Source organism: Uloborus diversus, chromosome 1 (genome assembly GCF_026930045.1).
Source record: "Uloborus diversus isolate 005 chromosome 1, Udiv.v.3.1, whole genome shotgun sequence".
NCBI lineage: Eukaryota > Metazoa > Arthropoda > Arachnida > Araneae > Uloboridae > Uloborus > Uloborus diversus.
This window is the reverse complement of record NC_072731.1, coordinates 115,342,653-115,616,330: the sequence shown is the minus strand read 5'-3', so window position 1 is coordinate 115,616,330 and position 273,678 is coordinate 115,342,653. Positions and strand designations below refer to the sequence as shown.

At 35.5% G+C, this 273,678-nt stretch overlaps 1 protein-coding gene across 1 annotated transcript; it reads left to right on the top strand.

Moving 5' to 3' along the window:
* Nucleotides 1-52,361: 52,361 nt before the first annotated feature.
* On the top strand, nucleotides 52,362-272,829 carry LOC129231621 (inverted formin-2-like). Its single transcript, XM_054865990.1, has 18 exons — nucleotides 52,362-52,501; nucleotides 96,325-96,666; nucleotides 152,675-152,790; nucleotides 169,883-170,045; nucleotides 175,139-175,172; nucleotides 187,107-187,257; nucleotides 191,745-192,872; nucleotides 196,847-196,908; nucleotides 200,136-200,238; nucleotides 207,679-207,764; nucleotides 208,172-208,272; nucleotides 211,245-211,315; nucleotides 212,329-212,436; nucleotides 215,209-215,279; nucleotides 249,049-249,169; nucleotides 255,094-255,258; nucleotides 259,592-259,685; nucleotides 268,649-272,829. The coding sequence occupies exons 2-18, from the start codon at nucleotides 96,600-96,602 to the stop codon at nucleotides 270,946-270,948; spliced, it is 4,941 nt and encodes a 1,646-aa protein (XP_054721965.1). The 5' UTR covers nucleotides 52,362-52,501; nucleotides 96,325-96,599; the 3' UTR covers nucleotides 270,949-272,829.
* Nucleotides 272,830-273,678: the final 849 nt, after the last annotated feature.

The window sequence follows — 273,678 nt, the reverse complement described above, 5'->3', positions numbered from 1 at the left end:
AGGCGGACTGGTCTGCGGGCCGATGCGCCCTCAAACGTCCTTTGTAAGCCTTCGTTTTTTTTTCCCCCGGCGCCCTCAAACTTGTGCGCCTATGAAAATTTCTTTCTTGCTTTCATTTGAGGGGGGGGGGGGGGAGCGGAGGCCTTGAACCTGTACGCCTTTGTTTTTTTTACGCACTCAAACCTGTGCACTTTTGTTCCCCCTAAAAAACTTTGCGCCTTTAAACCTCCGCTCTTTCGTTTTTTGCGTTTTTGAACCTGTGCACTTTCGTTTCTTGTTGCGCCCTCAGAACTGTGCACCCTTGTTTTTTTGTTTTGCTCCCTCAAAGCTATCCGCATCCTTTTCATTTTGAGCCATATTAAGAAAACAAACTTTTGTAGCCATGGTCAGAAATCATTTGTGTTCATTCAAGACTTAACTTAAGCATAAAACTTAACTCTGCAAACTCCACCTTCCACCGGCCTCTACGAGCGAGACCAAACTTGGGTCGTGGCATCTATGCCCTACACACGCACACAACACACACACATGCCTAAACACACACACACACACGCCTAAACACACACACACACGCCTAAACACACACACACACGCCTAAACACACACACACGCCTAAACACACACACACACGCCTAAACACACACACACGCCTAAACACACACACGCCTAAACACACACACACGCCTAAACACACACTCGTGAATCTTGATTGCGAAATACATAATTTGAATTAAAGACTTAAAATATTCAAATTTTTAAAAAAATTTATGTTACCGTATTTGCGTCCTTGAACGTGTGCGCCTTCGTTTTTTTTTTCTTTTTTTTACGCCCTCTAACCATTTGTGTACCCCTTTTTTTTTTTTTTTGCGCCCTTTGGTAGTCAAGGTTGGCGCCCTCTTGGTGGGACCCAGTCCACCCCGCACTGCTTGTCGATTTTTGTGATATTTATAATCCTCTTCAACGAGGTTGAACTCTCTCTTTTCGTCTTACTATGCCAGCTCCAGTTATAAATAATCCGCATACATGTTAGTATCCAGTATTTTGCTCGTGGCTGAACGAGAAAAATTTCCTAAGCCAATTTAGAACTGAAGAGTAAAAAAAAAGTTTTTGATGTTCATTTAGTGAGACACAAGTCGCCATTCCTTGCAAAATGCCGTCTTAAAAAAAAACTTTTAATTTTATTGTAGTGTTATAGAATTTGACGCCCCTAGCAAAGTGCCGCTCGGGGCGAGTTCCCCCTTCCCCCCCCCCCTACGCTACGCCACTGCGCAGCCCCGGGTGACATCCATCTGGTCGGTGATGCCCTAAGTTCATTTCAGAGTTCATAAAAACAATAAATGCTTTTTTTTCTGAAAAATTTCCCCCATTAACCTTAAATTATACTTCATCTCTAGGGCAGGGCACATGGTATATGTACGTCTGGAGCAAGTCGTACACAAAATGTAAAGGTAACATATTGTGTCATAAATAATCCTGCATTTATCTTACTCACAAATACAAACCCCAGTTGCTTAAAATATCATTACAAATTAGAATTTATTGAAGTGATTTGCTGCTACTCATCGGTAACTTCTAAACAATTCTATGAATAAAATTGTGAAATGAAATTTGAAACATTGTCAGATGCTTTCATTTTTTGTTGTAAGTGCAAATTAAACTTTGATTACAAAGACTAATTTTTAATAGGTTGTTTTTATAATCAATATTTGATATTTCAATAGGTGTAAAAATTAGAAATTAAAGTGCTACAAAATTTAAAATGCAATTGCTTTTCCTTAAAAAAAAAACTTTAGCTGCACTTTTTATTCATGGAGGTATGTAACTACATCAGTGATTTTAAGTAAAAACATTAGCTGTTAATGTAAACTCGCAATAAATTAAGGTTTTATATTTATTACTAATTCATATTATGGATTTTTTTCTGATTATAGTGTCATATTTGTTTATAATAGTAAAACTAATGTAATGTGTCAGAAGATTTAATAAACATTTAAAAGCAACAAGATTTAAATTTATGGTCTTTGCATTTTTTAAAAATATTTAAGTTTATTTAAATGAGAAAAAAATAATAAGTAAGAATTTTAATTAATATTGTGATATGGTATTATACTGATACTTTCATTCATTGCATAAATAATGTTTCTTTGGGAATTTTCGAAGTTTTAAATTTGTTCACTATGCAGTTGTCGAATGTTGAAGTAGGGGAATGTGGGACAAAAAGTGAATAAGCGGGGCAAAGTGAAATGGTGAAATATTTACTCTGCTTTTAGCACCACCTTTCTAGTAATATTTTAACTATGTAGTAAATAAAAATGGAGCCTATTTCAGCTAAGAAAAAAATAACTCTGAAAATCATAGAATATGATAACACAAGCAATTTTCAAAAAATGATTCTCATATTGTAATATTTTATTGTAAGTCGAAAATTATTTTTGATATTATTAAATGATAAATTTCTTGTAATTAACATTTGAAATATTAATTGAGACCTAATATTCGGTGCAACATTCATTTAGTTAATATTAAGCCTATTAGCATTTTAATTATTTTGTACAGTTAGACAAGTACATGCGGGGAAAGTGAAAAGTTAATTTCGTTTAATTATTGAATCATTCATTGAATCTTTCACGTATTTTTTAATAATTACGTTATTAGCTTACTTTAATTTAGTAATTCACTTATTTTTCATTCATACACTTATTTTCTCATTCATTTACTGTTTATTCATCACTCATTTATTTGTCCTCATACATTAATTAATTTAGTTAATTATTCGTTTATTTCCTTTAGCACCTTTTCATTTATTCATTCAATCTTTTATTTACTGATTCCTTTGATCAAAAATATTTTTTATAATCGAATAGAAATCATTTCATTTCAAAAGTACTATTTCATTTTTCACTTTGCCCCATGAAAAAATAAAGCGAAAATTTTCCATTTTGTTCTTGAAAGCAAAAATTCGCCGCCGAAAACGAAAAATACCATTACAATGCAAGTTTTATTATAAAATACAATGTTCTTTCATGTACTGTAATTTTAAAAACAAATTTCCAATTCGTTAATTTTGAAAAAGCTCAGTCAGCTGAACCATTTCAATTTGCCCCACATTCCCCTACTCTGCCAAAACAAATAATCGGTTTGTCTGCCGATATACAGTATACGAATACCAAGTAATCCGTGCATCTCTAAAAAAAATTAATAAAAAAAGTTAGAATACGGGATTGCTTTTTTAAAAACTTATGTAAAGTTTGTTACAGTTGTATTTTATTTTTATCCTCATTCCGGCAACTTTATCAAAATAAGTTTTTCATTTATGTTTTTCCTTTATTTATCCTTGTTGATTTCTAGCTGCTTTTTTTCATTGTGCTATACTCTAATTTTATAATCTGTGCACAGGCTGCAAAGTTTTGATAATTTCGATAATTTTGTAACCTTCTCTATGGTAAAATCAGTGTTTTATTAAAAATAAAATGGTATTTATAACCAGTTGATCATTCATTTGTCACTAAAATAATTTTAATTCACTTACGACATTAATTATGCAATTAGTTTATTATTATTTGGGAATTTAAAGCTTAAAATATAATTGTGTTGTGATTTTTTTTTATTTCCTAGGTTGGCAATAAATACTTTCATTATCAATTTGAGCGAGAAAAGTAAAACACGCGAAATTTTCGCCACAGTAATACGAGTCTTTTCCACCTTTCTCAGCACCCAACATGGCCGCCACTCACTCACAGTGTACTTCTGACGCGACAATAGGAGTAGATAACGCCATGTTCCCACCTGCATTCCTACCTCCTTGTCAATCAATCCTTCCACCATGTATTGGCATTTATCGATATTTAGGGATCGCCAAAACAGTTTATTTTAGACAGTGGGCAAAGATGGCGATGGAATGGCTCAGACTTTCAGATCTCTGTTAAGAAGGAGGTGTTGGCCACGTGGTTTCGATTGACAAGCTTATCTTGATGTGTTTGACAGTTTGGGCCAGTTGGAACCTCACCGCATAGATCTTCTGACACATTTAAAATAGGAAATTTAAAGCAGAATAAGTGCTCCAGTAGTCAACTTAAAATCAGATTTGATGTATTCCCACACACACACACATTCATTTACCTACTCCCAATTATCATCCAATAACAGTTTAGTTCATCACATAGTAATAAAAAAAAGTATCGAAATACAGCGACAACTTAGCAGTGTTGAGTAAAAATTTCTTTTCTAACGTGTGTCTGTTCTAAAAAAATGTTTAAATTTTCTGCCTCATTTTTTTTTTTTCGACAAATATAGTCATTTCGTCATTTTATTGCTTCTAATGCTGATTTTAATTTAGAATTCTCGAAAACAGGTGCTGTAAATTGAGTCCATCGTTGCGTTTAGAAAAATAAGTTCTAATACTCATTACCAAATGGCGATTTATCATTTTTCTTATCAAATTATCAAACGTTGATGAAATTAATAAAACAAATGATGTGATTTCAATTAGCATTCATTCGGTAATAAACATTCTAATTGTAAGATATTAAGATACGATACTACAATAGTTCCGTTAGCTCAAGTTATTTCAATGACTTAAACCTGTGGTTTTTCTTTCTGTTGCTCAATATGCTAAACTATTTGCTTCACCAAGGGTTCAAGAAGCCTGTATTTTATTAAGGTTAATTATTTCAAATGTTGGTACCACTTCTTATTACTGCTTCTATAACGAAAAATTTAATTTCTTGGGTTTTCTATTATAGGAAATCAATATTTATTGCTTGTTTAAAATGATGCATACTTTTTTTAAAATTGCATTACGTAGCTACAAATTCCATTTCAGTTTATCCATCGTTTACTAATATTCTTGTTGAAAGCTGTAATATTATTTATTTTTATGACACCCCCCCCCATTTCACAGTTTCAATATAACTACATACAGACCCGTCATTTGGGCAATCACGGGAGGGGGGGGAGGGTAATTGACCTCTCAGGTTTTCGAAAAATATAATGCAGTTATATATTGTTACAAATCCTGTAAATAGTAATTATTGTAGTAACGTAACCTGTAAATAGTTTCCCGTAATGAATATACAACCCCTTATTATATGGCTAAAGTATACAACCCCCTATTCTTTTTATTTTCATTGATAAAATTTGATAACGGTCTACGCATTTCTCGAAGCAGAAAGAATGTTGTAGAAAATTCTTGGATGTTTATAAAAGCCGTTAGCGATGGATAAACAGTTAGTTTCGATTGATATTTCGAACTGAGAAGATTTTTGCTCTGTTTATAGCGAGGCATTTCGCTGTGTTGTTTTCGTATTTGGAAGTAAATACGTGTGTAAACGTTGAGTTTACGGTGTTGTGTGATAATTGCTTAATTGCTGATGAATAATTTAGCAGTTGTTGAAGATCTTTCCTGTACATAGTGTAAATAAATTTACTGTGTTTTTATCAAGAACTGTGTCTTCATTTCAAGAAAGTGGAAGTCGCACCGAATCCGTTACAATATTTTGATGCTTTTTTCCTATAAAACGCATTGAATTCAAATTCTATGCCTCTCTCCCACAGAAAAACTTTGAAAACACAGGCGAGCTTACATAATTCATCTAACTATAGTTCGTTCACAACGAAGTACTATAGTTTTTTATGATAAATTTTGTTTTAGATGCGACTTTGATTGCTAATCTTTTACGTAAACGGACTTTTACTTACATTGTTTTAAGATGAAGTTACTTCCAAAACTACAATCTTAATTATATGCACCGTATGTTGAAGTTTCATTCTAATGAGCATAAAAAGACCAGTCAAGTGTCAATCATATCGATCAATAAGTCGCTATCTTTATCGGTCATGAATTTTACTAGCTGTTTTGTTCAGTCTTGATGGTAACAGAAACAGTTGATACAGAAACCGTTTTGAACCAAGGGGAAAAGGGGGAGAGTTCAAATTCTCATGTTTTGAAAGTTTTCAAAACTCCCCTCCCCCTCCAAAAAAAAATCTGGTTTAACCCTGGTCTTTTCCATTTATCAAATTTCTACTTTCGCAGATGTGATATCATTTAGTTAGTGGTGTAGAACAGGAGTTCTCAAACTTTCAGGCTCTCGCACTCCCCTTTGAAGACTGACATAAGGTCACGCCCCCCTCATATGTGGTTAACACATCTATAAGGTCACGTCCTCCCCCCCCCCTCAAAACGTGCTGAATACAAACAGTATAATAGGAAAACTTTGCTTTTATTTCCCATCTGCTTAAAGTTACGAACTGTAATATGTTGTAAATAGTTACGTGTACATAATATCAATGCAAAAAGATGTGATATCTCATCAAAAACAACCCTGTTGTAAAAATTTCCCCGCCAAGAAAACCCTTAACTTTTCCGCACAAAAAAGAAGGCCTTCACACATCCTAAACCCAAAAACCCTCAGCCTTAAAAAGTTATGATATCTAGTTTTCCCGCCAAGTATCTGCCAAACTATCATCCTCCCTCTTCTCCTCTTTCATCACACCTACTTCCATTAGAACCCCCTCCCACCTTCAATTCCTCAGAAATATGGATAGATCCTTTAAATTGTTTATCTTGTTTGGCGGGAAGCTTTTCTAGTTGAGGTGGTTGCTTGGTGAGCAAAATGCTTCCCGCCAAACAAGATAAACAATTTAAAGGATCTATCCATATTTCTGAGGAGTTGAAGGTGGGAGGGGGTTCTAATGGAAGTAGGTGTGATGAAAGAGGAGAAGATGGAGGATGATATTTTGGCAGATACTTGGCGGGTAAACTAGATATCATAACTTTTTAAGGCTGAGGGTTTTTGGGTTTAGGATGTGTGAAGGCCTTCTTTTTTGTGCGGAAAAGTTAAGGGTTTTCTTGGCGGGGAAATTTTTACAACAGGGTTGTTTTTGATGAGATTATAAATCACTTGTACCAGCTTTCATATATGTTAAAGACAAAGATGTCATTCTTTTACATCAAATATTTGTAAGTTTTAAGTGAAAGCCCACAAACACTCAACAACATCGAAAATCGCTCAGAATTGCGTATTTGGAGCTCTAATTTCGAAAAATTACTGGTCCTGATATTACAAAATATGGCCTTAAAATTGCATTTTAAGACTTGAGTTAAAGAAAAATATTCGTGCAAGGGTCCACAAACCAGCTTTCTTATGTATCACAAGTAGAGGTGCGACATCGATGGCAAAACATCGATGTTTCAAAACATCGATGTTAGAAATTAAAACATCGATGTTTTAAAACATCGATTTTTTTATCAATGTATAACATACATTTTTGACTACACTAATTTAAGCAATACAGAAGAATACGTATCAGACGAATATATTGAAAATACTGAACCTCAAATCATGAATATAATTTAATAAGAATAATTTCGCAACATCTTGGTATTATAGTAGGGCAAAAATTGATAGTAAGACAAGCACCGATTAATACAACTAGTTATAGTAATAAGGAAATATTTTGACCTTCCAAAAACTCTTCCCCCTAACTTCATGGAAAGTGACCCAAAATTACGTTTTTAGAGCTTCAATGGGTAAAGATTGCCGGTCCCCTTAACCTTACCAAAGATGGTATCACAATCGTGTTTTGAAGAACTAAATTTCAAAAAATTCCTAGGAATTAGCCCCAAACTCTCTTCCCTCAAACATTACCCAAAGATAGTCTAAAACTGCGTTTTTGCAACTGTAATTTCAAAAATTTCGGGGGAGTCACTAAACCCCATTTTTCCACACAGCATAATAGGTCGTAATAGACAATTGCATTTTAAAAGATTTAAATTCAAAGAAGGGTCGGGGGAGCGCCCCTGAACCTCCCACTTCTACGTTACCAAAAATAAAAAGTCTAAAATGCATTTTTAAGACTACAAATTAAGATAATTTCTGGTGTTGGGCCCTTAAATCTCACCTCCCCTTAACATCACCAAAAATCTTCCAAAACTGCGTTTTTAGAGCTACAATTTAAAAGATTTCGTTCGCGAGCTCCCGAATTTATTACTGAACATAAGGACATAACAATTGCAGTTTCGAAAAATGGACGGGGGAGCAAACTCAAACCTTTTCTCTCTCTGACATTACCAAAGATCGTCAAAAATGCCTTCTCAAGACTACAAATTCTTAAACTTTCGGGGGAGAAGCGAGAAGCCCCCTGTATTTAAGACACATGTGATATAAAAAAGAGGTCTTCAATTTCATATACTTCCCACTCATTTTTCGACTTCAGAATGGCTCTGAGCGTTGGATCAAGCCACGGCGGATTTTAACTCCTTTGACAAAACCATAAAGAGTTCAAAATTGCGTTTTTAGGCCATTGATTATGAAAACTTTTCGGGTCAGAGTCCCCGATCCCTGCTATCTTCCCTTATAACACAAAAGGTGCACTTTCAGAATTTTGATTTGGAAACTTTACGGGAGGACAGCAGCCCCTTACCCGCTCCTTTTGCTGTCGTACTAAACAAAATAGAAAATCATATTTCTTAGACTTGGATTGCAAACAGTTTTCACTGGGGAATCTCTTTTCTTTGTTTGACGATGCCAAAATGAACTTTAAAATGTGTTTTAAGAAGAGAAAACTCCTAAATTCCATTCTCTTTCCCATAATAAACTCACCGAAAGAAAATTTGTATCGGCGTTTTTAAAGTCTTGTTGTGAAGAATTTGAGAACTCTCGAACCTTCTCCAGATTTGAGAACCCTCAGCGTCATCAAGCGTAGGTCTTATAACTTAAAACAAAATATCCGAGTTACAGCAACCATCGCCTCCTCTAACATGTCTACATGTATTCTAATATTGCGTTTTTACAACTTCAATAACAAAATTGGGGCCGTGGTAGCCCGATCGGTAGAGTGTCGGATTCGGGGCCGGAGGGTCCTGGGTTCGAGCGTCGATGGTCGAAGACCCACCGTCGTCATTAAAGGGAACTGGGCGACGTTAAATATGCTCGTGGTCTCAATGTCCTCCAAGTGAAACGATACCTCTGGGGGGTGCTAGCACCAGGTAGCTATTAGCTCCTGGACTAGTTCTAAATTCTCATTAACTGTTCGATCCAGTGATGGTGCTGCCATCAATCGGTGTATAAAATAATGGAGGCAAGGCACTTAGTATGCAGTCCTCGACATAAATACAGTTGTAGTCAGTTGTGACTCTGAATAGGAATAGGAATAACAAAATTTCCCAAATGCGTTTTTTTAGGCTTCAAAAGTTTCCAGGGGAGTGTCCACAAACCAAATCCCTTGTATTACTGCCAAATGTAGCCTGAATTGCGTTTAACAAAATGTTTTATGAAATTTTGTCTAAATTGAGATACCGAACCCAGTGTCAGCTTGGCATGTATTTAAAAGTATTATAAATACTCTAAGGTCTGTTCCTCCTTTACAAACGATCATTAGGACGCTCCTGACCCTCAGAGCTCATGAAAAGTGATTGGTGGTATACATTACTATTTCAGTCCAACTTGAGCGCCAATTAAAGGTCCTTATGTCATTGATATATTTCGCAATTGCAACATTTACGACACCACACATCTTTTTCTGAACCAATAAAACTTGTACATTATTAAATTTCAATTAAATAATATATTAATTACTCACGGGACGCGGGAGCGTCCCGGCCACCAAAGAAACCAAACGTCAGCAGCCAACAAAAGCAAATCCACCGCCAAGAAAGATGGAAGAAAATAAACGCGACTAAAAACAAGTTACTCGACGGAACAAGTTGGGGTTTTCTGGGTTTTTCACCCCTCTGTATCTCGGCCCCTTGAAGACCCCCGGAGTTGATTTTTGGTATACTTAATCTCTAAAAGCCCCTGACGACATAAACCAAAATACAATCCCCTGGACCATCAGGGGGAGAAGGAATTCAAGTTAGAAAATTGCTGTTCGAAAAAGTTTTCGCTTTTTTTGACAGGGCTACAGCTCAGACGAAAAGAGACATCAAGCTTAAATTTCTCACACACATTCTTTGTGTCCTACTGATGTGCCTTTTGTGTCATTTGACCCCCCCCTCCCCTCCCCCGTCGTTTTTACCCCCCAAATTTTACCTTCCCAGGGTTCGATCACAGCCCCCCGGGGGGCTATGGTAATTATTTTTTGTATGCATATTCTTGGGGGTCCATTGAGTACATATACAAAAATTCAACCCTCAGGGACACCATGGGCCGGAGTAATTAAAGTTTCAAAATCACTAATTTCCCCTAAATTTTTATGTACTTACTCTCAGCTCATAGGGTTTGTTCATCTCTGACTGCAGTTGCAAGGTTAGAACAGATCTAACAGTGATTCAAAAGTTGTCTTAGGAAATGAAATTCAATCAAGACTAAAACAGATCCAACAGTTGCAACTAGACGTTAAATCGTTGATGTCTCAAATTTGCCACAGCGGCTGCGCATGCGCGCGAACTTAGCATTGGACTTTCTGTTTTAAGATTCCATGTTGTTTGTTTATATTTAAGCAGAGAAACAAATTAATGAATGAGATTAGAATGCTGTCTCCCCCCCCCCCAGTTTTGCCGATACGAAATTTCCTTCCCCCTGTTTTTCAGTTTTGATATATTAATGAGGGGAAGAAATTTTAAACGTCGGCGCGAAACTGGGATTAAACCATTAGAATATTTTGCGTGACATATATGAAACTGTACGTATATGAATAAGACACATATAACTTTTTAATGGAAAGCGAAAAAAAGCACATTTTATTGGTTTGCTTATTTTCTAAAGTAATGCATTTTTCACAAACAACACATTGTGAATTGAAAATATATGAAATACATGTGTCTATATCCTTGCTTTGCAGTAATTTGTTAGCAGTCAAAATTTTCGCAGTAAGCAAGTCTTTTAATGACTTGCTTAGTCTTTTATGACTTAGTCGCTGTGGTGAATTTGGGATATCTGCGATTTGACGTCGAGTACAGTTGTGTAGATCTTCTGATACATTCAAATTTAAAATATTTAATGGCTTAGTTTTTTTTTTTTGCTTGGTGATAACATGCGTTATTTCGTCTTTTTAATGAACTTTTAAACAAAACTAAGTATTAAACAAGACAAAGACTTCTATCAAGAGAAAGATAAATCATACCAAACAATTAGAATTATCCCATAAACCGTAAAATTATCCACGAATTAAGAAAAAAAGAAGAAAAAAAGTCATTTAATTAAAAGTGAAAAACTAGATTAAAACAGCCCGCAAGCTGTAAAACATTTCAAGAAACCTTCATGAAAATACTTAAAATACACCGCCAGCTCAGTTATTCCATCCGAGGACTGCAATTTCGTGCTTTTTGACAGTTATCAGCCCGGAATAGGAATCACATGAGCTGGTGGCAAAAAATCTCTTAAGGGAGCCAAGAGAGCCAAACAAACTGGTAGCTAATGCAGAATTAGCAAACCAGATGAGCGACCGCAAAATATTTGTTTGGCTCTCTTTGCTTCCTTAAAAGATTTTTCGCCTCCAGTTCATGAAAATGTTGAATAATCCGTAAAATAAAGAAACTGTAATAAAATTTATTGCGAAGTTGTAAAATACTCGAAAACAATATAATTTAAAGTATAGTGTTTTATTATTTAAGAAGTTTTCTTTGCAACAGAGAGGATACAAGGATTGCAATAAAATTTAAACAGCCCAATTCTCGCAAAACGAACATAGAATCTTAATGGTCAGAAAATAACTTGACGTAAAATTAGGCTTGCCATTATTGTTCTTTAAAAACACAAAACAGCGTTGTTTCAATTGAAAATTCTCTGACTTGAAGTTCTCAATTCTAAAAATACAGACAAAATAACAATATCAAAGCAAAAAGATGTGATATCTCATCAAAAACAACCCTGTTGTAAAAATCTCTCCGCCAAGAAAACCTTTAAATTTTCCTCACAAAAAAGAAGGTCTTCATCCTAAACCCCAAAACCCTGAGCCTTAAAAAGTTATGATATCTAGTTTGTCCTCCAAGTATCTGCCAAACTATCATCCTCCCTCTTCTCCTCCTAAATCACAGCTACTTCCATTAGAACCTCCTCCCACCTTCAACTCCTCAGAAATATGGATAGATCCTCTAAATTGTTTATCTTGTTAGGCGGGAAGCTTTTTGCCCACCAAGCAACCACTTCACTTTGAAAAGCTTCCCGCCAAACAGGATAAACAATTTAAACGATCTATCCATATTTCTGAGGAGCTGAAGATGGGAGGAGGTTCTAATGAAAGTAGCTGTGATGGAAGTAGTTCCTCTTCTTCTTCTCCATGCAGTCGCAAGATTTGTGATTCCACTTCAGCTATATTCAGAACTAGTGGTACCCGCACGGCTTCGCCCGTAATAGAAAAATTAAAAGGTCATTCGGTTCGCCTGTATATTTACAACTGTATGGTGAATTTTCTCGCCAATTGGCATGTACCCATGTTACGGTTCCACGTTATGATAATTTCGTAAATTACTCGTCCATTTAAAAATATTTTTGTTCTTAAAATTGGAATAGAAAAAGAACCACATCGAATTTTCGAAAAATCTTTTCGAGGTGCACACCCCCATGCTACAAACTAACTTTGTGCCAAATTTCATGAAAATCGGCCGAACGGTCTAGGCGCTATGCGCGTCACAGACATCCTACAGACATCCTCCGGACAGAGAGACTTTCAGCTTTATTATTAGTAACTAGTGGTACCCGCACGGCTTCGCCCGTAATAGAAAAATTAAAAGGTCTTTTGGTTCGCCTGTATTTACAAATAATGTATTGTGAATTTTCTCGTCAATTGGCTTGTACTCATGTTACGGTTACACGTTATGATAATTTCGTATCTCGCCAATTGGCTTGTGCCCATGTTACGGTTACACGTTATGATAATTTCGTAATTTATGATAGTTTTTTTTCTTAAAATTGGAATAAAAAAAGAACCACATCGAATTTTCGAAACATCGCTTCGAGGTGCACACCCCCATGCTACATACTAACTTCGTGCCAAATTTCATGAAAATCGGCCGAACGGTTTAGGCGCTATGCGCGTCACAGACATCCTACAGACATCCTACAGATGTCCTACAGACATCCAGACATCCAGACATCCTCCGGACAGAGAGACATTCAGCTTTATTATTAGTAAAGAAGAAGGGTAAATCTTGAGCTTTCAAGAAGCTACAGCTTGATCCATCCAGAAAAGGTCACGCATTATATTGCAGAAGGGTAGCTGAAAAATCTTTTTGGTGGGAATAACACTTAATTCTCTAGAAAACTTACGATACAACCGCTATAATAATTAAGTAACTAAAACTCCTTCCTCAAAATTAAAAACCTGGCAACTCTTCCACCCTTAAGTGCAGTAGTTTCACAGCATCTATTTTGTGTTCTTCCAAAAGTAAAACTGGCTGAAATGTTATGAAAGAAGGTGAACTGTTCACAACGTTTTTGTCATTTCCCGAAGTTTCCGAAGGAATTCTGCATTTAATATTTTGTGATTACAAGTTAACAGTAATTATGTGAGACTGTGATCTAGATGCCAATGAAAACGTAGACCTTTAATGTTCTATGCAATCAACCTTAATTATGTACACAAAATGTTGATTTTGATGGTGTTACTGTATTTTGTCAAAATTTCAATCAAGTCAGCTGTTGTTTCGGGTTTCTTAGTAGGATGGCGTTGGAAAGTCAGTCCACATCTCCCAACAAAACCGAGAAGGTCTTGTTACCATTCGGAGGAGAAGTGAAGATGTCTTCAGTTATCTTTAATGTTCCAAGTTTTGCATGCATTGTTTAGGTGAAACATGTAAAAACTCAGTTTCTGTGCAGTTTCAAAGCTGAGGATGATGATATTGAATCATGATGCTTTTTTTCCTCTTGATTTTTATTGACATTACTATTTTATCTTTATACATTTTACATGTTTTTCAAAAAGATATTACGTGTCAGTTTTTATGGTACTAAATAAATGATATTCTGCATTTTGTTTTTTGTTTTTTTTGAAAATTCTTTATAAGGTCACTTTTTCCCCTTATCATATTATTATTCCAAAGCTAGAAATAGCAATATTTTTAGCTCCTAAGAGCAAGGACGCACCCCCCCCCTTAAATATCGCGAAGATCTCTCCCTCAACCAAGCCTTCCCCCCCCCACCAAAAAATGCCCCTCAAAACAACTCTCCCTAAAAATTCAACGGCGCAGTCTGCGTCATGACCCCCTAAAGGTGGGCACCTCTGATTTATTTATTTTAAACAATTTACTACTAATGTTGGATTCGTGCTCATGTGTGTTTATATGTAAATCCTATGTTTCAGATGTTTCTTTCAATTATTAATCAAACTTAGTTTATCGCGATGAAGCTTACTTTAAACAAGCTTTTTACAGTAAAATTGTTAAATCTGTCAAGAAAGTAGATTATTTTTAAAGAAACATCAAAAAAGCCAATTAATTTGTTCCCATAAGGAAGAACACAACTAATGCCTAAACAAACTGAAAGATTTAATGTTTTTTATCTTAACTTCTTTCCGGGTCATAAACTGACCAACTAAATTTCAAACAAATCCATTCCTATCAGAGAGTCGTTGTATCCATCAAAAATAAGATTGCTTTTAGGGTGAGAATTCTCGGCGTTCTTCGCTCTCTTTCTAAAAGACCGTTGAAATAAAACACTCATATCGTTTGATACCCCGGCTAAGCGTAAAGAGATCTCTTGTTAAGTTTGAAAGCTTTTTTGATAAAGGGAACGCGATATCGTCTGTGAAAATGATAGCTCGGGGAAAAGAAAAATAAGTAGAAGTTCAAATGTGAATGGCAACGTTAATGACAGTAATAATTTCAGAACTCGGCGAGTGCTTTCTAAGAGAAGAATTGTTTTGTTGCGGGTGGAGTTAAATTATTCAAAGATTAGTCTTGAAATGTGCTGGTTTTGTTGGCGTTGGAATTCTTGTGTTTCTATTAATGACGAAGATCTAAAGGCGAGTTATTTTTGTCGACATTTTATAATTTCATTTATTTTTATTATTATTGTTTGTAATTGTTATTACCATTATTTATTTATTTTTGAGCAATCACGATTGCTTATTGTTTTTATTTCACCGTAGTTAATGTCCTATCTTTTTTGAGGTTCACCAGCCTTTGCGCGCGGGTGCTCCTCCTCGGCGGCTGCTCTTCCGGCTCTGGCTCCTCGTCCATGTCCCCTGGAATAAACTTTATTTATACCCGATCCTCTCGACTTAACACAATCCTCTTTAGACAAAAGCAGCATCCAGCACACAACATCTAAATTCCAGCTCTTGGTATAGTTTGAATTTTGGCATCTTGAATTCAAATTACTTTGGCAATTATGATTGCGATCGGAGCTATTTGTAGAAAAAAGAAACCCGACGAGTACGGTCCTATCGTAACTCGCGATTGCGAGAAACATAATTTGAGTTCAAGACGTCAAAATTCAAATTAATGGCAGAGGTTGGATGCTGGACCTCTCCCCCCCATCTTAAAATATATATATATATATATATATATATATATATATATATATATATATATATATATATATATATATATATATATATATTTTTTTTTTTTTTTACTGTAAATTACGATTAATGCTCAGTTTTATCATCACGAAAATATTTTAGTCGTGCTTTTGCAGTACGGAGAAATCAATAGATACTAATCAGAGTGTAACAAAACTCATATCATAAACATAGTATGTTTTGAATTTTTTAAATAATTTCTTATTTTGTGTGAAAATGACAGCAATACTTCTTGGATATGTTTTCGGGGATATTATTTATTTTTTGAATCACAAGTAAAAATAATTTTGTAGTTTCAAACAATTCGTTAATTTGGGTTCGAATTTTTTATCCTGACATTTTCGATGGAGGAAATGATTTATTGTTTGTTTCGATATTTAATATAATATTTTCATACTTCAGGTGCCAGAATGCCTCAAAAAGTTTCCATTTAACTTATATCGAGCCTTTTGTCCGGCCAGTACAGTAGTTTCATGAAATGAGCACAAATAAATCATTTTGAGGTAAAAGAAACAGTGGTAGTCAGAATTTTAAGAACACACAGAATATTGCACAGTGAAAAAAAAAAAAACATTTCGAAATAATTCAGTGAAATTCTCACACAAAAGGCCTTTTTATGCTAGAAATCATGTGGAATGCTGAATATTTGAGGATACAAAATATAAATGCTTTTATCGTGATTAATCAAAAAAAGTCAATGTTAAAACGTTAAAACTGGACAAAATTATAAGAACAACTAGCGTTTTGCCCTAAAAACCCTCAGTAATCAATAATATCCTTTCTTTTTTTCAGTCTCTTTAGTCAGTCTGGATCTCATGGAAGTTTAAGAACGTTTTTGGAAATTTTTATCCTTACATTTTCGATGGAGAAAATGATTTTATGTTTGTTTCGATATTTAATATAATATTTTCATACTTCGGGTGCCAGAATGCCTCAAAAAGTTTCCATTTAACTTATGTCGAGCCTTTGTCCGGCCAGTACAGTAGTTTCATGAAATGAGCACAAATAAATCATTTTGAGGTTAGAGAATCATGTAATTAGGAATTATCCAGTTAGAACAAATTGTTTGAACTCGTAATTAACGGTGTGTTTTGTTTTAAAAATATTGCTCTGTGCATCAACATTACTCTCAGAATTCATTCTGCTCTGCACAAAAAATATTTGTACAGTTTCCGTCCGTTGCGAAACTTCCTCAGATCGTTACTGAGCCTCTTCCAAATGTACGCTTTGAGATTTGTTTTTTTCCTTCACAGAGATTATACCAGAAGCAGCCAAAACCATCTAGTCCATCCTAATTTAACTTTTTCTCGTCAGAAAAGACTGCACTATCCCACTTTTTATCCATAACAACGCATTTTTGGCCCGCTCAACACTTGGTCTCTCATGAACTTTTTTAAGAGTCAGTCGTGACATTAGTTTCACATCACTTTTTCTCTTTTTGTAAAACATGTTGTACAGTTCGAGAACAGCATCGTAACTTGAATTCCCATTTAATATCTTATTATGTTCGTTTTTTGGAGCAAGCTTATCTAATTATCATTTGTTTCACGCGCACGGAAACACGATTTTCTACCTGTTTGTCTTTGTGGTCCTTATTTGCCGAGATTTTTGAGAAAACTATAAATGACCAATCTCTACCTTTTCAGGTTTGTTGCTATTTGACGTACAGGATGTCGTGAAGTTTTTCAATCAACCACTTTCCTTTTCTCAAATTCTTTGTGTTTGGTCAAACTTCATTCTATGAATACGAAATTCTAATATATTTCCAATAAAAGTAGTTAAAAATGTTTCTTTTAACATCAGTCTCAAGTCATAAAAGTTGCAGAACTTTCCGACAAACGCAGTCAGGCTTTTAGGGATTTTTCTTTTGTCCTTATAACTTTGTCTACCCCTGTACTCTGAACTTCAAGTTATAACGAGAAAAACGGGACGGGAATTCAAATAAAAGGTCGATAACTTTTCTTCCTTTTCCCGAACGTTTGAAAAAACAAGATGTTCACCATCTCCTGCTCAGTTAAAGGCTGCTCTAACAAGATGTTCATCGTATCCGGTTGATGAAACGGGATACTCATTACCTCCGGATTATTTACCGCACCGCTGTCCGAAGGGGACGCGTCCATCCTCTCTCTCTCTGAGTTAAGCTAAAATGAGTTGTTCGTTGCATCACATCCGATTCAGTTACAACAGGGAGCAACTCTAGAGAGGGGCCATAGGGGCCATGGCCCCTCCCAATGACTTGTGATTGTAGGAATTAAAAAAAGAAAAAAAGAAAAAGAAAAAAATATTATGAGAAGATAACAAAATTTAACACATGTGTTTTGCTGAAAAAGAAGTATGGGCCTTAATTGGGAGATAAATTATATCCCTATCCTCAAAACAAACTTTTATTTCCAAAATTTTTCTCCATCTTTTACATCATTTCTTGATTCCAACTACAGACACTTGGACGATCTCTAAATACTGTTGTTCTCAGAGTATACCTTTTGTTCACAAGACCAAAGAGAGCCTAAATTTTCTTTTTTATGGTTTTAATTTCGAAACTAGGGGGGAAACTCCCTTTTCCCTTGCCCTTTCACAAATGCCTTGATATGTAGCAAAAAATTGCATTTTAAGTCTTTTATTTGGAAAAAATGTTAACGGAAACTAGCTTATCCAGACCTTATCACTTAACTTACTTAAAAGCAACTTAAATGAAATTTTTTGGGACTTCAATTACAAACAGTTTTTGATAGGACCCTTTCCCTCCCTAGTATCGTGATGATAGCTTTAAAAGGAGGTTTTTAGAGGAGCTCACGAATCTCCCATCCCTTTCTAAAATATGTATAAATATAGTTAAAAATCGAACTTTTAGAGCCTCAAAGGCAAAATATTTCCAGGAAGGAAGGATTCTAAGCACCTTCACGCTTCCTTTAATGTAAGCAAACATTACCTAAAGGTGCATTTTTACGCTGGACAGCTGAATAGCTAGAAGATCACCCCTCCTCTTTTAACTTCTCAATGTATAATGACAGAATATTTTGGTTTCTAAGGTTTATTTTCAAAAAGTATTTTGGGGCCAGCGCCCAAAACCTGATCTTTCTCCGTACATCAAAAAATAGACAAAATGCGTTTTTAGTTTCCTAATTTTCAAAAATTACTCGGAAATATAAATTTAGAAACCTTTTCGAGGGAGATTCCTAAATTCACCCCATCACCTAATGTCTTGATACCCCGAAAATTAAGTTTTTAAAACTTCATTTTAACAAACTTTCTGGGGAGATCGGAGTTTGTTGAAAAATTTCTGATGGATTCTCCCAAAGCAATCGGCTGGATCCGCCACTGAGTTACAGATTGCTCAAACAAGATGCTCATTAACGCCAGTTTAGTTACCGTTAATCAGACGAGATAGATGTTCATTCCGTCAGTTACATAAGCTGAAACGAGATGTTCATCATCTTGATTCACTTAAAGGCTACTGAGGCAAGATACTTAATACCTCCGGTTTACAGGGCAGCTGAGAGCCCGTTGTCACTGTGGTTCTCCCCTTAAAACTGATCAATTTTATGCTACTTGAACTCCAAGGTGGGCCCCTAGTTTCTTACTATGTTGACATGGCCTCTCGTCGACCTTGCCGGTTTAGTTACCGGTTGATCGAATGAGATGTTCATCCTGTCTGTCACATAAGCTGAAACGAGATGTCCATCATCTTGGACTTGTTTACTGGTTTCTCAAACAAGATGCTCATTAACTCCGGTTTAGTTACCGTTGATCAAACGAGATGTTCATAACCTCCGGTTTAGTTACAGGTTTTCTCAATATTGGAAAGAAACATAGGTGTCGGTGCATCAGGGTTTGGAAGAAGAGGGTTATCGGAGGCAGTTCTCCAATTCATAAAAGGTGAGTGTTTCACTATCAATTGTTCTAAAATTGTATTTCTTTTGATATCTATATGCTGCATTTTTTACCTAGAATCTACCAGAATTGAACCAACTCTAAAAATAGCAACGGTAAAAATCATTGAAAAAGTTATGAGTTCTTATTTTGCCTTTTCTTTTCCCTTCCAAATTATTCTTGAATTTTCTGCCTTTGTACCTTCAGTTTTATTTATTTATTTATTTATTTTTTTCTGCATTTCACATTAAAATTTTTATTTTGCTTTTCTTCGTCAAAAATGTTCCATATTTTACTTTAACTCTAAAAACTTATATCCCGCTTGCTTTCCTTCTTTCTTTTTTAATAGCTATTCTTTATTTTGTTTACTTTTTATATAAAACGTTTTTTCTCTATTTTTCAAAATGGTTTCGTGAGTTTTACTTTTTTTTTTTTATACTTTTTAAAAGTTTCCTGTTTTTGTGTGTGTGTGTGTGTGTGTGTGTTTTTCAAAATGGGTTTCTTAATTTTGATTTCTTTTTAAAAACTTTCTTAGTTTTTGCTACTGCTTACTTTGCAATAGCAACTGCTGTCTTTTCGAATTCGAACCAGTGCAAAACATAGCGAGAAGGGAATTGTGAAGAAGTTCGGAGAGGAAATATGCGTTCTTCTGTACTGTTTCCGAGATAATAACAATCATTAGAAAAGAGACATCTCGATATCGGCATTTTACTGTTTTTTTATCATCTGCGGCGGAGATAATGGTTGTGGCATCGCCGTCAGAGCTTTCGCACCAACGGCTGAGTCACATCAATTGCCGCGTAAGAGAATTGAAACCATCGGAATTTGAACCGACCATTCTTTCAAAACACGTCCGATCGTCGAGACAGAAAGAGAGCTTCATTTCAATTGAATCGGATACAACGTTGACATGGAACAACTCCTGCATCATTCAGGTATTTATTTTATATGCTGCATTTCGGTTGAGGCCCAGATCTTTGAATTTAATCCCCACCCGTACAAGAAATCAGTGACCCCTCTCCCACCTTCCCGTCGGATCAGGGGTGCCCCCCCCCCCAAGTTCAATGGCGCAAATCCCCTCCCCACCTCAATTGTCTCACCAACCCTCTTTTCCTGTTCTATTTTTTATTTTTTAGCTCTCTGTTTTATTTTTTTTTAAATACGTTTTACTTGTTTATTTATTTATTCATTTTTATTTATTATTATTATAATTATTTTACTTGAAAAGTTCTGTGCTCCGCCAATGACACACACTCACATACTAGATAAATAAATGAAATAAAATTTAAACAAAACAAAATACAATAAATAACTCAAATTAAAAATAAATCAATAAATAAACTAAATTAAATAAGTTTAAATATCCCCCCCCCGCTAAAATAAAAAATTTTGATGGCGTAACTTGCGCCATAACCCCCCTCCCCCTGTCGGCACTCCTGGCGTCGGATAGATATGTATGTCTGGCTATTATATGAAAAAGGCTTTAATCAGGTACGCTCCGAACGTAAATGTTTGGGAAGAGAAAATTCCCAATTTGCAAATGGAACTCCAAATTTTGATGAAGGATAATATGTGGGTATGCACACAGAAGTACATGTAATGCAAAGGAACATTCGAGCGTTTAAAAACTGTAATATTGCAGATGTCTCCGAATTTACCGAACAAGGACACTTTTAGGAGGTCACGGTGATCTGAGGGCAGATACAAGGGGAGTGTCAAAGCGAGTCATGACCCCTCTCAAACCCTCGACAATATTATCCCACCCGCATTGTGTCCAAACACTTTTTTGTGAGTTATTTACAATTTCATAATCGTTTTAATTCGTTAATTGTTTTTTTAAGTAAATGCTTGAAATTACTACTTTTCATAGCTTATGAAATTAACTAGCGACATTTATACCGTGTTGGGTGCCTTATTCCTGACCGATTTGGTGTTTTTGATTGACACCCAAGCAGTTTCAGAAATTTTTCGTACCCAAAACCGTACATTCGTGAAGGGGGAGGACATTCTTTAGACTCCCGCCTCCTTATATTTTCCCTGCAGTGACCTCCCTTGATCTCCCATCGGGGATCTCCTTTTTTTAATTTATATGGGGGTTCATTTTCGGCACTTGTTTTCAATTTTATGTGATTTTTTTTAAATAGTAGTCAGAATTCAGTTTATTTACATATGAAAGAAAGCTCTGAACACTAACGAGCTCCTGCATTTCTTTTTTCTTTTTGTATGCCAATTGTTCTTCTGCCTGCTAATTTTATTTGAAAAATTGCGGAGATGTGATTTATTCGGGACGTCAAACGAAATTGATACAAACTCAAACTAATTGTGAGTATATTTGCTCTGAAATGGTGCAGAATTAGTACAGTGTGGCTTTGATAACTTGATACTTGACCTGAGACGAGCTCATTTGTATTTGAGTTGAAGAGGGAGAAATTTTTAGATTGGCAGTGCCAATAATCGTCATTTTGATGCAAACTGACTTTCTTCGCCACTATTTTAACAGAGATGGAATCTTTTAAGCGTCAGCAAATCGGAAATCAACTTACCTGTAGAGCCAGGCGATGAATTTCAGCTTTAACGTCTTCAATTATTATTATTTTGTATATAATATCTGATCAGTGTTTTATACATAGTTTATTGTTGCTAAAAATAGACTGTACAAAGTTATGCAATTCCTCGTATCAGCATATAGTGTTTGTTTCCTTTCAACAACCCTTATTAGGTGACAAAAGCTACTAAGTCATCAAAGTTTTCAAACAGATGAAACAATCGTAAATATTCAAAGTTGTAATAACAATCTATCTAGAGCCAGGGGCCTTAAATCTATCTACAGGGTGGCGACAGGAGCTGTGAAAAAAAGTTCCCTGACTTTTCCCTGATTTATACAGCATTTTAACAATAAAAAAATAAAGATATTTACTTAAGTACGCAAGTTGACTCTATTTCAAATTAATTTCAGTATGTAAGGAAAAAAATCTTAGATTGCTTTTGTAACAAACAACTTTGAAATGCAAGAAAAAAAAAAAGCAATTAGTTAATTTCATATTATAGGTATAAAAGAAGAATACAGCTTGGTTATAAAATTAAAAAAATACTTAAGTCTGAAGAAAAGAAAATCTTTATAATCTGCGGTGACAATAAATAGTATAACGGCAAAAAACAAAGTTTTTTTATTGAAAGTTCAATTTTAGCAATTAAAAACGCAAAGAAGTGATAATTTTTAAGCTTTTATAGTATTAATTCAAAAACCAAAGATTTCTTCTTGAAATCGTTATTACAGTACTTAATTACTTCGAGACAATGGAATAAAGGCAAAGGAGCTAAGGCATTAATGAAGGCTTCCTCTTTGCCTGTATGGTTGTATATTTTACGTAGCATTGAAAGCGCAGAAGGAAATTTCTAGGCTATGCTAGGTAAAATAAACAACCTAACAGACACAGAAGCAATCTTAGGAAGTTCATCCTGTGGTTAATAAGTAAGATTCAATACTTTGACGTTGAGGAAAAAAGATGCACAAATATGCGGCAGTGTATAATTGCACCTCATTAATTTTCCTTTTTTTTTTTTTGAATAGATAATTGGCGGAAAATGCGTAGGGAATTAGAGTACTTAAATTTTGTAAAGCAAAAAAAAAAAATTTCTTCATAAAATCAATTTTCCCTGATTTTTTGTTATTTTTTCAAAATTCCCTAATATTTCCCTGATTAATAAAGTTCCCTGACTTTTCCCTGATCTCCCTGATTTCCCTGATCTGTCGCCACCCTGGGGCCCTACAACGTAAGTAACGTTCCATTCTGGTGACGACGTTTTCTCCCTCACGAAAAGCGAGAACAACCGAGAAAATAGTCGGTTCCTCCCATTTGCTCTTACCACCATTGTATCGAGTGAGTATTTTGTCTCGTTTTCCAGCGTTCCGAGAACTAGTCGTGAAGCGGGAAAAGAATCGCTTCAGTCAGACTGGAGTTCTTTTTTCCTACGGCAAAAGAGGCTTGCATCTCCGTTTCCCACGGCATTTGCGGTTTCCCGTACTTATTGAGTTTTTTCGTCCACAGCAACGGGGATCCGCAACTTTTAATTCCACGGCGTTTCGGGATCCGAGGAGTTATCTCATGGCCAAACAAATTGGCAGATACATTTCTTGATATGTCATAACCAACTTTTTTTTTTCTTTTGTGTTTACGCATTTTATTAATTTTATTTTTGGCTTATTTTTTTCTTTTAAAAATATTCTTTCGAAAGAATACTTTAAAATGCAAAGTGCCTTTTTGTTTGCCTTTTGTTTATTTTACATCAGATTTCAAAATCTTTTCACGGTAAGTAAGCGAATAAAATTTGACAATGGTCTACTTTTAAGATTATTCCCCCCCCCCCTAAATCGTTGATAATGACTCACCCTTACGGTTATGTTTCGTAAAATTAGAAATGCAGATTTGCGAAGCACGGTTGCTTTAGTTTGAAACTATAGTGACTGTTAATCTTCGTTTCCACCAAAGAATTCTCTTTTGGCATGAACTTTCATGCGCCACATATTTAGGTGGAATCTGTTTAATAATTAAAAAAAAAAAACCCTAAACAATTGTTATATTTTTTAAAAAATAAACGATGAACTCGCTCTTGATTATCTTTGAAAAGCAAAACAAAGGGTTTTTAAGAACCATTTGACAGAATTTTTTGGTCCATAATTACCCCACTAGAAACCGTGAAAACATTATACCAATAACGCAAAAACAAATCCATTGTTTAATGGCATTAACTTTTACGGACCAAGATTGTGGACACCTTACCCATTTTTTTAAAAACCATTAATAATCGAAATTTGTTTAAGAAAAGGCTAAAAAATTTTATACTCAATTCTACTGCAGTCAATTTAGGATAAAGTAGCATATTTGTAATATAGTATACCTGGGTTCCGTTATAAAATTAGACGTACTTTATTGCATTGTTTGTGTTTATTGTTCTTTGTATGATTATGCATTTATTTTCTTTTAATTCTACCTTGTGTTATAAACAGGCTCTAAATTAAGTTCTTTTCTGAGTGGTGGGAGCTATTCAGGCTACTGTTATAGCCTTTACTCCCATCTACTCAATCAGGGATTTTCAAATAGATAGAGTGAAATATATTTAAAAGAAAAAAAATATATTTAATGCAAATTTGAAGAATAATAGATAAATAATATAGCTGGGGAATTCAAAAACGATCGTTTTGAATTGACTACAATGCCCTTTCTCATTACTTCTAATGAAATAACAGCGGTCCAGCAAATCAATTTTGCTAGAATAGTGTATAACTTATAACTTAACATGAAAAGTGCTGTGGGTTTTAAACTTTATTTCTTTAAATTAATTAAATGGAAAGTGTTTCGCGTTGATTTTGTACTGAGGTTACAACAAAACAATGTGTAAACATACTGCGGGAAAATAACTGAATTCAATTTTATTCGAAAAATAAAGATTGATGTTTTATGAAATGTAAAATTAAAAGATATTTGATTGGTGAAAAATTTCTAAGGATCTTGAGGTCCTATTAACCAAAGTCTACTGACCAAATGTCATACCCTACTATTTATTAAGACAAAATTATATGTACAAAAATAAAGGGGGGGGATTGTAAAAATATTCTCAGTTATTAGAAAACGCCTACCTGTAGAGCAACGTTGCTTAACGTCGCAAAATTGAATCCAGCAACATGCATGTCAAAACTATCAAAACATGTAATTTAAAGGCAGAAACACCAATATGTAAACCAAGAAATGAGTCATTTCTCGCGATCGAAATTGTTAAAAAGTGTATCTATTTGCCCTCATCATAATTAATGTTTATTTAAAAACATTCATATTCGGGGAATGAGCCTAATAAAATATGTTCGTAACACTCTATAACGAAAATATGTTCATAATATTTTGAAACCGAAGTTATTTAATTTAAATTACTAACCGATTTAAACAATGCGTCAGTGTTTAATGAAAACCATGTTCCTATAATAATATTACTATTATTAAAAGTAACTTGGCTGTAATAATTCCTGGACTTCTCCTCTTGCAAAATTACGAGCATTAAATCCCACAATTGCAAAATTTCCATCACTATGCAAGTGTAAACAGTCACAATGCTTCTCTGGCCACCGCCATCTTGACTAGGAAGTACTTCTCACCTCCCGAGAAAGCCAACTCACCACCTGTCAATCGGGTGAAAACGAGAATGGTCCTTCTCGGCAGCTAAAGTCGGCAGCAAGACGTTTAGGATAGCTTCATGGTAGGCAGAATCGCCGCGTCACGGAATGTGACGTCACGTGCCGAGAAAAACCGATTTTCTCGCTAGCGACTTCGTTCTAGAGATAATCATTGTAGGGGCCCCTGATGTACCTATCTATGTCATTGCTGCTCCTGGTGAACAACAGAAAACTGAGCATCGAACCTGGTATCGACAGATTCGCAATTTTTAAGGCTACGTGTTTGACTAGATTGCATAATTATACGACTATAATGAGTACAGATATTAATTAGTAGCAATTTTTTCTCTCATGCTCCGTAACGAAATTTCTTAACTGTTGCTGGCAAGTGGCCAAAGCGGAAGTGACGCGCAGGGAAAAGGAATGTTGCTGGAGTAGCGTAAGTGAACGCGTTTCTTCGATCGTAAGAAAAATTAGGTTTCAATTGGCAGGGTAACCACCTGGGGGGGGGGGCATAGCGCAGACTGCGCCATCGAAAGTTTTAGGGGGTTGTTTTAAGGGGTGTTTTTCTCATTGGGGGGAGCTCTTGCTTTTTTTGGAATGGGGGGGGGGATAGTCTTTACGATATTTAGGTAGGGTGCACCCTTGATCTTAGGAAGGGTGGGCACCCCGGCAATTGGCTTGTCTACGGGCCGCAAAATGTAACTATTCAACAGATAGAATTAGCATGACGTTATTCTAAAACACCCTTCGGCTGTGATTACGTTAAGATCTGCGCAGCCTTCACAATGCTGACAGGTTAGGTTTGCCTCGCCTTTAGATTTTACATTGTAATTTGTTATAATTTTGAAAAGTTCTTCATTAGTAATTGATTTTTGGTTTCAATAATGAATGTTGGTCTATCATTACTTGACCTGTATTCATTATCATTAGCCCATGGCAATAAATGTTTTTTTCCCCTCTCTAATGCTCAAGAATAACTGTATAAAAGTTCTGTCAGTGAGTTAAAGAATCTCTTATGATTATATATATATATATATATATATTTAATTCCGCTATATTTGCCGCCACAACAACGAGAGTAACAATAACAATAATTAGCAAAGTATTCAAAATTCTTGAAAAATACTATCTTCCTGTGCCGCAATCACAGCAGCGTCATTTTTCAAAATTTATCTAAAACGCAATACAAGCTCTTATCAACGTAAATGACATCGTTTTTTCACTTTTATTTTTCCGAACAATCGAAATTTGTACTCACGAGCGGGAAAGATGCTATTCCGAGAAAAATTGCTTTCGGAAGAAGTGGGAGTCGTATTTGGTTAACAGCGAAAAAAGAATCAATTGAAAAATTGCGATCAATTGAAATATTGTATCATTCAATGGAGTGCTGCCCAACCTTTTTCACCCAAAGACCGCACTTCTTAGTAAGATGAATCTCGCTAACAAGAATACATTTTCAAATTAAATGTATTTGATTTTTTTTTCTTGGCAAACCACGGACAAGGGAAAAAAATTGCAAACGAAACGTTGTTAGTTGTTATCATTATTAAGCACCAGAAATTCGGCAACCAAGGTATGACGGGGGAAAATTGCTTCCACATTTGAATGAAGCAATTGCCTGTTCGTTGACATTTTGATAGTTGAAACTTTAACCCCAACTCCAGTGAATTAACTCTAAATTCCAGTATAGATAGCGTTCATTGTTGACCACTTTTTTGTTTCTTTATTCTCCTAAAATTTGTTTTACCAATAAAGCAGTTAAGTTACTCGATCCACTTCAGCCTTGTCAAAATAAAACATTTCCCTGCATGTCAAACATTACCAAAAAATATTATCAAATTACCATGCCGTGGCACGAGTTTCATTGTTGATGACGTCAGAGAGTTACTCGATCAGTGAATTCGCTATTATGTGTATGAGGATTTTTATTATTAATATGAAGTTTCCATCTGCTTTTTAGAAAGCAACTTTTAATTATTTTGCTTTAAAATTTGCAGTATCTCAATCGATTAATAGAATTCCAAAGCTACAAGTGAGCTTTGGAATTCTATTAATCGGTTGAGATACTTAAAAGAGAATTTGAAGAAGGTTATCGATCCTGTCATGAGAAGGAAGTTTCTTCGCATAACAGGAAAATGTTTCACTCTCAATGATTTGAGATGAAAGATACCACGTATGGCAGCTCGCCCTAAGAAGAATAATAGAAGCAAGAAAACTAACAAAATCCTTACAGTCTGCGAGGAAATTTGCTGTTCCAGCCCTCAACTTTGGTGCAATGACTACACAAACCTTGACAACTTGCAAGAAATTGAAAAATATGAGCCAGCTTATTACGAAAAACAATGCAGATTCTGAAATTTTAAATGCAATATCGGAGCAGGAATGCAGGCTTAATATTTAAATTCCTAACTTTCTATGTCATGCTCAAGCAACAAAGTGATATGTTAAAATAGTAACAGAATCAGCAAGTAAAGTTTGTAGAGAGGAATAACGACATGACTTCATTTTAGCCACGATTCAGTCACGAGAAAGTATGAATACTTTCAATATGAACTCCGAGTTCTCTATTTAATTCACCCAAAGATGTTCAGCTTCTCTCAGTCTGTAGATCCCCCCCCCCCCTCTCTCTTACTATACAGTGGTTTATTTATAAAACATTCATTACTGAAATAATGCAAAAAATTATTATTTTTTTAGCGCTCTTACAAGTACTTGAATCTAATTATAACATGTTATAACGTTTATGTGTATATTTTCAAATGTGACTTGTCTTCCATCAAAAGTTTGCATATTTCTACAAAAAAAAAAAAAAAAAAAAGTTAAAATGTTAGGCAGTTTTAATCATGTTTGTGCTAGTTTAAAGAACGTATTTATTGGTAACTTTTCTGCCCATGGTCGATTTAAAAAGTTTCAAAAATTAATGTCTTCGTGACGAAAAAATATCTTTTTTTTTTGTTTAATTCGTGACTTTCGACTGCCAAATGGTGCATGAAGATTTCATCGGAATGTGATGTTATTTTACATCATAGTATTTCACCGCATTGGGTACCTTTTTTCACCCTGACCGATTCGAAAAATTATTAAAAATTAATATTTTCGTAAAGAAGAAAAATGCATTTTTAGGCTCAATTTGCAATTTTTGAAAGCTTTGCGGCGCATGAAGATATTATCTGACCTTCTTGAAATTTCACATGTAATTGTTTAGTCGTTGTGGACAACTTTTCTCACCCTGGCCGATTTCAAATTCCGAAAACATTTTTTTTTCGATCCACCCTAATGGACAGTTCGTTGATTTAGAACCAGACCAGAAGCCGAATAACTTCTGAACTAGTTCTTCCAGAGGTATCGTTTCACCCTGCCTAATACAAAATGAACTGTTCTGTTTCCACTTCCAGTTCATCTGCCAACTCTCCGTGGCAAAACAAAAGTCATAAATGGTGCTGTAATCTATCGTGTTGTCTGAACCAAATCCGACTTCTATCTAGAAGTAGGCGCTCGATTAAACGGCCGTACCTATCTGACTCAAAATCGAGTAGAATTGCTCCTCGGGCTTGGGTTCCCGAGTGGCATAAGTAAAAACAACAACAAGAACAACAAATTTATGTTGTACCTCCCACCATGTCAGCTAATCCTTTCTTAGAAAATAACCCTTTAACGTCTCGAAGTCAACAGAAAGGTAGTTGATGGAGTCATAAGTCCTGAGAACAAGTGATAAAAGCCCTGGCGACAGAGTGGTGTATTGGTTAAACGCTATCATCTTACGCCCAAAGGCGCAGGTTTGAATCTGGCTCAAGTCGGTGTATTTTTGGGATGCAAAAAATCGATAGCGTTCATATCGTATGATTAGGTGGCACGTAAAAGATCGTTTGGCTTGGAGTGCTAGAGGCAAAATATCGGGGGTTTTCACGACGTCTGCAAAAGGTTGTGCGTGTGCCCCTAAGTCCCAATAGAAAGAAGAAAAGTGATAAAAACCTTTTTATGCTCGAAAACTTCAAACGTTTTTCTAAACCAGGGATGCAAAAAATGCTGGGTTTTTAGGACATGAGTATCCTCCGATAAACACTTACACCAGAAAGAGAAAACAGTTCGAAGCAAATAAACCAATTGTTCGATATTGTATTAAATTAAAAAATAAAGTAAAAATGTATGAATTTTTATGACGTATTCAAACTCGTTTTGTACAAGCACTCTTGCACTCAGTTATAACGAGCTAGTATTGCGGTCTCTCACTCTCGCTAAAAACGAATTCAACTGCATTAAACTGCCCAGCGTGATCTATTTTGCTAAAATTTAATACACACGTTGCACCTGCCTAAAGAGAATTAATGACTACAAACTCAATTTTGGTTAAAGGGGTCCGGGACACTTTTTTTTTTTCATCATTCAAAAAAACTTCTCCGTTTTTTTCTGCCTTAAAGGAAGTTAGAATCTTGTTTCTATCTTAATTAGAACGAAAGATATAATTATTTTCGTTGCATGCATTTAACTTACATTGTACTTAAATTTAAAACTTTAAACTGTACCAGAGATGCCTGCAGTCGCATTTTTAAGAATTACATTTTGCAAAATTCCTGAGGGAAGGCTTCCAGACTCCTCCCCTTAACATGACCAAAGATTGCCTGAAATTGCCTTTCTAAAATTTCAATTCTGAAAAGTCTCAGGGACGAGATTTGAACCAAATTCCTTTAATTAACATAATTAAATATGGCCTACCAAATTCCTTTAATTAACATAATTAAATCTGGCCTATTCTTGCATTTTAGGAATTCAATTCGGAAAAATTGCCGTTGTAGGGGCCCTCAAGGGAGGGGCGATTGCCTCCATCTCCCCTCCCTTGTATCCGTCCTTGGCCCCCAAGAATGCATTACCCTCAGACTCAGGTGCGAAGCTGAAAGATTTAGCAAAAGTGGACGCAAAAATCCACCTGCCTTTTGTCTTTATAGAGAAAAAGAATGGCGAATAAGGTCATTAATTCTGATGCAGTCCCCTCCCTCTGATCCCCACCCCGCCCCTCGCGTGGTTGCACGTTCTCTACTCTACGGCAAAATCAAACCTTGCAGCCTAGTTTGACGTAACCTTTATGAATCTAATATGTTTTTCGTATTAATTATTGATTTAATGTGTCCAATTTCAGTCTTATTTTGATGTCACTTTGTATACTTCTTTGAACATATTGCTCATTTCCAACTAAAAAATTTTCTTCGGCATGGAATACTCCGCCGTGCTCGTGCTGCGAGTGAGAAAAATAACAAAACACGCTTTCAATTTCAGGAACTTTTACCGAATCTTACACGTGTTCTGCCAAGTTGTTTTCTCCCGCCATTAGTATTCTGTCTGGGAAACCTTCGAAAGAAAGATAGCTTCATGAATAATAATTGGTTTCATGTCACATCGTCAAAACGTTTAAAGAACCAAAGAGCCTTCTAAAATTCGTGATTTATAGTCTGTGTCATTGCAGTCTGGAATCAGGAGATAATATTACAATTCCAATCAGATTTCTTTAAAAAGATAAATGCCTATAGCTTTCTATTCCAAAAAGCAAAACGATAATTGATTGTATCCATCCTGTTTTTTTTTTTTTAAATGGTAAACACTCGTTGAGAATAATGAAAGGGGAGAGATGTCATGATCATCTCTCACGAGAAACGTCATTCCTAATGAATGATGAAATTGTCTCGTAAAGGTAGTAAACTTGTATTGCTCGTGACGGTTATGAAAGAAATACCCCCCCCCCCCCCTTTTTTTTTCCTCACTTTCGTGAAACTAACAGTGTGAGTTGAGATTAGTCTAAAACAAATTTGTCTTTTACAAATTTTACTGGTCCGCGGACCGGAAAAGGTTGGAAAATGCTGCCAAATTAGCCAAATACAACAAAAGAAAAAGTAAGCGGTTGCAACTCTATACAGCACTTTCGTCCTTTTGTCTTAAATTTTCTATATCATGACCTGTATGCAGCTACGTGCATGAAGCATGATTCTGTGTTTTGGAACATGGGTTAGATTAACCCTTGCAAAATACATTCAAGCTCTCCCTCCCTCCCAGGGTCGCGCCGAACTTACATTTTTAGAGGGGTGGAAATTCTCAACTTGCCGAATGGGACTCCAAATTTTGTCGAATAGAACTCTTATTTTCTTTTTGTCCAACAGAATTTCACCGAATGATGAAAATTTTACGGAATAGATCTCCAAATTTTGCCGAATCGTCAGACAAAATTTGCCGAATAAGGAAATTTTTTGAAGGTAATGGTGACCTCCCATCGGGGCGTCTCTGCTCCCTTCCCTCCTTTTAAAAAAGGCATGGGCTGGGGGTATCTCGATCTTGAAAGTTACAACAAAAATTAGAAGAAGAAAAAATCTCGAATTTAATTTTCACTTCTTAATTTTTACTCACGAGAATGTTCGTCTTATTTTCCATGATTATGGGCATTTTTTGAAATAGGAATTACACCACTAAAAATTGTTGTCGTCGTGCGTAGATTCACACGTAATTGAAGGGTTAAGCCTTTGAAGCAGGAAAGCTTTTACGAAAAGCAAAAAGAATCCATATCCCTTGGTACAAGAGGGGTGCAACGGGAACTGAGTGCTCATAAAACATAAATTTCATAATAATGAAAATGATGTGTAACCATTTTTCGTTTACACTTTTCATGAAAAGCAGTTCAAATTAAGGACGAAACATTAATATATACCATTAACACACACAGACATGTAGTTGTCACTGTAATGTATGCGAAATCTATTAAAGAACCTGGATCAATAAAAGTCTACATTTGTAATTATATTCTAGCTAAGTATTGATTTTGTCTGTTGTTTTTGCACTGACTTCAAAAATTATGTTTAAAAGTAGTATCACTGGTGTTCAAAGAATGAAATTGTTTTTTACTTTTTAGAGCACTTTCCAGCTGCAGTCTTGAAGTCGATTATTTTTTTAAATATTTATTTTATTCTTTTTAGTGTAAATGTATTTCAGAAAAAGAATGTTCTCTTTTCTAAACAAATAGTCTGAAATTGTGCCTTCAAGATTTCAACTTCAAAATTTTTCTCAGATCAATCCCAAAAACATCACTCACTGTCTCCAAAGACAGTCTAAAATTAGGTTTTAAACACTTCTATTTCGAAAATTTTTCGAAAGACCCCCCCCCCCCCCCCAATTTTATCAAAGATAGTTCAAAATGGACTTCAATGTTGAAAAATTTTCGGGATGGCCCCCCAAACTTCATTTCATACAACATTACCTTCAAATATTCTGCTCGTGACAATTTCAATATTTATCAAGTGAAACAAATTTAAGGAGCAGTTAGTACTGGTCAAGAGCGTCTAAATAATCTAGCTCTGTCCAGGGTCGTGCCGTCCCTACGTGCAAGGTCGTGCAGCGCACGACTGCGCAAGAGTCAAAAAGGCGCCTAGCTCTACCAATCATAAATTCTCGAAATAAGTGGAAAAACCTCCAACCAAAAAAAAGTGAACTTTTCAACATATTTAATAGTGGAGGTGAAATTATACTGCTCATTAAACAAGCAATCCTCCTCACTGCCTTTCTAAAAGGAAAAATATTGCCTTGTTGTGTCCAAACATGCTATTCAAAAGCGCAATCTTTTACACTGAAAACACATGATGATAATTTATGCATACATGAGCATTTTCTTCATATGTGGAGCCGTGAACGCTATTTCGGTATGTCTATGTTTCCACAAGGTTGAGCATACGAAGCGCAAGAAATTTGCTATTTTGAGTCTTACGGCGAATATGTTGTATTATAATTTGTGCAATATTTATTTTTGTGATTTTTGAGTATTGATTATGGTAATTCTATTGTATAGTATTTTTTTATAGTATGCTTAAAAAAATATGGTAAACACATTTGCATATCATTTACTTGAGCATAATACACATGTAATGTAGACAATAATTTAGGTTATTTTTTTAGTTCCGAAAAGCAACGACTTGACCATGATTACTCAATTCCCCCATCCCTTTTTTCTTCAACTATTTGTGTATTAAGTTCAAGAAAGAGCTTCGGACAATGTGTTTGTTTCAGATATTAAAGAGTATTATTTTCAGATATAAAAAAAATGTCTTTTTAATAATTCTGTAATTTAGAATTTTTCGTTTTACTGGCAAGTTTCTGGTTCAGATTTTACAGTAAAATATCCTCCACAATATTATCCTTCAATTTAGAAATAAAATCAGTACCCTCGTGTTCCGTGGCGCAACCAGAGGGGGGGGGGGGGTCCAAGGGGCACCCTTCTGGTTGCCTCACCCCGTACGCCCCCCGTACCCCCTCCCCTCTAGAATGCTCAGTTGAATGTTTTTCAAAAATATTCTTTATTATTGAAGAGAGAAAAAAAAACGACTCGACTTTTTGGAAAACAACGTGATTATAATAAGAAAAAAATAATGATGTTGAGGTAAAACTTTAATTTTTTTTGAAAAGAAATCTTTGAATTAAATGTTTTCAATAGGTACAGCTAATTGGTCAGCTACAGATCCCCCTCCGTTCTTCCGAATCTACCCCTCTCCCCCAGTCAAAAGCATTACGAAGCATCTCAAATTTCATTTCCAAAACATAAATTTCGTAAAATTTCCAGGGAAAGCCCCCGAATACCAAACAACATCACTTGAAATTGCTTTCGAAAATTATCTAAAATTGCGTTTTTGGAACTTTAATTTCGAAAGATTGCCGGCCATAATGTATATGGTTTTACAATCGCATTTTTAAGATTTCAATTTCAGAAAATATAAGTTTTTCTGACTTTTATTTTGAAAAATTTTCCAGGGGTGAGCTCCAGAATCCACTTCCTGTAAAAATCTTTAAAGTTGTCTACAATTGCGTTTTTCGAAGTTCAATTTCGAAACATTCGATGGGAGAGGAGAAATTGATTTATATCTATTTTTCAATCAGAAGCCCCCCCCCCCCCCTCATCGGGTGGAATCCCAGAGTTTCATCCCTTGGTCTATAACGCCAATTAATATGACCTATAATCGCGTTTTAAGGCTTCAACTTCTACAAATTTCCGCAGAGCCCCTTGTACCATTTTCTTCCGTAACACCACCAAAGACCGTCTAAAATTGCGGTTTTAAAACTACAAGTTTCAAAATTTTTCCAGGGAAAACCACTGGACCCCTCTTTTTAAAAGAGATTTTTTTTTTCAATATGCCCCCCCCCCCTAAAACTGGCTCTGTCTGATGTCAACACATAATGACTTCAAAGCCTCTGATTTATTAATAACTTAAAAATTGTTGAAAAATAAGCATGTGTGTAGCCAGGATTAGAGTTAGGGAGGGGCAAATAAGGGCGCAACCATAGGGTAGTTTTTAAGGTCACCCCTCCTGTTCTTGGCCTTGCATTGAGTTATCAACCTTAGTATGAAAGACCTATATACCAAATAGACCAAATAGACCTATCAGAATGTTCATGAACAAACCTCCTCCCCCCCCCCAAAAAAAAACATTCTTGGTTTTTTTTCTCAGGGCCGCCGAGAAAGCCAAGGCGGGCCCCTTGTCAGTTTGATCACCGGGCCCCTCTCCCCCATAAAACTTGTCGAATTTATACTGCTACAATTCCGAGTCAGGCCCCCTCAAGGAACGGGCTCCTATTTTCCTATAAGACTGACATGGCCTCTCGTCGGCCCCTAGTTGTATCCTTAGTTCGGAATATTCCAGTCGGTCGTTATGAAAATGTACCCGATATTTTGAAAGCGATTGCTGTTCCCAATTATGAAAATAAAATTTCTTTTAATCATTATCATGTCACAAAACGTGTCCTAGTCAAAGTTAAAATTAAAGCTAGAGTTGGTTTTTACGAAGGAATATCGCAAATGTTAGGATTCCATCCGGCACTCATTAGCGGTGATATATAATTCAAATACATACACCCCTACAAGTTCCCTACAATTTTCCTGAAGCCTGTACATATGTTTTTGTTACAAAATCTGATTGCATGTAAAAAAAATCACTACACAGCTCGACTACTACTAAGTTGCTCTGTTGGCCAAGCTATCTGAAGCCTGTACATATGTTTTAATTACAATGCTCATTACATGTAAAGTAAGAAAACTATACAGTTTTCTGTGACTTTTAGAGACAGTTTTGAGCTTTTACCTTTAGTAGCATATTTATCATATGTTTTCAATTTCAAAAAAAAAAAAAAAAAATATCTATTTTTAGGAAGAATTTTAGTATTTTACTTCAGGGTGAGGTATATATGTGCATATATGTGAGGTATATATGTCCCTTGAAAATAAAACAAAAAATATTTGTTGTTAATAATTATAGGGATCCTGCTTGAAACACTCGACGTTTTCATATTTCTTTTACGTATGCAGCAATATATTATAGCTCGGGACACCAAACTATTATTTTAAAGCAGTTTATTTTACAACTTAATAATGAAAAATAACATTAGATAGAAATAAATCAGTCTTTTAAACTTTCCGATTTCAGAATGTACACTTGTCCCAGCCAATATTGATTGTACGCTCCAGCTTTCGTAATTCTTTTGAGTTATACTGTTCCGGCGTTTCCCAAATAATTTTAAAACACGGTACATTAAAACATTTTCACTTCATTAATTATTTAACAATGGATTTTATGTTCTAACATTTAGGGAAATTACATAAATGTTATCGTTTTTTTCTCCATAACTTTTTTTAAAAATCAAATATGGTCAACCAAAAGTATGGGACTTAAGTTAGAACACACCCTAGCCATTAAAAAATAGTCATCAGAAACGGTTCACTCAGTGAGATTACAAAAAAAAAAATAAATAAATAAATAAATAAATAAATAAATAAATAAATAAATAAATAAAATAAAATAAAATAAATAAATAAATAAATAAATAATAAAATAATAATAACAAAGAAAAAATAAGCGTACCTACGGAATGAACTGTTAACCGTCTCCTTTTTTTATGTTTGATATTGTTATTTTGAAGCATTTATTTAATTTAATTTAACTTTTCCCCAGATTACCAGAAATTAATTTTACAACTCTCGAAAAACGAAACATATATTTCAGAATGAGTAGCTTCAGAGGAATCTGAATGCTGTTACATCTCCTATAATTTCTTCATACCAAAAGTGTAGCTATTGATCATGATCGTAGGGAGCATATTAATTAAACGCTTCATTACTGCTAATTGACCATCATTCCCATTTTCGGCCAGTAAATAGCCAAAAAATCCCGCCAGTTGTTACAAGAACCGGTTTCCCTGTTATTAAAACATTCTCTACGATCAACTAACCGTGGTATCGAGACGTGGAGGGGAAAATAAACGTCGGAATATCGAGTGATAAGGATCGAAGGCCGAATCTCTCTCTCTCTCGGCACGAAACTCATTAAAGGCAAAACAAAAGCAAAAGCCATTTCGGCCCGTTGTGAGAAAAAGCCTACGACTTGTGCTTGCATCCCGAGTAATTTCATTAAAAGTCGGTGTGAGTGACCCACCAACATTTATTTTTAATCGCAACATCATTCGTCGCTGTATGCTCTCCGTTATTTAGCAGACGATGGCTTTTTTCGAAACGTTTCTGACGTAGCGACTCCGTAACGCTGTTTTCTTTCTTTTCTATCAGTATTTTTATTTCATTGTAGGTGAAGGGTACATTGTCCCCCCCCCCCTCCCAAAAAAAATCCTACACAAATTTCAGCCTAAATTTTGATTTTATTCCTTCTTAAATTATTATGGACCTCTTTTCACGAACAATAGTGGAAAATTTCTGTTTTCTGGTTTCAAATTAAAAATTCAGTGTTTTAAGTTACATTTCTTAGCTCAATGAAAGTGAAATTTAAACATAAAATGGCAATAATCAAACGAAATGTAAACTGAAATGACATTATAATTTGGGATCCATAGTGCGATGTTCGATGTGCCTCCTGGTTGGTGACGAATTCGGCTCCGACTAAGAAATGCTGAATTCAGTTTCAGTTTGACAATATTGGCTATAAGAGTTGAAAAACTGCCTTTGTACTTGAAAAGTTAAATTTTAAAAAAAAACACCGTTTTATTGCACAAAATTGCAGATTACTGCAGACACGTGTTTCGGCGTTGCAAGAAAGGCCTTTCTCAATGCTAAAAAGTTAGCACATGGAGTAAAAGCTTTTGTCGGATTTCTTTTCATGCATAAAATCAATTTTTCGCATTGAAAAAGGCGTTCCTTGTCACGCCGAAACACGTGCATGCAGTTATCTGCAACTTTGTGCAATTAAACATCGCTATTTCTTATTTTAATTTTAGTTATGTTTAGGAGAGTCACAGACAACCAATGTTAAATATTGTCACAATCGTGAATTAATGTAAAAATTTGTTTTCAGCTCCAGTTCGAAGCAGCAAGCTGGTGTAAATATTTAAAATGGTCACGCCACTTTAAAGGCAGTTTATTATATTTGTATTCTCTTCACACATTTCATTGAGTTACTCTTGTTGTAATTTCAAATCTCAGAAGCCAGCAAAATTTGTTAAGTTCTATAAATTTGGAAGTAATACTATCAGGGACGACGAGAGGCTATGTCCAGGGTTCATACTCAATTTGAATTAAAAAATTCCATGACTTTTCCAAGACTTTTTCATGACTTCATAAAATTTTTCATGACCTCGTTACACGAAGAGAATAGTACAATTTAAAGTAAAACTTGACAACTTAATGGAAATGGGCTGTAGAAAAACTGTTACGTGAGTGCCACTGCCTCATCAAAGCATTTACTAGTGACTGAAAAATATCAGTGCAGATTGCAAATACTATTAAATTATTCGTATTTGTCTTTATCATATAAATTCAAGCAAAATAAAAATATAGTGAATGCAATACAACTGATGTTTAAATATCTAATAAATATTCAATAAATAGGGCCGAATAGTAATAAATTGGGCAAAATTAAATGAATCATTACTAAGTTTCCAATAATAAATTTACTTCATAAAAACATTATCCTTTGGTGTCATTAGTGCATCTAATCACCCATGTAACTTGACAGTATATGAATTCATTAAAGTAAAGCCACGATTTTCAGTAAATTCATTTTTCTAAACCAGATATTTTAGCTGGCCACAAGGATCAGTTTTGCGAGCTGTATGTTGAGCACCACTGTTTCAGAGTATTAGAATTCCCCTATTTCTATGTTCTATTGCCTGAATAAAGTCTTCATTTTCTAAAGCCTTCAACATATTAAGATAAACTCTGATAAGTTTAATAATGAATTTTTTACCAAGTAGTTGAAACAAACTCGGATGCTATTGAGATACGCTTTTTGAAGAAGAGAGACAAAATCAAGAACATGCAAGTCCACTACTATACAGAATACAAAATATAAGTGATGAAAATAATGGTTAATTCAAAATTAGCGACGCCCAAGTAATACAATCACATTACAAAAAAAGGCGAGCAGCTGTTACAGAAGCGGATGAAATTGGATTCCAAAACTCGGATTTATTTTTGAGATCGTTCAATTTATAAGCAATATTACTAAATCACTCAATATTTCTAGCGCTCTATTAGCTATTGTTACTTTCTTAATACCCAAGACATTTTTCCATGACTTAAAATAAATTTCCATGACTTATAATAAAAATATTAATTTTCCATGACTTTTCCAGGTCTGAAATTTGTTAATATTTTTTCCATGACTTTCCAGGATTTCCATGACGCGTACGAACCCTGTATGTCAGTCTAATTAGAAGCTATGTGCCCGGCCCTTAAGGCCTGACCCTTGGAATCGGAGTGGCATTTGTTTAATAAGTTTTATGGTGGGGGGGGGGGGGGCAGCGGGCAAATGGACTAGGGGCAATCCTTAGCTCTAAACGGCCATGACTGTTACCAATATTTATTCTACTTACACGGGCAGGGAAATGTCTAAGATTTCAAAAAAAAAAAAAAGAGAAAGTTTGAATTTTGAGGGCTTGAATCCTCTCAAATTTTTCAAGGTTTTCGCAATCGCGAATTGCGACAGGAACCTATTCGTTGGGTTGTTTCTACTAATGGCGTTTTATCGCAACTAGTGATTGCAATACCTGTATACCGGTACACCGAATACCGGTATTTCGAGCAATTTCGCAATTTCGTAATACCAGTATTTGCTGAGGTAAAGTACGGGTATTTTCGGTATTAGCTGAAAATTATAAATGCTTTTAGTTAAAGAATGTTTTCAACTTAACTTATTAAAAATCTACTTCTATTGTAAACTTGCATTTCATTTTCCATGATACCAAACCAAGATCAATCTATTGATGTAAAAATTTGGCTTCAAAAGCACGAACTAATAGAATATCATTAAACAAAAGAAGCGGAAAGACTGGAAAATGATATTGTCATTACTAGATGGTGAGATGAATCGCGTTTTCGTGCGCTTTTGTGCACCATGTTTTTATTTTTCCCCATTTCCCTGATAACTCATTTTCCCTTGCGTGAAAGTTAATTTCGAGTATAATTTTGAATGCATTTGTCCTATGAGCAATGTATTCCAACCGTCAACTGCAGCAATACTTCGATTTTTTTTTTTCTAATTATTTGTCTTAACTGTATTGAATTTTGACAAAAACTTTTTCGTGTTAGCATAATAAATGGTAATTTGTTGTCACCAGTATTGGTTTGTTGTCCTGTCGAGGTACTTGGCTTTATACTTGGCAAGATAATATTTAGGAATTAGTAAAACCTCGTTAAGTCGTCACTCGAGGGACCAAAAAATTTGACCACTTATGCGGAGTGACTACATATGTGGAGTAGGAAATTAAGGAAGAAAAAAATGTCTTACAAATACTTTCATGAAAAACTGTAGAATTCAGTGAGAAAAACCAAAAGCTTTTATAACCTATGTCTATAAATTAGTGGAAACTTTAAAAAGAAGGGAAAAACACTCATAATAGTTACCTAGTTTTATTTTCTTTTACTTATACATCATTTAATAATAACTTATTTTACTGTTCTTACTGTTCATCAAAATAATCCATCAGTGTTGACTGATGAAGTTGTTGCTTACTGAAAATAACTGTCTTTTAACGTGCTTCAAGCTTTAAATTCAGCGTCTGTTGCACCTATAACGAATGTTAAATACTGACAAACGTTCTCCAGGTATTAAAATTTCGTCTGCCTTGCTGGATGGAGTTTGATTCATATGATTGGTACTAGACAGAGTAGCAGCAAGAAATATGCTTTGAATGACCAGAAGTGAGGAGCGAGATTTCAAAGAAAAATGACAATCACACAGCATTCTAAGTCTAACACTAGTTTCTAAGATCCGATAAGAAAAGAGAATTTTAGAAAACAATTTTTGAATGACTAGTTAACCGGGGTAAAAATTAAATTTGGTGACCAGTAAAGGAGGATCATTTTACGTTACTGTGAATGAGACTTTGTCGGGACCAAAGAAAAACGACCACTTTAACGCAGTGCCCCCACTTAACCTTTCGACTACTTATTGAGGTTTCACTGTATATAGTGCCTTGTGAAAATTTGCGTAGAATTAAAGCATAATCAATTGAAACACATTTTAGGGTATTTGCATAATTATAATTGTAAAGAATTTCGGGGAGAAAGCGAAAACGAATAAGAGAAAGTAACAAAATCAAATTTAGTCAAATTTATCGTTAATTTCGAAGCAAAGGACAAATAGAAAGCAAGCACCAACTTCTCATGCCCAAGAGAAAATTATGTTACTATTGGAAAAATATCGTGTATCGGTGGAAATTGCAAGTAGTTATAAATTAAAAAAGAATAATAACAATAATACACACACTTACACAGCATACAAAGAAAACACACATCCACACGAAAAAAAGGATTTATCCAAAAATAACGCACAAGAAACCGAATTACTTGAAGAGGAAGGACTTCTAGACAATTAGAGGGGGTGTATCGCGCATTGTTAACAGTACCACCAACCTGCCTGAATTCAGAAAGAGTATTTTCATTGTAGAAAAGTAGAGCACTAAAATGTGTTCCAGGATTAGAGGCAATTAAATAGCTGCATTATGTTTTTTTTACTATTAGTGATTTTTTAATACGTTTTCATGAACAACGCAATTTTTGTTAAAATTTTAAGAAATGTGGCAACAAAACAATGTGTTTTCAGGCATGTTTTGAGAAATTTCGAATACCGGTATTAATACCGGTATTCCGGTATCACGTTTTAAAAATACCGGATACCGGTATTGAATTTTTGGTCCGGCACTGTAATCCCTAATCGCAACCATAATTTGAATTCAAGACGTCTAAATTCAAATGAATGCAAATAGCTGGATGCTGGATTCTGTTTTCGCCCCTCCAAAAAGGATTGTGTTAAGTCGAGAAGGTCGTTTATAAATAATTCGATTCGGAGGCACATGGGACGCTTACATTACAAGCATACAGAAATAAAATCAAAGGACGCGGACGTCTTTCAAAAGTCAAGTGAAAACAATAAGCAATTCGTAATTGCTAAAAAAAACTGAACCTAGTGGAAAAAAAAATCGTTTGAGCGCGCAGGTGTACGAAGATGTCATGTCGTGTCTACTGGTCAAACATTATGGTCGGAGGGGGTGAACCAAAACAAATCTCGGTTTGGATAGTTGAATGCTGTCACAGATGTAGATGTAGAGATAATTTTAAAGTACTTTAAATTTTAATTGAGAGCTTATACCCGAGGATTGAAACACATTCAACAGAATATGTACGAAGAAATAACGACGAAGTCTTCGGTAAAAGCAAAAGTTCATTGTAAGCAGAATAAAGAAAAAGCACAATATGCAGCTCCAGTCCTTCATTAATCATTTTGTCACATGCGTATTGCTCAGATTTGTGCGTCGAAAAAAACATGTATTTGCAGTATATCTATTTCCTTGCTCAGAAAACATTTTAATTAAAATTTCGATCGCGGTGGCGAGTAGTTTACTCTCTTTATAAACGGGTTTTCGCTCATAATTAAGATGTAAGTTTGCGAAAGATTGATTCTAACTATGTCGCATTGTGTGTCGATGTATCAGTTCAGCTCCTACATCATACCGCTGATAATTTGTTCCAAGGCTTGTGTTCACACCTTTATCTAGATTAATTAGCTATTTATCTAAAATATCTAGGTTATAAAGAAAAATGCAATTTCACTTCAAATAATAACATTTTCATTGCTTATTAATTTTGCTCATATCATATCTTTTGCATAGGTTTTCTAGTTTGAGACAAAAGAGAAATGAAAGCATATTTTGTAACTGAACGGGAGGTCATACCATAATAATTCTTTAAAACAAGACTGACAAATTACAGCATGTTTTTTTTTTTTTTTTCTTTTATCTTCACCACTGAAAAGCATGATTTCTCACTAAAGATTTCCAAAATGTTTAAAATATAGTTAATAACTGTTTTCTGACCAAAGCAAAATGATAAATATCACTCGATACGAGTTATGTTCCAGATATCTATCGTTGGTTGTGAATAAGGGCGAATCCAGCTGGTTTCGGTAGATTTCAATACTGAAATATCACCACACAAACTGAACAAAAGGGGCTGTCGTAAGTTATGCATTATTCAGGTACAAATCGGCCGCCGGGCACTTTCCACCAGGAATTTCATGAAAACCAAAAAACTCAGTTTTAGGCTATCATTGGTAGTGTCTGGTGAGTACAGGAGGCTATATTGGCTATAGTGGCCTGATTCGTAACTGGAGAGTCCGGGGTTCGATGCCAGCCGGTCGAAGATACTCTGTGTTCGTTAATAGCGAGAGGAGCGCCTTTAATATGTTAGTAGTCACAAAGTCGTCTAAGTTTTCTTCCAAATCAATACCACCCGAGTGCTGAATCAGAGATTGCAATGCTAATGGTTTGGATAGAAAAAGAAACAGAGCTATTTTGGGAGCCCCATCTAACCGGTTTAACCATGCATAGTGGTTGGTACGAGGACCCTGAACTTTCGTCGCAAATGCTCTGATTATGTCATCGGTTCTTACCCAGGATCGGATACACAAACTACCATTTTTTGTGTTTCCTGCTGAAGATTGCCCCCCCCCCCCATGAATGAACTTACGGTTTTGGGATTTGGGGTACGAAAAATTTCTGAAACTGCATGTGTGTCAATAAAAAGCACCAAATCGGCCAGGAATAAGTCACCTTAGAGCATAAACGATTTAAATAATTTCATAGGCAATGAAAAGAAGAAGTATTCCAAAAAAACACAAATTGAAAAAATTACTTAAATTGTTTACATTTTGTCCATCAAGTGTTTGGACATTATGAGAACGGATAATATATTGTCGCGGCTTGGAGGTGGGGGTCATGACCCCCATTACCCTCCCTTTATATCTGCCCCTGGATCTACCTAATTAATTTAACTCGTCCTCCAGCCGACAGTTGATTATTGATTTTCTGTCATTTAATGCATTTTAACTGATTGTCAGGATGAGAACTATGATTTGCTGATTGCGTTATGTTGTATGAGGAAAGTCGTCACTATTAGTGTAAAGCTACAGCAAGAGTTCGTAGTAACGGGAGCGAAAGGAAAGTATTTTGCAAATGTTGCGATGAAGATTTTCCTACGGCAGATAATTTACTGTTACATAAAATATGTGTGCCAAGTCGCCTCCTAAAAATACTAATACATACTATTTTACCTCTTTTCTTTGAGAGACCTCTGGAAAAGAAAAAAAGGGTTGCTACAAACTGTCATAGAGGTGGATTTTTCCTGCACCAATGGTAAATAAAGAATTAGTTAAAACAAGAGGGGAGGGGAGGGGGCTTTCAGGTGTGGAACTTGTTTTTCCGATTCCAACTTCTTCCTTCTGCCTCTCCTTATCCTTGAGTGGTCTTCGAACTGCTGCCACGTTCGATTAGTTTTTAATTTTTTTCGAATGGCTCGTTTATCCCTTCGCTTCGGATTACGTTCCATCGAAATTCCGCTTCCTCTTCTTTCAATGAGATGCAGAGACTCGACGTCACGCAGTCTGTCGACTGTCGAGACATAAATAGGTTGGCGAGTAGACCTGTCTTCAGACTACTGCATAACTAAAACAGTAACTTATCTGCCATTTTGGTCCATACTGCCGTGTGCAGGTAAACGGCAGTATCTGCAGAAATGAGTTTTCGAGATATTTGAAAAAAACGCGTTTTGGATTTAATACCAACAATAGGGAAATGCTGGAATTTGACGTCTTTTTCGCGCCTTTTTTTTTTTTTTTTAGCGGAAACCAAATAAGCGAGCTCGTACAGTTAAGATAATGTGCAATAGATGACAAAAATGCATAAAAATGAAAAATTTGCAGTTACTGCCCTTTACCTGCACACGGCAGCATAGACCAGAGGTTCACAAGATAAATTTCTAAAATTTAATATCCAGAAGTAACTTAAAAGTTTTAAACATTATTATTATTATTAATTAATTATTATATATATATATATATATATATATATATATATATATATATATATATATATATATATATATATATATATATATATATATATATATATATATATATATATATATATATATATATATATATATATATAGTGGCTCCCAAAAGTGTTCGTACACTTGGAAATTTTTTAGTAAAACCAAAATAACTCAAAACTGAATTCGAATATAAAGTCCAATATTTTTTCACATCATTCCTATGTCATTCCAAATATAACCCAATGGTTTTTTTTCAAAGTATTGACGGATCTTCTTTTTGAAATGGGTCAGAAAACGAAGAGACAGAAAAATAACACGCCACAAAAGTCATCGTACACTCAAATATTTTCGAATAAATTCATGATTAAAATTATCATATGCCGTTTTAATAATATTTTTGCATTGTGTTGACCCTTATAAGTCATTTGGCTTTAATTTTTTGTTTATTTATTCCTTGATATATTGCTTATTACTGTAAAATGGCTGGTATTCGTAAAAAAACCGCAAACGCCATTCAAATTTTGAATTTTTTTCCCACAGTAGTGGTAAATTGGTTTGAAATGTCTCTAAATTAGTTAATTTATTTGTTTGTATAGTAAAGTGCTTGATAAAATGCTTTAAAGAAAGGAATCGGAACGAAAACAAGGTAAGAAAAGATCAACCGGCAAAGTTGACAAAACGTAATCGTAGATTTAAAGTTAAAAAATTTATGGAAAATACACTTTTGAGTACTGTAAAAGTTTCTGCAGAGTTAAATGAAACATTTTAAATTTATTTTTGACCTAAAATTGTTCGCCAAGTTCTTTGTTTAGCTGGATTAAATGGGACCTCTTCCCGCAGAAGTTTTCTTAATCGTGCGAAAAACAGAAAGCTTACGCTTTTCGTCCCAAAATCAATGGTAAATAAGCTAAAATCAGTTTAAAATCATGTCTTACTTACAGATAAAAATGAATTCAACATTTTTGGTTAAATTGTTGTATAACTGTTAGTAGAAGAAAAAATTAGGAAGTTAATCTTAAGAACTTAGTTGGATCAGTTAATCAGGACGGTAAAGGTGTTTTAGTGTGAGGGTGCATATCAGCATCAGGACTTGGTAGTTTGTAATTTTTTGATGAAATAATGAATGATGCTGTTCCTTTAAATATTTTAAAACCAATTTTGAACTCTTAGCCAAAAATTTGGTTATTGGAAACAACTTTGTTTTTTTTTTAAAATCAAGATAACGATAAGAAGCACCTGGTTTTCAACGTTTGCGTCTAGTGCCTCGAAAGTTGTCCTTAAGTTTAGAAAATACCCCCTCAATCTCCAGATTGTAACTTAATGTAACGTTTTTAGAGATATATGGAGGCTAGATTACGAAAATAGGGCTTTAAAACAAAAATAGAGCTAGAAATAGTAATACTCGAAGTGTGGTAGAACACTTACTCAGAAATTACGCTAAAACGAGCTGATGTGTGCATCACATGACTTCCTTTTACACCAATTTAATGCTATTTCCCTATTATTGCAATTTTAATGGGATTCTCTCTCTAACTCTTTAAATATCACTAGCAATGGCCGCATTGAAAGCAGATTTAAAAAAAAAAAAAAAATCACCAAATTTTTCGCCAAGTTGGCGACAAAACTTGGCAACCAAAAGACTGGCGATATATCGCCAAGTGACCGCCAAATTATAACACCACTTGAGTTTGCATCGAAATTAACAATGATTTCCCCCCAAAAAGGTGCAAAAGACCCCTTTAGAAACACCCGAATGCAACCAAAATAGGAGGTGCACAACTAGACCCCACTACGAGTCTATGTACCAAATTTCAACTTTCCAGGACATACCATTTTTGAGTTATGCGAGATACATACGCACATACGCACATACGCACATACACACATACGCACATACATACAGACGTCACGAGAAAAGTCGTTGTAATTACCTCGGTGATGGTCAAAATGGATATTTCGCGTGTCTATACATTCTTAGGCACTTTTCCGCATGTGGTCGAATCGAAAAAAAAACTCAACATTCATTTGGGGGTGAGCAAAATGGAAATTAAGGGCGATTTTTGAGTGAAAATTTTTTCGCGAATACAATACTTCCTTTTTTGTAAAAGGAAGTAAAAAAGAATGAAAAAGAATGAAATCTCTTCCCAGACGTTTGAAAGGTGTTATGAATACTGTATGATATTCTACTAATTGCTATTCTACTTATTGCATGAATATTACACATAAGTTTTGTTCTTTCACAAAATTCCACAAGCCCTCAAGTAAATGGTTATTAGACGTTTTAAACTCATGATACGCAACAAAACAGAGCCTCTGAATGTTACGTTCGTCACTATGGAACAGGGTTGCCAGAATTAAGAACAGTAAATACGGGACAGGCTTCTAGGTGTGAAAAGGGGGGGGGGGGTATTATTGACACGTCTATACAAGACAACTCTGTATCAAAGTATAAAAATCGTTTTCGTTGCAATTGACGACGCATGCGCATAAATACAGGGGTGCCTACCTATGGGAGGATCGTGGCGCAGACTACGTTATTGAAATGTTTAGGGAGGGGGTGTTTTAAGTGGTAATTTTCATTTTGGGAAGGGGGTTTGCTATTGAGGGGTGGGTACTCCTGAGAAATATATTCTCCAACATCAGTCAATGAGCAAAAAAGCAACCATTCAGTTCGTCATGGACTGCTGCCGAAACAAAAATATACAAACCAAGTTAAAAGAAAAATATTTTTTTCGTTTGCTGCCACATGATTTTCTATGGCTCATTGTTTCGCATTTTTTGTTTTACTTTATTTTTTCCCTTAAAGTAATGTCTCGTTCTGTAAAATAGTGTTATCTGCTAAAATATGGGACTTGAGCCGTCCCATATGGAAGTTTCCCGGGACCCGGGACAATTTTTCAAAATACGGGACTGTCCTTTGAAATCCGGGACGTCTGGCAACCCTGCTATGGAATGACCCTGGAGAAAAAAAAAAGATTTACCTTGAGGTCAAAACGTTTGACGTCCAGTGATCTTTTTCGTCGATCGGCGACAGATCTAACATCGAGGAGGCGTTGCTTGCGACCAAGTAACCAATTTATCTTCTTCGATCGCTGGAGGAACGGGAACAACCTGTTAGATAGGGCTATGACATTTGTGATGGAAATATCAGCGGGGAATGATGTGTTTTTAGAAACAAGAAATGATTGAAGTCTGCTACAATAACCAAAAACTTTAAATTAATTCGTTTGCACACTAAGCACTGGTTTTAAATTATTGCTTTTCCCCACTACTCCTTTACTAAGTCAAATGACGCAGTGAGACGCAAAGGGATGTAAGTGGCAAAATTAAAAATTTGGAGATAACCAGTACACATAGTAGGTGAACCTCTCCTCTGTCTTGGGGCAAGAGATGGTACTAGTAGCCCTGGTAGTTGCTGCTATACAGCATGATTTAGAAAAAAAATCAATGAAAGCCTACCTAGAATCTTATCTTTAAACGCGTTTTACTCAAAACTTGAAAATGTCCACTTACATCCCCTTGCTTCTCACTGCATCAAATGTAGTTTGAATAATTAAATTGCAAAGACCTTTTTTCTTGAGTTTTTAAAGTCAATTTAATTGAATGAGCAATCATTTAAGTTTATCTTTTAAACAGTTGAATGGTCTACTTAAATGGTTGTTTGTGTCCAATGAATTTACTTTTACTTATTAGCTTTTTAAAAACACAATTCTTTTATCTTCATTCAAAAAGCATTTTTAACGAGTTATGCAACAGTGTTATCTGTCTTCAGTTGTCGTCTTACACTTGATAACATGATCTGAATAACAAAAAATCTTCCGAGGCTTGAAAGCGTTCGTTGAAATTCAAAAACACAGTCCGACTTTCAAAAATATTTTGTCTTTTAAAGTCATGGCCCAAAATCTGAGAAAACTTCATAAAATGAAATTACTTTCTCGAATCCAAAAATATGCCATAAATTCAAAAACAATGTTAAGTATATGAAAAAAATATTAATTTTTCTTTTTTCAACAATATTATTTTATTTATTTATTTATTTATTTATTTTGCATTACAGAAACATAGACGCTTGAAAATGTTTTATCAGATTTAGAACCATTATCAGATGTTTGAATTTTTTAAAACATTTTTGACACCTAAAAAATGCTCATTTAAAAATATTTTTTGAGATTCAAACTGTTTACTGATAGTCAATAAAAGCACCATTAGACATCTATTTTTCGAAAATTCAGAAAAATTGTCAGGCGCTTAGAATTATTTTTCACAAACTAACACCTGAAAATATTTTCGAAAATTCAGAAACATTATCAGGTGAGTAAAAATGTTGAGTGAAAAGTTTCTCTGTTACTATAAAGCACCTTTTTTTTTTACAATATCAACGTCGTACAGTGGTTCAAGGGCGGAAAAAACAGCCATTTTTAAGTATAGAGATAGAAAATATTTCATGCCGTAATTTATTCAGCCTTAGAGTTGTAGTAACTTACTCCACAAGAGTTTTTTGAAAAAAAAAATCGTTTTTTACAAAAATAAGCAGAGATTGTTGTAAAGTTATGTTTTTACTTTTTTTCTGGACGTACCCCTTATACTTCAGTTTTAATTCATTCGTTCAATAAGTAAAACTGAAATCTAATAAGTCATTTCTGATTGGTTTTTCACTTATAGGATCCATACTACATCGTTGTTAAAAATTAAAAATTCATCAAAATTAAAAACTACCTGAAATAAAAAAGCATTATTAAAAAATATATATAACGAAAAATATTGTTGAATATATTTTTATCGGTGGCTTCCGGTGGGCTAAAATTTACATATATCAATAGTTTAATCCTTCCTGTAAATAAACAACAATTTAGCTGCGACTGCTTTTATGGCGGATATTTTTGTTTAATTTTCGCTATTTACAAACACCAATATAGTAAACTAGAAAATAATCCGTAAAGGTATGACAGGGGTAAATTGCTTTTTTATCAAAGTGATTGATCATCAAATTTGACATGCTCCAGACTAATGTATGTCACAGTTTCACTACTTTGCAGGAGAGTCTAAAAACATTTATTTACTGTTTCCGAAGGTGGGGCTCTTAAAACATGCATCAATAAATATAGAGGATTTTTTAAAAACAGATTTACGTTGCTATGACTTGATGCGGAGCATTATTCCACATGCATTGCAGTAGTAACCTGAAAATAACAATTTTTGGACCCGTTTAGTATGGCTTTAAAAAAGATGATAAAGAAATTTTTAAAACTCATTCAGAATTCTATATAAAAATTTAATTACCATTCTGTTTATAAAACAATGGAAATTAGAAACTCATCAAGCGCTTAAAATTTCTGATTTCCTTTTCAAAATCATTATAGTATAAAGCTGTTCTCAGCTCGTCAACATTGCCAGAAAATATTGTTCGAGGGTATCAATTGAAATAAATAAACCTTGCGTGTGAAATACAATTGATTTAATTTACTATTTTTCGCCAAAAATAGAAATGAATTTGAACAATAGAGAAACCCGATTTGACGTTTCTCAATGGCCTGAATAAAAAAAAATACATAAAATATATGGGAAAACATAAAATACGGGAAATGTATAGAAAGCAAAAATCAAAAAGAAAAAATAAACTAAAGATTGTTACGATGATTGTTATGAAAGGTAAAAACTTGATATATTACGAAAAGAATATTATTGTACATACTACTTTGGCAGGGGTGCCCACCCCCCTAAGGGCAAGGGCACACCCCTGCCTAAATATCGCATCCCCCCCAAAGCAAGAGCTGTCCCCCTAACAAGTAAAAAATACCCCTCACAACAATCCCCCTAATTTCAATGGCGCAGTCTGCACCATGACCCGCCCCCCCCCCAGGTGGGCACCCCTGATTTTAGATCATTCTAGCACATTAAGTTACGAATTCGGTCGTTTAGGTTGAAAATAGTCCGTAATAATGTTGACTGTTTTTTAGTCATTGAATCCAAAGTAAATGCAGCACCTTCCATGACTGAAATTCTTAGCGATTTTTTTTCCTGGTCTTTATGATAAAGAAAATAATTTTTCACTATTTTGTACTTCCTCTTCTTCTTGTTCATCTTCATTGGCAGCCGAAAAGTTCATAAGGTCGGCTACGGATGGAGCAGTAGCATTTCTATTTTCATGGATTACCTTTCAACACAGTGGATTATGTTTAAAAAGGCACAAAAGGAAACACGCTGCTAATTTTAAAACTTTTTTTTTCTCTTTTCTTTTTTAACTGTCAAGGGAAAACGTAAAATATTCATAAATAACATACTTCCCAACCGGGTTAAATTAATATACGGAAAAACTGGACCTGATGGTAAAAAACGTAAAATGCGGGATAAACGTAAATTCGGGGGACGTAAAATCGGGGTTTCGCAGTATATACAATCAGCAAGCATGAAGATAAATTTTACCATACAACAATTTTAACAATTTTACAGAGCATTTTTTGAGGGTATTCAAAGTTATTGAATTTTTTCCGCTTTTTTGTCGTTTTGAACCACTGTACGTCGCACAGTGGGGCGAAAACGCCAAAAAGCGCTTAAAAGTGTTTTTAATCCTCTTTCGCTATTTTGTTTACACAGGCATGTTATAATGGATTTTTCTCGATTTGCTTGGGCTCAGGGTCCAAAGTTCGCAGGTTTACGCAGCTAATTCTTTTTCAGGGTCTTTCTACAGACCATTTATGGCTAATTAATATTAATTTCTAAGAAGACATAAAAGGACATTTTTTTGTAGTGTTTTGAAAAAAAAAAAACCTTTAATTCCGAAGTTTTTGGTGCTGATCAAAACCGATTTTTGGTTTGAGAATTCGATTACTCATTTTTTTTTTCGTTCTATTACTATCGTTGGACATGAGAGAAATTAAATATGCCCACCTTTAATATGGAAAAAAAAATATAGACTGCTTAAAAGCAAATTTTGTAAATTCCCGCACTCATGGTTCTTCAACTTTCTAAAGGCTCCCTTCAGCTTTGTAGCGGACGAAGGGCTCTTAAATTCCAGTTCTGATTGCCTAAGAGGTAGGCCTGTGCAAATTTATTATACCTCAGTTGGTTTAGTATAGGGAAAAAAAACATTTATAAGCGCTTTTTGGCGTTTTCGTCCCACTGTGCGTCGTGTTGTCAAAAAATATCACCTCACGTCTTACAACCGTATTAAAATCGTTTGGTGAAATAGAAGCAAACTTCCTTTTCAGGGAACCTTTCAAATCTGCCTATCAGCTAAATGAAAACTTTTTTCTTTTCTCCCTTCCCCCTCTTTTTTTTAACTTCATGTTTTGTTCTGAAGATATTTTTACTGTCTTCTACTACTTAGAACAAAGCAAATAAATTCCCAACGCAAGCATAGCTCCTAATCGTCGCATCATTAACACAAAGCGAAATATTACTTTTCCGATTTCGGAATGATCGCTCATTGGGTAAAGTTCCACCAATAAGAAAGCTGTCCGCCGCGACTAGTTTCAAAACCGTCATTCTTCAATCCAGTCTTTTCCCAACTGCTGAAAGAAGCGGTGGATGCAACACGTTTTCGACGCAACGCGTTTTCGGCGTTATTGCACGAGCTTATAATTACACCTGCAATTAAAGGCAAAAGCATTCTACATGTATCCGTTTGTTCTGGATTATATCAATCCGGTGAATTGGTGAGTAGATTATAAATTATATATTTATATATATATATATATATATATATATATATATATATATATATATATATATATATATATATATATATATATATATATATATATATATATATATATATATATATATATATATATATATATATATATATATATTGGAATCTGAGTTTTCGTATGTAATTGATTCTTCCTCCAAAGCGAGATTAAAAAATCCCCCAAATTTGAAAATAGGAGTGAATTTGAAACTGGAGGAACGTTCGGAAATTTAAGGAAAAACAAAGAAAAAAAATCCGGTAATATTGTTGGCGGAATTAATAAAAATATATAGAATTTTCTAAATATTTTAACTTTTCTGAACATATTTTTGAGATAATTGCAGAGTTTGTTTTATGACGTTCATGATGCCTGAAAAAGTGGTAATAATAATAATGAAAAATATAAAAATGAAAAACTCTTAGATTTTTTCCTTCAAAATCAAATTTTAAAATTTCTGTGAAACATTTTAAGATACATAAAGCTTATTCAGAATGTCTCTCAAATGGCTAAAAAATTCTAGAATAAAACCATATTTTAAAAATATCTTGAGACCTCTAAAATTTTTCTAAAAAATCACAATTTCACAAAAAAATTAATTAAATAAATTAAAAATAAAAATTAATAAATAAATAAAATAAAAGCTAAACAAAAGAAAAATTGAAGACCTTTTTTTAGTGTCGATGCTTCTTGAAAATAATATTTCCCCAATAATTTTCTGCAAGTAAAATTGCAAGGAAAAGATTTCGTGCAAACAAAATTTCAAAATAATAATAATAATAATAATAATAATAATAATAATAATAAATCTACTTGTTGAAATAGCCCACAAAATAGTTCAAATATCATATGATCAGAAATTATTATGGACAGTTAACTTGATAGCTCTACTAAAAACATAAGTTCAGCATCCACACATTTAAATATTTAATTATACACCTATGAGAAAAGACCGCTGCATGCGTTTTAGTTTTCCGCTACAAAGTCGCTCATTTTATGTCATATTTAAAGGTTAGTATAATTTTCAGTTAGGATAGTTATAATCAAAACTTTTATTGCTTGAAACTGTTAAAATGCAAAAAAAAAAAAAAAAAAGTCAAAATATATTTCCTCAAAAACCCTAATAATTCCTGGATGTGAACAAGGTTTTCTCTAACTTTTGGAACACTATTTATATTTCAGACTTCTTTAAAACGGAAGTTCTGGATTTTGGATACTAATTTAAAACTAAAGAGCAGCAAAAAAAAAAAAAAAAAAGGCATCCCCGTTTCTAATTTCTATTGCTGATAAAGTTATTGGTATGATTTTTCCACTGATAAAAACTGCTGTGTTACTGATAAGAATTTCTAAAATTTTACTTTTGTTACGAATAAAGAACTAATGGTTTCTACTGCATTTCTTTTTAATAAGCGAATTTTTTTGCAAGCAAATCACTTTTGCAGTTTTAAGGTCGAACTCGCTAACTAAGCAGGCGGGATATCTTCAGAACAAATTAATTAGATTAACCAGTGAACAAACACGACAATTTTGTAATGAATGACCATGTGATACTTTTTGTTCAAATCAGGGCTTAATTTGCATGGGGTCTCAGCTCCTGCACTTCTTTTCAGTGCTATGAGAATTTTCTCATAATTGGCGAGATTCAGCCTATTTACTCATTGAAGTAGGTTCTGGAGATTATAGGTCTCTCACCTTTTCAAATAGTTAAAGTCTGGATTAAACAAACTCTCACAAAGGTTTCTTTTTTTTTTTCTGTTTTTTTTTTATTCTCTACTTTCTACTAATCTTTATTTTCATTACCTCATTTTTCACACATTTGAACTTAAAAGAGAAAAAAACCGCCACAAAAATAGTGGATGAAGCCGTGAACCAAAAATTAATTACCTCTGTGAAAGTATTAGTAAGAAAAGGGGATCATCCTTTGAAATGGTGACATAAATTATAGTTTTGCGGTGATATTCGTGCGAAAAAGAAAATAGTAATTCGATTTTTTGAAAATGATGAAGAGCAGCTTAATTATATTTTAATTTTGTGATTTTTGGAGGCGAAGGGAAGAAACTACTTGGAACGAAGTTAGATAATTGTAAGTGATGGAAGTAGGAGAAAGGTAGATCAGTCAAAAGAGATCACGGTAAAGCTTTGATGATTTGTAATTATTTTCTGATTTGCCTTTATTTATTTATTCATTTATTTATTTTCTTTTTTTTTGAAAGTAGAATTAAATATTTATCTTTTACATATCAAATGCTTTTTCTTTTTTTGCAAAGATGAAATTTAACTATTTTGGAGCATGGTGCTCCGAAGGTGGCCCATATGTTGAAATCAATTTTAAGTGTGACAATAAAGCACCGAAAAACGGTTTTCACTTCAAAGAAAAAAATTTACAAAAGGTAATTCTTCGATCCTGTGGTTTCATAGCTAAACTTATCCGTACAAATGCTTAAAAAGTGATAGCAGAACAATGTGTGACGTCGTAAAGTAAAATATATTTTTTTGATGCAGTGCAGCGCCAAATATAACGTTGTTACATGAGTTTGCTTTTTTTTTGTTGGTGTCGACCTTGGGAATATGCTTGGTCACCATTTTCACGACATAAAATTATTAATATGTAAAACTTATTTAAGTGAAGGTGAATGTGGTTAAAGAGAAAGTAACAAAAACTCGCAATTCTAAGAATTTAAACTCATATAAATAAAATATATTCCTTGCCTAAAAAACAGTAGTGCTTCTTCACAACGAAATCACTGCCCTCAATGGCGATCAATCAAGGGGATCACTTCGAATTCAACAATTTGCGCTGCAAATACTTGAGGTACAATGCAGCACCGCCGATTAGTGATTAAAAAAAAAAATACAATGATTTCTACTTTTGGGGGTGGTCTACCTTAAGAAAAGCAAATTACGTAACAAAGACTTGACATCATCGCTCGATGATTCTTATTTCATCTAAGCGAAATTTGTTATTGTTTTCCAGAAACCAATTTCTGAATGCGTGCATAGGACGCTTTCATGGTTGTTTTTGGATTTTAGACAGTTTTAGTTATGGTACACAGGTTTATGAGTTTAAAGAAAAGAAAAAAAAAAGAAAGAAAGAAAAAAAAAAGAAAGTTGCACGAAAAACAAATAAATAAATAAATAAATAAATAAATAAAAGTTAAAAAAGGTGTTTAGGCTTGAGGACGCAAGGGTGCATAGGCGGGAGGGCTCATTGATCCGCGGCCCCATGGGCCGGTGGGAGAGTCCGCCCCTGCATGCAGGTCAGCTGCGCGGGCCGTTGGTTGGGTTTCACTGCATTAGGCTCCCCACGGTCCACAGGTAGCTACTGCACCCAAAAAATTTGGAGTTAAAAGAAATGAAGGGGTTAGGGGTGGCGACCCTAATGTTTTTTTTTCTTGTAAAAATGGACTACATTATTGGATTTTAACATTACTAATAAAAAAGACCTCTAAAAATATGGAACATAGCCTCAAAAATGAAGATTGATAGCCACCGTAAACTCCCCTTTCCAATTCTAAGTTCCATTCTTACGAAATAACATGAGAAAAGTTCATTTATTTGTGAATTTAGTTTATATTTTCGTGAAGCAAATCACCCCCCCCCCTTCCTGTATAGAACCTTTATTCAATCGATCAGTAATAAAATCCTTTACTTTTTGAAGTGAAGGAGTGGTTGTCTCCCCGAACGAGCCATGGCCCATAAGTAGAAAATAGACCAATTAAAAGAGAAAAATAAAACACATAGAGAGAGAGAAAAAAACTGTTTTCCGAGAAAATTAAATGGACTGATAAAGTAAATAGGTCCGTTCATTATATATTTGTCTGTAAAATAAATCGGGGGGAGAAAACACACGTGGGAACAGTTGAAGTTAAAAGGAATGCAAATGCGAACTTATCTTTAATTAAAACGACGGTCAATAAATCCTCATACTCGTCTCGAACTTTTCACCTCCAACTGACATATTTGAAAATTTTCATTCAAATTCATGAATGCCATTTATTTACTCTGAAATAATAATATATTGTCTCCCCAAAATCGCCGAGGCGCAATTAAAATGAAATGGCCTCTCGATCGTCGCTTTCGCTCAAAGGACCTACTTTAATCTGAGCGATTCTTTTAAAATCTCAAAAATGATAACTTCAACTGCCAACTAAAAATAACTCATTAGGTTACGGCGTGTATAATAAACAGTTTCAGAAACTTGTCCAAACCCATAGAGTAAAGAAATTACTTTACTCTGCGTCCAAACCCGATTCTCACCCTGCTTTCTGATCCGGCTCGTTTCCAAGGCACGACCTCGACTTCAAAGTTGCGTTACAGATGGAGAGAAAACGTGCCCGTTTTTTAATTGATAGTATGCGTTTTTGTCTCTTTTTCGTCTTTTTTTCCCTCGGAGAAGTTTCCGAGAAACGTGAAATGTTTAAATGAGCCTGCTTTGAGGGCTTAAGTTCGTTAGTTTATGCAATCGATGATGAAATTAATTAGGTTGATGATTCTTGACTTAACAAACTGACAAGACGCATGCACAAAAGACGTTCCTTAAAATTTGTACGATTTTTATATTAAAAATATATATATGCATTCAAAGCGTTTATGGCTAGACTTCAACGTCAGAATTAAACATTTATATTTTTGTTATAAAACGAAATTGATCGGTAGGAGTTATCAACCGGATAAATTATGACCGGTAGGGATTATTATATAACGGCTCTCTTGCACCTAAGTTTGCGATTTCAAATTCAGCAGAAAATCGGCGGTTGCTATGTGGTGTGTGTACACGGTAGAGCCGCTATATAGATATTGTCCAACCACGGATTGCATGGAATTTTCAAATGTCCAGATAAGACGAACCTATGGTGAATAAGGGGGGAAAGTAAAAATTTGATGCCCGTATTCCGCTCATTTGAATAAGACTCTGCTTCTACATAAGCTGACATCGGTAAAAAAAATAATAGATTCGTCCACTTCCGGCCGTAAAACGGATGTTTGTCTTTCCATACAATCCGTGGTCAAACAGTAGGCCGACGCATCACCTTAAGTTGAGCAATTTTGGATCGGATTTTTCATTGTTGCGCTGCTAGGGTTACCACAGCAAAGTTTCGGGTTTTGCCAAATTAGCCAAAAATAATTCTTTATTTAATAAACAAATCATCTGCCGTTAATAATCGTTCCCAGTGAGAAATCACCAAAAGTGATAACTTACCAGAAAAGAAAACCACTCAAACACGCGCTCCGATCCAAAATGGCTGAACTTAAGCTGATGCGTTGCGTAGGTTCGTATATATAGGGGCCTTAGTCCATGGCAGTGGTTGGAAGTAGCGCGCTACAAGTATGCGATGCTACTGTAGTAGCTACATTTTTAGTGGTGTAGTGCACTACTTTTTATAAAATGTAGTGTAGTGAGTAGTTCGAAAAAAAAATATTAGTTTGTAGCGATTTCTGGAAACTACTTTTAAATAAACTTAAAAAAAAAAAAAGAATCGAGGTTCAAACGAATTTGACTGGTGTAAATTTTACACAAGTACATCAGCGGATGCAATGAGAAATAAGACTCATAAAAATACGAGCTGACCTCAGGCATATCATTTTGACACCATACGTTCTATCTGTTTGACGCCATTCGTTTGTTTGCCATCGTAATTTTCACATTCGTCAATATTTATATTGAACACAGCCGAAATCGACTTAAAAAGAAAAGTATATGAATAAGCAATAATTGCCAATTTAGTAACTCCTTTGTTTTTTCTTTCTACCGAGAATGTCCCGTGGATGAACGTTTTAGATTTCAAAGAGATTATTGTTCCAAGACTGCAAAAGCCCTTATTCTTCGCGAAAAGGAAGATATCGGTGATTTCACGAGTTGAAAATTTCGTGAATTTTATATGAACAGACGAAAGTTGAAAAACAGAAATATTTCACGACGCTTACATTTTCGGGCCCTTAAAAATCGCGAAAATAAGTGCTTTTACAGTATTTACCAAATAAAGTAAATGTTACAGAAAAGGATGGTATTGAACTGCCCTGGCCAGCTTACAATAAATACGAGTATTACAGTGTTATATAAGGATATTTTTGAAAAAAAAAAAAAAAAAAAAAACAGATAATTCTTGGTAATATTCCACGTTCAGATGAGCTTACTTTTCAATCTAAACCTTTTTTCTTTCAATCCTCTTACGGTCTTTGTGTGTATTAGGGTGTCTCCCAAAAATCGCAAGTTGGTTTTTTCAAGTCGCACACCCTCTTATATTTTTCCTTTTACATCAAAACAATTGTAAAAAAAATATCATATAATTTGAACAAGGGCAAGCAGTGCCGACTTCCGTTTGAAAGTGTGAACTAGCACTTGTAATGCTAAGCCAAAAAAAAAAAACTTTTTTAGAAACTCGAAATTTCTGTTGATAAAACGTTGCCCCTACACCCACATGTACCACAAAAACATTCATTCAAATTAAAAAAACATTTAGGTACCCCACGCTTGGCCTAAAATTTATAACTTTCTTCAAAAAATTGATATTTTTCCATAAATATCTTTAAAATTGTAAGGAAATTTTACGAAATTATCAAGTTGAAAAGTATAAACAGGTAATTAGAAATTTCTGCACTCCTGAAATGTTTAAATCTCCCACGTAGTGCACAAAAATATAGGTTTTTTTCAAGATTAAGTTAAATTTTTCATTTTAAATATATATTATTTTTTATTATTCATTTGCAAATAGTGATCTGAAAATGTGTTCGCTAATAATGTTTGAACTTGATAGTTTACTTAAATTTATACGTAGTTTTTAAAAGATAAATTTTAAAAAAAATCAATTTTTAGAAGAAAATTATAAATTTTAGCTCAATTGTGGGATATTTAAATGTTTTTTAATTTGAATAAAAGTTTTTGTGGTACATGTGGGTTATAGGGGCAACGCTTTATTAACAGAAATTTCGAGTTTCTAAAAAAAGATTTTTTTTTTTTTTTTTCGATTTGGCCTAGCATACAAATGCTGGTTTACACTTTCGAACGCAAGCCGGCACGAGTTGCCGTTGTTCAAATTATATGAAACTTTTTTTTAACCACTGTTTTGACATGAGAGGAAAAATGTAAGAGGGTAGCTACTTGAGAAATCGACTTCCATTTTTGTGGGACACTCTAGTACGTGTAATCTTTATTTACTTTTTCTTTTTAAGTAACGAAGTAGCGACTACATTTCAAAAGTAATTTGTAGTTGTTATATTAAAAAAAAATAGTTGTAGTTTCGCTACAAAAAAAAAAAAAAAAAAGTTTTTCCAACCAGTTGTCCATGATCGTATGGTTATGCAATTGTTAAGATTTCTTGACAATCGTTTTGAGCTGGATGCTCTCAACTAAATGAAATTCCTTGTGCAATTCCCATCGGACGAATTCAAGTGCCTCCATTTGGGAGTCGGTCAAATTTCTTGCTGTTTCATCGGACACCACTATTGACATCTGCTGATAATGGTGTCACATTAAACAAGAAGTTCCGTACAGAACTAAACGAGCCTACTTTCCCGTATACCACCATTGAATTACGAAAAAAAAAAACTAATGAAGAAGTACCACTTTTTTAACGATGCAGCTAATATATTTGCTTCCATTAAAAAAAAAAAAAAAAATCTTCATTCGCTTTCAGAAAGAAAAAAATAAGATTTCAAAATAGAAAGCTCATCAAAATAAATACATTTAATCAAAAAAAAAAGTCTGCTAAGCTCTTTCTTGCGTGTAAAAATAAAGCATGTTAGATTTAATTGAAAAAAAAAAAAAACACACACACACACACACACACAAAATATATACATAATTGCTTTGTTTTTTTAAAACTATTATTTTTGTGAGGTATCAACAGAGTTAGTTAATTTACTTTGAACTGTCTTATTGTCTCTTTCTGTTGTATACTTTACGAGGAATAATGATCCGAAAAGCATCGTCTTCTGGATCTCTTACTTCGAAAAAGTTTAAAAGTTTTTCTGCATATCAAGAATCTTTGAGTGCGTCGAGTGTTGTGCAGCATCAAATACTTCATATTAGTCATTATCGTCGCAGCTTTTATTAATTTTTTTCATCCACATTATCTTGAATTTGTGCTACAATTATAGTCGGAAGTATATATCTCTGATTTGATAAAATTGACGTCAATAAATGCATAATTTTCGAATGCTCCTCTACTAGGGGTGCCCCTCCCCTAAATCACGAAGACCCCCCCCCCCCCAAAAAAAAGAAAGCACGAGCCCCCTCCCTTAAAAGTGAAAAATTTAAAATTTATGTTTTTGTTTATAAAACCAAATTTACCGGTATTGGTTATTAACCGGTATATAGGGGTTATTGCCCAGATAAATTATGACCAGTAGGGGTTATTATATAACGGCCCTCTACAGCCAAGTTTGCAGTTTCAACCCCCCCCCCCAAAAAAAAAAAAATCAATGGCGCAGTTTGCGCCATGACCGCCCTCCCTAGGTGAGCACCCCTGCCTCAACTGCACATTTTTTTTTTTTTTTTGAAAGGGAGAGGGGCATCATCACTTGTTCTACGAATTGATAAATCATCATTAACATTCGGTTGACTTCAGAGTATTACATATTTTTTTTTAAAGGGGTATGCTAAGCTGGTAGTCAGTGGAAATTTTATGAATCACAAAAATATTGATCGCTTTAAGCGGAGTATGCTCGTTAAAAGTGAGTTGTACAGTAAACTCCCGATTATCCACGGAATAGGGTAGCAAGGAAAACACTGATAAGCGAATTCGCGGATAACCTGCAAATTAGGTAAAAACGATGATAGTGTATGCAAATAGTGCTTAAAAAATCAATAGCACACGCAAATTAAATATGTAGTTAAAACGATACCAGTGTATGTAGAAGCTAGAAAAGCATCACTCATTATTGCAAATGGATTACCCACGTACGTGAGCAAAGCGTGCAAGCAGATTAACGACAACAGATCAATCTAGGTTGCACTAAGTATGCAAAAAGTTAGGAGAAAGGATTTTTTTTCAAGACTGATCCGGTCACTCGTTAATGCACGTAATTAGGGTAGAAGTAAAAATCAGTAAGTGGAGAAGATGTAAAGCAATAAGTAGCGTCAATTCAATAATCAGGTTTCAACTAGTCAGGTTTCAGTGACCTTAAAAGGTTTAATGTCATTGGAAGGGAGGGAGAAGAAATCAGTAGAAATGTCTAAAAATAAATTTTGCACCTGTTAAGCAAAAATGTGTGCGTTTACCTACATACAGTTAATCATCTAAGATTTTTTTTTTTTTTGAAGGTGTGAAAGGCCGCGGATAATCCGCTACTTTTATAAGCCGCCAGCGGACAATCGGGAGTTTACTGCACTCCCCGTAGACTTACTATTGCACAAGCCATTTTTTTTTTTTTTACTTCCTCGTTAAATTCGGGTTTTCGTTAAATCAGAGCTCGTTATAAGCAAGTTCGACTGTATAGGATTGCCGTCTTGTATCTTTCTTCGAAAGAAATTCAAGGTCTCTGTTTCGCGCTATGAGGAAGCAAATGAGCAGAGCACACACGTTCTCGAATTGTGAATGACGATCAGGAAGTGAAAGACATGGGGAGACAATCATCTTCCTGCTCATTAGCTCTTCTCTCTAATTGCCACCAGGATGATTAGGTACTGCGATCGTGCAATGATTAGCAAATAGTTCGATCACATTCACAATCACGCTTTGCTTTAAAATAAATAAAGTCAATGCATCCACCATCACTCACATGGGCCTTATTATTGCGGCCACCCAAAGTATTTCCCACATGGGGCCCGCTGATACCGCACTTCCAATTATCCGGTTTGCTGGTAGTCCGGGCAGTTTGAAAATCACCACATGATTCAGTTTTGAGACTTTTCTATTTATTTAAAATAATGTTGGAATGAAAAAAAAAGGAATTTATTTCTGAAATATTTTAGGGGGTGGAGAGGATGAACAGCTTTATTCGGAAGGGAGATGGCTCAACTATTACATTCATGGAAAGTTTACTCATTATAAATTTTATTTAGATCATTATCCTTTCATAATTCGTGTTTTCAGATTTTAAGTGTAAATATGAACATTAAATCTCGGATATTCACCACTGTCAAGTTCATTTACCCAGCCAAAACAATAGGGGACCACAGTAGTTAAAAGGGGTGCTTTTTGACGCAATTTTTCAATTCAAAATTTGTAAATGCTGGCAGCTCGGAGATATCTGAATCGGAATCCAACAACAGCATCTTCATTCCTGTTAGAATTTACGTTCAGGCGAAGGGGGGGGGGGGGGATCTGTTTTGTACATAAAATATTGTACTAGGATTGGCATTATAGCTTAAAATAAATGGTATTGCACCGTAAACATCTGCATCCGTCCGTTCAACAATAAAGTTTTGAAAACAATAATGATAGTGCGTACAAGACAAATTGTAGTTTCGAAAAGGAAAATCATTACCTGATGAATTTATTTAGCAGCGACATTTATAGACCTATAAAATGTAATCTTTCCCCCCTGGGCTGTGGAATCGGAGACGCAGTCGTGGAGTCGGACTGATTTCGGAATAAAAAAAAAGAATACAGAGTCGCGAGAGTCAAAGGCTTTAAAACTCCTAGAGTCGGAGTCTGTCATTTTCCCTCTGAATCCGCAACTCTGCCAGTGCTGCTCAGTCGGAGTCGTGGTGTCGGATTGATTATGGCGTAATGAGGTCAGAGTCGGAGTAGAAGGCTCTAAAACTCCTGGTTTCAGAGTCGGTCATTTTCTTTCCGACTCCGCAGTCTTTTTCTCGCCAAAACAAAAAGAGAAAGCGAAAGAAAGAAAGAAAAGCGAGAGAAAAAAAGTAAAAATGAAAATTCTAACTTTCATAAATGAAATAAATATACAGCAGAAAAGATACAACACAAGCTACTTCTACCACCTATTCATCGAATTTTTCTTTGTGTCCCGATCATTCCTTGTTAAGACAGTCAACAGATTTAAAAAAAAAACAGTCATAATAATAATAATAATAGTAATACTAATAATAATAACAATAAACAGCAGTAGTAGTAGTAGTAGTAGTAATAATAATAGTAATAATAACAATAGTAATAATAATAATAGTAATAGTAATAGTAATAATAATAATATTATTAATAGTAATAATAATAATAACAATAATAATATTATTAATAGTAATAATAATAATAATAAATAACAATAATAATTGTAATAATAATACTAATTAATAACAATAATAATTGCAATAATAATAAAGAGAAAGAAAAGCTGTGTATTGCAATGTTTTAACTTTGCATAATTTTGTGTAGGTGCACGTCGAAAAAGCGTGCTTTTCCCACACCGCAAGGAGTTGAAGATTACACATGTCTGCAACCAAAAAACTGCATAGGAAAACTGCTGTTTCATATAGATTTTTACTCACTGAAACTGAAAAATATAAAAAATTTCCATCACGTCAATTTTTTTTTTGCAAAACTCACATAATTATATACTCATATTTCATTATTTCATCGGAAAAGAGCCTCAAAGTAGTCTTGCTGCATGATGGAAATACATTTGAATCACATCATATGGGACACTTGGTACATTTGGGAGAAAACTATGACGATGTGGCACTGATTCTCGAGAAAATCAAATATCAAAAACATCAACGGGTGGTTTGTAGAGACTTCAAAATACTAACTACGTTGTTGAGCCTGCAGGAGGTTATACAAAACATCCCTACTTCTTATGCTTGTGGGACGTTCGAGCCAGACATCTCCATTAGACAAAAAAAGACTGGTCACTTAGAGGTGCCTTATTAACCGGTGAGAGTAACGTAATTAGATCGATCTTGGTACCACGTGAAACGGTTTTATTATCACTTCGGCATATTAAATCAGGGCTTTTGAAACAGTTCGTAAAATCACTGCCAAAAGATAGGCAATGTTTCAAGTTCTCACAACTGTTTACAGCCAAGTCGAAACAGGGAGTTTTTACTAGTCCCGACACACGAAAACTTATCCGTCTCACTCTTTTCAGAAGCAATGGAAAAAAAAAAAAGAAAAATTGGCATTGTTGAAAAATTGTTTGTTTATTCTGAAGAATAATATGTTTAATTTAGTGTAATAAAATTAGAGTTTTTTCATCGCCTCTATGATATTTTCAATATTTTGCACCGCTATTATTTTCTCAAAAACCGTACGTGATGAGGGGGAAATAGAAGTTATATTTGGATTCAACATCCTCAAAAACATAAAGTTTAACAAAAATATCCCGTGCAGCCGTTTTTTTTTTTTTTTTTTTTTTTTTTGCAGACCTGTGTTATTGCCTGCTAGAAGAACCTGGATGAATTCAGCGGTCTCTTCTTCCAACAAAATCATAAATGCGCTCGTCTGAAATTATCAGAGATAATCAAGCTACCAGAGTCACACTGCATGAAAAAACGGTTTGTTTGTGACACATGTTCGTTTTCATTAGTTTTGAGTGACGACCAGTGTGAGAAAAAAAATCTTAGTCTTTTGCATTTGGTCTGAGACTGGAAAAAATGGGTACGGTAGCAATAAATCACTTGGCCAAAAAGTCTGCACTTAAATTGAATATCTTAACGCAAGTCCCTGCCAATTTCCTCAGAATCCAAGATCATCAACGAATATGGTTAAAAAAAAAAAAAAAAAAATCCCATTTCGAAGGTCCCCGTTGGGTTCCAGCTTTGATGGGTTGGTTGACCCCGAAGTCGGTTATTATTAAGTGGCAAAGAGACGCCCTCGCTCCCCCCCTCCCCTCTTGTTGCAGAGAAAATCCTGCAAGAAGTCGTCCTCCTCAAACGCTTCTTAACGGAACAGATAAAAGAGAGAGAAAGAAACCCTTCCATTTATCAGCGCGGGAAACATTTATTATATTTGAAACTTAAAAGGAAATGCCTGCATCTGTTTTGTGTCTAGGAGGGTTTTTCGGGGCTTGTTTTCGTCAGAATTTTAGTTACTGTGAAAGTGTGAAATCTAGTGAAGTGTATAATAACGTCGACTTCTCACACCATCATCTTCTTGTCACCGTGAAAGAAAGAAAGTGAAGTATGTCGACTTTCACCGTTTATTCACCAATATTCGGTTTTCCGTCCATTCCTTTGGACTGTGAATGTTGGTATTCACCAGCTAATTTCGACAATTTCCAGATATTGAACTTGCACAGTAACATGCGTTGCAGGACCTTATTTGCGGGTGATCTCACGGAAGTTCAGCAATCACTCATCGTCAAGTTTATGAACTTCCAAAATTTTTTTTTTTTAAATGTTTAAAGCGTCAGAGTGTTTTTAACTTCCCCAGATTCGAATTTAATAAAGAAAATAATTCCATAAAAAATGTCTTCTATTTTTGAAAAGTACGTGATCTTAGTTAATTATCTTACTTTAAGTAGCTGCCAATTCCTTTTATGAAAGAAAAAAACAAAACGTAAAATGAGTACTTTTGTTTACTTATTATTTATTATTTCTTTTAAAGAGCGAAGAATTGCTTTTTTATATACATTTTATTTCAAATTAAAAATAGACATTTTATTTTTTCTCTAGCACTAACTTATGTTTTGTTTTGTTTTGTTTTGTTTTTTTTTCCCAAGGAAGATAGGTGTTAGTCAACTTCTAGAAGAGTATGATGGGTTTAAAAAGGTTGGAAAGCACTGCTCTAGAATCTTCCGTGAAACGAGAAATAGTTTTCTCAAATTCGATAAAAATAAAACAAGCATACTTTCCCAATGCTCAATTACGACATCCGCATTTTGCAGCTTTACGCTTTTTAACGATCGTCGGTAGTACCTTACTTACGGGCCCTTGCTAAATAAGTTATGGCTACCAGTTTGAATGTAATCTCAGCTTAAACGACAGGATGCCTGCCTCCACGTTAGTTATGACTATTTCAGGCTGAAGACCGCGAAAAAGTTAGAAACATCGTAAAAGAGCTGTCTTTATGTACTTTAATTTCGATAAAATCGATTACAAAAATACAACACTATCACAGACAACATTTACAGTGAACTGTAATAATAAAAAAAATTTTTTGCCTTTTCTCTTTCCCAAAAATTAGGATTGCCTGCAAACTTGAAACTTGGAGAGAAAACTTCTTTCCCTTTAAAATGTTCTATTTTAGCCCATACAAGGCCTGTTAGAAAAGTATCGACGCTTGACAGAAGGAAAAAAAACTTTTCCAAACCTTTAGCGTTAAAAACCTAATAACCCTCTCAAAGTTTTCTTAGGGCCTCCACTCACTTTATCCAGCGGTTCTGTTATTGGTGGAAGACTTGCTTTAGAATGGAAGTTAACTCGGCTGTTGTTGCAGCTAATGTCATTTCTTGTCTGAAATCTCGTTCTTTTTAACCGCCTCTTGAGGTTCGAGAACAGCAAGAAATCATAGGGCTCATATCAGGAGACTAAGGAGCCTGTTGTGCCACAGAAGTCTGTTTTTCACCAGAAAATATCTGAATCATGCGCGAGAAATGTACTAGAAAACCACCACCGATAGCCATCCCCATTTTCTGAATAGTTTTCACTTGGCTGTCACTCAGTTTCTGGGAAAATTACCCCCAAAGCCCTTGGTTATAAGCCATATTGCCAATCTTAGTATGGAAGTTTACGTAAATGCCAATTCTTAAAATCCTCCTCCCCTCATGAGGCAAATTTTGGAAGTACTTGTTATTTTCTTGACTGCTCGAATTTTAAACCCAATAACACATAAGTATATTTTTAAAAATGCCTTTTTTGCGTGCATTAATCGTTTTGTACTTTTTTTCTAATTTAAAATGATTTTTTCCAGCAAATGGTTTACCTTTATTTATTTATTTATTTATTTTATAAATGATGCCTTTAAATCAGCCGCCTGATTTTGAAGTACACCAGAGTCAACTGAAAGCAACATAAGTTCTACAATTTGCATATAAGGGGCAAACAATATCTAAAAGACAGATTCGTGAAATATTCAGCTATACAGAATCAATCTTGAAACGAAGTCCGAAAATAAACGCCTTATGGTGTGACTAAACTTGAAGCGTTTGAACCCGAAAGGTCAGAGTCGACGTGAAAGCGTTGTAAAATACTTCCATTGTTACCTGACGACGAGAGCATATTTGCTTTAATGACGCTCCATCACTTTGAAAGTGCCGGAAAGAAGAAACTCCCCCCCCCCCCCCCCATTCCTCCTTCTTTATTACGTTTTTCATCTCTGATACATCAACTTTCTGACAGCATCTGAAATTTCTGATATCCTTATTCAGATGCCGCCTGTGTTACATCTTATGGTGTCCATTAAGAAAAATTGTATATGAGATCAATCAGGGGTACCCACAGGGGAGGGGGATTATGGTGGAAGATGTGCCATCAAACTTTTTTGGGGGGGGGGGGGAAGCAGGATTTTTTTAATTTTATTTATTTAAATTTATTTATTGATATATTTTTAATTTAAATTTATTTATTGATTTATTTTTAATTTAAATTATTTATTTTATTTTATTTCATTGTTTATATTTCATTTATTTATTTATTTATTTTGTGTGTGCGTGTGTGTGTGTCATTGGCGTAGTGCAAAGCTTTTTAAATGAAACAATAATAACAATAATAATAATAATAAATCAATAAATAAAATAAACAATAAAAATAAACTAAATTAAAAATATTAAAAAAACGAGCTGATGTGTGCATCATATGACTTCTTTTTACACCAATTTAAAGTTATTTCTCTATTAATGGCAATTTTAATTTGATTCAATAGTTAACTCTCTAAATATCACCAACAATGACCAAATGGAAACCAGATTTAAAAAAAAAAAATCGCAAAATGTGTCGCCAGGTTGGCGATCAAACTTGGTGACCAAAAGCTTGGCGATATATTGCCAAGTGTTTGCATAAATTATAACACCACTTGAGTTTGCACTGAAATTAACATTGATTTCCTCCCAAAAAAGTGTAAAAGACCAACTTTGGAACATCCGAATGCAACCAAAAAGGGAGGCGCAGAACTAGACCCCACGAGGAGTCTACGTACCAAATTTCAACTTTCTAGGACATACCGGTCTTGAGTTATGCGACATACATACACACATACGCACATACGCAGATACATACATACGTACATACGGACGTCACGAGAAAAGTCGTTGTAATTAACTCGGAGAATGTCAAAATATATATTTCGGGTGTCTATACGTTCTTATGCACTCATCCGCGTGTGGTAGGGCTGGAAAAAAAACTCAACTTTAATTCGGGGGTGAGCAAAATGGAAATTAAGGCCGAATTGTGAGTGAAAGTTTTTTTGCGAATACAATACTCCTTTTTTTTGCAAAAGGAAGTAAAAAAGAATTTAAAAAAAAAGAGCTAAAAATAAAAACGGGAAAGAGGGTTGAGAGATTTTTTCTTTGGGGGGGGGAGATTTAGCGCCATTGAACTTGGGGAAGGGGGATTGGCACCCCTGAGATCAGTTAAATAAATAACAAAAACCACAACGTCAAACAGCACAAATTGCAGATGAATGCAGACATGTCTTTCGGCGTTGCAAAAGGAATGCCTTTTTCAATGCAAAAGAATTGAGCTCATGGATTACAAAATCTTTTGTCGGAAGTCTTTTCATCCATATGCTCATTTCTTTTACATTGAAAAAGGCGTTCCTTGTAACCCCAAAACACGTGTCTGCAGTAATCTGAAATTGGTGGTTTTTGACGTTGTTTTTTATTATTTTCTGTATGAGATCAGTTCTAAAAAAAGTTCTATTTTTTCTAGAAAAGAATTTTAGAATTAATAATGTGTATCGATCTTTGTTTTTGTTTTTTTCTTTCTCTTTTTTTTTTGGGGGGGGGGGGGAATCGAAAATGACATGTGAATGAAAAGATGCTTCTACAGAACCACAAATACTGCATGTTTTTAAAATTCAAATCAAAAAATATTTAGGTATGTGGCACGAGGCCTAAATTTTATAATTTTCAACAAAAAATACATTTCTTAGGGTCTGGTGGGGTAAAGTGGTCATAAAATCGTAAGTTTTCAACTTATGTGAATATTAGATACAATAAATTCTTTAAACATTTAAACTTTTTTTGCTTTTATTTTACATTGCATTATTAAAGAACACAGTACGCTGATTTTTAGGAAAATAAATATTGATTTAAGTAGTTTTATAACACTTTCTTTTCCCTTTGTATTTATGACCACTTTACCCCATGGGGTGGGGGAAAGTGGTCATAGCATGGGGTAAAGTAGTCATAGTTAAAAATAGATGCAAAACCATTACAAACCACTCTAATATTTGTATATTTCTGTTATTTTTATAATTACAAGTATATGCACAAGCGTATGTGTGTATACACGGGTATATACGTGTCGTGTAATCATTAGTAAACACGTTCATCTATGAGTAGATACATGTATGCATCAGATACATGCATGCACTTGCCTACTCAAGTATATACGTGCATACACTAGCATATAAGCATGTATACGTGATTACCTATAGGAGTGTATACGTGTGTACACGAGTATATACGCGTCACGTGTACGTATGGGTTTATACGTGTGTAAACGAACATCATATGCGTGTATGCACTTGTATCTCGAGTACATACGTGCATACCTGAGTATATACGTGTACTGTAGACGCATACACGCATATATAAGTCTACATACACACATATACGAGTATACACGAGTTAATTCGCGGATACATCCAGTGCGTGTTTGTACACGCACTGGATATATCCAGTGTCCATATGTCTACTCACATATATATATTGTGAAGCACGATTATATACGTATATATCTGCAAACACAATTATATACCTGTATAGACGTATATACGTACATTTACGTGCATACATCAGTACATGTATGTATACACGAGTTTTTAAGCTTATATACATGTATGCCTACAGAATGAATCCAAACTCTTGGGTAAAAATCTAAGGAGTGTGAGAGGGGAGATTAAGAAGCAATGAATTATAAGGAACTTACGTTAGCTGACGAGCTAGATGCACACAAAGCCAGAAACTGATGAATGCAAACAAATCGCAATTTTGTTACATAAAGATGATTTTACCCAACATTTTAGTTTTTAAGAAATATTTAGAGCAGTTGTTAAAAGTTACGGCCTGTAGTCGCAACAAAGGCGCAGCGACAGATGGAACTTTTTTAAAAGTCTCGTTATTGCAACAGAGAGTGCTTTTTGGTTGCGACGCACATGTATTATAGCTGCAGGTAGCAAGTATCATCAATCGCATTAAAACTTTCTTGAGACCTAAAATTTTGCGTAAAATTTTCTGTGTGTAATATAAGTTTGTGACCTGTTTTGCATCCATCAGTTTCTGGCTTTGCGTGCATGTAGCGCGTCAGCATTGTGTTTGTGACCATATCTTCCTTATGATTCTTGCTTCTTATCCTCTCCTCTAACACATTTTAATAATTTGCCCAAAAGTTTCAACTCATCCTGTTTATTTGTATATTTGTATAGCATATGCTTGTATGTAAGTGTCTACTCGAGTACGTACGCGTATATTCGTGTCTACCTGAGTATATAAGTGTTTATATATATATATATATATATATATATATATATATATATATATATATATATATATACACACAAGTATAAGTGAGTACATACGTGTATAGTCGAATGTATATCTGTATTGATAAAAATATTTGCAGGTACCCATATACGTATTTATTGGTGCATTTATGTGAATACGTCTATATACGGGCCTACACGAGTATATGCGTATACATGTGCATATACTCGTATATTTAACCCCGTTTACTGTAAAAACAACACATATTAAGTGAAATTAATATTTAATTTATATCTGCCCTTATACTTAACGATTAAGTGACATTAGAATAACAATATTTGTTAAGCCTAATATTATGACCACTTTACCCCATCTTACTTAAATTGTTCTAAAAAATTATCTAAAAGAGATTCAGCTAACTGCTAATGAGAACGAGTTCTTGAGACATGTATCAAGCTTCCCATGCAGTCAATCTGTTCATAATTCTAACAAACAAAATTTCCCAAGGAAGTTAAAAGAGGTGTTTAGATTTAAAAACTTTTCATATTCAGACAAAATATTTTTTTTAACCAAATAAAATTTTGCCAGTTGTAAAATTTTGTATTTAAAATGTAGTTTCTAACTGCCCTACTCTATAATAAAATTTTCACATTCATTCGAACATTTATTCCCAAGATATAGCCATTCATTTGACGAATGACCACTTTACCCCATTGACCACTTTCCCCCACCAGACCCTATACTTTTTTTTTAAATTGAGGATATTTTTTTTTAATCAAGTTGACTGATGTAAACAATGAAGACGAACATCATTGCTTAAAAAATACTTTTGGTCTTATGCAATATTTAGGTTTCGCTCATAGTATTCAAAAATAAAGAATGTTTGAAATTAAAAGTTAAATTTTTCATTATTAATTTTTGTGGTACATGTGGTTGGGTCTGTTGGGGCAACTTTTTATCGACTCGATAGTTAGTTTTTTTCCCCTTGCATTCCCCTGCCTTTCCTTGAAAATATTTTTCGTTCTCATTTGACTGCTTTGGTTTTCCACAGTGAAATTTTCAAATTCCACCCCAATATTTTTATTTTTTGAAATACAAACGTCTCCGGAACTTTTAGCATTTTGGTCTGAGGTAATCTTGGGCAATGATTCCTTAGGTCACTTTAATTACTTAATTTTATTGTAAGCATCATGATTTCTGAATCTTTTGATAAAATTTTGTTTCGGTTTCGTTTTTACCTTTAAACGTGTGGCGTGAATTGGACAACTTTAATTAGCGCTTTTTATTTTGAGTTTTATTATTGGAAACATTCTCGGTGGTCCATGTATTTTTCTCCACTTAGGGCATGATTTTCATGACAACATTTTGATATGTCGGTGACTCTATGAAGCTGTCCATGTTCCTTTATAAATTATTTCTTTCAAACTATTTTTTTTAAAAAGAGCCGTTTTGCTACATTATAGAAAATTTTGGAATAAAACATAGTCATAAACATTTCTTGACGTTTGATTTCGGAAGCCGTCAGCAAGGTAATCTTAAACATGCAGATTCTTGGAATATTTCGAAGTCATATTTTATTTCGGAATTTTTCTTTTGACTTTACAGAAAGAGGTACTTTTTGTCAATTTTTTCTATGCATTTTATTATATTTTTTTTTCTCTTTAGCATTACGAATGTTTTCTTTATTTATTAAACTTTACATCGCTAAAATGATGTTGGCTGACGAAAAACTAGTAAGGAAGTACATAGCACTCTCCCCCTTAGTGACTATACCCTGAATGGAAATAAAATAATGTGTAAATGTAAGTTTTAAACAATTTCCATGTTTTACTTCCTCTTTATTTTATCTCTTCATACTTAGTTAACACATAGGAATTTTTTTCTCATGACGTTTTGCACATACAAAAAAAGAAAAATTAAGGATTGAAATGCACATTGTGAAAAAGTATTTGAAACTTTCAAGGGGGTTACAGCCCTATCAGCTAACCCTCTGAGAACGCCACTGCAGTCTTAGATTCTGACATGCGCTCATCATGTGTCGCTTTAGAGTGCAAAGGTCCCCTTTTATACATAAATGCAGGGACTATATTAGATGCCTTCTTGTATTCTGTTTTGTAGCTTTTAATAGATAACTAGCCGCCTGCGGCGACCAGCTGGTTCACTTTTTAACGCTATTCGCCTTTCTATGCAAGCAGCCGCCTACGGTGACTTTGTGTACTTGTCATTCACCACTTTACGCCAAGATTGCCGCCTTCGGCGGCTGTTTAAAAAATTTGGCGGAAGTATGAATCAATCTATAGCTATCTCTATCAAAATTAATTTAAATAAAATATTTTCCACATCTATCTCCAGTACCATCGTTTGGAATTTTCCCAAAGGAGGGGGAGGGAGGCAAAGGATGTACTCTCAACGCAAAGTTTGTTAGAAAAGAACAAAAAGCATTTCCGTTTTCATGTGAAAGCGTTATTTTTTCAAAATCTTGGGCTATGTGCGTGTGGGGGGGGGGGGGTACTATTGACCAAAAAATCAAAAAATATCAAAAAAAAAATATATATATATAAAAAAAACCTCAATTTTTTGTTTCCCGTAGGGGTAAAAAGTAGCGTATCCAAAAAAAAAAAAAAAATCTTCACTGTTTTATCGCATTGATAGATACAGCAAAACGTCCGGTAAAAAAAGTAAAGAAAAAACAAGCGCTACCATTAAGGTATAGAAATAAGCAATAGTAAAAAAAAAAAAATAATAATTGTAGCGATTAAGATTCGATTCTTCAATACCGAATCGAAATCCAGGTTGTGACGTCACAGCAGAAAGGAAGAACGTTTTTTTCAACCGATCTACGGGCAGGGGGTTTTGCATTTAAAAAACTATTACGTATTTTTGAAAACTTTTTTTTTCTGAAGATGGTGAAATGTTCTCACTATATCCACATATTTAAATTTTAGAAAAGAGGCTTTACTGCATTTTGAAGGATAAGATTAGAAAAAAAACTATAACTCATAAATATTATTACTGTATCTACTGTACAGTACTATTATAGTTCAGCACTTTATTATTAATACATACTTTGCGTACCGTATTGTTTTGTTTTATGTCTATATTTCCCATTCATTTTGAGCATTTAAAATATTTCATGTTGAATAAAAGTTTTTTTTTATTTTTTAAATACGGTAAAAGTTCAGTTTTTTTATTTAAGAAATTGTAGTGTGTAGTTAAGGAATTTTTTTAAGCAGTTTGATGGGTGTTTATAAGTGTCTAAAAGAATTTGGTACGCTTTGAAAAAATGTTTTACATATATTTTTCCACAACGCGAAATTTCAACTTACGCGAGGAGTCTTGGAACGCATCCTTAAGGCTGCTCTTCAGTGAGGGAAAACTTTGAAGTTAGGGTGTAAATGACTTTCTTCCTTGAACGATGGGCGTGAACCTGAATCAAGTGATTGACACTTCAACAGCCAATGGAGTGGACGGTAATCGATGTAAGGCAGGAACACGTGACCTGTCACAGCTGACATTGTTCTGGAGGGAAAGAAACCCCTAAATGACCCCCGTCGTGAAGAGCAATCAAGGAAATTAGCTGGCGGCCGAAACCCCACTTGAACAGTACCGATGCGAAGGTTGAACAGAACAGAAAATAAAGTCAGTACCAAAGGGTCTGCCGTAATTTTTGAAACAAAGTTTTTTTTTTTTTGGATATGCGTTCCCAGATTTTATATTCATGAAAAATTTATGAATGAAAAGAAAATTTATCATAAATTGAACAGGAAAAACGATTGTCTTATTTTTTTTTTTTTTTAAACGATGTTTTCAATTGCCACGTCCGAATCTTATTTCGTTCATAAAGCTAATTAGTTTCTTGTCTGATGTTTAATTAAAGAATGCAATTTACGCATTAGACGAAAAGTGCAACAGGCTATAATAATAAGTAGTTGGTAAGTCTTTTATTGAAGTGTATTTTCGAAGCAGCAGTTATATGATGTTTGAGAACATTTGAAAATACATTTCGTGGGTGGAATTACACGAGCAACAGGGAATTACTTGCAATAATGCACTTAAATTAAAAATACAAGCTGCAGTTTACTTGCAGTACACTTGGAACAATGTACTTCGACTTATTCAAATGCAAAATGTTAGGAGGAATAGAATAACTTTTTAAAACTTTTGATTTTTTTTTTTCTTCTCAGGTCTTTTTTTTTTTTCCTAACGGTTTTCAATTTTTGGTTACATTAGTTATGCATTGCTTTCTGCGATTCAAAATAGTAATAATAACAATAAACATAATCAGAAATGCTTTCCTTTCTGCGGATACTATGGTGAGAAAAGCAACGGCTAAAAGCATAATTTTCAGAAAATTCATTCATGTTCGCATTTCGAAATTAAATGAAACCTCTTTATTACCACACAATGTTGACAGCTTCGTGCAAACGAAGTCCTAAACTTGATAGCTGCACTCAATCAAGCTTTCATTGATGCAAACTATTGCAATCAATCAAACAATCGTAACAATTACGTGGAATATTCCCTATTTACGTCAATTGTTTGCTTGTAAGAATGTGAACAATGTCTTACATACGTAATTTATATTCAGAAAAAAATATCAGAATTGAAAATATAATTCCACATTTGCAAATCACACACATTAGTATACTATCCTTTAAATTTTAAAAATATTTCAATTTAATTTTTCTCTTTTTGTATAAAAGTATTCATGAAGCATAATTTATAAATTGTTGAGTGTACTAACATTTATTGCTCTAATTTTTCTAATTTTTCTTTTTTTTTTCTTTTTTTTTGATCTCTTCTCGACTTCCCGGAGAAATTTTAAACTGTTAGCAAAATTAGGGTAACTCAAATAACTCCAGAACGTGGAAGAGAAATCTGTCAGGCCCAATAAAAACTTTTTGAATGATGTAAAAGGCAGAAACACATGTATCTATCTCTATTGATAAAGATGTTCTTAATAACCCCGAAACAAGTGTAATTTAATTTGCACGTTTTTACATTAAAATAGTGTAATTTCTATGTCAATAAATTTTAACATTTAAAATCAACAAAAGTTGAGAGATGTGCGCAAAGTTGCGTGAGACTAATACCAATCATTCGCCCTCGAATACCTTATTGCTTGACCAAGACCAAATATATTCTTTTTTTGAGCGACCACAGTTGGTTATTGTTTTCACTTGTCCGTAGTTGATGTTCTTTCGACTTTAATTTTCTATTCTTTTAATGCAAACTCGTCTGTTCCACGTGTCTTCGCGAGCATGTCCCTCCTCCTGGGCGGTGAAGTTCATGTCCCCGCCATCGATTTTACTTATTCCCGACCCTCTCGATTTTACACAATACTTTTCAGACAAAAACAGCATTCAGTCAACAACGTCCAGCATCCAGCCCCTGGAATTCATTTGAATGTAGACGTCTTGTATTCAAATCATGACTTTTACAAATATAATTCTGATAGGAACCATTTGTAGAAATAAGAAACCCAACGAGTAGGGTTCTACCACAATTCGTGATTGTGAAAAACATAATTTAAATTCAAGACGTCAAAATTCAAATGAAAGCTATGGGCTGGATGCTAAATGTTTCTTTCTTTTCTGTTTGGTATTAATTTTTTTTTTTTTTTTGAATTTTTTTCCCCCATTTATGAATAATATTAAATAATGATAATGTTTCAATGAAGCTTTAACACCATTTTAAATCGGGTGTTCCAAAATAGCTTCAATTTTTAAATGTGTAAATTGTAAATAAAATATGCACTTTGAAAAGCATGAGCTTTGTGCAAGAAATAGATAAAAGTCAAAAACAACGTCTTAAAAGCACAAGTAAAAGATGTAAATTATAAGTGTAGAAAATGCATTGCTTGATTGAAAACTTGTGGCTATGTATTTGTTTTTTTATCCAGGATATTAAAAAACTTTGACCTTTGACACTTTGAATTAAAATTCAACTAGAAATTTGGTTTTTCGTACTAATATTCAAGCCGTATGTATCGTATTTATGGTTCAGTTCCCTTCTTGTTGTTTACCTTTTTATAGCGAAATTGAGGCTATATACGAAATTGTTATTCGGTTCCTTAGACTTCACTATGAACAGATGCGACTGCACAGTGCATACACACAAATATATATTGATAAAGATCGGCTAAAATTGAAAAACCTTAGGTTTCGGGGAAATGTTTTAGACGTCAGACAAATTATTTGTCTGAGCTTATGAAAATTTCAGTGTAACACGACTACCGAAAGATTCTTAGAACATGGTGTATTCATCCAGTTAAAAACAAAATGGTCAGTGTTCTCCCCCTTCCCCCATCAGTTCTCTAATTATCTGTAAATTTAAACCAGTGGTTCCCAATCTTTTGCACGTTGCGACCCTTTTTTGACTAAGTAAAGGACCTGTGATCACGTAGCCTACATGTCAGTAAAGTATCGCAAGGTGTGGACCTAACCTGGCAACATTGTGAAAGCTACGTTAGATCCTACATTACAAAACTGCTATGTTAGATTCGATCCACCCCCAACTATACTGTGGTAGGAATAATGTTTCGACCGAAGAAGAAACGCTACACGACCCCATTTGGGGTCACGACCCTGGGAACCCAACCCTGCTTTAAAACAATTTTTTTATACTCATTCATGCTTTAAAGAAATGCAGGTATGTATCATTTTTCTCCTTAGAAAGTCTTCAAAAGAAAAATTCAGTGAAATCCTGTTACAACGTATATCAGTATAACGAAGTACCCGTTTCAACCAAATAAGTTTTCAGTCCCGATTTTGAAGTTCATTGTTACTGGATTTCACTGTATTATGAATTACATGATCAATGTGTACATACCTTGTAAAGAATTTTTTACGAGTTTGGCTCGAGAAATTATTTTCAAAAATGTTTGTTGAGCTGTGGAAAGCATTTTATGCGTTTACATTTGTAGTAACATAGTATAATATAGACAAAAATAGAATCCAAATATCTAGTAAGTATCTAGAATACGGTTTTGGACTCGGTTTTTTTTTTTTTTTTTTTTTTAGAAATGGTCGCTTTATTTCGAACAAAGTCTCAAAAGAGTGCTGGAAATATTTTGCCAGATTTTTTATGGAGCAAAATATCAAACAGTACCTACCACCTCTTTCAACGAAATTCATTTTTTCTCGAATTTTAAACAATCAAAGAATGGATATTTCAAAAAAGGAAAAAGTACACGACACAGATAGAGGCTTGAAAAATACTCGGAAAAAAATTTACATGAAAACTTCAAAGGAATTTGTAAAATCTTCATCCAACTTTCCCCGCAGGTTAACATTGGATCCGTAGGCTTTCAGACTCTCAGTGAAAAGCATCCTTAAATTTGCTTATAAAGTAGCATTAATATACATATTTATCTTTCTTTGGATGCACCAGCTCCATTGTTTATGCCTTCTTGATGTTGTGAAAAGTAATGGGGGTAGTGCATCCCCAGAAATAGAAATATTCATTAATGCTATATTATAAGCATACTTAAGATAATTTTAATCTTAATTATATCCGTGAATGAATTTGAATAACACGAAAAGGTTCTTCACTGAAGGTCTGCGATGCAACTTTACGCAAAATGCGATACTTCCTTTTTTTTAAATTTACAACGTGAAATTTTTTTTTTTCGGATATAGGGTTTATAGCTGTGAGTCCTATACTCTGGTTTCATGCCAAAAAATAAGGGAAAAAATTGTAAAACAAACCCCTAGAAAAAAGGATGGATTTTGATGATTTTAAAAATATAATAAGTGGTAATACCCCCCATGAGTTAACCAATTTCCTTCATATGTTCTTGCGTACAAACGTAGCACCTCTCTAGCCCCTCAGAAAAGTATTAATGTATAATATAACGATAACTTCCCCTCCAAATAAAAATAATGGCTATGAAACTCAAAAACTGAAAAAAATTGCGGGCGACATTTCCAAAAAAGCGGGACGTGTGAATGGGAAAAGGTGGTCATATTTGGATTCAGGAGGTCATTTAGCACAAGAATTCACAAGAATTATCTCAGAAGCACTCTTTAAAAACTATATCCTTTCTAAACACAAATCAAATCGTGAAGATGTTTCCAAGCATGTGGATTCACTTTCAAAAGCACTCATTCATTCCTTCATTGAAAAATGCCTCCGGAAAAGAGGGGAGTAGTAAATGGAAACGGTCGTTTGCGCTAATGATCGTAAATCTTATACACCTCACCCGGTTTTTCCCCTCAAGAAAGGGGGGACCAGTGAAGGGCGTGGCTTAGTAGAGAAATTGAGCTTTTTCGAAAATATTTCAGATGGTTGGAACTCCGATATTTTTTTAGAAATGGTCGCATCATTTCAAACTTAGTCTCAAAAGAGAGCTGGAAATATTTTGCGTGTTGGGGCGTTCTTAAAATTTCGATAGCACGATTTGCAGCTTTTTTACAGAGCGAAAGGTCCAACAGTACCTCGTTTTCGTAGAAATTCATTTTTTCTCGAATTTTAAAAAATCGAAGAATGGACGTATCAAAAAAGTAAAAACTAATATACACAGACATAGGCTTGAAAAATACTCAGAAAAAAAATTGACCCGAAAACTTCAAAGGAATATTGTAAAATAACCTTTAACTTTCCCCGTAGGTTAGCATTGGATCCGAAGCTTTCAGACTCTCAGTGAAGAGCACCCTTAACGTAAGTCGGGACTCAACTGTATTTATTTTATAACCACCCGGTATATGAGGCGTCACGTGCGTGACAAAATGACAGTTTTTCACGAAATGGCCCTTTTACAAATTAAACACTGCAAACTAAGGAAGTGCTTAGTGTGAGGTGCATGTTTGTTTATGCATTGAAATAAATTAAAATCTGAATTTTTTGTATTGTTATGTAGTCGCCCGAAGGCGAGGCACCGTCTGCAAAATGTAAAGTCTGGATTCTGGTGGTGCAAAATTTACTAGCTGTTAGTACCAGTAAGGGGTACTCCCCCGAGGGGGAGGGAGGGTTCATGGTGCAGACTGCGCCATTGAACTGGGTTTATTGTTCGGGGGGGGGGGGTTACTTCGTTAGGGGTTATGCCATCAGCCTTGGGAGGGGGGAGCAACTCTGAGTGCCAGATACTTTTTCAATCAAAATCAAACAGATCTAGTGCTATGACCAATAGATCTTTAAATACCACGTGTTGTCTACGTCATCATTCCTCCAACACAGTGGTGTTTGTAAAATCTGACAGCTCAGTCTCGGTTCTGTCCATTGTAGGCAGTTTTCCCGCGGAAGTCGGGTCGTAAAAGGCGCCCTTTGATCCCCAGCGGTCCCTTTGTGAACGCCAAGAGATCGCCCCAATCTCCCCCGCAATCGTAAAAGAGCACTTCATTTCATTTTCAAGCCAGTCTATTGACGATTTTTTCCTCCTTCCCGTGTTTGTGTACCTCACTTTCGCCGCACATGTAGTTTTGAAACAAAAAAAAAAAAAAAAAAAAAACTAGTATTTTCACAATTGACCCTTATTAGTGTTGCGCTCTCAAAAGTGCTTGTTGATATTTCAGATGAACATTGGGCGACGCACTATAATTCTTGTGGTGGAGAAAATAAGACCCACTATACATATAAATAAATTAAAAGTTGTTGTTGTTTTTTTTTTTTTTTTTGTCAAATAAAACATATAAAAATAAATTTTCCATTGCATCAAATTTCGTTCTCCATTTTCGTTCTTTTTGTCTTAAATGTCCTCCAATTCAACCTTTGGGTATGGTCGCAGTGGCAAATTTAGCTCCATGACCCCCAACCCCCTGCTGCATAGGCTGAGCTGAAATCTTCCCCTTCCTTCAACTAAATAATTATTTTGCTCGAAATGTATTTCAATTTCAAAAGATGATTGTAAACAAATATTTTTAAGTAAAAAAAAAAAGGAAATGAAATTTTTCACTTGTATTTTGTTTTTAAGGATACTTAAATATGTATATGAAAAAAAAAATTGTCACCCTAGATGGCAGTCTATATTTTGCCTATTTGAAAATTCGGATTTCTTGGAAACCTCGGACCATTAGGAAAGTTTAGCAGAACAACCGTTCCACAAGTATCACGATGAGGAAGAAAAAGCGCCAGTGATCGAATCAACTCAATTACAGTCCATCAGCAGTTTTACTAAATGCCTCAAATCGCTGAATATGCACTGAAAAGTAGACTCTTCATTGCGTGACGTCTACTTTTCAGACACGCGTCCCTCACAACTTACAACTAACAATGATGCAAGATGAATCCGACTATATGTGAAAGTTTGTTCATCAAAGACATGGCCTTCTATACAGTTAACAAAAAGTATCTGAGTAAAACATAACTACAATTTAACTAACTGCAAAGATTGATTCACAAATGTGTCGTTCTTTGTAAAAATTGTGTATCTCCTTGTAAATGGAGGTACACAACTTTGCCTTATTATGTAAAGCCCTTTGCCAATTTTTTTTAAGGAAAAAAAAACTGGGGTTCAGCTACTATAGGGGAGCCTGCTGTACACACGGACAGTTGTACCTACGGATGTCGGTCGGGAAGTTCCGGGTATCGTCGAGAATGATCCTAATTGGGGTTCAACGTATGTGTCACAGCCCTCTCCAGCACCCCAAGAAGTTTTAACGCCATCAAACGAACAAGATTCTATCACATTTTTTTTGGTTTTAGTATGGGGTCTAAGTAGTGATGTGGATCGGGTAAATACCCAGCGGGTAGGTAAATATTTTTTGGGTATTTACCCGGGTATTTACCCAAGGCCTGGGTAAATACCCAAAAACTGGGTATTTTACAAAAATGCAAAAAAGTGAATGTTTTTTTTTTAAATCTAAATATGAAATAATTGGTAAAACTGATATATACATATATGTATTACACAGTTTATAATATTTTTTTATTGAAAGACTTGATGAAATCACGAAAGAAACATATCGTGAACCAAAGGATCTTTCTTTTCAATGTCATAATTGGAGAAGTATAAGCAATTCATAATGAGCTTCATGATTTCAAAATCACAATCTAGGTTAGTCATATCCAAAATGAAAAAAAAAAGAAGCATGAGGGATGTTTAGGAGAATAAACTGAGAAGTTATTAAGACTATCGTGTTATTTATTTTATTGATATTTAAGTGATAACATGGAAAATATAGAAACAGTTTTCTCATTAATAAGCAAAAAAAAAAAAAAGAACAATACTCTTTTCTGTTGCCTTGCTCATTTGCATTTGCTCCCCTGTAGGGTGGGAAGGTAAATATTTTTTTGGGTATTTATTCGAAGGCAGGGTAAATCCCCTACTAATTGCGCATTTTGCAAAGAAAAATTTAGGTGGTATTAAAAGGTGACTATTTTCTTTTTTAAACATAAACCCAAAAATAAAAGATTAAAAATTTTAAATGTTTATGTATATTATGTGTATGTGTATATATATATGTGTGTGTGATACAGAATACACATGAACAATTAAATTAAGTTTGGAGGAAATTTCTGCATAAGATATAGGTAAATAAATAGTAATAATAAATTGAGCGATATTTCGTTACATTTTGATGTCATGCAGGGACATATTACTGGGTTATAAATGACTAGGACCTTAAAAAATTGATGTTTGCTTTTTTTGTAACCAGTTAATCTTTTTACTTTTTGTAGAATGGCTTTTTATATCTGAAATTTGGCTATCAACATTGATTAGGCATATCCAACACATTTAATGTGAATATCATATTAGATTGCTGAGCTGTTTCACACAATAATTCTTTAAATATGTGATCAAAATACAATTTTGGGGTAAAAATTTATTGTTTTGTAGATTGTTGATTGTATATATACATAATGGAATACATACAGAAAAGTATTTTAGTTGAATATAAATTTTTGAAATAAATACCCGGGTATTTACCCATTTTGGGTATTTACCCGGGTATATACCCTGGGTATTTACCCCTCAAAATAAATACCCGGGTATTTTACATCACTAGGTCTAAGTAAAAAAAAACATGTGAGCCATTTCTTTTTTTTTTTTTTTTCGTCCGTCGTGGATTGTATTACTGATTTTTGTTGTAGGTATCATGATTCCCTATATTTTTGAGGTTTTGTTTCTGATTTTTAATGTTGTAAAACTGTGGTCTTGTCGATGTGACTGCCTTGCAAAACCAAAATGGCATACCTTTGTTCCCAACGACACACAACCATGTGTACCCACGGACAGCAATTTTTAGTCTCCTTGGGTCACACATGAGTCTTCTAACAATGTGAAGTACCTCAAAATAGTGTATTGTCATCAATGTCCGAAATTTGCTTTCAACAATGATGATGAATTTGAAGTAGGGCTTGAAGTTATAGCGTTGAAGTAACCCCCACCTGTTGTAGGATCTACAGGCCGTCAATCCCACCTGTTTTCAATTTAAGTCAACTTTTCTAGATTTTTGTTTGTTTAATCTAAACTGAGGTTTTTATGGTGGGCTAATTTTGGTTAAAGGTTTCAATTTCCATATAAATTGAAGTTGTTATGTAGATACATAGAGAGCCATACTATCATGAATCTAGTTACTTTTTTGTTTAAAAACATATTAATTATTCATAACATCATTAACTCTCTTAAGACTAATAACTTTTTTAAAGAGTTCACTGATGTTAAAGATTAAGGACATATAAAAAAAGAGAAAATACCTTCGATTAATTTTCAAAGTTTAATTACTGTTGGAGATTTTATTTAATGTTATTTTCAATGGATGTTTGAAGTATTTCAATACAAAATGGCTTTTCAATACAAAATGTATTGAGTATAATTGAGTTCCTCAGACATATTTATATATTATTTTTTTATATGTCCATGGGTACAAAGGCACCTGTCCACGGGCTGAACGGGTTGTTGTACCCACATGGACAAAAAGATGGTTTTTAAGAAAAAAATTTTTTGAGGTTAAAAGCTTTGAGATTTTCACCTGGAAAAAATTGCCAAATATATGATAAGTTGTAGATAGTGCCGGAATTTTTTTTCGATCGATTATTCATTCCCAGTGACCAGCAAAAATTGAAAAGTAAATTTTGTCGTGGGTACAGCAGCTTCCCCTACATATGTCATTAGATGCATAAGCATCTAAACTTTATTAATTAAAATTTAAAAAAAATTAAATTTTAATCATTAAAATTAAAACTTTTCCAAATATATATATATATAAATATATATATATATTTGGAAAAGTTTTAGCCTTCACCTTTATACTAAAATATATAGCGAAATGTGATACCATTTAGCAAATACATACACATTTTAAAAATTTGGAGAGAGACATCACTTTTACAACGAACGACACAAATGTTGATCGAAGTTTCTCTGTAGGATTTTGTTATGAAATGCTGCAAGGTTTTTTTTTTTTTTTTTTTTTTTTTTTTTTTTTTTTTTTTTTTTTTTTTGCGCGCTCTTCAAAGACAAAATTCAAAAAATGGAAGGCAGCAGACTGCAATTTTGTTTGCAAAAAAAAAAAAAAAAAAAAAGAAAGAAAAATGATGCTTGATGTTAAATACAAAATTAGACCAAGTTAAAGCAAATTTTCTCTGACAAAAATACTAAAAAAATACTACCAGAACGGCCATCCGGGTGAGTTTCGGCACCAATACACCCTTGGTCATCACCAGTCTCTTTAAGACGTAGTTAATTGAAATTGCAGTCAACTCATGGCTGTTTGCTTATGCATAACATCAAGTCTGTGTACATTTTCCTGCGAAACTCGGACCCAACCCTCTATAACGAGACAAAGGCTGTTGACTTTTATCCTCCTTTTAGGTTATGATGTGATGAACTTTTTTAACTCAGAATGAGTTAGGATAACTATTTCACGGACTTAGAGAATGCAACCAATCCAAACTCATATGGCTCTAGAGGAGGGGACTGGGAGGGGTAGACAATTTCAGCCGCATGAAAATTCCATAGACCAGAGGTTCCAAAGCAATTAAATGCCAACATCCTACTTCTCCATGTGTTTTCGGAGACATTTCGACATCTGCCTGTTTATAATTGTAAAAGTTTCGCAAAAATGCCACATATGGTTAGATATTTTGAAATGCTCACTCAGTTTAAAATAAATTTGACAGTGGGTAAAACAAAATTATCTTTAAAATACGCTAAAACAAAGTAAAATTGTAAAAAAGCAGTAGAAAACTTTGTACTGTGGAGTAAATAAAATGTCACAACGTGTATAAAATACAAATGAAAGCATTTAAAAGAGAGTTAAAAACCCAGCAAACAGCTGTTCAGGGCTATCAAATGATTCGGTCTGATTCGGGGCATATCAGTGCAAAAAAAAAAAAAGACACTTTTATGCACTGATGAAGGAGCTTGCATTTGATAGTTCCGAAACAGCTGTTTACGGAGTTTTTAACTCTCTATTAAATGCTTTTATTTGTGCTTTACAAACGGTGTGTCATTTTGCTTACAAAGTGAAATGTTTGGAAGAAAAAAAAAGTCAATTCCTACTAAGTTCAAGTTTGCTCCGTGTGGGGAAACCACACAAAAATATGGTTAAAAATGCTGTGGTTATAATGCTTTAAAAATTGGAGATGCATTTTAATTAAAGAATTGTTCAACAATGAATTTCCAAATGAAAGCTCACCAACATTTCAACATGAAATTAGTTAAAAACAATTATAATTCACGTTCTAATTACCTAGAACACTGAAACAAATTTTATTTCATGCAGAAAAATTAAGGGGTTCAATAGATATTTAATTTTAATTTTTGCAAACATTTCTTCGTCCTCGTATTAGAGGATTTAGGCAAAAATATTGATTAAAATTAGAATAAACTAATAATTAATAGTTAATCAATCAATTTGACTATAGTATATTGCATTGTTATCGTGTTTAGGTTGCTTGTGACCATGGGTATACTTACATTTTGAGCATTTAGATCATAAATAGAAGCTTTATTTTGATGTACTTTATTGTACTCTAATCCAAGAAAATAATCAAAGAAGTTGAAAAAAAAATCATGTTGTGCATGAAATGAAATCTAATGTGGGGAGCTTAGCTTCTTTCATTGATATTTTCTTTGCAAAAATGATTTTAGAAATTATTCGCGCTTTCATTGTTTACGCTTCCGCCGATGACATCACAAATGATGAAATGCCATTCAGTGTTGCCATTCACAGAGCAAAATATTTAATTCGCACCTTTACTCACGTGTATTGGCAACGACATGGTTGATAGCAAGCGTAGAGCGCAATATTTAATTTGCTTCTTGACTATCATAACGTGGAAACGCGGTAAAAAGATGCGCGAAAGTACAACATTTGTGACGTCATAAAGACAACGCCTTGTTTAAAAAATCGGACATTTTAAAAAAATTAATTAAAAAATAACTGTTTAAAAAAATGAAAGTATTTTCTGGGTCCATGTTATTTTTATTTATTTATTTATTCATTCATTTATTTATTTCGTTGCTTATTCAATCAATTTTAGTGACTAAGAGTAGTACTTTTGACTAAAGGAAATAATCCTATTGCGGAATGGAACTCCAAATTTTTGCCGAATGATAAAATACGGTACATATAACGAAAAGGAACATGAGGGTATTTAAAAATTGCAATATTGCATTTATGTCCCCAAATTTGCTGAATCTCACACAGAATTTGTCGAATAAGGAGTTTTGGGAGGTCACAGTCACCTCCCACAGGGGAAGTTGAGGGCGCCCCTGATTCAGACCTGGCATCCATATCTGTGTATCACTATCAATAATAATCAATTTCTGCAGTCGTTAGATTGAATTTGAAATAACATTATCTCAAACGGAAGTTAATCAGATTTTTTTCGAAATTTTTTTTCTTCTTTCTTTTTAACAAACTGGGCTGCTAACTAGAGCTGTGCAGTCGAAGGAAAAATTGGGCGGTTCGACTTCGGGAATTTTAGTCTTCGACTCCGACTCTGGCACCTTAAGCACTCGCAGAGTTGCGAACTTTGAGGGAAAATGACCCACTTTGACTCTCAGAACTTTCCACCTTCGACTCCCAACTCCAAATCTGACTCATTTACTCCAAAATCAGTCCCGACTAAAGCACAGTCTTTAACACGCGCGCCAATAGTATTTATATAAGCCCTCACACACAACAGAAAAGATTCTTATTATTATATCTTCATTGTCTTTAAGTTATAGGAAACTATTTAGTCTCAAATGAAAAAGTATTTAACTGTTGGCATTTTTCAATTCAACGCTTTCACAGCTGTTGGTAAAACTCAATACAATACAAGCAAAAAAGAAAACAGATGTAAACGCTTTTCATAAGACTTCACTTTCTTTCTGTTTAATAACATATTATCAGTGAGTAATAGCAACGGTCTCTAGCAACTCCTTGTTGAGTAGAGAAAAGAAATCTTTTGACAGCATTGAAAAAAAAAAAAAAAAAAAAAAAAAAAAACTGAGGGAAAAAAAGATCTTTTTTTTTCATTCACCACTTTTTCTAGCTGTCGCGTCGGAACAAGGATAATTTCAAGGCGGTATCAAGTTGATCTGAAGGCTTAACGCCTTGTTTTGAAACGTACCGCTTGTGTGTCCAGCTGACTCACGCTAACCTTGAAACTGTCCAGATTTACTTAGAAATCACAGAAAAGAGACCGGATGCGGGGATGGTGTAATTCACCGCTATCTTGGTCATCTTCCTCCATCCCGTGTTTTCCTCAACTCTCTGGTGGTAGTTAAATATCTTTTACGAAAACGACAACTGTCCTAACACTGAATGGACGGGATATTTGCGCAATGTATGTTTCAAAGAATTAGTGTCATTCTTCGATTAATTCTTCAGCTCGTAAGTTTCAGCAATGATATCCTTCTTGTCCTATGGAAGGGATTGACTTTTTTTTAAGGCTTCAAACACATTTTGTGAATGAGCTTGGTGTTGGTCATGCTTAAGATAGGTGTTGTATTTCCTAATGGACTAGCAGTTTTGCGATACAAATCTTTGCAAGAAGTCAGTTTTTTTCCTGCGTTCATTCTTTCAAAAGAAAATCGAAGTAGGGTAGACCGGGGCACGTTAACGCGGATTTTTTTTCAATGAATTTTCTAATTTTTGTGTTTTAACCTAGGAAATTTAAGACATACTGCTTTAATGCAGCAGTTAATGAAGTCAAAATTTTTATATTCAGTTTTTGCTCAGCTTGTGTTTTTAACGGTTAAAAAAATAAAAAAAAAATGTTTTTTGAGTTCAAGTCGGTTGCGTAAACTTGCCCCGAACACAGAGTGGGGCACGTCAATCAAAAATGATACCAAGGAGTAAATGAAATAGATATTTAACAAAATTTAAATGTTCTATTTCTCTTAAAACACTTTAAAAATAAGAAACTCGCAAATAATTAATTAAAGAACATTTTATAGGATAAACTAAAATCATAGGGCTTACTGCTGATGAAAAACAGAAAATATTTAGTCATCTTCGTTATCAATGTTAAATTTTACTAACAAAATTAAAGTATTTCTTTTTCACATACTTTCATGGAACTGCATTTTGACATCTAAGACATTGAACTCTGTCTTGTCCTGTTTTCTATTGGTTGTGTGGATTCAAACAATAGATGCAAGCACAATTTCCTACTTCGTAAACAGAATCGTTCAATAATTTCCTTTTTACAGAGTGTGATAACTTTTTTCCTGTCACAGGTTTTGGTTTCATACTTTTTTCTTTGATGTCTTCTATTTTTGGTTCAATAGAAACTTGTAAATTTTAAAGTAATATCTCCTTTTTGTTTTGCCCATTATGTTTTTTCTTTGCAGTTTTTAACTGCTCTTGTCTGAGGGCTTCTTCAATCGGAGTATCAGTTAGGAGTGTGAGCATCCTCGTTTTTTTTCCTTTCCTGGTTCCTAAGCTTTGGTCCTACTTTTTCAAATGGTCTCAGTTGGGGTAGTCCGTATGTAACGATGTGGAAGGCCTACTAGGAGAAATGGTTGGATTACCGATAAGCCTTTTTATTTTTTTGACATCTAACGTGGTTCTGTTAGTGTTTTGAACGTAATGTCTTACCATCTTTAAAATAAAGAAAATGTATTACAGGCTGAATAGTATATGCAGTTAAAGCTGAACAGGCACGTAGACAACACTATATGATTGTAAGCTACAAGATACGAATCTGTTACTTAATTAAAAATGAATGGTCATTTTCAAAACTAAATAACCTGAAAATACAAAAGGTTTGAGACAGTACAGAGCGAAAAAACGTCCGGGATACAGTAAGAACGTACGTAAATGTGCCCCGTTAAAAATGCGTAAATGTGCCCCGTCGGCAAATTTGGATTTATTTTTAACGTACAACAAAATTTAATAACATTTCTGTTGTACAAATCGATTCTCAAAAAAGGATAAAATTCTGCTAAATTTTATATATTTATTTGTTCTTTACTAAGCATTATTTATTCACAATAAGCTTCAAAACGTTCAACACATAATTTACTCAACTTGGTAGAAAACAGATTTTCCTATCCGCATGCTAAAAAACCAAAGCTCCACTGATGCCCAAAAACTTGCGAGAATATTTTCTAGGAAGTAGCATCAATCTGGTATGACTGTTGGCTCCCCAGTTATAACTCGTTTTGGAAAAAGGGCACTGTGTAAACGCAATGCGCAAACGTGGCCAAGTTAAGACGATCCCATCTGAACAAATCCAGCAGGGAGAAAGAAAAAACATTGATGAGATTTTGATGCACGCGTTTCATAATGTCACCTAGTGCCTAATTAATTAATTTTACTCTCTAAGTTGAAAAAGAGTGGAAACAAAAAGAAAAGAAAATGTTTTCATTTTTGTCAGGAAACGTAAAATCAAAATAGTAAGCTCAAAATTATGTTGTAAGAAATATATCGATATTTTTTTAAAGTAAGAATATAAGATTGAATGGTCACACAGTACTACTGTACCTTGGATCACTTCTAAAACTTTTTTGTTTTCAAAAAAAAGTGTGATTTTTATTGTTTTTAGTTGTTGAAACTTAACATCAAGCCTTTTTGCACTCGTAAAAAATATTTCGGATTATAAAAAAATATTTTTCTATATTTGTATGTTTTTCACAAATTTTATGTAATTTGGTCCATGGTACGTGATGCTCGTGTACCTTGAGACAGACCTCTTGTACTTGCTTAACTGCATAACTTACATTGTATTCAAGTTTATTGGACCCACTGTCATTCAATTTTCTTAAAAGCCTAGTAGTGGTTGAACTGCTCACTTTGAATACTTCTTCTCTAAAATACCTCTCTAAATATCATTTTTTTGTCAGGATCATTACTTCTTACTGCTTCAATAACATTTTGCAATGCCTCAACATCTACTGGATCCCTCTTGATTCCAGTTTTACTTTGAGGCATGATGAAATCCTACCTAAAAAAAAAAAAAAAAAAAAACAATTACTACAACCTATTGTACTTATTGCATCTTGGTCCAGCGGTTCAAGGTACAAGATGGAGCTTGGTTTCAAGGTACACGAGGGTGCATGGTCTTTAAAAGTCCAATTTCATTTTAATTAACACTGAAATTTATTTACTTTTGTTAGCACAAATCACAAAACAATCACTGTCCACAAAAAAAGCTGGAGTTTCAACCTACAACTCACTCTGGCATGTGCAGAGACTGTCATGGCTGACATAGTACCGTGATTGCTCGTTAGGTAAAAGCGCTAGCTGATTAGAGTGCATGGCGCAAGGTACACCATGGTCAAGGTACAACAGTCTCCCCTACACATGCTGCTTTGACTTTACCATAAGCATTAGCTCCTCATATCTAGGCTTGTAGATTTGATGGTTGCTTTACTTCTTAATATACAATGACGTATTGGAGAGTCACCCTCCCCCCCCCCCCCACCACCACCACCCACACACGAACACACAGACTAAAAATTCATTTTATTACCTTTTCAACATTGAATATCTTTATTGTTATGTCAGTATTTCTTGTTAGTTACATTTCAAAATTTGTGCGGATTTTCGATCGGTGGATTAGAGTTGACTGTTACCCGCCTTTTCTTGTTTTAAATACCCTTCTTACACACTTTCAACCTGACCTCAAAATAGTAATCAAATAAGTATGTTACCTAAGCAAATGCTTAGTTTCAATTTCATCCTTTAAACGCATTTCCTCCGGTGTTGGAATAATTTATTTTTCCGTCAGCGTATTTTTTTTCTCAAGAAAATTTTAAGAAAATGTAGATGTGGTAAGATAAAATGATTAGTCATAAGAGCTTGAAAAAGATTCTTAACTTACTTTCAGAAATTCATTTAAAACCTTCACAAGTTAATTATTTCCAAAGAACGGTGTGCAAGCTCTGGTTGATTGCAAATTTCAACTTTTAATTAAAAGTTCGAGGAAGCAGATCTTGGTGGTCATAAGCTTTAATTATGAGCAGATCTGGTTGAACCGTTTTCAGGAATTTGACTGTTCTTGCAAGAATAGTTACGTAGCAAATACTAATAAATTGTCGCTATTGTTGGAGATTTTAAATGAGGGCTTACGATTACAATTAATAACTGAAATTGTCGACTATAACCACAATTGTAGTTTTTAATCGATGATCATAAATGATATTTAACTTCCAAATAAATTAATAAATAATTGAATACAGGAAAATGGTATGAATGATTGCTTTTTGAGCCAAATAGACTGAAATGAAATCTTTTTGAGCCAGCTGGACGCACAGTAAAAACTCTTATGTTACTATTTTGGTAAAATGTCCAATTAGAAATTTCATTCAGATGTTTCGGAGTTACTACTTATAAAAGAAACTATACTAAAAAATAAAATAACATATTTCGGAGCGACTAGGTTAACTATACTTAATAGCCTAGTAAATTTAGGATTTTTTGCACCACAAATTTATAATTAAGAAATATTTTCAAAATTAGTTCTTCATAGCATGCAGAGTAAATCCTAAAAAGTCTCCAAGTTTGTATGCGAGCTTTCGTCCAAAACGGCGGATCAAAGATGACCATCTAGTACTTTTTGTTTTCCTTATAACTCGGTCAAAAATAAAGTTTTTTCAGTTCTAAAAAAACCTGTATGCTCTAAAAGTAATACTGTTTCGATATATACCCCAAAACAACCAATATAAAAATTCAAACAATTGTTTTGATACCAAAAGCTAAAATTTCTATTTTCTACGTAATAAGTAGCAGAACAAATAAGCTTCTAAAAAAAGGAATTTTTATGATATTCTTTTTAAAATATTAACTACAAAATGATTGATAAATTACAGTTATTGAATAACCAAGTAGCTTTTATTCAATTTCTGAAAGAAATCTTGCTATTTCTAGCTTTGGAATAAGAATATGATAAGGAGAAAAAAGTGATTTTTAAAGAATTTTCAAAAAAATAAATAAATAAATAAAAATAAATAAATAAATAAAATAGAACAAAATTTAAAAAATGTCGAACGTCATTTATTTAGTACTTTAAAAACTGGCATAATATCTCATTGAAAAACCTGTAAAATATGCAAAGAGAAGATAGTAATGTCAGTAAAAATACAGAAAATAAAAGCATCATCATTCAACATCGTCATCATCCTCATCTTCGAGACTGCACAGACACTAAAACTTTGCAAGTTTCACCTAAACAATACATGCAAAACTTGGAACATTAAAGATCTGCGTTTTCATTGGCATCTGAAATCACAGTCTCACATAATTACTGTTATGTTGTAGTCCCAAAACATTGGTAAAGAAGAAGGGGGCGAACGAAAGAACGGGAAGAGACGAAAGCATTGTGCACAGTCCACCTTCTTTCATAACATATCCCCATTCAATTGGATTCATGTTTTTCTTCAGCCACAATTGTATTTGTTGAAAAACTCAAAATTAAGCTGCTGCACTTGTGGATGGAAGAGTTGCCAGGTTTTAAATTCCGAAGAACAAATTTTGGTTACTTTATTATTATTGTGGTTGTATCGTCAGGCGTCTAGAGAATTAAGTCTTCCCCTACCAAAAAGATGTTTCAGGAACACTTCTGCAGTTTGAGTGACCTTTTCTGGATAAAGCTGGAAGACTATTCAACTTTGAGATCAGAGAAAGCAATTTGAGGTTTACTTGTAGCAACTTGAAAGCTCTAGATTTCCTCTTTCTAAATATTGCAGACGAGGAGTAACATCCTGTGGCTGCGTGGAGAAAAAGAAGGGGAACCTTCAAAGAACCCAAGGCTTCTTTTACTTTCAATGTATTGCAACATTTTTTTTTAATTATATTTATTTGGGGGTAAAAAATAGTTATGTTCCAGACATACCTCTTTCACTATGAATCGAAAGAAGATTGATGTCGGTGCATATTACTGTGAATGGACTGGAACTGTTCTGGCATGTTTTTATTGCAATTGAGAAAATTAATACATTTGCTTCCCTATCCACTTGTACAACAGTCATTCTTCCTAATCGAAATTATTCCATCATAATTTGAATTAATCTTGATTTGTTCTCTGAATTCCGCAAATGTTATACTCGTTCCCACTACATTTTCTTCAAAAAGCAGTATTCCCAGACATTTTCGACATCACCTTTATTTGTTTATTCCCAATGTTAGTTGGTAATTCAATAGTGTATCCCTTAAAAACCACTACTTCATATAAAGAGAAGTTTTTTTTTTCAAGACACCTGAAGTATTTGAGGCATATGACTTTTTATTATAATGTCTGATTCGTCCCATGCCAATGCGTGCATAAGAAATCCTTCATCTTTAGTGGACAAAAAGATTGGTGGTGTCTTAACACAAGGCTCAATTAATTCAATGATAGCTGCCACGCTTTTTTTTTTTTTTGTCCTTTCTCGGAGAAACTCGACCCGACCAAAAAGCGAGGGCAGCTGAGGGGCTTATTCATATTTGAGATGATCTCGTAAATTATCACTTGATTTGAGAACAGTAGCAGCCTGGTAAAAAGCTGTGGAAGAGTGAACAGAGCGCTCATTTCTTAATAATAACCCTTTTTTTCTTCTGAAGTTTTACTTCCCCAAAAGAGCTTCCTCAAGTTGAAGGCAGTAATTTTTCACCGACATTTTTTCAGTGTCTCATACAGTGAAACCTGTGTATAACGATAGTCTATAACAATAAACCTGTCTATAACGATAGTTTCTTTGGTCCCAGAAAAATGTCCGCATGAATAATCAAACTGTCTATAACGATAACTTGTCTATAGCAATACTTTTTTAGGTCCCAACAGTATCGTTGTAGATAGGTTTTACTGTAACTATATGGAAACATAATTTTTTTAAAAAAGCATTCTCTAGTAACTATTTGCTACCTAAAATACACAAGGAATACCATTTTGAGATAACAATGATCTTTTTTTTAAATAAAAGTTTTGAACAATTTTTGATGAATTTCTATCGTTACTGTGAATGTTTTCTTTCTTTTTTCTTTCTTTTTTTTTTTTTTTTTTTTTTTGTTTAATTCTCACTTAATATCACAAAAGGGATTTGGAGTCACTCTACGACATATGGTGGTTTTAAAGAGCTAAATAGATCAGCATTGAATTTTCACACCGAAAATTTTGCATTTCAAACAAAAAACACCATTGCAGATCATACATGTTTATAGCTTTTTATGGGGAAATTTCGGTAAAACACAAGCACTAATTCAAAAATATACATAGCATTTTTTAAAAGTGAAAAATAACAACTATTGACGAATATATGCAAGTAAAATATTCTTTAAAAAATACCCAAAAAATTTAAAAATTATATTTTATTTTAGTAGCTTATGTGTTCTGCTGCGTATTACGTAGAACACAGAAATTTCAATTTCTGGTGTCAAAAAAAAAAAAAAAATGTTGGAAAATTTTTATTGGTTGTTTCAGGTTATGTATCGAAACAATGTTACTACTAAAGCCTACAGTTTTTTCTTTTCAGAGCTGAAAAATTTTCATTTTTGATCGAGTTATAAGGAAAAAAAAATACTAGGCGGCCATCTTTGATCCACCATTTTGGATAGAAGCACACATGGGAACTTTGGGGACTTTTGAGGATTTGTTCTACACATGTTCAGGAACTAAACCTAAAAAATTCAGTTAATTATAAATTTGTGGTGCATCGACCCTATTTCCAGCCTAAATTTACTGGACTACAAACAGAGGGGAAAAAACCTTAACTAAAAAAGAAATAACTGTTGGAGTTACCAGTAACTAGCAACCACCTTTTTTGCCAACTTCTCGTCAAAGAGTGTTGAAAGAAAAACAATTCAAGGACCTATTCATACTGATAAGGAGCGGGCGGTCGGGGGAGGAGAAGCAGGTGCAACGAAAGAGAATAAGAGGGAGGATGGTAGTTTGGCAGATGGGTCTTGGGACGAAAGGCTTCTTTTCTGCGGAAACGATTTTAAGGTTTTTGTTTGCCAGGGAAATTTTTACAAAAAGTTGTTTTGAAGAGATACCAATTACACTGCACAGCAAAAAAAAAAAAAAAAAGAAGGAAAAAATCTCAAAATGCTCTGGCACCATTAATTGCAAATTCTTATACAAAATGACCCCTTGAATTCAAATATGAAAACTGTTTTCTCCCATCACCCACCACTTTTTGTATTTTGGACATAGCACCCCCCTCCCTCCGTTTTTGACGGTTTCATAGAAATTATTTTATATTAATAGTATTATTTTTATTTGGAGGGGAAGGGAGCATACTTTTAACCGTTAATATTCTTCTTAGGGGCTAGAGCAAAGTTCAAAAGAATGATTAATTGTAGCAAGTTTGGAGACTAACGGCGCATGTCTCTCCCTTGAGATATTTAAAAAAATAATCAAAATGATCTCTTTTTCTGGAATTTTTTTCTCTTTTTTCATTTTTTACTTATTTGTAAAGCCTGAATATCGGCCGCGCTCCTGTGAATCCGGTGTCCGAAAACATTTTTAAGTTGTAAAAATATTTTTTTACAAAAATCATGGAAGCATTGCATACGAGTCACATCGCAGATCGTCAGTGCTGAATCTTCCCGGATTATTTATATTTATTCAAGTTGCACTCCCAGATTAAAATAAAAAAAAAGATCAAAAAATGAAATTGAGTATGCTTATAATGTAGCATTAATGTATATTTCTGTCCCTGGGATGAACCCGTCTTATTGTTTTTCACGGATGATCAGCATTTAACTCTAGGGTTCCCTAACTTATCCCCTATTGTAGGCACCCCTTGAAACATTATAATTTTCTCACGGTACCCTTAGTCTATCTCCATTATACACCTGCATTGATACAAGGAACCCTACGCGGCACCCTTTACCTCTTCTTGAGGCACCTCAGGGTGAAATAATTTTAGTTTATGACTGATGAAGTGTAATTAAGTATTCGTTTTCTTTCTGTCGATTGGCTAATCTTAATGTTCTCTTCTGTTCCAGAAAGACTCCTCCGTCAGCCGTCTACAACAACAGATGGCTGGGGCGCACTCTTCCGGCCAGAGCGCTGCGCCCCCGCAGAGCTGGTCCGTGAGCTGCGCACCGCCCCCTCCGCGCCCGCCTACGCCAGGCTGCGCCAGCACCTAAGTGAGCCCTTCTGGGCCTTGGTGTTCGTGAGGGAGGGCGGCCTGGACACGCTGCTCGACACCCTGAAGGACCTAAAGGGGCAGGAGGGGAGGCCCCTGAAGGAGGAGTGCTCGCACAGTCTGAGGTACGTCATGGACTCGAGGGTAGGACTGGACTACATCATGGAGAACTGCGACTACGCTCAGAAGCTTGCAACAGGTAGGTGCTGCAGCCGTTGTGTGGTGTAGTCAGGGGTGCATTCGTAAATTTCATGGCGCTGGGGAACGCCAATAAGAAATTGATGAGTTATGACTCGGAGTGGGTTAACAACTTTCCAAAAAACTTGGTTCTAAACCGAATTGTCAATCCACCCACGATCATAGGCGGATTTAGGACTGAGTTCCTGGGGGGGGGGGGGCAGGATTTTTTTTGGAGCAACTTTTTTGATTGCCCCTCTCCCACGTTTTTATGTTTTCTGTGATGCATAAGGCCATTCTTTACTTTTTTTATATGTTGTTTTCATTACTGTGTGTAATCAAGCTGTCCTTTTTGAATTGACCTTAAAAGAGAGGGGGCTGGTATTAAGAGAGTGATGCAGGGCTCCCTTTTAAGGGAGATATAGAATATTTCCAATTTTAGGGGACCCAGGGGTTACTTCCGCGGAGGAAATTATATAAAATGGATATAAAATTATGCATTTTGAAGTCTTATAAGGGTTAATAGGAAATAATAGGCAAATATTTTTTTTTTTAAGTTTTACGCTTTAAAAGTGCTTTGCGACGCAAGTTAATGCTTTAAAAGAAATCGTGCACAAATTTAAAGAATAGGTATCAAGAGAGTAACTTACTGCCCATTTGAACAATTCTTAATTTATACACTTGATAAGAAATAAAATTGAAGCACACTTTGCTTAGGAGTTTCAAAGACTTGTCTAATTATTTTCAAGGTTTGGTTGGTTAGATTGGGTTTTTGGCTCAAGAGCCCTGGTAGGCTATAATGCGCCAATTCTTTTCAGAGATTTTAGAACATATGAATAATTTGCACTTTCAGGTCTCTGAAATTGAGTAGTAGATTATACAGTTGTACAGTATTGTTCAAACTTTGTAAGAAATGGCTATTTTAAGTTTAAAAGAAAAAACAAACTTTAATTTCTCATTACAACTTTTTTTAAATTATAAGTAGTGCAGAAAATAAAAAGGAATAGAGGTAGTGCATCATTCTCTTCCCGGGCCAAACAGATTAACAATATATGCAGTAAAAGTAAGATAAAAGCAATCAATGCAAAAGAATTTCCAAAATTCTGCATTCGGGATTAAATAAATAGCAAGATATAAAGCATGTGAGTCACAAAAATCTATTTCAAATAATATGTTACAAACGCAAGAACCATGATTTTTACTTTTTTGATGCAGGATGTAGTAAGGAGCTGAATTTGACACATTTTGGCATTCCTCCCCCTACAATTTGGAAGAAATTTTAAAACTTAAGGTTTGTAGCCACACGTTTCCAAATATTCAAGGTTTTCAAGTACTTGAAAAAGAAATTAGTTTTTCAAGCACTTTCCATTTTTTCAAGGAATGAATCACAATTTTTTGGGAGTTAGGGGCTCACTTCAAAGCAGGGGCCCTAAGCTATAGATTGTTTATCTTATAGGCAAATCGGACCCTGCATATAGTTCACTCTTACCTGCAGATTTTTGTTTGATTTTTTCCTATTTTAGCGAAAATTCGTCAGTTTTTACAGTTAAAGGATTTTTATGATTTTATCAATTTGTGTAAGGTTCTTATCGGTTTTTATCAAATTTCAGCAAATTTTTCCAAAGCTTTTGATGACTGAATTACTCAGATTTCAATAATGACAATAACTGTTTCATTTAGACTTAGATGATTATGACTTACCTTAATTTTTAAACAGCATTTAGAAAGAAAGGAAAATAGTACTTTCCCTCTAAGTTAAAAGATTCAATTAATCAGAACGTTCAGATAACTGAAATTTATTCAGTTTGCGATAGTATTTACTTTTCTTTCTCAAAAAAAAAAAAAAAAAAAAAAACAAGAAGTTCTGTCTAGAACTATACGAGCCTACTTTCCCGTATACCCATACTACTTTCTAGTACCTGATCAATATTCTCAAAAATATCTAAAGTCGCAAATTGTTTCAAATATATTTTTTTAATATTTTAATCTAATTTCTAAGAATAAAATATTCCTCACTCATCTAAAAAATTAGATGCATAAAAAATAAAAAAATAAATAAAATTAAATTAAAAAAAAGAACAAATAAAATAGCAGCACCTTTCAAACAAAGCAGCTAATACACTTTTTTCCATTAAAAAAATCTTTAACAGCTTTCAAAACGATAAAATAATAATTAAAATTAATAAGCTCATTAAAATAAATACATCACATCAAAAAAAAAAATCGTTTCTTTTCCCCTGTTGCCAAAAATAATTTTTTAAATGAATTAATGCACTTACCAAAATAAATAAAAACAATAAAATGTCAACTTAAAGAAATACTTTTCATTGTCAAATAATAATAATAATAATAATAATAATCGTCTGCGCATATCTTTATGTAGAAACATAAATGACTTTGAGTTTATTCCCCGAAAACTAAATACCTAAATTAAACCATAGCTGCAGAGTCGGAGTCAATCTCATTTTGATGTAAAGGAGTCGGAGTCGAATATCCGAGAATCGGACTCAGTCATTTGTCCTCCGTGTATAAATTTTTGCCAAAGCTACGAAGTCAGCGTCGAAGTCGGGGAATCAGAGTCCGATTAATTGTCGGGCACGGGAGTCGGAGTCAGGTGCCCCTAAATTCTCAGAGTCAGAGTCTGGAGTTTGGCGTCAAGAGCTATTTCCAACAAAATTTGTTTGAAGTAAATCCGCCTTCAAGTACGGAATCTACATTGACTTTCAGTTTCCCCGTAGGCGCTAATGTTAAGGGATTTGAACTGTTCAAAATTGAACAGAAAATTGTTCAAATAAAAAATATATTTTATATACAAGTTTTTTATCAAAAGCTTTTTCCTACAAAGTTTGTTTGAAGGAAATTCGCCTCATAGTTCAGAATTGCCTTCAATTTCCCCGTAGGCCCTAATGTTAAGTTTTTTTAAACTGTTCAAAATTGAACAAAAAATATTTCAAATCAAAAAGCGAAATATGGGAATAAGGTGTCCTCGCCGAGATCTTTCAAACAAAAAAAAGTTTGTTCAAATCGGACTATTCATTTAAAAGTTATTAGGGAGGAACAGACAGACAGACCGACAGACATTTTTCCCCATCTCAATACCCTACTTTCCAATTTTTAATTTTTCGATATTTATTTAATTATTTTATTTATTTTTGACTTTTTTTTTGTTTTTCGCGATATTTTTAAGATGCATTAAGCCTTCTTTCATGCTTTTTTCTTCTTTTTCTGACTTTTACTGGGAAAGTAGGCTAAGAAAAGACAAGCCAAAAATTTTCTAAGTGCATGAAATACAGTTCTAACTATTAGTTCCATATATACAAATTGTTTCCTTTAAAAAATAAAGAAAACACAGTTGTAATAACATTTCATCAGGTAATAATGCGATCTTACAAAAATCGTGCAAAACTTACGTGCCGAAAATATATCTCCCTCACTTTTTCTTTTATTCAGACGTTTTCCTTACAATGTATGATTCTGGAAAATCAGAAATTGAATTTTGAACTGCTAGGGATTGATATTCCTATTTTTTCCCCTTAAAAATTAACGCATTGTTTACAGTGATTTTACTTTCTGTTTGTTTAATGGTTGGACAATTTTTCCAGTTTTTTGTTTCATTGTTATAACATGATGTATGTATACATACATTCGTTGAGTATGGTGTTAACTGTTACATTTGATAGTAATTTTCTGTACAAAAACCTTTTAGCTATGTACTTCTTTTGCAATAGCAGACATTTCAAACCAGCCAATTTCATTTGAAAGTGGGAATCCAGAAGGTTCTTCAGAATCTTTTGTCTGTAACAACCCAAAACATCTAGTTTTTGAAATCACGCAAATTGAAAATAAACATTCTGAAAATAGAGAAAACAAATCGTAACAAGTAGAACGTTCTGTTAGTGCAAATAGGAGAGGGGGAGGGAGGGTCCCAAACGTCAATTATAAGTGTTGCAGCTGAATGCATAGCTCGTTTAGCTTATATTTTCATTCATATACTTGTCCAAATGGTTTTCAGTCCAAAATAGTGAATTTAGACCAATTTTCAGTACCCCAGTGACAGCTGTAGTAACTATTTAATGTTCGGTTTTTCTTTTTCTTTTCTCCCTTCAGAAAAGGACATTCGCTATTCGCTTCATTTTCATTGAACTATTCAAAAAAGAAAAAATCATGATTTTTTTTGTTATAAGATTTTGGAAGATAAGTTGTTACCATATAAACTCCTCCCAAAACTGGGGAGCATTGCCCCCTTTGCCCCCCCCCCTATAAATCCACCCATGCTCTTCTAAACTATTCAAAAACGAAAAAAAAAAATGATTTTTTTTTAAATTTTTGGAAGATGTGTTGTTACTACATAAAGTCCTCTCAAAACTGGGGGGGGGGCATTGCCCCCCTCTGCCCCCCCCATAAATGCGCCCATGACCACGATTATCTTTATACATAAAGGGCTAATCTCTGTCCGGATGTCCGGGGTAAACTTCAAAACTACTGGACGGATTTTAACCATTTTTTCACCATAGACAGATACGTAATCGGGGAACAACTTAGGTTATAATTTATCGCTAAAAAACTTATTTTAAGAACGTCGTGATCGAAAACAGTAAATGTCATGTATTTTCCACATCAAATGATTAAAGATTAAACCCATTGTTTCGAAAATTCGTTGCCTTACAACAGCAACATTAAAAGTAATCATAATGTAAATTTTGAATCAAGGCCTCTCTGGAGCAAGCATGACATTGCTTTTTTAGGAATTGCATCCTCATTTTTATACATAAAGGGCTAATCTCTGTCCAGGTGTCCGAAGTAAACTTCAAAACTACTTGACGGATTTTAACCATTTTTTCACCATTGATAGCTACATTATCAGGGATCAACTTAGAATGTAATTTATTAATTAAAAACTTAGTTTAAAAAAGTAATGTTGGAAAACAGTAAATTTCATGTAATTTCCCTCATGTTATGATTAACCATAGAGTAAAGAAATATAAATAGAGAGGCCTCATCTATGGTAAAAAGGAGATGAAATTGAAGCCGGAATTATGGGATTCGGCGGTGTAATGATGAGCGGGTTTATGATAACGTGATTGCTTTGCGAGTTTAGTTTTCACCAATCTCGAAAAGAGACCGTACAAAGTAGCTGGCGGCTTAGTTTGCATTTTAATTCATGTTTTAATGCAATTTCAAGAACGTGCTTCATAAACTTGCAATAATATCTAAGTTTTAATTAACAACCAATTGAGATTCAGTAATAGAATGTTTTGAATCAAGATGTATCTTAAAATACTTAGCAAGAAGCTAAGGATCTTGGTATACAGCGGGTGCAACTTCCGGCTTCAATTTCTTACCATAGCACTGCCTCTCTATGTACTTTCTTTACTCTATGGGATTAAATATAAAATCCATTGTTACAAAAATTCATTGCCTAACAGCAATATTAAAAGTAATCATAATGAAAATTTTGAATCAAGGCATCTCCGGAGAAAACATGAGTTAAAAGTCATTTAAACATTTGGAAACTCTACTTATCGCACCCTGATCGAAACATAGTAGAAAGCTTTTTTTTTTCTTTGTGTGTGTTTGCTATTTAATTAAATGAAGCAAGCGCACGGATTTTTTTAATGATCTTTGTTTTTGTTAGTTCATATTTTGGAAATTCTTAAAATTTTTATATGCTTAAATTCGCGCTTTCGTTTCTAAATGAATATTCGTTGGTTCTTTATACTTATTGCTGTTTTCCTTTTATGGGTAAGGAAGAAGCTCGATTTTTAATCATGTGAAAGCGGTGTGTTTTGAGTTCTTTCAGTTAAAACAGAAAACGAAAGAAAGTAGCGATTGTTTCTTACAATTATTACTGACCCAGGCAACGCCGGGTATTTTTGCTAGTATGTATATATGAGGCAGTGAGAAGCAAAGGAATGCAAGTGAAAAAATTTAAATTTTCAAGATAACCAGTACAAATGGAAAGAGAATCACTCCTCTGCTTTCAGGGCAAGAGATAGAACTAGTATCCCTGATAGGTGCACGGCCCTGGTAGGTGCGTATGTAGCAGGATTTAGAAAAAAAATTCAGACAAAGCCTAACAAGGATCTGAACTTCAAATGCGTTTTTCTCAAAACTTTACTGGTCTCTCCCTCACAGTTGCCTATTGGCGAGTGCAAAAAAAAAAAAAAAGACACTAAGAGAAGCAGTTCTTCTTACAATCAAAATTTTTTTCAAAGGGTGTGTTCATTTCAGAATCGTTCAAATTTGAACAGTTTTTTCTTAAAATAAATATATCTCGGCTTTCTAGTCATCGCTTTGATCATCCAAAAGACCTTTTCGGCTTCTCGAAAAAAAAAAGGACAGCGCTACCTAAGTGGTAGATATCTTGTATTCCAACTTAAACAAAACACAGTGCAAGCGATAAATGTTTATTTTAAATTTCTCACCAAATAATTTTGATTAATTTTTTTCCAATTCTGGTTCACTTATTGGGTCTTATTTTTATAGTATTTCAAAAACTCACCTCAGTTCGTCCATGTTACGCATTGCGAATATTTATACAGTACTCGATTACTCCCGGCGGAGTACTTGAAAGTGGGCAGCTACTTTTTTTTTGGGGGGGGGGGAGAGGGGGTAAAAATGTTTGATTCATGTTTGTTTATTATCGGCAATCTTGTATTTGCTTGAAAAAGATCACACGTCAAAACTATGCTATAAGAATTCTAGAAAAAAGAAGAAAAAACCGAACTAGTTTTTGCACTTTATCAGCAGGAAATAACATCTTCCATTAAGATAAGAGGCATGCGGACACTTTTTTAAAGATATGGAATTGAAACTTAAAGTCATATTTCATGAATTTATCTTTTGAGTGTTTATATTTTTTTATTTCAAGATTATCATCGAGCATGTTATGCTCTCTTTTTGCCCGTCTCACTTTTAGTGAAAGAACCAAATTCATTTTATGCAGAACACGTGTTCGTAATTTATGTTGCCATCCATGACTTACTTATATTTTTAAAGAAATATTGGTGAAAGAATGCATTATTTTTACTCAGTGTTTTCTCCACTATTCTTGATAGCTTAAGGGATAATAAAAACAATTCTTTGCTGAAAAAAACGTAGGAGAAGACGAGGAAGCAGGGTAAGATGCGGAAGGCTGTAAATTTTCAGTAAAGCGCTGCTCTCTGGTGGAAACTATGTCAACTTCATTAGTGGTAGAAGCCATAGTGATCTTCTCTCAACTTCATTCGTCCATTGCAGAGTTGCTCATCAGGAGGGGGGGGGGGGGGAGGCATGACGCAAACTGCGCCGTTATTTTTTTTTGGGGGGGCGGGATTTTTTCTCTTTTTTTGGGGGAGGGGTAGTAATCCGCAGCTTTTGAAAAGGGGTAGCCATTGCTCTTGGGGGGATACCCCCCTCGCCCCCTCCACTGCCCCATTGAATTCTGTGAAATTGGCAAGATGCGTATAATTTTTTTTTACTCTGATTTGCCACTGATTAATCCATTTAAGACTCTGGTACATTATGTAGTACACAGGGGGTTGAACCGAAACTAAACGAAAAAACCAAAAACAGGAAATATCCGTTAGTTTTTTCGGAACGAAAACCGAAACTGAAAAAAATATCGGTTTATTTTCGGTTCTAAATATATTCAGTCATTTTGTTTCTTAACCAAGTAATCAATATTTTCTAATTTAACTTCAACTCTTGTAATTATTATCATTGAATATGTACATTGCTAAATTTGTGATAGAAGTATATTCTTAGTTCAAATAAAAATGCTTAAAATAAAATTATTCATTCGGACATGAACCGAAAACTGATACCGTTATTTTTTGGGCGGAACAAAAACCGAAACTTAACCCGATATATATATAGAGTTGAACTGGAACAAAAAAAAATTGCGATTCGAAACCCTGGCTGTACATCGTAAATTATTTAAATTGTGTGCATTCCACTGAACAGCGTGTAGATATTATATCTGACAGTGGCGTAGCTAGACCCGACTTTCGGGGGGAGGGTTATATATATATATATATATATATATATATATATATATATATATATATATATGTATAATCGCTTGGAATTTTTTCGCTCTTTGTCTTCTTTTTTTTTTCTTTCTCTTCTCTCTTCTTTTTTCTCTTTTTTTTTTGAGACTAACTTTTCGGGGGGGGGGGGGGGTTTGTCCCCAAAATCCCCCCCCTTAGCTACGCCCCTGATATCTGAATTACATAAGATTAGTGAATTGATTTTAAATTTAATCTTATTAGTTATTATTATTACTATTTAATAAAAACTTCTTCGAAAAACACCTTTTTTTCCCGTACTTACCAAAGATATGTGTACGGGTACTTCTCGAGATAATAGGTTCTCAGGAGTTGATCCTACTCATCCTTCCCCACTTTGGTTGCGCTCTCCAAGTAAAGAAAAAAACCCTTTTATTTTAGAGGAAGGGGTGGACAGGGGGGAAAGTCATCTCTTTGAAAAGAAATGTTGATCGCAAAAATTCGGCCAGCACAAAACTTATGACGTCCAGAAAGGAATTTTCACAAAATTACTCTCCTTTTTTCATAAAACGATATGTTTATATGTGAAAAATCTTTTCCATCAATTCCGCAGTTCATGTTTTAATGTTATCTACTTGTTTTAGTTTTCCAATTAGTGGTGTGTTATTTTTTCATCTTTTTAAATAGGAATTAAATAAATAGTTAAATATTAAATCTGTAAATCGTAGATAACTTCGAAAAAAAAGAGGCAAAACCATATTTTTGCCTTATTCTTAGGCAGAGGCGGCGATTGAGACTAAAAAGTGGAGGAGGGGGCAGAACAAACCGACAACTAAAAGCCATAAGATTTTTTGCTGGCAGCAAAAAACTGAAAGGGGGGAAAAAGAGAAAAAAAAAATTGCAAAACTTTGCTAAGGCTGGTTCTGAGAGCATATGAGTGGTAATTGATGTAAATCCAGTAGCTTAACTCACGTTTTTCTTAAGATTTTGATGAATTATGTACACAATAACTGTTCCCCAAAGAAACACTTAGGCTGAACGTATTTAGACTTATATTATTTACCCCAAAGTATTTTGAGGTGTCACAAACGCTTGGTAATAATTTTCATTAAACAAGTACAGCTTGTTTAAGTAAAACAATTGATTTACTAGTATCTAAGGAATGGATACATAAACTCAAAGTTATTGCTTGTGTCTAAATAATGTTTCGTAAACAGATATACAAAGTAAAACAAATAATTAAGTTCTGAAAATTTTGACATTTCTGCTTGCTTGCTTATAATTTCTAGTTTTGGTTTCTAAATTGGAAAATAAAATTGAAAAAATGAACCAATAAAAAGTGGGGGGTTGAGCAGCTGCAGTTGCCCCCCCCTCCTTGCCCCCCGAATCCCCGCCACTGTCCGTGGGATGAAGCATTCCATGAGCTAAGCCGTGGGGTTTTGGAGTAGGAACTGTCCACTTCCTACTGATTCTACCCCTTCACCTTCTGAGCGACAATTTAAACAGTGTTGTATGATGTGCAACAAAACACATTTGCCTGTCTATCTATTACAACATTTATAATGTATCCATTTTGATGTAGAAGAGGCACGGTTATGAATACTTTATTGATTTTTTTAAAGATGCAGAAGAAATCCGCACACCGAAATATATGCACACGGATAATCCAGTGTTCAGTGCATTGGAATAGGACTATAGATGAGAGAGCTTGCATTCCGTGACCCTAATAAATATTGAAAGAAAAAAATTGATTTCAATTCAAGTCTTAAACGATTAGAGTGCTTTTCTACCTACCACGAGGGTAACGTCCTTCATAATGTGCCTAGAAGCCTACGAACGGCAATTCTGATTTACGGGCAGGACCTGACACCCATTTGCGGGATGTATTACGCTCCTATAAAAGCTAGAATGCACGTCACGAGGAGACCTACTCCATCTTGTAGGACGTGGCGTCCGATAAATAACACTTAGTCTCACGAAATTGACACATTAATCGAAAATCATACAATCTCTTGTAATAGTTTTCAGAACTTATAGGCTACTGATTGAAAAGCAAGACCCATGGGGTCCAAGAAAAGATGTTTTGGAGACCAATGTTGTTGTTTATTTTAGGGGCGTCGGGTTGGTTCAATGGGACTGCTCCTATTGAAAAAACAAATACATAAATGCAGAAAAATTAACACAAATGTTCGTTTACTTTGAATTGAATAATAAATGTAAATACGGTACAGTAGAACCTCATTAATCAGGACTAGTAAGGGATCCTGGTCGTCCGAATTAATGAAAGTACGGATTAAACAAAATAACCTACAAATGGATCCAAGGTCCATAAACAAACTACTGTAAACATTAAAAACTGTATTTTGCTGTAAAGAGAATAAAATATAAAACGGCAAAAGAGAATGTCACAAAAATACAAAATACGGCCGAAAAAATTACATTATAGCGCAAACTTGCCTTTCATTTATGCAGTACGTTCTTCTAATTGGCTGTCCGGATTAAGCGGAGTCTGATTTTATAACGTCTGGATTAATGAGGATTCACTGTAATTTCCTTTTTTAAACATTTCTCGCTTTAATATTTTTTTGTGTCCGCCTTCTCTTTTTGTTACTTAAATACAGAAACTTGATGAAAGCAGGGGTGGAGTAAAAATTAAAATCGTCTTTGAAGTGAGGGTGGCCTTAAATGAAAGCATGGATTGAGCTAGTTTTGATATAAACTGGATTTTTGGCACCGGTTTTTGACCTGGATTGAATTAAACCCTCCCCCTCCCCCAAAGTCACCTGGAGACTGAATAGTATCGACCAAGATCTATCAAATTGTTTTCAAAAAAAATTTGAAAAATAAATACGAAAAAAAAATGGATTATGCTGTTTCTAATCCCAATACTAAACGCCTCAAATAATTGTATGAGGCACTAAAAAGGAAAAACAAATTGAGTTTTACAACTTATTCAGTCGTTCAGTCGACACTACTGTTTGATTTAAACTCTTTTTTTTTTTTTTGAGCAATCACGATTGCTTATTGTTCTCACTTGACTGTTTTGATGTCCTATGATTTTATTTTTAACCCGCTTCCCTCTGCAGCACCACCGTCGACCGGCCCCATGATGCTGCTCCTCTAGCGAAAACCGTCTTCAGGTTGCGTCACTTACTTGCCTACACTTACACATACACCTACACACACACGCATACATACAGACACATACATATACACACAAAAGCACAAACACAAACGCATACACAAACACACATGCCTACACGCATACACATACCCCCCACACAAACAAACATACCCCCTCCCCCCAACACAAACGTCTACATACACACATACAATCGTGATTGCGAAAAACATAATTTGAATTCAAGATGTCAAAAGTTCAAATTATTTTTTTTTTTTCACTCACAATCTTGATCCACTATCTTTTCCACTAAACCACTCCAAGCCTGGCAGATAATGTTCAGGGACGTCCGGGGAGAAAGTTTCCTGGCGCCCCCCCCCCTATACACACAGAAAAATCAAGTTAGTTATAACATCATTGCATAATATTGCCGTTTACAGGTAAAGGGGCAGTAACAGCAAATTTTTCAATTTTTTGCATTTTTGTCATCTATTGTACGGTGGCTTTGTTGTACAAGTTTGCTTCTTCGGTTCACGCTGAAAAAAAAATTGCGATAAAAAACCTTTAATTCCAACATTCCCATATTATTGGTATTGAATCCAAAACGCGTTTCTTCTCATGTCTCGAAAACTCGTTTCTGCAGATACTGCCGTTTACCTGCCTACGGCAGAATACGCGTGAACGCGTCATACATGAATTTTTTGCGTATTAATGAACAGAAATATCAAAAGGCTATGCATAATACAAATTAAAGCACAAACAATGAATTGTTTCTAACATTTGTGAAACATTAATACACCAAAAAACTTTTCAAAAAATGGAAATGTTAAAAATCCAAATATTTATCTAGTAAAATGTTATCCCAATAGATAAAAAAACAAGCAATTAAAATTGAATTAGTCATTCATATTGATCAAACTAGAACACGAATAAATTATTTGCTGATTGTAAATAGAAAATGTATTTATCCGAAGTAAATTGCATCAAAATTAAATTTTGATCTGGACTCATCCAATGATTCTTTTCAAGAGTTTTGGTTTTAATTGAACCAACTTGATACTTGCTTTCATATATGAAGTAGTGTGATGCAAAGGGATGTAAGTGGCAAAAGTAAAAATTGGAGATAACTAGTACATATAGTAGGGGACCCTCTCTGTCTTGGGGCAAAGTTCATGTAGCCCTGGTACGTGCTGCTGTAGAGCATGATTTAGAAAAAAAATGAATGAAAGCCTACCTAGGATCTTATCTTTAAACGCGTTTTACACAAAACTTGAAAATATCCACTTTCATCCCTTTGCTTCTCACTGCCTCATATTTGTCAAAAACAAAGATATCATTCTTTTGCGTCAAATATTTGTAAGTTTTAGGGAAAGTCCACAAATACTCAACAACATCGAAAATCGCAAGGAATTGCGTTTTTGGAGCTCTAATTTCGAAAAATCACTTGCCCTAACAGGGGTATCCATCCCTCCCCTAAGAGCAAGGGCGCACCCCCTAAATATCGCGAAGAACCCCCTCCCAAAGAAAGAGCCCCCGCCTCCAAATTAAAAGTTACCCCACAAAACCCCCCCATAAAAGTTTTAACCGCGCAGTCTAAGCCATGACTCCTCTCCCCCTAGGCGGGCACCGTGGGTCCTAATATTACAAAATATGGCCTTACAATTGCGATTTAAGACATGAGTTTAAATAAATATTCGTGCAAGGGTCCGCATACCGCCTTTCTTTAATATCACAAGCAATAGGTTTTTTAAACGACACTTACAAAAAATTTAAGTGGAACAGCCCCTGAATGTAAAACATTGCTTGAGTTTTTTGGGCCATAATTCTGAACAATTTTCCAGGGAAATGCTCCAGATCCTCCTATCCATAAAATCTTCAAAGTTTGTCTAAAGTTGCGTTTTTGAAACTTCAATTTCAAAAACTCGCAGGGGGGTGAAAGGAATTGATTTCAATCTATTTAGAAAAATGATCGATCGGGAATAAGGGGGGGTCTATAGGAACAAAATCAGTATGTACAGGTACTCTGTGCCATGTTAAGTCGTTTACAGTGTTCCTCTAAATTCAGTATTGATGACAGGACTTCCATACTAACTGAATTCAATAAACTAGATGTGAATGCTAAAAATTGTACACTTTTTAATGGTACTGAAATTAATAGCATTAAAAGACAGAGCACAAGTGCTAGGAAAAGTAGGACAGCTTCATACAAATATTATGTCACTTTCGACTGTCAAACTATAAATATTTGCAAGACAACTTTGTATGGTATTGGGAGAAAAAAGCTTGATATCATAAAAAAACAGTGTTTCAAATACAAATACAAAAGTGACGACCACAGGGTTCGTACGGGTCATGGAAATCCTGGAAAGTCATGGAAAAAAAAAGCAAATTTCAGACCTGGAAAAGTCATGGAAATTTGTTTGAAGTCAAGGAAAAATGTCATGGGCAAAGAAAACGAAGCAGTAGCTAGAAGAGAAAAAGAAAGATTGAGTTATTTAACAGTATTGTACATAAAAGCTATTAAACTTGAAAAATTGAACAATCCCAAAAACACGTCCGAAGTTTGAAATCTCATTGCATCCACTTCTGTAAGAGCTGCTTGTCTTTTTTTTTTGCATTGTGATTTTACTGCCTGGACATCACTCATTTTGAATTTACCATTATTTTCAGCACTTCTTATATTTTATATTCTGTAGCACGAAAATTGCAAGTTCTTAATTTCGCCAACTCAAAAAATGCGATTCAGTTGCATCCGAGTTTTCCATCACTTGTAAAAACTTGATTATTGTACTTATTTTATTTTATCTTAAGTTGTCGAAGGTTTTAGAAAATAAAGATCTTTATTCAAGCAATTGGATACAGAAATAGGGTAATTCTAGTACTCTAAAACAGTAATACCCAACATACATTCTGCAAAACTAATCCATGCTACCCACTGCTACATTCAAAGTCAGGAATCAAACACTATGTTCTGTAATTTCTGAACCTATTGATTTAGAAGCATTTGAAAGTGAGCAAATAAGTTAGCAAGTATTATGAATCAGATGATTATTTATTCACTACTAGATTTTTTTTTAAATGAATATCTGGTTTAGAAACATGAATTTACTAAAGAATGTGGCTTTACTTTAAGGAACCAAAATACTGTCAGGTTATGTGCATGATTAAATGCATAGTTGACATTAAGATCCAACTTTTGAACAAATTTATTGAAACTTAGTAATGACTCATTCAACCTTTATCACATTCATTATCATTCTCCCTGTTTATAAAATTATTAGACAATTAAGCATTATTATATTCATTTCACTATATTTTTACTTTTCTTTGAGATTTTTACTTTACGTGATGAAGACAAATAAGAAAGTTTTTCAGGCATACACTGATATTTTTTCAATCACAAGTAAGTGTTTCGATTAGATAGTGACATTCATGTAAGAGTTTTGCTAATGCTTATTTCCGAAAATTGGCAAATTTGATATTAAACAATATTATTCTCTTCATGTAACAAGGTTATGAAAATTTTTATGTAGTCATGAAAAAGTATTGGAAAAGTCATGGAATTTTTTCATCCAAATAGAGTATGAACCCTGCGACCAACAACAGGCTCTGGGTCCAGCTAGCCCTAGTCCATTTACAATCCCCAGTGAAGATCAATGGCCATCTTAAAACTATCTACTCCCTTGCTCATTACCACCTCTTCCGGTAAGCTGTTCCAAGGTTCCACTACCCTGCTAAAATAATAATTTTTCCTAATATCCATGTTAGCCTGAGATTTAAATAGCTTAAAACAATGACCCCTTGTCCTGTTTACAGTGCTAAACTTCAGCCCCATAACATCTTTCATTTTAATAAATTTAAACAACTGAATCATGTCCCCTCGGTCTCTTCTTTGCTCAAGACTGTACATTTTTATCCTTCTAAGCCTGGAATCATAATCTAAGTGGGAAAGTCCATTTATTAGCCTTGTAGCCCGCCTTTGAACCCTTTCCAATACATTAATATCTTTTTTAAGATAAGGAGACCAAAACTGAACAGCATACTCCAAATGGGGTCTTACCAAACTCCTATATAAGGGCAGAAGAACTTCTTTAGATTTGTTTGAAATAGATCTATTGAGAAACCCAAGTATCTTATTGGCTTTGTTACTAGCAATGCTGCACTGTTGGCTAAACTTTAAATCCTGATTTATTAAGACCCCCAGATCAGTAACTTTGTCTGCCTGACTAATGACCGAACCATGCAAATAATAACTTGTAGGGTCTGGTGGCGGAAAGTGGTCAATGGGGTAAAGTGGTCATTCGTCAAATAAATTACTATAGCTTATAAATAAATGTTCGAATGAATGTGAAAATTTTATTATAGAGTAGGACAGTTATAAACTACATTTTGAATACAAAATTTTACAATTGGCAAAATTTTATTTGGTGAAAAAAATATTTTGTGTGAATATCAAAAGTTTTTAAATCTAAACACCTCATTTAACTTCCTTGGGAAATTTTGTTTGCTAGAATTATGAGCAGATTGACTGCATAGGAAGCTTCCTACATGTCTCAAGAACTCTTACTCATTAGCAGTTATCTGAATCTCTTTTAGATAATTTTTTAGAACAATTTAAGTAAGATGGGGTAAAGTGGTCATAATATTAGGTTTAACAAATATTGTTCTTCTAATGCCACTTAATTGTTAAATATAAGGCAGATATAAATTAAATAGTAATGTCACTTTATATGTATTGTTTTTTACAGTAAACGGGGTTAAATTTATGAGTGTATATATGCATACACATATACTCGTGTAGACACGTATATAAGTAGACGTATTTACATAAATGCACCAATAAATACGTATATGAGTAGCTGCAAGTATTTTTAATCTATACAGATATACATTCGACCTATACACACATATACTTACTTATACTCGTATATGTAATGAACACTTATATGCTCAGGTAGACACGAATATACGCGTACGTACTCGAGTAGACACATACAAGTATATGATATACAAGTAAACAGGATGAGTTTAAACTTTTGGGCAAATTATTAAAATGTATAAGAGGGAATGATGAGAAGCAAGAATCATAAGGAACATATGGTCACAAACACAATGCTGACGCGCTACATGCACACAAAGCCATAAACTGATGGATGCAAAACAGGTCACAAACTTATATATTATACAAAGAAAATTTTACACAACATTTTAGGTCTCAAGAAAGTTTTAAAGCGATTGATGAAATTTGCGGCCAGCAGCTATAATACATGTGCATCCAGTGGCGCCGACTCCATGGGGCTTGAGGGGGCTCGAGCCCCCTCAATAGTTTGTTTTGGGGGGCAGAGCCCCCTCAATAATTTAAGAACATAATTTGTCATATTATGGTTTCTAAAATCACAAAATTATGTTGGTATTTTTTACTTTCCTTGTTTGAAGATAGTTACATTGTAAAATACATTTAGTAATGAATTAAAACAAATAACTATTGCTGTAGTAAGAAGGTTAATTGAAAACGAGTGGTGTGAATAAGGATAGTGTTATGGTGCTGAGAGCACTCATAGAATTTGTCCCAGTGCGCAAACCTTCGGATGAAGTCTCGCTGGCGGAGCTCTCATCTAAGTGTTGCTGATCTGGAAAAAATATATCAGGGTTTGATTTGTATACATTTAATGGAAGGCGTGATAGTTTTCTTTAATTATTAGAGTTAATGAAGTAATCTGTTTATTAACTTTTTTAACTCTATTAAAGCATTAATTTTGAGACATTATTTTTATTTAATGAACTCTGGGCCTTATTCAAAGCAAGCTTAAATTAGTTATTTCACTTTTAGTAATCAAAGTGCGACATCAATCTTTTTTGCTTTATTCTTTTAATGATAGTTTAGATTTGATTAAATATCATTTCAATCTTTGCAGAGCTATATATTCACTGCTAATAGACTAAAAGTATAATTATTAGTGTAAATTAAATTGGCTTTTCACAAAAATACCATTTTTTCTTTTTTTTTTCCAAAGCCAAGAAATGTGTCGGCTTGTCGAATTTCTCAGAGTGTCGATTTACCGAGAGTCGAGTTTTTGGGGTTCTAATGTTGATCATATGACTCTAAAATGCTTAAAAAACTATAAAACTCACTATTTTTTATCTCAAATTTAGAAAATTTACCCTGGCAAGGCCCCCGTTATGGTACCCTCCCCCCAATAGTTGTTTTGAATCGGTGCCACTGGGAGTGCCTTTCCATGCAATTCAAGTGCACTACCTTGTATAGTGGCGTAGCCTAGCTATGGTACTGCACGTCTCCCTACAAAATGGAACTGTAAAATTATCCCTCACTTAAGGCAAGTGACATGATCTAATTGAAGCAGAAAATTTGTGTACCAATTTTTTAGATTGTTTTACTTTGAAAACGCCCTGTCACATATGTTTGTTTGTATAAATTATACACACCGAAAATATGTAAGTTGGCATTTTCAAGGCACAAAAATCTGAATTTTTTTCGGGGGGGGGGGGCGGGGCTCCGTGCTTTAAGATACTCCCTAGACCCCGGTGACATCCGGCCCCCCCAATAATTTTTCCAAGTCGGCGCCCCTGTGTGCATCGCAATCACAAAGCACTCTGTTGCAATAACGAGACTTTTGATAAAGTTTCAACTGTCGCTGCGCCTTTGTTGTGATGCTTGTATTAGAGCTACTACAAGGCCGTAACTTTTAACAACTGCCCTAAATATTTCTTAAAAACTAAAATGTTGGGTAAAATCATCTTTGTGTAACAAAATTGTGATTTGTTTGCATCCATTGCTTTGTGTGCATGTAGCGAATTGGTATCAGCGAACGTAAATTCCTTCTAATTCTTTGCTTCTTATCCTACCCTTTCACACTCCTTAGACGTCTATACAGGTATATAATCGTGTTTGCACGTATACATTCCTATATACTCGTGCTTCACAATATATATATATATATATATATATATATATATATATATATATATATATATATATATATATATATATATATATATATATATATATTAGGGTGGTCCTTATTTTTGAAGTTGTAGATATTTTACACGACGCCCCCTCAATTTGTTCCATTATACAAATAAATGATCCATGCAAAATTTTAAGTCAATCCATGAATATTAACAAGTGCCCCTAGGGCCCCCTTTTTTTGAGTTTCGAAGAAAAAATTGCGGATTTTCTCATTTTTATGTAAAAATATTCCTAGGTTTCATATTTAAAGTAATTTTGAACCTCAATAGATGTTGCTACTTCCAGACCAACCATTCTCTCACTTTCATTCTGTAAAATTTTACATATTACATAGGGTACATGTATACCAATGGCCTTGGGACAGGCATACCGCTATTCGCGCTCGTTTCAAACCAAGCGGCAGGGGAACATTTCTTTCCACCAAGACGGACACAAGGGAGTCTAAAGGCCATTAATGAATGGCCTAGGCCATTAATGAATGATTTTTGACAACAACAAATTGCCTCCTCCAGGCTTTGGGGGTGTTGATTTAGAAAAATTTCTGTATATGTAATAGGTGTGGCAAATATGGTCACTAGGTTTCCATGCTATAAATATAAGTAACGACAATTATATTTTAATCCGCTGTCCTTTAGTTATATACTTAAATGTTTAGGAATTCTTATAATTTAAATTCTGAAAAATCCTTGAGTACCCTACCATAAAAATAAACTCTATTTTCAATATCTAAAATATAGATTTAAAAAAAATACCAGATTAGAATAATGTAAAAATCTATACTTTAAACTGTCTTCTATTTCAGTGCATAGTCCTTTATTATCATCAAATTCCTCTTGCAATTCACAAGATTTAGAAACCGAAATGGGTATCTATCCTAACCTGTTGAACCTTTTTTCTATATCTGGTCTACCAAAACGCAAAAAAAGCTTGACAACTATTGAGATCTGCTCGCATTTCATCAATGTTAGACAAATGCCATATTAGGGACAATGATGCTGTTCATTTATTAACAGCCTATGTAGATGCAGTAAATTTAAATCCAAATAACCTAATGATCAATCGTACGTCCCTTAAGAGAGAGAAAATCTTCGAGAGGTAAAATCAGATTTCATGAATTTAAATTTAGATTTTTTAGTTATTCCCTGGGATACAAAGCTACATCCAGATGTAACTAGAAAAAAACGCCGATAGGCTTACCATGATAGCTTCAGGTTCCAATGTTAAACACAGCTACTCAGAATTTCTGAGATATTTCTTCAGTTGTATATGATATCTTAGATGATTGCTCTTTATTGCTAACTGTTCAAGCTTTAGTGTTTTATACAGCAGCTTACAATACGGGCCGTATAAATTGTGCATGTAATTTTTTAGAGCAAAAGCTGAACGGTGATATATTGCATTTGTATTGCTATTATCATGCACTTGAAATCGTACTGCAGAGTGTCTTTAAAGAAGTTCTTGCCTTTCTTAGTTCTAGACTCGATATTCCATTATTTAAGCGCTTCAAAATTCAAAAAGTACACATACCACTTAAATTCTAAAAGAAGAATTTGATGATATATTATTGTTCATAGAAAGCGGAATTAAGAAATATTACAGAGAATTCTCATAACGTGTAATAATATTTCTTGGTGAAGTCTTCCCTCCTACAGGGATATGTTTTCGGCAACCTGGAGCTTATCTGTGAGCCAGATGGGTGGCAAAAGGAATTTATTGTTTGAATATTTATATATTTAGGAAACAATTTAAATTGACCTTACATGAAGAGATTGCCCGTAAATGCTGTTTTACAGTTAAATAATGTATGAAGATATAGTTTTTCGCAGCAACCCATTCTAGGCCTTTTAAATTAATATAATGTCTAGTGTCTAAAAAACCTGCAGCGTTCAAAATGATGACAAACATGCAGCAGAAGCAGGGATTGAAAAACTCATAAAATATTTCAGATAACAGTAGATGATTTAGAATACTTTCTTAGTAAAGATCTTACTCTTTATAGAATCAATTACAAGTCAATAAAACTGTCTGATAAGTTACAAACACCAAAAGATGTTTTCCTATTTGCTCCTGATTCATGGCAAAATGAAGGAAGCTATTTAAATGGAAGAGATATCGTTAAAATGCTGAAAGTTGTGAATGATACAACTGAAAGAGGAGCACAATTAATCAAAGAATTTCACAATCAATTTACCAAATATGAGTCACAAAAGCAATTTAGTATTTTACAGACAGTCCAAGACTATCGATAAAAAATGCACACGATTGAGATACATTGAGAAAATATTACGATTAAGGTAAAGTTTCTAAAGCAATATTTCATTTTTATTCAATGCGAAATCTTTAGACGATATGAAGTAATTAAAAAGATTAATTTTAGTGCTACCTCGCTGTAAAAATATTTTTCAAACATAGGAGAAACGATGTACGGGGCCTAAAGTAAAAACTCGAAGATTTGTGGGAAAATTATCAAAAGTGTTAAAGTTCAACGTCCTAGGGACACGTGTTATTATTAACCGATCGAGTTCAAATTTTGCACCGATTACTTTTTATTATAGTGTCACAAAACTAGGGGGCGTCACTTGTTGAATTCTGAAAAAAAAATTTTCCCATATAAATAAGGACCACCCTAATATATATATATATATAGTGAAGTATATATATATATATATATATATATATATATCCACGAATTAACTCGTGATACCCATATATGTGTATATGTACACTTATATACGCGTGTATACGTCTACTGTACATGTATATATTCAGGTAAGCACGTATGTACTCGAGGTACAAGTGCATTCACTCATATGATATTCGTTTACACGCGTATGTAACTGTACGTACACGTGACACGTATATACATGCGACACGTAAATACTCGTGTAGACACGTATACACTCCTGTAGGTAATCACGTATGCATGCTTATATACTCGTGTATACACGTATTTACTTTAGGCACGTGCATGCATGTATCTGATGCATACATGTATCTACTTATATATTAAACTGTTTACTAATGTTTACACGACACGTATATACTCGTGTATAAACACATATGCTTGTGCATGTACTTGTAACTATAAAAATAACCGACATATACAAATATTAGATTTGTTTATGATGGATTTACATCTATTTTTAACTATGACCACTTTACCCCATGCTATGACCACTTTCCCCCAACCCATGGGGTAAAGTGGTCATAAATACAAAGGGAAAAGAGAGCGTTGTAAAACTACTTAAATCAATATTTATTTTCCTAAAACTCAATGTACTGTGTTCTTTAATAATGTAATGTGAAATAAAAACAAAAAAAGTTTAAATGTTTAAAGAATTTATTGTATCTATTATTCACATAAGTTGAAAACCTACGATTTTATGACCACTTTACCCCACCAGACCCTACACTTATTTCCATGTCCTAAATGTAGCACTTGACATTTCCCAACATTAACAGCCATACCCCATTTATCAGCCCACTCTGAAATACGATCTTGATCCTCATTTCAAATGGGTTGTCAGCACAACTACCAGATAAAAGGGGCCATCACAGTTCAAGACCACACAAAGTGGGAAATATGTAATGGAGCACATAAACAGTTTCCCAGAAGAAAGTTTGCATTATTCCAGGTGCAGCAATCTTCACAGAAAATACCTTTCCCCTCTTCTTAGTATCTGAAAAATGTATGCTTTATATATTGAACGATGTAACGAAACTCACCAACGAGAACGCTTTTTTGTCAAAAAGTGGACATATACAGAAGTATTTTTAATAGCGAATTGAACTTGTCCTTTTTACAACCAAGAAGCGATACATGTAGCACATGTGATTCCGGGAATAATGATGAAGAATATGAAGAGAATTTCAAAGCTGCTTTCGAGTCAATCAAATTTGATAGGGAATATGCAAAAAATAATAGCGGTACTGCTTTCATTACCATTACCATTTTCATTACCATGCTGCCGTTGACTTACAACAGACTATGCCGTTGTCAAAATGAACAACATCAAAAGCCTTTTATTTGCGTCAGATGTGGTTCTACAATCTAGGAATACATTTAATTTATAAAAATCTAGCCAAAGCCACATTTTGTACATGAACTGAAGACGTTGCCCATCGAGGAAGCTCAGAAGTCTGTAGTTCAATTTTAACGGTAATAGGAACAGATGATGAGCTGAAAACAAAAGACGGTTTAATTGTATGGAGTGACTCTTTTGCTGGTCAGAGCAAAAATTTTGCAATGATCTGCCTCTATCAATTCCTTATATTGAAAGGGTATTTCAAATCAATTGACCACAAATTTCCAGAAGTGGGACATACATATCTAGATTCAGATCGGGATTTTGGAAGAATTGAGAAGGTTCTTAAAAAACACGAAACGATATATGTACTAGACCAGTATCGGGATATCATCCGGAGTGTATATCGAAAAAACAAAGTGATTGATATGACAAACCATTTCCGCGATATAGCCCAGTAAAATTAGCATTTTACTTGGAAAAAATTAAAACCCAAGGTTTTTCTTCACAAAAAGCTTTGTTACGTCTTCCTCAACGACATCTCAAAAGTCCCCGACTTTTTACTGTAAGCTTCCCGCTTTTGGGGGGCTAAGGGGGGGGGGATTTCAACTTTGCCATCTAGGAAAGTGAGGTATCATTTCTAACGTATTTTTTTACGCTGAGTCGAATAAAACCATAATCAAATCGATATCATTAATAGTTAAAGAGTTTCTTTGAAAAAAACGTTAAAAAAAAACAGATTAGGAAAAACTTATAGAATTGTAACTGCCAATCAAAGTTTTGTTCTTTCTTCTTAAATAATAGCTTAAAAAAGACTACTTTTTTGTTGCACGCATCTCTCTTTTCTTCGGGGGGGGGGGATTTGAAGTAAAGTATATAAGAAAGTGGCCCATCGTTTAAAATGGATTTTCTTATGCTACATCGAATAAAACTACAACCTAGTACATAGTTCAAACATTATATTGCTCAAAACGATCAAATTTTGAAATAAATTATGAACAACATTTTTCATTGCAAATGTAAACTATTATTGAAATAAGAAAAGTATTAAAATTTTACATTACGAAAGAATCATTTTGTTTTTATAAAAGCATCACGTTAAATTCAAAATTAATTTTGCAGCGAAATAATTTTTAATTAGATAATGTAACTATGTATCTTTACGTTTGTTGCAAATCATAGAAAGAATGTTCAATATCTTGCAGACCCGTGCCTTCGTGTAGTTCTGTCTCAGGTATATGATCTTTTTCAGAGATTCTTTCCACTGGAACGGCATTAAGGCACGATTGTCAATGGCAGTGCCCACAGGCTTGAGAGCAACGAAGCCCCAACTTTCGACATCCACACGCATTACCACAAGTTTTGTTGCATGTGCAGAAAATAATTTTTAAAATTGAATCTGGAGCGGGACATTGGGTTGTTCGAATCGGAGTTAGCATATTATCTTTCATAATCCAACCCCATTCCTCAGGGTTCATGTCGTTTCCAAGCCATGTCTGTACATGATAATAGACACGAAATGAATGTTGTTGAGCTGCACTCGAAGTAGGGGGTAGTGAATGTAAATTTACTGCTTTATTTTTTGTAACTGATTTAGTAAAGCGAAAATACCGACAGTTATCTAATGAAGTCTCTGTGGTAGGTGCATCATAAAGTCCTAGAAAGCATTTTATGCCATTTTCTGCTATCTGCGTATGCGAGACATTATTTTCATAAAATTCTTGCACAGCGTGATGCAATTTCGGACGTTTTCCGAGCAATTTCATGACTGTAGATTTTCCTTTTTGGAATATAGCAGATGTTCCATCGCAGCCAGAAAAAGCCTGAAGGAATAAGATGGATTTTTTCAATGTGCCCTCTAAACTGCTTGAAGAGTAAAGTTTCTGTTCTACTTTACCTTTTCCTGGCTTGAGGAAAAATATCTCCTTGTTAGGAGGAGTTCTAGCTGTTAGAATTACGAGGAGATCAATATCCTCACCCACAATAACTGTAGATTACAATTTGTTTGTGCAATAGTGAGAGCTGTTTCAACAATGAGAAGATCAGCATCATCTTTGGCTTGCTTCACAGACATATTTATTGCTTCGAAATGCTTCGTGATAAAAGAAATTAGCCTATTTTTATTGTTTGCATTATTGAGAAATTTATCTTGATTCAAGGTTGCAGTCATTGTTTCACCAAAAATAATATCTGTTGAAGCTGCTTTGTAGCATCGTCGAATTTGTTCCATGGCTTTGACATTTTTATGCGAGTCAACATAGCCATCAAACACAACAACAGTGTTTTGACCAAAAGTTTTTACGACATATTTTATGTATTTCTCACATATCAACTGAAACGTATCATTTTGGTGCCATACTACTCGATGAAGAAGAAACCCTCCATCAACAATATAACGTGCGTTTTCAAAATCAGGTTCTGCATCCAAGGTGTTAAAACTATTAAACAAAGAAAACTTCTTCGTTTTTCTCATCCCGATTTCATCAAAAAGAGTCAAGGGATATGGAGCTAGCTCAAAATTCAAGCATTCACGAAGCTCATCATCGGTTCTTTTCAATACACAAATTCGTTGGAACAACTACAATGGATCAATAGGCACAGTAACATTGTGGATTATTATGTGGCTATTCACAGCTTGGAGAGAAAGAATTCTGCTAGCACGAGAATATTTCAAATCATGAAAATTTTCCCCAATTTTTTTTTCATCATGGTTGCCCCAATTTTTAGAGCATCGTAGCAGTTTATTATTTTTGGATCTCCGGTAACTCCTGTTGAAATTGACATAATAATTTCTAGTCTTGGAAAAGGATTGTGGGAGCCGAACCATTCAGATAATTTCCTAACGTCCTCTATGTCTCTCTTCACACGGGAGTCTCGTGCATCTACGTTTTGTTCTCCTCTATCAAAAGAAATTTCGCAAAAGCTCTCAAGGCCTTCGGAAACGTTGCTTGCACTTAGCAACCCAACAACAAACCTTGTTAGAACACTCTCTTTTGTGCTCCTGCCATGCACAAATCCCCCTGGCATCTTCGATGATTTCATGAGTGACTGCTCTATCACCATGTCAGTTGAAGTTCCGCAAAAAAATTTGTCAGATCGCTTAACAGTAAAAAAGTCAGTAGTAAACTTTTTGAATGTTTCCGCATTCATTGAGCTATTTAATTTTTCCATGTTTTGTACAAGCAAGTGGGTACTTTTTGCGTACAAAAAATGGCCTGATGCATGAAAATAAGGAATCATTCGCTTAATTGCCGTCAAATAGGCATTCCACTCTCCCATTCTTTTCGCTCTGATAAATTCTTTAAGAATTATTACCATGTCTAAATACTGGATCCATAATTTTGAAGTTGGTTCTTTCGTTTTTAAATCTGAACATTTAGTTTGAAATTTGTCTTTTACATCTCTGAGGATTGTAAGTTCTTCAACCTCTGAAAATGAAGGTCTTAGTTCATGAAGGTCTTCTATATATGTATCCATAAATTCTGTTTCCTCATTACTCAAATCAACCTCCTTTAAAATTAATTTGGACAAAGCTGTAAACAAAAGTGTGTGAGCTCTAACAGCTCGAGAATAGTCATGACCGGTTAATATTTTGCCAATTGAATGTGAAGCGTAAATGGCAGTTAATGCATCTTTAATACCACTTCCTGCCATAATGAAGTCAATTGATCCAAGGAAAGACATACACAAATGAAAACCTCCAAGTCTTACAATTATTTTTGAGATTTCAAAACTTTCATCAAAAGAAGCAACAATTTCTCTTGCTTTGATAAACAGAGGTTGGTCAAATGTTATTATGCAAGTGGAGTGGCCATATTTTGAGCAATCTTTGAGAACATACAATAATATAGTGTAAATGGTATTATAGTCACTTGCGGGATTATTTATGAATGGTAGAAACATAACGCGTGATTTATAAAATTGTTCATGTTGCGTTAACAACTCCATAAATCCATTCCACCAGGAATTCGCTGTAGCTCCTTATGTTTGGCGTAAATCCACAAAACATCTGAATTTCTGGAGATAGTTTCCAGGGTACAATCAAGGTTTTCCACAGTAATTTTTTTGAGCCCATGGACACCACGATTTTCATAAACTTGGATTGGTATCTGCATATTTTTCGCTAGCTCCGAAATCTTTGACATCACCTTTAGCCTTGGTAAATTTATTTGAGAGTTCCCAACTTTTTCATAGGGAGCGACAACTCTGATGATTCCCATTGAATGAAATGTATTCAATCCATCGATTGTTTCTACATTATGGTCTGAATTGTCCCCAACATATTGAATAAAACAACCATCGTCCGGAGGAGAAATTGTCGGCTCGTGATAAAGTACATTTGATGCTTGATATAATAATGCTTCTCTATAAGAGGCACAGAACCCGAAGTGTGATAAAATGTCTATCAGACGTCTGGAAGCAAAATATTTATGCAAGTGCACGGATAGTCCTAGGAGTAAAGGCGAGATGAATGACCGAGGACGAACTGCAGACATGATGGAATGGCAGATAGCAGTGCACTTCTTTTTTAAAGACTTGATTGTGCCTTTCCTATTTTTTAGGATGATTTCGTCAATTAAAAAGAGCAAAGAGTTTGGAATAGCGGCATCGACATCAGAAAATAATTCACTACTGAGAGGATAAGTAGACACGTCACATACAGCTGAGCGTACATCCTGACGAATAATCTCCGCTGCTTTTTTTACAACTCTCAATCGTTCCCTTTCTGGATCAGATTCTCTACCTTCATACCATGATTTTGTTAAAGCGTCATAAGTTGTATCTCTAAAACAGAAGATTGTTGGCCCTGTCTCTTTGTTGATAATAACAAGCTTGTCACCATACCGTTCAGCTAGTTTAGACTAGATTGTTTTTGGATGAGGCTTAGTTGTGTTTAATTCATCGACTACTTCACTCAGCTCAGAAATGGTGAATTGACAGTCATCATTATTTTCAATGTATGTATAAATTTTTTCCATTGCATCATTTATACCTTTGTCGATAGGGCGACCTAATGTTGCACTTGCTGGTGATTGGCTTGCAAATTTAGTGAAACAAGAACTATGAGACCTGGAGTCGATTGCAATCAAATCAATTGCATTAATAATGCGTTTCTTAACAGTTTTATCCTATTCATCATTCCTTGTTTGAATAATGTTCATAACTGTATCTTTAAATTCAAGAGAAGCAACTAATTTTATTTGTTTTCTAAATTTTTGGCTCTTCTTTTCTTTTTCCAGTACAGCTACGTCACCACACAAGAAACAACGGTTTTTAAAATCAAACTGCTCTGATAGTTTTCCTGTTTTTATAGGAGAAACTGACGAAGAAGCCACCGACACATCACGTTTTCTTTTAGACGCAGCAATACTTGTGCTTCGAATATAGTCCTTCCCACAGTTCTCGTGAAGTTTAATCGAAGCTCAGTGCTCAAATAATGAAATTTTTCCATCATTTCTCACTTTACTAGCTGCTATAATACTGTCTAACCCACGTTTAACAATCACTGTTTTTGAATTTACCAAACGTTTTTCACAAATTACACATAAAACATCCATTTCCAACGAAAAAGAAACGTTTAAATGCGAGAAAACAAAGCAACTGACTGAAGGGAAAAAAGGGACGTCGAACAGAATTGATGATAACGACTGGGGTTCGGACTGGTTACACCCCCTATTCCTCAAGATCAAGCAATCGAGATCCCTTTCTTTTACTCTCTCACTGAAACATTACACAGGCACATAATTCAATCCTCCCTAACGCAGATGTTTCTCATTCTTCAGCTCTTCACCCACAAATTTTATTTGGGCTTCTCTCGCCCTATTTTAAAAACTTAATTCTTATCTTATTCGACTCGGCGTGAAAAAATACGTTAGAAATGATACCTCACTTTCCTAGATAGCAAAGTTGAAATTTCCCCCCCTTAGCCCCCCCCCAAAAAAAGGGGGAAGCTTACAGTAAAAAGTCGGGGACTTTTGAGATGTCGTTGAGGAAGACGTAAGGAAGCTTTTTGTGAAGAAAAACCTTGGGTTTTAATTTTTTCCAGGTACGGCCCTTTTTTTGGCTAATTTTACTGGGCTAATACTGAAATGCTTCCAACAATGTTAAATTTGACAAACAAGAAGAAAAAATGTCTACAAGAGAAAGTTAGGTTTAGGGATGGGATCAGATGGATTCGGGTTGAAGACTATGGATCTTATCTATGTAAGGAAAAGTTATGATCAATCTTTGCCTTTAACAGGGTAGTTTTTAAGGTTTCTTGTTTACTACGAAACAAGAAAATAGCAAGTCCAATAAATACTAGTATTCGTCTTCCTAGAAAAATGGATAAAACAGGAACTATAACAAAGGAAAAAGCTCAAAATCTTTAAGAGCAACAAAAGTTTGTTAAAGAGGACAATCAATGGTTTTACAGCACTGTTATAAATGGAAATATGTAAATGACAGTAAAGTTTATAAAAATGTTTGTTTACTTTATTTGGTTATTAAATCCAGAGTATTGCAATGCTTTCTTAAATTTATAATTCAAAAAATGTGATTTAGATAGATGTTAGTGTATTTTATTACCATCATCCATTGACATGGTATGAAAAGTTTGATCCGAAATTTAGTGGATGAAGGTGTTAACTACATAAAAGGGATAAAAAAAACTAATTAATTGATGGTTTTCACAGCTGATCATTTTATAATAGATATTTCAAGCAAAAAACTAACATTTCTACCAAAAGAGAAACATTTTATCCATTGCATGAAAAATACTAGCCTTTGAACTTTGATTGCGTTTTTCTCAAAACAAATGATTTTTTCAGTTAACACCTTTATCCACTGAGCCCTTCAATTGTCCAAGAAAACAACCAAAACTACGCCCATTTTTATGCAAATAGGACTTTAATTTTTCAAAGCCAGTGTGTGTGTGGGGGGGGAGGGGGTTGACGTCCCCTGACTCCTTGGAATAATTCGTCTCAGCCCAACAGGGTACTAAAATCTCCTTTCATTTGGCATTTTTCCAGCTATAAATGATCATTTTGTAATCACTTTCTCATATCAATGTTGCACTTATACATTTAAAATTTCGTTTCATTCTAACAACTCTGCCTTGTTGCGCAAACTTATATGGCAAATGACGTTTACGGCATTTCTTTAGTTCGGGCTCCTGTTGTAAAAATCGATATGTTAAAGGAACGGTACGTACTTTTCTCGCATCTTCTTCGGACGCATCCTTCTGACAACATTTGTTTACAAGGAAGGGAGAGGCGAGCGTGTGGCGTGAACCGGATCTCGTTAGACCTTTCTTATGGGGTAAAGACATTTCCGGACTTCTCACACGCGAGGGTGGTGTGTCCGACCGGATTATTAATAACGGCAAAAGGCCTTCCGCCGCTCGTAAAAGGGACTTTTGCATTCGCCTCTACGAACATTTCCTCCCACACCAAGCAGACTCGATAAACCGATCCACGAAGGTCACGAACTCCTCCCGCAGACTCGGAACGAGGGACGCGAACAAGCAATTAGACAGATAATGATGACGCTATCTGTCAGTTTTATTGAAAGTAAGTTAAATGTACTGAACTCCGGATGATTCTTGTGCGGATTGGGATTACCATTGCAGTTTGAAAATCAGCTGATTATACGGAGTTAGCGCATTTCCAGGATGATCCTTGTGCAGATTGGAAATACCATTGCAGTTTAAAAATCAGCTGATTATCCGGAGTTCGCGCATTTCCAGGCTGTCTGAGGAGTAAAAGAAAGCAATTGAGAAATATATTTTTGTTGTGTTAAAATACTAAAAAGAGAAAAAATAAGCACTAAGCAAAGTTAATTTCTCAGGAAAGGATAGCGAAGGAGTGTTTTTTGACGCTTTAATACTGCAGATCGCGATTTGGGTTTTGCATAATTAGGGAATGATTGGAAAAGTGCATGTTGACGTAAGTTCTTTCCGATAAAATGCGTTCGGATTCAGTTCATCTGTTTAATCAAGACTTGTATGGCACCAGCTGTACTCGCACGACAATGCTCATGCTAAGAATTTAAAGGAAGTCCCTTGAATAAATGAACCCCTTCCCCTACGGATTTCAAACAATCATTTTCTTAAACTAAAATGCGTACTCACCTAAAAAACCTGAAATAAAAAAATCTTTGCAATTTTTCCGGAGAGTGAGAGGGTCAATGGAAGCGCTCGATATCTTCATCCTAGTAGACGTTTAAAACGTCTACTAGGATCAAACAGTGATACGGCAAATAATACAATCCATGAATACGAATCCATGACCTACAGATCCTCTAAACAAACAAATGTAAGGCTCGAGTATTTCGACTCTGTACACTGGCTCAAAGATGTGGAGATCTGTGTGGCCATTAAGCTTAATGGTTGGTTGGTTCTATTGGGTTTTATATGGGACAAGAGCCTGGATAGGTTATTATATACTGCGCCCATTAAGCATAATGCCTATCCACACCATGATTCTCTTTTGAAACGGATGCCTTTCCCTGATGTTTCCTGTATGAAAATTTCTCTATCTCTCCCTCTGTTCCTCGTTCTCTTTATATCGTTATCTGACGAGATTCCGTGTTCAGTGTCTGCTACAAAATTCACTGCAACAGGTAACTTTTTCGTCTCTTGTCGAAAATTTTTGAACCCCCTCCCCCCCGAAACAAAATCCTAGCTACGGCCTTGGGTCGTCTTGTATACAGACGAACAATATTGAGTTTGTACATAGTTTGCCTCAAAACTCGTACTCCTGTAACAGCTGTGAGCGCTGAACCCAGTTTTCTGGCACAACTGTACCTCTGACGACGCTCACTTTTTGCCGAACTGTTGTTATTCATAACCGACCTTGTACTGATCGTCGGGTATCATCTCCCATGCTTTGAAAACTCTGCTAGAGTCTTGAGATGACACACTAAGGCTCATCGAGCAACCGAGACACTTTGGTTTGCAACGTCCAAGTTCCAGCATTTCGATAATTCCTCCTTTCGGAATCATGTCTAGTTAGCGTGTTTGAGCCATCATTTGTCCTCTTTGATCGTTCAACTCAAAGTTTAGCACATCACTTTATACAGAACTTTATACACATACCATGCCGCATGAGTCCCTTTTATACTCATTCTCACGTGCACAGAAGTTTTGCACATGTCGACATCAGATGCAATGTTTTCCTTATGCACGATGTTTCACTTTCAAATAAAGATTCTCCATCGGCAAACTGACCGTTTTTTTGAGCAATCACGATTGCTTATTGTTCTCGTTTGACCGTTTTTGGTGTCCGTGCCTTTTTCAACTTGGACCAGAAGCCTATGCAGCACCACCGCCCACCGTCCTCTGCTGGCGGCGCGGCGCGGCTGCTCCGGTTTTGAGCTATCCACTTCTCCTGGTCGGAGACGTCCATGTCCTACACACACGCATGTTAATACACATACACACATACGACTTCACACACATACCCTCACACACGCCTACGTGCATACACACAAATCTACGCACACACACAACTATGCACACGTAACCGCCTAGGAGGAGAGGCAGGCTTGGGAGGGACAGGAGCCGTTTCTAGAAACAATAACTCCAATGAGTAGGGTCCTGTCTCAGTTCGTGATTGCGAAAAACATAATTTGAATTCAAAATTTCAGAATTCAAATTAATTTTTTTTTTTTTTTTCACATTTTCTGAATTATACCCAACTTTTGGACACCAGTGTAGTTGAAATATATTGAATTATGTGATAGCTAGCAATTTGAACGAATGAATTTGATATCCTATTCATATTAACAAGCAATTTTCTTTTCAGACAAAATGGAAACAATTTCTTTGCAGAAAATTGTTTGATTTGTTGAAAGGTACATGAGAAATAATTTGAGAGGGAGAGAACGGCTACTGTTCCTGAAATGTTGGCTTTTCGGAAAATCGACCTGTTTTGGTGTCTAGTTCTGAAAGAACTTCTTGCTATATTAAAAAGATCGACGGAGACAGGAATGACAGCTCGTTTTATCAGTAGCGAAATCGATCTTCGGACTCGATCAAAACGCAGTCATGAGAGCACCGAAATCATTCAGTAGTGACCGGCATTCCTTACCATATACGTGACTTGACATCCCACGTGATCCCGACCACGAAGGATCAGCTCGTTCGACACATTCGACAGCTCATCATCATCCGTTCGTTCTATCGAACACACAGACTCGGGAGAACCCCACACACCCTCCTGTCGGTTTTCTTCGAGGTCACGCGACTCACGTGAGGCAGGTGTATCGGAGAACGACTTGCGTGAGCAGACGATTCCTAACGTTCACGTACAAAAGTAGCGTGGAGTAGAGGTAAGACGTAGATATTTAAATGAAAAACGCAGACAAACTAGGTTTGTTCTTGAAAATAAACCACTTTTTTTTGTGGACATTTTATCAATTTTTGTAAATGTACCCCGAGGGCCAGGGGCATGCACAGAAAGTTTGGGGCTCGCCACAAATGTCTTTTGCGGGCCCCCTCTATATTGTTTATCCCCTACGTCCCGACAAAAAGTTCAACGTCATTTTAAAAATTTTGGTCCCCTTCAAGCTTGGGCCTGGGCCATCAGGTATCCCTTCTCTCTCCTCTCCCCGTTCACACTCCTGCAGAGACCACGGGATTACTAGTTCTTTCGGGTGAGGCAGTGATTTCTTGATTTTAAACTATTTAATTTAAGTCTTTTCCTCATTTATCATTTCGATGGCACAAAAATTTAACTGTCGGAAAAACGATTACTTTCTCCAATACTTTTTAAAAAGGTATAGAGCAAAATTGTGCTTGTCAAGTTGATGATTCTTCGGGACCGACCCCTTAACGTCCAGATATGCTCGATGCATGCATAAGGACTCACAAGTCCCTCTCTCAAAAAAGAAAAAGAAAATGTCCTTCCTGACATCCTCGAAATAATTTTGCGCGTTCCACTAGCCTGTTCAGTTACTTACTGAAAACTTTGAGAAAGGAAAAGTGCTTGCTCCAGATTTTCAAATGAAATAAAATGCTTCAAGAAGTTTCATACCCCAACAAGGAACCTCATCATATGAAAAAAAACTATTTTTTCTCTCCTCTCCTATGTTGCGATGAGCTGGGTAGCACTATTACCAGTACCTGGGTTGCAAATGGAAGACGGGTCGTGCTTTAACCATCTCTTGTTTGGTATATTTTTGTTCCTTAGCGCTACACCGCTCATTACTACTTTTATATTTGTCTATCATTATTTTTCATAGCCTTTTCAGATTCAAATCTCTGAATTCTGGTATGTATTCTGAAAAAAAAATAAAGAAAATAAAGAAAAATAAAATAAATAAATAAAAATGGTTACTTTGAATTTCTGCTGTATTTGAAAAATGAGAGGGCAAACAGAAATCACGATATGTTAAATTAAAATAATTCAGGGTTTCCTCCGAACAAAACTTAAGAAAGAAATATAAGGAAGAAAGAAACGCCTCCGCGTGTTCGACTTCAAAGTTATCTGGAAAGATTTATTCCCTCCGAATACCTACCTTTTCTGCCAGTTACCGGAGACCTTAAATGCAAAAGGCTTTAATTGATTGCGCCGTTGACAGCGTCCCGTAAGTAAATACGCGTTGTTTACATATTCATTAATAATCAAGCAGGTATTGTTTGCCCCGAGTTCTCTCGAATCAAGGCCAGATTTGCAGGTGTTTTCTTGCTTCGAGGGACACAATGAATGGAAAGCATTTATTATCTTACTTCTTTCTTTTCTTCATGAATTAGCAAATGCAGTAGTTATGCTTCAGATGCTGATGGGCAAAATGATCGATTTAAAAGATTAATCTTCATGGATGCCACTTGTATTCAGAGGGCCTTCGTTAGGCTCGGGAAATCGGGACAGTTACCCTGGGTCCTACACTAGATGTAGTATAGTACATGACGAAGTCTACACTCAAAGACATATGAGTAGCTTCGAGTTTCAGTCCTATATGAGAAGAACTGATTTACCAACAGCCCATGAGGATCAGCCTAGGTGCCCTTAGCTCTGGAGCCCAAAATGTTTTGACCAATACTTTTAAGGATAAGGAAAGGACTGTTTGACTAATGAATTCATCCATATTAACAAAACAAATTAACCTGAGACCGACTAAGATTTAAAAGTAATTGGCACCAGGAAAAAAATTTAGAAGCCAGACAAATAATTTCTTAGAGTTTGTAGGAAATTTTAACTCGCCAAGGTAATTTTTTAGTCACCCGGTCGGATTGGCGTTCGGAATTTATCAGACCTTGCTTATAACCCAAACTTTCTTTGAAGTTTAGGTTGTGGCCCGTGTGAAATAGTTGTCATGAATGCAGTGTTGGCTCTGATAAATTGAGCTATGACCTCAATAATGTTTACCTTTTTTTACGGAAAAGAGGTAAGGGTAATTGAAGCTGAGTTCAGTTATTAACGTAAAATGGTTTTTCAGAAGCATTCCAACTCAAAACCGCGCCAGTAACACGTAACGTTTTCAATGAATTCCTCAAAATGAGGTTTACATTGTCAGTCATATCTCAACAGAATCACACTATACATTTTTGGTATGAGTGAAATAAAGATTTAACACCACTTGTTTACACTCTGGTACTGCAGCCTGTGACCATGCATATGCTATTGTTACAACTTTTGTTAATACTTAGTTATTATTTGCATGTTTTATATGCCTAATTTGTTGTAATCGTGCCAAATTTGGCTTTTATAATATCAATTTTCATTCAAAATTACCAAAGTTCTTAAAACTACCTGTATGTTGATTTTGCCTGCCATGCAACACTTCACATTGCACTTATAGGTTTGGCGTGAAATTTAAGAGATAACGCCAAGTTGGCATGATTTTTGCGCCAAATTAGGCTGGAAATGGGGGTATTTCCTTCAGTCAAGAGTTAAAATTGATAGAAGAAGCAAAGAAAAAAAAAACATTGAGCCAGAAAATCTTTTATTTTCCCAACAGTTATTTTTTCTTTAATGTTTTTTAAAAGTCCGATTTTGGAAAAAAAGGCGTGGTCTTTATGACGTCACAACTTATATATTTTGGCTCACTACTCCATTGACACGCTGAATGTTTACGCTTTACTGTCAACCGCGTTGCTAGTACAAAATCACCCAAATTCAAAGTAATAGAATACTTCTCTCTTTCTGGAAAAACGTTTATTCTAACCAAATATAAGTGCAAATTAGGTATTTAAATGAGCGTGCCACCTTTCTTAGACCTTCAAGTACGCCTTCCATTTCAAATATACTCAATTAAAAATAACCTTAGACAGGAAAATCCAAAAGTTTATGGTGATGAAGGTTTACATTGAGTCAAAAAAATAGAATATTCAAATTAAAGCGGGGAAAAAACACTTTAAAAAAAATAATATCAATGCTAGAATGCGTATTTTTTTGCTGAATTCAATGCTTTAATTCTTTTACACACGGATTCTACCACCTGTTTGCATTAATCGTTTTTAACACTGTTTCCATACCCTCTTCCATGCGGCAACGAGCTCAATTTTGTTGGCGGGCACCAGGTCTTGGAACAGCTTTCTTTAGATTGGACGATACCACAAATTCTTGATCGTATTGAGATTGTTAGACTTGGTTGACCATTTTAATACCGAATTTTCTCTTTCTGTTTAAAATCCATGAATCGATTTAGAGACATGACACGGAGTAGAATTTTGGTGAAAGATAAAATGTGTCACTAAATGTGTATCTGCTGTCCCTCAGATGAAGTATCATGCAGTATTATTGATAAACAGTGGAAGTCACACATTGTTTTATTTTAAGATATATATAATTTCCCAGTTTTAGCAGCCCTCATGCACTCACATACCAAAAAGGAAATTGGTGTCAAATTGGAGAGAACAAAACAAACACAAAAACAATTACAAAAGATTTCTCATACGCTTTTCTTTTTAAACCTCAACCCAAACACCTTTTTTGTTCACCGATATTTCAAAAAAAAAAGATTCATCACTGAATATAATACTTTTCCAACCTTGTTGCTCCTATATGAGCTTCTCTTTGCTCCAGGACAATCGTGCACGTTTTTGCTTCATGTTTATCTTTGGTCTTACTTCGTCTATCCGCAGTTAAAACTGCAGTTTATGCAACCGTCCAAGTGTAGTTAGCTTGGACAAGATAGCTATACAGTATTTCCAATACTTGTGGACGAAAGAAGTGTTTTTCAACGATTATTTTGGACGATTTACTTTAATTTGGGTTCATCTCTGCCAGGTATTACAATGTTTCTACCTCGTTTACTTCGGTTACTTTTTATTTGGTCAGTCCTTCTGTATTCCTTTTTAAACCTTACATAGCATGGATTGTAAAACGTTCATTTGAATTGAGTTGCATAGTTTTTTTCTAACTTTAAGAAATGATACAATATGTAACTTCGTTTTTTTTCTTATTTATTACCTTGACGACCCATTTTGAGCAATAAAAGGCTTTTAGAAGAGCGTAAAATTATCCGGACACCCAAGTTCCTTACTTGTGACAAGCTATCGGTTAACAGGTAGGGGAGACCGGGGCAAGATGACGAGCCGGGCAAGATGACGAATTCCTTATTTTTTCCGTTTTTCCCCAGTTAACATTATCTGCTGGATACTATAAGGTCTCCTATCCGCTGTTCGTTCAGCAATAGTATAGAGACGCTAAAATCGTCTTATTTGTGTTAGTTCTGAAGCTCTGATTGTTCACCGTTGCCATGATCTAACTTTTATGCATTTGTAAATAAGCTCTACTACAGATACAGATAAGTTATATCGTGTCTCTTTAGTATTTATGAGTAACTTAGTTTAAATACTACCTACTACCATGAATAAATGTCAATTAATCACCTTCTTTCATGGCAATGGAGAAGAATCCGTTCAAACAGGCAGTCCGGGGCAAGATGATGGACCGAAACGCGGGGCAAGATGACGATTTCGTCATCTTGCCCCGTGTTTCGGAAATTATTAAATTAACTATTTTGTCCATTTTATTAAATACTGTAAACACTTATTTGTATGTGTGTTTTTTCACGCGACCTTGCGCTTCTATCTCCTCTGAGGTTAAAGGACGCATTGAATCAAGGGAGGTGTCGTTCGAAAGCAGGTGACCACAGGCTATTTATAAACTAGTTGATCAAATGACTAGTTGACTGAATTAAACCAAGCAAAGAATCTCCTGCTCTATTGATTATTGACAATCATAAATCTCGCATAACTTTGCAGGCTATCTTATATTGCAGTGAAAAAAACATTATCATGCAGTTGTGTTGCCACCCCACACATCGCATCGTCTCTAGCTCCTGATGCGTCATTTCTCTGTCCATTAAAAACCTACTATAGCCAAGCATGTGACAACTTTATGGTCATTCATCTAGGACAAACTATCACAGACAAAAAAAAATTGGTATGCTTTTGAGCACCGCTTACTTTAAGCCAGCTACAGTTGGAAATGACGATAAAGGGTTTAAAGAATGAGAGATCAAGACTCATTATTCTCTAGTTTTTAGCGGACTATGATGTTGTTGGCCATTAAACTGAGAATAATAAGCGCTAATCCTCAGACCTTGGGAGTGGAAATGCAAAATAAAAACCCTCCAGACGAAGCAGAAGTTATGGCAAATGCCGATTCCCATGCACCAAAGAAGCTTGTTAGTGTTTCTGATTTCAATGCATTGCCTAAAGCAACACAATGTGGGGAAAAAAAGCAGAAAACTGAGCTCAAACATTCTTACAAACACACCCATCAGAGAAATGTCAGAACAAGGAGCAAAGTGGAAAGACAAAAAAGATTATTTAAAAAACTGGGAAAATAAGCTCGTAAAGCTAAAAACGGAGTAAAAAACTGAAATTTAAGTTCCTTTAGGTCCAAGTTTATTAGGTCCAATTCATGCTAAGCAATTCAGTTGCATCAACTACAAAAAATGGTATTATAAGATGCCCTGCTTGTAAAGAGGAATATTGTAACCCTCCAACAGAAGAACGGACCCAGTGCTGTAAAAGTCAAGAGTGGTGGCATGAGGCATGTTCCAGTTATGAAAATGGCATTTTTACTTGTATCTATTGTTCGCTGCACAACTTAACACTTCAAAATTACGCTCCAATGGGTTACGCTTAATTTGATACTTTGTAAGCTGTAAAAACACAGTTATCATTTTTAAAACTAGGTAACATAATCAAAACATAAAATGTGTTCAACCTTTTTCAACGTTGTCATCTTGCCCCAAGGTCAAAGTCATCTTGCCCCAGTACTGGGGCAAGATGACGATTTGCTAAGGTCATGAAAAAATAAAAATCTCCGTCGTTATTCTTATTTGAAAAATTAAATGGTAATATATTTAATACCACAAAGGACTACTCTAACAGCTCATGTGAAATTAATTTTACTATCCTTAAAAATGAATTAATAAACAACAAAAATTATTAACATAGTCATCTTGCCCCGGTCTCCCCTATGCAAATATTTTCGCTACTTTTTAAAATTCACATAAAATGAATAGATTATTCTAATTTTTTGACCCATAAAAAATCTATATTTTCTTCCAATGTGTTAATGATCCATATGGTGCTAAAATGATATTTGAAAAGTTGTTGAAATTGATTTACCTATTCATGAATAACGAGTTTTACTTTTTTTAATTTACATGCGGTAATTTTACCCGACGCAGGGACAAGTTTTGTTCAAATAGTTCTGATATTCTATTATTTTGAATTTGAGTTGTAATAAAGAAGCGAATTAAATATTGCATTATTCGCTTGCTATCAACCGCGTTGCCAGTACATGTGAGTAAATAAGATAATTAAATATTGCTCTCTGCGGTAATGGCATCAGAAAGGGACACATCATCACTTGTGAAGAAGCGTAAAAAAATGAAATTGGATCTGCGCACCGATTAAAATAATTGTTTAAAAATATTAAACTTTGAAAAAATTTAAAACATAGTTAATCCTATGTTTTTCAGCATGCCCTTTCAGAAAAAAGTACTTTTAAAATTTAGGAAACAATTCAATTGCCAAATGTCACCAGACTTGGCAACAATTGGTGACATTTCGAACCTTTCGAAACTATTAGATAAGTATAAAAAAATGGATAACGTCTAGAGTTCAGTAGAAGTTCTTGAACAGAAAAAATCTAGAATATTCTTTGAGCGAGATATAAAAAGCCACTTCTAAGTTAATCTAGTCTAGTTTTTCACTTTGCTGTGAGTATGCTTAGCTCTGTGTTGTTAGGTCTGTGATTTTTATCTCAGGTCTTCATCGTGTTTGAGTGTAAAGATATGCGTGTTTATCGTTGTGTTTACTGTGTTTTATGTGATTTGCTTAACTTCTGTGGATATTTTAGCAATTTTCTATGATTTTCTTGTACGTATTCTTTACTAATAATAAAGCTGAAAGTCTCTCTGTCTGGATCTCTGTCTGTCAGGATCTCTGTGACGCGCATAGCGCCTAGACCGTTCGGCCGATTTTCATGAAATTTGGCACAGAATTATTTTATAGCATGGGGGTGTCCGCCTCGAAGCGATTTTTCGAAAATTCGATTTTGTTCTTTTTTTATTTCAATTTTAAGAATCTTTTCCCGAGTAAAATTATCATAAGATGGACGAGTAAATTACAAAGTTATCATAACGTGGAACCGTAACATGGGCAAGCCAATTGGCGAAAAATTCACCGTACATTATTTGTAGTAGTTCATACCATACAGGCGAACCAAAAAAACTTTTAATTTTCTACTATGGGCGAAGCCGTGCAGGTACCGCTAGTTGTAAATAAATTTCCTTTGTTTCTGCAAGAACGGATTCGTTAGTTTAAGATTTGATGACGTTGTGCCGAACGTATTTAATTACAAAAAGAAGGGTTTTTTTTCCAATTACTTTCTTCAATCGTACAATTCAAACGGACTCCTATAGATGCGTTGGGAAAACTTTCCCAAAATTTCTAAATCGAACCCTTTAGTTGGTGCAATCCTAACCTGACAGCATTGTGAAGGATACGCAGATCGCTACTATGGTTGTGCAACTGTCTTTTCTGATTCAGAGGTCATGCTGTTGTATATATATTTACACTAGTATGCAATCCTTCGTACAAGCATGAACGTGTACGACAGTTTAAAAAAAAAAAAAAATCTCGATGATTAAGCCTTCTTTTCCCACTGTTCAAAACTCACGTGTATAAAATTTTTGTTATCAAACTCAAAAAAAAAAGAAAGAAAGAAAAAAAAAAGTATTAACATGTGAGCAATTGAAGCTAGATCCTCTGTAAAAAATAAATCGAAATTTTGATAAAATATTAAAATTAAATTTTGTTTAATTGTTTATGCAATTTGAATACTTAAACATTTAAGATAACAGGAAGTTCCGTCTAGAACTAAACGAGCCTACTTTCCCGTATACCCATACTACTTTCTAGTACTTGATCAATATTCTCAAAAATAGCTAAAATCGCAAATTGTTTCAAATATATTTTTTTAATATTTTAAACTGATTTCTGGGAATAAAATATTCCTCACTCATCTAAAAAAATAAGATGCGTAAAAAAAAAAAAAAAAAAAAAAAAAATGCAGCACCTTTTAAACAAAGCAGCTAAAACACTTTTTTCCATTAAAAAAATTCTTTAACAGCTTTCAAAATGAAACAATAATAATTACAATTGATAAGCTCATTAAAATAAATACATCATATCAAAAAAAAAAAAAAAAAATCCTTTCTTTTCCCCCTGTTGCCAAAAATATTTTTTAAATGAATTAATGCACTTACAAAAATAAATAAAAACAATAAAATGTCAACTTAAAAAAATAATTTTCATTGTCAAAAAAAAAAAAAAAAAAATTCGTCTGCGCATATTTTTATGTAGAAACATTAAATTAAAAACACCTAAATTAAAACTTTAGCGTGAAAATAAAAACAAGTCATATTAACAATAATTATTTCACTGTTAAAACCATAGCTGCGGAGTCGGAGTCGGAGTCAATCTCATTTTGAGGTAAAAAAGTCGGAGTCGAATATCCAAAAATCGGAGTCAGTTATTTGTCCCCCGTGTATAAATTTTTGCCAAAGCTACGAAGTCAGAGTCGAAGTCGGTGAGCCGGAGTCCGATTAACTGTCGGGCACAGGAGCCGGAGTCGGAGTCATGTACCCCTAAGTTCGGAGCCTGGAGCTTGGCGTCAAGAGCTATTTGCAACAAAATTTGTTTGAAGTAAATCCGCCTTCAAGTACGGAATCTACATTGAAGTTCTTGAACAGAAAAAATCTAGAATATTCTTTGAGCGAGATATAAAAAGCCACTTCTAACTTAATCTAGTCTAGTTTTTCACTTTGCTGTGAGTATGCTTAGCTCTGTGTTGTTAGGTCTGTGATTTTTATCTCAGGTCTTCATCGTGTTTGAGTGTAAAGACATGCGTGTTTATCGTTGTGTTTACTGTGTTTTATGTGATTTGCTTAACTTCTGTGGATATTTTAGCAATTTTCTATGATTTTCTTGTACGTATTCTTTACTAATAATAAAGCTGAAAGTCTCTCTGTCTGGATCTCTGTCTGTCAGGATCTCTGTGACGCGCATAGCGCCTAGACCGTTCGGCCGATTTTCATGAAATTTGGCACAGAATTATTTTATAGCATGGGGGTGTCCGCCTCGAAGCGATTTTTCGAAAATTCGATTTTGTTCTTTTTTTATTTCAATTTTAAGAATCTTTTCCCGAGTAAAATTATCATAAGATGGACGAGTAAATTACAAAGTTATCATAACGTGGAACCGTAACATGGGCAAGCCAATTGGCGAAAAATTCACCGTACATTATTTGTAGTAGTTCATACCATACAGGCGAACCAAAAAACCTTTTAATTTTCTACTATGGGCGAAGCCGTGCAGGTACCGCTAGTTGTAAATAAATTTCCTTTGTTTCTACAAGAACGGATTCGTTAGTTTAAGATTTGATGACGTTGTGCCGAACGTATTTAATTACAAAAAGAAGGTTTTTTTTTCCAATTACTTTCTTCAATCGTACAATTCAAACGGACTCCTATAGATGCGTTGGGAAAACTTTCCCAAAATTTCTAAATCGAACCCTTTAGTTGGTGCAATCCTAACCTGACAGCATTGTGAAGGATACGCAGATCGCTACTATGGTTGTGCAACTGTCTTTTCTGATTCTGAGGTCATGCTGTTGTATATATATTTACACTAGTATGCAATCCTTCGTACAAGCATGAACGTGTACGACAGTTAAAAAAAAAAAAAACCTCGATGATTAAGCCTTCTTTTCCCACTGTTCAAAACTCACGTGTATAAAATTTTTGTCATCAAACTCAAAAAAAAAGAAAGAAAGAAAAAAAAAGTATTAACATGTGAGCAATTGAAGCTAGATCCTCTGTAAAAAATAAATCGAAATTTTGATAAAATATTAAAATTAAATTTTGTTTAATTGTTTATGCAATTTGAATACTTAAACATTTAAGATAACAGGAAGTTCCGTCTAGAACTAAACGAGCCTACTTTCCCGTATACCCATACTACTTTCTAGTACTTGATCAATATTCTCAAAAATAGCTAAAATCGCAAATTGTTTCAAATATATTTTTTTAATATTTTAAACTGATTTCTAGGAATAAAATATTCCTCACTCATCTAAAAAAATTAGATGCGTAAAAAAAAAAAATGCAGCACCTTTTAAACAAAGCAGCTAATACACTTTTTTCCATTAAAAAAATTCTTTAACAGCTTTCAAAATGAAACAATAATAATTACAATTGATAAGCTCATTAAAATAAATACATCATATCAAAAAAAAAAAAAAAAAAAAAATCCTTTCTTTTCCCCCTGTTGCCAAAAATATTTTTTAAATGAATTAATGCACTTACAAAAATAAATAAAAACAATAAAATGTCAACTTAAAAAAAAAATTTTCATTGTCAAAAAAAAAAAAAAAAAAATTCGTCTGCGCATATTTTTATGTAGAAACATTAAATTAAAAACACCTAAATTAAAACTTTAGCGTGAAAATAAAAACAAGTCATATTAACAATAATTATTTCACTGTTAAAACCATAGCTGCGGAGTCGGAGTCGGAGTTAATCTCATTTTGAGGTAAAAAAGTCGGAGTCGAATATCCAAAAATCGGAGTCAGTCATTTGTCCCCCGTGTATAAATTTTTGTCAAAGCTACGAAGTCAGAGTCGAAGTCGGTGAGTCGGAGTCCGATTAACTGTCGGGCACAGGAGTCGGAGTCGGAGTCATGTACCCCTAAGTTCTCGGAGCCTGGAGCTTGGCGTCAAGAGCTATTTGCAACAAAATTTGTTTGAAGTAAATCCGCCTTCAAGTACTGAATCTACATTGAAGTTCTTGAACAGAAAAAATCTAGAATATTCTTTGAGCGAGATATAAAAAGCCACTTCTAAGTTAATCTAGTCTAGTTTTTCACTTTGCTGTGAGTATGCTTAGCTCTGTGTTGTTAGGTCTGTGATTTTTATCTCAGGTCTTCATCGTGTTTGAGTGTAAAGATATGCGTGTTTATCGTTGTGTTTACTGTGTTTTATGTGATTTGCTTAACTTCTGTGGATATTTTAGCAATTTTCTATGATTTTCTTGTACGTATTCTTTACTAATAATAAAGCTGAAAGTCTCTCTGTCTGGATCTCCGTCTGTCAGGATCTCTGTGACGCGCATAGCGCCTAGACCGTTCGGCCGATTTTCATGAAATTTGGCACAGAATTATTTTATAGCATGGGGGTGTCCGCCTCGAAGCGATTTTTCGAAAATTCGATTTTGTTCTTTTTTTATTTCAATTTTAAGAATCTTTTCCCGAGTAAAATTATCATAAGATGGACGAGTAAATTACAAAGTTATCATAACGTGGAACCGTAACATGGGCAAGCCAATTGGCGAAAAATTCACCGTACATTATTTGTAGTAGTTCATACCATACAGGCGAACCAAAAAACCTTTTAATTTTCTACTATGGGCGAAGCCGTGCAGGTACCGCTAGTTGTAAAAAAATTTCCTTTGTTTCTACAAGAACGGATTCGTTAGTTTAAGATTTGATGACGTTGTGCCGAACGTATTTAATTACAGAAAGAAGGGTTTTTTTTCCAATTACTTTCTTCAATCGTACAATTCAAACGGACTCCTATAGATGCGTTGGGAAAACTTTCCCAAAATTTCTAAATCGAACCCTTTAGTTGGTGCAATCCTAACCTGACAGCATTGTGAAGGATACGCAGATCGCTACTATGGTTGTGCAACTGTCTTTTCTGATTCTGAGGTCATGCTGTTGTATATATATTTACACTAGTATGCAATCCTTCGTACAAGCATGAACGTGTACGACAGTTTAAAAAAAAAAAAACCTCGATGATTAAGCCTTCTTTTCCCACTGTTCAAAACTCACGTGTATAAAATTTTTGTTATCAAACTCAAAAAAAAAAGAAAGAAAGAAAAAAAAAGTATTAACATGTGAGCAATTGAAGCTAGATCCTCTGTAAAAAATAAATCGAAATTTTGATAAAATATTAAAATTAAATTTTGTTTAATTGTTTATGCAATTTGAATACTTAAACATTTAAGATAACAGGAAGTTCCGTCTAGAACTAAACGAGCCTACTTTCCCGTATACCCATACTACTTTCTAGTACTTGATCAATATTCTCAAAAATAGCTAAAATCGCAAATTGTTTCAAATATATTTTTTTAATATTTTAAACTGATTTCTGGGAATAAAATATTCCTCACTCATCTAAAAAAATTAGATGCGTAAAAAAAAAAAAAAAAAAAAATGCAGCACCTTTTAAACAAAGCAGCTAATACACTTTTTTCCATTAAAAAAATTCTTTAACAGCTTTCAAAATGAAACAATAATAATTACAATTGATAAGCTCATTAAAATAAATACATCATATCAAAAAAAAAAAAAAAATCCTTTCTTTTCCCCCTGTTGCCAAAAATATTTTTTGAATGAATTAATGCACTTACAAAAATAAATAAAAACAATAAAATGTCAACTTAAAAAAATAATTTTCATTGTCAAAAAAAAAAATTCGTCTGCGCATATTTTTATGTAGAAACATTAAATTAAAAACACCTAAATTAAAACTTTAGCGTGAAAATAAAAACAAGTCATATTAACAATAATTATTTCACTGTTAAAACCATAGCTGCGGAGTCGGAGTCGGAGTCAATCTCATTTTGAGGTAAAAAAGTCGGAGTCGAATATCCAAAAATCGGAGTCAGTCATTTGTCCCCCGTGTATAAATTTTTGCCAAAGCTACGAAGTCAGAGTCGAAGTCGGTGAGTCGGAGTCCGATTAACTGTCGGGCACAGGAGTCGGAGTCGGAGTCATGTACCCCTAAGTTCTCGGAGCCTGGATTTGGCGTCAAGAGCTATTTGCAACAAAATTTGTTTGAAGTAAATCCGCCTTCAAGTACGGAATCTACATTGACTTTCAGTTTCCCCGTAGGCGCTAATGTTAAGGGATTTGAACTGTTAAAAATTGAACGGAAAATTGTTCAAATCAAAAAGATATTTTATATACAAGTTTTTAATCAAAAAAGCTTTTTCCTACAAAGTTTGTTTGAAGCAAACTCGCTTCACATTTCGGAATTGCCTTGAATTTCCCCGTAGGCGCTAATGTTAAGTTTTTTTGAACTGTTCAAAATTGAACAAAAATAATTCAAATCAAAAAGTGAAATATGGGAATGAGGTGTCCTTGCCGAGATCTTTCGAACAAAAAAAAGTTTGTTCGAATCGGACAATTCATTCAAAAGTTATTAGGGGGGGGGGGCAGACAGGCAGACCGACAGACATTTTCTCCCATCTCAATACCCTACTTTCCAATTTTTAATTTTTCGATATTTACTTAATTACTAGTGGTACCCGCACGGCTTTGCCCGTAATAGAAAATTAAAAGTTCTTTTGGTTCGCCTGTGTATTTACAAATAATGTATGGTGAATTTTCTCGCCAATTGGCTTGTACCCATGTTACGGTTCCACGTTATGATAATTTCGTAATTTACTTGTCCATTTTATGATATTTTTGTTCTTAAAATTGGATTGGAAAAAGAACCACATCGAATTTTCGAAAAATCGCTTCGAGGTGCTCACCCCCATGGTACAAACTAACTTTGTGCCAAATTTCATGAAAATCGGCCAAACGGTCTAGGCGCTATGCGCGTCACAGAGATCCTGACAGACAGAGATCCGGACAGAGGACATTCAGCTTTATTATTAGTAAAGATTTTATTTATTTTTGACTTTTTTTTTTTTTTTTTTGTTTTTCGCGATATTTTTAAGGTGCATTAAGCCTTCTTTCATGCTTTCTTCTTCTTTTTTTAACTTTTACTGTTAAAGTAGGCTAAAAACTACCAGCACTTGACACCCGCACTGCTGACACTGTACTAGAAATTAACTAAACGCTTAACTTAATTCTTAACACTAAGAACGAAAAATTAAATTAATAAGAGAACCACAAGCCCCAAAAGGTCAGCTAAAAATAAGCTGAAACGTAAGCATTGCAAATGTAAATATCATTTTATAATTTTGTAATGTTTGTACAATTTTATAATTTCTCTTGTTAGTTTATTTTTTCCTTATAAGTGTCAACTTCTAGAACAGTGTCAATTACTAGTGTGGGTGTCAATTACAGATAGTTTTATCGCTGGTTTTACCTTGCCAAATGCCTTGAGAGAAATTTTCAACATTAGTTTCAGGAAGGCGTTTACTCGATTATTCCGACATTCTTTCCTTTTCCTTTTTTTTTTTTTTTCTTGACAAAGATCTAGTAAGTTATTTACTTAATGTGCCTGCTTCTAAAGCAATACGCATTTAGAAAGCTTTTTAAGAAGTACTTTTTGAAACTATTTAAAGAGGCGTCAACAGAAAAAAGTCCTTCATTCCCCCCCCCCCCCCTAATGCCATGCGGTGTGCATTGGTTTTGTAAAACGTGTTCTTGTTTCCTTAGAGGGGAACTGGAGATTATTCAGTGATGACATATCGTTCAAGGAAAAGAAAAATGTATTTTTCGCTTTTTTTTCCATACGAGTTTTTTTTCTTTGTAGAAAAAAATATTTTTGTTTCTTTTATTCTTTAAGCCATGAGACCATGCCATTCAAAAACAATGGGGGGCCTTTGTTGTGGCGCAGTATATGTACTAATCCAAAATCTAGTGTCAGTTCAAAATCTGGTAAATGTCGTGTCATCCGGTAAATATGAATATTAATGCATCAAAAACTTCGGCGGAATACCCAACATTTCCGGTGAAGTACCGGCGATAGCCGACGTCCTCCAATTTCGATCTTTTACGAAAACATATGAACATATATATCGTCGCCTCAAAGCAGCAGTAAAGACATCTAATCCCAGAAATAACGCTAAGATATCTTAAAGTTGCTCTGAGGCGACGACATACTAGCTGTACCCACACAGCTGTGTTTGCTATAAAGTTTTAAAAGGAGCTTTTTGAGCAAATATAAATTTATCTGCCCACTCCGAAATAAAAAGAAATATTCCGTTTCTTTAATTAAAATGTGCTCACATAATTTTCTTAAGCTTCAAGAAATTCACTCTAATCACTTAAACTTTTGTTTGCTTTTTTTTTTTTTTATTCAAAAATGTCATTCCATTACACATGGAATTGCCCTGAATTAAAAGGCATCATTTTCCCCTTCAACATATCAGGGCTGTGGACCGTTATAAAACAAAATACTTTAAGACTTTAAAATGAGAACGAAGAAACAAAAGAAGCTAAATGACGTAACCGTGGCAACAAAAAATATAACGTTAATAACTTGATTGGAGAAGAGACTTTCTAAATCCAGGTTAAAACGCTCGTAACATTTTTTTTTTTTTTTTTCTAATTAAGATAGAAGTTTAAATCCACCACTGTAGGAGGTCGAGTTAGATCTAAGGTAAGAAAGGTCGTTCTTTCGAATGGTGTCATGGCGTCAAAAAGAAAACTGGGACAATTTGTTGAATTTTTTTTGATGATTTTAATAAAGAAATTAGTGCCTAAAATCCTGCGAAGCCTTGAAAAATTCGAGAGAAAAGAGCGAATAACTCCTGCCGTAATTAAGTTACAAAATTTGAAGAAATTGCATAGGACTGAGAAAAATCTCCCCTTTCCAACGATAGATAAGATTGATGTATGCAAGTAATATTCGAGAATTTAAGTGAAAATTAAGTTTTTAATTGGAGTAAAAAAATAACTATTGATCGGACTTTTTAAAAACTTTTCCAGATTTAAAGAAACGAACTGTCAAAATTTTACGAAATTGGCCGAGTAGTTCTCGACTTTTGCGCGTTAAAACACGCAAATACTTTTTGGCGACTTCACTTTATACATGTCGAGAAGATTCATTGTTATCGTATTTTCCCCAAATTCTTATCTTGCTCTCAGCTGGAAAGGCTTGTGAATGTCTTGCTGAAACTGCAAGTCTAAAACAGATCGAACAGTTGTTCTGCCATTCACTTTCCTCCCACACGTTAGAATCAATGTATCAACATCAATGGCGATTAGTTATATATTAGTACCTGCGGTTCCACATGAGCTGTAATTATAATACAGTCGTTAAAATTTCTTGACCATGTAACTCTCTCTCTGAAGACTTCTTTTCATTTCGATCCACCTTATAGATGTTACTAGTATACTTGATGCAAAACAATTGAAAAATTTGTTAGTTCAAGTGCTAACATAAATTAAATGTAAAAAAAGATAAATTCATACTCCGGGTGTCACATATCCTTCCATTAGAAGCAACTGGAGTATGTTAGCATTTTTCTTTCTTTCTTATCCTGTTAAAGTCGCATTTAATGTTTATTCATTTAGGTTGTGCTTGTTTTTTATTTGCTAAACGTTAGCAAATTAGTATAAGTACTTCATAGTTTTCTTTCCGAATGTTTTGTTTAACTCCTTCTAAAGAGTACGATTGAGGATCATCATAGTGCTCTATACGAAACGCTTAGCTTTATTGCCCAAAAGAATGGTATCAATTCTTAACTTCACTATATTTTGGTGCAATATACACTAATAAGTAGCAAAATATGTTAAAATAAAGCACCATCCGCATCCTTTGCAGTTTGCAAATTGGTACAATGTTTATATGAAACTTTCACTGTTTCTTTTATACAGGATATATATTGTGGAGCATCGCTTATCCACAACAAATAAAAACTAAAGGTGTTCACTTAGCTGATTCTCCTGATAACCTATCATTAACGGGGGAAAAAAAAAAAAAAAAAAAAATATATATATATATATATATATATATATATATATATATATATATATATATATATATATATATATATATATATATATATATATATATATATATATATATATATATATATATATATATATATATATATATATATATATATATATATATCTTAATATATAAAAGTCAATGTCCTGAGATAACATATATATATACATATATACATATATATATATATATATATATATATATATATATATAATATATATATATATATATATATATATATATATATATATATATATATATATATATATATATCTTAATATATAAAAATCAATGTCCTGAGATAATATATATACATATATATATACATATATATATATATATATATATATATATATATCAACGCACAGCCGAAACCGCTGAAGCTTCAGACTTGAAATTTGGCAGGCATGTCCCGCATGATTACGAAAGTAACCACTAAGAAAGGATTTTTCGAAATCTCAATTAGTTCGGGAGAAATTAATTAAAACCTCTTAATTTCTGAGAAATTAAAACCTGTCATTGAATTCAAATCCCTTATTTTCGAAGGCTTTCCTCCATTCAAATCATTATTCAGTACTTCATCTCTACTTTTGGTCGATAGCGAACTATAAATTTGATATTATTTTTGTTTCTCACGTGGTTCTTTGAGGTTTTTCTCAAGTCAAATCATAATGTTTCTGTCTATTGCTTTCATTTCTTCAAAACTAGAAACGAAGTTTTTAAGAACATCATCACAGGCGAACTATCCTTTTGAATTTAGAAGAGTACAGTTTCCTGTTAAAGTTTGCTTTGCAATCACCATTAATAAATCACAAGGACAGACATTAAAAGTAGCAGGGACCAATTTAAGAGAAGACTTTTTTTTCACATGGCCAATGTTATGTAGCTTTCTCCAAAGTCAGTTCATCAAGCAGCTTAATAATTTTAGCACCAGAAAAAAAAACTAAAAATGTTGTATACAAAGAAGTTCTTGCTTAAACATAGGTATATCAATAAAATGTGGATGGCCTGTGTTTGCAAAGATAATCAATACTTTAAAAGGATCTTTAATAACAGTTAAAGATCGGTTAAGGACAAAGGCATATATGTAAGGAGTTCAGGGGCCACAGGGATCCTCCCCAAATTAGAAAAAGTTATAGGTAATAAGTAATTATTATAGGGGATTTTCGAAACTAGGTGCACCAAGCACTGTCAACCCCTGCTAATTCCATTACCCGAGCAATGCCGGGTACGGGAATGCTAGTATATATATATATATATATATATATATATATATATATATATATATATATATATATATATATATATATATATATATATATATATATATATATATATATATATATATATATATATATATATATATATATATATATATATATATATATATATATATATATATATATATATATATATATATATATATATATATATATATATATATATATATATATATATCAACGCACAGCCAAAACCGCTGAAGCTTCAGACTTGAAATTTGGCAGGCATGTCCGCATGATTACGAAAGTAACCACTAAGAAAGGATTTTTCGAAATCTCAATTAGTTCGGGAGAAATCAATTAAAACCCCTTAATTTCTGCGAAATTAAAACCTGTCATTGAATTCAAATCCCTTATTTTCGAAGGCTTTCCTCCATTCAAATCATTATTCAGTACTTCATCTCAACTTTTGGTCGATAGCGAACTATAAATTTGATATTGTTTTTGTTTCTCACGTGGTTTTTCGAGGCTTTTCTCAAGTCAAATCATAATATTTCTGTCTATTGCTTTCATTTCTTCAAAACTAGAAACGAAGTTTTTAAGAACATCATCACAGGCGAAATATCCTTTTGAATTTAGAAGAGTGCAGTTTCCTGTTAAAGTTTGACTTATTAATGGTTATTGCAAAGCACAAGGACAGACATTAAAAGTAGCAGGGACCGATTTAAGAGAAGATTTTTTTCACACGGCCAATGTTATGTAGCTTGCTCCAAAGTCAGTTCATCAAGCAGCTTAATAATTTTAGCACCAGAAAAAAAAAAAACTAAAAATGTTGTGTACAAAGAAGTTCTTGCTTAAACATAGGTATATCAATAAAATGTGGATGGCCTGTGTTTGCAAAGATAATCAATACTTTAAAAGGATCGTTAATAACAGTTAAAAATCGGTTAACGACAAAGGCATATATGTAAGGAGTCCAGGGGCCCCGGGATCCTCCCCAAATTAGAAAAAGTTATAGGTAATAAGTAATTATTATAGGGGATTTTCGAAACTAGGTGCACCAAGCACTGTTAACCCCTGCTAATTCCATTACCCGAGCAATGCCGGGTACGGGAATGCTAGTATATATATATATATACTTAAGAGTTCTGTGTGATCAGTGAAGTCTGAAGACCACTAATGTATCTTTCCAGAGGAATAGATCCCTTGAATGGAACAATAAATCATTTAAATAGCGTTTTCAAACGAAACGTGCGTCGGCGAATGGTTGCTCAGGAAAAGGCACACACTATCGGTCTATCGCCACGAAATTCGACGACTCAAAATCCAATCGTTAAAATTGAATCCATGAGTTGAGAATGGAACCTAATTGCGATTGCATTGTTCTCGCAGAAAATTGCCGCAGTGTTCATCAACCACCTCTAAGAAGCATTCCGTGCACGTCAGTTTGTTAGAATATTTATGGAACTCTACCATTCGGCGACAGCATGAGAGTTATGGACGCAGTTACCATCAGAAAGAGTCGTCTGCGTCTGATAAGACACGACACTGCGTTCCAGGCGTTTTTATGCGTGGAAATCTGTATGGCTTCTAAATATGTTTTAGTCGGGTCACGTTTAGTAACAATTGCTTGATTCCGTTAGAGATAAATTATGCTTTTAGTCATAAATTTAGATACTTTGTCGCAATAAGTAGTAGTGAGAAGGTTTAACTTATGAAACTAGGTTTAATGAATTTTGACATTTGATGCTCTGAGGTACACAGTTATCTAATGAACTATTATAAATGGAGCAAGACTAACTTGGCAACATATGTAATGGTTTGTTCAGGATCTTTGAAGCCTCCACAAGGCTGCTAAGTTAGTTTTGCCAATGGTAATTATAAGCCCCATTTTCAAGTAGACTGTCCAGTTGTCCCCTCACATAGCTGCAGGACGCTGAAGTGCCCCGTTTTCCAAAGTGAAGGAAAGGAACCAGGGATGCCCCGAACTTCAATTTTTGGGTGGGTGGAAATTCTCAATTTGCCAAGTGGAACTCCAAATATTGCCGAATGATGATAATTTTGCAGAATTGAACTCCATATTTTGCCGAATCGTCATATAAAATTTGAAAAATAAGAAAATTTTTGGAAGGTCACGGTGACCTCCCATCGAGGCGCCAGGAACACTGGAGATTGTTTCAACCGAAAGTTGTTGGGTGAAATTGTTTGAAATCGTTTTCATATCAATAACTTTTCTTGTGCGATTTTTTAAATATTTATTGAATACTGGCTCTTTTCTGAATAGAGTCCCGAAATTCATTGAATACCAGAATATATTCCTAAATTCATATATTCCCAAACCCCGTCGGTTACACCCAGTCTCCTCGATAAAATTACATAAAAATATTCGTATATTGATTTATATTCTCTTTCGCAACAGAAATAACGCGCAACACCATCACACTTTTTTCCTCATACTTTTCAGATCGAAAACCTATAATAGAAAAATTGAAGTGTATGACTGGGGTAAAAGAAAGAGTGTTTCACTTCCAATCCCTCTCAGTGTCGTTCGTGGACTGCATTGTGCATTGTATCTATTAAGAAAAACCCCTTCCCACATTAGAACATACCCATGAAAAATATCTCTATTATTTAATTTCCGATTCTCGAGGCAGCATTGTGGGCTTTTTAATGACACCAGCCTTGGCGCTCTTCGCATAAGCGCAAAACCGTAATTGGTTTTATCGACGGCGGCTCTCAAAACTAGGTCGCTTTCATCTCTGCGGTCTTTTTCATCTGAACCATTTTTTCGTTTGCGGAAATATGTACCACCGAGGAAAATTACATTGCACAAGATTCGAATGTTCTTTAGCTGTACACCCAGGGCACATTGTTTAAGAGTCCGTAAACCGATACCCTCCCCTATCAGTCTCGAGATTAGTTGATGGATTTATGATAGGCGTTGTCTTTGTGTGACGAATAAGACCTAGGGATGGTTGCATCATGGGCAAATTATGCATTACATGCGCGCGAGAACAAAGAATGAGCAAGTAATAAGGCGCTAACGGACACATGAGAAACGAAGTTTATTGAAACAAATGCAAAGTTATCCATTTATCATACTTGGAGGACAAAGTACAAGTGTTCGATGACAAATAAAGTTAATCAGTTTTCTATGGACTGGAAAGGTAGATGCACCCCCTCCCCCCCCTCCCCCCCCCCACACACACGCACGAATCTCGTTTTTGAACATGCTGTGTTCTTGGGCATACTCGTATATAGGATTCATGTATAAATCGCCCCCTTACTTGTCGACCTTTGATAAGGTTGTGAAAATGAACTTTTTTCCAAATTCAACTAATGTTATAGAGACCTTAACCGAGTTTTTGACCGCCTTTGGCTGGAAGGCTGGGAAAATATACAATAAACAATGTTTGGTTTGAGAGGATACAATTACCCTGATACGGTTTATTGGCAAATGAGTCAATACAAGTGCAATATTGTGAAGACCTATAACAAAGAAGTCGTCTTACCTGAAAAGATGAGCATGAGGCATTACCAACTAGTTTTCCTAATGTCTCAGACATGCTTCTGGGGTTGCTAAGCACTCCTTAGAAGATTGGCGTAAAAATGATACGATAAAATGAGCTAAGTGTTAAATGTTTCTGAAAATATTCCGTGTAGACTGGGTTTCGGAAGTGTTGGTTGCAATCTTTCAAAATGTGGGAACATTGCTCTCTTGTTTGTGGTTTCGGCTGTTGAATAGATAGTCAACATGTGACTGTATATTCTATTAATAAAGAGATGAAGATGAATATTGAAAATGAGCTTGTTATTTTGAATTTATTGACAACTGTTCAACCTAGCAGTAGTTGATTCAAAATTACTTTTTATGCTCGGTATATAATTTTTTTAATTTTGCTCTTAAATTACATAAATCTCTGCAAATGCAGCACATAAATTAAAAATGTACTGTTTTTAACTAAAATCATGCCTGGCTCCTCATTTAGCGGTTAGAGAAGTCTGACTTTGGATGGGGTGGTTCTGTGTTCTAATCCTGGCTTGAGCATGGATGTACTTTCTCTCTTCTGTCCTTATCCTTTCTTTGTATGAATGTGTTGTTATGCTATGAACGGTTGCCTACCCTATAAACGGGTAGTAACTACACTATAACCACCAATGTTTTAACGAAAACATCGATGTTTCCAAAACATCGACATCGATGTCGCACTCCCATAGTGTGTACAGTGGAAGTCGGACTTCATACAAAGTTACGCACTGTTGAAAAAGTGAAACTGCGCATCCCAAATTGCCAGCCTATATCCGGCACAAGACAACAACAATTAAAATGATAAAAAATAATACTAGCATTTAAAAAATGTATGTATAACATAATCAAACTGTCAAAAGAATATATTATCAAGAAAATAATAATAAAAATAAATAAATAACTAATAAACATTTATGCATAACAGTATAAACTGCTGCCTCATGTTTTAAGTGCGATGAAGGAGCAAAATATTTCTGAAGCAAAGGAAAGTTGTAAAAAGAGCGCGTTTCCTTGATAATGTCCAGCAAATAATATGAGCAAAATAATATCCTTGGAATCAAAACTAAAATAGCATCAAAATTTACTCTTAAAAATGGACGAGGAAAAAAAAAAAAAAAACAACGTAAACAAGATTGACAAATAATTACGCCATTACTTCAAAAGCCATTCTCAAATAGACGCACTCTTAACGTGTATCATTTTAAAATGTAAAAAAAAAGTTATTGATGTGCTATGTTTTGATAACATAAAAAAAGGAATTAGAAAGAAATGAAAACCGCTTTCTGAAACGTTGGAAAACAAAATAGGATTAAAAAAAAAACCAAACAATTCTGTGAGAAAAATTAGCAACGCGTTGCAGCGTAAGCGCGTTAGAGACTGAAAAAGAGAGAAATCGCTTCTATACAGTGGCGTAGGTAGAAAATTTTTTTGGAGAGGGATATGATTATATTTCAAAGAAGGGGATATAATTAAATTTCGAGGGGGAAATGGTAATTACCTAAAAATTCTACTGGCGCAGTCTGCGCCCTGACCCCCCCCCCCCAGGTGGGCACTCCTGCCTACAGTCAAACAAGGAAGGCAAATGGAGCATACATATATGAGTTTGGTGCAATTCTTTTTTGTAAAATGCGTTTATAATTTAGGTCTTCCTTTAAAATTTCGTCACACCATAAATAAAAACAAGTTGGTTCTGAAATTGAATGAATTTCATGTTTACATAGAACTTCTTTATTTTTTCGGTTGTGGGGGTGGGGGTTGACGCTGCAAATTCCCGCCCCGGGTGACACCTGAGCTAGGTACGACACTGTCAATTACTTTTCATTAAGTCTAACTGTTGATAAAAATATAAGCAAATAATTTAGTAGACCTCCTTTTTTATTTACTTGTACATCTCAGAAAATAACTAAGTAAAAGTATTTCTTAAAATGTTTGCTTTCCAATTTTTAGCCCTGGATACGGATGACATCACAGTCAAGAAACAAGTCTTCGAGCTTCTGTCAGCATTGTGTGTCTACAGGCCGGATGGTTACACGAGGGCTTTGGAAACACTGGAGCATTACAAAGTAAGGCATAAAATTATTTTTGAGTCTTTTCTCTTTTCATGGTCATATTCTCCAGCCCATTCCTTAATTAAATACTTACGAATCACCGACCGATGCCTTCTAATTGGTGATCTATGCATTCTCATTGGTAACAGAATGCTTCGATCGGCTGCTCGGATGGCTGACAAGGCTCGAATCGCCGATAAACAAGGCCGTCATTCAGACGCTAAAACTGCGGACTGCAGCCGGATTGGTTGAAAAAAAGGCTTTGATCGGGGAAGGGGTGTCTGAAAAGGTTTGAATAGGTTGTAGTACAGTAAAATTAGGTCAAAAAATGGTCAAACCCAAACATCAAAAAAAAAAAGGTGAAACCTGTTGCAAATTACTTTTTCTTACCCTTCCATCAAGAAGGGGTAAAAAGTCCCAGCACTTTGCGCGTCGGGTTTTGGGGGGAAAGGGGGGGGACGAAAAAATCCTCTTTTTAAATAAAAATAATTTCTATTACTTAAAAAAATACTCAAAAGTCGCAGAAACCACATTCTAGAATAGTAAAATAATAAACTCTCATAGAAAAAATGCTAATTAAAAGGGGTGCATAGGCAGGGGGGCTGGGGGGGGGGGTTAATGGCGCAGATTGCGTCATTGGAATTTTGAAGGCAGTTTTTTCATTTTTTCAAGGGGTATTTCTTTCTTTTTTGATTGTTTTTACTCTGGATGGGTACTCCGTCCCACTTCGGGGGGGGCACCATCGCTTTGGGGGGGGGGAGACCATGAATGTGCATTCTAAAATCAACGATTGCATTGAAGTTCATGAAAAAATTTCACTGATTTAAAACTTTTCCGAAGTACAAAATGCCACACAATGATATAGTAATGCCAGAAGGATAATTCTAAAAGATCTAAGCAAGCTCAGTAACCAATTTAGTTGTGACTGGAGTTATTAAACTGTTTAGAGCGCTGGGGTGATATCTAAAACAGAATCCCTGTGCAACATAAAAAATAGTCCAAATTGACTGCAGTTTACCTCCTTCTTCTTAATTAATTTACTTCAACTTTTCTTTAATCTTTTACCATTACCGTAAGGGGGGATAAACCGAAATTGCCAACAGTGAGACGGGCAATGCTGCAATTCTGCACCCTCCAAGTCGGTGGGGGTTCATGTTTGCAAACACCTAGCCGCCTCTCTTTTACGCAGCCGGTTATGTGAATTATGCTAAACATGCGAACATATACTTGCAACACTATCTGAAACTTTCGAGTACATTATGCAATTTTTAAAAAAATGATAAATATGTCACATCAGCTACCCAACGATCCTACACAGTGACAAATTTAGGTGGTCCAGAACCTGTAGTAATTCAACAATGGAAGAAGTCTTGATGATAGCAATGAGCAATACAACAGTAGAATGCTATATATTGCTCTTCCCTCTCGACGGGTATTGACTCAAGTTGGTAGTGGTGTTGCTCGTCGATACTGATCGTGTCGCTGATAATAAGGTGAGTTGTGATGTGGCCTTTAACGTTGTGGTAGTAACATAAAAGGATATGGAAGGCAAAAAATTAAGTTGCATTTCTTTGTAAAAGAGGTATGCAGTTATGTCTCTAGCTTCTGTTACGAGTGTAGTTACTATCTGTAGACATGTGTAAGCCCAAACCATCTTTTACACCGAATAGTATGAACAGTAAAAAAGATAGAACAACAAATTGCTAAAAACTTCTAGTACGAGTTGTGCGCTGATCCTCCATCAGTATTCGATGAATCTGGTTTCAGATGTAAAGAAAACCTGTATGGTTAAGTGTTATTATCCCCCCCCCCTGAAGCAAAATATCCATCCACGCCACCATCACAAAATAAACAGTTGGTGTCATATATGTCATAGATGGAAGATACCCTCTCAATCATGTTTTTCTTTTTTTTTCGGGGGGGGGGGGGGGTAATGATCTGCAAGCCTCAAGGAAATATGCCAGCAATGCAGTGTATATGTCACTTGTCAGTATGGGAAAGCTAGTGCCATTTTTGCTGGGTACAAAGAAGGAGAAAGCACCGCAGAAATATCTGCGTCCTATTACAACAGCCAAGCCTTCCGCTCTAGAAGACTTTCTTCGCCTCATATCTTGTGCTTGCTCTGAGGGATTATTGGAAAAATGAATGTTTGATAAGTCTGAAAGTGGACTGAAGTGCTCAACTATATGCGCAAACTGTGTTAGACATAGCTGCAACAATAACGATTTTGCCGAGGATCTAGATTCCAATACAGATCTTGACAACGAAAACTTTTTGTTACAAGCTTTGAAAACTCCAATTCTGATGGAACTTTTATCTCAATCTGATGACGTTTGAGGCATGCATGTTATAACGCAAACTAAAAATTTTGCTTTTACGTACTGCAAAAAAGCAATATAATAAAAGGGGAAGAAAACAGTTCAGCATAATTTTTTTGACCATTTAATCAAATGTGCCATCAGAGGGGGGGGGAGGATAATCTTTAAGTATATTATTTTGTTTTGGGAGGTGAGCTACTGTTCTTGTGGGGTGGACAGTCCTGATTTAATGCATTTTAAATTTACATGAAATAATACTCCTACTTGAAATAAAAAGGAGGGGGGGGGATTGGCGTATTATTTTTTTTCGGGGAGGGGGATGCTGTAGCTTTGGGAGGAGGGGCGCCATCGCACTTGGAGGATGGACACACTTGATTACTATAACTTTGCATAAAATAATATTTCCACTTGAAATGTATGGAGGGGGGGACGGGGGGTACTGCTTCGTTTTACGGGGATAGGGGGGCTCTAGGCGGGTTGTGTCATCCCTCTTAGGGGTAGACGCCTTTATTTTTATGCTTTTAAATTTAGTATGACATAATATTCCCTCTTGAAATTTACTCTAAAAATTCCGAAAAAATGCTCAAAACAGCAATTTTTAGATGCCCCCATTCAGAAACCCGACGCATAATGTTGTGGGACTTTTACCCGTTCTTATTGGGAGGGTAATAAACAATTTGCACCAGGTTTAGCTTTTTTTTTGGATGTTTGGGTCCGACCCCTATTTTTACTGTACTATTGGTGAATAAGGTCGTCAGTCGAATACTTGAACCACAGATTGAAGCCCTCTCATTGGTTGAAGAAGGCATCGATAGACGGTTTGGGTGTCTGACTGAAATTGATTTCGGCTGATGAGTATGGACGCAAGATTGGTTCTCAAAGTGGTCTGCATGGGCAATCAGAGATCGACCTCGACGGACCAGTGATATATGTATATATATATATATATATATATATATATATATATATATATATATATATATATATATATATATATATATATATATATATATATATATATATATATATATATAGGCTTGCCAGACGTCCCGGTTTGACCGGGACAGTCCTGGCTTTTAAACAAAATCCCGTTGTCCCGGCCGGTTTACTTCACGTCCCAGAAAAAATAAATTTGATTACAAGTGACCAAAAAGGTCTAACAATAGTTAACTGAATGCCTATGTAGGATAATTACTTTATCATTTGTATCATTGACTTGTAAAGCTAATACCGGATTAGCTTGCGAGGATTTTTACAAGATTAAAACCAAAAGAGACTAAAAAGGTCATCTAATAGGAAAAGTAGATCTACATATTGTTCAATATTTTATTCCTCATTCAAAGTTTTTTTCTAACTGAAATAAATTGCAAAAATTTACAAGTAAAATGTTCAAATTTTATCTGCTTATGTCATTTTTTAAAACTTCTTTTTTAGGTTCATAATTAGTAACATTTTATTCATAGCATTGAATTAAACTGCTCTATAAAACACTCCAAAAATCAGCCAGGGGCTTGTATCCCTTTGAATACTAGCGACGAGAGAGGGAGAGGCGTTCCGGTGTCCCCGATTGAACATTTCTGAAATCTGGCAAACCTATATATATAGCAGCGAAAGAAAACCTTAGGTGTGCATGAACAGTGGCGGATCATGCGATTTTGGGGCCCCAGGCGCAACCAATCCGGAGGCCCCCTTTAATTGACACAACGAAAGTGATATGGTTTCCTATATTTACAATGCAAAAAATCATATTTTTTTTTAATCAACAAGCTTTGGGGGGGGGGGGGGGGATTATTCTTATTTAAAAAGGAAAAACAACGATATTTCTGACAAAAAAAGTTTACTGTGAAAAATTTTGTCTTTGTTTTTTGGTAATTTAGGTAGTGCAGGGTGTGAGATCCGCACCCCAATTTCAGACCATCTAGCAAAATCGCAGCTTTCCCCTGTTTTTCAATGCGCATCATTCAGTGGCGCAACCAGAGAGAAAAAAAATCTTAGGGGCGGGAGGTTTTTTTCATTTGACCCAGAAAAAAAGAGAGAGGAGAAAGAGAACCTTTAATTGGATAGGAAAAATAAGGAGAGAGGGGGGTCCGGGGGAGAACTCCCGGGGGGAAGTTCTCCCCCGGGAAAAATTTTAAACTCGTAGTTTTAAAAACGCAGTTTTAGACTTTCTTTGATGATGTTAGGGGGCACAAAGGTGCAGCTGCAGGCAGGTCCGGATCTGCGCACCCGCAGACCCCGTAGTGCGGGGGTGCACCTGGTTTTTTTACGGCCCAAGAAATTGAAGAAAAAACTGAAAAAATCTAGCACTCTAAGACTTATTAACGTTACAAATATACACTGCTGGCCTATGAGACCCTACAAATTTTGTTGCAGGGGGTCCGAAATTTATAGATCCGGTCCTGGGTGCAGGGGTCTCAGCGGAAAGTTGTTGAAATTGAAGTCCTAAAAACACGATTATAGGTTATATTTATTGACGTCAGGGTAAGGGATGGAGCTCAGGGACTGCCTTTAATCGATTTTTTTTTTCAAAACAATAGATAGAGATCAATTCCTCCCCCCCCCCCCCTTCCCAATTTTCGAAACTGTATAGTTTCAAAAATACAACAGTAGACAAACTTTACGGGATATTTAAAATGTGATGAAAACCTTCGTGAGAGATTTGCATTTGTTTCTTTCTTGAAAATTGTACAGTATAATGAAATCCATACTTAAAGGATAACTTAATAGGCTAGACCGGTTATAGTTTAGACACATTTTACATTTTGATTTTTGTTGTATTTGTTATTTTATATTTTTCTTTACGAGGGTTACGTACCAAATCAAAATTTCATCGGATGCAAGCACTATTTTCTTATTAAATAATGATTTCAAACCTTTGTAGAGATAATGTATTCGCAACAATAATATCGTAAATTTCTTCTCGAAATTTATTAACTATACTCAACGTGAGTCAAGTAGATACACAAAAGAATAAACTGTTGCGCTGAAGTAATAAGCGAAATGAAGTTTTTAAGGGTTGTTTTGAAAGAAGATTTTCACAAAATATTTTGTTCGAGTGAGATGCTAAAAGTAAATTTGATTTAGTTAATGTAAATAAAGTATGGCTATCTTCTCCGAATTACGCTCTTTTAAATATTTCTAGAGTAATTTCATTCATTTGAGGATTTTTTTTTGAGCAATCACGATTGCTTATTGTTCTCATTTGACTGTTTTTGGTGTTACGCTGATTTTATTTTCTCGCCAGCACTCTCTGCCAGCACCACCGCCGCGTCGACCGGCCTCACGATGCTGCTCCTCTTGCGAAAACCGTCTCCAGGTTGAGTCCATGTCCTACACACACACGCATACACACACACGCCTACACACTCATGCCTGCGCACAGACACAAACACACACTCCTACACACATACACTCATGCCTGCACACAAACACATATGTCTACATACACACATACGCACACTCATGCCTGCACACAGACACAAACACATATGTCTACATACACACACACGAACGCCTACACACACAGCACTGCAGACACAACACGCACACACATGCGCCTACACAAACATACACGCTTGTGATTGCGAAAAACATAATTTGAATTCAAGATGCCAAAAATTCAAATTTTTTTTTTTTTTTTTTTTGAGCAATCATGATCTCTGATTTTTCAGATTACCATGGCGATGGCTGTTTTTATTATTTATTTAGAGAGCAAAATTTTCGTAGTCATAGTTACAAATCGTCTGAGGTCAGGGGCTTCAAATAGGGAGGGGGTTAGAGGGGCGGTTGCACTCCCAAATGTTTCACTCAGTATAATAAAAAATGGTCAATTCATTTAAGATAACTTATAAAATCATTTGCCTGCATTTTCAGAACAGAAAAAACTGATTTAGAATAATTATTTTCCTTAACTAAAGAAGTAGTCTCTACATATGGGTTAAATATGTCAAAAATGCGTAGTCTATGTTATGATCGGGCATCTTGTATGAGATGCCGGTACAGTGTTGAGACTGCGCAATTTTTACGCGTAAACTCCATGTCATTTTACATAAATTTTAATGCTCATGTTATATTTTAATGTTTAGCTAGTAAGTATTCATTGACTCCTTGTACTAGAAACACATTTTAGTAACTCGATGTATTATATGCTTGCTTAGAAACTCTTTGTAAAGCTCTGCTCTTTTTGAAAAACATCCTATATCAAAAAATACTTTCACGTCTACAAATATATCTTGATGCTCTTTACTTGACAATCTCTGAGTGACACACGATGGTATTCAAGAGTTAAATCTATAAAAGTCCCCTGGACGAATTACTGGAAAGCAACTTTTTCAATGATAGGAAATCTGATGTCATTTTGATAGGTATGACTTTGTTTGAATTTTCGTTTACTGTACTTATATTGTGGAGCGTTTTTTTGAACAATGCTACACTCTATCACAAAACTTTCAATCCGTTAATCATAATTCATGGATTGACAATTGAAACTTAGTAATTTTCGAACAAAATGATCAATTCAGTTTCTCAAGAAATTGAGACAGGATTTGATTAGATACATTTATCATTGGTCTTAAGTTCAATATTACGTAGATCGGTTACAGAAAACAAAAAAGAAAATATTACACTTATAAGTTAAATTTATAGCATGAGGGAAGAAGAACTGTTTTGTGAATTGTGCGACTATAATTTTTAATGACGCAAAATAAATACTAGCCCAATTTAAAAAGTTTTCTTGGTTATTTTACAGAGAGGAATCTGAAGGAAATGTGTTTTTTAACATAACTTTCTTGCTTCCATTGTTTTTTGACTGTTTCAATCAGGTCAGTCATTTGAAAGATGACTTTTGTGTCTCGCTCTCAACATCAAAATTGCCTTATTATTCTTAACATTAAAACCATTTTATTATCACTTCCTGTTAAACAATATGTATTTTGTACCATACTGAGGAAAATCCTGTTCAAGAAAATCGACCCCCCCCCCCCCAAACGAAATGCTGAAAATACCGCCCCTGTCTGAGGCTTAGCTCAAGCAGACTTGGCACTTAAAAAAGGCTTTCTTTGCGTAAAACTAAGTTTTTCAGAACAAAAAACTTATCTAGATGAAATTAAACAGCAAAAATTCATCTAAATACAAAATTTAAAGATTACTAATTCCCATCTTTTGAGATTGATAAGAAATAAAAATACATAACGTTATACGCTGCAAATATTCTTTATTATAAGTGTACCTACTGGTCGATATGGGCTATTAATTCTTCATCTGTATTACCGCATCCGAATCACCATTTCTTTTTTGTGGATATGTCTTGTATTACCAGGAGGGTGTACAGAAATTTTGGGACCCATCACAAATAAAAATTTTACGGGCTCCCTCCATATTATTTACCCCTACTATTTGGGCCCCCATCAGGCTCGGGCCCGGGTCAACAAGTGTCCCTTCTCCCCCCCCCCCGTGTACTCCGCTAATGCGTATTACCAATTCTAGAAAATCCAAAGTCATAATATGACGGGTGTAACGTTCTTGACCATTTCCATTATCTTCCATTTGTAGAAACAAGAAACCCAACGTGTAGGTACTTATCGCAATTCATGATTGTAAAAAGCGTAATTTGAATTCAAGAAGTCGAAATTCAAATGCGAATCCTGGATGCACTTTGTGTGTGTGTGTGTGTGTGTGTGTAGGGGGGGGGGGTCATTTCTAAGCCTTTCTGGAAAAAGAAAATAACCATTAAAATTTGTGAGCCTAAGTATAATTCGGTTTCAACTAGATCTAAACGCAATGTATCAACTTGACCGAAACATCTAGTTAAAGCTATTCGTACAAAGCTGTATACCGCCGCATTTTGTGTAAAATTTGCTCCAGACGTACATGTACACGACCTCTCTCCGCAATATAGTGCAATATTTTTGTTGAAATTTTTAAGATGAAATTTAAGATTTATTATTGGGGATTTTTTTCAGAATTAAAGAATCTCAATTTTTATAAACTCTGAAATTAAGTTGAGGTGTCACCCACCAGATGAGTGCCACCCGGGAGGGAGGGGGAGGGGCGCCACCTCTCAAGAAAAGTTTTTGACTTAGCAAAAAAGTTTTTTTTTCTTTCAAAACTCTTTCTCTCACTCTTCTCAGTGCTTTCAAAAATTGAAAGCACATGATTTGATCAGCATCTGTTAAACATTAAAGGGGAGCAAATTAATCTTTTTCATTTTTTTAAAAAATGGGACTTTTTAGTAATCTTACTTTAGAAATCGCACCTATCGGATAATTTGATTTTCATATTGAATTTCTAACGTTGTATGCATCTTAGGTTTACAATAAAATACGACGCAAAAATTTCATTAAAAAGGAATTAATATTTGAATCTCTATTTAGGAGTTTTCCCCCCTTCCCATAAGGGGGATTTGAAAAAATAAATTTAAAAAAATAAAAAATCCGCAGTCGGAGTCGGATGTTTCAAAATCTTGGAGTCGGAGTCAACCATTTTCCTTCCGACTCCGCAGCCCTGCTCGGCAACAGGAAAAATTCAGCATCGTAAAAAGAATGTTGCGTAGGAGCATTGCCTCAAAAAGAACTTTTCCCGACTCTTTTGAAACAATTTCGTTTTTAAACTTATGACCAAAAAGGAAAACGCATTGGAGAAAAAAAAGTGTGATTGCTCACCTAAATCCCAGGGCTGTTTTATTTTTGTAAATGCTTTTTTCTTTCATTAAACTAGCAAGATTCTGAACACTTACAAGACAACACTCACTGACTGAACTACTGAATTGGATTGAAATGTACCGGACAGAAAAGTTCTCGCGGCGATTTTCCAAGGTCAACCCAACCCCCCTGTCTTAGTGCCATAAAAATGCCTTTCCTTTTGTTACTTCTTATCTAACACCCCACTTTCACAGGGACAAAATACGACCTTGAAGAAAAAAGCGGGAATTCTCCTATCTCAGAAAAAAAAGTGCTGAGTTACGGTACAGTGCGAAATATGCTAGATGAAGTTCTCCGGAGGAAAGAAACAAATATATATTTTGAAACTTTAAACCTTATACACATACAAAAAAAAAAAAAAAAATTGTCCAAAATTTCTCTTCTGGAAAAATTTAAACAAAGCCACCAGAAGCCTGGGGCCCCTTTAGATGCAGGAGTAATTATTGGGAGCAATCAGCCAGCATCTAAAAGCCATGACTAATTGTCAATTTCCAGTAGTTTTGAGCATTTTCCACTCAAAATTATGATTTTCCAAGGCATATCCACAAAAAAAAAAAAAAAAAAAAAAAAAAAAAAAACAGTTTTTTCTTCCAGAAAAATCCAAACGAAGACAACTGAAGTCTGGGGGCCCTTTAGACGCAGGGGGCCCTATTGGGAGCAACCAGCCTGCGCCTAAAATCCATGACAAACTGTCAATTTACAGGACTTTTGAGCATTTTCCACTCAAAATTTTGACTTTCCATGGCAAATTCTCAAAAGAAAGTTTTTGTCCCAGAAAAATTCAAACGAAGGCAGCTGAAGTCTGGGGCCCCTTTAGACGCTGGGGGCCCTATTATTGGGAGCAATCAGCCCGGGCCTAAAATCCATGACTAACTTTCAATTCCATGGGTTTTGAGCATTTTTCACTCAAAATTATGACTTTCCATGGCAAATTCTCAAAAGAGTTTTTTGTCCCAAAAAAAATTCAAACGAAGGCAGCTGAATCCCGGGGCTCCTTCAGACGCAGGGGGGCCCTATTGAGAGCAATCAACCCGCGCCTGAAATCCATGACTAACTGTCAATTTCCATGAGTTTTGAGCATTTTCCACTCAAAATTATGACATTCCATGGCAAATTCTCAAAAGAAAGTTTTTTTTTTCCCGGAAAAATTCAAACGAAGACAGCTGAAGCCTGAGGCCCCTTTAGACGCAGGGGGCCCTATAGGGAGCAATCAACCCGCGCCTAAAATCCATGACTAACTGTCAATTTCCAGCAGTTTTGAGCATTTTCCACTCAAAATTTTGACTTTCCATCTTTTAAGAAGTGACGCGGCTCCGAGGCCCCTTGCTTTGCTGGAGGCCCCAGCTAGCGCCTCATGCGCCTATTCGGTGATCCGCCACTGTGCATGAAACGTAAATAAGAGACCTCAAGACTGAATCCCATATATGTACCCTTTTTTACAACAAATGGTAGAAGTAAACGAATAAAGTTGCTGGTTTGTCGGCAACATTTGCAACATTTCCGAGCTTCTAGCTGAATGGGCTCTTCAGTTCGTGTTGAATGATACTTAGTAGAATACACTACGAGTGTATTCCGTAAATATTTTGTGATGCTGAATATAGAATGACTCTGATAAGTTAAAGCTTGACCTTGACAGTGTTTATTTCTTTTTGGAGGAGTTCAGGGAAAAAGAGTGCGCATTATTGACGCGGATTTGAGTTGGAGTATTTTATGAAGCCTGCTACGGGGGGAGAGGGGAGTAGTCTAACTCAACTCAGCGCCTTGTCCATTACCTCAACAAGAGTTGTCAAGATCAAGCTTCACCTTATCAGAGTCACAATATATTTGGCGTTAAAATAAATACGGAGTGGATAAAATAAAAGTATGTTTGCGATGCCGATGTCTCAAAACTTTTAATGCAAAGGGGGGTAAAAGGGAACACTATTAATTTGATTTCGTAACTGTTGGCTGCAATGTTTGAAAGTATGAGAACCCGAACCCCTTATTTGCTGCTCCTCCTCCCGTCGCAAAAGACCTTTTTAAAAGAGTCATTGTGATAAAGCAAGCAGAAGGCAAAAAGAAAACGATAGCAGAGCATCATACAGCACACAATGCGACGTTTTGTCTCAGCCGCAGAACCCGCTGACAGACGAACGAGCTCCATGACAAATGGCTCTGTCGGATTCGCGAGGCTCTGCAAAGGGCGCTACTTAACGGTTCAACGACTCGTCGACAAAACATGGTTTTTTTCCCTTTGCCACCTCTGATCGCACACATCATCCTATGAACTCCGGAAGAGATGGACTGCAAGAGATGGACTGCCGTCTCAGAGCAAAAGCCCAAAAGGGGGAATGATATATTATTGCATAAACACAGGGGTGCCCCTAAGAGTAAGGGCGTACCCCCCAAAATATCACAAAGACCCCCCTAAAAGCAGAAGCCTCCCCCCCCCCAGATGAGAAAATTTCCCGCCAAAACAACCCTGCCTAAAAATTTTAATAGCACAGTCTGCGCCATGACACCCTTCCCCTCCTAGTTGGGCACCCTTGATAAATATCAGGCTTGCAGAGGCACTGTAGCATCAAGATACATGATCTGTGCAACCTCCCTCCAGCAATATCCGATACAAGGATATAAATCCCTGTTCCTAAGTCCCCGTGAATTTGTGTACAATACATTTGACACCTTCAGAGACTCCACCGACCTGTTGCTTGGTTTATCGGTTTTAAATGCTCAGATAAATCTGAAGAAGTGGGTCCCTGATGAACGTATTGTGCAATATAAGGAACGTTTGCTAAGGAATTGCAATGACTCATCTTATTCCGGGAGTATGGATTATCGATAGAAGCTGTTAACATTAAATCCTGCAGTTGACCTATTCCTTTGAACTAGCTTTGCACCTGGTTAGGAGTATAGTAAACCCCTATTGTCTGCTAGCTACTTATCCGCGATCTTTCTCACTTACCAAAAAAAAAAAAAAAAATCCAGCTATGATAAACTAATTGTAAATAAATGTATACATTTTAACTTAACAACTGCTCAAGCTGTTTTTAGACATTCCTATTTCTTTCTCCCCATCCCTTTCAATGACATCAAACTTTTCGAGGTTACCGAAACCTGACTAGTTGAAACCTGATTTTTAGGTCTACACTATATATTACTCAATGCTTCAGATCTACACCACTTACTGATTTTTAGATCTGCTCTACTTACTGATTTTTCGATAAACACTGAGGTGCGTAAACGAGCGACCAGATCAGTCTTGAAAATTGCCTCTGCCCTTTTCGAATTTTATAATAACATAGTTTTTTGGCTTTTTCATGAATTTTTATGCAATCAGTTATCGTTCCTCTTTTACCTAATATGCAGATTATCCCCGGTTATCGTGTGAACCTATTCAGCGGATTATTAGGAGTCTACTGTACGTCAGAAATTCTACCTCAAACGATCCGCTTATTTTCTCTTTATTGGGGAATTTTAATATTACTGTCTCAAAGTACCCTCAATGAGCCATTTTTTGGCCAATGTGAATGGGCTCCTTCGAAAGGGGGGGGGGGCGGCTTAAAATGGCAATGGGAAAGCCGGCTAATATGAAGTAGTATTGTTCCAACGGGACCAGTACTAAAGATGAGTTCGGGCTCATTTTTGAGAGCCCGGGCCCGCCCGAGCCCGAGTGATATTGTCTCGGTCCAAAATCTGAGCCCGCCCCGAGCCCGAAGGAAACTTTCTTGTATTAAAAACAGAGAGAAGTTTCTAAATTTTCTTAAATGCTCCACTTCAAATGCATTATTGTATGACATATTGCAATAGTAATCGCAAAAAAACACTATAAATAAGAGTTAATTAATTAATTTGTTTTTTTTTGGGGGGGGGGGGAATTTGACATTGATTGAACTGATTTAAATGTTCCTTTCATTTTCTCATAGTAGGAAAATGTTTATTTGCTTTGAATTTGTATGGAGATTGGCGAATGAATATCTGTGCTTAAGCCCGAGCCCGAAACCTATTTTCGGTTCTAGAGCCCGTCTCATCTCTAACCAGTATCCACTACAATTCATTCTTGCCAACATAGGGGGAAAGCGGGAGTGCGAGTTATTTAAGGGTGCGTATGATCCGGATTTTGTTCACAGTAAACTTGCCCATTTTGTCAGTAGCTCTTCGATTGAACGATATTTTTTTTACAATTTTGAGCCTATGTGACGCGACATTTTACTCAAGAGTAATTGTTATTTCTTATGAACAATTGTTTCAAAAATTTGCATAATATAAGAATCTTTTTTTTTAAATTTCCACCCTTGTTGGAGTGAGAAATTTGCCTTGATTAGAAGACAAGAATGTTGAAGTTCTCTAATCTCTTATTTCCGAGGTAGACCGTGCAAAGCAGAGCGACGCAGCTAGTATTTTAATAAAGAAGACCACCCTCTTGAGGCAATGGCAACCGATATCTTCATAATGATTATTGACTATGACACAACAGCAACAGCAAAACCCTATGTGGGAGCGCTTGAAATCACTCTAGCAATGGAGGCCGGACTGAGAAGAGACCCGGGATTAAAAACGAGTTGATTTAAATCTTGTTTTTGCTTACCTATTGACAAAATTTGAAGGGACTTCCGTGGCATCAACTAACTTGGTTGCCCTGCGATAAATTCGGGGGCTCATGCAGATAGCGAAAAAGGTCTGGAGATCCTTTTTGGAGCGATTACTAAACTTCACCAACTTCGCATTTCGTGAGCTCAAAAAAATGTCAATGTCACGAAACCCCTCAATCTACTCAAAGTGACAGAATTCTCGAATTGCTAATAATTCTCTACTTAAGTCAAGTATCTTACGTAACAGTGTAACAAACGTGTTAGCAGTGTTCGATAACAATTTTCATCCGGGATTTCAAACCGTCTTCAGATATGTCACGTCATGACAAATACATGGTCATGACAAATACATGGCACTGGCACGGAAGATAATATGAAATATTACCCCGGAAGCTAACGGACATAAATTTTGGCTTGTCCTTCAACTTGCTGTCGGTCATAATACTGAATTTTAGTGAAGGAGCTCACGTCTCGAGCAAGCAAATCAGGAAATGACACCGGGTTTTAACCCGCCCACGAGAACAGGAAATTCCAAAAAAATGCTAGTTTTAGCACAGGGCTTCCCAGTTCACAATGCCATTCTGGTGGCCACATCTTTATTAAATGATGTAAATACGTGAGTCGGTTGGAAGAATGCACGAATTCTGCAAAGATTACGTGAAAGTGATCGCACAGGAAAGAGGCTTGGGAAGATATATATATTTTGCAACAAACAATTGCAAATTTTTGCAGAAATGTGAAGGTTAAAATATTAAAATTAAATCGTAGTACAGTATTTTGTGATCATTACGAGACTTTATTCTGTATTTTTCACGTAAATTCTATGATTTGAACAGTTAGCACTAAAATCTAATCAGCACAACTTCCTGTTTGGAACAAGAATAGACCAAGCTTTTGGTTTAAAGGGGTGATAGTGAAAGCACAAAATGGAACAAAATGCTTATGAAGCACACAAATGTGAATATATGTCATAAATGTATTCGGGCACAAACAGGGTTTATGGGACCAGGCCCCCGCCAAGCCTGATCGGCGCCGTCGTGCAAATGTCTTCTGAGCGCCTTTATTTTAATGGCGTTAGGGGGAAAATATATTTAACACTTGGAGCGTGGTTTTGTGAACGAATATAATGTGGGAAAAATACGTTTGGAATTTAATTAAAAAAGAACAATGTGTAAATATTTAATTTTGGAATATAGTGTACGTTTTTACTTCTTATCTGGAACTTATTTCGGGTTCAGTAGCTCCTGTGATATGCTAATGCGTTTTGGAGAAAGAAAATATTTTGAACATCAAAGTTAAAAAAGGCCTCTTTGAATAGCTCTCTGATTAATTGTTCATAAATTAGAAATTAAACTTATATGCCAAGGTTGGCAAAATTTCGTCCTGTTCAAAACCCTTATGTCCAAAACTGTCTAAAACTTGATTTTGGGTGAAATTGTATTTTTTGAGAAAATATTAAAAACAGAATTAAATTGATTTAAATAATATTTTGTAGTAAAAATAATAGTGCAAATGAAGCATGAAGGTGTTCAAAATAAGATCAATAGTTGACTTAACTGCAATATATACTCCTGTTTGTGAAAATTGCAACACCACGAAAGACTTACGCGAGTGAGCTGAAAATTGCAGGAAATGTAAAGTAGTGCATGATATGCAAATGATTAGAATTGCAGACCGGTAGCGCATGCGTATGCTGAGCAGCGCCCTCTGAATGGCGGATCGAACCGAATGTAAATAGACGACTGTAGCGAGGCGTGTATGAGTATCGGTGGTTATATGCTAGAGTAAACGTTAAATGAATCTTTACTATGCCTCTTCGACGAAAGAAAGCGAAATTTGAGCAAATTTCGGAGTTTGAACGGGGCAGAATCGTCGACCTTCGGGAAGTTGGATTGTCTTATCGTGCAGTAGCTGCTGGTGAGCAGCGTAACAGCAGCACAATCATTCGTGTTTGGAAGCAGTGAACGGACGAGGGTCGGACATCTCGGAAATCTGGGAGTGGACCCCGAAATGTGACGTCAGCTCGCTATGACGGACACCTGGTGCGAATGGCGCTGACAGACCGCACAGCTTCTTCTAGACAATTTGCAGCACAGTGGTCAACAGCTACAGGTGTTTCATTGTGTGTTTCATCAATTCGGAGACGTCTGCTGCAGCGTGGGCTCCACGCAAGGATGCCTTTATACAGGATTCCCCTCACGCAAAACCATTGCCGCCTGCGGCTACCATGGGCCAATGTGCATAGGAGCTGGCTTGCTGATTGGCAGCAAGTCGTCTTTTCTGACGAATCACGCTTCAATTTGTGGCACCATGATGGCCGAATTCATGTCAGGCGCTGTGCTGGTGAACGGCACATTTCGGAGTGCATTATCGAACGCCACAGTGGACGAGCACCCGGAATTATGGTCTGGGGTGCCATAGCATATCATGGACGATCCCAATTGCTACGAATTGTGGACAATTCAAACAGTACCCGATACATAAACGAAGTTTTACAGCCCCAAGCTATTCCTTTCCTGCAAGGATTCCCAGGGACTGTATTCCAGCAGGATAATGCCTGTCCACATATCGCCAGGACAGTCAAATCCTATATTTATTCGCAGCAGGTACAACTTCTTCCTTGGCCTGCATATTCCCCGGATATGTCACCGATGGAACATGTGTGGGATTTCGTTGGGCGGCGTCTCGCTCGTAATCCTCGTCCTGTTGCTTCGATAGACGAACTTTGGTTGCGCATACAAACAATATGGAATACTCTTCCGCAAGCAGATATTCAACCTTTGTTTCAGTCTATGCCGAGTCATGTAGCAGCTCTTATTGCGGCGCGTGCTGGTCACACAAACTACTAATTTCTATCTCTTTTTATTGTTTGTTTGGTTTGAAAATGTAATCATTTATTTTTACCATTACCACTCAACTGTGTATTAAATTTCATTCAACTATGATTTTTGTAACAATATGTTTATGTAATATCGCTTGACATGTGATAAGGTGAGGAGAGAGGGTGAAGTGAAGTGCTGAAAAGAAGTGTGACATTATTTATGGTTTGCTTCTAAGTGCCATCCCAAATTCAATTGCATAGTTTATGAACTTATCAAACGCTTACGTTATCCTTTCCACAAAAGTAGAAGACTTTGATCAGCTTTTGATCCCGAAAAAGAGCACAGTTTCGAATTTTAATGAATCTCTACTCTCTACCTACACTAAACAAAGTACCTTTTAAAAAATAAATAAATAAATAAATTGAAAAAAGAAGAAAAAAAAAAACACTTCTAAACCTTTATCTTCCAAAAAATAAAATTGAATCTGAATCATGTTTTGTTGTTGTTTTTTCTCTCAAATATAGATTCATAGTTTCTAAATAGGAACATAGTTTATATAGAAAACATAGTTCAGGATTCAGCAAAGACAAAATAATAAATATATATATTGTCGAAGTGTCGGGAGTAATATTGTGTAACAAAAGAAGTATAGATGGTTTTCTAACAAATAGCTCTTAAACTTGTTTCTTCCTTTGCAGAAGCTGAGAAAAGGCTGCCGCTACCGTTTCCAGCCCGTTGTGGAAGAGATGAGATCCTCCGAGCTGTCGGACTACACCACGGCCCTGGTAGCATTCGTCAACTGCCTGATTATCTCTCCAGCGGCTTTAGAAGACAGAATACGCATCAGGAACGAGTTCCTGGGTGAGTACTTGGCAAAGAACGAGAAAATTCTTTGGTGTATAATTCTGTTTTCGCATAGACAGCAGCAACATTTTGTCTCCGACTTTCAGCGCACGTCATTGTTTGTGCACAATTTGAACTATCATCCTCGCGGGCATGTCAATCGCTTGCTCAGTGATAGTTTCATTCCCTGATTAAAAATGGCTTTTACTCAGAGGATCCTAATTTGTTGATCCAGTGTGATTTAAAATCCAGCAGGAAAGATGTCTTGGGTTAATTTCGTTGCTGTCGGTGCGAAATCATCAAATTGTTGATTCCCAATTTTCATTGAGATTACGGGTTGGTCTCGTTGCTGTTGGTATGAAATCATCAATTGTTGACTGCTCAATTTTCTTTGAAATCATGGGTTAGTCTTTTGTTGTCGATGTTAAATCCTCAATTGTTGACTCCCCAAGTTTCGTTAAGATCATCACGGGTTAGTCTCGTTGCTGTCGAAGTGAAATTATCAACTGTTGACTGGTTGATTCCCCACTTTTCGTTGAGATCACGGGTTGGTCTCGCTGCTCCTCAATCTTCGTTGTTATCATGGGTTAGTCTCGTTGCTGTCAGTAGGCGGTAATTAGCTGATTTCTTTTCATAATTTCTGTTGTTATATAATGTTCATATTCTGCTATTACATTAGGCTCATAACTTCTATAATTATTTTTCTTTTCATTTAATTATTATAATAAGCAAATCATAACAAAATCTTAGTTTTGTAATAGTTCTTCAATATGTACGTGCTTTAGCAAAATCACTGTAGCAGTGTTTGATTGTAGCACTCGCAAGAGCAAATGGGAAACTGCTCTGTTGCTTTTTTGTTAAAAACTAGGGTTCTCCGGCCTGCTTGCTATCTCTCACCAACCCCCGAAGATTGCTTCACACTCTTTTTGATTCTCAGAAATTTAAATCCTCCATTAGAAGAATCAGATTAAAAAAGCAATACGAGTTCCGTTTCGTGCAAAATGAAAATCTCCCTCTCCCTCCCTCCCGCATAAAATATAATTTAAGTAAAGAGCTTATGATGAGAACACAATCATGCTCCCACCCGAAGACAAAAAAAAAAAAACCTTGATAGAAAATGCTTAACCGAGATATTAAAAAATGTTTTGGAGAGCACCCTTTGCAAAGCTGTAGGTGCTACAGAGCTCCTGAGCATTGCAAAATAGCAGTTTCGTACGCTTGAAAAGTCTCTTTCAAATTCGTGATCTGCAAAAACTTATTTTGCTCCTTAGCTCCGGGCTTGAATTGATTTGAGCCTAGGACTTTTCGCTGAAATAGAAATCCTTATATCTGCTCGTCTAATTAATTAAGAAAATTGGAACAAGCTTTATTTGATACAGAACAAAAATATCTTTCGAACGACATAGATAGTTAAGGAGGATGGGGGAAATCTTTCATTCCTTTAAAAGGCAATTAACGCGAAATTTTAGCTTAAAAAAGTAATTACAAAATAAAAACTAATTTTTAACTTAAAACCAGGATTGTTTTTTGAAACACAAATTTAACAGGTCAAATTTGCAGCGGTCTCAAACTTGGGGGAGTGGGGGGCAAGAGAAAGAATTGCCCCAGAGCCCCAACTAGCTTTAGTCGAGCCCTGGGCACAAGCGTACGAACCTGCGCTACAAAATGTTACATTCATTGCTATTCCACTTTTCCAAAATTTTATTCATTCCAGCGTATCCGAACCACGCATTTGACTGTTTTGCATGTTTTTCATCGGAGTTGCTTCTGGCATTGCTTCGGAACTTCTGCCTAGAAAAAGTGACATCGAACGTGATTAGAATAAAACTTGATATGCACCTTGACCTCGAGATAAGCAGGAAATTATTTGAATCCTTCGTACGTTTCGCGAAAAGCTGATAAAACATATTTAATCCCTTAGGCAGAGTGCGATTTGATGTTTCCGCCACATAGATGAGGTTGTTCGATTACCACGGAAAAAGGTGTCGACACAAAGGTGTTTCGAAGATGGAACTGTTTTCGAATGATATTGATCTTTGCCACGTGAAATGCCATTTAGTAGAAATTCAGCCATTATTTACTCAGCAGCGAAATAGACTGCAACGAACGACCTTTTTGTAAAAATTCTAATCAAAGAATTTCACGGTACACACTCTGCAGCTCATCTGCTGATTAAATACCTTCTCTTGAGTTTCTGAAACATAAGTACTTGTGGTGTTCAACTTCAACTGATGCAGTTTTGAAAGTTCGTTTTTTGAAAATAATCTTCAGCGGAATTACAAGTGATTCATTTTCCGTTGGTTGTGGTGGATAAAAATTATAAATTAAGGAACAAACACAAGCATTTCTAAGTTACGAGAACTCCAAGTCCGTTGATTCTGAGATCCAAGTAGTCTCAATATATTATTGTGCTAAATTTGTTTAATAGATAGCACTAATTCCCCAGCGCATGAAAAAAAAAAAAAAAAAAACATTCAGTTTTTCGCTATGGTCGCCCTTTTTATTGTAGTCTTGCAATGGCTTAACAGAATGAATGTGGGTTCTTTTTTTTTTTTTTTTTTTTTTTTCAAAATGGAATAAAAGACAGCCTATCAGTAGCGGCTGACTGCACCAATCCGATCTGTCTTTCCAAATTTTTCCAAGGAGATTAGAAAGGGTATAAGCTAAGGACGCGCCGGATCGGTTGTAATCGGTAATCGTTCATAATGGGCCAAATTTTTGCCGATTAATCGGCGGGGAAAATATATTTTCAAATGCATTTTAATACTTTTAAAGTTTTTAAGTATTTTTTGAAAAAGAAATTAAGATTAATAGGTATAAATGCAGTGTTCGTATGTTTACTACACAGTAAAACTAGCGAAGTGGTCGATATATTTACTTGAAATTTTAACAAAACGTTCCTTTTATGTAGGCGAGGGGCTGAAGTAAATATTTAACCCGTTGCCAAAGGACTCTAAGAAATTTAGCTCTTTCACTCTTCTAATATCTAAAAATGCTGCTTCACACTGCCGTCTTTTAGAGTAGTGTCCCGTTCAACGGGATTGTACTGCAACCGAATGGATCCAGATCGACTTCAGCGACGAATGCAGATTCAATAAGGGCAATGATGACATTCGTGCATGTTTGTGAAGAATCCGTTGTGAACGTGCCAGTAGTGCGTTGACCGTTAAGCTGCACATCACACACAGAACTGGGGCGATGTTGTAGGGCACTATCATATACGAAACATGGATGCTCTTAATATTGATCCGCAACACCATGACAGCGTAACGTTACGTTCGTGGCCTGTTTCAGATGCATATATGTTGGCACTCATGGCGAGACTCCCTGAAGCCATTTTTTGACAGGAAAATGCTCTGTCACACACAGCAAAGGTGTCAGGAGACTTCCTTTTCCACGTTATTACCTTCTCTGGCCTGCTCAATCTACTGTTTTGTCACAGATCAAGTACATCTGGGATTACTTTGGATGGCAAGCTGAAGAGTCAGCGAGTTTGTTCGGAGTAGGACCATCTTGCAGTAAATGTGAAACAAAATGATGCAGGTATTACATGGTACAATACTTTTCAACCTCAATCCTCGCCAACAGTCCAACAGGGCACCTTCCATTCATTTGGGATTTTTCCTGCAATAGATAATCATTTTGTTTTCTTTTTGCAATCACTTTCTAATATCACTGTTGTTCTCACTCACGTATGTAAAATTTCGTTCCATTCTGAAAACTTTTTCTTGCAAGGGCGCCCATATAGGGGGGCAAGGGGGGACTCGAGCCCCCCCCCCCCTGAAATTAGAACTTTCTTGCTTTTAGTACCTTTTTCCTTGCAAAAATGTAAAAACATTTCTTCTCCAGCCATTAATGAATAAGTTGTTAAAAATGTCAAATTTTAATGACTCTTAATCTGTCCTGAAATTAGTTTCCACGAGGAAAATATATAGCTAAACCACGGGGGAAATATTTGAGCCCCCCCTTTCAACTTTGCATTTGAGCGCCCATGTCTTCTTAGTGCATCGATTTTTTCATTATAGTCTGAGGATAAGTCCTTACAGTTACCACATAAAGTAGCAGCAGACTGTCGCGCTGATATATTTTGTTGCCGTTTCAATCTAATTTAAATTCAGCACCTAACTACTGTGATTTCACACGGGTGGACACGGCCCATTAATGACAATTTTGAAGTGAACAAAATACATATCGTCGCTTCAGAGCAACACTAAGACAACTAATCCCAGGAAGAACAATGAGATATTCTTCTGTTGCTCTGAGGCGACCATAGACTAATAATAAGAGTAGACCGAGCTATGGCAACCCTTTTGCTGCTCATAAACCAAACCATGTGACTGGTGGATATCCTAGCAACAGCGGACGTTAATCGTAGCAGACGATCAACGCCAGCGCGAAATAAAATAAATAGAATTGATGGAACACGGAAAAATGATCTTTTATGGAGTCCGATTTGTAAATTTGTTATTCTAAGTTGTAAATATTTTGTTAATATAGTGAGTTTTTCGTTTAGATAGTATTGTGCATTTTCTTTAGTCAATTTCAATAACTCTCTAAGCCATAAAAGATGCAAGCGACCAAGAAGAATCAGCAAACGGTAAGATTTTTACCTAGTTTCAATTTAAGATACCGATTAGTACATTTTTGCGTTAACGCAAAACGTTTACGCCATTTCGTTCACGCCAACGCTGACAGCTCCAAATGAAATAAAAGTTACCGGAAACTGATCAAAAACTATTACTAATGTCAAAATAATGCATAACTAAAAGAAAAACAGTTCAATCTCTGCACCTGGAAGTTTTTTTTAATGAAAACACATTGTCTTAAAATACATGTCTTGTGCCAAACTATAGGTAATGCTGCCATCTAGCAACCATGCTGCCAAAGTCTTCGCCAAGCCCTTCCACTAGTCACATGATACATCTATGAACCAATTTTCTTCATCAGCAAGAATGAGAAAGCTCGGTCTATTCTTATTATTAGTCTATGGAGGCGACGATATAATGGTTGCTCACGGAGAGCTTTATTCATATTAACTTAATTTCGTCATTCGCTTTTTTTTCTTATGTTTGATTGCAGTGACTGTGACTTTAATCTTTTCTCTCTTTCAGGTTTGAAGATTCTAGAGGTCCTTAACAGATTTAGGTAGGTGTACCTTCTATTTCTTGTGATTAATGAGAATGAGATTCTGCCTTTCGCAAAGATACTGATTGCATAACTGGCAAGTAAATCTTTCCTGCGGAGCGAAGGTCTGTGCCTGGAACTATGTGCTTCAATGATCTATAGGGCTCTGTCGGTAAATAAATGATAATAAAGAAAGCCCTTTCAGACAAGCGTATAGTGTGTCTCCGATAAGTTGAGCTATGACCCTGACGATGTTTACCTCTTCTTCGGGAAAGGATAATTAATGCCCAGTTGAGTTTGGGTTACTTTCATATTAGTTTTGCAAAATTATTCCAACTCAAATCTGCACTAATAGCACGTACCTTTTTCACTGAACTTCTCAAAAAGATATATATTGTCAAGGTCATAGCTCAACTTGCCAAAACCGCACAATACTTAAGGTTTAAGATACCAAAAGAAACATCGTCGGTTAAAAGAAATAATTAGATTATAAATTCTCGCGTTTATTGAAAAGTTTAGCATTAAAACATTCAAAACAAACTGCAACAAAAAAATTAATTAATTAATTAAAAAAAAAACTTTACATCTAAAATAAATTGAGGGCAAACCGGATTTATCTTAAACGCTTACAATATCTATCCTACCCAGAGACGGCTATAGTATTTTTTTGCCACCCTAGGCGATATTAGTAAGTGCTGCCCCCCCACCCCCCCATTGGATAATAATAATTATAATAAAATAGAAATAATAGTGAATTTCTCAAAAATTAAAGTGAGTTTCTAGTTAAAATTCCAAACTGGGTTTTGCATATCCAAGCACTGGTACACACTTATTATTAAATACACACTAAATTATCTTTTTAACATTAAAATAGTGCATCTTATGCCATGAAACAGTTATTAATATTTTCAAAAGACTTAAATCACGCCATTTGCCACCTCTAAAATTACGAAATTTCCGATTAAATTCCAAATTATGCTTTTCATGTCCAAGGCTAGGCACCCATATAGGGGGGCAAGCGGGGACTCGAACGCCTCCCCCCCCCCTTTGAAATTAGAACTTCCTTGCTTTTAGTACTTTTTTCTTAACAAAAATGTAAAAACATTTCTTTTCCAGCTATTAATGAATAAATTATTTAAAATGTCAAATTTTAAGAACTTCTGTCTTGAAATTGGTTTCCATGGGGAAAATATCCAGCTAAACCTTGGAGAAAATATCTGAGCCCCCCCCCTTACAATTTTGCATATGGGTGCCCATTAGGGTGGATCGAAAAAAATGAAATTTCGAATTTGGAATACTCACCAAAAACTGTGCATGTGTAAGAATAATACACATGTAAAATATTATCAAGTTTGAAGAACTCCTTTAGGGTCCTACCAAGGCTTGAATTTCTCCAAAAATAGGAAAAAATGTCAGTTTTCCAAAATTTTTATGAAAATAATAAGGTTCAAAATTTTTGTTCTAATACCATTGAAGTGTTTCTTTTTAATACGCTTTTCATGTATCTTCAAAATTATTTACATTCTTTGCAGTATTAGGTTCGCAACAAGTTTGTAAAATTTCGTGAAATTTCCAAAAACTGACTTTTTTCAAGCCTTTTTGCACATTGCGGTATTTTTTCTTTTAAAGTCCCTTTTTTTTTTGCAATGACTGTGCAGAATGCAGTTTTAAATGGAAATAAAATTATACTTTATTATATTAAAAGCCCAGCACCTACGACAAGGAGCGTAATTGCTTCAAACTGGACCAGTGGTAAATTGTCGCACCTTTCTAGCAATTTACTTATTGGTCCTGCGAACATTCACATGGACCAGCAGTTTCACCATCAAGTAATGTGAACAAGCGACGCAAAGGCTGCTCGTATGCAGTTCGCACATTGACCATGGGACAGGACGTCCAATTTTATTCTCTATGGCCGTAATTGCACCGTTCTTTTTTTCTGGTATTTGTGGCCGTGCTATCACAGTCAAAAGTTGAAAGATCCTCACGGCCTCAACAAATTTTCAGTTCAAAAATCACATTGCTGTCGCGACATGTTTTCCCGTTCCAGAAGTTGGAATCACATGACCCAAATAAAGAGAATTGGATTTTTCAACTATGGATTCCTCGCTTATGGTTCTTCTATGGTATCTGTCTCCAACCATTTCTTTTTGTCATAGTTTTGTCTTTTCGGCTATCGAAAAATGTACTTTTCAAACCCTTTCACTTCTAGATTGCAGGTTTTGAAGAGAAGCACGTACTTCGTCTGTGATACCTGTGAAACTTCTGTCGCTGTCTTCGAATTTTATTCCTATCAACGACTTTAGAGCGATAATTATTTGACACAGTACCAAAATCCTGTAATGTTTCTGAAGCAAATGCTGCAGCACATCGCACATCTGTCAGAAATGCCGTATTGGTAGCACACTCTTGATAGCGTTGGCAGAGAAGGCCTCATTTGTTCCACTTTTGAAGTGATATCAACACCAAAAAATGTTGATGGCTCTGTTGGCGGGAGTATAGCCATTGCAAATTTTTCTTCTTCTGGAATTGAAACAAAATTTTGCTGTTCCTCATCAGTGTTATTACAGCATCTCGTTACGTGAGTGAAAATCGGGAAAAATTATTGATCCTGTTATTCAACGAAATGCCTATTTTTGCCACCCGGAAAATATTCTCTTGACAGTGATCACTGATGAACGAAGTACATCAGAGAACTGATTTTGCGAAGATTTTGAAGGCCAGACAATGGGCTTCTGTTCATGAAGAAATAAGAGTATTCTATAATTCAAGGATTAACTTAAACGCATCAGACTACTCTGATGTTATCAACCGGAATGTGCAATAACTGCCACCCCTCTTCTATTTTAGCTGAGATATTTAATGAAAGTCTTCAACAATAGATTGAAAACACCAACGCCAATTTTGCGTTCGTTTAGTTCTCCTGTCACACTCAGGTGGAGGAACGTGGTGGTTACAGAAGCTTATTTGTTTATGATAAGTCAATCGACAGGAGATGGCTTCATTAGAGCAAAAATCAAATCTCGAAGTATCATGTCATCGTTTGAATCAAAAAATGATTTCAAATGGGTTTCATGAATGGATGTGACGAACTACTGTTTTCTCTGGCTTTAACTAACTGATACTTTTCAAGTCCCTCATTTTGTTAAATACTGATGCTTATATGTCAGAGCGACTGTGTGTGAGTAGATATACATTCTTTGTAACCAATGCACTTCTCTCTTTGTTTTCTTTAGTTAATACAACTAAATGATTTTGATAGTTTATTTCTAATGCAAAATGAGTAATAAATTTATGCTTAATACATGTGGCACGGCAGATGGAAAAAGTAGAATGGAACTCGAAATGCAGCCACCTGTTTTAAGTGGATGCTGGGCAGTTAATGTAATAAAGTTTAACTTCACTTCCGTTTAAAACTGTATTCTGTACAGGCGTTGTAAAAAAGAAAACTGGACTTTAAAAGAAGAACTATTGCAATGTGCAAAAAAACTTTAAAAAAAAGTCAGTTTTTGGTTGATTTCGCGAAACTTAATGGTGCAAAGACTGTAAATAATTGTGAAGATACATGAAAAGAGTGTTCAAAGGAAGCATTTTAACCGTATTATAACAAAAATTTTAAACCTTATTATTTTCACTAAAATTTTGGAAAATTGACATTTTTTCCTATTTTTGGAGAAGTTCAAGCCTTGGTAGGACCCTCAAGGAGTTCTTCAAACTTAATAATATTTTACATGTGTATTGTTCTTACATATGCACAGCTTTTGGTGGGTATTCCAAATTAAGATTCGAAATTTCATTTTTTTTCGATCCACTCTAGTGCCCATGTGTCCAAGCACTGGTACACACTTCAAATTATTTTTTCTTTTTAATACTGAAGCCTTAGTGAATCTTATGGCGCTGAAACAGATATTCATACTTAAAACACAAATGTTTCAACTTCGAAATTTGCCGCCCCTAAAATTTGCCACCCCGAAAAATTTGCCGCCGAGAATTCGAAATTTGCCGCCCCGAAATTTGCCGCCCCTAAAAATTTGCCGCCCCAATCGGCCGCCTAGTTCGCCTACCCCAGGAGGCGAGATTGACCCTGACCCCTCTTAAAAAGAAAAGAAAAAGCAACAGAAACCAAGAATTTGTAGAGAAAATTTTAACATTCATGAGACGAGTTGAAGTAAAAACATGACGAATTTTTTAATTTTTATTATCAACGGATGTAAACTTTAAATTGCAATCTAAAACTTATGTTTTACTTTCTCCATAACAACTGGTATTTCAAATGTAGTTTAGGTGTCAAAATTTTGCAAAAACCAAAACTTTTTGCCAGCAACAGACGTAGTAGTTGCGGCTTATTGATTAAAGAGATGTACTCAAATCTGAAAAATGGCATCATTGAAAAGCTTTGTGTGAAGTTCAACGTGTGAAAAGTTTCTTCCTAATTTCCTCTATAATCTTTCACACGCGTTTTTTTATGCGCAATTTTCCTAATTTTTAAAGACAACTCAGCGTTCTTGGAAATGTGTTTAACACCGAAGCAAATGATTATTTAATGCAATGGAAAATGTCGGAATGAATGATTTGCATTTCCGATATCGAGTGAAAACTTAATCCACAGCCATTACTCATGGAGAACACGTTACGTCTCTATGATGAAAAAGCAACAACATTAATTTATTTCACAGCACTGATGGCAACGGTTCAAATCTTTGGCAAGCCTCCAAATGCATTTCTCTTGTATGCAGTTATAGAGTAGCAGAAATATGTGTAGCTCAAGTAAAAGAAGGAAAAAAAACATATTCTTGAATATAAATTTAATTAAGCAGGCAAGTGAAAGGAAGTGAAAAAATAACAGAAAATCGTGCATGATTTCTTAACCAAGCATTTGAAAAAAAAGAAAATAGAAAAAAAACTTTATCCCATTTATCATCAAACTAGTTGATGTCAAGTTGAAATGAATAATGATATAGATTCGTTTTTTCCGTTTTAAATTGAGCTGTTGGAAATATTCCCTGAAAAAGTTGGAAACGCGTGTCCTGTCTTGATCGAAGAATTAATACATTATTGCAAGTTTCCCATATTAAACGTAGCTGTTGTTATAGTGATATTTGTAACACATACTTGTATAGGACATTAAATGTTGCTAATTTTGAAAGATGATGTTGGAAAGAATGATAAAGAACAAAAAACTACTTCTTTGCAGAAGAGAAAGTTCCTATCAATGGCCCATTTGAACAAAAATTCCATAAAACCGTCACATTTAGTTTGTAAATACTAAAAAAAAAAAAAAGGAGAATATGATTGGTTTAATGATGAAAACCGATTGTCTTCACTGAGTCAATATGTTCCTGCAACACGTTTTAGTCACCATTACAAAAATTATTGTTACAAATTCTGTAAATAGTAATTATTGTAGGAACGTAACCTGTAAATAGTTTCCCGTAATGAATATACAACCCCTTTTTCATATGGCTAAAGTATACGATCCCTATTTCCTTTTTGTTCATTGATAAAATTTGATAACGGTCTACTACTTTACAGAAGCGTGTGGAATATTTGAGAAATTTCTTTTCGGTGTATTTAAGCCGTTAGCGATGGATAAACAGTTAGTTTCGATTGATATTTCGAACTGAGAGCATTTTTGCTCTGTTTATTGCGAGGCATTTCGCTGTGTTGTTTTCGTATTTGGAAGTAAATACGTGTGTAAACGTTGAGTTTACGGTGTTGTGTGATAATTGCTTAATTGCTGATGAATAATTTAGCAGTTGTTGACGATCTTTCCTGTACATAGTGTAAATAAATTTCCTGTGCTTTTATCAAGAACTGTGTCTTCATTTCAAGAAAGTGGAAGTCGCACCGAATCCGTTACAATTTGGCGCCCAACGTGGGGCTACTTTAGGACTTTCTTGGAGTAAGTGTGGCTTTGGACATTTTTTCATAAAAACTTTTTGAATTTGGACTTTAATTTTATGGTGATTACTCGCGCAATGGATGAACAATTAAAACAACTTCTTGATGCAATCAACTCTGTTAAAAATGAATTGGCGGCTAATCAAGACCAATTAAAAAGTGATTTGACTGCAAGTTTTACTGCAAATCAAGAACAATTAAAAAATGATATGGCGGCTAATCAAGAACAATTAAAAAATGATATGGCGGCTAATCAAGAACAATTAAAAAGTGATCTGACTGCAAGTATGTTGGCAAATCAAGACCAGTTAAAAAGCGATTTAACGGTGCTGAAAAAGGACTTAACGTCTAACCAAGAAGAAATTAAAAACGACCTTATTTCGGTAAAGACTGTGATGGAAAATAAATTTAATGACATAGAGCATCGAGTTGATACTATTGAAGAAAAATTTGATAACGTTGGAAGCCGATTCAATGCTGTAGAAAATAAATTTGAAGAAGAAGATAGAAGATTTCATCTAATTAAAGAAGAGATCTTTAAGGACGTGGAAAGGAGATTGGCGACCGCGGAAAGCAGCTCTGTACAGTTTGGCGCTCCCACATCGGTTGCTCGACCGTCCATTAAACTTGCCACATTTGATGGGAAAACTTCGTGGCAGGTTTACAAAACTCAGTTCATGATAGTGGCGGAAGCGAACGGATGGGACTCTGCTACCAAGGCCTGCCATCTTGCAGCATCCCTGAGAGGTGACGCAGCGGACATTCTTCAGACCCTTCCTGACAGCCAGCGCCTGGATTTCGCCGCCCTCACAGCTGCGTTGGAGCTTCGCTTCGGTGAGAAGTGCCAGAAAGATTTCAGCCAACTCCAGTTGAAGTCCCGTTTCCAGAAAACCGGGGAATCCCTGCAAGAGCTAGCGGCGGACATCGAGAGACTGTCTCATCTTGCTTTTTGCGACTGTCCTGCGGATGTTCGAGACAACTTAGCACTCAACTACTTCATCGACGGAGTTCGAAATCCTGAAATCCAGAAAGCCCTCCGGATGGCGGATGTAAACGACCTGAAATCTGCTTTGGTGTATGCGATGAGATACGAGGCCGCCCAAGGAGCAACCCGTGTGGATCGCCATCCCATCCGTACTCTGGCAGCTGAGGAGTCTGATTCCAGGTCGTCCCATCTCGCTGAACTTGAGAGACAACTCGGTGACTTGGCAAGACATCTGAACAGCATAACAGCCCAAAAGAAACAAGAGCAGAAGTGCTGGAAATGCGGTAGTGCAGGGCACCTGCGAAGGAGTTGTCCGGCTCGCCATGCTACGCGAGGGAAGGAAAACACCACCACCAGAGCTCTGCAGATTTCCTCTTCTAGTAGTGGCAGTGATGGACTTTTCATTTACGCACATGTAAATGGAAATCCTTGCAAACTGATTGTCGACACTGGAGCCAATGTGACAATCGTTAGGACAGATGTGGCTCGTGAATTTGGATTGAAACTGTTGTGGACATCGCCACGCGTAAGTCTCCAGACGGTGACAGGTGACAAAATTGAGATTGAGGGTAAAGTGGACTTGGAAATAGTGTTTGGGAATGCCACCTACCATCATACGGCATTCGTTGCTGATATCACGGACCCCTCCATTCTCTGATTGGACTTTTTAAAGAAATACGACTTCACCCTTGACTTCAAGACTAATGAACTGCACTCGATGAGAGAAGACATAGCCATCTTCAACGCAGAAAATGATGTAAAATCCGCTCATCAAATAATAGCGCAAACAGATACATCGATTCCCTCAAGGTCAGAATCATTAATACCTGGCTCCATGGAAGAAAGCAATATTTTTCGATTTGGACTCATTGAATACCCCAACTTAAGCAATAACCCAAAAGGAGTGCTGGTAGCATCTACGCTTGTGGACCTTTCTAAGGATGTAATTTCTGTGAGAGTCGCCAACGTGAGTGAAAGGCCAAGGAATATACGAAAAGGTGAAGTGTTGGCAACTTGTACTCCAGTAAACTGCATCATTAGAAGAATCAATTCCCCCGAGACTGTGTCTTCTGAGTCCTTGACATCGAAGTTAATTGGGAGTGCGCCATTATCGAAAGATCAAAGAACTGCTGCGGAACAATTGGTGGAGGACTTCAAGCATCTGTTTTCATCTACATCGGAGGATGTGGGCAGGACGAATTTAACGCAGCATAGGATCTACACTGGAGAACACCTCCCTATTAAACAGCATCCAAGACGACTACCGTTCGCCAAGAAGGAAGAGGTTGAGACCCTCCTGAAAGAGATGAAGGAGAATGATGTAATCGAACTTTCATCCAGTCCTTGGGCCTCTCCCATCGTCTTAGTCCGAAAGAAAATGGCTCCACCAGATTTTGTGTCGATTACCGACGGCTGAATGAAATCACCAAGAAAGACAGTTACCCTCTTCCACGGATAGACGACACCTTAGACACTCTTTCCGGACACAAGTGGTTTTCGACCCTGGACTTGAAGAGCGGCTACTGGCAGGTTGAGATACACCCTGATGACCGAGAGAAGACAGCGTTTACAACTGTACAAGGCTTATGGCAGTTTAAAGTGATGCCCTTCGGCCTCTGCAATGCACCAGCTACGTTCGAGCGTCTTATGGAGACAGTGTTAAGAGGACTTTCCTACGAATCCTGTCTGGTCTACTTAGACGATATCATCATCGTGGGACGCAGTTTCGAAGAACATCTGGCAAATCTTAGGAAGGTGCTGCAAAAGCTTAAGGAAGCCAATCTGAAGTTAAGCCCGTCCAAATGTAATTTGTTCCGCCGGGAAGTGAACTACCTTGGTCACATCATCTCTTCTGAGGGTGTACAAACCGATCCAGAGAAGGTATCTGCGGTCAGGAGTTGGAGTCGTCCCGAAAACATCCATCAGTTGCGAAGTTTCCTGGGGCTCTGCACGTACTACAGGAAGTTTGTGAGGGGTTTTTCCAACATTGCACGACCTTTGCATAAGCTGACGGAGAGCAAGCAAAAGTTTGAATGGTCCAAAGAATGCGAAGATGCATTTCTACGACTGAAGGAGGCTTTAACATCAACGCCTATCCTCGCCTATCCTCAGCCTGAAAAATCCTTCATCCTGGACACTGATGCGAGCAACGAGGGAATTGGAGCTGTTTTATCCCAAGAAATTGACGGCAATGAACATGTCATCGCTTACTGGAGCAAATGCTTATCAAAGTCGGAGCGAAATTACTGCGTCACCAGAAAGGAGTTACTGGCCATAGTGAAAGCTGTAGAACACTTCTATCATTACCTCTACGGCCGAAAATTTCTGCTTCGGACAGATCATGCCTCGTTAACTTGGCTTTTGAACTTCAGGAATCCAGAAGGCCAGATAGCCAGGTGGATACAGCGGCTCCAGGAATATGACATGGAGATCAAGCACCGAAAAGGGTTGTCTCACGGTAATGCAGACGCTTTATCAAGGAGACCCTGTCCTGAGAAATGCAATTATTATTCCCGAATCGAGAAACAGTATGGAACGACTAGCCCTACTGCCTATCAGGTGACAGTGACTCCAACATCTTCAGAACCTGATCCATGGAGTGACGACCAACTTCGAAAAGATCAACTTGAAGACCCCGACATAAAACCAATTTTGGAGTTCATGGAGAGTGACAGTCGGCGACCTAGCTGGCAGGACGTTTCCATCTTTAGTCCTGCAACAAAAAGATACTGGGCTTTACGGAATTCACTCCATTTACGGAACGGCGTACTGTACCGAAAATAGGAATCTGAGGACGGCAAAACGTCTAGGTGGCAGTTACTACTTCCCCGATCAAGGATTTCAGATGTTCTGAAAGAAATACATAGTAGTGCGACTGGAGGACATTTTGGTGTGTTGAAAACCCTCAATAAAGTTCGGGAGCGCTTCTTCTGGAGCAAGGCGAAGGATGACGTGGAGAAGTGGTGCCATTCTTGTGACGCCTGTGCTGCTCGTAAAGGACCGAAGAAAAGAAGCAGAGGGAAGCTACGTCTGTACAACGTTGGAGCTCCTTTCGAACGAATTGGGATCGACATCCTGGGTCCTCTACCAAGAACTGCTGATGGGAAAAAATACATTCTTGTTTCCATCGACTATTTCACCAAATGGCCCGAAGCGTATCCCATTCCAGATCAAGAAGCTACCACCGTAGCAGAGACTCTAGTCCAACATTGGATCTCGAGATATGGAACACCTTTGCAGATTCATTCCGATCAAGGGAGGAATTTCATCTCTGCTGTGTTTAAGGGCCTATGTCAAATTTTCGGAATTGAGAAAACTAGGACAACACCACTACACCCACAATCGGACGGCATGGTGGAGAGATTTTACCGCACAATCCTAAATAATCTCTCGCTTATGGTATCCAGAAATCAACAGGACTGGGACAAGAAGCTACCTTTGTTCCTGCTGGCCTACCGCAGTGCTGTCCACGAGACTACCGGATATGCCCCATCTCAGATGCTCTGCGGACGAGAGCTAAGGCTACCTTGTGATTTCGTCTTCGGTCGTCCTCCGGATGCGCCTGCATCGCCTGAGGAGTACATCCAGGATCTCCAGGCCCGGTTGGAAAACGTTCATAACTTCGCACGAGAGCGAATCAACATCGCGGCGGAGAAGATGAAGACCCGATACGACACAAGGTCTACTGGACATGAATTCAACGAAGGCGACAAGGTTTGGTTATGGAATCCCATCCGACGGAAAGGTCTGTCACCCAAATTGCAGTCGCATTGGGATGGACTCTACAAAGTCCTTAACCGACTAAATGACGTCGTAGTGAGGATCCAAAAATCACCTAATGCAAAACCTAGGGTTGTACATTATGATCGGTTAGCCCCATACTATGGCCATAGTTCATGAGTATTACGTAAACAACCATGGTTGATAGCATAAAAGTTGTAAATAATTTTTTTGCTTTTAATGTTTAGTAATATTTCTTGTTATTATTGTGTTTCCTGTGCACTATTGGTTATTATTTAATGTGTGTATTTGTGAACTTGTGATAGAAGTTTGGCACCCTTTCTGGGGATTGTACTGCCCGGGACGTGCAGTCCTTAGGAAGGGGGCAATGTTACAAATTCTGTAAATAGTAATTATTGTAGGAACGTAACCTGTAAATAGTTTCCCGTAATGAATATACAACCCCTTTTTCATATGGCTAAAGTATACGACCCCTATTTCCTTTTTGTTCATTGATAAAATTTGATAACGGTCTACTACTTTACAGAAGCGTGTGGAATATTTGAGAAATTTCTTTTCGGTGTCTATATAAGCCGTTAGCGATGGGTAAACGAGGGGAGTTTCGATTGATATTTCGAACTGGAGAGCATTTTTGCTCTGTTTATTGCGAGGCATTTCGCTGTGTTGTTTTCGTATTTGGAAGTAAATACGTGTGTAAACGTTGAGTTTACGGTGTTGTGTGATAATTGCTTAATTGCTGATGAATAATTTAGCAGTTGTTGACGATCTTTCCTGTACATAGTGTAAATAAATTTCCTGTGCTTTTATCAAGAACTGTGTCTTCATTTCAAGAAAGTTGAAGTCGCACCGAATCCGTTACATTATGAATAACCCTTCCTAACAAGTAAATCACTTTTTACTTCTTCGGAATTCTGGGGAGTATTCTGACCAATGTAAACGAAATGGAAATTCTGTTTCATACCTTCGTAAAAGTTCCATTGAATTTCGATCCCTGAAAAAGTTTCAGTCTTCATCTAGTGAGTGACAAACTCGTTTTGAAACAAAGCGAAACAAATAACGATATTTATTACGTAATGAGCTTCATTGCAGAAGCAAAAAAGATTACAAACAAAATTTCCCCCTTTTATTTTGTCTTGTACAACTTTTTTTCGATGTACTTTCTCAGTGCCATGTACCCCCGGTTTCACCAGCACTCCAGTTTAACAAGATATTGCGTTCAAACTTTCTGAGAATGCTCAGTAGCCTCGACAGATCAGAATGTTTTGACTTTTATGTCATTTAAGTCCACTTTCGTCAAATGTTCTGAGTTCGTTTGTTCTCCGTTTCAGGAAACAGTGTCAGCAAGGTGCTAATCCGGACTTAGCTGTCCAGCTGGATGTGTTCGATGAGCAACGTTCCACAGATGAAGGTCAGCTGTCTGGACCCGATGGAGTCGATTTGAGTTCTCACATGGACGTCTTCTTCGCTATTCTCAGGCAGGTGAGTGTACTCTTTCACATCTTTCTTTGCCTAGCCGTTGAGAGGTGGGAAGATTCACCACTAGCTGTCAAAAGAGATGACCAACAGAAGACGCGGATTGTGATAAAGGTTTAATCTTGATGTCTCAGGCATGCCTTTTGAGAACCTATAAATGCAGAGGTTACAAATAAAAAACAGTGAACTCCCGATTATCTGCGAGTGAATCACCCGCGACTGCAAAACAGAAATAAATGACGAATTTGTTTCAAAAAATCGTAAATTTTAACCTTTGTTGCTCTTGTTTCACATGTCCTTCAGACTAGTGAGGTACAGTTTTGGTGAATAAATTAGCTCACCTGGGCGTTTTATCGTACACTTTCTTCACTGCTTTTATATGCTCTGGCGCAAAAACTACAATTAAATTTTTAATACACGTACTGCATATAATTTCACTCTTTATACGTTCGTTTCACATTTTATGTACCACGCAATGTTTTCTATGCAAGGATATTTTTTTCCTTTTCCGTGGTACCCGTGATACGCAATTCCGCGGATAATCGGGAGTATACTGTGGTGGTAACTTCACCTAGAAACTCGCAGAAGAGCGGGCACGCGTATGCAAGATGTGAGAACGGTGAGTTGGGGCTGTTGTGGACGCGTTGCTGCGTATGATGCAAAAACAGTCGTTCCAGTATCCAGTTAGAAGGGTAGTTGTTGTGCGGCAAAGTTAAGACTCGTTTTCATCGCTCTAAAGCAAGGTTTTTATAGGTGAGCAGCGGTCCTTAAAACCGAAAGTACCCATGACATAATGTTATCAAGGATTACTGGAAGTATGACTGAATTTACTAAACAGGCTGCCTTTCGTCAAGCTTGTAACAAAAATGCATTACCATACGAGACGGCTGCACGATGGGTAAAAGCGTTTCGTTCAGGTCGAAATGAGACTGCGGATTTGCAGCGCACAGGTCGGCCTTCCATTCCTCAAGATCAGATTGACACCCTGAGCGGTCTCTTTTCCATAGACCGTCGTTGGTCTTTCCAGGAATCATCCTTATTAGAGGTTGGTATCACTCATCATGTGCTCCAAGCATTAGGGCGCTCCGTCGCACAGTGGGGCAGCCCTATAGTAATTTTGGACATTGGGTGGAAAATTAAACCATTTATTATTGGATTTTTACTGTTGAATTGACAAACTAAGGACATATTCAAATCAAACTAACTAGTTTTTAGTATTATTACCCGAAGATAATACCTTTTATTTGAAGAACTAACTTGCTACTTTGTTAGTAGACAACTTAGTAAGCAGTAGGTAACATTTTAAAAAACTCAACGAATTTGAGCACTCACAGAATTTTAATTCTGTGATGTGCTGTGCTTTATGCGCCCCTTATAAATAACAACAAATCCTAAAACCTTTCTTAGAAAATCACAAAATTTTAGAGATAATTTTCAAAATATTTTGAATATATTTTTGAATTACGAAAATCGCTAACAAACGCTAACAAAACTATTAAATCCCCCACATTGTAGAGCGTTTCAGCTTTTATAATTCGGTTTCATTTTTTGCCTAAACCTGCATATTCAAAAGATATTGACAATTAAAGCCAAGTAATCATTTTACATTTTTCAGATTGTTTGCTTTTTATTGCAAACCCTTTCAATTTAATTCCTTCAAAGAATCAGTTTCATTTTATCCTTTGTAGGGTGTCGAAAGAAAGCATGAAAGATGCTAAGAAACATGGTTTCGCTTGCCGATTTCAGGAACTACAAAAAGTTGTATTTTCTGAGTTCTTAATATCAACAAATGAAACTAGTATGTTGTGGCCATCACGAAACTTTCTTCTATTTCTTATGAATTCTGCTCCCTGCTCATGTTTGAAGAGGAAGCAATATTCCAAATCAAAACAAAATTACACAAGCAAAAACTTGACAACCATCCCAATTTCCGAATGATTGCAAAAGCAAAGCAAAGAGCGAAAACTTACAATCATTTTAAAAGCCTTGCTTGAATTAATTACAAATATTTAATTTGGGAACAAAAATAAGATGGCAACAGTTAAAAATTTTAATTCATTGAGACATTATTTCCGATCACTTCCATAGAGTAAAGAAAATTTCTTTATTCTATGATCACTTCCGAGCAATTAAAATCACGTGAAATACGCAGAAGACAGTCTATTACGATTTATCTTTCTTATTGTTGCATTGATAAAACTAATATTTTTATTCGCACAAAAAAAAAAAAAAAAAAAAATCAGCCCCCCTTGGAGCGACTGGCGCCAAAATTGACCTAACGCCTGTTTTCATATAGGTTCACATTTATTCCAAACTTCATCCAGAACGAAGCATTAGTTAATAAGATATAGCACTCTCAATGAAAAAGAAAGAACGTTCGAATGCACCATCCCCTTTTCAGCTATTGACGCCGAACTAGAATCAGCTCTTGTATCCTTTAAGGGCTATTTGTCGATAAATTTTTGTTTGATTCCGTACATTATTTCTTGAGCTATAGCAGTCACAAGTGACGACAAAAAACGTTCGATAGCTCAGTCCCCGTTTGAGCTATTGCCACCAAAATTAAATCAGCACTTGTACCTGCTAGGGGAAACATATGGACTAAATATTTTTTGATTCCGTCAGTTACTTCCTATGGAACAGCAAGCACACTTAACTCAAGAAACGTTCCATTACTCCACCCCTCTTGGAGGAATTCGTGCCAAAAACTAATGGGCACAAGTTCTATAAATAACAATTCATTAATCAATTATGATCCTCTGATTTCAAATTTACGACCGAAGGCTTACAATTTGCAACACGAAATGCCACAAGAAGTGAAGAATTTGCTTGATGATGATGTAATGGAAATTGGATTAACTAATGTTTCATATTTCTATGAAGTTTGCTTTGAATTGTTAATTATTTACTTTACTTTGGATTAATTACTTAGTATTTTAATATTGTTACAATTTAAATAGTAAAATACGATCAAATTGTACAGTAGAAATTTTTTTTACTGAAATGTCCAACCTCTCCATACACTTGCACCAGTGCGTGTTGACATCAACCATCACCACCTTGCCAGTGTTCTGCAACGGTTCCCAGACATTAAGCTTTGCTGGTAATCACATAGAAGGAATGTATGCAATTGTATTTGCAATTTCATTAAAAATTGATATTACATATACCTATGTAGCCATCATTGCTTATTTCTTAAATTACAAATAGCCCCCTTTGGGGGCGACCACCCCCAGGTTGAGAACCGCTGAGCTGGACCATACTTTAAATTTGCAGATCTCCTTTCCTCTATTTTCATTTCTGTTCGCAACACCTACAATTTTAGGAATTTCCGTGATCTAAAATAATGTTTTATTTTGTTTTCTGTGTAAAATCTTTCGTAAAGCCTCATGAACGTGTTCGAATTGAGACTATTGATGTTGTATCAACTTGCATACAGGATCGGTTTGCCAGAGACGCCGAGTCTCTGGCAGGAGTGATTTGCCAGTCAACTCTAAATGAACGATTGATTTAAATTCCTATTGCTAATCCTAGTATGCATATTAATAAATGTAGACGCAGAGACTGTTATGAGCCCCTACTTCTTTGCCCCCGAAGGGGGGAGGGATTCTAAATGCGACACTGTTTACATTCATTGGGAAATCTTCTGAAAATTATTAGTAATTTAGAAATTACTCGTAGTTTTCTCACAGTACCTAAGTACCAAAGACTCAAGAACCAAATTTTCATGTAGTGTCAAACATGATTTATTCGTAATACTCCTCAATTTAAGGACTCGCTGATTGTCTCCAAATGATGTCACGCTTTGAGGGGGTCGTGGAATTGTGACATTTTGTGTCAAGGGGAGTGAGAGGGTAACAAGAAGTGTGACATCAGGCATTTGTGTAAGAATATGTTAATGAAAATGGCGTGACATGTGACAAACTAGAAGGTAAGGTGAAGTGTGACACTTTATGACAAAAAAAGGAGGGAGATCAAAAATGTCGAAAAAAATGTGACATCATGTATGCACAGCCCCTCTGACTTATAATTCCGATCTTTGGTTGTGTTGACTTGTGATAATCAATGTAAAGGTGAAAAGTAATCAAGCTGTAATATTTTAGACGTTTCCAGATATAAAAACAGAACCTTTTTTTTTAGGTACACTTTCAGTTTCTATCACTGTGTTTCCATTTCAGGAAACCAACCAGTAGCAAAATAGATATTTAAACACTGCCATGAAAAGTAAGAATTCAAAAAGAGAAAAATGAATTGGTTTTTAGGCAATGAAAAGTTTAGTTTTTTGTCTTCATGTACTTCATGTCAATCAATCAACTAACAAAAACAATTAACAACATCAATTAACAAAAACAGTTGACATATTTTGTCTTCATGTCAACTGTTTTTGTTAATTGCTTTGCATTTACTGTCAGATGGATCTAGGTCCCTTATATTATCGTTAGGATTAAAATACCTCAACGTAAGACATAAATGCATGTTTGTCTTCATTACAGATTGCAGAAACACCTCAAGAAACTCCATTCCTCAGTATACTTCAACATCTGTTGAGAACAGACCTCAACCAGCCCCTCTCTGAAGTAGTGTGGGAAACGGCGGAAACCCTCGTGCACAGAGCTACCTTACTTGAAAGCAAGCAGGAAGCAGACAGACTGCTCAGGGCTTCAAACCTCGGTGGTCTCATGCGGTGTTTCTGTTCTTGCCACTATCGCTCCAGTGGCGCTGTCACCGAAAATTGTGATGGAACACCCACCAAGAGGCACAGACCGAATCTGTTGTCCTTTTGCTCATCAGATGGAACACGAACTCCTCATCAGATGTTGTCTCCAAACCAGCACCAACCTCCACCAACTCCGTATGATGGAGCATCCATTTCTAGTCCAGTCGCTGGCAAAGATGTTTCAAGGTCGCACTGTAAGTTGTCCATGCTGAAACAGAACTCAGCGTCACCCAATGCGCTCATCAGACAACAATGCGTCGACGTCCAAGATGTGCTGTCCAACAGCATTTCATCTGTGGGGACAATTGGTCAGTCTTTAAATGCTCAAAGCCACGCTCAGGATTACAGAATACTTCATTGTGATAATAAACTGCCTTCCACTGAACAGAGCTCGAGTGCAAGTGCAGAGCACTTGAATAAATCATCTATGCCAAATCATATCTCTCCCAGTAGCTCTTCTGTGAGTGATTCCATCTTCCAGAATAATTCTTCAACGCAAGTTTCTCCCCCACCTCCTCCACCGCCTCCCCCTCCGCCCGCACTCTTCAAAAACCTCACTTCCCCTCCCCCTCCTCCACCTCCTCTTCCCCCAACGTTAAACCCTGCGCCACAGCATGTGAAGAAAGAACCTCAGGAAACTAAGTTACCACAGCAAGACACACCAAAGCCTAAGTCCAAAATGAAATCCTTCAACTGGAGTAAAATCCCTGTGTCAAAAGTTATAGGAAAGGATAATCTATGGACTAGAGTTGCCAAAAGTCACACTGGAAGCGTGAACGATCTGGATTTCGATATTATGGAGGGACTTTTCTGCCAACAACCAATCTCAACCAACGGATCATCTCCAAAATATGGCAACGATTCCGTAGAAGGAAGTGACAAAAAGAAGAAGGAAATTCAAGAAGTAAGTCAAATTTTTCAGATATAAATGTATTTACAAAATTCAATGTAGTTTGACAAATTACAACCATGTAACAGCCTCATGTTGGATGCAATGAAAGGCTGAAAATTAAACTAAAAATTTCAACTTGAACGAACTGGAAAAGTATCACGGAGAAAAGTTATAAAGAAATTGTTTTTCTTGCGAAATATTTTCTATTTTATTATTAAAAGTATTTTTCTCAAAATGAATATATAAATGAATGAATAATTGAATAAATCAATGAAGAATGTTGGGCTTTCATTTGTTTAAGAAAAAAGTACCTGCACATCGCCTGCCTTTTCTGTTCATCTAGTTACGTCTAAAGAAATAAAATTAAAAGTTAATGTCAAGTTAAAATTAAATAAAAAAAGATAAACGTACCAACTTTGAGTTGAAAGAAAACACCTAATTTCTGTTTTAAATGCATTGATTTAAAAAAAAATTCTTCAATACATCATTGCTACGTTTCTCACAATCTTCGAAGTCTGCACAAAAAATATGCATTAAACAATAAGCAATCATAAATCAATTAAAAGTGTAAAGTGAGATAGAACGAAATTTTTTAGCATGTTCCTCTACAAGTAAGCAATACTGACTGGTGCACAATCCATTACTAATAACAAATTAGTGTAACAATAATTATGCCCCAAGTTTATTATTTTCCTCCCAACAATAAACTCCCGATTATCCACGGAATAGAGTGACACGCCAATCATGGATAAGCGAATTCACGTATAATCCGAAAGTTAGGTTACAGCGATGGTAATGTACGCAATAGCTTAAAAATACTAACAACACTCACATACATATAAACTATAGCTAAAACAATAACAGGGTAGGTAAAAATGCTTGTAAAACCTAAAAAAGGATAACTCATTATTACAGGTTACACAAATTCTTAAGCATATCGTGCAAGCAGATTAACTGCAACAGCTCAAGCTACTAGTAGGTTACACCAAAAACGCATAAGGGAGGAGAGAAGTAGTTTTCAATACTGATTCGGTCACTCGTTTACGCAAGTATTGTAGATCTAAAAATCAGTATGTAGAGCTGATCTAAAAAGCAGTGAGAAGTGTAAATCTAAAAATCAGGTTTCAACTAGTCAGGTTTTGGTGACATCGAAAGGTATGATGTCACTGTAAGGTAAGGGGAGGAAAGAAATAGGAGTGTCTAAAACACGATTTGGCACTTACTATGTTAAAATGTGTGCATTTTCTTCCTTCAGTTTATCATCTCCGAAAAAAAGAAAGAAAGAAAGAAAGTGTAAAAGATCGCGGAATAATCGAGAGTTTACTGTACTTCGAAAATTATCTGTAAAGATTGTACAGTTATTGAGGATAACTTTGAGCCACATTTTCTCCACTTTTAAGTACTTCATGCTATTTTCATAATGTTGTCTGTTGGCATGAAACGAAAGAAGAAACTCCTAAAGTGTTGAGTAGTTATCTAAAATTAAAGATAATATTAATATTAAGAGAATTTAATTGATCATTAACCTGGCTCAAATAGAAAATACTGCATGTAGGAAAAGTGGAAGAAGAAAACATTTTTTAATTATTAAACTAAAAAATACTCCTCTATATTGATTAAATTAATAAAGAAGGAAAAAACATAAAGATGTAAAACATTCAACGTTAAAATTGATAACCTCTAGTTCCTTGTTACACTGTCTATCTGTTGAAGAATATTTATCGCTGGTTGCGGTAGAGGTTTTTTTTTTTTTTTTTTTTTTTTTTTTTCTGAGTTTAAATTGAAATTCTAAAAATGTTTTGGCTGTGTTGGTCAGCTATAAAACGAGATAAAGAAAGTAAGTTTCGGGAAACAAATGTTAATAAAATTTACCTTTTAGTTTGTATATATAATGCATCTATTGAAGGCAAGCATCAAAACTGAACCTAAAAAGGAGCTTAAAGTTACCCTGAAAACATGAGCAAAAGTATACCTCTTGCTTTTTGTCATTTTACTAAAGAAACTATAGGTACTGAAAAAATCACCATTAAAACGTCTGATATCAGAGTGTAATGTTGCTTACTTTAAAAGATTCATCGGGGGATTTCAACCACTTCAAATCCAGGGGTCCCCCCCTGGGGAGGGTGTCATGGCGCAAACTGCGCCATTGAAATTTTTAGGAGGGTGATTTGAGGGGAGATTTGCTCATTTTAGGGAGGCTCTTGCGTTTGGGGGATCTTTGTAATATTTGTGAGGGGGGTGCCCTTGCCCTTGGGAATGGTGGCACCCCTGTCAAGTGGACATTATGAAATACCGTCCAAAAGTAACTTTAGATTTGTACCATTTGTTATGTATCTTTTTGCGAACTTCTTTTCCTAAAACAAAAACTAGAAAACTCATTTAATAACCTCGCCAGCAGAGTGCAGCACTGAGCCTTCTAGTTTTGCTGTTTATTCGAATACATACACTAAAAATGGTTCAAAGTTACTGCGAATGACTGTAATTGGGTTAATTGAGAAAAATGCATATATTTTTCATTTCATATATTACTCACTGTTTGTAATTATATGAATGGCAATTAGATTTCATTATCTCAATTACGTTTTGAATTTTTTTTTTCCTTCTATTTTTAGCACACAAGGGGGCTCTGCCCCCTGCTCGCAAACACTCACCAACCCCCGAAGATTGCTTCGCAATCTTATTTGATTGGCAAAGATTTAAATCTTCAATTGAAAAGAAACAGATTCAAAACGCATTTTGAGCTTCCTAAGGATAAAAAAGCACCCTTTCCTTGGGTTTCAAAATAACTTGTACCAACTTGCAGAGCCGTAAGGGCAAAAGGGCTCCTGAACATTGCAAAACTGCAGTTTTTTTCGCTTGAAAAATCGCTTTCATATTCGCGGTCTCTAGTAATATATTTTGCTCTTTAGCTCGAATCGAAAAGACGTAACTATGGTAACGCCAAATAAAGCATCAAAAATTTTAATGGATGTGAGATTATTGGAACTTGATTTTTAATGGCTTGTAACTTTTTTTCTTTTGGAGATAGAATCTTAGTTTTCGACCATAGGTCGAGTTACATCTGGAGTTAAAAAAGCCGCTCTTCCCAGTGGTGTCAAAAGAAAACTGTTGGACTATTTCTTCGCTTTTTACTGACAGATTTAACGAAGAAAATAGTGAATAAATTTTAGCTAAGCTTAAAACAGTTCGAGCTAAAAACGAAAATAACTGCTCCCGCCGTATTTAAGTTAGAACATTGAAATAAATTGCGTAGAATGCAGAAAATTCTACCCTTTCCAACGATATATAATATTTATATGTGCACTTTTTCACCCGTTTAATAGGCAATAATAGGCAATTAACATGAAATTTGAGCTTAAAAAAATAATTACAAAAAAAAAAAAAAAACTAATTCGAATTTTAAAAAATAAAACCTAGGTGCACACCCCCGGGGCTCGAAGTAATTTTGTACAAAATTTCAATGCTGTAGGTGCTATGGAGTATCCTGGAAGCAAGTTTGCCACAGATTTCCTTCCAGAATTTCTTAGAAAACTTACTTTTATTTACTACTAGTGGCACCCGCACGGCTTTGCCCATAGTAGAAAATTAAAAGGTCATTTGGTTCGCCTGTATATTAACAAATAATGGATGATCAATTTCTCTCCAATTAGCTATGTTAAATGGCTCGTCCATGTTACGGTTCCACGTTATGATGGTTTCGTAATTTACTATTCCACGTTGTGATAATTTGCTCGGAAAATTTTTCTTAAAATTGGTATAGAAAAAGAACAAAATCGAATTTTCAAAAAATCGCTTTGAGGTGCACACCCCCACGCTACAAACTAACTTTGTACCAAATTTCATGAAAATCGGCCGAATGGTCTAGGCGCTATGTGCGCCACAGCTCCAGACAGACTTTCAGCTTTATTATTAGTAGAGAAGAGAAGAGTAAAGAAGAGATAAAGAGAAAACTTTTTATCATTAATATGCTACTCGCTTTCTTTCAGCTCAATTTGTTGGATGGGAAAAGAAGTTTGAACATCAACATATTTCTGAAGCAGTTTCGAAGGTAATTATGTTATACATTTCAGTTACTTAGTTTTGTTTGTGGAATACACTTACGTGAATTTGGTTGCCCAACAATAAATGCAAAAACTTCAGAATGACACAGTCCACCTTTCAATCGTGCGTGTTATTACTATTTTTTACTTTAGAGAGAACTAGTACAATCAATTCTTGTGTGTGTGTGTGGTTTCTTGAAAAAACCATCACAATATTTATAATATTACTTCACAGAATCCTGGTTGAAAAGTGTTTCTACACACCATCTTATCAGGGCTTGTTTACTGCACAGGCCGACTGGGCCTGAGCCTGGGACCCCATCTTCCTAAGGGGTCTCCAAATTACTTAACGAGTTGTGCATAGCATCACAATTGTACAAAAAATACATGTATTTTAAAAATATTAAGGAAAAAATAATGACATGTTGATTGGAAAAAGACTTCCTTAAAGAATAACTTTCATTCATTCTTCCAGAAGTGAATTTACCATGTCACAATTACGAAGGTCCCCGAACAGGGTTCATAAATGTACATGATAAAATATTTATGCAGAGTTCTTTAATAGACAAAGAGGCCCCTAAAAATGAATTCTGATATGCCCCAAACATGTAAATCTACCACTGCATTCCGCCATAGAATCTTCCGGGAAAGGGGGAAGGGGACATGGACGCCCATACGTAAAATTTTAAGGGGGGGGGGGGCTCAGATATTTTCTCCATGGTTACCGATTTCAGTACAGATTAGCGTGGGGGTCATGGCACACTAACGAGGTACGGGGAGATATACCGTATCTCACGGTGAGCAAGACCCACACTTTAAGGGGTAAACACCCAGCTGAGAGGAAGCTCAGTATGGTGACCTTCCCCGGCGCAATAAACACCAAGCCCGTCCGTAGCACAGATGACTATCAACCGCCGCACCCCCGTGAGATGGAACCTAAGGCCCACGGCTAAGAGGTGGGGTGCGTGCGGAGAAAAGTACAGATTAGCGTTCTTATAATTTGACATTTTTAATAACCTATTCATTAATGGCTGGAGAAGAAATGTTTTTTCATTTTTGCAAAGAAATAAGTACTAAAAGCGAGGAAATTCTAATTTCTAAGGGGAGGGGGCGTGAGCCCCCCCCCCCCTCCCCCCTCCATATGCGTGGGACTCCAAATTATTGTAGGCCTAGGGCCTCACTTTAAACTTGTGAGCCATCTTGTAGTATTTGAACTCAAGATAAATGCTTAAAAGTACACCAAATAGTTGTGTCAAATAGCAAATTGAGAAACATTTACACGCAAAACAACAATGTAAGACGCGAAGGAGAAAACTCCCTTTTATTTATAAAAAAAAAACGAGATAATATGATTTTTTTTAAGCGAGAAAAAAGGAAAGAATAGAATAGGAATCCTCCCACTTGTTTTACTCTCATAACGGAACCAGTTGTGAATGGTGATACATTTCTCACATATTCGAATTGAGTTAGCGGTTTCGTGTTCCATTGTTCCACATTCATTCGGTAAAATACAACATGATGGCCATCAATCATCCCGTATTTAATCCCCCCCCCCCAACCAACACATATTGAAATGCTTCGTATTTCGAATATCTTATTCCCACACACTTAGATTGAATCGACAGGCACACGAGGAAGGATTATGATTGAACCGGGGGAGGTGGGGGGGTTCAAACAGGCCAAGGTCCGCTTCTCACAATTTGAAGATTTTCCTGCCGTTCATCGGAACTTGTTTGAAAGCATCGGTAGAAAAGAAAGAATTAAAGTTTTTATGCATGTTTTGCAATTAACTTGAGCGCCTTTTCCAAAGCTCGAACTTAATCATAAATGAAAAGAATGTTTCCTAAAATTGAAAAGAATGTTTCTTCAGTTTGCAGGAAATATCTTTCATTGTACAAAATATTGATCCATGATTATATTTTCACATTGTTGTACTATAAGTGTCAAAGTAGAAAAAGAATTGTAAAGGACTTTAAAAGTTTTATCAGGAATGATGAATGATATGCAGTAGAACATCAAAAATCCGAAACTATGTATTTTGTACCATTGGTAGTTAGGGTTATCTAATTGTTTGTATCTTTAAAAATAACTAAAAAATACCCTTTAAAAAATAGCGCAGTTGTAATCGAAAAAGGTGGTTAAACAATATGTATGCACATAAAATACAATAGATTGTATGTAATAATTGTTTGTACCATTAAAAATAACTAAAAAAATACCCTTTAAAAATAGCGTAGTTTTAATCGAAAAAGGTGGTAAAACAATATGTATGCACATAAAATACAATAGAGTATATTGTATATCATTGTATATTGTTTTTTGTATATCACGTTACAATGTAAATACATTCATTAACAAAATTTCACAAAAACTATCTCTCTTTAGTTATTAAACTCAAAGGATTTATTAAAATTTCAAGGGAGTGCGTTCGAATTTTTGACGTTTCGGAGTCAGGGGCGCCCCAATGGGTGATCACAAGTGATCACTGTGATCTTCCAAAAATTTCTTTATTTAACATATTTTGTCTGATGATTCGGCAAAATTTGGAGTTCTACTCAGCAAAATTGTCATCATTCGGCAAAATTTGGAGTTCTACTCAGCAAAATTTTCATCATTCGGCAAAATTTGGAGTTCTACTATGCAAAAATTATCATCATTCGGCAAATTTTGAAGTTTTATTCGGCAAAATTATCGTAATGCGATGAAATTTGGAATTCCATTCGGCAAATTGAGAATTTTGCCCTTCCAAAAATTTAAGTTCGTGGCGGCCCCTGTTTGATGTTCGAATTTTTGGCTTTCTATTGTTGAGGAATGTAGTACAAAGTGAAATAGCAGGGCAAATGGAAATGGTGAAATATATACCCTGTTTTTAGCACCATCAATCTGGTAATATTTTAACTATGTACACACGTAGGCTACTCCAGTCAGGAAGAAATTATTTCTGAAGGTCACAGCTTATAATAATTCTATTCAATTTCAAAATTTGATTCTTATACTGTAATATTTTATTGTACGTCGAAAATCATTTTTGTTTTTATTCAACCATCAAGTTTTTATTATTTTCATTTTTTATGAAATAAGACCTACTAATATTCAATACAGAATTTATTAAGTTTATTTTAATTTTAAATGTTTCGTCCAATTGGTCGAGTGCATGTGGGACAAAGTGAAATAGTTCATCTCGTTTACTTTTTCAACTATTTATTTCATCGCTTATGTATTTATTCTCTCTTAGTTCTCACGAAAATATCGTAAGAATTTTGGAAGAAGGAGCTCATGAGGATTTGGGAGCCGAGAGGCTCAGGGGATTGCTCAAAATCTTACCAGAAACAGACGAAGTAAGTTTTACTTTTCAATATAATATCCTTCAGAGGATATCAAGAAATTTTCAAAGAGAGACCGGATAGTTGGAGTTTTAAGAGTCACCGCCACAGTGCACTACACACTACACTACGCTTCAGGGTCCTCCGTACCTGCCCCAACATGTGATTTAACCAGTTGGAAAGAGAGTTCTATTTTTTGATCCAGACCAGGAGCCTTGCAACATTTGAATCAAGAGCCTCAGAGCTATTGATTAGAAATGGGAACTTGGGGGGACTTTACACTTTACGTACACAAGTAGCAACTATCAGGGTTCATGGAGGATCTTCTGCCGGCAGGGGGTGAACCCGCGACACTGCAGTTACGAGTCCTGTGCCTTACCGATTCGGCCGTCACAGTACCTGAATTTGATTTCTGACTATTCAAAACGTTAAAATGATGCACTTTAAATTCATCTTTATAAAATAAGTTAACTATCTTAAATGTCCCCACCATGTAACCGAAAAAACTGCCCAATTCACATGTTAGTGATGGTGAACATGGGATCCACGGGTCAGACACTGATTTCCACGAAGAATTTTTAACTGACCCAAGCCTTGATTTTTGTAAAATTACTTTTTATTATCAAAAGGCAATACTAAATTTGGCTCACGTCTGAAAAAAAAAGTTCTCCGGAGCTATCCTGTATGGTGGAGGTCGTGGAAAAAGTGTACTGTAGTAAAAAGGGAATGTATCCCTTATAACCAAATTTACCCTGCATTTGACTAGCACGTTGTTCCGAAATTCCTCGCTTTTATATTCTTGGATGTAGGGAAGAGCACGTAAAATTTATCGTTCTTGACCTTTGATGATCGACCTTACTTAAACGAGTCTACATGACTCATCACGGTCATACATCTTAATGTCAGAATTAAGCAGCATGTTGGGGGAAAGGAAAAGAAATTCCACGTTTCCAAGCTCAGCAGTGAGATAAGAAGATTTATTGGGAGTATTTCGGCCTCTTTCGTGAAAATATTGAGGCTCACCAGAAAAGCGAGACATTTTTTTTTTATCTTGATTTATCACCAACCGTTTCGCCTTGCTCTAAGGAATTCATAAACGTGTGCTTCACTGGACAGCCGATGTAACGACTCCTGTTTGAAGGATCTCACTCTGTCTGCGTAACTATAAATCACTGTGACAGTAGCATAGGGAAGGATGGGGATAGCAGGGTTTTTTCTAATACAGTCCATGGAGAAGTAAAATTTACAACGGAAGACCGCTAGTCAAGTGAACACTAACAGAACGCATAAATCTTCTAAAGAGCAGCGCGGAACCCCAGGGTTCTACGGAGCTCTCTTAGCGGGTTCCATGAGATTTGTATATTTTCTTTTCACACCATTCAAGTTTGTCACTTAAAAAATCGACAAAAATAACGCTTTTTCAAAAATACATTTACTGTCACTTTCGAATCTAATCTAAACATTATTACTTATCTGGAATAGCCACTATGGGAACAATTTTATTTCTCGCCTAAAATAATGCAAATTTTTGACTATCAAAATAGCATGAAATGGTGCCTTTTAGGTTTTAACTTCAAAATTTTTTCGAGATCAATTCCTAAACGCCGATTTTTCAGCTAATGTCTCCAAATATAACATAAGATTGGGCTTTAAAATCTTCAATTTTTCAGAAAAAATTCAGAAGATGCTATTGACTCCCTAGTAGCACCAAAAATAGTTTAAAAGTGGCTTCAATATTGAACAAATTTCGGGAAAGCTCCCCAAATCCCTCTCCTACAACAAATTCAAATATTGTCATAAATAATGATTTTTGACATCAATATCAAATATTTTGTCCTTGATACTAGCCACTCTCTCAGTATCTATGGCAAGGCCGTGGTGGCCTGATCGGTAAGGCATCGGACTTGTGACCGGAGGGTCCCGGGTTCGATCTTCACTGGTCGAAGATCCACCGTCTTCATTAATGTTGACTTGAGAGGTTAAATATGCTCGTAGTCACTAAGTCCTCCTAGTGAAACGATACCTCTGGGACTGCTGGACCAGGGATTGCTCGTTACTGGTCTGGTTCAAAAAATCAGAGCTGTCTTCAGGGTTCCTTCCATCCAACTGGTTAAGCTACAAATAGTGGCAGGTACGGGGGACTCTGGAGTGAAAACGGAAAAGTATCTATAGCAACAGTTGAAAGGACAATTTAAGCATCTAACGAGTGATGACCAATTTAAGGAGGAGTACTAGTCACGAGGGTCTAAATGGTTTAGTTTTGTGTAAGGCCCTTAGTAACTCTGGTTCTGTCTGAGAGAACACACAGTGACGTCAAAATTCTTATTTGTAAATAAATAAAAAAATGTTAAAAAATAAGAGATATTTTAAAATTTTTAATTTTTTAAGGTTTAAAAACTGTTTTTACGCAAATTTAAGTGAATTATTAACACTTCTGTAGGTAAAGCACATCAGTATTTCTTTTCCTAAGAAGATATTTCAATCATATAACTTATGCATAAATTCTGAGGTTATTTATCCCTTTTAAAAGTTCTGAGTATTTCTCAGAATCACAAATAGGAGTGTACTAGTATTTTACAATAAGAAATAATAATTAGCACTCATCAATAATTACAATGATCTATAATTGTGTGCATTTAATTAGAGATTTAATGACAAATAGTTAATGTGATAGTCTCTTTGAGGTAAGAACCTGGTCATTCTACGAAACAGAATACTGGCTACGCCACTTCAAACTATTGAAACATCAGGGGTTCCACGTAAAAAGCGAGCATTAAAAAGGGTTCCACTAATCAAAGATATTAAGAAACGCTGCCCTAAAGCAGCGTTTCTTAAATTGTGTTCCGCGGAACCCCAGGGTACCGCGAAGCTATCCCAGGGCTTCCACGATATTTGCATGTTTTCAATCCACATCTTTCAAATTTGTCACTTAAAAAATCAATGAAAACGCTTTCCCAAAATTAAAAATAAATTTACTTTTGCTTTTCTATACCAATCTGAGCTTTATTACCCATCAGGGTCAACCATTACAGGAATAATTTTATTTGTCACCTGAAATTGTACTTTTAAGATTCAACTTTTCTTTGTAAATTTTAGTGAATTATTAACACTATTGTAGGTAAAACACATCAGTATTTCTTTTATTAACTAAGAAAATATTTTAATCATGTAACTCATGCATAAGTTCTGAGGTTATTTATCCCTTTTAAAAATACTCAAAATCACAAATAGGCATAGGTGGCTCGTACGAGGGGGCAAGGGGGGCAATTGCCATCTCACTTTCAACAGTTAAGGGACTTTGCCCCTCCAATTTTCTAAGTTCATTACCAAGGGTCAAACGAGAAATGATAGTGATTATCTATACACGTGTTTTAAGAAAGAACTGACTAAATAAGTGCCTTTTTTTAATGCTTTTTTCATGTTATTATTCCGTAAAAACTAAAATGGAACTTTGATTTTGTAGGAGGAAATGTTCTGTGGCCTCCTACTTTTTGAGTCCGTTTCTCGAATTTTTGAAAGAATTCCAATTCACTAATAATTACGTAAAAATTCAATTGCCCAATTTTTGAAGAAAAAATTTTGCTTTTATGGGGGTGGGGGGATCGCCAACCAAACCTGCCCCCCCCCCCGCACCTGATTTGACCCCCACTTTTTTGAGGCACCAGCTGCCTATGCAAATATGGGTGTAAAGATCCCCCTCCCCTCGAACGAACCTACGGTTTTGGGACTGCTTTCACCTGAACTGCTTGGAGGTCAATAAAAGCACCAAATCGGCCAGAAATAAGGCACCTAATTGGGGATAAACGTTACAAATTAATTTCATAACAAATAAAAAGAAGTAGTATTTTAGTTTCAGATATTTACTTTCAAAAATAATTAATGAATTGAAAAAAAACTACTGAAATCATTTTCATTTTGTTCATGAAGTGTTTGAACATGAGGCGGTTTGAACGTGAGGACCACACAATGTGCTTGCTACCAATACTAAATTCGGGTCCTGATTTACCAATAAGCCCATGAGGCCCGGTCTAGAGGCTCCTAGCTCTGGGGCCCTCAACTACTGATCAATATTCTCATTTACAAGGAAAGAACTGTTTAATTAATTCAGAGATATTAAAAAAAATTAACTATAAAACCCAAATTAATTTTCATCAAAGTTTAGATTGTAGCCCGAATATAATGATTATTATGTGTATGTGGCCTGTGCCTGAGTGAAATCAAGTTTGAATTCCAATTGTTTAGACTGTGGTACTGCAGGCTATAGACATATGCAATGAGAGAAAGACGTGTGAGTGTAAATCTACTTTCTTCAATTTTACAACTCAAGCGGCCCCTGCTGGTGTGTCGGACACTCAAAATTTCTGAATCTGGTCCTGACTAAAATAGTATTCTACGAGGAATTGCATTAAACGTGAAAGAGTAAATGAATAAAATATAAAATTGTGGAGAATTATAGTTGAAGCAGTGAGAAGCAAAGGGATGTAAGTGGACATTTTTAAGTTTTTAGTAAAACGTGTTTAAAGATAAGATCCTAGGTAGGCTTTCATTGAATTTTTTTTCTAAATCATGCTGTATAGCAGCAACTACCAGGGCTACTAGTACCATCTCTTGCCCCAAAACAGAGGAGAGGTTCACCTACCATGTGCACTGGTTATCTCCAAATTTTTAATTTTGCCTCTTACATCCCTTTGCTTCTGACTACCTCAGTTGATTTCTGCTTTGCTACGAACCAATGCAGAAAAGACAGTTTTTCAGGGATTATCAATGGAAACTTTAACAAAGATTTTATGGGAATTCCGCCAAATGTCGCCAATATTTCCAAACTGAAGTGAAGTATTCGCCAACGTACGATTTTATTTCTGTTTTACATTCTGTGTAAGTATTTTCGTAAAGATACTCAAATTCTGCTTTCATTGCGCGAAAAAAAGTTTAACGTCAAGAAGGGGTAAAAAGTAGTTGCAAAAACGATAACTTCTAATTCATACAGAACAGATCCTATGTCCCAGTAAACTTTGACGCAATGTGTAAACCGTTGAGCCTCTTAAGCGATTCACAATACAAAATCAAAAGAAAAACAATATATTATATGATTTCTTGCTTTTGGGGAAAATCAGTCGGACAGTTATGGTGCGAATTGATCAGCTATGATAAACAACCAAATGTAATATCCATTCTTCATTTTTTGCCCAACAAACGTCCATCATCTACTCTAGCTGAGGAGAATTTTATTGAATCATCACGTTTCATCGGAATCTAAATTTAGTATACAGTCATCCATTTTCAAAAATCTTCCCAAAGGATCCTGCCCAACTTACTCCTAATTCTTGCAGAGGCAGATAAACGATCTCCAATTTTATCTCTGAGGCCGCGGGGCACCTTGTCGTCCAGCCAACCTTCATGGTAATGAGCAATTAAGCAAGATTTTCAAATGAATCACGAAGAGACCGCTCCCTGATCTCTGAGATTAGGGCGAAAGTTTATGCCATCTTTATGCGGTATCAATCAGATTCAATCGCGCCTGTGGCAGATTTTATGAGATCTGTCTGAAGGCGGTGGGAAGTTCGGAACCAAGAGTTATCGGCCATTTAGATCGTTTTTGGACAGACAAACAGAGCTAAATAATCTTTCTTGCTGCCACTGTGTCTTCTGTAAGTTTAGATTGCTTGGTTTTGTTTATTCGTGTGTTTAATGGTTCAAATGAAAGCTGTCAGTGGCCACTGGGGTGCAAGACTTCTTAGCCATTGATCCGGGCTCGAATCACGGTCATGTTCCTGATCGATGCAGCTGCAGCACATCTCATTGATCAGAAGATTGATTCGAGATTCCAATCACATCCTAGTGGTTTGGAGCCTTCTTTAAGCTCTCGGTCCCTTATTGATCTTATTTTGGAACTAGGAGGACTTCTTCCCCCTTTTCGCTGTCGCTCTCCAACCCACGTGAAATGTACGCAGTGACCGCCACTTATTTAAATCATGTTTGTTTTGAACAGTTTTGGTTCAATACAGCATAACGCTGGCCACACAAAAGGCAACACCCTGAACGAGCATGCAATCCACGTGAAATTTACATCATGTGTTTAAGGCGATGAAATATGCAAACCATTTACATTGCAGCACAGACGCATATCACGGGCAAACACAGTACTACCTACAAGGGCAATGTAAGGTCTTTTGATTAAGTTTCTGAATTCAACACAGGAAGAATACTGACGTGGGCTGGTAAACCACAGTATCTGCAGCCAGGCCCGTCACTTGGGCAATCAAGGGGGGGGGGGGGAGGTCAATTGACACTCCTGGATTTTGAAAACAAAATGTTTTTATCCATTATTGCTTGAATTTAGAATTTAGAAGTTTTATCCTTTTGAATGCATTGATTTCATACTCTCCCCACTCACCCTCGAAAACTTTGAAATGAGTCTATGCCCAGGCTCGTCATTTCAAAACTTTTCAAGGAATGGGGAAGGGGAAGGGTTCGTGCATTTCATCGGGAAAAACTACGAAATGCGTACAAATATGCCAATTTCATCATGTTTCTAAATCCAAAGGGGTCAATTGCTTCACCCCCCCCCTCCCCGATCGTTTAAATGACGAGGCCTGTTTGCGCCATGACCCTTTCTAGCTCTTCTTTTTCCAAAAAGCACAAACGTCAAAATGAGCTTATGGATGAAAAGACATTTATGACAAAAGCCTGAAAAGCTTTTGTTTCCTAAAAATTTCAGGTGGGCACCCCTGCTTGTATCAACTTAACACTGTACCAACTAGACCCGGTCTCCTCCACTTCGTTTTATTTCCTATGAAATTAGTAAAGTTTATGCCCCTCTAAATGCCTTACCCCTAACCGATTTGGTGTTTTTAATTGACACCTAAGCTTTACCAAAAATTTTGATCATGACATCCCTTAAAATGTTAGCCTGTATCCACTCCTGGAAAAAATGAATACAAATTAACCTCCACGCAACTGGAAGTTCTAATAACGCAAATATCACCTGATGCAGCGCACATACCCCAATCGTTTTCCCAAGGTCGATGTGACTATTGCATTCTAAAATGCCACCAAAGTCACTGGGATACAAGTTTCATAAGATTACATCTACCCGGCTTTAAAGCGTGAATTTCATGTCCGCAAGCAAAGTTAATTGGACATATTATCTTAATAGAGGATCGGCTGCAAAAACATCTGCCCCATCATCAACGGTTTTCAAAGTGCGTGGCAGGGTAGACTCATTCCGGGGCGCAACCAAGAGAGGACTTTAGATCCCCTCCACCCAGAATCCTTGGCGTAGAAAATCCAAATGAGTTTTTTTAACATAAAAATATAGTATTTGCGCACAATTCTTCCTAATATTATGAGAACTACCGTCATGCTTAAGAAAACAATAATCTAGGCTGAACGAGCTGCCTTTGGCAGTACAAGCTGTGAAGGTTTTTCTTTGAGAATTTTTTTACCTTTCAATAGGCAGAAATGCTGAGAAATTTTGATGGAGACAAGAGCAAACTGGGAAATGCAGAGAAATTTTTGCTGCACTTACTCGGTGTTCCAAGGTAAGACGTCGACACTCCATAACTTTCATTTGTATAGAATATTATATTTGGGGTAAACCTAACCTGACAGCGTTGTTATGCTGTGATTAGGATCTACGTAGCCTTCACAATGCTTCCAGGTTAGGTTTGCCGCAACTATAGTTTGTTATTAATTTTGAAAAACATTTCATGATAAATACAGTCAACTCTCGATTACTCGAAGTCCTAAAAGACTGGCTAAAGCGTTCGAGTTATTGGTAATTCGAGTTATGGGACGTTTTTACAACAGTCTCAAGAGTTTAGGACCCGATGAAAACTTCGAGATAAAGAAATATTCGAGATTCGGCTGAATATATGTTAAAATTTTAGCTAGAAATGGTTGATTTTCTTCGCAATTTTATCTTGAAATGCTGTGAACTCTTTTTCAGCTACAAGCTGAGAATCGAGAGCATGCTACTCAAGGAAGAATTCATGGCGAATCAGGAGTTCCTGGAAAGCGGAATCGAAACCATACGCTGTGCTGTCCAAGGTTTGTTTCTTTTATGTCGTTATTCTTATTAGATCAGGTCAAGGAAGAATTCAAACATATTTTAATTATGTATGATTCATACCATCGGCTGGCTCGTTTGTTCAATAAATAATTTCGCCAATCAGTTTATATTTCGTTGAGTTATCCAATCATTTTCTTTCTTCGATGGTGGGCGCATGTTTGACGCCTCATCTCGAAAATGCAGAGAACCCAATTAAAACACATCGTCTCCTTTCGGTTATTTCTTCAGGCCACTGCCAAAAAATGAGTAGGGGAACATGGTGCAAAGTGAAATAGCGGTGCCAAGTGAACTGGTGAAATATTTACTCTATTTTTAGCTCCATCAATCTGGTATTACTTAAACTATGAAGAACCATATGTAATTTATTCCAGTAAGGAAAAAAAAATACCACCGAAGATTAAAGCATTTGGTAATGCAGACAATTTTTTTAAAAAATGATACTCATATTGTAATATTTGGTTGTAAGTCAAAAATTATTTTTGATACAATAAAATGATAAAGTTCTTGCTTTTGACATTTTAAATACTAATTGAGACCTTCTAATATTCAATGCAGTAAAAATTTAGTTAATATTTAGCTTATTTGTTTTTTAAATCAATTGTACAATTAGTCAAGTACATACGGGGCAAAGTGGATGGGGCAAAGTGAAATAGTTTGGTTCATTTACTCACTCAATCATTTAATATAAATCACTTACGTTTTCATTTAATTATTACTTTATTTACATTCCTTCAATTAGTAATTCACTTATTTATTCATTCATTCACTTATTTTCTTATTCATTTATTCTTTTACTCGTTCATTCATTTTTCTTCATATAATTATTGATTTATTCATTGAATTTCTCGTTTATTGTTTCATTATCTTTTCATTTATTCACTCAACCTTTCATTTACTGATTCTTTCGATCAAAAATATGTTTTATAATGAAATAGAAAATGCTTCATTAGAATGCACAGCTTTGCCCATAATAGAAAAATTAAAAGGTCTTTTGGTTCGCCTGTATATTTACAAATAATGTATGGTGAATTTTCTCGCCAATTAGCTTGTACCCATGTTACGGTTCCACGTTATGATAATTTCGTATCTCGCCAATTGGCTTGTGCCCATGTTATGGTTCCACGTTATGATAATTTCATAATTTACTCGTCCATCTTATGATAATTTTGTTCTTAAAATTGGAATAGAAAAAGAACCACATCGAATTTTCGAAAAATCGCTTCGAGGTGCACACCCCCATGCTACGAACTAACTTTGCCATTAATGAATAAGTAATTAAAAATTTCAAATTTTAATGACTCTAATCTGTCCTGAAATCGGTTTCCACGGGGAAAATATCTAGCTAAACCACGGGGAAAATATTTGAGCTCCCTCTTGCAACTTTGCATATGGGCGCCCATGGACGGATGAATTCATAACAAAGATGAGACTGCAATCTCTGGAAATGATAACTAGACTGTCGGTATATTGCATCGAATTATATCATTTCATTTCCTTTTTAGCCTACTTTCCCAGTAAAAGTCAGAAAAGGAAGAAAAAAGCATGAAAGAAGGCTAAATGCATCTTAAAAATATCGCGAAAAGCAAAAAAAAGTCAAAACTAAATAAAATAATTGAATAAAAATCGAAAAATTAAAAATTGGAAAGTAGGGTATTGAGATGGGGAAAAATGTCTGTCGGTCTGTCTGTCTGTCTGTCTGTCCCCCCCCCCCCTAATAACTTTTGAATGAATAGTTCTCGGCGAGGACATCTCATTCCCACATTTCACTTTTTGATTTGAACTATTTTTTGTTCAATTTTGAACAGTTCAAAAAAACTTAACATTAGCGCCTACGGGGAAATTCAAGGCAATTCCGAACTGTGAGACGAATTTGCTTCAAACAAACTTTGTAGGAAAAAGCGTTCGATGAAAAACTTGTATATAAAATATCTTTTTGAGTTGAACAATTTTCCGTTCAATTTTGAACAGTTCAAATCCCTTAACATTAGCGCCTATGGAGAAACTGAAAGTCAATGTAGATTCCGTACTTGAAGGCGGATTTACTTCAAACAAATTTTGTTGGAAATAGCTCTTGACGCCAAACTTCAGACTTCGACTCCGAGAATTTTGGGGCATTTGACTCCGACTCCGACTCCTGTGCCCGACAATTAATCGGACTCCGACTCCCCGACTTCGACTCTGACTTCGTAGCTTTGGCAAAAATTTATACACGGAGGACAAATGACAGACTCCGATTCTTAGATATTCGACTCCAACTCCTTTACCCCAAAATGAGATTGACTTCGACTCCGACTCCGCAGCTATGGTTTTGACTGTGAAATAATTATTGTTGATTTGACTTGTTTTTATTTTTACGCTAAAGTTTTAATTTAGGTATTCAGTTTTCGGCGAATAAACTCGAAGTCATTTATGTTTCTACATAAAGATATGCGCAGACGATTTTTTTATTTTTTATTTTTTTTTTGACAATGAAAATTATTTTTTTAAGTTGACATTTTATTGTTTTAATTTATTTTGGTAAGTGCATTCATTCATTTAAAAGATTGTTTTTGGCAACAGGGGAAAAAGGAACGATTTTTTTTTTTTTTTTTGATATGATGAATTTATTTTAATGAGCTTATTAATTTTAATTATTATTTTTTCGTTTTAAAAGCTGTTAAAGATTTTTTTAAATATTTTATTCCTAGAAATCAGCTTAAAGTATTTTAAAAATATGTTTGAAAAAATTTGCGATTTTAGCTATTTTTGAGAATATTGATCCGGTACTAGAAAGTAGTATGGGCATACGGGAAAGTAGGCTCGTCTAGTTCTAGACAGAACTTCTTGTCTTCAATGCAAAAAGTAATACTTCTTGTCCAAGTTGCAGCACGTTTTCGTTGAAATTAAAATTAATTTGTTTTGCTGAAAGTCATTAGATGTTAATTGTTGTTTCATGTTTTTCATCCCTTAGAGCTCGAGGAATGCAAGAAACTGCACGAGATCCTCTACATGGTGCTTGTGGCTGGCAACTTCTTAAATGCGGTAAGCGCGCAGATATTGAATCTCACATTGACTCATGCCTCCTATTTAGAGATGCACCGAGTATCATACTTCGCCGAATACCTCGGATATACACTCAGTTAGTACTCTACCGAATACCGAAAATTTAGTTAAAAATTTTTAACTGCGAAATTGATAGTACACGTCTATTTTCAGAAGCCGTGAAGATTTATGAACAAAAAACTGTGATTCGTGATTAATTTAATTAGTGTTTTAAAAAAATGTTTAATGTTGTATATGGTGTAAAATTCAAGCAATTAAAATATTGCAAAATTTAAGGTATCCAAACGTGCGGGTACGCAGATCCAGGCGTGGTTGCCTTTTGCCATTTGATTTGCTTTCAATTATTTTATCATATTTTTTTTTTCAATGGGACTGTACAAGAGATCCACCTCAAGAGGCGTCTGAGCCATAACCAGACCTACAGCGCTTTCTTACAATGCATCAGTCTTTCGTGTGTCACCATTAAGACGCTGATGGCGTGACACAGTTGATTTTTGACACCCAGTTTCCATCAGATGGAGGCACCTGGGATCTCATTTGATACGAAATCGCAGTAGGAATTTTAAGCCAAACGAATACCCCTTGGGAATTCTTATATGCCGTGTAATCATACAACATGGGCGCTGATAATTTTCTGCATCTCAAAAATCCACCGATTAGCCACCTCAGGCAGGCCAGAACCCGGGTCCACAGGCGTAGAAGGCCAGCGCCTAACCATCCCGCCACCAGCCGGTCTCATTAAAAATGACTTTCAGTCAGAGTACCGTGATATGTTAATTATGCTATGATGATAAGCACAAGTAAATCAGTTGCTGTTTGCTGATGTAAAGCCATGACAGCACCCTATTAAACAGGAACTACAACAACCTTTTTTGTGGCTGTTGCGTCAGGTGTGAAAAGTAAATCTTTAAGAGCCTCCTTGAGAAAGGTGGTCCATCTTTGTTCATCTTGTTATCTGGTCTGATGAGATTCACACTGCTTCTGTTTCACAGGGTGGTTACGCCGGTAACGCAGCTGGCTTCAAAATGCTGTCCCTCCTGAAGCTGACAGACATCCGTGCCAACAAGCCCAGCGTCACACTCATCCACTATGTAGTAGAGGTAAGGACATCCTCAAACGATATTTATGAATTTTATTACTGATTGGAATGAAGAAGTTAAACATTTTGTGATAATTTGCTTCCGTTTAACCGCTATTAGTATTTTCACAGCTACGTACTGATTGCAATACTCCTCCAAATGAAAATAAAAGAAAAACAAATTGACTAGGCCATTATACAGAAACTATCCATTATCTTTTACGATATAAAAAGACGGCTTTAAGAGTGGCTAATATTTACTCGTTTTTCTTGTTTGATTTGTTACTTGATTTACGTTTTTTATGTAACTATTTTTATATCTTCAATTAAAAAAAAATGTAGTCTTCCTTGGTTCAAGAAATTCGGGCTTCTTACTTAGCACGATTCACTACAACAATGCGCAAAGCTTGTTAAAGTAAACGGTCTGTTCAGCAAATTTTAAGAATTCAGACATTTTTCCGGAAACTCTCAAGTCCACAAAAGTAGGGGGGGGGGAGGCCTAGACGTAGAAAGTCATGTGGGTGTCCACATCAGATTTGTTCCACTCATCGTTATTTCCCTTAGTGAATTCTAGAAGAGAAAACTGGAATCTCTAATCAGGAAAACCGAACATAGAATGTTCGGTTTTACAGCAGCCGGGAGTGTTTCTCAACAAGCTAGACTCAAAAACCTTCGTAGTATTTGCATTTGCTGAAAATATTCTGTTATGCGTAATGTTGAAGATCTGGATTTCTTCATTTATGCTGAAAGTTGGAATTGCAGATTATTCCTGCTCTGATCGCCATTATTATCCAACTTTTCCTGATTAATGAAACTAACTTTCGATTGCAGAACTCCCGATTTGAAATAAGAAGCAGTAAGTGAAAAAAATAAAAGCGAAATAAAAAGAAAATCGCTTTTTTGTATTCAATTACAATGGCTTACTGCTTTCATACATTTCTGAGACGGAGACTGTTTATTTCGATATTTCTGTGATTTCTTCAAGTTTTGTCCAAGAATTTAGAATCGCCGCACCGTGTACAGAACAAGAGCGTTGTGTCCGCTTGATGGCATCCGGCTTCGGCGACTGCGTGGTAGTTGTCAACGGATTTGGCGATATTTAGCCAAATTTCGAGATTTAACTGACGAATTTGGATCGATGCCCCCAGAATAATTTTGAGTAACAGTTTTAGATGATATGCATGCATAAATTTCAACGGAATAGATTTTAAATAATACATAGTCTGCTATTTATATTTCTTGCCTAATAGTGAAAAAACAAATATTTATCATCAAAATTTGTTTTATTGTTTTTTCAAAATATTCTCCATGAAGTTCTATACACTTTTGCATACGTTTGAACCAATTTTCGAAGCAATTTTTCCACTCTGATTTAGGGAACTCCAAAACATGCATTTTGAATGCATCAACCGCTTCTTCAGGTGTCGAAAATCGTTGTCCATGTAATTTATTTTTTATGTAAGGGAATAAAAAAAAGTCATTGGGTGCCAAGTCAGGGCTGTGCGGCGGATGACCCATTAATTCAATGTTTTCTCCTTTCAGAAATTCCTTTGTTTGAGCCGATGTGTGAGAGCTCGCTTGTCATGATGCAGAATGATTCGCCTTTTCTTCTGCTTTTTTCGAATTTCTTCTGGCAAACAAATGGTAGTGTGCCATTCAGAATTAACTGTCCTCTAATGCCACTGTTGCCACGTGATCGGTAATTCCGAAGAAACAGGCAACCATTTGTTTCAATGTGCTTCTCTGTCGAACAACTTTTGTTGGATTTGGTTCGTCTTGGAAGACCCATACAGTCGATTGCTGTTTTGTTTCCGGCTCATATGCATAGATCCATGATTCGTCACCTGTGCAGATATTATAAACAGCCTTTGATGCCCCTTTAACATATTTTGTCAACATATCTTTGCACCAATCGGCACGAGCCTTCTTTTGAACATTTGTCAGATTATGCGGGATCCAACGCGAACAATTTTTTTTACGGCGAAATGTTCATGTAAAATTTTGTCGATGCTTGTCATACCAATGTCCAGAGCTCCCTCAATCTCACGGTATGTCACATGACGATCTTGCTTTATCAGTTCACGCACAGCCTCGATAGTTTCTGGCACAACAACCGTTTTAGGACGACCTGCACGGAATTCGTCCTGGATCGAACATCGGCCACGATTAAATTCGTTATACCAGTTTTTTACAGTGCTGTAGGATGGTGCTTTATCGCTGTGTAAAGAATTAAGTTCATCAAAGCAATCTTGTCTTGACAATCCATGTCGAAAGTTATGAAAAATAATCGCACGAAAATGTTCACGAGTCAGTTCCATTTTTCTAGAGAGATGAATTTTTACTTTTACTGTAAACAACACAAATCAAGCAAAAATGGCAAATCTTTCAGAAGAATTTATGTTAAAAAACATCAAACTTCCTATTTAAATCGTCTGCTGTCGCCTAGCAACGATTTCTGTTGCCAAGGCCAGAAATATGAATAGCAGCCCTCGTATCTCCGACACGTAAAGGTTTCAGAAATATGAGACAATGACAAGCAAAATGACTTCTTCAAAGTTTCCTGAATCCAACAGCATCTGCATCGACTCCAGAGAAACTGAAGATTTCGAAGAGACATGGTTGTACAAACAGACGCGCATTGATTTTAATATACAGTTGGTAGATGAAGAAATTTTTAGGTGAATTATTATTGCTGTCAGTATTTTTTAAACGGCCTGAAATTTTAATGTAATGATCATGATATTCCGTGCCACGTTCAAGGCAGTTACTACAGAATTATTCTTTTCTTTTGCAGCAAGTGGCAAAGAAACGACCCGATTTGTTGGAGTTTTTGGAGGAAGTTCAGAATTTGGAAGAAGCTTCTAAGTACGTATCCTATTTACAAACTGATCGCTTTTAACTAACTTTCGAACACTCATTTGGAAAGAGTAAGTGAAGAGTTGGTACAATGGGACATTAAAATTGAACTACATTTTCATTAAAAATATAAAAGTGCCATGGGTGTAGTGAGCAACGAATTAACGGTATTTCAACCCCCCCCCCCCTGTTGCGAAATATAAACTCAATAGCTGCAACTCTCAGACAAAGAAAGTTAACAATATCATTCTACTGCTAAAATGAACGCTAGTTAATAGGCGAATGAAAAATTAAAAGCACTAGCCTGTAACGTAAATCGAATAGTTTATAAACCAGAGATTCCCAACTTGTGTGGGTCGCGAAACATTTCTTAGGGGGTCACGACATTATCCATATATTAAAAAATACATTATTGCATAGTTGAAAAATTAAAATTCCTAGGAGGAAAATAGCATCATTTTAGAGTAGCATCAATAGTTGAGCGCATTGGCGAATCCAGGAGAATGGCTATGGTGCTACAACAACCCCTCCCTCCTCTCATGCCAGAGTACCTGGCCTCAGGACATCATCTAAGACAACAGTTCCCAAACTTTTTAGGCCACGGAACCCTTAATGCATTGCTTTTACCTCATGGAGCCCCATCATTGTTTATGACTTAAAGACAAAATTTTAACGATGTGGAGTCAAATGATAATAAGGAAAAATCATTCGAATGCTTTCTCTCTACATAGAAGAAACTATTAATCACGTGAAAATTTTCGTATTTTGATAGATTATCGAGTTTTAAGGTGTGCTGAGCGTTGAACTTATTTTGACTATTTTTGAAAATTTTCTGTCCATCTGTTTGTTTTTCCATTATCTAACCGAGTTATTGTGTGGGCATTCTAATTCAAAACACAGAACATGGAGTTGAACGAAATGTGCACCCCTATGTGAACCGGTAACGATTAGTTTTGGCACCAATCTCTTCAGAGGGTGGCATATACGAATAATTTCCACTATTATTCCGACTGCTGTATTTGAAACAATAATACAAAGATTCGCATAAAAATCGGAGCTCATATGCATCACAATAGGAGAGGAGCTGACAAAGTTTTGCCGTCATTCATTTCCAAAGGGTTTAAAAAAAAAAAAAACAAAAAAAAATTTTTTTTTCTCAAAAAAAAAAAAAAAAGGGAACAGTTCAGAAAAAAAAAAAAAGCGAAGTACAAGGTAACCTCAACTGAAACATTTGTAGATTAGTTTTGAGTTGGCTTTAGCATCGATCAAAAAAGGAAGATGCATCGAGTACTTTTGTGGTCCTACGTAGCTGATGCTCTCTTGCATGATTCAGCCCCTGTGCATTATCAGAACAAGAACTGTGTCCAAGACACTTGATATAGAAAACTTAGTTGCGATAACACATACATTTAAAATTCCTCCAAGAATAAAAACTGCGCCAACCCGGTTAATATAATAAGTAAACATGTAGAATACAAAAACTCAGCTTTCCTGTGTTATTTCGTCTCTCACAACAAAAGAGGTAACTTTCTCCTTGAAAGAAATTACCAAAAATATAGGCAAGAGCTAGGCTGATTGTACCAACCGACGTCATGCAAAACATAGAAAAACTGCTAAAGATTGTATTGTCTTTCGCTTCAGCTGAAAAATCGTCTGTTCATTTGTAATTGTTCAAACAATGCTTCAAAAGTTTGTTTTGGATAGCCAGCGTATTTTGTACGAAAAAGTAGTGATTTGTGATGATTACTCATATCTTCATAAATCTTGCTCAATAGTGTTACTGGAAGCAACGAGAATTGAAAAAAAAAAATAACTACTTCTGAAGATTCATCAAGAACTTTCTTTAAATCAGATGGTGTTTTTTTTTTTTTTTTAATTGTTGGCATTGCGATGATACAACGACGCCTGCTACTCCAATTTAGAGCAGCATTTTTTATCACTGAAAGTTTTTCTTTTTCTGAAATTACTGTGGAAAATATTAAATTTATGCATCTCGTGGTGGAACCCAAGGGTTTTGCGGAACACACCTTGGGAATCGCTGCTCTAAGATTATCATATGCTCATATGCTTTGATTTAGGGACTTCAATCTCTACAAATTTCCGCGACAGTGTCCCGAATACCCTCCCTCTAATATTATCTAAAATCGTCTAAAATTTCGTTTTTTGGAACTTCAATTTTGAGTAATTTTGTGAGAGATTCTCTAAGCCCAAACCCTTATCCTGAAAGGAGTCCTGTAGTTGCGTTTTTAACTTTTAATTTTAGAAATATTCCAGAGAAGAGCCCCAAACCCCTTCCCATCCTCGAACTTCACCAAAAATAACCTAGAAATGGATTTGTAGGATTTTAATTTCGAAAAAAAAAAATTCCAGGGGAGTGCCTGCAGTCCCTCTTCACATAATTAGGACTTAAACTTCAAAAAAAGTTTTGGGAGCACCCGAGATTCTCTCTCCCGCATACATCCTTAAAACTCGTCTAAAATTTCGTTTTTGGAACATCAATTCCGAACAAACTCCGGGGGCGGGGTGGGGGGAGGCTCCCAATCCAAACCTTTTTCTTAATGTTTATTAAGATAGCCTATATTTGCGTTTTTAGAACCTCAAACTCAAAACATTTTCCGGGGAAAGGTCGCCCGAAGCCCTTTTCTTCGCTAAATTTCAACGAAGATAGTCTACAACTCAGTTTTTTGGGACATATCATTTTTATCTTCGAAAAATTAGAGAGCATCCTTATCCACTTCCCCCTCCCCCATCGTTAAAATTCGTTTAAAACATCATTTTTAGGACTTTGAGAAATTTCAAAGGCAAATCTCCGAGCTTCAACCGTTCTTAAAAGTCCCTGAACTTCTCCTTCGAACATCACCGGAGATCATGTAAACTGCAGTTCTAGAACTACAATTTCGAGCAATTTCCAAGGAAGGACAATCGCGCATGTTGCACTTACGACTGTAGATTCATAGTGTTAATTCTCTTTCTCCGCTATATAACGCAATTCTCTTAATTTGATTGCTCATAATGCTAGTAATGACACCTCCTCCTCCCTCCTCCAAATATAAATCAGGACTCTTTCTCTCTATCTTAATATACAGACGTGTGAAAAAAAACGGAGGATTTTCCTAATGCCCACTCCCAATTTTTTGACATCGCAACCACCTAGTTAAAAGAAAATGCCTTCATTCACTTCACTGAAAGTTGAAGAAAACCAAATCCTGAATTCGCGCCACTGCTAAGACGCAAAAATTTTGAAAGTGCTGAAATGCATGTTTAATATCATCGAGAATCTTTTTTTTTTATATTTCTGCACTATTGCGTACTGCATTTATTGCGTATAAATTTTTTAATTTAAAATATGCTATTAGAAAACTTAATACAGCTCTCTGACTAGAGTTCAAAATCAACGGGAGTAACGCAGAATTCGTTTGTAATCACTGGTAAATCTTTTGAAATAAGAACCGAGTTATTATCTCTTGACTAAAAACAGTCGCGTGAAACGGCACTCCGTAAGAACCTGAAAAGAAAAACAAAAAATAACGGTGTCATTGCAGGTGTTTCAAAAAAGAAGGAAATAAAGAACTGCAACGTTTGGTGTACACGTTTCTTACGAACGAACTCTCAGTCTGACACCTGATAAATAAGATAGAGAAAGCACTGAACTTAAGAACTTTCTGGCCCAATCAAACCCAAGCTGATGGCATGCAAAAACCTACTTATGCTATCAATCTATGTTACCTCTGCCGTGTATTTCTACATTGGCAAAAGAAAAGAAAAATACTGTAAATTTGAGCACAGACCAAAAACACATAATTAATTGATAGTTGTGCAACTGTTTCAACTGGGCTATCCAGAGTTACAAGACAGCCAATCAGGGACTATACGCAGTCTAGTTGGCTCACAGCTGCCTACAGAACTCTTTGCTTGCACTTGAGTACCTCAAAACTTAAAGATGCCTTACAATGTCTAGCACTGTTCGTAATATGAATTGATTTGCCCATATGATTCGCCTAAAGAAACGACAAGTGTATACAAAAGGGATTTAAAAAAGTAAATTACATGGCCTTCCTAAGAATTCACAACAATGCTACCACTGCAATTGAAATTGACTAAAACCAAGGCATTAAAACATTGCGATTAATATTAATTGAATAAATAGATAGCAACTATATAAAAGAAGAAACAAAGATCAAGAAATTCGAGTTTTTAAGGTTTAAGGTTCCAAAATTAAAATTCAGGTTAACTGAATATGACGACATGCTCCCCCCCCCCCCCCCCCCCCCCGTTTGGTTCTCAAACAATATCACAAATCTCGAATCATGAAACGTCTTTCGTCACAAGAAACTGGAATAAACACAGTATGCAAAGAAATTTTAGAACCTGAAGTCCTACGCAAGCTGTGTGTAGTAAATAGAATGCTACTAAAATAGCACGTAATTTGCAGATGGCCACGAAGGAAAATATGCTTTCATTGTAGCAATACTGTAACAGAAGTAAAAGCGCTAAAAGGCATCAATTCAACTGGAAAAAAGCTTTATTGGCTACTAGGGGTACCCGCACGGCTTTGCCCGTAATAGAAAAATTAAAAGGTCTTTTGGTTGGCCTGTATAGTTACAAATAATGTATGGTGAATTTTCTCGCCAATTGGCTTGTACCCATGTTATGGTTCCACATTATGATAATTTCGTATCTCGCCAATTGACTTGTGCCCATGTTACGCTTCCACGTTATGATAATTTCGTAATTTACTCGTCCATCTTATGATATTCTTGTTCTCAAAATTGGAATAGAAAAAGAACCACATCGAATTTTCAAAAAATCGCTTCGAGGTGCACACTCCCATGCTACAAATTAACTTTGTGCCAAATTTCATGAAAATCGGCCGAAAGGTCTAGGCGCTATGCGCGTCAGAGATCCAGACATTCAGACATCCTCCGGACAGAGAGACTTTCAGCTTTATTATTTGTAAAGAAGAAGAATAAAGAAAACAGGCTAGATAAAAATTATCTGTTGAAAGTACAAGCAGAAATTTTCTGTATATCCACAATATCTTAAGTTCTTTGTTGAGTTTTGTGCTGCTTAACCTTAACTTTAAACGCAGCTGCGCTAAGTTTTCGAATAGCACATTTGAAATTTTAAATTTTATACGCAATAAGTAGTTAATTCATGTCACACCACGCATCTAAAAATACAACACATATGATAAAACTATAATAATCGCAGAAAAATATGGCGCAAACAAAATTTGTACTATTTCAGAAAATTTATAGAAAACGTTAAAAAACTGAAAATTAGTAAAACTTCTACTCATTTGTGGCAAAGGAAAGAACTGTACCACACACCTCAAAATTTTTATGGGATTTAAGTACCACCAATGGCACCTTTTCCACGCAACTCATCATCGAAAATAAAAATATACTATTTTTACTAATTTTGGCTAATGTACACCAATTGGCCTTGGGACAGGCATACCGCTATTCGCGCTCGTTTCAAACCAAACGGCAGGGGAACATTTCTGTCCACCAAGATGGACACAAAGGATTCTAAAGGCCATTAATGAATGGCCAAGGCCATTAATGAATGATTTTTGACAACAACAAATTGCCTTCTCCAGGCTTTGGGGGTGTTGATTAAGAAAATTTTCTGTGCATGTATTAGGTGTGGCAAATAGGGTCACTAGGTTTCCATGCTATAAATATAAGCAATGATAATTATATTTTAATTCGCTGTTCTTTAGTTATATACTTAAATGTTTATGCATTCTTACAATTTAAATTTTGAAAAATCCTCGATTACCCTACCATAAAAATAAACTCTATTTTCCATAGTAAAGTCCAAACAAACAACGTAAGTAGAAGCACAAATTTGTAAAATACAGACACGTGTTTTGTGCTTCTACTTACGTTGTTTGTTTGGACTTTACTATTCAGCACAAAGGTATTTATTTATCTTATTCTATTTTCCATATCTAAAATATAAATTTTAAAAATTCCAAATAGGAATAATGTAAAAATCTATAGTTTAAACTGTCTTCTATTTCATTACTTAGTCCTTTATTATCATCAAATTCCTCTTGCAATTCACAAGATTTAGAAACCGAAATGGGTATCTATCCTAACGTGTTGAACTTTTTTCTATATCTGGTCTACTACAATGCAAAAAAACTTGACAACTATTGATATCTGCTCGCATTTCATCAATGTTAGACAAATGCCATATTAGGGACAAAGATGCTGCTCATTTATTAACAATCTATGTAGATGCAGTAAATTTAAATCCAGATAACCTTATGATCAATCGTACATCCCATAAGAGAGCAAGAGAAAATCTTCGAGAGGTAAAATCAGATTTCATGAATTTAAATTTAGATTTTTTAGTATTCCCTGGGACACAAAGCTATTGTCCGTTTTTCACTAGTTGAGACTTGGCCACGCCCCCAACACGTGGTATCGGAAGATTCTATATGCGTCTTTTGGGGATGAGGCTTCAGACCAACACTGAGAACGGTTGCAATTGGCCATCGTTATCGCGCTAAGACGAGTGTTCTATAATTTTCTAAGAAATTACCTCCCACCTTCTTTCCCGAAAAAAAGGTGTGCTACTAAGACAATTGTTCGACTTAAAAGTATTTTAAGATTTGCAGTGTATTTCTATACGTTTTGGGTTAATTTATCATTGATTTTGCGAAGGAAATCCTAAACTTTCTGTCTTTCACGCTAAGTAAACATTTTCTGAAAACACGGTGAACAGTAGCAGGTGAAATTGGAAGGAAAATTTTTCCTTCTATTCTGCTGAAACTTTCACAGCTCTCAAACGTGGGTTTTTCATAGGTATTCTAATTATAAATCTCTAATCGCATATTGTTAACTTTGCTGGTCAACCATTTCTCACCTTATTTTCGATCCGATTTTCTTCTTTAAAGCGTTTATTAAATATTACACAGTGCTTAGGGATAAATGAACTACTTTTGCAATATTTCGAACTGTTTTACTTCGAATATAATGAAGAATTAATGCGTTTTCGAATTGTGTTTGTTGTTACTTTGCGAATACGAGTCATTTTTAAAATAATAAGTAGATTTGTAAAGTGAACAAGCAAAAATTAATGCCAAAAGACTTTTTAACTATAACCGCATTGAAAAAATTACAAAAAAAAAAGAAAGAAAACGACAGACGATAACTTTAATTTCGAATTTTTCTGAAAAGATTTCTCTGTCACCTCATTTTTGGCCCATTCAAACAGTCAATATTTTGTTTAAAAAAATGTTGAATTGATGTAATCATATAGAGACAGTATGAAAAAGTATCGAACTACTATTTCGATTCCTAGGCACTTCATTTTTAACCATACACATTTAAAGCCTACGAACAATTTTGGAAGCCTCAGTAGGTAAGTTGCACTCTGTGTGACACATTTCAATACTTTAGTACTATTTTTTTTTCCAATATGGCTTTTCTTCTTCAGAAATGAAAAAATGAACAAAACAAAAATTAAAGCTTTTCACATGCCAATATGGTTATCTACAGAATAATTGAATAAGTGCCTGAAACAACGTTTTATGTTACTGTTTTAACCTATTTATTTTTGTAAATACGAAAAAATATACATGTTTTTTTTATTCAAGTTTTTTCGATTACTCTAAAAGTAATTCAGTTCTTCCAGTACTTTTACGGAACAGCGTTACGTGTGGGGATCATAAAATAGGCAAAAGTTTGTTGCCCGTATTCTAATACAGATCCGAACAAAGACGGACACAAGGGAGGGGCGATGGAGCGACCGCCCCTTCCTTGAGTCGAGATGCAGAACTCTTCCACGGCATGTCTTTGATACTGAAGTTGAAAATTGTTTTAGCCTATCTTCAATATTTTGACGAAGCTCTTGCTGTCTGGAAAATGAAAGTGTAGCACATATCTTATTCTTAACACATTACTGATAGAGATCTGAACTTTGTATAGGAAGTATTTCAAAGTTCCAAAAACTCAATTTTAGATGATATTAAATAGGGTTATAGGTTTCAAGGGCTCTTCTCAGGAAAGTTTGGAAAATTGAAGTCCCCCCCCCCCAAAAAAAAAAGAGGAACTTTAATGGGACACCTTTGATGGCGTTAAGGTAAGGGATGGGGTTTGGTACACTCCTCCGCAATTTTGTAGAAAAGGAAGTCCCTCCTTTTCCCAAAATAACTGAAATGAGACGATCTTTCATGGTGTTTGGAAAGGGGGGGGGGGCGGAGGTTTGCGAATTTATAAAAGGGTAAGGGTGTGAAATCAATCGCCCCCTCCTTGAATAGTTTCTGGATCCGTCCTTGGCTCTGAATGTAAAATGCGTTATTTAACGTTGCTATAGTCAACCTATTCAGTTGTTCAACATATCCCACAGTGGCAAGGAAACTGACTCAACCACAGGAAAAAACTAGTATGTTGTGGCCATCACGAAACTTTCTTCTATATTTTTCTTTTTTTTTTTCTGATCCCTCCCCATGCTTGACGAGGAAGCAATATTCCCAACAAAAACAAAATGACACATGCAAAAACTTGACGACTATCCCAATGTCTGAATTATTGCAAAAGCAAAGCAAAGAGCGAAAATTGAAAGTTATTTTAAAAGCCTTGCTTAAATTAACTACAAATATTTTATTTATTAACAAACATAAGATGGCAACAGTTAAAAATTTTAAATCATTGAGATAATATTTCCGATCATTTCCATACAATTAAAATCACGAGAAATACGCAGACGACAATCTATTACGATTTATCTTTCTTATTGTTGCATTAATAAAACTATTTTTATTCGCAAAAAAAAAAATAAATAAATCAACACCTCTTGGAGCGATTGGCGTCCAAATTGAACCAAAGCCTGTTTACATAAGGATTCACATATATTCCAAATTTCAACCAGAACGCAGCATTACTTCTTGAGATAGGGCACTCACAATAGAAAAAAAGAACGGGCCGATTGCGCTACCCCCCCCTTTTTAGCTGTTGACACCAAAATAAAATCAGCTCTTATACCCACTAAGGGCTACTTGCCGATAAATTTTTCTTTCATTCCGTTCATTATTTCTTGAGATACAGCAGTCACAATTGACGACAAAGAAACGTTCTATGGCTCAACCCCCGTTTGAGTTATTGACACCAAAATTGAATCAGCATCTGTTCCTGTTAATGGCAACATATGGACCAAATTTTGTTTGATTCCACCAGTTACTTCCTGAGGAACAGCAAGCACGCGTAACTCAAAAAACGTCCCATTGCTCCACCCCCCCTTGGAGGGATTCGCGCCAAAAACCAATGGGCACAAGTTCACATAGCGGCACATATGTGTACCGAATTTCGTTCGATTTCATGCGGTAGTTTTTGCTGTAGAGTGGCCACAAAAAACTGGTCACACACAGACGTGACACACACACATACACACACACACACATACACACACACAGACAGACAGACATTTTCCAAAAATAGTCGAAATGGACTCAGCACACCTCAAAACGTTCGAATTCGTCAAAATTCGAAATTCGAAAATTTGCACGAATCCAATACTTTCTTCTATATATTAGATATAGAAGAAAGTAAAAACAGCAATGGAGAAAATTAAGGTATGACGCAATAGTAATTTTAAGTGATTTAGTCTCAAACATTACAGTATGAACAGTCAACTTATTATGTGATGTTTATTAATTAGTTTTTGAAGTATAGATACATAATGCATACTTTAAGCTCGAAAAATATTCTTCCAAATTATGAAATTTTAATGATGTGTCATTATTGATGAAATTGTTTCTACGCCCCCCCCCCCCCCCCCCCGCACCATTTAGGTGAGCTAACTTTGCGGTTTTTGTGTCGAGAAAAAGCACTAAATTTAGATTTTAAATCAATAGCCGGTACGGTTTTCCCAGATTTTGAATTGTGTCACTTTCCTTGCCGGAGTGCGATATGATACTTTATTAAAAACATACATGATCATAAACAAATTGTGACTAGAGTTATCCAGGAAGGAGGGGGTGGAACCGGTCTTTTCCCTTAAAACAATTGTTACTGCGATTTTGGTGACTTAGAGCAAACCTAAGGAGTCGTTCACAAATGATGTCACGCTTGAAAGGGGTAGGGAGAGGGGGTTCGGGGTTCATGAACTTCGGACAGTTAGTCTCAAGGGGGAAGGAGGGGATTATAAGAAATATGACTTCACATATTTTGGTCCAAATACAAGCGTTCGTTATAGCAATATGTTCATCGAACATTGCGTGAGATGTGACGAGGGGAGAGGCTAAGGTGAAGTGTAACGTCCTTTATGGACAATCCGTGTTTACGTTAGGCTACTGTGTACTGAAGTGTTATAACTAACTTCGTTTCTGCCTCCCCCCCCCCCCCCAGAAACGAAGTTGGTTACCTCCCCCTCCCCCGCCTTGAAAATACTCGCCCTGGGGGTAGTCGTCATCTCTTAAGCCGGACCCAACCGATGAACCTATAATTTTAAAACAGTATTCAAACCAAAGACACTTTTTATAACGCATCACAAATTATTACATATTTCTAAACATTAATATTCATGCAATACTTAGAGAAATAGCCTTGATTTTAATAGTCAATTGCTTTAAATATTTCAGATTGATTTTTTATTGTTTTCTCATTTACTTTTATTTCTCACATGTAAATCCTTTCTGGAACAATTGCCCAGTCCCCGCCTTTGGTTCAACCAAGTTTTTTTGGAGGAGGGGGTAGAGGGGGGGGGGGGCAACTTTTGTTCGAATAATGTTTTCATCATTTTTCAAAAATAACTGCTACTGTAGATCTACTGACTGTATATCCGCTCTATATGATCTGAAATTTTGTACAATCCATACAGATGCATCAAAAAGACCCAACCCGTAAGAGCTACTGAGTTACCCCCCCCCCCCCCCTCTCAAGAAAAGGGAGAGGGAGATGGAGAGAGATATTAAGTCTTCAAAACGAACGCAACCCTTAAGCATTTCAATGCCCCAGTCTGTGTGGCAATGAAGTTTTCCTGTCCCCCCCCCCTTTTTTTTTCATCAGCGCACTTGCAATTTCGAATATAGGACGTTAGTGTTTAAAAGGATATCGTTCAAAATTCAGAAAGCCTATCCTTAATAGAAATGTTTCATTCGGAAAACAAAATACCTTACTTTTTTTTGTAAATACAATATTTTTGTTCTGAAATTTTCAGTTTAAAAAGTATAGATTCCCCGTAGACGAGAATTACGCGAAGCTAGAAACGAAAGGAAAGAACACAAAGACATTTTTACAAATCTAAATGCCCGCCAAATTTAGGGTTGTCTCAATTGAAAGCGGCAGCGATCACCCCCGCGCTAAACTTAGCTTTGCTTTCGGGAAGGCGTTCCGAAGTCTCTTCTCCTCATGAACGCACAATACATCCAGATGTAACTGACAAAAAACGCCGATAGGCTTACCATGATAACTTCAGGTCCCAATGTTGAACAGCTACAAGGAATTTCTGAGATATTTCTTCAGTTGTATATGATATCTCAGATGATTGCTCTTTATTGCTAACTGTTCAAGCTGTAGTGTTTTATACTGCGGCTTACAATACCGCCCGTATAAATTGTTCATGTATTTTTTAGAACAAAAGCTGAACGGTGATATATTGCATTTGTATTACTATCATCATGCACTTGAAATCGTACTACAATCGTGTCTTTAAAGAAGTTCTTGCCTTTCTTAGTTCTAGTCTCGATATTCCATTATTTAAGCGCTTCAAAATTCAAAAAGTACACATTCCACTTAAATTCTAAAGGAAGAATTTGATGACATATTATTGTTCGTAGAAAGCGGAATTAAGAAATATTACAGAGAATTCTCATTACGTGTAATAATATTTCTTGGTGAAGTCCTCCCTCCTACAGGGATATGTTTTCGGCAACCTGGAGCTTATCTGTGAACCAGATGGGTGGTAAAAGGAATTTATTTTTTGAATATTTATGTATTTAGGAAACAATTTAAATTGACCTTACATGATGAGAATGCTCGTAAATGCTGTTTTACAGTTAAATGTTGTGTGAAGATATAGTTTTTCGCAACAACCCATTTTAGGCCTTTTAAATTAATATAAAGTCTGGTGTCTAAAAAACCTGCAGCGTACAAAATGATGACAAACATGCAGCAGAAGCAGTGATTGAAAAATTCATAAATCACTTATGGTACTTAGGGGATGAACTAGTAGCTTTGTCTGTACTGGATGAAGGAATTAACTTTGAAGATAGGAAAAGACTATTTCAAAAAATGCTTGCTGAATAGGAAAACGTGTCTGATGACTGTACAAAAAATGTCAGATAACAGTAGATGATTTGGAATACTTTCTTAGTAAAGATCTCCCTCTTTAAAGAATCAATTACAAGTCAATAAAACTGTTTGATAAGTTACAAACACCAAAAGATGTTTTCCTATTTCATCCTGATTCATGGCAATATGAAGGAAGCTATTTAAAGGGAAGAGCCATCGTGAAAATGCTGAAAGTTTTGAATGATACAACTGAAAGAGGAGCACAATTAATCGAAGAATTTCACAATCAATTTACCAAATATGAGTCACAAAAGTAATTTAGTATTTTACAGACAGTTCAAGACTATCGGAAAAAAAAAATGCACACGATTGAGATACATTGCGAAAAGCATACGATTAAGGTAAAGTTTCTAAAGCGCTATTTCATTCTTATTCATTGTAAAATCTTTAGACGATACGAAGTAATTAAAAAGATTAATTTTATTGCTACCTCGCTGTAAACATATTTTGCAAACATAGGAGAAACGATGTACGGGGTCTGAAGAAAAAACTCGAAGATTTGTGGGGAAATTATCAAAAGTGTTAAAGTTCAACGTCCTAGGGGAACGTGTTATTATTGACCGATCGAGTTCAAATTTTGCACCAATTGCTTTTTATTATAGTGTCACAAAACTAGGGGGCGTCACTTGTTGAATTCCGAAAAAAAAATTTTCCCATATAAATAAGGACCACCCTAATATATATATATATATATATATATATATATATATATATATATATATATATATATATATATATATATATATATATATATATATATATATATATATATATATATATATATATATATATATATATATATATATATAAACTGGTGTGCAAAAATTAAGGACGAAGTCGAAAATTAGCATATCAGCTGAACGAAGAGGCAGAGCGGACAGAAAGACCAATCAGGAGATTAAGTAAGGTGATGCACGGTAGCACATGCGCAGATATGCAGGCAGACGCAATGGGAGAGTGTCTGAGTAGTATAAAGCATGTTGTCGGTGTAAGATCAGTATTTCTGTCAAAGAGATTGCACGCCGTATAGCTGTTAAAATCACACCGAGTTGCTGCCTCAGCGAGAAATGGCGAATAATCAATCTGTTAGACGACATCTGGATGCTTTTACCCGAGGGCGAATCATTGGGAAGTTGGAGGAACGCCGCAGTGTGACAAGTGTGGCTCCAGAGTTCGGAATTGCTTACAGCATCGTTTCACGACTTTGGAGACAATTTCAAACTACAGGAACAGCTATCCGGGGGTTCAGTAGTGGTCGTCCACGAGGAACCACACCCGCAGATGACCGGTATATTGTCTTACAGGCCAGAAGAAACAGGCGGCAGACAGCGGGAGAAATCGCTAGACACACGACACAGGCGACTGGACGACTGATATCGCGTTTTACCGTGGCCAGAAGACTGCACGGTGGTGGTCTGTTTGCACGACGCCCTACACGGTGTGTACCTCTAACGCCTGCCCATCGGAGAAGGCGTTCTCTGTGGTGCCGGGAGCACCGGAATTGGAGAGACAATGAATGGGGACGAGTACTCTTTCAGATGAGAGCAGATTCAATCTGAGTAGCGATTCTCATCGCATACTCATCTGGAGAGAGCGGGGAAACCGCAATCATCCCTCGAACATCATTGAAAGGGACAGGTATGGAGCTCGCGGTGTTCTCGTTTGGGGAGGCATCATGCTTGGTAGTCGTACAGACCTTCACATCTTCGACGCAGGTTCAGTCAACGGGACCCGTTATTGTAACGAGATTCTTCTTCCATATGTGCGTCTTTTTAGAGGTGCTATGGGTCCGCAGTTCTTTCTCATGGACGACAATGCACCATGTCATCGCACAGTAGCTTCCGAACAGCTCTTAGAGAGTGAGGATATTGAACGTATGGATTGGCCGGCACGATCTCCGGATCTCAATTCCATCGAGCATGTATGGGAATTTCTAGGCAAACGCTTGACAGCTCGTACCTTACCACCAGTAACGATTCGGGAGCATCGATTGGCGCTGCAAGACGAATGGGCAGCAATGCCTTAACAACTCATTGACAGCCTCATTCTCAGTATGGGCAGACGCTGTGAAACCTGCCTAGCAGTCGGGGAGATCATATCCCCCACTAAAGACCGGATGTTTCTTGCTGGACACCCATTACAGGGATGTTTCGACCTTCAGTCGCATTGTGCTCCATGCTACTTTTTCAATAAAGCTTCTTTTTATCCCTCTGATTTCTCTTTTAGTAAGTGTTGCTTACATTACACATGTCCTTACGTATTGGGGATCTTACGGTACTAAATGTGTTGATTTTGAAAGCTTTTGTACAAAGTTATATTGAAAAAATCGTCTCGTCCTTAATTTTAGCACACCAGTGTGTATATATATATATATATATATATATATATATATATATATATATATATATATATATATATATATATATATATATATGTGTGTGTGTGTGTGTGTGTGTGTGTGTGTGTGTGTGTGTGTGTGTGTGTGTGTAGATATATACTAATATTATAAAGAGAGAGGGGGGATTTTTGTGTGTTTACATGTTCGAGGTAATCTCAGGAACCAGTGCACCTATTTGAAAAACTCCGTCACTATATGAAAGGCGCTTTCTTACTGTTTAACATAAGCGATAATTCGAGAAAAATCCGATAAATAGCTCTCTTTTTTATTCCAATTTAGGCCCAAATTTCACGTAAATTGCCTATTATTGGCTACTAAAGGGGTGAAAAATTATTTAGATAGATAGATAAGATAAGATAAAATTTATTAACAAACAAAATACACATACCATATAGTTCAACACGAGTTAGTATTAAATTCACACTAAAGAGCGCCAAAGGCACTGTCCGCAGTGTTTTTTAATGGGTTTAGTATGGAGTACAAACACAAATATGTATTAACAGAAATATTTACAAATTAATTTTACACAAGTAGTAAAAATTTTACACAGAACAATTATTGGACTGTTTGACTCCAGGAAAAAAAAAACACAATAACTCGCATTGAAACATTCAATAGTATAAAAATTACAATACAAAATCCCCCCCGGTTGGCAAGTCAGTATATTTTATCAGCTAAAAGTTAATTGTTGATAGAATGTCATTATTTTGTATATATTCATTGACCCCTTGTTTATATTTTTTAAAGTTCTTTTCATTCCTAACATCTTCCGTTAGTTCATTAAACAGCCGCGGTGCCAAGTAAAAGAATTGCTTTTTAATAATCGTTTTATTTGGTTTTATAACTTTATATTGTTTACCTGAAATTCGAGTATTATATTGTTTTTCATTAATTTCAAACCAGTTATTGTTGTTATGCAAAAAATACAATATTCTCTGTGCATATATTTCTCTGATATTATAGATTTTCTCTGACTTTTGTAAAATAGTATCGTTTTTATTAAGTTCTTGTTTAGATCCATAAATTATTTTCAAAATTTTTGCATAAGTTCTATTGAAATTGGTAAGATTTGTTTCATAATCACCTTCCCATGCACAAATACCATACGTAATTATTGAATTTATCCAAGCATAAAATAAACATCTAAGAAACTTTTTCCCAACTATATTTCTCAATAGATAGAGCCAATGTATTCTACCTCTTAATTTCTTCACAAGTTTATCAGTATGGCATTTCCATTTTAAATTTTCACTAAAAGTTATACCTAAATAATTTATATTTTCGACTCTTTCTATGGTAGGGCAGTTACAGTTATTTGTGCAGCTACATGTTGGTTCGTGATATTTTATGCCTAAATGAATTTTATTAATTCCATTCTTTTTTAAATCAAACTTTATGTATTTTGTTTTATTTATATTATTTGCACATATTAATATTGTTACGGATCCAATGCGACTTCCACTTTCTTGAAAGGACAACACAGTTCTTGAGAGAAACGCAGGAGATTTATTTACACTATGTACAGGAAAGATCGTTGACAACTGCTAAATTAATCATCAGCAATTAAGCAAATAACAATCAACACCGTAAACTCAACGGTTACACACGTATTTACATCCAAATGCGAAAAACAACACAGCGAAATGCCTCGCAATAAACAGAGCTAATACACACAGAGCAAAATAAATGCTCTTAGCCCAACAATTCAATTGAGACTCACTTTTTATGCCACAGAGGCTGTTTATAAACATCGAAAAGTTTCCACAATATTCCAAATGCTTCTCGTATTTTCTTTTCATTTACAAATTTTATCATTCAGAAATGAAAGGACCGTATACTTCAGCCGAATGTACGGGGGTTGTATATTATGACAAAAAACTATTTACAGGTTACGTTACTACAATAATTTTAGATGAAAGATAATTTAATAAACGCCAAATTTAGCTAGATTACGACAAATTAATCACAAAAATAACTAGGACTCGACCGATGCATCGGCTTGGCCGATGCATCGGCGCCGATGGTTCAACAATTTAGCCATCGGCATCGGCATCGGCGGCCGATGCTAACTTGCAGGAAACATCGGCCCATCGGCCTTAAAAAACATCGAAAAGCCGATGGAATTGGCCGATGTTTTTGAAAAAAAAAAACTTTTGCTGTTTTACTTTTTTATACGAAGTAAAGGGAGTTATGGTTTTCATATAAAATTGTTTAATTAAATTTCAGTATGAATTTCCATTTTAGTCACCCCTGAAAGAGTTTTTAATACTGCATTCAGGTACCAAACAAGTTAATTATTGCGTTGTTTCTTGCAGCTGGATGTACGTATGTATCTCTCCATAAGTCATAACTCAAAAATGGTAAGCCGTAGAAGGATAACTTTTCGCATGTGGGGTGTGCGTACATTCCAGTTGTGTACTTCCCTTTTCGTTTTCGATCGGGTGTTCTGAAAAGCCTGTTTACTCATTTTTTGTGGCTATTAATTACTTATTTCAATGCAAAACTAATATAGCGTCTCAGACTGACGATTGGTGATATATTGCCGAATTGGAAACCATGGAAACAAATAAGAGATGGCAAAACCGGTTTTGTTTCATTCTGTTAGATTTCCGTTGAACCGACGGTAATTTTTAATTTTTTGATATTTGTAATATGAATCACAGTAATGCAGTCTTTTCTGTCTCGCTTCGGCGGAGCTACAAGTTTGGGTGCCGTCGAAATACATTTTCGGGGGCCTTATTTCTCTATCACAGAAGTTGTAAAACATTTATCATAAGCATTTTTGTAACTCCCACGGTGCCCCTATGGTTATGGGGTCTCTCGCTCAATTGCAACATTTGCTATATTTTAAATCCGCGACTGCACGTCAAAACTAACTCGGGTGCAAGTTTTAAAAGGATTTTTCTGCTCAATGTTTATGATTATTTTGAACTCTATTTTTTACGACTATTTTTTGTATTTCCGACAACACTTGTGTGTCCCTCCTCCCACTCTTTCAATTTCTGAAATTAAACTCTAGTGGTACTTCTTAGTTCAGTAAATTACCGCCCATTAGCCAGGGCTAAAGCAGAAATACGTAATTAATAGCGGTGTATTTCACGTATTTCTGCTTTAGCCCTGGCCCCCGGTAATTTACTTTATATACCTTGCCTTGCGTGAAATCTTCGAGTTGAACCGAACCATTGCTTCGGTCACTCGTCTGGTCTGCTAATTCTATATTAGCTACCAGTTTGTTTCGCACTCTTGGCTTCCTTAAGAGGTTTTCCATCTCCAGCTCAGACACTTCCCTATGCCGGGCTGATGAGTGCTAATAAGCACGAAACTGCAGTCCTCGGCTGGAAATGACTGAGCTGGCGGTGTATTTCACGTACTTCTTAGTTGTTTAAAACTAGCACCATTCATAAAATTAGAGAATTTTTTTTTTCAAGCTTTATCTATTGTTTAGGAAGAATTTAGAGCATTAATGTAAGAAATTGATTAAAGACGTTTTGAATGGTGACATAATTCGGAAATCAAAGGGACTTTTGAATTTTGTCTTCGGAAGTGATGAAGCAGATTCAGAAACTCTTCCGAGGCGTTGGTGGTAGCTGCTGATTATTTTTAACTTAAACTAATTTAATATTTGCTTTGCTTTTTGTATCATAGTTTATGACAACAGGAGCTGAAAGTGTTGGTATTTTCAAATGATTAATGGATGTTCTCGAAGGAATGTTTTCGTTTTTGACAAAACAAATCTTTACCAAAAATGGTTTTATTGCACCAAAATATGAGTTTTATTTTATTATTATTATTTTTTTGCGATCGTTACATTGCATTTTACTCTTTCACACTTAAAAATTTTATTACTGTATTGTTTAAGGGTGTTTCTTTGTTTGAATTTTATTTTCATATTTTTGTAATTAATATCTTTGTTCCCACTAGTTTATTTTAAATACTGATGATTGTCAGCTTCTTTCTTTCGTTTTGTTTCTGCAACTCGGTATTTCATTAAATCCCTTGAATACTTCAAAAGAACTTTTATTTTATTTTTGGGGCGGTTTTAAATCAAAAATACTGTTAGTTTATTTTACATTAGAAATAAAATTTACGCTAAATTTGTTTAACTCTTGATGTGTGTGCAGTCCTATCTCTTCCTATTTCTTACTACCATTTTAAGTGATTTTTTTTCCTACTTTTCCTACTTTTTTAATTTTTGATTCCTCATTTCCTACTTTTCCCCCAAAAAAAACCTCTGCGGGGTCTGTACTACGTACGTATGAGTTTTCAACGTACAATTTCATAACGTTTTTGAGTGACGCAAATTTACGCGCATGAAGACATCACAAGAGAATTTGCGATAATTAACTGAGGAGGCATTCAAAATGGATATTTCGGTCATCTATATGTTCTTAGGTGCATATGCATGTAGAGATGTGCCGAAAAAACTTGTGAAGTATAAATTGGATGATCGTAAAATAGAAATTTAGGTCGAAATCTTATTTTTTTTTGTGATTACAATTCCTTATTCGTAGAAAGGAAGTAAAGTGAAATGAATCAACGATCCTTTAAATCCCTGACAATCTTATCAATGAATTTCTGTTTGACTTTTTTTTTTTTGCCATCGGCCAACGGCATCGGCCATCGGCCATCGGCAATCAGCCATTTGGAGGAAAACAATCGGCCATCGGCCATCGGCCCTCTTTGAACAATCGGCCAACAATCGGCATCGGCCCATCGGCCAAAAATTGCCATCGGTCGAGCCCTAAAAATAACTACTATTTACAGAATTTGTAACATTGCCCCCTTCCCAAGGACTGTACGTCCCGGGCAGTACAATCCCCAGAAAGGGTGACAAACTTCTATCACAAGTTCACAAATACACACATTAAATAATAACCAACAATACACAGAAAACAGAATAATAACAAGAAATATTACTAAACATTAAAAGCAAAAATTATCTACAACTTTTATGTTATCAACCATGGTTGTTTACGTAAATAATTATGAACTATGCCCATAGTATGGAGCTAACCGATCATAATGTACAACCCTAGTCTTTGCATTAGGTGATTTTCGGATCCTCACTACGACGTCATTCAGTCGGTTAAGAACTTTATAGGGTCCATCCCAATGCGACTGCAATTTGGGTGAAAGACCTTTCCGTCGGATGGGATTCCATAACCAAACCTTGTCGCCTTCGTTGAATTCATGTCCAGTTGACCTTGTGTTGTATCGGGTCATCATCTTCTCCGCCGCGATGTCGATTCGCTCTCGTACGAAGTTATGAACGTCTTCCAACCGGGCCTGGAGATCCTGGATGTACTCTTCAGGCGATGCAGGCGCATCCGGAGGACGACCGAAGACGAAATCACAAGGTAGTCGGAGCTCTCGTCCGAAGAGCATCTGAGGTGTGGCATATCCGGTAGTCTCGTGGACAGCACTGCGGTAGGCCAGCAGGAACAAAGGTAGCTTCTTGTCCCAATCCTGTTGATTTCTGGAGATCATAAGCGAGAGATTATTCAGGATTGTGCGGTTAAATCTCTCCACCATGCCGTCCGATTGTGGGTGTAGTGGTGTTGTCCTAGTTCTCTCGATTGCGAGAATTTGACATAGGCCCTCAAACACAGCAAAGATGAAATTCCTCCCTTGATCGGAATGAATCTGCAAAGGTGTTCCATATCTCGAGATCCAATGTTGGACTAGAGTCTCTGCTACGGTGGTAGCTTCTTGATCTGGAATGGGATATGCTTCGGGCCATTTGGTGAAGTAGTCGATGGAAACAAGGATGTATTTGTTCCCATCAGCAGTTCTTGGTAGAGGACCCAGGATGTCGATCCCGATTCGTTCGAAAGGAGCTCCAACGTTGTACAGATGTAGCTACCCTCTGCTTCTTTTCTTCGGTCATTTACGGGCAGCACAGGTGTCACAAGAATAGCACCATTTCTCCACGTCATCCTTCACCTTGCTCCAGAAGAAGCGCTCTCGAACCTTATTGAGTGTTTTCGAGACACCAAAATGTCCTCCAGTCGCACTACTATATTTCATTCAGAACATCTGAAATCCTAGATCGGAGAAGTAGTAACTGCCACCTAGATGTTTTACCGTCGTCAGATTCCCATTTTCGGTACAGTACGCCGTTACGTAAATGGAGTGAGTTCCATAAAGCCTAGTATCTTTTTGTTGCAGGACTGAAGATGGAAATGTCCTGCCAGCTAGGTCGCCGACTGTCACTTTCCATAAACTCCAAAATTGGTTTTATATCTGGGTCTTCAAGTTGATCTTTTCGAACTTGGTCGTCACTCCATGGATCGGGTTCTGGTGATGTTGAAGTCACTGTCACCTGATAGGCAGTAGGACTAGTCGTTCCATACTGTTTCTCGATTCGGGAACAATAATGGCAGTTCTCAGGACAGGGTCTCCTTGATAAAGCGTCTGCATTCCCGTGAGACAACCCTTTTCGGTGCTTGATCTCCATGTCATATTCCTGGAGCCGCTGTATCCACCTGACTATCTGGCCTTCCGGATTTTTGAAGTTCAAAAGCGAAGTTAACGAGGCATGATCTGTCCGAAGCAGAAATTTTCGGTCGTAGAGGTAATGATGGAAGTGTTCTACAGCTTTCACTATGGCCGATAACTCCTTTCTGGTGAAGCAGTAATTTCGCTCCGGATTTGATAAGCATTTGCTCCAGCAAGCGATGACATGTTCGTTGCCGTCTATTTCGTGGGATAAAACAGCTCCGATGCCCTCGTTGCTCGCATCAGTTCGAGGATGAAGAATTTTTCGGGCTGAGGGTATGCGAGGATAGGCGTCGATGTTAAAGCCTCCTTCAGTCGTAGAAATGCATCCTCGCATTCTTCCGACCATTCAAATTTTTGCTTGCTCTCCATCAGCTTATGCAAAGGTCGTGCAATGTTGGAAAAACCCTTCACAAACTTCCTGTAGTACGTGCAAAGCCCCAGGAAACTTCGCAGCTGATGGATGTTTTCGGGACGACTCCAACTCTTGACCGCAGATACCTTTTCTGGATCGGTTTGTACACCCTCAGAAGAGATGATGTGACCAAGGAAGTTCACTTCCCGGCGGAACAAATTACATTTGGATGGACTTAACTTCAGATTGGCTTCCTTAAGCTTTTGCAGCACCTTCCTAAGATTAACCAGATGTTCTTCGAAACTGCGTCCCACGATGATGATATAGTCTAAGTAGACCAGACAGGATTCGTAGGAGAGTCCTCTTAACACTGTCTCCATAAGATGCTCGAACGTAGTTGGTGCATTGCAGAGGCCAAAGGGCATCACTTTAAACTGCGATAAGCTTTGTCCAGTTGTAAACGCTGTCTTCTCTTGGTCATCAGGGTGTATCTCAACCTGCCAGTAGCCGCTCTTCAAGTCGAGGGCCGAAAACCACTTGTGTCGGGAAAGAGTGTCCAAGGTGTCGTCTATCCGTGGAAGAGGGTAACTGTCTTTCTTGGTGATTTCATTCAGCTGTCGGTAATCGACACAAAATCTGGTGGAGCCATCTTTCTTTCGGACCAAGACAATGGGAGAGGCCCAAGGACTGGACGAGGGTTCGATGACATCATTATCCTGCATCTCTTTCAGGAGGGTCTCAACCTCTTCCTTCTTGGCAAAAGGTAGTCGTCTTGGATGCTGTTTAATGGGGGGGGGGGTGTTTTCTTCATTGTAGATCCTATGCTGCGTTAAATTCGTATGGCCAACATCCTCCGATGTAGATGAAAACAGATGCTTGAAGTCGTCCACCAATTGTTCCGCAGCAGTTCTTTGATCTTTCGATAATGGCGCACTACCAATTGATTCCGATGTCAAGGACTCAGAAGACACAGTCTCGGGGGAATTGATTCTTCTAATGATGCAGTTTACTGGAGTACAAGTTGCCAACACTTCACCTTTTCGGATATTCCTTGGCCTTTCACTCACGTTGGCGACTCTCACAGAAATTACATCCTTAGAAAGGTCCACAAGCGTAGATGCTACCAGCACTCCTTTTGGGTTATTGCTTAAGTTGGGGTATTCAATGAGTCCAAATCGAAAAATATTGCTTTCTTCCATGGAGCCAGGTTTTAATGATTCTGACCTTGAGGGAATCGATGTATCTGTTTGCGCTATTATTTGATGAGCGGATTTTACATCATTTTCTGCGTTAAAGATGGCTATGTCTTCTCTCATCGAGTGCAGTTCATTAGTCTTGAAGTCCAGGGTGAAGTCATATTTCTTTAAAAAGTCCAATCCGAGAATGAAGAGGTCCATGATATCAGCGACGTATTGCGTATGATGGCAGGTGGCATTCCCAAACACTAGTTCCAAGTCCACTTTACCTTCAATCTCGATTTTGTCACCTGTCACAGTCTGGAGACTTACGCGTGGCAATGTCCACAACAGTTTTAATCCAAATTCTCGAGCCACATCTGTCCTAACAATTGTCTCATTGGCTCCAGTGTCGACAATCAGATTGCAAGGATTCCCATTTACATGTGCGTAAATGAAAAGTCCTTCACTGCCACTACTGGTTGAGGAAATCTGCAGAGCTCTGGTGGTGGTAATTTCCTCCCCTCGCGTAGCTTGGCGAGCCGGACAACTCCTTCGCAGGTGCCCTTCACTACCGCATTTCTAGCACTTCTGCTCTTGTTTCTTTTGGGCTGTTATGCTGTTCAGATGTCTTGCCAAATCACCGAGTTGTTTCTCAAGTTCAGCGAGATGGGACGACCTAGAATCAGACTCATCAGCTTCCAGAGTCCGGATGGGATGGCGATCCACACGGGTTGCTCCTTGGGCGGCCTTGTATCTCATCGCATAAACCAAGGCAGATTTCAGGTCGTTTACATCCGCCATCCTGAGGGTCTTCTGGATTTCAGGATTCCGGCGAACTCCGTCGATGAAGCAGTTGAGTGTTAGGTTGTCTCGAACGTCTGCAGGACAGTCGCAAAAAGCAAGATGAGACAGTCTCTCGACGTCCGCCGCAAGCTCTTGCAGGGTTTCCCCGGTTTTCTGGAAACGGGACTTCAACTGGAGTCGGCTGAAATCTTTCTGGCACTTCTCACCGAAGCGAAGCTCCAACGCAGCTGTGAGGGCGGCGAAATCCAGGCGCTGGCTGTCCGGAAGGGTCTGAAGAATGTCCGCTGCGTCACCTCTCAGGGATGCTGCGAGATGGCAGGCCTTGGTAGCAGAGTTCCAACCGTTCACTTCCGCCAATATCACGAATTGAGTTTTGTAAACCTGCCACGAAGTTTTCCTATTAAATGTGGCCAGTTTAATGGACGGTCGAGCAACCGATGTGAGAGCGCCAAACTGTACAGAGCTGCTTTCCGCGATCGCCAATCTCCTTTCCATGTCCTTAAGTATTTCTTCCTTAAATGAAGTAAATTTCTTGTCTTCTTCTTCCAACTTATTTTCTACATTGGCGATGCGCTCTTCCACAGCATTAAATTTTTCTTCCAGAGCATCGATTTATCTCCCATGGCGGTTAGTTGATTCTCCATCATGGTTTTCATCGACGTTAGGTCCCTTTTCATTTCTTCTTGACTTGTAGTAATTTTAGCAGTGAAATCACTATTTAACTGTTCTTGGTTAGTCCCTAATTCATTTTTTAATTGTTCTTGATTTGCAGTAAAACTTGCTGTCAAATCACTTTTCAATTGGTCTTGATTAGCCGCCATATCACTCTTCACAGAGTTGATTGCGTCAAGATGTTGTTTTAATTGTTCATCCATTGCGCGAGTAATCAACATAAAAATAAAGTCCAAATTCAAATAGTCTTTATGAAAAAAAAATGTCCAAAGTCACACTTACTCCAAGGAAGTTCTGAAGAAGCCCCACGTTGGGCGTCAATTGTTACGGATCCGGTGCGACTTCCATTTTCTTGAAAGGACGACACAGTTCTTGAGAGAAACACAAGAAATTTATTTACACTATGTACAGGAAAGATCGTTGACAACTGCTAAATTAATCATCAGCAAATAAGCAAATAAAAATCGACACCGTAAACTCAACGGTTACATACGTATTTACATCCAAATACGAAAAACAACACAGCGAAATGCCTCGCAATAAACAGAGATAATACACACAGAGCAAAATAAATGCTCTCAGCCCAACGGCTCAGTTGAGACTCACGTTTTATGCCGCATAGGCTATTTATAAACATCGAAAAGTTTCCGCAATATTCCAAATGCTTCTGGTATTTTCTTTTCATTCACAAATTTTATCATTCAGAAATGAGGGGACCGTATACTTCAGTCGAATGTACGGGGGCTGTATATTCACGACAAAAAACTATTTACAGGTTCAGGGGCGGCTCTAGCAGTTTTGCCGCCCCGGACAAATTTCCAAAGTGCCGCCCCTTTCCACGGTAAAAAAAATCAAACATTACAATTTTTGCATTACAAATATAGTCCCTTCTTTTTGGTAATTCCTCTTTTTTTTTTAAATATAAAACATTCTTTCAAAAAAAACGATAAGCCCCCCCCCCCCTAAAATGGTCATGCTTGAAAGCAGTTTCGCGTTGTCTTCACGTATTCATCAATTCATCAATCCTAAGTACGACCATGGCTTTCCTGCACTTGAGCTGTGCCACCAGAAAATATTTATAGGGGGGGGGGGGGGGGGGGGGTACGCTTAAAAAATACCCGTATCTGCTAGAGGGGTCTGGGGGTTCTCCCTCGGAGAATTTTTTGAAATTATAGCCTTAAGAACGCAGTTTTAGACGCTCTGTGGCGGTTTAGACGGTGGAAAGTTTCAGGGGGTCTTTTGAGGGGGGAATTTTAAGAAACTGAAGTCTTAAAAACACGATTATAGGCGAAATGTGTTGACTTCAGAGTAAGGGTTGGGTCTTCTATGATTTTTTTTTTTTTTAAATAGATTTGAGATGACGTAAACTTTTCACCCCAATTTTTTGACACTGAAGTTCCAAAAGGCAGTTACCGACAAACTTTCATGATTGCAGGAAAGGGCTCTTTGAATCTCCCCAAGAAACATTCCAAAAGAGAAGTAATAAAAAGCGATGTTTTTAAGCCATTTTCAAGGACTGGGGTGAGGGTTAAAAGGTCTCATCTTAATTTTTTGAAATTATAGTTTTTTCATTTTCAGATTGCATACGGGAGCATCGTCTCAATGTATTAAAAGAGGACTTCGCGCTAAGCACCTCAACAAAGCGTCGTTTTTAGACGATTTGTATGATATTAAAAGCAGGGTGAAACGAGATTTGAAGAGCACTTTAATGATTTTAACTGAGGGAGGAGGCTTCCGAAGCGTAGAATTTTAAGTATTTTCTTATTTTTTGATCGTCTAGTAAAAGTAAAAAGAAAAAAAAGGAGAGGTGGGGGTAAAACAAATATGAAGTGTAGTGTGGGGTGTGATTAACTAAGAAATAATCTGTAACTATAGAAAAATTTAATTTTAAGTTTCTTTTGAAAATAAATTAAGACTTTTTCACGACAATCGATATTTTTTCCAATTAAAATTACTTTGTTTCCCTAAGGAGCATTAATTTCTTCTCTTTAATAGCATGGAACATTTTTTTAAAAATGCTCAATCTAGGAAGGGGGTGGGGGAGAGAGAGGAGTCCTGTGCGCGATCCAATTCCGACAACATGCAGAAGTTCAAAAACTGGACCGTCAAATATGTATCATTATTTAAAACGTGGTAAATAATATAAATAAATACCTTTGTGCTGAACAGTAAAGTAACATAAAGTAACAACGTCTAAAAAGCACAAATTCTGCGAATTTGTGCTTTTTAGACGTTGTTACTTTACGTTACTTTAGTGGTATATAATAATTACTTGCTACGCAATTGCAATATCCCACGGCGCCCCTCCCCACGGGAAAAAATAAAAAGGGATAAATTGACAGTAAATACATGCCAATAAACCTTTAATAGATCATGCCAATAAATAAACAGCACAATGAAATGAAATCAAATTTATTAAAGCTGTACATTAAACTAGACAAAAAAAAGGGCACTTCAAAACAAACACCAAATTAACATGTCTTGTATTAAAGACCTCGAAACATAGCTGGATTATCAAATTATTGGAAGAAAAAAACAATTATAGTATTTAATTAATTTAACAATATTTCTTGAGAACAGACAGGATTTTGGAAGTGCTATGCATTACTGACAATTAAAGTGGCAGCAAAGCAAAATACTAAAATGGACGAAAAAAAATAGAATCGTTATTTTAAAAACATTAACTCATCTTTTTTTTTTAAATAATCATAAAGTAGGAATGCAATTAAACAATTTTTGTATTGGTGCATATTTTCATGACAGCTTAATGAAAATTACTTTCTCGTGTTGTACAAAAGTTTTAGAAGTCAGATTACTGTTTACCGATGTTTCTCTTCTTGTAGTAACTTATAATAAAAGTTCAGTCTGCATCAAGTCTGTTAAATAACTAAAAATGAAAAAGAATACCAGGACAAAGGTTAGAATTCAATGTGTATCGCCCCCCCCTCCTCTAAATTATTACTACTGCGCACCTTAAATAAACACATTTAAAAGGCTTTTTTTCCTACTTTTAATTCTGCAAACTTAGTGATTATTTTTTTTAAATCTATTTGTTCAGCTAACTCATGTTCAATAGCCAATGTAGCTAAACCATTTAACCTATCTTGAAGAGTTGTGGAGCGTAAGAAATTTTTTATTAATTTTAGTTTTGAGAAACTCCTCTCTCCATTGCCACACTTATTGGCAAAGACAATAAAATTCTCAAACTAATAGCTAAATTTCCCTGCGATATCAAGAGTTGAAACTAACGACAAAACTTCAATTGGGCTTTGCCTTTTTCGTAATAAGGCGGAAACTGACACTATTTCGTCTGCTAAGTCCACTGCACTTATGTCTCGTGAATCTCCATCCGTCAACACTAATTCTAAATCTTTGCAGTGTTTAATTAACTCTTCTTTTGGGGTGTGCCTTAAGTCATACACATTGTATAAAAATTTAAAAAAGCTGCTGTGGGTACTCATTAATTCAAACCTACTTTCTAAGGCATTAATTGCCTGATCTATTGTAAAAAAGTAAAACTCTATTTTGAATTTTAATTTCGGATCTTCCACTGGATCATCTCGTGCTTCATACACAAAATGAGTACTTTTTCGTCTTACTCTATGACGAGGTTGTGTCAGCTCAAAATTAGCCGGGATGTCAATCTCTTCAGCCAATTCGCCTCTCATATTCGAACCGTTATCATAGGCTTGTCCCCTCATATCCATTAAATTCAGACCTAATTTTGAAAGTTTTTCGACTAATATATCTGAAAGGTCTTTTCCGGTTGATCTTTCAACTGGAAGAAAACCTAAAAACCTTTCGTTGATTTTAACGATTATCTGATTTGATTGCGATTTGTCAATTGATACATATCTTACCATGAATGTCATTTGTTCAATCTTACTGACATCAGGAGTACAATCCAGAATTACGGAGTAATATTTGGCTTGTAAAATTTCACTTACAATATGTGATTTAATATTTTGATGTAAAAGGGAGATTATTTCATTTTGTATAATTTTCCCTAGATAGTGGACTTTAGCTTCCTCCTTTCTAAGTACTTTTCGAACATGCTCCTCCATTACTGGGTCAAACTGAGCAAGTAATTGAATTATTTGTAAAAAATTACCATTATTGGAGTCATAGAGTTTATCACTTTTACCTCGAATTGCTAAACAATTTTGAGCAAGCATTTTCAATGTTGCCACAATGCGCAGAAGAACTTCACTCCAATAATTAGTTTCCGCAGCAATAAGTCTTTGTAAATCACAATCAATCGTTTTAGAGCACTCTAATCGCTGACTGAATTCAACCCACGATTTTAGGCTTAGAACATGATTTCTTGATGTCTCATGTTCTTTTAAAGTTTCTACAAGGTGATTCCAACTTTTGAAACCTTCTTTGGAGAGAGAGCTACAAGAATAACTAAAAAGCTTGCAACAGAAACAATATACACAGTCTTTTTCAATGGAATAAACTAACCATTTACGCATAACTTTTTCACCATTGTTTAGAGCTCTGACATAGTAATGTGTGCTAAATCTTCGACCAGAGTCATTATAACGAAAATCATAATTTGTTAACGGTTCGGGTCTTCGGGTGGACCTTCTTTTACCAAAAAGCATCTATCAGCGTCTGATAAAATTGCTGGCCATGATCCTGGATCTGAATTATTGATTATCATCAGCGTATCTGTATCATTGGATGTTACTGGATCTGGTGTAACTTTTACTGGAGCATCAACTTCTAATGGACTAGAGCAATCCATTAAGGTGTGATCTGCAGCAGTGTCACAATTCGTTAAAATTGTGTGATTAGCAGTAGTGTCACTATCCGTTAAGATAGTGTGATTAGCAGCATCAGTGTCACTATCCATTACGATTGTGTGATCAGCAGCAGTGCCATTATCCATTAAAATTATGTGATCAGCAACATCCTCATCTTGAATGTCTGATTCGGATTCTATTGCTAAATCGTTATCATTTTTTCTTGCGCCTTGCAGATAGTTCAGCAAACTTCCAGCCTGTTTTTGAATGCTGACTTCTTTTTCAAGTCTCTTTCTCTTGTACTGCGCTCCAGATAGCTTTTGCGACCTCCTGTAGACATTCTAGAAATTCAAGGAGAAAAATTATTTTAACTAGGTAGTGGTTCTTTCACAAATGATGTCACGCTTTGAGGGGGAGGTTGGTTTGTTAAATTGTGGGTTTGTGACAAGGAGAAGTGAAATGTTAACAGAAAATATGACATCAAATTCTTTGGCTTGTGAAACAAAAATAAGAACATTTAAAATGTCAGGTTAAGTATTTTTATATTTTTGTTTTGTTTTCTCGTTGATCTTATTTTGTAGCGAAAACGGCGAAAACAATAACAATGCAGATTAGGATTTAAAAATTAATAGCTACATGCTTAAATTGAAAAAAAAAAAAACCTGTTTATGAATATTTTGTTATTTTGAAATCAAGATTACGTGGGAAATAATTTGGCTGGTGTGTAAAAATTTCTTCTGGTTAATGAGATTTTAGCGTTTGTTGGACCCTGCATATCATCAGCGTAATTGTTATGTTCACAAATATGTGTGTAACAATAAAACATAGCTAAAGTTGGGAAATAAAATTTGGAATTTGATGCACGAATTAGTTAGGGTTGGTTTTCACAGCTGAAAGTACATATTTATGTAATGTAGCGTAACACATGACGACAGGGTGGAAGGGGAATCAGGTGTGACACTTTGATAAAAGGGGAATGAGAGGGGAGAGCTCATAAATACTGGAAAAGAAAAAGTAGCATTTTTATGGACTGCCTAAAGACAAATTATACGTAGTTTGTTTGTTTATTTTGTAATATTTTATTTTATTTTATTTGTTTATTTATTTGCTTCAGAAATATAAAGGCGTTATTAAGATTTAGACCATTCCATGCATGAATAAAAAGTTAATAGGGGGGTGAAGGTGGGTTAGGATTTAATATAAAAATAAAGCAATTCTTTTCTAAATATATATTTACTACTCATGTTCGTAAAATAAGTGCACCACGCGAAAAATTTAAACATAGAAAGGTACCTTGCGGTGCCTTTCCGTAAGAATTTTAGGATTACCATTTCCTACAAGAGTAACTTTTAACAGCTGAATAATTTGTTACAGAAGAATAAGATTTTTTTTTTCTATAAGGAAAAAAAAACTCGAAAGAAACAGCCTTAAAAATCAAGAAAAAGAATAGAAAACGTTTAATTTCAAATATTTTATCCTCCATTTCGGTTAAATATACTTTAACGGATAATCTGAATAGTTATTAAAAATTATCGATAAAGAAAATAATAGTCATAAAATACCATGTAAAAAAGAAGCATTCGAAATGAAAGCAACTTTTTTTCATGTGAAACTTTTTTCGAATACTTTGGTAACTATTTTAATTTTAAACACGTAACTGTAACGTTTATTTTCTAGGATGGCAAGAATTTAAAAAAATATCATAAGAAATTTCTTATCGAACGACAAATGACCAATATTAGAGACCGAAAACAGCTAAGGGGGGAGGGGGGGGGGCTACTAAATATTTTATGTTTTAATTTCAAATAAAAATTCTACGCATTTCTATCATAATAAAAAAATTAGTAAAAAATAATTGTCACATAACATGATTTTTGTTCAGAAATATGGCCTGTATTATAATTCCCCCTCCTCTATTTAGTCTTTTTAGGGCGTTCTTTTTATTTTTCCCCTTATTTAGTGGATTTATCCGGTTTTAATGCCACTTTGACTATTAAATTGCAAATGTAGAAGGGTCATTCTCCTGTTATACACGGGATATTTGCAGACATTTAAAGTGCAAAAAACAGTTAAAAAGGATGTTAATTCATATTTTTTTGCAATTGGATCATAAATCAAGATTCATTCTGAAATTTCAAATGCTATAGTGCTTCTATCCAATTCTCTTGCCTTTTGGTCAAATACATTAATTAGAAAAATTACAAATTTATTTAATTTGTGTCATGCACGGGACATGTATGAATGTTACTCTATCTCAGCTATAAGAATTCAAAAGTTAAAATAGTAGTTGTGTTTATAATGAAATAAAAACTAATACTGGCAATAATATATACCATTTTAAGTGAAAGTTCAATAAAAAGTATTTTACATAATAAATAAATAAAAATATATATATATATATATATATTTATATATATATATAATATACTTTAAATTGTTATAATGTAACTAGTATTAGGATGATACGTTATTTAATACTAAAACATCATTGAAATATCTACCTAAATCTCCAAGCAGAAAAAAAAAGGCTACGGTTCCTGCTATTGCAAAACCCCCGAGTCGGCGAAGCAATTGACAGGAAGAGAGGAAGAGAGCATGGAATAATCAGGGATGAATAATAGGGCAGTAAAGCACATAGCCTAGGGCCCAGCAGATCCCAGAATCAGGCGAGAGTTCTGGTAATCAGACCCTGACCCCCCCCCCCCCCCACCCATTCAGTCTCGTTTCCCAACCAAAACAGGCAACTGTTGACCATTTGCTGTCGGCGACAGCAATTAAGGTACAATAAACGAAGAGGAAAGAAAACCTTCACGTATTTTTCAGACTCCCAAGCTATTGTGCTCGCAAAATACTCTCATACAAATTTGCTCCTAATGTAAAATGTATTTTAGACATTCGAACCAAAATGCCGCCCCTCAAATTTGCCGCCCCGGACAGGGGTCCGGTTTGTCCGGCGCTAGAGCCGCCCCTGACAGGTTACATTACTACAATATTTTTAGATGAAAGATAATTTAATAAACTCCAAATCTAGCTAGATTACGACAAATTAATCACAAAAATAATTACTATTTACAGAATTTGTAACAATATTATGTATCGTTGAAAAGGGTAGAATTTTTCGCGTTCTAAACAATTTGTTTCAATGCTCTAACTTAATTACGGCGGGAGTAATTTGCGTTTACAGCTCGAACTTTTTTAGGCTTAGCTGAAATTTAGGTACTACTTTCTTTATTAAATCTATCAATAAAAAGTGAAGGAATTGTCCCACAGTTTTCTTTTTGACACCATTGGAAAAAGCGACATTTTTTACTTCAAATCTCTCTTGACTTATGGTCGAAAAAATTAGCTTCTATCTTCAAAGGAAAAAAAGTTACAAGCGTTTTTAAATCAATTTCGAAATATGTCATTTTGATTTAAGTTGTCAACCATTTCATTTTCGAGTTTCCACGGTTACGCTGTTTGAATCCATTGTTTATTTCCTTATTTCGCATTTAATTTCTCAAACTTATTTTATTTCATGTTTCCATGGTTATGCTTTTAAAATCCATCTTTCGCATTTTAATTTTTTAAAAGTATTTTAATATGTGTCGTCATTGTTTGGAAGGGTAATTTTGCATGGTATTTTTTTTTCTTTTATTTAAACCTGATTGTTGAATATATGTCACTTCACACAATTTTTATTCTCAAGGTAGACCGGGCAAAGCCGGGCAACGCAGCTCTTAATATCTAAAAGATTTGAAAACTACTGTTAATGTGATTTTATACCTTTTTGTTTGTTTGGCGAAACATTTATTACTGCCAAAGAAAAAACATCCGCTTCACTCGCAAAAGTTTTTTTTTTTTTTTGGTTGTTTATTTGGCGAAATATTTTAAATTGCAGTAAAAACCTCTTCACTCGCAAAATAGAGTTTTAAAGCAACTGTAAGTCTAATTTAATGATTTCACGAAAAGTTTTAAATTCCAAAGAAACTTAAATAGTTTTTTTTTTTTTTTTTTTTGAAAAGGTGAGTACGCATTTTTTTTTTTTTTTTTGAAAAGGTGAGTACGCATTTTATACAAAGAAAAATGATCATTTCACATTAAAAGGGGAGAGGGCGTTAATTTTTTTTATTCAACACATTTCAATTAAATTTTTAGCACGAGCATCGCTGTGCGGGTACCGCTACTTTATACATATACGGAGATACTTAGGTGGTAGCGGGTTTCTTAGTTGGTAAAAAGGGGATCGCGACTAGAAAAAGGTTGGAAACTACTGTTATAAACAGTGCAACAAGCAATGGTGATATTTTACATCGATAGGTTCAAATTATGACGACACAGTTTTTTTTCTTACATGATATGTACTTGAAAGCCGCCTTTTTTAAATAATATTGTTCACAGTATGTCGACTTGAATTTTTAAAAGTTTTACCAGCTTGGAAATGTCCAAAATCGAATTATTTTCTGATTTTTAACAAATAAGAACTTTGCATAGCTCGCCACTTCTGGCAACTAAGATTCGATTTTTTGGTAGCCATTTTCAAATGAAATAGTCGCACGTTGACGATCGCTAATCTAGAGCTTTACGTTTATACATACGCATATACCTTCTGCAACCTCCCCCTCCCCGTTTCAAAAAAAGAAAAGAAAGAAAAGGGGGGGGGGGGGTCTAGTTTCGTCACTGTTGTCGGAATCTCAGTTCACATTCTGCAAAAGCGTCCGAATTTATATTTTATTTATTTATTTCATTTACTTATTTACTTTTTTTTTTTTTTTTTTTTTGAAGAAACTGGTATAGACTGAGGTTTGCACATAAGTTATATATTTTTTTTCTTGTTTCAGGATATCAATGGAGACCTTGAAGACTGATGTGGCTTCACTAAGTCAAAGAGTGTCTAAAATTTCATCGCAAGTCGCAGTATCCGATGAAGAAATCAAATCTCAGACGCAGGATTTCTTACAGGTAGGGTAGGTGCACTAATTGTGGCCACTTTAAGGCTAAATGAAAGTTCTAAGGGACCAAGTTTCTCGTGTATTTGCACTATAACAATAAAATATATGTCAGTTTTCTCAGAATTTAAGCTTCTTTAACATACATATAAGCTCATAAGCAATTAAATATGCAAAAAGAACGCAAGTCAATTGAACTGAAAAAGTGTGGATTTCACCAGTTGTGGTCGCCTATGAGTTAGTTGTGGTCACCTAATGTTTCAGTTGTGGCCAATACAAAATTTTTGCCCAAGAATTAAAACCCAAATCCAATATTCGACATACAATTACTAGAAAACATATATTAAAGAATAGCTGTGTTTTTGGATGTTTATTCATTTTAACGAATATGAATCAGTCACAATGATGAAATAGTAAACGGTAAATAAAAATTTGGCACTAATAAGAAAAAAAAACTTGTACAACGTGTCTTTGTAGCTTCAGGCTGTCTGATGGTCTACAACTGCATGATATCATCTGCAGTTCACCACAATAAATCACCCTTTCTTTACCATTGTCGTCCTAAGGGGCAACTTTTCATGATAGCACTAACATCATCATTAGAACTGTTTATTTTACCAAATATTACACCACAAAAAAAAAAACTGCTTTCAAAATAAATTATAACATATTCACTGATTGAAGTAAATTTACCAATACTCTGTCCCAGCTGATTCATTTAAGTCACTAGTTATTAAGTCACTCATCAGTGTCTTTTCTGTCCTTTTCTGGCAACCTTTTTATTATTATTGCTTTTGAATTAAAATTTTTTGTAAAATACTAAACTTCCTCCGTAAAATATGAACTCTTCCTCCATTCTTTAACTCTTAACTTCTTTAAGTTCGGGTACAGGGCTAGTCTTTCAAATTAAGATTGTCTGATAGTGCCCTTCTAAGACTTGTCCAGGGTAGTTTAAAGATGATACTAGCATGTAATACAAAAATAGAACCATTTCTTACAGTCATTGCGGCATTTTCAACGTAAAAAAAATTGTCTTGCTTTTTGAGAACCATTATTTGCAACAAGTATTACACAAAATATTTTTTAAGCTGTTCAATCTCGAAAGAGTTGATTTTTTTTCTTTTCTTCTTTTTTTCTTAAGTTTAAACAATTAAGAAATCTGAAAATGTTCGTAGCTCTTTTATAGAAACACTATATTTATAAACATCGTAGTTACATTTTTTCATATAATTTGTGTAAAACAAAATAATTAAATGGCATTTTCAAACATGCTTCCGAAAACGTTTATAAATAAATGCAATTATTTGTGGAACGTGTACTAAACTTTCCAAAAACTGAAAAAATGCTGCAAATTTGTTTTTGCTTATTAGAATTAATGCCCAATAAAAAACCTTATTGATTTTCTCTTAGTGAATGTACTAAATATTTTGAAAATATGTTGCATGATAAACATTTTCAAAACTCATTGAAGAAGCCGTTGTAATGTTATTGGAAAATTTACTACGAATATTGTAAAAGTAAACGATAAATTAATAAAACATTTCCATTATAATTAACATGTTGGTATATCTCTTAGCAACCAGTATAAAGACAAAGTCTGCAAAGTGTTACATAAATAGGAGATTTTGAATCCTGTTGATCCTCGTAGAAAATCATTTCGAAAAAAAAAATGCATCTTTAGCTTAAATCTTCGTATTCTTACGATAAATTATGCATATACAAAGGTGTAATAAAAAAAAGGCGAGAATGTTTTGAGTTCTCAGTTTTGAAAGTGCGCATATGTACGTTAAAAAAATCATTTCAAATAATGCACTTTGGTTTTAAACTTTCATAACATTACAACATACTATACTTATACAAAAACCAATATATCTGTCAGTAACTAATAATCTGTTCAGTAAAGCTAAAAAAAATGATTAATCTAATAAATTTACCGAAACAAAAATTTGTAATTGGTAAAAAATATCCATTTTAAAATGTTAAGACATTTAAACCAAAAAGAAAAAGAAAATCATAGATGTAGATGCAGTATGAATTTCACTAATTCAATACAGTTTAACTTGATTAAAGTGACAACTGTGCTACAACGTCAATTTCATATTTTTCATTCATATTCAATATCATGATTTTTTTACGCCATGATCACCATCATTAATATTATTATGTTTCAAAACTGATACTATAGGTTTAGGGTAACCAAAATAGGAAATAAGGCTAAGATTGCAATCATTAGACATCGTTAAATTAAATTATCCATTTCAAAATTCAGTCAATGGTAGATTTTTATCATCTGCAAAGTTGATGTTGAAATCCCAACTCAAAATCATTGGCAAATCATCAAAGCTCTTCCCAATTTTATCTTGAAGTAATGCAAAAGCGCCTTTAGAATAAATAAATAAGTTTTCATACAGAAATTCTCGTATTGCGCTTGAAGACTTATTCGGTGACCGCAACCATAACAATTAGCTGTTCATTTTCACAGTGGCAACGACAAACACAATGTCTCATCGATATCAGAAACATTGTTTTTTCTCATCTTAAAAAATAGCCAACGCCTAAAGAAGTTTTTACTTCAGAAATGTTATATGACGGTGAGGATCGAACTCACGACGGACAGTTGATTCGATTCTTGAAACTGACGCGCTGCCAATCGTGTCACTGAGTCTCGTAATTTTAACGAAAATATCGCAGGTAAGGGCAGGGGCGTAGCTAAGGGGGGGTTCTGGGGACAACCCCCCCCCCCCCCCCGAAACGTTAGTCTCAAAAAAAAGAGAGAGAAAAAAAGAAGAGAGAAGAGAAAGAAGAAAAAGAAAAAAATCAAAACGATTTTTTTCTGAGTAACAAAGGTCAAAAATTCACTTCGCTTGGGGCGGCCCCCCCCCCCCCAATGCCATTGAAAATCTGCTCCATGTGTGACCCTCTAGCATAAAGACGCCTCCCTCTGCTGCGACAATTTTTTGATAATTGAGTGAAATTTGACACTTTGCTTTAGAAATGAGATTGATTTGTTAAATCCACGTATATGCAGCCTTTCTGTGTTATAGATTTTGCAAATTGCTAAATATGTTTAATTTTATGAGCCGCGCAGTGGGAATATTGCATAAGGTCGAATCTGTATATTTCGAATTTCACATTAAAGAAAAAATCGAGATAACGAAGTTTTGAGATACGGAGCTTTAAGAAACTTTTTACAGAAATTTGAAATATGATGGTGAAAATTTGAAATCGATACTAAAGACAATATGGGCTCTTGATTAAAATTCCTCTTTATTAGTTTTGTTAGGTATTTATTCTATTACTAGTGATACCCGCACGGCTTTGCCCGTAATAGAAAAATCAAAAGGTCTTTTGGTTCGCCTGTACATTTACAAATAATGTATGGTGAATTTTCTCGCCAGTTGGCTTGTACCCATCTTACGGTTCCACGTTATGATAATTTCGTATCTCGCCAATTGACTTCGGCCCATGTTACGGTTCCACATTATGATAATTTCGTAATTTACTCGTCCATCTTATGATATTGTTTTTCTTAAAATTGGAATAGAAAAAGAACCACATTGAATTTTCGAAAAATCGCTTCAAGGTGCACACCCCCATGCTACATACTAACTTTGTGCCAAATTTCATGAAAATCGGTCGAACAGTTTAGGCGCTATGCGCGTCACAGACATCCTACAGACATCCTACAGATATCCTACAGACATCCAGACATCCTCCGGACAGAGAGACTTTCAGCTTTATTATTAGTAAAGATTACATGATTAAGTGCTTTATTGCGAGTTTAAGGAATCATTTTGACAGTAAAAGAAACTTTAAGCATATCTTTTTCAAGAAAGTCTTATATTGCTTTTTGGTCCCAGATTTTTTTTTTTTTTTTTTTTGATTCATTATTTATCCTCTTGAGGTTAGCAATTGTTGCAAATCTAACTTAGCCAGTATTCTACGATTTTCCTTTTTTCATCACTTGAAAAAAACTTATACTTTCTTTTCACTCCAATCATTTTGGTTTTCTAAGGAATCACAATTTTAAGAAAGAGAGCAACCAAAGAACAGTACTAATCCAGATAACAGAGCGAAATGGCTTTTAACTTGAATGACCCTTTAACCATAAACTTGAAATGTTCATTTTTTTACATGTCAAACCTGTGAATTTCACCCCTTTACTCTTCTGCCAAGAAAGTGCGCGAAACGACTGTCCTTTGGTTAATCTTCCTGGAAAGCCTATTCCTGGAATGCATTTCTCCCTTTTTTTCCATGCCTTCTCAGCTCTTGAAGACAATTCCTCTGTTTCTGAGTTGAAGAAAATGTTTTTGTTTGCTGCTTTAAAGATCATTGGGCTTCGAATTCAAAAATGATAGCATAACCGGAATTCGAAGCGTTAGAGGTTTTTGTTGGTCTGGTCTCGTGTGTGTCATAGGTCATAGTCAAAACGACCTTTGCTAACTAGAGTATCCATTGCAATCACATTGATTTTTCAGCCAGTATTCACTGCATATTCTTTTGGAAACGTACAGTCTGGTTAAAATAGTACATTCTAAGTGAAAGTTGTTGCATAATGAAGCGAGCAATATATATATATATATATATATATATATATATATATTCAAACATATTTTTAAAATACTTTAAGCTGATTTCTAGGAATAAAATATTCCTCATTCATCTAAAAAAAATCGATGCGTAAAAAAAAAAAAAGCAGCAATTTTTAAACAAAGCAGCTAATACACTTTTTTCCAATAAAAAAATCTTTAACAGCTTTCAAAACGAAAAAATTATAAGTAAAATTCAAAAGCTCATTAAAATAAATACATCATATCAAAATAATAAAAATATCGTTTCTTTTTCCCCTGTTGCCAAAAACAATTTTTTAAATGAATTAATGCACTTACCAAAATAAATAAAAACAATAAATTGTCAACTTAAAGAAATAATTTTCACTGTCAAAAAAAAAAAAAATCGTCTGCGCATATCTTGATGTAGAAACATAAATGACTTCGAGTTCATTCGCCGAAAACTGAATACCTAAATTAAAACTTTAGCGTAAAAATAAAAACAAGTCAAATCAATAATAATTATTTCACAGTCAAAACCATAGCTGCGGAGTCGGAGTCGGAGTCAATCTCATTTTGGGATAAAGGAGTCGGAGTCGAATATCTAAGAATCGGAGTCAGTCATTTGTCTTCCGTGTATAAATTTTTGCCAAGGCTACGAAGTCAGAGTCGAAGTCGAAGTCGGGTAGTCGGAGTCCGATTAATTATCGAGCACAGGAGTCGGAGTCGGAGTCAAGTGCCCCTAAATTCTCGGAGTCGAAGTCTGGAGTTGGCGTCAAGAGCTATTTCCAACAAAATTTGTTTGAAGTAAATCCGCTTTCAAGTACGGAATCTACATTGACTTTCAGTTTCTCCATAGGCGCTAATGTTAAGAGATTTGAACTGTTCAAAATTGAACGGAAAATTGTTCAAATCAAAAAGATATTTTATGTACAAGTTTTTCATTAAACGCTTTTTCCTACAAAGTTTGTTTGAAGCAAATTCGCCTCACAGTTCGGAATTGCCTTGAATTTCCCCGTAGGCGCGGCGTGTGAAGTTTTTTTGAACTGTTTAAAATTGAACAAAAAATAGTTCAAATCGAAAAGTGAAATATGGGAATGAGGTGTCCTCGCCGAGATCCTTCGAACAAAAAAAAGTTGTTCGAATCGGACGATTCATTCAAAAGTTATTAGGGGGGGACAGACAGACAGACATTTTTCCCCATCTCAATACCCTACTTTCCAATTTTTAATTTTTCAATATTTATTTAATTATTTTATTTATTTTTGACTTTTTTTTGTTTTCTTGCGATATTCTTAAGATGCATTAAGCCTTCTTTCATGCTTTTTTCTTCTTTTTCTGACTTTTACTGGGAAAGTAGGCTAAAAATTGGTTTTGTTTCTTCCAGTTTGCCGAAAGTAAAGTGAAAACGCTCCAAAACGAGATCAACAATTTGGAAGATCTCCGGCAAAGGTTGGCCGATTTCCTGTGCGAAGACACGGACGCCTTCAAGCTGGAAGACTGTTTCAAAGTGTTTCGCAATTTCTGCTCCAGGTTCAAGTCTGCCCTTCAGGTACGAGTAGCTGACTCAGTTATTCTGCTCAGTCGGAAATATTTTGTTACCGCAATCGTAGGGATAAAAAAAGCAGATTTTAATTACTATGTAGGCAACATATGGGCCCTACGCCTCATAAAGTTCAGTAAAATAAAAGTGGGTAGAAACCATACGGTTAAAGATATAAATAGGGGAGGGGGAATCCGGTTTAAACCGGTTTTTTGAAGGGGGAGGAAATTTCGAAAACATGGGAATTTTGAAATTTTTTGTTCATTTCTTCCTCAGTGGGACAACACGTATTTTGCATTTTTAAACTGGTTTACATAAATTTGTAATCACAGTCAAATTCTTGTCTAAGAAGCCGGAACAAGAGGTAAGGGGTTGTTTTTTCAAGCACATATAGGGATTGCAATACCGGACCAAAAATTCAATACCGGTATTCGGTATTTTAAAACGTGATACCGGAATACCGTTATTAATACCGGTATTTGAAATTTTTTAAAAATTGCCAGAACACATATTATTTCGTTGCCACATTTCATAATTTTGCACAATTTTTTTTTTTTTATGAAAACGTATTGTGAATTGTGAACAAATATAAAATGAAGGAACAAATGTCATAATAAAAAATCGATACTAGTAAAAAATATTATGCATCTATTGAGTTGTCTCTAAGCCTGGAACTCATTTTAGTGCTCAACTTTCCTACAGTTGAAACTACTCTTTCTGAATTCACGCAGGTCGGTGGTAGGGTAGACCGGGACGCGTTTGCGGCGATTTTTTTCAATGAATTCAATTTTTATGTTTTAACTTAGCAAATTTTAGACATGGCAATTTTATAAAGCAGTTACGGAGTCAAAATTGGTATATTCAGTTGTTGCTCAGTTTGTGTTTTTAACCTTTAAAAAAGTTATTTTTGAGCCCAAGTTGGTTGCGTAAACTTACCCTGGACACGGGGCACGTTACGCATATGTATTTTGACACCTAACGTGGTTCTGTTAGTGTTTTGAACATAATGTCTCACCATCGTTAAAATAAAGCAAATTTGTTACAGATTGAATTGTGTATAAAGTAAAAGCTGAATAGGCATGATGAAAGCAGTGCATGATTGTAACCTTAGGGTGCCTTTTTTTTTTTTGAATTTCTTTGATCTTACCCTGCAGTTTTTTTACACTATTCAAAAATATGACGTATGCAAATTTCCAGTTCAATAGAATAATATTTGGAGGTGGCGCAACACGATCGAAATTTATTGAAAGCTAGTAGTACCCTCACGGCTTTGCCCGTAGTAGAAAAATTAAAAGATCATTTGGTTCACCTCTATATTTACAAATATTGGATGATGATTTTCTCGCCAATTTGCTATATTCATTTGCTTGCCTATGTTACGGTTCCACTTTATGATAATTTCGTAATTTAGTCGTCCACGTTGTGATAATTTGCTCGGTAAAATTTTCGTAAAATTGGAATAGAAAAAGAAAAAAATCGAATTTTTGAAAAATCGCTTCGAGGTGCACACCCCAATGCTACAAACTAACTTTGTGCCAAATTTCATGAAAATCGGCCGAACGGTCTAGGCACTGTCACAGACATCCAGACAGACAGACTTTCAGCTTTATTATTAGTAAAGATCAGCAATTCGTACAAATGGAAAACAGCGTATAATGTTATTAGCGGAAATAATATATCATTTAAAGGGGAACGATTTCAAAGGGTTTTTTTTTAATTCTACACGACAAACAATCTCCAATCAGTCAATACAATAGTAACATACAGTGAGGTGACTCCCTTCCCCCACTCCGCCGTGCAGTTGCATCTTCCCTTGATGTAACTTTTGCATGGAAGCTCGGCCTGCTACAATAGAAAATAGGGTCAAAATGTGGATGATTTTGCACTTTGTTACTCGTCCTTACGAAGGCAAAGGCAAACTATTCGTCTGAATTAGCAATCAACTTACCTAAAACTTTCCAATCTATGGTTAGCTTCACGGCTCCACATTAGAAAGAAAAATGTTAATGTATGCATCAATGGGACGGCAAACTAATGCAAAATATATCCGGAAAAACAAGCGACTATCGCTTGCCATTAGGACCAAACATTGATGATCAACTGCTGGGTGTTCCTAAATTAGAATCGGGAACAGTAATTGCTATGAAAAATGTCGTTGGAAAACTGTAAGACAAATGGGACATTACTGAGCTCGCACGAGGTATGTGCTTCGATACGACATATAAGTAATACTGATACTAAAATTGAAGCATGTTTGAATTTGGAACAAAAGCTGGGAAAGTAACTTCTGTACATATATTATCTCAGAACTAAAATAGGGAAAATAGCAAATTTCTTGCGTCTGGCATGCTCAATCTTGTGTACTATAGACATAACAAATAGCTTCATGGCTCCACATTAGAAAGAAAAATGTTAATGTATGCATCAATTAACATCGCGTGTTTTCTCAGTAAAAGATTGCGCATTTGAATAGCAAGTTTAGACACAATAAGGCAATAATTTTGCCCTTTAGATAGGTAGCGAGACGGATTGCTTGTTTCAATGAGCAGTATAATTTCACCGCCACCATTATATATTATAAAAAGCACAATTTTATTTATTTAGTTATTTATTTTTTATCCCCCTCCCCCTTCCAGTTGGAGCATATTTGATCGGTTGATCTCGGCGACTTTTTGACTCTGGCTCCGTCGTGCGCCGCACGAATTTGCACATTAGGGACGGTGCGGCCCTGACTGAAATTTCTTTCCTGAGAGACGATACTTTTCCGATATTAACATAATTTTCTCTTGAACAGGAGGGGTTTGTGTTTACTTTTTACTAGCCCTTCGGTTTGAAATTTACGATCAACTGGACTATATTTGACCTTGTTGGTTTCTCTTATTCGTTTTAGCTTTCTTTTCAAAATTCTTGGCAGTTATAATTGTGTAAATATCTGAAAATATCTTTGAATTCGGCCGTGGTAGCTCGATCGGTAGAGTGTCGGATTCGGGGCCGGAGGGTCCTGAGTTCGAACCTCGATGGTCGAAGACCCACCGTCGTCATTAAAGGGGACTAGGCGACGTTAAATATGCTCGTGGTCTCAATGTCCTCCAAGTGAAACGATACCTCTGGGGGTGCTAGCACCAGGTAGCTATTAGCTCCTGGACTAGTTCTAAATTCTCATTAACTGTTCGATCTGGTGATGGTGCTGCCATCTATCGGTATATAAAATAATGGAGGCAAGGCACTTAGTACGCAGTCCTCGACATAAATACAGTTGTAGTCAGTTGTGACTCTGAATAGGAATAGGATCTTTGAATTCGTAGAACAAATTTATGCTTTTCCTCTATGCAAATTTTCAAGGCAATATATAATTTCTAAATATTATCTTGCCAAGTATGAAGCCAAATAGCGAGACGGCACAACAAACCAATTCTGGTGCCAACACATTACCATTTGTAATGCTAACAAGAAGCAGTTTTTGTCAAAATTTAGTACAGTTGAGACAAATATTTAAGAAAAAAAAAGCATAAAGTATTCCCTCAATTCATGGTTTGAATAAATTGGTCATCGGACAAAAAAAAGGGGGGGGGGGCATACAAAATTACACTCGAAATTACCTTTCCAAAAGGGAAATTGAGCGATCAGGGAAATGGAAAAAATAAATACATGGTGCACAAAATACTTTTGTTTCATTATATTCTATTAGTTCATGCTTTTGAAGCTAAATTTTTAGGTTCTGTATCATGGGGAAATAAATGTACATTTAAAAAATAATTAGATATTTAATATGTTAAATTTAAAATTCTTCAATTAAAACTATTTATTACTTTCAGCTAATACCGAAAATAACGGTATTTTCCTCAGCAAATACTGGTATTACGAAATTGCAAAATTTCTCGAAATACCGGTATTCGGTATACCGGTATTGCAATCCCTAAGCACAACCTTAGTATATACACTTTATTGAAGTTGACCATAGATAGGTCATCATGTCTCAACCGGCTCAAACATATGCTGTCCACAATAACAGGATACTACAAATTAAAAAATAAATTGAGAAATTTCAAAAGCTAATATGAAAGTTCAGAAAATCATCAGCTCGAAAAAGTCAACATTTTAAAATTCAACAACAAATAATTAATAGTTGCTTAAAGTAACAGAAATAGTAGCATTTCAAATGAATTCTTCCAAAAAGGATTTGTAACTAAGCAATGAAATTGGTCTACGTTTATGTCAGTTTGCTCTTTAAGGTTAAGTTTTGTTATAATCGATGTTCATTAAAACGAAAACCGACGGTCACAGTGTCGAATTCGTTAAATTCAACGTTTTGTTAACTAAATACCAAATTTATGTTTTTCAGGAAAATGAGAGAAGACAGAAGCAGGAAAAACTTGCAGAAGCCAGACGTAAACAAAGAGAAGAACAAATTGCACTGAAAAGAAGGAGCCTAGAGCGTAAGTTCTCTTCTTTTCAAGAAACAGCCAAGGTTCACAAAAAAAAAAAAAAAAAAGACCAAAGGACTGCGAACCAGACTCCTTGCCTTTTGCTAAAATTAAAAACGGAACGTTTAAGAATGGTGAGAAAACAGCCCTCAATAGAAGGAAGGGCAAAAAGAATACGAAAGTCAGGTATAAAAAAGCGTCAATCAAAAGAACAGGGTTCATACGCTATTTCAGCGGTTCCCAACCTTTTTCTCTTTGCGAACCCCTTTGAACAGGCAAAAAAGTTCGCGAACCCCCTGATGTTGAAATTAGTAACATGTAAGAAACAATAAAAAAAACAGCATGTCTGCTTTCCATTTTTTGCAGCATTTGATTACAATAAACAAAAATATAATTGTAAAATATCATTAAGTGCAAACATTAATAAAAAGTTAAAACTACATCTACAAGAAAAATTATAAACAAGAAGTTTTATAAACCAACTATTTTTTTAAGCATACTTTAAATTGGGGAAAAAATCCTTAATGCGATATTTGTGGCTGTTTGACGGAACAAAGAAACTGAAAGTTTGGTTCAATGTCTGACAGTTTGAGTTTCAAATCAGGCTCTGCATTCAATCTGCTTCGGTATTTATCTTTGAGATAAGTATAGGAGGAAAATCCTTTCTCGCACAGATATGTTGCACAAAATGGTAATAAAATTCGAATTGCTTTTTTGGACAAAACGGTATAGTCATTTCTTACACTGAGCCAGAAGTCAATTAAAGAGAGCTCTTTAAAAGTAGTTTTCAATGAATTATCACAGGATAACTCGATGAGCATTTCCTTTTCAGGTAATGTCAAGGTGTTCTCTAAGCATGGATTTCCTTCAAAAGGATTGCGTATCCAGTTGTTTGAGAGAGGGACGTTACGCCTATTAGGAAAATACTCGTCAAAAGTTAGTTCAAGATGTTGCAGATGTTCACATACATTTCTTTTAACGCTTTCATCAAGTTTCATTGAGTTTTCTGATAAAAAACTACTAAGAGAAGTGAAACAAGAAAACTCACCCATTTCCAGGCATTGGATCCAGAAATTCAATTTTTTTACCATAGCTTCAATTTTATCATATACAACAAAAATATTAACAACTGCACCTTGCAAGGATAGATTTAATTCAATTAATTTTGAAAAGATGTCAGCTAAATATACAAGCCTTTGCATCCAAAGAGGATCGAATATGCAAGTGGACAAGTGAAATGGATGATCAACAAAAAATGCTTGGACTTCTGACTTCAATTCAAATAAGCGTGTCAAAATTTTGCCACGGGAAAGCCATCTAACTTCTGTGTGAAGAAGTAAAGTAACATGAAGGCTTCCCAATTCCTCACAAAGCGCGTGAAATAGACGGCAGTTTGTGGCACGTGGTTTTATGAAATTTACAATTTTTACCGCATCATTCAAAGTAGCGGATAATTCTGCGGGAATACGCTTACATGCTAATGCTTGTCTATGAATGCAGCAATGAGTCCATTCAATTTTCTCGTTGATCTTCTTTACTCGCACCACAAAGCCAACAAATTTTCCTGTCATTGATTTTGCACCATCCGTGCACACACCCACACACAAAGACCAATCTATTCCATTTTCTTCAAAGTAACTGTTGACCAGTTCGAAAATAGCTTCTCCAGTTGTGTTGGTTTTCAAAGGTTTTGCAAATAGTACATCTTCTTTAATTGTATCGTTAAAAATATACCTAACATAGACAAGTAATATTGCAGCGTTTGCTACATCAGTCGTCTCATCAAGCTGGATCGCAAAATTATTCTCTTTTATTCTATTCACAAGTTCTTTCTCCACATTACTTGCCAAATCAGTAATTCTGCGTGATACTGTGTTGTTTGATAGCGGAACCAGGTCAATTTTTTTTTGCTGACTTTTCTCCCAGCATACACTTAGCAATATCTTTAGCACACGGTCCAATTAAATTTTCTGCAATTGTATGTGGCTGTCCAGATCTTGCAATTCTATAACTGACTCGATATGAAGCTTCAAGGGCCATTTTACTATCTTCGTTGGATTCTAACAGGAACGTAGAGACGCTACACTTTTTATTATATTCCAATTTTCTTTTAAAATATTCGATAGGTTTGTCCTTGTGTGTCGGATGCTTTGTTTCGAGGTGTCTTCTCAGAAGTGACGGTTTCAAACTGCTGTTCGCTAGAACTTCGTTGCAGAGAAGACAAAGCGGTCTAGGTTCAGACTCTTCTCCAGTAAAATAAAAGCCCATTTGTAAATAGTCACTGTCATATTTTCGCTTTTTTTCCCCCCTAGTTCACTTTTCTGTTTAGTCGGGGGAGGCGGCAGTCCATTACAGCTATCTATTTCAATATCCTGTGTTGATTCGAAAGTTACTGCTGATGTTGAGGGTTGATCGATTGACTGCTTGTCCATTTGTCGCTCAACCAAACTACCAGTTTTCAACCATCGATCCATAACAGCAGAAAGTTATTAAATCATAAAAATTACCAACATGATTATAACTTCACAAACAGAGTAGCAAGTTCACGTAGCAAAACCAATTGCAAACAAAATCACTTGTTTTCAAGCATCTCTAAAGTATCTCTAAATACGTCTGTTAACAACTATTTCCCCAGAACTATGAGCATGCTGATGTTATATATTTTTGAAAACGAACAGATGGGTAAAATCCAGTAATAAATTTTAAGTTTGGAGCCTTTTGCTGTCATGTCTGCTATTCGATGACTGAATTCGACGGAAATTCCCGAGTTATATTTCAACCAGAATAGAATAATACCCCTATGATGCATTGTTTGAGAATTCTTTATTTTTTTCGACATATGTATATTATGTATATTGTTTGATTGACTCCACGCGATGGCGCCTTTTTAAGGTCATCGTGATCCCCGCCACAGCTTAATACAACGTTTCTGCATTGGCGCCTCGCAATAAAGAAGGAAGGATATCTCTTTTTGTTGTCTATCGAAAAAAAAATGAGAATTTCTTTTTAACCAAGATTATAAAACCGCTGAAAGATTTTTTTTTTTTTTTTTTTTTTTTTGGAGCTTAATACAAGAGTCTGGCGCGTTCTCAAATTAAAAAAAAAAATTAGTAACTATGTGTGCAAATTGAATATTTTATAATTTTTTACCAAACTAGGAAAAATCCGCCATTGCACCGAAATTTTCGCGAACCCCCTTCCTGCACCTCGCGAACCCCTGAGGGTTCGCGAACCACCGGTTGGGAACCTCTGCGCTATTTGGATGAAAAAATTCCATGACTTTTCCAAGACTTTTTCATGACTTCAATGAAAATTTTCATGACCTCGTTACACGAGGAGAATAGCACTATTTAATCTCAAACTTGGTAATATTTGGAAATGAGCATTAGCAAAACGTCTATATGCAGGGGCGGCAAATAGGGGGGTCAAGAGGGGGCGGTCACACTCCCAAATTTTTCACTAAGAATAACAAAAAAATAGGGTAAATTCAATTTAGATAACTTAGAAAATCATTTGCCTGCATTTTCAGAACAGAAAAAACTGATGGAGAATAAGGGTTTGCCTTAACTAAAGATCTCTTCATATGGATTAAATATTTGAAAATTGTTTAATCTATGTTATGATGGTGCATCTCGTATGAAATGCCCGTACAGTGTTGCGACTGTGTAATTTTTACTTGAGACTGCGCAATCATTTTACATAAATTTAATGCTCATATTATAACTTAATGTTTAGCTATTAAGTGTTCATTGTTTCCCTGTGCTTGAAACACATCTTAGTAACTCGATATATTATATGCTTTCATAGAAACTTTTTGTAAAGATAGGCTCTTTTTGAAAAACTTCCCACATCAAAAGATACTTTTACATCAACAAATATATCTTCAGGCTCTTTACTTGACAATCTCTGAGTGACACAAATGGTATTCAAGAGTTAAACCTATAAAAGCTCCCTGGAAGAATTACTGAAAAGCGACCTTCTCAGTGATAGAAAATCTAATGTTATTTTAATATGTATGACTTAGTTTGAATTTTTGTTTACTTTATTTCCTGCGGAGCGTTTTCTGAACAATACTACACTCTATCATAAAAAGTTCAATATCAATTATTGGATTGACAATTGAAACTCTATAATTTCCGCACTAATGCATACTTGAACCAAGTGTGGAACTTTGTGACAGAACTTTTTATAACAGTTTTTATTGTATGCCAATGTAGAAGAGGCGACAAAACCCATATGAAGTTGTAGTCAAATTATTAAATTAATATTTTGCATAAAATAATTCAGTTTCTCAAGAAATTGAGGCAGGATTGATGAGATACATTTCTCTTTAGTTTTAAGTTCAATATTATGTAGGTTGGTTATAGAAACCAAAGAAGAAAATATTACACTTATACACTAGCGCAGCCAGAAATTCCTTCTAAAGGTTTTTTTTTTTGATCAAAAATATCTTCTGGGGGGGGGGGGGGTTGGTGAAAAATACCTTTTGGAGTGGTTTTTTTACTTCCTTTTACAAACTAGTATGTTGTGGCCATCACGAAACTTTCTTCTATATTTTTCTTTTTTTTTCTGATCCCTCCCCATGCTTGACGAGGAAGCAATATTCCCAACAAAAACAAAATTACACATGAAAAAACTTGACGACCATCCCAATGTCTGCATTATTGCAAAAGCAAAGCAAAGAGCGAAATTGAAAGTTATTTTAAAAGCCTTGCTTGAATTAATTACAAATATTTTATTTGTTAACAAACATAAGATGGCAACAGTTAAAAATTTTAAATCATTGAGATAATATTTCCGATCATTTCCATACAATTAAAATCACGAGAAATACGCAGACGACAATCTATTACGATTTATCTTTCTAATTGTTGCATTAATAAAGCTATTTTTATTCGCAAAAAAAAAAAAAAAAAAATCAACACCTCTTGGAGCGATTGGCGTCAAAATTGAACCAAAGCCTGTTTACGTATGGATTCACATATATTCCAAATTTCAACCAGAACGTAGCATAACTTCTTGAGATAGGGTACTCACAATGGAAAAAAAGAACGGGCGATTGCGCAACCCCCTTTTTAGCTGTTGACACCAAAATAAAATCAGCTCTTACACCCACTAAGGGCTACTTGCCGATAAATTTTTCTTTCATTCCGTTCATTATTTCTTGAGATACAGCAGTCACAATTGACGACCAAAAAACGTTCTATAGCTCAACCCCCGTTTGAGTTATTGACACCAAAATTGAATCAGCACCTGTTCCTGTTAATACCAACATATGGACCAAATTTTGTTTGATTCCGCCAGTAACTTCCTGAGGAATAGCAAGCACGCGTAACTTGAAAAACGTCCCATTGCTCCACCCCCCTTGGAGGAATTCGCGCCAAAAACTAATGGGCACAAGTTCACATACGGGCACATATGTGTACCAAATTTCGTTCGATTTCATGCGGTAGTTTTTGCTGTAGAGCGGCCACAAAAAACTGGTCACACACAGACGTGACACACATACATACACACATACATACATACACACACACACACACAGACAGACAGACATTTTCCAAAAATAGTCGAAATGGACTCAGCACACCTCAAAACGTTCGAATCCGTCAAAATTCGAAATTCGAAAATTTGCACGAATCCAATACTTTCTTCTATATATTAGATATAGAAGAAAGTAAAAAAGGAAGTATTGCATTCGCGAAAAAAAATTTCAGTCAAAAATCGAACTTAATTTCCATTTTGCTCACCCCCGAATGAATATTGAGTTTTTTTTTTCGACTCGACCACACGTGGATAAATGCCTAAGAACGTATAGACACGCGAAATATCCATTTTGACGATTCCCGAGTTAGTTACAACGTTTTTTTCTCGTGACGTCTGTATGTACGTATGTATGTATGTGCGGATATGCGTATGTATGTTGCATAACTCAAGAACGGTACGTCCTAGAAAGTTGAAATTTGGTACGTAGACTCATAGTGGGGTCTAGTTGTGCACCTCGCCTTTTGGTTGCATTCGAGTGTTTCTAAGGGGGTCTTTTGCCCCTTTTTGGGGGGAAATCGTTGTTAATTTCGATGTAAATTCAAGTGGTGTTACAATTTGGCCGACACTTGGCGACAAATTTGGCGATTTTTTTTTTTTTTAAATCTTGTTTTCAATTTGGCCACTGTTGGTGATATTTAGAGAGTAGACTATTGAATAAAATTAAAAGAACCGATAATGAGAAAATTACATTAAATTGGAGCAAAAGGAAATCATGTGAGGCACATATCAGCTCGTTTGATCAAAAATACCTTCTGGAGAGGTTTTTTTTGGATGAAAAATACGTTCTGAAGGGGATTTTTTGATCAAAATAGCCCTTTCATACGCATAAACTATTGCATTAGAATTTGCGTTTATGTTAAAACCAATGGGTCTGGGGGGTGTTTTCACCCCCCCCCCCCGACTGCGCCACTGCACTTACAAGAAAACTTTATAGCATGAGGGAAGAGTAATTGTTTTGTGAGTTACAACTACACTTTTTAATGACGCAAAAAAATAATAGCCCAATTTAAAAAAGCTTTCTCGGTTATTTTAAAGAGAAATCTGAACGAAGTGTGTTTTTTAAAAAAACTTTCTTGCTTCCATTGTTTTTGGTCTATTTCAATCTGGTCAGTCATTTTAAAGATGATTTTTGTGTCTCAGGAGATTAGAGAAATACTTTCGAAGCGAAATGTGGCAAGCAAGACCTTCATCTTTAGCTATACTGGAAATAAAGCAAAACACTGGATATTGAGTAAATACAGTTACAAAATTTTCTGTTCTTTCTAACCACAAGAATAGCAGACTAAAACTTTACTAAAAAGTAAAAACTAGTAACGAGATATTTTGTGAGATAACTTGTTAAAAAAAAAATTTGAAGCTTTGGTCGCTAAAATTTTAATTGCTCTTAACAAGCCTAATTATTCTTAACATTAAAACCGTTTTATTATTCCTTCCTGTCAACCAATATTTATTTTATACCGTACTGAGGAAATTCATGTTCAAGAAACTCAACCCCCCAAACGAAATGATGAAATGCCGCCCCTGTCTATATGAATGCCACAGCCTCATTGAAGCACTTACTTGTTGTAGAAAAAAATATAAGTGCACACTTAAAAAACTAAGCTATTCTTATTTTTCTTCATCATAAAAATTTAAGTATACTAAAAATGCAGTGAAACAAATATGATGATGCTTAAATGTCTGATTTTTTTTAAAAACAGGCAGAATGATATTGAATGGGACAAAGGTTGAATGAGTAATCACTAAGTTTCAATAAATTTGCTTCAAAAGTTACCTTTTAGTGTCAACAGTGCCTTTAATCATCCACGTAACTTGACAGTCTTTTGGTTCTTTAAAGGAAAACCACATAGTTTAGTTCTTCATGTTTCCAAGCCAGATCTTTTTTGAAAAAACCATTCAGTAATGAATCTATCTTCTGATTCAAAAGTATATTTGTTTTTTTACAAATTTGCATATTTTCAAATGCATATAAATTAATAGGTACAGAAATTCCAGAACACGTTTAATTACCGACAATGAATGTAGCAGTGGGTCGCATGGATTAGTTTTGCGTGCCGTATGTTGGGCACTACTGTTTTAGAGCATTAGAATTCCTCTTTTTCTGTATTCTGTCCCCTGACTTAAGATCTTTACTTTCTAAAACATTCAACAAATTAAGATAAACTCTAAAAAATTTAATGATAAAGTTCTTACAAGTGATGGAATCGAACTCGCATGCAACTGAATTGCTTTTTTTGAGTGGGCGTGGCAAAACTAAGAATGTGAAATTTTGCTACTACAGAATATGAAACATAAGAAGTGTTGAAAATAACAGAAAATTCAAAATAAGTGATGTCCAGGCAGTAAAATCACATCGCAAAAAATGGCAAGCGGCAGCGACAGAAGTGGATGCAATGAGATCTCAAAATTCAGATTTGATTTTTGGATTGTTCAATTTGCCACTTTTAATAGATTTTATGTGCTATACTGTTAAATCACTCAAGATTTCTAATGCTCCTTTATTTTCTAATGCCTTCCTTTATCTTTGTCCAGGCAGTTTTTCCATGACTTGAAATAAATTTCCATGACTTTCAATGAAAATTTCAATTTTCCATGACTTTTCCAGGTCTGAAATTCTGTTATTTTTTTTCCATGACTTTCCAGGATTTCCATGACCCGTACGAACCCTGAAAGAAACTAAAACAAAGCATAACTTCACTTTGCTTATTTGTAAGCCAGGATCGCCAACTTATTTCAGAAACTACAGAGGCAATGACTTCAAATATACAAAGCTTCTCGGGTTCTTCAGAAAAAACACAAATAAAAAAATAAAAAATAATTCTTACTATTTCTAAGAACATCTTAAAAGTAAAATCATTAAGCAAGCTATAGAACATACCCAATGCGAAGCAGATTGCAAAAAGTGAAATAAATAGCTGCATTAAAAAAATATAAATATTTTTTTTATTTATTTGAAAAAATATTTAACTTTAAAGAATCAATAAAAAATAAAGAATGGTAAGAACTCATTGCTGATTGTAAATAACATTATATACTTTCAATAAACTACAGCATTTAGATACTAACTCTGCAATATAAATTGTTTCATTACTTTTTCCTATTTCTTAACGATTGCGAAAACCCCCCAAAAAGGGATTAATGGTAACGCGCTAGGAAAAATCACTTCCTTGACTTTACTGAGAGCGACTGTCAAAAAAAAAAATAAATAAATAAATAAAAATAAAAATAAAATAAAACTTCTACATAAATAAAATAATTAAAAAAAAAATATCCTGAAGCCACAATTTGTATATTAACTAGTTCCTTGTTAACACTAATGTTCGTAATACTTTTGCAATGTGTGCTTTCAACAGTCGAATTTCTTTTTTTAATTTTATTTGCGCAAGGTTAACGTTCTTATTTTTTAAAGATTAATTTTCTTTTTACAGTACCCGATGCGAGATCATCAGCCCATGCTGATCAAATCATGGATCAACTGCTGGGAGACATCCGAAGTGGTTTCCCAGAAAGAAGGCTTGAAGATGTGTACAGGAGGAGCAAGAGCCGTCCCGAAGCGGAAGATAAGCATGATGACTTCAGAAGTAAATCTCTGAAGCGCCACAGCGATCCCGCTATGGGTGCAAAGTGTGACTACATGAGCAACTTCCCTGATGATAGGAACACGATGAAAAACAGAAGACCGAGGCTCCATGACGAACTTGAAAATGGTGACATTATCGAATATCTGCAAAATCCGACGGACGCAGAAGACTATCTTCTGGAAAAAATGTCAGTAAGACGTTCAGGGCGAAGGAAAAGGGTGGAGATAAATGCCAGAGAGAGAGCTGGTTCATCTCCGCCCTCGACACCATTGCCGATCATGGAAGTCAAAGAGTCCGAGGAATCTTCCAAACAGAAACTCCGTGCCAAGATCAACGAGTGGATGTTGCAAAATGAGCGGGAGCAGAAACGTGACCGCGATCTTCAGCTAAAGCTGCAACAAGAAAGAAAGAAGAGGATGCAATTGGACCAGCAAGGGCTGTTGAGTCAAGAAACGAACTGTAAGAACGTTGCCGAAACAAAAAACGAAATTTTGCCCGAAGACAACAAAATTGTTTCTGGTGCGTCTCATGAAAATATATCAAAAGAAGTAAAGGATGTGCAATCTTCAGAAAATGACAATTTTACGCAAAAAATTATTTGCCTTTTAGATGCTGCCTCAAACAAACCAAAGCCTTTCGAAAGGACTCGATTGTACCAAAGCGTAAAAGAGAGTGGGAGTGAGAAGCACAAAGTAGTATCAAAATCAAAAGATGATGATCAAATATTACAATCATCTAGAAAAAATTCCTCTCAAATTCGTGAAGAAAATGAAGGAAGTCTAGGCTCCGAAAATCAGGATAAACTAATGACAAATCAATCTCCAGTGGTCAATAACAATTTTGATAGATTTGCTTCCACAAGAAAGACACAAAGACGCTTGAAGCTCAAAGAAATGAGGTTAGAAGCTGAAAATGTTATTAAAGGCTCTGTTTCTAAAGAGGATGCCAAAGAAATTGTAAAAGATTCACTAAGTATTGCGCAAACCTATAACACAAATGATAGAGAAGATTCTACTAATAAGGAAAATTCTAACCAAACAGTAATGACAAATGAAACTACCGATTCGAAAGTTGAACCATATGAAAATATTTCTTTGGATAAAACTAGAGATAAGGATAACTATCCAACGTTAAATAGCCCACTTATAAACTCGAATTCTGACACGACGCCAACAAATACTCCTTTTGCAAATAGACCGAGGAATACCTCATTAAGATCTCGACAATCTAGGTTAGCACGTAGGTTGGATTCTCTAACAACACCAGTGACTTCTCCTGTTAATGAAAACACAAGTATTATTGAAAATGGAGAGACAGAAAACCTACCGAACTCCGAAATAGATCGCGAAAATGCAAATACAAATCTTTCGTTTGAGAATGCGAATGTACAAGGTACAAGTTCTGTAAGAAATCGCAGTCAACGTAATGAAGAGCAAAAATCGGGAAAATCACCAAATGGTCAATTGGATATTGGAAAGCCACCTACCAGGAATATCTCGCATAAGGTGACAGTAAGTACCGAGACAAAGAGTAAGGTCATTGTTCCAAAAGCGAATTCCAAGAACACATCCAATCCACTTCCTCTTAGAACTTTACCGCCAAAGACAAGTATTCCGAGCGTCATCAAAACGACTCAGAACGTCAAAGTACAACAAACGATTCAAAGACCACCAACCACAGTTAACAGATTGTTTCAGCCTGGCAAATCTCTAACGACTGGCAATGGCGTGAAAGGAACTTCGAGTCGTACAAAAGTGAACACAAATTTTGAATCGCCCAAAACAGCTGAGAAAAGTGCACCAAGCAAAGAACATTCTACAATTAACGGTAAAACTGAAAACAGTACCAGCCGATCTTCGAGCATATCGTCTTTGTGCAGTGTCAGTACGAATGTCAAGGTTGTGAAAGGTGAGCAGACCGTCAACGGTAGCCTCTCTCGCCAGGTGAATGGAAAGAAAATTACTATTAATCATAATGGTAGTGTGAAATTTGTCAAAGAAAGAACGAACAATGTTAACAAGTCTGCCAAGGCATTTCACGGACCTTTAAGCAATTCGAACTCAAACGGAGGGCTCAAGAGCTCAGCAGAACCTACAAAAATTAAGCAAACTAATAACTGTGCAGGAAGAAGAAAGGTTGTTTCCTAGGCATAATCTTTCATTAGGGTGAACAAAAATTAGCTTTGAACTTCTCCAGATATAATTGCCGAGTGCATATTCAATTCCATGTCCATGGATCTATTCAAAGATTTTGAAAGTTGGACTAATAAGAGGATATGCATAAGAATTTCTTCTGTATGATTGATTTCCATGAAATTACTTCCATCGAAGTACACTGTACTCCCAATTATTCGAGTTAACTAAAGTTCGATTGTATGCACATGAAGAATAGAGAAATCATTAATCACGTAAACCGTAATTATTTAAGGCTGAACAAAAATTATCTTTTCGTTGAAGTTGGTGGCAGTAAAAATTCGTCTCAGAACCGTGTATTTTCAAGAAGGAGAAAAGATTTGCTCTCTTTGCCTCCTTCTGTCACTTTATCCCCAATTTGAAGAAAAATGATGCTGCAAATAACATCTCGCAGTGGTCCGAAATTCCTTTCTTAACTATGTGCTTTATTTGTTAATATATAGTTTACAAAATCAAAAACAAAAATAGAAAAATCGACAAATTTTTTTATCAGTACGCCTGTTTTTACTTCAGGGATTTCTGTTCTTATAAAACGAAGCAATTTTATTCACAAAGTCTTTGCAATTGCTAAGTTCCCCACCCCCCCCCCTCCGGAATCAAAAATCTTATAAAACACCGTAGTCACGTGACACACGTATTTTCATCCATATACGATTAAAACTCAAAAACAAACATGAAAGTTTCGCTGCAGAGGCTTAAAAGCAAGGAGATACATCACTCTTTCTCTGAGATTTGAGCAGCTCTCTATTCATAACTGCCGATGAAAAAGCGGAAATATTCTCGCAATATCCACGGTTATCCATTAGATCTGAAAAGTCGCGATTTTGGAGAAAGTCGCCATTCGAAAAGTCGCCAGATTTGACGATTTCTCGTCAAATTTGAAATGAAACATTAGTCTGCAAAAAGCGTCACCTTGGCGATATCTCGACTTTCTAAGGCCATAGGCACTATAACTATGCTAACTGAACAGGGTCATTTCAAAAAATGACGAATTTTGAATAAATATTAATGAAACAAATGCCAAATTTAGCAAGATTACAACAAATTAAGTGCATACAAATAACAGCTGTTAACAATGTTTTATAACAGCAGTAAGGGGACTCCTCGCATAATCCGTTCACCGATAGTTGGAAGTTCAGTGTACGTTTTGCAATCATGTGATTTTGCGTTTGCGTGTACTATATAACTGAGTAGATATGTGTGTATGTGTACATTAAACATCTATGAGAAACAAACTTTTCATGTGTTGATAACGTTAAGTGCATTTATATATAATGTTTAAAAAAGTTCAAATCAAAATATGATTTGAAGAGGCACAAGAACTGTTAATACGTAATATGCCAAAGATGCGAAATAAAATTGCATTGTATGATGAGATTAACAAATTTAAAATGGAAAATAAATATTTTGCCTAGAATATTGTAGTTTCAATACCAACACATATTCTCAAGCAGTTTTCTGTGATTAATGACCCCCTACAAATGTTATCCACTAATTATTTGACCAAATTCTAAGCCAATAAAAATCAATGTAATTAATTGCACTGCACGGTGAAAAGGAGAAAGAAAAAAACATCTGTAAATGTTTCTGACATCCTTCTTACTGATTCTTATGTAAAATGAATCCAAATATGACCACCGTTTACACCCATTACTTTTTGGAGATAGTTCTCCTCATTTATTAAAAGTTTCCAACAGTTTGATACCATTATTTTTGTTTAGGGGGGAAGGGAGAATCATATTAACCGCTAACACTCTTCTGAGGGCTTTTAGAGAAGTAATACTCGTAAGTTCAAAAGTATGAACATTTGCAGCAAGCAGGAGACTCACGGGGCCATTCCGCGCAAAAATATTGAAAAAATCATGTTTTTTTCTGGATCTTTTTAACAATTTTTTCACTTGTTTTCGACGTAAAACCAGAGTCAGAATATCTGGTACATTTCGAGTTTCAAAATTCATAACTTTCCATAACTTCTGCTCGCAACTTACCACGACTCACAAGATGCCATATTTCCAGAAAAAAAAAAAAAAAACATTTTTTTTTTACAGGATTATCAGAATTAGTTTTCCTTGAATATTTAATTGCAACCATTTATACTTTGGACATATATTTCTAAAAATTCAAATTAAAGTGAAATGCAACTTACTCAGCTACTATTATAACTAAAAAGTAATTTATGCAAAAATGACTAGTGATACAAATGAAATAATTAGTTTTAATTTAATTATTACTAGTGTTCGCCCAGTGGTCGAACTTCGATCAGATTCATAAATGAATATTTGAGAAAACTTGTATGAATTTAACTATTCCCAACATTTTTATTTCTACTCTTACTCATGTGTACTGCTTATCAGGGGAAACGTACATTTTTTTTATATGTACACGCAATAACAAACAGCAATAATTTATTCCAATTTTGCTTTATGTCTGTTTATCTCAAAATAAATGGATGAAAGGGGATCCTTCAGTAATGGGGTCGTTTCCGAAATTTCAAACGTATTTTTTTCTGAAAGAACATGCTTAAAAACGTAGGTTTTAACCATTTTTTAAGTAATTTTAAAAAGTTTAATTTTTTTAAACAAATATTTTAATCGGTGCGCAGATTAAAATTCATTTTTTACGCTTCTGTACATGGCATCAAAAGCGATGAAATGCATTCACTGATGCCATTAGCGCACAGCGCAA

What these genes read in the sequence shown, in the direction of transcription:
- LOC129231621 (XM_054865990.1), top strand. Translation starts at nt 96,600, where the DNA reads ATGGACTCGAGGGTAGGACTGGACTACATCATGGAGAACTGCGACTAC. An exon ending in GAGGTCCTTAACAGATTTAG is followed by an intron (nt 175,173 to 187,106) that starts GTAGGTGTACCT and finishes TCTCCGTTTCAG; the next exon opens with GAAACAGTGTCAGCAAGGTG. An exon ending in TCTTACCAGAAACAGACGAA is followed by an intron (nt 200,239 to 207,678) that starts GTAAGTTTTACT and finishes ACCTTTCAATAG; the next exon opens with GCAGAAATGCTGAGAAATTT.